At 39.4% G+C, this 246508-nt stretch overlaps 1 long non-coding RNA gene and 2 pseudogenes across 5 annotated transcripts; 2 read left to right on the forward strand and 1 right to left on the reverse strand.

The window, feature by feature from the left end:
• Positions 1 to 84940: 84940 nt before the first annotated feature.
• LOC132540880 (uncharacterized) lies at positions 84941 to 234566 on the reverse strand. Of its 5 annotated transcripts, XR_009552024.1 has the most exons (7): positions 234457 to 234566; positions 185949 to 186071; positions 185687 to 185738; positions 181458 to 181550; positions 87849 to 87966; positions 87632 to 87725; positions 84941 to 85229 (listed from the first exon to the last, which is right to left on the reverse strand). It is a non-coding gene; the product is annotated as an uncharacterized LOC132540880 (long non-coding RNA). The 5 variants fall into 5 exon arrangements; XR_009552022.1 differs by lacking the exons at positions 181458 to 181550; positions 185687 to 185738; positions 185949 to 186071; positions 234457 to 234566 and adding exons at positions 101003 to 101136; positions 120369 to 120487; positions 124197 to 124245; XR_009552020.1 differs by lacking the exons at positions 185687 to 185738; positions 185949 to 186071 and having other exon boundaries at positions 234457 to 234560.
• On the forward strand, positions 128255 to 128799 carry LOC103125211 (acidic leucine-rich nuclear phosphoprotein 32 family member B-like; annotated as a pseudogene).
• Positions 234567 to 236573: 2007 nt separating the features above from the next.
• On the forward strand, positions 236574 to 236676 carry LOC132540993 (U2 spliceosomal RNA; annotated as a pseudogene).
• Positions 236677 to 246508: the final 9832 nt, after the last annotated feature.

Below are 246508 nucleotides of genomic sequence, written 5' to 3' on the forward strand. Positions count from 1 at the left end.
GTAGACACCTTTCACAGGGAGATGAGGAATTGTACCCATGTGTCAGCAGCTATATTGTAAACTGTTACTCCCCTTGCCCAGTAAAATGATTAAAATAAATAAGACAAAAATTTCTTCAAAAAGAAGGAAGCATGTTTCCCCCCCCCCCCTTTCATTGCATTTCTTTCCCCAAAACTATAATATGAAGCAGGAGAAAGACCATTTCCCTGATACCCTGTTTCCCTGGGCTACCTACTAGCCCTTACATGAAAAAATTAATTTGCTATTTTTAGTTCTTGTAACAGTGATCTATCCCGTTTCTTAATAAATGCATGTTCCTTAGGCAACAATAAGTGAGTACTTAGTTTCACATATGATAACATCGCTAAGAGATGACTAGAGAAAATCTGAAGAAAAATCACTTTTTTTTAAAGCACTTACTATGCAACAGGTGTTATAGTAGATAAAAATCCTAGGATTACTTCTCATATCCCTTGTTTTAGAAATGAGACAGTGAATTCAGATATCAGCTAAATGGCACAAAATCACACCGCTAGTAGGTGGTGATGTTTAGGATTACACTCACTTTTTCTGTTCCATATTAATTGAGAGTTTCTATCCAATACAATAAAGAAAAACGAAGGAGCAATAGTTGAAAATCTGAGAAAGGAAGAAGTGAAACTTGTCTTTATGCAGAGATAACAGGTTTACTTACATAGAAACCTAAAGATTATATTAGTGTTCATTTATGTATTTGTTGATTTTATAGAGGGGTTAATGACTTACAAAGTAGTCTTTGACTCATAGGCACAACTCCTCATCTCCTCCTGATAGGTGTTTGAGAGATAATCTCCCAACTTAGGCCCCCTCTCTCCATTGTATACCAGGATCCCAATATCCCTTCATCCCATCCTTTTCCCTCTCCTGCTCCTTCCCCAGAGGCCTTTGCTTTGGTGCAATACTCTGCATACAATCTAAGTTTCACCATAAGCTATTAGTTTCTTGTTATTTGGTGGCTTGAACCAATATAAAGTTATTACTGTTCTGTACATAAGATGTTTAACTGGGCTAAAACTAGGAGTACTGACAAGGAGTTGTTACTTTCTGGAAACTCTAGGGAAGAACCTGTTTCCTTAATTACTCTAATTTCTTTCCTTTTAAAAATTTTCTTAGTGATTTAATAATGATTAACAAGATTGTAGGATAAAAGGGGTATAATTCCATGCAATTCCCTCCACCAGAGTTCCATGTCCCATCCCTCTCCATGGGAAGTTTCCCTTTTCTTTTAACCCCTTGAAAATATGGACCAAAATTCTTTATGGGATGCAGAAGGTAGAAGGTCTGGCTTCTGTAATTGCTTCTCCATTAAGCATGGACATTGGCAGGTTGATCTATACCCCCAGCCTGTTTTTATCTTTCCCTAGTGAGGTAGGGCTCTGAAGAAGTGAGACTTTAGGACACATTGGTAGGTCATCTACCAAGGGAAGTCAGGATGACATCATGATAGCATCTACAAGCTGGCGGCACTCAGCTCTCCTTTGTCCTTTTCAGCACCACTTTTCCAATTTACAGATGAGCTGTAATAATCCATTGTGGTTCTTCTTTGTCCCCTCCTCCATAATTTCTCTTCTGCTGGCCTGAAAATCCTGCTTCCATTTACAATATCCAATATTTCAAGTTTTTTTTTTTTTCAATCTAGGTGCTGTCTTCATGCAGCCATCTTGATTTGCACTTGAATACTCTAATTTCGAGAGGTCACCCACATACCTTGACTTGTCACCACGCTCCTCTATATTCAGTCAACAACATTGCATCACTCTGACAATTCTTCATACGTATTTTCCTCTTTTTGTTCCCTGTCTTTTAGTTTTATTGGTAACTTGAAGAAAATATTTTAATGTATAACTTTTCTTTTGTGGTTAGTGCACTTCTTTTCTTTTATTGTTGTAGTTATTATTGTTGTTGTTATTGATGACATTGTTGTTGGATAGGACAGAGAGAAATGGAGAGGGGAGGGGAAGACAGAGAGGGGAAGAGAAAGATAGACACCTGCAGAACTGCTTCACCACTTGTGAAGGGACTCCCCTGCAGGTGGGGAGCCGGGGACTCGAACCGGGATCTTACATTGGTCCTGTGCTACCACCTGACTCCCAGTTAACACACTTCTATGTCTATTAAGGAGAAACAGGCTCCTGCAGAGAACATAAGCCCAGATCAAAATTGATGGGGTTTACAATTAATGGTATTTATGTGTTCTTCCATATTTTGGAGATACTCTCTTCCCTGATACAGCTTTGTAGTTCTATTTCCAACTCTGATAACATCTCTCCAGATGTCCACCTTTGGTCCACCTGCATGTTAGCTGTTAGACTTGGGCAAAAATTAGTAAAGTCATGGGCCCCTTGGAATATATCTAAAATAGACCCAATAGCTTTTTCCACAATGGAGACCCCAAATCTCATCTGTTATATTCTTGCCTTTAGGTTACTGGTTATTCAACAATTTCTTCTGCTTTATATCTTAATGCTTTTTCAGACACCAAGTTGCAGTTGCTACCATGATGCCAACCTGACTTCTCTTGGTAGATGACCTCACCAATGAACCCTGGACCCCACCTCTCCAGAGCCCTACCCTAGTAGGGAAAGACAGAAACAGGCTGGGAGTACGGATAAACCTGCAAATGCCCATGGTCAGCAGAGAAGCAATTACAGAAGCTAGACCTTCCACCTTCTGCACTCCATAATGATCCTTGGTCCATACTCACAGAGAGATAAAGAATAGGAAAGCTTTCGGGGGGAGGGGAGGATACAGAGTTCTGATGGTGGGAATTATGTGGAATTGTACCTCCCTTACCCTATGGTTTTGTTGATATTTTTTATTTTATAAAAAAATCATTTGTTTGGGAGCCACGTGGTGGCACAAGTGGTTCAGCACACACATCACAGTGTGCAAAGATCCAGGTTCAAGTCCCTGGCCCCCACATGCAGGGGGAAAGCTTCATTAGAAGTGAGGCAGGGCTTCAGGTATCTCTATCTCTCTCCCTCTCTGTCCCAATTTCTCTGTCTCTATCGAATAATAAATATTCAAAAAAATAATCATTTTAAAAAAGAATCACTTGCTTATGAATTTACAGGTAGTTCAGTGGCTAAAGCACTGGGCTTACAGGTATGAGGTCCTGAGTTCAATCCCCAGCACCACATGTGACAAAATAATGCTCTGGCTCACTCTTTCCTCTATCATTAATACATAAATAAAAGGTAAATGGTATAACCCTTCTGGGAAAAAGTCTGGAGTTTTCTCAGAAAACTACAAATGGACTCACCTGGAGGTTTATCCAAAGGAAACAAAACACCTATCAGAAAAGACCTATGTATATGTATATCTATCTATACCCATGGCAACACAATTTGTAATAGCTGAAACTTGGAAGCAAGCCACATATCCAAAGACATATAAGTAACGAAGAAAAAATTGTGGTATATACACAAAAATAGAATACTGCTCAATTGTTAAAAATCACAAAGTTACTTCCCTTGCCTCATCCTGGATGGAACATGAAAATATTATGTCAAGTGATATATGTCAAAAAGTTATCTCATTTATGGGTGGAATTTAAGAAATTAGGACAGAGAGGGAAATCACAACACAAAAGTTGGACTGGGTATGGTGTATTGCACCAAAGCAAAGGACTCTGGGAAAAGAATGATGAGGGAAGGGGTAGAGAAACTTGAGGTCTGTTGCATGATGCATGGGGAGATGAGAAAGTGTACCTGTGTGTCAACAACTGCACTGTAAACCATCAATCCCTTCCTAATAAAAAAAAATTTAAAAGGCTATGGAATAGCAGCAGATGTGTTTCTCTCTCTCCTCTTCTGGGTCAACTAGGAATACCAAAGGAGATCATCTGGGACTGCAACAAGGCAGGACTAAAACAACTTCAAGAACCCACCAAACCACAAGTGAGAGAAAATACATGTGGCTCATGGACAGGAAGGAGCCTAAGGAGAGATTGAGGCTGGTTACAGTCCTGCAGTTTACCAGTTGAGGCACCACCTTCAGTCTGTTTTAACAACAAAAAGACTGCTGAAGGGAGGAGAGGATTCCCCTAACACCAAATGCAACTGTGAGTCTCCATTGCTACTGCCCTCAGAGGCTACAGCAGAAGGGGGGAAGCCCCTTTCCAGACAACTGGGAACAGAGAACAGACCAGGACACTCAGGCGAAGAGCTACACCTTGGTGGCCTAGCAGTGGGGCTGTATAGGAGGAGCCTTTCCACATTGTTCTCCTGATGGGAACATGGTGAATAATTGCCTCAGAAAATACAGACTATAAACGGGAATTGTTTAGAAACTCACAGGGCCCAGCAGTGCAGCCCAGCTTGGCAGAGAAGCTGAATTGTGCCTGGAGCTTTGGATGCTTGAGGTAGGATAGGCTCCTTGCATAACCACTGGATTATCTCTCCTCCACCCTGCTTTATCTCGTGGTCAGGAATGAGTGATATAGCTAAGAAGCCTACTTATAGTTTAAAACCCCTCAGGCTCCCATTACCTACAGGGAAGAACAAGAACAAAAGAGGCTTTTAACAGCCACTGTGCTCCAACTCAGGGATTGAAATAATATTGAAATAACTGTTAATTTCCACAACTATAAACTCTTTAAGTACCTTACTTATACACAAGTCAATCCAGGCAAGACTGATCAGTAATTTTAAAAGTACTGAGTATTATGAGTACTGACCTCATAATATACTATTTAGAATGGTTAAACCAATGTGAAGAAATATTGGAGAAATGGACCAGGACAAGAGGTCAGCTAAAAGCCCTGCAAAGGTTGAACCTCAAAATAGTGAGAGCAACATCCAAACACTTGTTAAGGAAATAGTCACAAGAGTGAGTAGAGTTTGAAAGAATTGTTATCAAAAATGCAGAAACAACAAATGAGACTCTGGAAGAAAATACTAATTATCTCAAGGATATTAGAGAGCTGAAAGCTGAAATAGCTGAACTAAGAACACAACTAGCTGAACAAGCTAAAACAACATCAGAACAGGGTTACAAAATAGATGAACTCCAGAAAACAGTAGAGGGGAGAAAACAGAATAGATGAAGCTGAGAACAAAATTAGCAAGATCAAGGATGAATTAGAGACAAATAAAGAAGAAGTAAGAGAGCTCAAAAAGAGATTAAGAGATACTTAAAACAACAATAGAGACCTATGGGATGACTTCAAAAAATAATATAGACATTATTGGCTTACCAGAGGAAGAAATAGAGGGAGGGGAAGAAAACATTCTTCAGGACATAATAGCTGAGAATTTCTCTAGTCCAGACAACATCAAAGACATAAATATTTAAGAAGCCCAGAGGTCCCAAATAGAATTAACCCAGGCTTACAGATACCAAGACACATCATATTTAGAATGGAAAGGAATAAGGATAAAGAAAGTATCCTGAAGGCTGCAAGAGAAAAACAAAGAGTCAACTACAGAGGAAAACCCATAAGATTAGCAACAGACTTCTCCACACTGTTGGTATCTTCTAATTCTGCTTCTAAAAACCCCTTCTGTTTCATTTGGTTTAAATCCCCCCTGCTTAACACTGCATTCTATTTACATAACCACTGTATTCTATTTACATAACCACTGCCGTCTATTTACATAAATCACTTTTACATTTCGGAAAGCAAACTGGCGTCTGTTCAGTGATCTTACCAACAAATCTATTCCTGCAATTCCAATGAACTCTATCCCCTCTGAAGATTCCTACAGGTGCTTCCGCCAAGCCATCTTCAAAGCAGCTTCCCAAGCCATTCCTTGTGGGAGACGTGCTAACTATACACCTTGTCTTGATGCTGAATGCAAACAACTACTAAAGCAGTATGATGAGTCGGGCAACCCAGATGTGGCTGACCATCTCATTGCCTCCCTGGATGCAGCACGCCAAGCCCGCTGGCAACAACTCACGGAAAGTCTGAACTTCACCCACTCAAGTAGGAAGGCCTGGAAGCTTCTTCACAGTCTCGGTGCTGGTAGCCAACCCCCTCCTGTCTCCCATCCTCCTGTATCTCCAAACTCAGTGGCCAGTCACCTAACTCAAGTTGGACGTGCTAAGATTGACCCAGTCTGGAAAAGGGAAATTTCCCACGAGTGGTCATCCCACTTCCGGTTATCTTGTCCATCTCCAAAACTCTCTCCCTTTACACTGTCTGAACTGGAAGACGCTTTGAAGAGGGTTAAACCGGGAACAGCTGCTGGCTATGATAACATCACCCCAGAACTCATTCTTAACCTGGGCCCCGCGGCAAAGAAGTGGCTCGCTTCATTTCTATCCCACATCTTGGAATCTGAGTCTATGCCCAAAGTTTGGCGTCGTGCGAAGATAATAGCGGTTTTGAAACCAAAGAAAGACCCAACACTGGCCGCCAGCTATAGACCAATCTCTCTCCTCTCCATGTGTTACAAACTCCTTGAGAGGCTGCTTCTGTCACGTATTTCTCCTCTTACAGAGAAATTCCTATCACCCGCCCAAGCTGGTTTCCGCCCAGGAAGATCTACCTGTGAACAAGCACTGGCCCTCTTAAATTACATTGAAAATGGATTCCAGAAGAATTTAAAGACGGGTGCTGTCTTTGTTGATCTCACAGCAGCCTATGACACGGTCTGGCACCGTGGTCTCCTAGTCAAGATCTCAAGATGCCTGCCTCCATGGGTGGCCAACACTATATCGTTTCTTCTCCAAAACAGAAGATTCCGGGTGCATCTGGGTGACAAGTCTAGCAGATGGAGACTTGTCTCAAGTGGCCTCCCCCAGGGTTCTGTTCTGGCTCCTATGCTATTCAATATTTACATCAATGACCTCCCAGAAACTTCTTCAAGGAAGTTCATCTACGCCGATGACATCTGCTGTGCAACTCAGGCATCCAAGTTTGACGTCCTTGAGGAAACACTCACAAAAGACATGTCTCTGATATCTGATTACTGTAAAAAATGGCGACTAATCCCTAGCACTGCAAAAACGGTATCATCTGTTTTCCATCTACACCATGCCTCGGCCTCGCGTGAGCTTAATGTGCAGCTTGGCGATATGAGAATCGGGCATGAAGCCCAGCCAGTCTATCTTGGCGTTACTCTCGATCGCACTCTATCATTTCACGAACATCTCATAAAAACTGCAGCAAAGGTGGGCGCAAGGAATCACATCATTGCAAGACTGGCCAGCTCCTCATGGGGCGCGAGCGCTTCCACACTACGTTCATCATCTCTGGCATTATGCTATTCCACTGCAGAATACTGTGCCCCAGTATGGTTCCGTAGCCCCCATGTCCACTTGGTCGATTCCAAATTATATTCCTCCATGAGGATAATTTCTGGAACCATCCGTTCCACCCCGGTTCCATGGCTGCCAGTTCTTAGCAACATCGCCCCGCCAGATATTCGTCGGGATGCGGCATCATCTAAGTTCATTTCCCACGTCTATTCTCGACCGGACCTGCCAATATACGTGGATATCTTCGCCCACCCTGTCCAACGCTTGACGTCTCGTCACCCAATCTGGTCCCCTATGCCTACACTGAACTTCTCTGTTCCAGACTCTTGGAAACAGAGTTGGCAGTCAGCTGAGGTAAAGAACAAACACCTCATCACAGACCCCTGCAAGAGTCAACCCGGCTTTGACCTAGCACGTTATGACTGGGCCCTACCCAATCTCTATCGAACAGGCCATGGCCGGTGCGCCGCTATGATCCATCGCTGGGGAGCCAGAGACGACCCGAACTGCCCCTGTGGCTCCAGACAGACTATGACCCACATAGTCAACGACTGCCACCTCTCCAGATTCAAAGGAGGTCTTGAAACTTTACATCAGGCTCAACCTGATGCTGTTGAATGGCTACGGAAGAAGGGCAAATGCTAGAAGAAGAAACTTTTACATTTACATAAAGCACCACCTTCCCTCCAGGGCATTGGTGGTTTAGTGGTAGAATTCTCACCTGCTCCACCCCCTCTCCTTGTCACACCCTGATCCTCATCTTGTCACACCCTGATTTTCACCAGTCACTTTTCTCTCCACCCTCTCTGCGTCACATCCTGTTCACACCCTACTTGCAAAGTATATATAAAGACAACATTGTTCGTTTTAGTTAGTTGTTAGTCTATCTTAGCTTGGTATAGATTGCACTGCGTCCTGTATGAATAAAGAGATACTGCGTACAACCCAGCCATGAGTCCCGGGTCGTCTGTCTCCCGTCAATGAAGCTCAGCCCGACACCACACAAACACTACTGGCCCGAAGAGAAGGGCAAGATATCTATCAAGTACTCAATGAGAAAGGTTTTCAACCAAGACTACTGTATCCTTCAAGACTGTCATTCAGACTACATGGAGGCATAAAAACCTTCTCAGACAAGCAACAATTGAAGGAATCAACTAACACCAAGCCTGCCCTGAAAGAAGTTCTGAAGGATCTCCTATAAACAGTCAGACCATCATATATGAGAACACTCCTAAAATCTACAATAATGGCATTAAAATGTCTTTAATCTATGATATCAATACATGTCAATGGCCTGAACTCACCTATTAAAAGGCACAGAGTAGGAAGATAGATCAGAAAACACAACTCAACAATATGCTATCTACAGGAAACCTACCTAACTCAACAAGACAAACACAGACTCAAAGTGAAAGGATGGGAATCTATCATAAAAGCAATGGCCACAAAAAAGAGCAGGAACAGCTATTGTCATATCTGACACAATAGAATTTAAAATAAATAAAATTTACAAATATAGGAATGGACATTACTTAATGCTCAGAGGATCAGTCAACCAAGAGGACTTAACAATTACTAACATCTATGCACCCAGTGAGAATCCATCTAAATACATCAAACATCTACTGGAATAGCCACAGCAATATATTAACACCAGAACAGTCAAAGTAGGGGACTTCAACACCCCACTCTCTCAACTTGACAGATCATCTAGACAGAAAATCAATAAAGACATGAGGGAGCTAAATGAGGAGATAGATAAACTAGACCTATTGGACATTTTCAGAGTCTGTCATCCCAAAAAACTGGAATACACATTCTACTCAAGTCCACATGGGTCATTTTCAAGGATAGACCATATGTTAGGCCACAAGGACAGCATCAGCAAATTCAAGAGCATTGAAATCATCCCAAGCATCTTCTCACACCACAGTGGAATTTAACATTTAACAATCAACAAAAGATTAGTAATAGTCCCAAAATGTGGAAGCTCAACAGTACACTCCTTAACAACTACTGGGTCAAAGAGGAAATAAAGGAAGAAATCAAAATGTTTCAAGAGTTCAAAGAAAATGAAGACACAAGGTATCAAAATATTTGGGACACAGCTAAGGCAGTACTGAGACAGAAGTTCATAGCCATACAAGCACACATTAGGAAACAAGGAAAAGCACAAATAAACAACCTGATTACACACCTGAGAAACCTAGAAGAAGAAGAACAAAGGAACCCTAAAGCAACCAGAAGGACAGAAATAAATAAAGTTAGGGCAGAAATCAATAACATTGAAAATAAGAAAACCATACAAAAGATCAATGAAAGTAAATGTTGGTTCTTCGAAAGAGTGAACAAAATCGACAAACCTTTAGTCAGACTCACAAAATAAAAAAGGGAGAAAGCCCAAATAAATTGCATTGTACATGAAAGTGGAAATATCACAACAGACACTGCAGAAATTCAACATATCATGCAAGGCTTCTATGAGCAACTATATACCACCAAGGTAGAGGACCTGGAAGAAATGGACAAGATCCTAGATACCTATGAACTTCCAAAATTAAATAATAAGGAACTAGATAATATGAACAGACCCATCAAGCTAACAAAATTTAAATAGTTATCAAAAGCCTTCCCAAGAATAATAGTCCTGGACCAGATAGTTTTACAAATGAATTCTACAAAACCTTCAGGGAAGAGTAAATACCTCTACTTTTAAAAGTCTTCCAGAAGATTGAAGACACAAGAATACTCCCTTGCAGCTACTATGAAGCCAACATCAGTCTTCTATCAAAAGCAGACAGGGACACAACCAAAAAAGAAAACTACAGACCAATATCTCTGATGAACATAAATGCTAAAATACTGAACAAAATTCTCGCCAACCAGATACAGCAGTATATTAAAAACATTGTTCAGCATGACCAAGTGGGGTTTATCCCAGGGATAAAAGGTTGGCTTAATATACGTAAATCAGTCAACATGATCCACCACATCAATAAATGCAAGACCAAAAACCACATGGTTATATCAATAGACACAGAGAAAGCCTTTGACAAAATCCAACATCCCTTTATGATCAAAACACTACAAAAAATGGGAATGTATAGAAAATTCCTAAAGAATTTTGGAGTCTATATATAGCCAAGCTATAGCCAACATCATACTTAATGGTGAAAAACTGGAAGCATTTCCCCTCAGATCATGTACTAGACAGAGCTGCCCACTAACTCCATTACTATTCAACCTACTGTTGGTAGTTCTTGCCATAGCAATCAGGCAGGAGCAAGGAATTAAAGGGATACAGATTGAAAGAGAAGAAGTGAAATTCTCCTTATTTTTAGATGGCATAATAGTATTCATAGAAAAACCTAAGGAATCCAGCAAGAAGCTTTTGGAAATCATCAGGCAGTACAGTAAGGTGTCAGGCTACAAAATTAACATTCCAAAGTCAGCAACATTCCTCTATGCAAACACTAAGTTAAAAGAAGATGAAGTCCAGAAATCAATTCATTTTACAATAGCAACAAAAACAATAAAATATCTAGGAATAAACCTAGCCAAAGAAATAAAAGACTTGTATACTGAAAATTATGAGTCACTACTCAAGGAAATAGAAAAAGACACAAAGAAGTGGAAAGATATTCCATGTTCATGGGTTGGAAGAATTAACATCATTAAAATGAGCCATATACAAATTTAATGCTATCCCCATCAAGATCCCAACCACATTTTTTAAGAGAATAGAACAAATGCTACAAATGTTTATATGGAATCAGAAAAGACCTAGAATTGCCAAAACAATCTTGAGAAGAAAGAACAGAACTGGAGGCATCACACTCCCAGATCTCAAATTGTATTATAGGGCCCTTGTAATAAAAACTGCTTGGTACTGGAACATGACTAGACACACTGACCAGTGGAATAGAATTGAGAGCCCACAAGTAAGCCCTCACACCTATGGACATCTAATCTTTGACAAAGTTGCCCAGACTATTAAATGGGGAAAGCAGAGTCTCTTCAACAAATGGTGTTGGAAAAATGGATTGAAACATGCAGAAGAATGAAACTGAACCACTGTATTTCACCAGACACAAAAGTAAATTCCAAGTGGATCAAGGACTTGCATGTTATACCAGAAACTGTTAGATACTTAGAGGAAAATATTGGCAGAACTCTTTTCCGCATAAATTTTAAAGACATCTTCAATGAAAGGAATCCAATTACAAAGAAGACTAAGGCAAGCAAAAACCTATGGGACTACATCATATTAAAAAGCTTCTGCACAGCAAAAGAAACCACTACCCAAACCAAGAGATCCCTCACAGAATGGGAGAAGATCTTTACATGCCATACATCAGACAAGAGACTAATAACCAAAATATATAAAGAGCTTGACAAACTCAACTATAAGAAAACAAATAACCCCATCCAAAAATGGGGAGAGGACATGGTTACAAATATTCACCGCAGAAGAGATCCAAAAGGCTGACAAACACATGAAAAAATGGTCCAAGCCTTTGATTGTCAGAGAAATGTAAATAAAGACAACAATGAGATACCACTCCACTCCTGTAAAAATGTCATACATCAGAAAAAGTAGGAGCAACAAATGCTGGAGAGGTTGTGGGGACAAAGGAACCTTCCTGCACTGCTGGTGGGATTGTAAATTGGTCCAACCCCCATGGAGAGCAGTCTGCAGAACTCTCAGAAGGCTAGAAGTGGACCTACCCTATGATCCTGCAATTCCTCTCCTGGGGATATATCCTAAGGAACTCAACACACCTATCCAAAAAGATGTGTGTATACCTAAGTTCATAACAGCACAGTTTGTAATAGCCAAAACCTGGAAGAAGCCCAGGTGTCTAACAACAGATGAATGTCTGAGCAAATTTGTGGTCTATATACACAATCAAGTACTACTCAGCTATTAAAAATGGTGACTTCACCATTTTCGGCCGATCTTGGATGGACCCTGAAACATTCATGTTAAGTGAAATAAGTCAGAAACAGAAGGATGAATATGGGATGATCTCACGCTCAGGCAGAAGAAGTTGAAAAACAAGATCAGAAGAGAAAACACAAGTAGAACCTGAACTGGAATTGGCGTATTGCACCAAAGTAAAAGACTCTAGGGCTGGTAGGGGGGGAGAATAGAGGTCCAAAAAGGATGACAGAGGACCTAGTGGGGTTTGCATTGCTATGTCGAAAACTGAGAAGTGTTATGCATGTACAAACTATTGTATTTATTGTCGAATGTAAAATATTAATCCCCCAATAAAGAAATTTTTAAAAAATAAAAAAAAACAAAGAAATAAAATAAATTTGTAAAAAGGAATCTTTAGAGCTGGGACCAGGTGGTGGCGCACCTGGTTGAGTGCACATCTTACAGTGCTCAAGGACCTGGGTTCGAGCCCCCATTCCCTACCTGCAATGGGAAAGCTTTGCAAGTGGTGAAGCAGTGCTGCAAGTGTCTCTCCTTCTCTCTGTTTCTCTAGCTTCCCTACTCTCTCAATTTCTGGCTGTCTCTGTACTATAAATAATAAAAAAAATTTAAAGACTTATCTATTTTTTTTAAAAAAGAATCTTTAAAGTTATAATTGTAGGTTAAACTGAAATTATACAACTAAGTATAGTGTAGGGCAAGTGTAAAAGTAACACAGTAAAAAGGGAGTTGTACATAATCTTTAGAAGTTTTAGCTTTTATCCCATTTCTATTATCACTTTTAGATCCATTTGAAGTTAATGTTTATTTGGCATGTTGCATGGATTAAAATGGTCATCTACTTGAGACAGATCCTCTATGGAAAGGATTATTCTTTTTGTGAAGTGGTTATGTTTACAGGCTTTATTTTATTCTCTTTACGTATTTGTCTTTTAACCAACAACATATCATCTTAATTACTGAAGTTGTACCTTAAGTCTTGAAATTAATACTGTGAGTCTTCCAATTCTGTCTCGTCTATCTTATTCCTTTCTAAAAGTCATTTTGGATATCCTTTAGGTTTTGCATTTCCTTATAAACTTTAGAATAACTTTGCAAAATTTTACCCCAAAAAAAGGCTGTTCAGATTTCTGTTGGAAATGTATTTAATTTGTAAATCAACTTGAGAATAATTGATATGTTATGAAAATGCAGTCACTCACTCTATAAACATCACATATCAATAGCTTTCATTTAGCCAGGCTTTTACTTTTTTCCAAGAGATAATATCCAGTTTCCAGTATACACATCTTACAACTGTTTTATTAGACTTATCTGATTTTATTCTAAGTAGGATTATTTTATTTCTCACTAAGGTTATTGCTGGGGGCTCTCTGTTCCTCTATAATAAATCCATTGCTCCTGGCAGTCTTTTCTTTCTTCCTCTCCTTCCTTCTCCTTCTCTCCTTTCTTTTTCTTCATTGGTTTCTCTTTCTTTCCTTTCTTTTTCTTTCTCTTTTATTTATTCAATTATGTACTTTTTGAATTCAGACAGAAAAATCTAAAGGGGATGAGAGACACAGAGAGAGATAGAGACAGATACCTGCAACAATGCTTCATCACTTATTAAGCTTTCCCACTTCAGGTGGAGACCAGATACTTGAACTTGGGTCCTTAGGCAATGTAACACGATTTCTACAAAATGCACTATCACCTGGCACCAATCAGCAGTTTTGTTTTATTAGGACAAAAACTCTGGGTACAGATTTTGTTTACAATGTCTTTTAAACACAGGGATAAAACTCATATTTGATTTCTTGACTACTATCAAAAGTTGTCTGAGTACTATGTGCAAGGCTCTAGTTGCCCTAGAAATACAAAACTGAGTGCGCAAGGACCCAGGTTTGAGCCCCTGGCCCCCACCTGAATGGGAAAAGCTTCACAAGTGGTAAAGTAGGGCTGCAGGTGTCTCTCTGTCTCTCTCACTCTCTGTCACCTCCTTCCCTCTCAATTTTTGACTGTCTCTACCCAGCAAATAAATAAAGATAATAAAAAAAAAAAGGAATACCAAGCTGACTTAATACAAATCCTTTTGGAGATTATTTGGATGCAACATACCTGTATTTACCGGTAGTGGTCACTTTTCCCAGCAGGTTTTAATTCAGAGGTTACCAACCCTGGTGACACAGTAGAAAGATTCAAAGTGTTTAAAAAAATAAAAACATAAGACACCGGAGACCCACCCAATACTACTCATAAGTAGAAATTCAAAACTTCTCTCTTAACATTAGTCTCAACACATTCATTTTGCCCAAGTATACTGTTATGTTTTCCTTCCTAAACACACACACACACACACACACACACACACACACACACACACACACACACTTCCCTTTTTATGGTATCACTTTCATACTTAGACACCTAGAACTTTATCCATAGCATGAATTATGCATAACCTGGAAGAATGAGTGGGTGAGTGCTTGCTAACAAAACAAAAAGCACAGGGAAATCTGCTAGGACTGCATTCCAAGCAGTCTCCTGGGAGGCACAGTCATTGGGTTGAGGGCATTTCAGTGAGGTGAACTGGGGGGAGGCAGCAGAGGTTCCAAGCAGGGCTGGCCATATAAATTGTCAACCCAACTCCAAAATGAAAATGCAGGTCCAAATCGAATGAAGAATTTCACGACAGTGACAGGAGAGCATTCAGCCCAGCCTGGGGCTCTCTGTAACAATTAGTCAGATTATTTGTCCAGTCCCGACTTGAAGACAGGAATGTTTTGCTTACATTTAGCAATTTGCACACTTGCTGGTGACTAGGCAGGAAAAGTGGAGAAGTTGATTGCATTTCTTTTTTTAATTGTATTTATTTATTATTGGATACAGACAGAGAGAAATTAAGAGGGGAGAGGGAGATAGAGGGAAAGAGACAGAGAGACATCTGCACCTCTGGTTCACCACTTGTGAAGCTTCCCTCAGCAGGTGGGGACCAGGGGGCTTGAACTTGTGTCCTAGCACACTGTAATGTGAGTGCTTAACCAGGTGCGTCACTGCCTGGCTCCCATTGATTGCATTTCTATTCTGGTGGCCATGTTTTAGAAAGCACTTCTCTAGTTCTTAATTTATGATTTATTGAGACAAACAATCAATATTTGGCTAACTGATTCATTGAGGTAAACAACAAACAAGTCATATGTACTAAATAGTAAGCAGTCAGTCATGCTCAATTTTTTTCAGCCTTTTTTTTTTTTTTTGGAAGACAGCATTGGCAAATTTCCATTCTCCTCTTCCTGATAATCCCTAGATTAAAGAAAAATAAATAAGCATAAATTGCCATCAAGTTGAGCTTGAGGCTCAACTAGAAACTAGTACATGCGAATATTGGAGAAGATTCTCATTAAATATAGTGCTGACTAGCACCTTGAATACACCATACCTAACTGCTCAAAGCCTTGGCTTTCTTCCCTGATCTTAATTATGAGGCTTAAAGTACAATAATATCTAACCTATAGGAGAGTATGGTGAGTTGTTACACACATACCATATTTATGGTGAACATCTGGCATTTATTACTCCCTACTATAATTTTTCTCTTTATTTCTCTCCACTTTACAACAGAAATAAAGAGCCCAAATCCTATCATATAATTTTTCTGATATAATCTTGTGTTTGTTTTATTTTTATTTTTTTTTACTTTTAGATAAAGACAGAGAAGCCCAGAAAGATAGTGAAGGTGACCACAGCACTGAAGCTTTCTTTAATGCACTGGAGGCCAGGCTCAAATCTGGGTCACGCACATGGCACAGAAGCACAAAGCTGGCCCTGAGTAAAGTGTCCTGTATACAGTCAGTAGAAAGGCATGGTGCTTAATTATTGTGAGAAAGAGTGCTTCAAGGTCAGGAGATGCTACACATGATTAAGTGCATGTATCACCATATTCAAGGACCCAGGTTCAAGACCCCAGTCTCCACCTGCAGAGAAAAGCTTTGTGAGAGGTGAAGCAGTTTTGCAGGTCTCAGTTTCTCTCCCTTCCCCTCTCATTTTCTCTCTGTCCTATCAAATAAAGTTTAAAAATAAGTAAAAGAATATTTCAAGTTACCACAAAACTTTAAAAAAATGATTATTTTTATTATTATATTATTGCAGTGGTTCTGTGCTGCAGACTTAGTGAGATATGCCATTTTTAAATAAAACTTACCCATACAAAAAATAAATAATCCTATATATTGTACAATTTTTAGATTAACACAAAAAGTGGAGAAATTTGTTTTAGCCATCCAATTTCTTACCCTCAAAGTTAATCGCATTTTGATCAAAGCTAGTCACATTTTTCAGGTGTGTTTATTCCTCAGTCCCTTCATTTCTTCTCCTTAATTTCTCATATAACTCGTGTGCGTCATCTTTTATTCGTCCTCCCATCCACACACTCTTTGTGTGTCATGGTTGAAACCTGACTTGACCCCTAAGAGGTTCTCCGTACACTAGACTTCTTATGATCCTCTCTCTATAAAGTTCAGCATGCTCCCTTTTCTACAACTTCAACCTCTGCCTATACTGGTCATGTGCTTGCTTATGGTTAGTAACTAAGGCTCTACAGAGGCCTTATTATTTTGAGAAATCGCATAGTAGGGATGCCAGGTAGTGTGAGTCATTTAGTGGCAGTAAGACAATCAGAATGCATCAGAAAAATATGTGCCAACTACACCTGCAGGAAGCATCATGGAGGACAGAAGAAAAATATGAATAATCAGGTCTAGACTGAAATCCAATAATTTAGGCAGGAAAAATATGCTATGCACACTATCCAGGTTCAAACCTGACTGCACTGCATTGGAGGAAACTGCTGTGCTATGATCTTTTTCTATCTCTGTGTCTCTCTTTCAATCTGAGATGGTAAAACACTAGTGATGATAAAAGAAGTCCACTAATTCACTAACAGGCAACTAATGACTTTTCTGAACTCCAGTGAAGCGACAAGACCCAAATTATAAGCCTCTTATGAGAAGTGCAAAATAGTTCCTTCCAGTCTCCTATGATAGAAGAAGGTAGTAATTTGGTGGTAGGGTGCTGAACCTTTTCATGGAAAGATAAGAAACTGTACACATAAGAAACAGGGACAGAAAGGGAAAACACAAAGTGCAACTTTGACTGGGTGTGGTGTATTGCACCAAAACTAAGGACTCTTCGGAAGGAGGGGGAGGCCGGGAGGAGGCTGAGGGTGGGAACTTTGGGATCCTGGTACATGATAGTGAAAAAGGACCCAAGTTGAGGATGGGAGTGTATTGCAGAAACCTATCACAGGGAGATGAGAAGATTGTATCGACAACTGTAGTGTAAATCCTTCAATGAAATGCCTAAAAAAAATATACATGTGGGGAGTCAGGTGGTAGCACAGCAGGTTGAGCGCATGTGGCACGAAGCGCAAGGACCAGCCTAAGGATCCTGGTTCCAGCCTCTGGCTCCCCACCTGCAGGGGAGTCGCTTCACAGGTGGTGAAACAGGTCTGTAGGTATCTGTCTTTCTCTCCTCATCTCTGTCTTCCCCTCCTCTCTCCATTTCTCTCTGTCCTATCCAACAACAACGACATCAATAACAACAATAAATACAAGAAAACAAGGGAAACAAAAGGAAATAAATAAATATTTTAAAAAATTATACATGTGACAATGGTTTTGTAAAGCACCATTTTCCTATTAAAGATACTTAAACATAATAGAGTAACTGCTATAAAATACTTTAAATGAATCAGATGTGATTCATATCCTCACAGAGTTTACTATATAGGAAGATAAATAAGAATATATATATATATATATATATATATATATATATATATATATATATACAAGAACCATAATGCTGCATTTGTTTTTACTATTACCAAGATGCTGGTACATATGTCCTTTTTGTAAATGAAATACTGAAGCTCAGAGAAAGGAAATATCCTGCTAAAGGTCACAAAAGTAGAAAATTACAAAGCAAGGATGTAGAACCTTGTCTGCTGAAATGTACACTGCATTTATAGAACGCAAGTAGCAAAGCAACTGGGAGAAGGTATTTGCACATCACACATCTGACAAGGGATTAGACTGAAAATTTACAAATAAGTCATACAGCTCAATAATAAGACAACAACCCAGTAAAAGATCAGGCAAAATATCTAAATAAAAGTTATTTAAAGAAGAAATACATCGGTCTAGGGAGATAATATAATGGTTTTGCAAAAATACCTTCATGCCCAAGGCACCAGAAGCCCTAGGTTCAAACCACAGTACCACCATATGCTGGAGCTGAGCAGTGCTCAGGTAACACAAACAATAATGAAGTTGGAAGAAAAGGAAGAGGAGCAGGAGGAGGAAGAGGAAGAGGAATGAGGAGGAGGAGAAGGAGAAAAGAAATTCAGAAGGAAAACAGGTATATGAAAAATTGCTCTCAGTCACAAAGCAAATTAAAACCACAACAAGATACAATCTCACATCTGTGAAACTGACTTACATAAGGAAAACAAGAGGTGAGAAGCTTTAGCCAGGATGTGGAAAAACAAATGGAACCCTGGCGCATTGTTGATGGGAATGAAAGTTGGGGCAGGTCCTATGAAAAACAGTTTGGAGAGTCCTTAAACAAATAAAAATGGGAATACATTACAGTTCAGCAATACCACTTCTAGGCATATATTCAAAGGACATGAAAGAAAAAAACTTGAAATCATTTATGTAACACTATGTTCACAGATGCACTTTTTTAAAAAACAAAATTTATTTATTTATTTTCCCTTTTGTTGCCCTTGTTTTTATTGTTGTTGTAATTATTGATGTCATTGTTGTTGGATAGGACAGAGAGAAATGGAGAGAGGAGGGGAAGGCAGAGAGAGGGAGAGAAAGATAGATACCTGCAGTCCTGCTTCACAGCCTGTGAAGCAACTCCCCTGCAGGTGGGGATCTGGGGGCTTGAACCAGGATCCTTACATCGGCCCTTGCGCTTTGTACCACGTGTGCTTAACCCACTGAGCTACTGCTTGATTCCCACAGATGCACTTTTACAATGTCCAAAACATGGAAGCAACCTAAATGCCCAACACAGATGACTGGATAAAGATGTTATGGTATATATACTCAATGAAATACTACTCTACAATAAAAAGAAAAATGAGATTGTATCACTTTGGACAAAATCGATAAAGTAAGTTGGCTATGTTAAATGAAATAAGTAAAGAGGTGAAGGACAACTACTGGATGCTTTCATTTCTACATGGATTATAGATGACTGATAAAAATGAGCTTGCAAAAAACATTATAACTAAATTGTCTCTTGGAGTTTGTGAGAAGTGTTATGGTTATATGTGGAGGCACAAAGCTTGGTGGAGGAGAATTACACATACCATGTGTGGTTGTGAAATTACACTTCTGAAATCTTATAATCTTTTAAAGCACTGTTATGTCATTAATTAAATATGAACAAAATTAAATTGAAATGGCTAAAGCAACTGTTGAAATGCTTAGTGAATTAAGCACATAAAGTGTATGGTAGAAGGATCTAGGTTGATCTCTGACACCACATATGATGATGTTGTGCTCTAGTATGTGTGCATTTATTTCTCATAAAAATATTTTATTTATTTTTAATATTTATTCATTTATTGGATAGAGACAGCCAGGAATTGAGAGGGAAGGGGTGATAGGGAGAGAGATTAAAAAAAAAAGATACTTGCAACAATGCTTCACCACTCGCAAAACTTTCTCTTTGCAGGTGGGGACTGGGGGTTCAAACCTGAATCATTGTGCATTGTAATATGTGGTGCAACCTGGTGCACCACTACCTGGCCCCAAAATATTTTTTACATATTTTATTATCTATATTTGTTAAATCAAGACTGCCAGAAATTAAGCGGTGAAAGGATGGTAGAGAGGGAGAGACACCTGTAGCACTGCTTCATCACTCACAAAGCTTTCCCCATGCACGTGGGGACCAGAGGCTTAAACCAGGGCCCTTGATCATTGTAACATGTGCACTCCACCAGGTGCACCATCACCCCCACACAAAATCTTTAAAAATGGCTAATGATGATAAAATGCCCCTGATCAATGAAACGAAGGTATGCACATAGTGATAGAAAACAATCATGTGACAAGACTCACTGCATATAGGTGACTAGGGAAATGTAAATTGGAAGGATAAATCACTACTACACATTTACAATAGTGGTCAACATCCATTACACTGATAACAAAGTAAATAATGGCAAAGATATAGGGTAACAGGAACTTTAACTCATTACTGAAGAAATGCAAACTGGAGCTGTCACTTTGGAAGACAGTTTGATAATTTCTTACAAGACTTAACAAATAAAACTAACACGTGATCCAACAATAGTCTGAGCCTCCTTTCTCCATTTAATAGTTGCTCAAAATTTAGATGCCTAGAAATGTCCTCACATTTCAAGCCTTTGGTCAGTGTGTTTACTTTTGTTCCACTACGAGGGTGTTTTAATTACAATGACGCTATAATATAATTTGATTTGGAAGTGTGATGCCTCCATTTTTGCTCTTTTTTTTCAAGATTACTTTGGCAATTCTATGTTTTCAGATTCCAGATAAACTTTTGTAGCTTCTGTTCTTTTAAAGAAATTTGGAGAGCGTTTGATGGGGATTGCATTAAATCTCTATATGGCTCTGGGTAGAATATACATTTTGATGATGTTCATTCTTTCTGTTCATGAACATGGGATATCTTTCCATTTCTTTGTATTTTTTTCTATTTCTTTGAAAAGTGACTCATAATTTTTAGTATACAAGTCTTTCAATTCTTTCGTTAGATTTATTCCTAGATTTTTTTTTTACTGCTATAGCAAGTGGGACTGACTTCTGAATTTCATCATCATCTTCTTCTTAGTATTTTATAAATAAATGTCACAGACTTTTGTATATTGATTTTGTAAACTCCCACCTGAGTATATTAGTTAATAATTTCCAGGAGCTTCCTGCTGAATTCTCTAGAATTTTTTTATGTATATGATCATATCATCTGAAGATAGTGACAGTTTTACTTCTCTTCCAGTCTTTGCCCTTTTAATCCCTTTCTGTTGCCTAATTAGTATAACTAGAACTTCTAACACTTTGTTGACTAGTAAGGATGATAATTGGGAAACTTGCCTAGTACTTAATCAAAGTGGTAATGCTTTCAGCTTCTCACTATTGAGTATGATGTTGACTTTAAGTTTACTGCGTATAAATTCAACTAGATTTAGAAATTTTCCATGTATTCCCATTTTTTCATAGTGTTTTGACATTAAAGGATGTTGGATCTTCTCAGACTTTCTTTGCATCTATTGAAATAAACACGTGGGTTTTGGTTTTTCTTTTGTTGATGTGGCAAATCACATTCATTCATTTACATATATTGAGCCAGTCTTGCATGCCTGGGATAAATTCCACTTGGTCATGATGTGTAATCTTTTTAATTTATTGCTGTAGCTGGTTGGCTAAAAATTTGTTCAATATTTTAGCATATATGCTCATTAGAGATATTAGTCTCTGATGAAACTAATAGTTTGCTGGTGTGTATCTGCTTGTTGTAGTTTTTTGGTGTGTATCTGCTTTTGTTAGTAGGGTGATATTGGCTTCATAGAAGGTGGTCAGGTATATTTATGTGTCTTCAGTATTTTGGAATAGCTTAAAAGTAAATGGATATTAATTCTTCCTTAAAAGTTTTATACAATTCATTTGTAAAACCATCTGGGCCTGAATTGATTTGTTGGGAAGGTTCTTGATGACTATTTCAATTTCTTTGGCTGTGATTGGCTTCTTCATGCTTTCTAGTTCTTCTTGGTTCAGTTTCAAGGAAATTTTCTTTCTTTATTTTTATTTATAAAAAGGAAACATTGACAAAAACCACAGGAAAATAGGGGTACGACTCCACACAATTCCCACCACCAGAACTCCATATCCCATGCCCTCCCCTGGTAGCTTTCTTATTCTTTATCCTTCTGGGAGTTATATGAACTTTTCTGTCTCTTCCAGGGTGGCATAGAAGCCTATCTTGATTTCTGCAGTGTCTCCTGTGATAGCTACTTTTTCATTTGTAATCCTAGTTACTTTGAGTCTGTTCTCTTTCTTTTTCAGGGAGCCAAGCCAAGGTATTGTCAATTTTGTTTACCCTTTCAAAGAACCAGCATTTAGCTTTGATGATCTTTTGTATTTTTAAAATTTTCAGTGTAATTTATTTCCTCCATAATTTTAATTACTTCACTCATTTTGCTTGTTTTAGGTTTCCTTTGTTCCTATTCTTCTAAGTCTTTGTTGTGTATTCTCAGGTTGTTGGATTTTTTTTTTCTTGTTTTTCTAATATGCGTCTGCATGGCTATGAATTTTCCTGCTTTAGCTGTGTCCCAAACACTCTGATTGCCCATATTCTTTATTTTTATTTGTTTTCAGGAACATTTTAATTTCTACATAATGTCTCTTTGTAGTTGTTAAGCAGTGTATTGCCAAGTATACATGTTTTGGGACTTTTTCTAATTTTCTCTTTGTTGTAGAAAGCTAGTGTAATTCTAATGTGGTCTGAGAAGATAACTGGGTTGACTGATTTCAATGCTCTTGAATTTACTGACACTGTGTAGTTGTGGTCTAATCTACGGTCTATTTTTGAAATTTTCAGAAAAGTGAAACAATGGTCTATGATACTATAATGATGGATATATGACTTTCAACAACTCTACTGTATACCACTAGCCCTCCAATAAAGTGATAATACATTTATAAATATATCTTATTTTCATATTTTCATATGCATATGTTATTTATAGGAATATTACATTAGAAAGATCTTTCTCCAAGTATTTACTGATTTTATTTGGCTTATGGTAATATATAATCAGTAAAAATTTTAAATGTAGTATTATCAAAGTCATGCGCTATGTAGCTTTCATTGAATACAATGTATCTAATATCATAATTATAGGCACTATATTATATTATAATATCTACATTTAGATATTTACCTCATAATTAATATGTTAGAGTGAGTGAGTATATACTAGTTTTTTTATATAGATAAAAAACAGCATATAAGTTATATGACATGTTTTCCTCACTAGGTGATACTTAACTCCTCTTCAAAGTGATTCAGCCTAGTTATAGACCTAGAAACACTGGTCAGATGATCTTTTGTTTTACATCCTTGCCATCTCTGAGTACTGAGTTTTAAATTTTTGACAAACTGTTAGATGTGAAAGTTTTTTTTTTCTTTTTCAACTTTTATTTATAAAAAGGAAACACTGGAGGAGTGAGGCCATAGCGCAGTGGGTTAAGTGCAGGTGGCACAAAGCAGAAGGATCGCAGTTCGAGCCCTCGGCTCCCCACCTGCAGGGGAGTCGCTTCACAGGTGGTGAAGCAGGTCTGCAGGTGTCTATCTTTCTCTCCCCCTCTCTGTCTTCCCCTCCTCTCTCCATTTCTCTCTGTCCTAACAATGACGACAACAATAATAACTACAACTATGAAACAAGGGCAACAAAAGAGAATAAACAAAAAAATACTTTTAAAAAATTTTAAAAAGAGGAAAATGACAAAACCATAGGATAAGAGGGGTATAACTCCACACAATTCCTGCCACCAGAACTCTATATCCCCTCTCCTCTCCTAAAAGCTTTCCTATTCTTTAACCCTCTGTAAGTATGGACCCAGGGTCATTGTAGGGTGCAGAAGGTGGAAGATCTGGCTTCTGTAATTGCTTCTCTACTGAACATGGCCGTTGGCAGGTCGGTCGATCCATACTCCTAGCCTGTCTCTCTCTTTCCCTAGCGGGGTAGGGCTCTGGGGAAGTGGGGCTACGGGACACATTGGTGAGGTCATCTGCCAACTTTTTTTCTGGGGTTTCTTGTTACAACATGTTGAATATATTGAGCATTTCTTCATATGTTTATGAAAATAATTAAATGTATTCTTCTGTGAAAGCCTGATTTTTCCTGTTCATCCCTTTTTTTTCTACTATATTGTTTATCTTATTGACTTGCAGAAGCTTTTTTTTTTCTACATGTCAAATCTTTGTTCAGTTAATTGCATTTAATCTTCCCACTTCCACTATATTATCCGTGGCAGTGAGAAAGTTTAACTTTCAACATACATGCCTATCTAATCATCCTAAAATTCCTTTTAGAATATAGCTCATAAAATTCTATAGATTTGAACACGATTGGTACAGTTCAGTATGCTTTTTTTTTTATCCTCACCCCAAAGTGAGGGAAAGTGCTAGAAATAAAGATCAAAAGTCTTCAACAAAATCCCCAGAAGAGGGATTTTACTCAGTTACTGCTTGTCTTTATTTTTGGTTTGACAGCACAATTAAGCACACATGAACATTCTATGTTCATGAATAGCCTTAATTCCCATAATGATACTACCTTTAAATTACAGGCAGAAACAGAAGGTGTTAGTGGGGAGGGCAGGAAGAATTTGGAGCCAGAGGCAGAGAATTTTATTGATGTTGCTTCTGTCTATAGGCTGTATCATATTTTTAGGAAGAGGAGAAAAAATGTATTCTGAATGGGTTTCAGTTACTTACATTGCAGAGGGAATATCCATGCCTAGAACATCTTTCATGAATTTATTTGCCAATTGCCATAAATTAAAACCAGACCAAAGTTTATTCCATCTCTCTTTTTCTGTTTTTTTTTTAATCCATAGGTTTTCCTTGCTTTCTTCCTGTTCTCTCTACCCCACTCCAACTCCTCTAACTAAAGGTTTTTAAAAATAATTTTGCTCTGAAAATATTTTCTTCTTTCTCAGGAAATAGTTCCCACTGTTCTATTTCCCATTTTGCCTAAGGATACATTCTCTTCTTCCTTCATTCTAATCCTCTCAATTTTACAAACTCCCACCTAGAATCCCTAATAAACATTCAGAAAGAAGGAGAAGGGCTCAGTTTTGCTGATTGAGTGGCTTTAATTTTTTTTGTAAGCCAGGAAATTTCAATTTAAGTCTAACGTCTCCTTCTAATAAAACATCCTTTTAACATTAAAGCAATTATTGACTTTTTTTTCTTTTTTTTTTCCTCCAGGGTTATTGCTGGGCTCAGTGCCTGCACCATGAATCCACTGCTCCTGGAGGCCATTTCCCCCCTTTTGTTGCCTTTGTTGTTGTAGCCCCGCTGTGGTTATTATTATTGCCATTGTTGATGTCATTTGTTGTTGGACAGGACAGAGAGAAATGGAGAGAGGAGGGGAAGACAGAGAAGGGGAGAGAAAGACAGACACCTGCAGACTCGCTCTACTGCCTGTGAAGCGACTCCCCTGCAGCTTTGTGCCACATGCACTTAACCCACTGTGCCACCGCCGGACCCCCCAGTTATTGACATTTAAAAATTATTATTATTATTATTTTTATTTAAGAAAGGATTAATTAACAAAACCATAGGGTAAGAGGGGTACAATTCCACACAATTCCCACCACCCAATCTCCATTTCCCACCCCCTCCCCTGATAGCTTTCCCATTCTCTATCCCTCTGGGAGCATGGACCCAGGGTCATTGTGGGTTGCAGAAGGTGAAAGGTACGGCTTCTGTAATTGCTTCCCCGCTGAACATGGGCTTTGACTGGTCGGTCCATACTCCCAGTCTGCCTCTCTCTTTCCCTAGAAGGATGGGTCTCTGGGGAAGCGGAGCTCCAGGACACATTGGTGGGGTCTTCAATCTTGGGAAGCCTGGCCGGCATCCTGATGACATCTGGAACCTGGTGACTGAAAAGAGAGTTAACATACGAAGCCAAACAAATTGTTGAGCAATCATGGACCCAAAGCTTGGAATAGTGGAGAGGAAGTGTTAGGGGGGAACTCACTGCAAACTCTAGTGTACTTCTGCTTTCAGGTATATATTTTGCAGTAGTTTATGGATACATGTGAACATATGCTCTCGCTCACAGAAACTGGTGTATATCTAGGTTTTAGTACTTTGTTAGAAAGTGAACCACCTGAGATGGAATTAGAGTATACTATGAAAGAAAAGGTCTCACCCAAGTAATGAAGCTGAAGGGTTGTCATTCCACACGTGAAGTCTCTGGACACAGTCTGAAGTGAAGCATGTTGAGGTGGCAATCGTTGCGTTGGTTAGGTTGTGATCGACAGATGCAATATTATTTAATATGGATTGGGAGAGGCATATGGGAAAGTGGGCCCTATACAGTGGTTCTGGGACTGGGGGAAGTAGAGGCTCTATAGTGGAGATGTGAGGTTCCTGCTGTCTTAGGGTTCAAAAAGACAATCGATAGTTAATGTTATCATCACAGTATTTGGTAATTGCGTTAACTTTGAAAAGTCCTTTTGTTAGGGTTTGCTGTACAGTACCCAGTATCTTGTATATAGCTATGCTATTGGATGCTTCTGATCTACTTGGTCTAGGCTTTTGAGAGAGTCTGCAAATCAATTACACAGCCTATATATTACAAAGATTTAGTTTGTGTTTGGAAAAACTTCGAGACATACAATTAAATTTCCCCCTCTCGTATTAATTAACTAATGATTTATATGACTACATTTTACTAGGAGTGTACATAAACACCATTCCCACCACCAAAAGACTGTGACCCATCCCTCCCACCCACTCCCACCCCCCACTGGCCCAGGAAGCTGCATGTCTACTCCTCACCACAGGGTTTTTACTTTGGTGCCCTACTTACAATTTGCTCAGGTCCTGCTTTTAGTTTCCCTTTCAGATCTTCTTCCTCAACTTGTGTTGATGAGTGGGATCATCCCATACTCATCTTTATCTTTTTGACTTAGCTCACTTAACATAATTCCTTCTAGCTCTGACCAAGATGGGTCAGAGAGGGTGGGTTCATTGTTCTTGATAGCTGCATAGTATTCCATTGTGTATATATACCACAGCTTTCTCAGCCATTCATCTGTTGTTGGGCACCTGGGTTGCTTCCAGGTTTTAGCTATTATGAATTGTACTGCTATGAACATAGGAGTACACACCTCTTTTTGGTTGGGTGTTATGGAGTCCTTGGGGTATAACCCCAGGAGAGGAATTACTGGATCATATGGAAGGTCCATGTCTAGCCTTGTGAGAGTTTTCCAGACTGCTCTCCACAGAGGCTGTACCAATTTACATTCCCACCAGCAATGTAAAAGGGTTCCTCTGTCCCTACAACCTCTCCAGCATTTGTTGCTGCTGTACTTTTTGATGTATGCCATTCTTACAGGAGTGAGGTGGTATCTCAGTGTTGTCTTAATTTGCATTTCTCTGACAGTCAGTGACCTAGAGCAGTTTTTCATATGTTTGTTAGCCTTTTGGATCTCCTCTGAGGTGAATGTTTTGTTCATATCCTCTGCCCATTTTTGGATGGGGTCATTTGCTTTTTTGGTGCTAAGTTTGCTGAGCTCTTTTTATATTTTGGTGATTAGTTTCTTGTCTGATGTATGGCATGTGAAGATCTTCTCCCATTCTGTGAGGGGTCTCTTTGTTTGTCTAATAGTTTCTTTGGATGTGCAGAAGCTTTTCAATTTGATGTGGTCCCATTGGTTTGTTTCTGCTTTAGTCTTCCTTGCAATTGGGTTTGATTCATCAAAGATGTCCTTGAGGTGTATGTGGGAAACTGTTTTACCAATGTTTTCTTCTAAGTATTTGATTGTTTCTGGTCTGACATCTAGGTATTTGATCCACTTGGAGTTGATTTTTGTTTCTGGTGAGATAAAGTGGTTCAATTTCATTCTTATGCATGTTGGAACTCAGTTTTCCCAGAACCATTTATTGAAGAGAGCCTCCTTTTTCCATTTAATCCTTTGGGCCCCCTTATCAAAGATTAGATGTCCATAGGTGTGGGGATTCATTTCTGGGCTTTCAATTGTGTTCCACTGGTCTGTGTGCCTATTTTTGTTCCAGTACCATGTTGTTTTGATTATGATGGCTTTAAAATATAGTTTAAGGTCTGGGAGTGTGATGCCTCCATTTCTGTTTCTTTTCCTTAAGATGGTCATGGCAATTCTAGGTGTTTTCAGGTTCCAGATAAATGATTGTAGTGTTTGTTCTATTCTCTTAAAGAAGGTTGGTGGAACTTTGATGGGTATTGCATTAAATTTGTTTATGGCTCTGGGGAGAATATTCATTTTGATGATATTTATTCTTCCAATCCATGAGCATGGGATATCTTTCCATTTCTTGGTATCAGTTTCTATTTCCTTGAGTAGCGACTCATAGTTTTTAGCATACAAGTCTTTCACTTCTTTGGTCAACTTTATTCCTAGGTATTTGATTGATTTTGCTGAAACAGTAAATGGGAGTGATTTCTGGATGTCTTCTTATTCAGATTTAGTGTTTGCATAAAGAAATGCCACTGACTTTTGTACATTGATTTTGTAGCCTGATACCTTGCTATATTGCCTAATAACTTCCAGTAGTTTTCTGATGGATTCTTTAGGTTTTTCTATGTATACTATCATATCATCTGCAAATAGTGAGAGCTTGACTTCTTCCCTTCCAATCTGTATTCCTTTGATTCCTTTCTCTTGCCTGATTGCTATGGCAAGAACTTCCAATACTATGTTGAAGAGTAACAGTGACAGTGGACAGCCCTGTCTAGTCCCCGCTCTGAGGGGGAATGCTTTCAACTTCTGTCCATTGAGTATGATGTTGGCTGTAGGTTTGCTATATATAGATTCCACTATCTTGAGGAATTTCCCATCTATTCCCATTTTTTGTAGAGTTTTGAGCATGAATGGGTGTTGGATTTTGTCAAAGGCTTTCTCTGCATCTATTGAGATAATCATGTGGTTTTTGGCTTTGCTTTTATTGATGTGATGAATGACATTGATTGATTTATGGATGTTGAACCAGCCTTGCATTCCTGGGATGAATCCCACTTGGTCGTGATGAACAATCTTTTTGATATGTTGCTGTATCCGGTTGGCCAAGATCTTGTTTAATATTTTGGCATCTATGTTCATCATAGATATTGGTCTGTAGTTTTCCCTTTTTGTTCTGTCCCTATCAGCTTTCGGTATCAGGGTGATGTTGGCTTCATAGAAGGTGGAATGGGGTATTCCTGTTTCTTTAATCTTATGGAAAAGCTTCAGAAGTATGGGTACTAACTGTTTCCTGAAAGTTTTGTAGAATTCATTTGTGAAGCCATCTGGTCCAGGACTTTTGTTGTTGGGGAGGTTCTTAATAACGGTTTCAATTTCTTTGTCTGTGATTGGTGCATTTAGATTTTGTAGTTCTACTTGGTTCATGAAGTTTTGGAAGGGCATATGCTTCTAGGAATTGTTCCATTTCTTCCAGATTCTCTAGCTTGGTGGCGTATAGTTCTTTATAGAAGTTTTGTAGGATTTTCTGGATTTCTGTGGTGTCAGTTGTGATATCTCCTCCATCGTTTACAATTCTATTAATTTGAGTCTTCTCTCTTTTTTGTTTGGTGAGTCTGGCTAGGGGTTTGTCAATTTTGTTTAATCTTTCAAAGAACCAACATTTGGCTTCATTGATCTTTTGTATGGTTCTTTTATTTTCGACGTTGTTTATTTCTGCTCTAACTTTAGTGATTTCTGTCCTTCTGGTTGCTTTAGGGTTCCTTTGTTCCTCTTCCTCTAAGTCCTTGAGGTGTGCAGTAAGGTCGTTCATTTGAGCTTCTTCTTGGTGTTTAATATGTGATTGTATGGCTATAAGTTTCCCTCTCAGAACTGCTTTAGCTGTATCCCAAATATTTTGATAGGTTGTGTCTTCATTTTCATTTGTTTTCAGGAACATTTGAATTTCCTGCTTGAGTGAATCTCTGACCCAGTGGTTCTTGAGAAGTATGTTGTTTAGTTTCCAAATTCTGTGACTTTTAATAATTTTCTGTTTGTTGTTAAATGTTAGTTTACTCCACTGTGGTCTGAGAAGATACTTGGGATGATTTCAATGCTCTTGAATTTATTGATGCTGTCTTTGTGGCCTAACATGTGGTCTATCCTTGAGTATGTGTTATGTGGATTTGAAAAGAAGGTGTATTCCAGTTTTTTGGGGTGGAGGACTATGAAAATGTCCAAGAGGTCTAGTCTGTCAATCTCTTCATTCAATTCTCTTGTATCTTTGTTGGCTTTCTGCTTTGTTGATCTGCCTAAGTGTGAGAGTGGGGTATTGAAGTCTCCCACTATTATTGTATTACTATTGATGTATTTTTGAAACTCTTTCAGTAAGTGCTTGACGTATTTAGATGGTCCCTCATTGGGTGCATAGATGTTAATAATTGTTAAGTCTTCTTGGCTGACTGATCCTCTAATCATTATGTAATGTCCTTGCATATCTTTTATTACTTTATTTAATTTAAAATCTATTGTGTCTGAGATGAGAATGGCTGTTCCTGCCCTTTTCTGTGGTCTGTTAGCCTGTATGATAGTTTTCCATCTTTTCACTTTAAGTTTGTGTTTATCTTGTTGTGACAGATGGGATTCTTGCAAGCAGCATATGGTTGGATTATGTTTTCTGATCCATCCCCCAACTCTGTGCCTTTTGATGGGTTTGTTTAAGCCATTGACATTTATTGATATTATGGATTTAATGTATTGTAATGCCATTGTTCAAAAAAAATTTTTTTTTGTTTGCTCTTATATATTGCCAGTATTATAGTGATGTTCTTGTTTATAAGAGGTCTTTTAGAACCCCTTTCAGGGCCGGTTTGGTGATGGTTGCCTCCTTTAACTGTTGTTTGTCTAAGAAGGTTTTGATCCCTCCATCTAGTTTGAATGAAAGTCTAGCAGGATATATTATCCTTGGTTGAAACCCTTTTTTATTCAAGGTTCGATAGATATCTTGCCATTCTCTTCTGGCTTTTAGAGTTTGAGTGGAGAAGTCTGCAGATAATCTTATGGGTTTTCCCTTGTATGTGACTTTTCTTTCTCTCTTGCAGCCTTTAGGATCCTTTCTTTATCCTTCCTCCTTGTCATTGTGACTATGATGTGTCTTGGTGTCTTCAGGTCTGGGTTGATTCTGTTTGGTACTCTCTGGGCCTCTTGAATCTTGATGTCCTTTCTGTTATTCAGGTCTGGGTAGTTTTCTTCTATTATTTCCTCTAGAATCTTTGTTTCCCCTTCCTATCTTTCTTCCTCTGGCAGGCCAATTATGCGAATGTTACTTCTTTTGAGATCATCCCATATGTCTCTGTTGTTGTTTTCAGTGTCTCTAAATCGCTATTTAAGCTCTTTCACGTCTTTCTTAGTTTTCTCTAAGTCATCCTCTGTCTGACTAATTATTGCTTGCATACTTTTCTTATCTATGGTTACTTCTGGCTGATTTGTAGTTTCTTCTGGGCTCTTGTCTTCATTCATTGGAGTAGCAGTTTTATTTGTTTTTGATTTACCCATTTTTTGATTTATGTGTTTCTTTTTTATGCTTTGTTGTTCCTCAGTTGTTGTGTCTTGAGCACAAGCAACACTGTACTACATACCTTTATGACAATTGCACTCACCAACCTCAGGAATTACAGTAGCAACTGAAGAAAGTATTGAAGCAGTTTAATCACTACTAGTTAGCCAAACAATTTCTCCAGTCCATGAAAAAATAGTAACTAAATCCCAGTGAAGAAGAAAGAGAAAAAAAAGAAGGGATAGCAAGAATAGACAGTTATGCGAATATACTATCCACTGTATATTCTAGGGGTAACAAGAGGGGAAAGGGAAGTGGAACAGAGATACACACATAAAGAGTCCACTCTGAGTCAGATTTCTTCCCCAAAATAATTCAGAAATTCAGAAAGGCAAAGAAGAAGGAAGGAAGAAGTGTATGACAAGATAAAAAAAAAAAGAAAAAAAAGAAAAAAGAGAGAGAAAAGAGAAAAGATAAGAAAAAGAGCTGTAATTTAAAAGCAGTGAAAGGAAAGGTTTTTTTTTATTACTTTATTTTTCATTTAATTTAATTTAATTTTTTAATTAGCTAGGAGGAGGAGGGAGGGGAGAGTCTGTAGAGGAGGTAGGAGTAATGAGACAAGTTCCTCCCACAATAGATAAGATGCCCACTACCCTAGCAATGAAAGATACCCTAAGAGTTAATTCTGATCAACCTAAAAGGGGGGGGGGAAATATATGCCTTTATATAATATTAATAATAAAATAGAGCAGAGTAAAAAAAAATCCTGTCCCAGATTACCTCAAATCTCGTGATCAGCTGAGATTTGAGTGAGAGGCAGCTGATTGTTAAGAAAGTGGAAAAAAAAAAACAACCTCAGGACTAGACAAGGATAGCTGAAATAGACAGTTATGTAGATCTACTATGCACTGTATATTCTAGGGGTAGCTAAAAGAGGAAGGGATGTTGAGCAGAGATACTCGCAGTGTGAGTCCATCTCTGAATCAGAATTCTTCCCCCAGATAATTCCCAAATGTGTATCAGTGAATTCAAAAAAGCACATTGTTTGGTGGTGTGGGGGATGGGGCCTGTGGCCTTGGAAGCTGTAGGATTAAGGAAGAAAGGATGGAAAGAATGAGAAAAAGAAAAAAAAGAGAGAGAGAGAAAAGAAAAAGATAAGAAAAAGAACAGTCATAAAAGAGTGGTGAAAGGAGTTTTTTTAATTAATTTATTTTTAATTATTTAATTAGCTATGTGGGGTGAGGTGGGGGGTTGGCTACTTAGAAAGAAAAAAGGCCAGAGGTTTCAGAAGGGTATAGACTTAGAATGAATGATACTCCCTGGTGGGACAGGAATTTTGGTAAAGAAAGGGGCTCGGCAGGGGAGCCTGCTAGAAGCTGGTCCCCAGGGACTGGTTATGGGGGGGGAGGGAGGAGGCGTGCTTAATAATTTAAAGGAAAGAAAAAAAATTTTTTTCCCTTTTTTCCTACTCTATATTTTAACCCAAATTAAGTTATAGTTACCTCCTTGGTGTCACTGCTAGGACCCCTTATTGACTGGCCTACTAATGGCAGAAAATCCTACCTTTTCCAGAAGATGTGGTCAGAGCTCAAGCCACTAGCAGCTTCTCAGTCCGCCATCTTCCGGGAAACCCCCCCCCCCCTTTAAAATTATTTTAATAATAACTGAGAACTCCTTAAATCCAAGATCTCCTAAGTACTTACTAATGCTTATCCAGCTCTGGAGAGGCAGCTTTCATGGGGGTGGCAGGGTTTTATAATCTTTATCAGACTCGTGTTCAAATCCCAGTTTCATCTCTTCCCAATGTCAGAGCCCCTCTCCCCCAACCTCAATATCCTTTGCTAACATATTCAGTGGGTGTCAGGAGACAGCTCAGTCAGTAGAGTTAATACCTTTTAATGTATGCATGAGGCCCCTGCTTTGAGCCTGAGCACCACAACAATAGGCGAAGTTCCATGGATGATGTGGGAGTTTTGTGATGACTCTCCCTCTCATTCTCTGCCTCTATATTCCCAACTATCTGAAATAAAAATATAGAAATAGGGAACGGCTGGTGGCACATCTGGTTGACTGCACATGTTACAATGCTCAAGGACCTGGGTTCTAGCCCCTGTTCCTCACCTGCAGGGAGAAAGCTTTGCAAGTGGTGAAGTTGTGTCTCTCGGTCTCTCTATCACCCTCTCCCTCTTAATTTCTGGCTGTCTCTATCCAATAAATGAAGATAATAAAAAAATTTTAAAAGTCATGATGCATTAAAAAAATAATAATGAAATATCTGGCCATTTGGGTGACACTGATGCTGCAAAGTAAACAGGTATTTTGATGTACAGTTACAGTAAGAAGATTTTCTTTTTTAAATTTTTTACTTGTTGGGGAGCTGGACGGTGGTGCCCCGGGTTAAGTGCACATGGCCGTAGCACAAGGATCCAGGGATCAGAGTAAGGATCCCAGTACCAGCCCCCAGCTCCCCAGTTGTAGGGGGTTCACTTCACAGGTGGTGAAGCAGATCTGCAGGTGTCTGTCTTTCTCTCCCCCGTCTCTGTCTTCCCCTCCTCTCTCCATTTCTGTCAGTCTTATCCAACAACAACAGCAGCAATAATAACCACAACGATAAACAACAAGGGCAACAAAAGGGAAAAAAATTTCTTTTTTACTTGTGAATAATGTAGGTTACAAGGTTGTAAGATGAAAGTGTACATTTCCACACCGAACCCATCATAGTAAGGACATTTTCAATGGGGCGATGTACAAAGAAAGACTTACTATTTGATTCAGCTAGAGCTCTGAGGTGAAGATAAAGCAATTTTATGAACTTGAGATTAAGCCATTTTATTAGAAGGCTGATAAAAGCTAAGAGATGTACAGTAGTTAGGAAAGATACATGACTAGGAGCACCAGTCACACAGCTCTAGAGGACAAAATGCATCAACTATAGCAATCCCATCAACAAGGGAAGAAATGAATAAACACAAAGAATTTTTAACCCTGTGGAAGTTCATGCAGCAGGGGGAAACCTGTTTGAACACCCAAGTATTGTCCCAAGCCAGGTAACTACTCTTCCAAAGGAAAGGGTGCAAAAAAACTACTCACTGGGAAAAGAGAGACCATCTCTCAGTAGTTAGTGCAGAGATAACTGAGTATCCACAAGCAAAAGGGCAAATACAGACCCTTACCTCACACTGTTTATAAAGAATACTTAAAATGAACCAAGACATAAAATTCTGAAAAAAAAGAATTCAGGGACAAGACTGGATGGCAACTCAATCAGTAGGGCATGTACATTGCCAAATGCATTGCCTGGGTGCAGGCCTCTGTACCATGCACCATATGGGAGTACCATGACACCGAGGAAGCCCAGGCGCTGTGGTGTCCTGCCTTCTTCCTCTGTTTCCATCCCCCCAATGCCCACCCCCGACCCCCGCTCTCCATCTCCCTTTCTCTCAAGCAAAGAGAATAAAAGTCTGTTCATTCCATAAGTAGTAAAATTGTCTATGTGAAAGGCCCTGTCAATGCAACAAAGGAAAAAAGTAGGGACAATGGTTATGACTTTGTATATGGGAAATTACTCTGAATAATAGTACCAAGGGTATTAGTAAAAAATAAAAAATAAAAATAAATTATGGCTAAAGAAGTTATGGGATATGCTTCCATGAAATACTACTTTGTAATAAAAAAAATGGATGGAACTGGAGGTGATAAGCAAAATAAGTAAAGAGATGAAAGACAACTACCAGGTAGTTTCTTTTCATTCATATTTGGAATCTAGAGAACTGATACACATGAAATTGGGGAAAGAAAAAAAAACAAACCCAGAAGCAAGCAAACTATTTCTAAGGCTTTTGAGAACTATAGTGGTTATCTTTGGGAAATGGCAAGGTGCAGATACAGAATTCTGGCAGTGGGTATAGTATGGAACTATACACTCTAATCTTAAAATCTTGTAACCTACTATTAATCAAAAATAAAAATTAGGTATTTTTATTTAAGTGAAAAATTACATGTGTATCAAAGGACACTATCAAAAAAGTGAAGGGAATCAACAGAATGAAAAATATAATTGCAAATTTGCTACTATGAACCTAGAAGGCCTACAATTCAACAAGAAAAAAAGCAAATGGACAACAAGCACATGGAAAGATGTTCAATATTATTAGCCACTAAGGAACTGCAAACCAAAACCATGATGAGTAAGTAACTAGTTCATAGCTACATTAATAGCCATGGTTTTTTCCAAAATATTAAGCACAAAAGAAGACACACACACACACACACACACACACACACACACACACACACACACACATCCAAGAATTGGTAAAAAGAAAAAAAAATGATGTGAAGTTGGAATCCTCAAACACTGCTGGAGGTTATTTTAAATGATGCAATTGCCATGAAAAAAATATTTGGTGGTTTCAGAACCAATGGGAAAAGTTTCTTCTAATTAACTAGATCACATAATCACAGAGACACAGAGTACCAGCATCTGATGTCTATAACGTGCAGTCTCAAAAAACAAGTGTGTAATTTCAATTCCAATGTCCCAACAGTTAGGGAATATCAGAATGTGGATTACAATTTTGGTCTGAAGACTTAAGAACCAGGAGTAGAGTCACTGACTCATATAGAAATCAGGAGAGCACAGAGGACAAGAGACAATCCATGTGCAAGTTTTTCAGTGAAGCAAGAAGAGCCAGATTCTTCCTTTTTCTGCTTTTTAATCCACTTTGGTCCCAGATAGATTGGATGATGACCTCTCACATTGATTGCAATCACTTTATTGGGTCCACAGACTCAAATGCTAATTTATCCAGAAACACACTCATAGACACGTTTAGAAATAATTTAAGCACATATGTGCACATCCTGTTACCCAGTCAAGTTAATCATACAATTAACTATCTTAAATGTAGGATTTCTATATGACTCAGAGACTCTACTCCTGGTATCCACTAAAAAAAAAATTAAAACAACCACTTAAATAAAAAAATGTATGCAGAGAGTTGGGCGGTGGTGCAGTGGGTTAAGCGCACATAGTGCAAAGCGCAAGGACCGTCCTAAGAATCCGGGTTTGAGCCCCTGTCTCCCCACCTGCAGGGGAGTCGCTTCACAGGCGGTGAAGCAGGTCTGCAGGTGTCTATCTTTCTCTTTCCTCTCTGTCTTCCCATCCTCTCTCCATTTCTCTCTGTCCGATCCAACAATAATGACATCAATAACCACAACAAATGTTAACAATAAGGGCAACAAAAGGGAAAATAAATAAGTATAAAAAATTTTAAAAAAATAATAAAATAAAATGAAAAAATAAAAATCACGTGTGCAAGAATATTCATATAGCACTCTTTACAATAGGCAAAAAGGTAGAAATAACCCAAAATGACCCACTGGTGGAAGAATCTAGACACAAAAAGCTATATACAGTAAGATTCCATGTTATGTCTCTCTGTCTTTCCCTCTCCCCCTCCATCTCTTTCTCTCTCTCTCTCCTTCCATTACTGTCTCTATCTTAAAAATTAAAAAAAAAGAAAAAAATCTCTAGTTACAGTTTATTGAGTAAAGGCTAAAGTAAGTGAAGCAGAATAGAGAGAAGTTCAGGGAAAAGTCAGATTGTGTAAAGCTTGTGTGATTACTGGGCAGACATTGGAGGATTTTAGGCAAAGGGATCCATGATGTGGTTGGTACTTTACAATGATATTACCACTTTGGTTATTACATGGAGAGAGCTTCTTGGACCCAGATTGGAAGGAGTTAAAAATGAAGTAAAGAAATAAAGAAGAATGAAAAAGAGAAAGGGCCACCCATGACTCCTAATCCTATCCACTGTCTTCCATTTTTTACCACACCTACCATTTGGACATGACGTAACATACTATACCCTGAACACAGCCCCAGGCCCCTAGCCCACTATAACAGCAGCACCTATCAGGATCTATCCTATTTTGGTTTCCTTACAGGGACTAGAGGGTTGGAGGTCTGATAGCAACTATGAACAACAACCAAAAATACGAGAACAATGGTTAGATTTCTTCTTTTTTCCAAATACACGTACACTGATCCAGATACTTCCTGTTTATCAAAGGAGGCCCTGTAGTTCAAAGCAGGGCTTGCTTTAAAAAGAGGCAGTATGTGCCCTTGAACACACAATGGGGGCAAAGACTCTTGGCTCTGTCATTGTTTCATGCAAAGGTTACAACATCATCCTACCTGTAGAGAAATTTTATTTATTTCATACTCACTGATGAACCCCAGACTGGGTACGCTGATTCTGGGTCCCTCTGTTTTTCTCATTGCTCACCCTTGAGGACTAGCTGGGAACTAAACCAGAGGCAGTTAATAAAGTCCAACAATCCAAAACAGACAAAAGAATCCAAAAGGAAGGAAAGTGACACCTGTCAAGATATGCCTTGGAAAATAACATTACACATCTCAACTTCCTTACACTGTCAGAGATCTTAAAGCAAAATGCTTCATTAAAGATTCCCTGTTTGAAAGGTAACTGAAAGAGGTCAAGACCTAAAAAGTATGATTCAGAAACATAGAAAGCTTTTGACCCTCCTCCTCCTTTCTGCACTTCCCCCTCCTCCTCTTCCTTCATCTATTATCACTGAATTCTTTTTAAGACTCATTTACTTATTTTCATGAGAAACACCAGAAAACTGGTAAACTCTAGTTTCTGGTGGTTCTAGGAATTGAACCTGGGACCTTAGTGGCCTCAAGCATGATTTTAATATGCTATCATTGGCACTATTTTCCTTGTCTGCTCTTAATTATTCTCATTTTAATAGTTGTAACAAATTGGAAATTAAGAGAATGTTGAAAACCAAAGAATAGCATTAGATTATTGCAAAAAAATTCAGAGACATTGCAGTCAGAACCTGGACAAGATCTCCTCTAAATTTTTTAGATTTATACTCCAGTGATAAGACAGCAACTATAAGCTATGTGGATGAAACATACAGGCTGAGTGTTGAAGTAGAGTAGAATTTGCATGCGGGTTAATCTGACACACACAGCTAATGGAGTGCATAATCGTGACTATGCTTTGGAATAATTAGGCACAACTGGTAAACAGTTTACATAATTAAATGTAATGGGTGTTACTTTTACATAAGAGAACACACTTTAGCATTTCTTTTCTCATTTCAAGTTTTCCAGCATCCATACTGTAATTCATGTGGTTGATTTTTCATATTAACACGGAATTAAAACCATCCTAAAGAAGCCCCAAACCAATTAGCCCTTGAGTGTTTGCCATCACTTTATTCTGCCTACTTCTAAGTCTTAATTCTACTTTGTTTTCCATGAGGGTTTTACTCAAAGAGTTATGTGAGTTTTTACCATGAAAAAAAAAAAAGAAGAAGAAGAAGTGTAGGCCATGGGTTGAAAATGAAAAGTTTCCAAAGAAAACTGCATAAGCACCATCTGAGGGAAAGAGATGGTAGACAAAAGAGAGGTTCCTTTAGAAATGTTAGTATGACCCTCGATTGCATCAAGAAATTCAAATAAGTGCTGAGGACCCTTATATACTATCCATTTCTACTCTGCCAGTTGCTGTCAATTGTGGGTTTTATTTTTCACACATGTAGAAAGCTTTGTGCACATAAAAGGTCATTTTCAGCTATTTCATTGTTGCTGCTAAAATTCTAAATACCAAAAGGTAGGTTTCCTTATATTGCATTAATTTATAAACTGTGCCATTCTATTTAGAAAATTGAATTTTATCTCTAAGAAAGGTAATTTGTACTTTCACTTCGTATTATAGATTATCATAAGATTAACAGGTTAAATTCCACTGAAGGGTATACCCATTTACAAATTAATTAAAATATCTTAAACATTTTGGATGTGTGGTTTGTTTTTTTTTGCCTCCAGGGTTATTGCCTGGGCTCAGTGCCTACACCACAAATCCACTGGTTCTAGAGGCCATTTTTTCCCTTTTGTTACCCTGGTTGTTGATGGGTTTAGATGTGTCAGTTTGATGAAGGCATAGTTCCCCAGTTAATTAACCAAGCATTAAAGTAGGTGCTGCTGCAAAGGGATTTTGCAGATAATTAGCACCTTTACTTCCCTCACTTTAAACAAGGGAGATTATTCTGGGTGAGTCTGACGTAACCACTTGGAAGTCTTCAAAAGCAAAGCTGAGCTTTCATGAAAGATGAAGGAAATTTCTCTGATAGACAAACTTTTGGCTTATGCTTCTAGAGTTTGAACCTAAACTAATTTCCTTGTGATAAATACACACACACACACACACACACACACACACACACACACACCTACCTTATGGAACTACTTCTCAGACTAAACTTTGATTATTATACATGTGAAATTTGACATAGCTAATTTTCTCACAATCTCAAGCATCTGATAGGACAAACACACACTTCACAAGCAAAACATCTATAAATCTAGAAAAATAAATTTCCAATGTAAAAGAAAAGTTTTCTTAAATATGTAACACAGTTTGTAAATATAATTATGTTCTTACATTCATTCAATTTTTTTTCAATTTCTTTTTTAAAAGCCCACAGACTTAATAATGATCAAGCATTATGAATGAAAACCACAAAGCAAATGTGCCAACTTCTCTAAGCTGTCAAAGTGTCTTAATAATCCAAATGCCTAAAATAATAGACACAATTCAAGTTTATTTTGTGTTTTATAATTTTAACATATTTTAACCTGATTTTTTATTAGATAGATACAGAAAGAAATTGAGAGAGGAGGGGGAGATAGGGAAAGAGACAGACACCTGAAGCCCTGCTTCACCTCTCATAAAGCTTTTCCCCTGAAGGTGGGGACCAGGGGCTTGAACTCTAGTCCTTGGACACTGTGATATGTCCACTTAACCAGGTGTGCCAACGCTTGGCCCCCGGTTTATTTTATTTTTATAAAAAATGCAAAATATAGGAACTACAGGTTTAATTCATTTTTTACATCTATATTTATATATACACTTTACCCAAGTCACAATTTCACAGTTCTCTAGAGGTTATCCAAATAAAGCTGAATTTGGAGCGGGGCAAGTAACTTTATAATTCAGTCAATGAGACAACAACTAAAGAGTAATCTCAGTCACACTGAAATATATTGACAAAATTTAATTTCACAAATGAGTCCAAGAGTTTCGTAGGCAGATAAAAGAATTATCTGAATGTGAATTTACATTTTATCTAGTGTAAGGTAAATGTAAGTTTGCTTGAAATCCTCCTTATTTGCAGGAAACTGCCCCAAATCCAGAAGTGCATGAAGTAAAAAATAAATAAATAAATAAATAAATAAATAGAAAGAAAGAAAGAAAGAAAGAAAGAAAGAAAGAAAGAAAGAAAGAAAGAAAGGAATAACACTGAAAGCAAACAGGGGCAATATTTGTCAGAGGCTTCAGGAAAACTATGACAGAGGAAGAGAGAACTGAAACTGTGAAACTGGGAAGCAAGTAGTACATTCAAGAAAGCTTTCTATCCCCAAATTGGCAAAACTTGATGAGACCACCATAAAATTCTAGTGTTCTTTAAGAAGTGGTGTTTCAGGTCAATGAACTGGTTTGCAGTTCACACCTACAGCTCAGCTTCAGAATAACATGAAGTTCTGAGATATTTTTTTCAAGAAAAAGTTCTCAAAAAAAATCCCTTTAAAAAAGAGAAATAGGGAGAGAGAAAGGAATGTGAAAAATAAGTATACTCCCAAATCAAACCTGTAGGGTTTACAGTTAACAATATTTATATACTTTCCTCATATTTGGGAGCTACTCTCTTCCCTGATGCAGCTTTCTAGTCCTTTTCCCAGCTATGACATCATCTCCCCAGACAATAAACTGGGCCGACCTGCATATTAGATGCAAAAACTTAGTAAAGTCATGGGCCCTCTGGAATATACCTAAAACAGACCTACTAGCTTTTTCCAAAACAGAGACCCTAATCTTCATCTGCAATATTCTTGCCTTTAGGTTATGTAATATTCATGATTAGTCAACAATTTGTTCTGCTTTATATCTTAACTCTTTTTCAGCCACTAGGTTCCAGATAATACAATGATACCAGCCTAACTTCCTTGGGCAGAGGATCCCACTATGTGTCTTGGAGCTCCGCCTCCCCAGATTCCTACCCCACTAGGGAAAGAGACAGACAGGCTGGTAGTATGGACCGACCTGTCAACGTCCATGTTTAGCGGGGAAGCAATTACAAAAGCCAGACCTTCTACCTCCTACACCCCATAATGACCCTGGGTCCATACTCCCAGAGGGATAAAGAATAGGGAAGTATCAAGGGAGGGGATTGGATATGGAGCTCTGGAGGTGGGCAACGTGTGGAAATGTACCCCTATTATCCTATGGTCTTGTCAACGTTTCCACTTTATAAATAAAAAAATAATAATAAAAGAAAGAAAAATAAGTATACTTCCAGGAAATAAAGGAAGAAAGGAAGGGAAGGAGGGAGCGAGGAAGGGAGGAAGGAAGAAGAAGAAACATACTTCCAAGGTTCCAAGGACAAGTGAGAGTAAGGGAGAGTTGGGGCCTTACGGGTTAGTGGAACCAGAAGCCACAGCTACTATTAGAACTTTGAGAAGCTACTAGAATTCACAGAGGAGGAGATAGTATAGTGGTTACACAAAAGACTTTGTTCCTGTGCAGTACTGGGGGTGAGGGGAGTGAGGAGAAGGAAAAGAGAAAACGGGGAGATGGGAGGAAACAAAGACAGGCACCTAGGGTTCTGGTGAAGGAATTTTGCATAAAGTTTTGAGAGTGAGAATTTAGGGACTAGTACGAATAAAGACAGCTAAAAATGTAAGAAAATTGAAGAAGCTAGAAAGGAAAATTTTCAAAAGTGTTACTAGCTTCTCTTTGAAAATGTTCAAATAAAGTCAAGAACTTTATGTTTTAATGGCATTTGTTTGCTGGACTGTGTGTCTAACAATAATAGCAATACACAGAATTTAAACATAACAAGCAAGTTTTAACCTTAGTTTAATGCACTTTAGTTTAATTTATAATTTTAATGTTTAAAACTATAGTTGGCCAGATGTCATGTTAGGATAACAAATCCATCACATAGAATCTATAATAACATATACTGAGTTTATCTTTGTGACTATGATATGGAAGAAGCTTAATAAATGATCATGTCTGCCCTTAAGTGATAGTTACAGAAAAGCTACAACTATATAGAAATCTATAAATGTGCAAGTGTGACTGAAAAAAAATGCCCAAAATTAAATCACTTTGCTAAGAGGATACAACTATTAGATTGTTTATATATTTTAAATTGTTCATATCCTGCCATGTTTCCCCCTGTGGATATAACTTGAAACTCCACATTCTGAAATATATCCACATATTTCATTGTGTTGGAGAGCGTGATTATTTTTCTTTTCCCAAAGGCAAGACACACTTTGAAACTACAAGTACAGAGAAACACTTCCAGGCTTCCATGTGTAGTTGAGATTGAGTATTCAGTAGCACTGCACTAGTCATGCATATGCAAGGCATTAATCGAGATTTATTAAAGACCTAGGATGGCCAGACACTGACTAGGGACTGAGCATTCAGAAGGAAATGATGTTAGTCTTGACTTCCATGGATTTGTGTTTTAGTATTTACAAATAAATCTACTATCATAGAGCAAGTAAATCCCCACAGAATCTCACCCAGTGATCTTCCCATCGGAGCCTTTAAGACAGGCATCTAAACCAAACAGGTTAACTGGAGAAAGGAGTGTTCAGCTGTTGTTGTTTGTTTGTTTGTTTTGTTTTTAATATTTTTTTAAAGAAATGTATTATGAGAGAGTTTAAGAGCAAGAGAAGATGCTTGGCTCTTCCATAAGATTGTCTTGGAAATTAAGCATGTGACCATTGGGTCTTCTGGCATGCAAGTTGGTGCTCTTTCATAACCTTATTACTTATTTTATTATTTCTCTAGCCTTAAATTGAGTTTGGAAGAATGAAGACTTAAGTAGCAGGACTGAAAAAAATCTGAGGAGTTATGTTAAAAAGAAGTAATTGCATGTGCAAAAGTAAAAAAGCAAACCCATGAGTGACTATGTCCAGCTCAAATCAGTCATCCTATACTTAACATTTATTTGCCTCTCTGGAACTGCCTTTAGATTAGTTTAAGTCACTTTTTTCAATTACTGGCTTTTCAGAGAAGCAAAGAAGTGTTAACTTTAAAATGACCCACTAAATACCATTCTGTTCCATGATTGTGGTCTCTGTCTGAGACAGATGGAATAAAAACAATAGGGTAAGAGGACTGGACATAAATAAAAATATTTATTTATTTACTTTTATTTTTATTGCCATCAAGATTATCACTGGAGTTCAGTGTCACTGATCCTACCTGGCTTTTTATTTTTCGTTCTATTTTATTGGCTAGAACAGAGAGAAATTAGGAGGGGAGGAAGAGATAGAGCAGGAGAGAGAAAGACAGATCTGTAGATCTGCTTCACTGCTTGCGAAGTGTACCCCCCTGCAGCTGGGAAGTGGGGACTCAAACCCTAGTCCTTGAGAATAGTAATATGTGTGCTTAACTAGGTGTGCCATCACCTAGTCCCCTTAGAAATATTTATTTTCTTCATCATGTTAGTCTGATAGAAAATGGATGTCAGTGAAGGACAGCACTGGCCCTTTACTCAAAATATATCATCATACCTTCTCCCTTAGTACCTATTCACCTCATTACAGACTTTTCAGTTGTATTAAGGGCAAGGAATGGGACAGGTAAATTGGCTTGACTCACTAAAACGGTGTACTAATTAAGTAAGATACTACATGCTGACCCTCAGACATTATAGTAAACGGAGTTGCGTTTCACCTGGTGTTTAGGCCTTAATTTAAGATAGAAGGCACAGAGTGAATATAGTCAAAAGCACTCTTTAACATTCCATCAGCTGCCCACAGGAACGACATGTGTGCTTTGTGTTGACAACCCTGTCCAGTAACAGTGTGCATGAATGTAGGATGTGCCCAGTAATAAGTCTGTGACAAATGATACATATAAGAATCAAAATTTACAGCATTTTCATATTAAAGAATGCATGTATAGTGAATTTCAAAACTTAATTTTTGATGGCTTTCCATTTTAGAAATCCTTGTCCAATACTTAGTACCAATTCAGGAGCTTAGAATTTTTACAGGTCTACAAATTATATTCCAGTAGAGAGAACACTGTATGTGGACTTAGAAATGGAATCAAATCGTGCTGTTGTCATTTATTTATAAATCTCAGAAGACATCTTTGGTATCCAACTCTTTATAATATTTCTTCAAAATGCCAGATAGACTTGGAAAACAGTCATGTCTGTATTTGGCATTACTTCTCTTGGCACCATGTACAAGATGAGAGAGTGAAAGAGCCTGGGCAGCTCTGCCAGGAACCTGACTTCTATTCCTCTCTATGTTTTAAAAATCAATCAAGGGCCTATTTATTTCCCTTGGGTCCCTTCACTCATTCTCTTATTCACTGCTCAATAAATGTTTAGACTATTTTTAGAGCTGACTATTTTTAAACAGTAAGAAAAAGAAAAAAAAGGCTTTTAAGCAGCGTTAAAGGGATTCCCCATAGTTTTGTATATGGCCTGAAAAACAGCCACAGGAATTGTAATGTATACAATGAATTGACCACAGAATATTTTTCAGGAAGCTGGCACTAACAACGACCAAGTATTAAAATGAGAGAACAGAGTGAACAGCCAAGGTTTTTTGTTTTTTAACCTATCTGCCAGAAAACTAGTTCCAAGGGGGGGGGAGGGGGGATAGGGAGATGGAGACAAACAGAGGAACTGAGAATAATTTTGTTCCTTCAGTCCCAACCTTGAAAGTTCCAGGAAGTTGTATGTATCAACATCCCTGACACAGGCCTGACACATCTGTGGAATTCCTCAGAATTTAGAGAAATCAGCTAACTTAAAAAAAAAAAAATTCTTTGCACTGTAGTGGAGAGTGGAGATAGTTCTTTTCATATATGAATGGCTGAATTTCATTTTTCAAATATGATTGGTAAACTAGGTTCCACTTGGGATTTCTTAGATATCATTGGACTATTTTCCAAATAATTCAGGCTCAATAAAACTGCCAAGTATGCTTTGTCATTGGATTTTTTTTCAAATATGGGTAATTTAATCCATATGTTGCTCATTCATAAAAGTCTCTACAATGCAGTATAAGATTTTTAAGAGCCACTTGTTTTCCCAGGAGGCACTGGAGCACACTTAATACTTTGCTAGAAACTATTTTTACATCAAGATTTCAGAACAGGCAGCTCACTTTTCCTTGTGAAATCTGGATCCTGAAACTTTAGGTTAGGATGGAAAACAGATTCCAAATGTCTTGTCTACTACTTTTTTTTTTTATGGATTACTTGTTCTGAGACAGTTTTTAGTGGTTATTTCATCTCATCTGTGTAACTCTTTTAAAGGAAGAAGAACCACTAAGGAATACAGAGTAGGTTAGTTATATCCTATTACACATGTTTAAGTGTTTTTGTTTATTTATTATTGGATAGAGACAAAGAGGAGTTGAGAGGGTTGGGGGAGACAGAGAGGGAGAGAAACAGAGAGACACCTGCAGCCCTGCTCCTCCACCGCTCGCGAAGCTTTCCCCCTGCAGGTGGGGACTAGGGGCTTGGACCTGCAACTTGCACACTGCAATGTGTGCACTTAACCAGACACACCATCACCTGCTCTGCCCCCCCCCCCTTTTTTTAGGCGTAAGCAAAACTCTCCATTCTGCTAGCTAATGAAAACATCCTAAATTTCTGTCATCCTGTAGAACCTATATTTTCATATGGAACTAAGATTTTTTTCTCTAGAAAAGTATAGTTTTTAAAAAAGGGTTCTCATCATACTGTTCCCCTAGAAGACTAGCTCATTTCATGATATGTCTGCCCCAGCAAGAAAAATTCTCTCCAGTGGATGTGATCTAAACTTCAACCTCCAAGAAGTTTGTCAATGACACTAAAAGTAGAACTAGTATTTTAAATGCCTTGTAGAACAAAAACCTATACAAATCAAATAGAAGAGGCCTAAGAGAAATTCCTGTTATGTGCTGATTAAGTGTGGGGTCTCTGGAGACAGACTTCTATATTAAAATCTAATTCTTCTCTTCTCGCCAGTTTTGTGACCTCAGGCAAGTTCCTCTGTGCCTCAGTTTTCCTTGTCTATAAAATGAGGATGGCAGTGGTACTTACCTGAATGAACAGAATCAAGGAGTTAGAACAGGGCTTGGCATACTGTCATATATATTCAAGACTTCAGCTTTACTAGGACTTCCCCTCTGACTCTGTTCTCCTTTGGCTGGCAGATATTCTTCAGAAAATATCCAAACTCCAGTTTCTAGAGAAATACCCTCTGAGTGTGCTTCTACCTTTTAATTATTTCACAAGCATCAATGAAGCTCTTGTTATGTGGTAGGTATGTTAAGAAGCATTAGGGCATTATTTTTCTCTCCAGAAGGCACATACTTAAGAGTCACCTTAATCTGGTAACAAAGACAAATACTCCCACTTGTCCCTACCTCCCCAGCTCCTGTCTGAAATACCCAGCTCTAAGGTTGGAGAAGCAAATGTATTCTACAGGGCTCTCTCAGACTGGAGAACCATACAGTGAAAACAGCACTGATTCTCCTGGGAGTAAAAGGCTGAAAAGGTCCATGAGGCAGCTTACACAGAAGGGTGCCTGCTTTGCATTCATATGAATAGAAGACATCCAATAGTTGTCTTTCACCTATGTCTACTTATTTTGCTAAGCATAATCACCTCCTGTTCCGTCCATATTATCACAAAGAATACAATATCATCTTTATTAGAAAAGAAAAAATAAACAGTAGTAAACTCCGAAGACTTTGTGAGAATCATAGTGGTTATTGTTAGAAGTGGGTGTGATATTAAAATGTGATTTTACAATCTTGTAGAACATTATTAATCATACATTTGGGTTAAAAAAAAAAAAAAAGGCCTTTTAGCACAGCTTAGCCCACACCAAGGGATGAGTCTAGGCGGTGTGTTCCCATCCAGATGCCCAGGGACTAAGGCTTGCTGCTCATTATGGCAAATAATCTGAGCACACTGAAAAGAGAACAAGACCCTAGAGAACTCTAAATCATCTGCACTGTTTCTCAAACCAAGATGTGGATACAGTGTTTGTGCCGAATTGAATCCAGTCATAGTACAGGCCTTTATTGGCTGTTAAACAGCAACATTTCCAGTACTGAAGTGCAGTGGCTGATCTGAGTGGGATACATTCTTTTAAACCCTGCTGCCCGAGTTGAAAAGCACTCAAGTTGAGGATGGAACCTGATGATCCAGTAACATAGTAGATTACAGCACTGGCTGCAGTTGAATTCACAACTGGACAGAGCTGGATGTGGGTTAGGTTTGGCATCTATTAATAGTGGCCTTTCTATTCTCTTACAGATCAAGGCACAGTGGAAATTACAGACTAGCATATTCACAACTATTGGATTCAGCTCCAAAGACTGGGGGGAGGAAGGAAGAAAAGGAGGAAAGAGAAGAAGAGGAGGAAGATGACGTGGAGGATGAGAGGGAGGGAGTGGAAGCAGTCTTTGTGCCCATCAACAGATGATTTGGCTAAAGAATTTATGGGATATATATTCCATGGAATATTACTCTGTAGTAAAAAAAATGATATTGTGTTCTTTGTGACAATGGATGGAATTGGAGATGATTATGGTAAGCAAAATAAGTAAAGAGATGAAAGGCAACTACCAGATGTTTTCACTTATATGTGGAATATAGAAAACTGAAACATGAACTTGCAAAAGAGAAGAAGAAGAAAAAGGAGGAGGAGAATGCAAACTTTCTAAGACTTGTGAGAATTATAGCGGTTATCTTTTGGAGGTGGGAGTTAATTTTTCAAAGCACATGTTGTCATGCATGAAAACCTAGGTCCAAGCCCCCCAATCCTACCTACACAGAAGAAGCTTCACAAGTGGTCAAGAAGTGCTGCGAGTGTTTTTCTTTCTCGCTCTGTCTCCTATTTCACTCTTGATTTATCTGTCTCTATCCAGTAAACTAAAAAAAATAATTTAAAAGTAAAGCATGCTTACCATTCCCTTCCTAGATTTTATTAATAGATATTACAATATAAAATACTTTTGAGGAGTTCTATGGGGAAGATTTATTGAATAAATAATAACCCAATACTTAGAAGTAATAATGATGTAATTTATTACTATTTCACTTTTTTATATACTTATCTTGTCTCAAGTTTTCACACTTCTGGAAAATGAGATTTATGTTAAGCATTTATCTATTTCTCTTTTCTTTATCCAGAAAGATTGTAATATACAGAGAGTGGAGCACAGTACTACTCCAGTACTGCTCCAGTGCAGTACTTGTGAAACTTCCTTTTTGTATGGTGCTCCCATGTGGTGTGAAGGGGCTTGGACCTAGGTTATAGCACATGGTAAAGTGTGTGCACTATGGGTGAGCTGTCTTCTTGCTCCTGTGCTACATATTTCTTTTGTTGTTGTTGTTGTTCTTTTTTTAATTTTATTTAAGAAAGGATTAATTAACAAAGCCATAAGATAGGAGGGGTACAACTCCACACAATTCCCACTACCCAACCTCCATAACCCACCCCCTCCCATGATAGCTTTCCCACTCTCTATCCCTCTGGGAACATGGACCCAGGGTCATTGAGGGTTGCAGAAGGTAGAAGGTCTGGCTTCTGTAATTGCTTCCCCGCTGAACATGGGCGTTGACTGGTTGGTCCATACTCCCAGTCTGCCTCTCTCTTTCCCTAGTAGGGTGTGTCTCTGGGGAAGCTGAGCTCCAGGACACATTGGTGGGATCTTCAAACCAGGAAAGCCTGGCCAGCATCCTGGTGGCATCTGGAACCTGGTGATTGAAAAGAGACTTAACATACGAGGCCAAACAAATTGTTGAGCAATCATGGGCCCAAAGCTTGGAATAGTTGAGAGGAAGTGTTAGGGATGTACTCACTGCAAACTCTAGTGTACTTCTGCTTTCAGGTATATATTTTGCAGTAGTTTATGGATACGTGTGCACATAAGCTCTCTCTCACAGAAACTGGTGTATATCTAGGTTTTGGGACTTTGTTAGAAAGTGAACCACCTGAGATGAAATTAAAGTGTACTATAAAAGGAAAGGTTTCACCCGAGTAATGAAGCTGATGGGTTGTCATTCCACGCGTGAAGTCTCTGGACACAGTCTGAGGTGGAGCATGTTGAGGTGGCAATCATTGCGTTGGTTAGGTTGTGACCAGCGGATGCAATATTATTTGGTATGGATTGGGAGACGCATACGGGAAAGTGGGCCCTATCCAAGGGTTCCAGGACTGGGGGAAGTAGGGGCTCTATAGTGGAGATGTGAGGTTCCTGCTGTCTTAGGGTTCAAAAAGACAATCGATAGTTAATGTTATCATCACATTATTTGTTAATTGGGTTAACTTTGAAAAGTCCTTTTGTTATGGTTTGCTGTACAGTATCCAGTATCTTGTATATAGCTGTGCTATTGGATGCTTCTAATCTACTTGGTCTAGGCTTTTGAGAGAGTCCGCATATCAAATACAAAGCCTATATATTAAAAAGATTCAGTTTGTGTTTTGAAAAACCTTGAGACATACAATTGATTTTCCCCCTCTCATATTGATTAACTACTGATTTATATGTCTACATTTTGCTAGGAGTGTACATAAACACCATTCTGTGCTACATATTTCTTTGTGTGTTTCTTGGGATCTTTCCTAGGACTTGGATATAGTTAATTTTTCAAAGCACTTTATTGGGGTGGAGTTAGTGGTTTATAGTAAGTACCTAGATATAGTATGTGACCCATGCTGTATGGGCTGCTCAGTTGCTTTCTATGTTCAGTATAAATGTAAATTTTTTATCATTGCCAGGACCTCACTACTCTAGCCTGATTTTGTCATACAGAAGCAAGAGAGAGAGAGAGAGAGAGAGGAAAAGAAATCATAGCACAGGTTCTAAGGCAGGGCATCATCCATGTGAGCTCTTTGGCCAATCCTAAACATCTTTCTTTCTTCTTTTCTTTGAAGGGAACATATAGAAGGGGAGACAAAGAGAGAGACAAAGAGAGGTACGTGTAGCACTGTTTCACCTCTCATAGAGCTTTCTTCCCTACAAGTGGGGAACAGGGGCTTAAGTCCAGATCTCCATGCATAGTGATATGTGCACTCATCCAGGGGTACCAACTTATATGCCACATGTATTTTTCTTGCTTGGAAAAAAAAAACTTACATCACATCATATTTGTCTAAAAAGAATAGGGAAGTAATAAACTATAAAGTTTCTATGAAGTAGATATTTTATTTAACTCTGTGCTTAAAAAATATTTTTTAAAGTTCTGGGATAGAGCTATGGCCACTTAGTCTCAAGAAGTTGACTCCCCCAGAAAACAAATATTACAGTAAAAGACTTCAACAAATTTCATCAGAGAACAGCTGAAATTTCTGATAAAGAAAGGAACATCTCTATCTGAAAGTTGGTGATTCTATGTGGACAGTGGAAGCAGGAAGGGAAGGAAAGAAAGGCTCAAGCAGAAAGTTGGCATTGCTGGTGGCTCCCATGCTTGCAATTGTGGTGGATTTAAGGAACCCATGGGAGCTCTGAACTGTTGCTTAGAGCTGTAGAAGACACATGCTCTTAAGTGAGCCCCAGGGGACAATCCAGGAGAACCAGGGAATGTAACATTCTGCCCTTGTGGCAGGAGGGAAGTCAACTGAACTCTGAGGTGTCCCAGCTGCCATATAGAACCTGGTGAACAGGACCAGACCTCCCTGCAGGTGAGAAAAGTGACTTTGAATTCACAGCAGAGCTCCCACTTTTAGTAACCAGTCTGGAAAGAGAGTATCTGGGATCTCTGTTCATACCCCCTGCCACACACACACACACACACACACACACACACACACACACACACGATCTCTGTTTAGGAAGCACCAAATGCCGCCATACTACATTATTTCTCCAAACTCCTCCCCTCTACCCACAACTAAAAATACAAACTTGAACCCAGTGCCACTTGCTGCCCAACAACAGAAACCAAAACAGGTAAAACTAGAAGTCTGTTTTGAAATAGTCAGTTTACCCAATGAATGGGTACTCACGGGATGCACCACGAGAAGGTCGATCCAATGCATCCCATGGGCAAATAAGGGTCTAAGAAAGAAAGAGAGCAAAAACCATATTTAAAGAAATAATAGTAGAAAAATTTCCAAATCATATAGTCAGGATGTAGATGTATTTTTAAATTACATTCTTTTATCTCTAATCCTTTCTAACTTTCCTACATTATTTTATGTTTTTCTCACCTTCTTTAATATGTATAATGCCTTCGGGCTCTTTAAGTTGGTGGTTGCATTCAAGGACTCTTGTTATATTTTATATCTATTATCAGATGACCTGCATTTTTCTGAAGTACAACTCCTGGACAGTTTTGCTCATAAGTGCAATATTAAGAACTGAAAAACATGAACTTTTTTTTTTAAAGGGTGGGGTTGTCAGGCAATAGTGTAGCAGGGTAAGCACAGACGGTGTAAAGCGCAAGGACCAGAGTAAGGATTCTGGTTTGAGCCCCAGGCTCCCCACCTGAGGGGGGTCGCTTCACAAGCGGTGAAGCAGGTCTGCAGGTATTTATCTATCTCTCCCCCTCTCTGTCTTCCCCTCCTCTCTCCATTTCTCTCTGTCCTATCCAACAACAATGACATAAATAACAACAACAATGATAAAACAACCAGGGAAACAAAAGGGGAAGAAATAGCCTCCATGAGCAGTGGATTCCTAGTGCAGGAACTGAGCCAGCCCCAGCAATAACCCTGGAGGAAAAAAAGAAAAAAAATAATCAAACCATCAGAAAGACTTCATGATAGCTATGATGGTTAGCCATGTGGGTGGGGAGCAAGACTAGGAAGGGAGGGCATAATTGTGGTGAAGGATGCAAGGTGGAACTAGTCCCCTGAAGCTTTATTCTATTTTAAGTCATTACTAAATCACTAATAAAAATAAATGTAGAAATATGTTTAAAGGCATATATGAGAGAGGAGAGAGAGAACCAGCAAGTCACTTGGCATATGTGATGCCAGACATCAAACTTAGACCTTTCAGAACCTTGAAAGTACATCTTATCCACTGTGCCACCTCCTAGGCCACTTCATTGATTCTTGATGCCTCATTTCTCTATATCCTATATGGCTTGAAGAAGGAAATAGAATCACACTTCTTAAAACCACTGAGTAGAGCTCAGAGCTAGGTTGGTTCCATTCAATACATAATCATCTGTAGCCTTCACAACTTTATGAAACAGACATGATTATATAAAACTTTGCTGATTATATAAACTAGGCTGGGGAAATATCAGTGGGAGTACAAGAATTTCATGCCCAAAGCCCCAGATGTTGCAGGTTCAATCCCCTTGCACCATCAGAGCTAAGCAGTGTTCTGCTATTTATCTATCTATCTATCTATCTATCTATCTATCTATCTATCTATCTTCTATCTATATAAAACAAATTGCATAAACTAGTACTCAGAGTCACTCACCAATTAAGTGACATTGTCTGCATTAAAACTGAGTTAAGCTGGTCCTAAAATTCTTGTTCTATCTACAAAACTGAAGTCTTTACAGATAGTAATATCAATAGAAATGGCACCCAAGTATAGGTGATGAAAAGGGAAGGATCCCAGGAAGATAAAACCATTTGTACAGAAACATGGGTAATAAATCTTTCCCAAGATTGTTATAAGGAACACGGACTATATTTTTCAAGTGCGAAGCCTCAGTGTTAGTCCATGGAGAACCAAACAGAAGGAAGAATTGAACTAAAAAAAAAAAGAAACAATTATGTCCTCAAAACTGCCTTAGCTACTGCAAAGTTATTTGTGTTAGGGCAAAAAGGAATTTTCTCTTACCCTGACATTGTGCCAACTACCCGGCATCGTGAAAATTTGATCAGACTGCACTAAGCAGAGTGCTACTGCAAAACGCAGTGAGAGAAGAAAATCTAATCTTCCATTAGAGTCTCAGACTGTGTTTCCCCCATGTGTTCCCACTTCCTAATAATTAAATCCACATGAATTCATTGAATACCATTTCAATGAATGAATAAATTAAATAGGTTTATGTCAGAGAATAATCTAAAGTCCTTATTACTCCTTAATTAGGTACTCAGTCTCAACATTTATGAGGAATAAACCATTTGTAAGTAAAATTATTTGAAATCTGTACTATGAAAAGAAGAAAAATATTGACCTTGCTTGTGGGTGGCTTAGTACATCAGTCATCAGGATGTCAATATTTCTACACATACGATTATAATATTTTGATGGTACATTATCATAATACCCACTGCTTACTCAACACTACTATGAGCGCCTGGCCTCAAAAACAAATCTAATTGTATCTTGTCAATCTACATCGAGTGAGAGTTTCATTGATGAAAGAAAAAAAAAAGTCTCCCTCTGCAACACAGTGCTAATACTCCTCATACGTTACATAAATAAAAGCAGTCCACCGAAAAGAGACTAACTTGGTAGTAGTGCTTCACTAGATGTTAGGATGATATGGTTGGAAATAAAGTAAGAAACCCTTATTCTTGGTTCTTGTCACAGAAGATCCTTGAGCCCACTAAGAAAACCTCCTAGTCCTATAAGGTCTTTTCTGCAAAATTACTGACAGATACGAACTTTTCAGCTAGCACATGTCAAAACCTCTGCCAGGAATGTAAACTGTACAATAATTTTTTTATGTCTTTAAACACCTAGAACAGAAACCTTAAACACTCAAGTGTCAAAATAAGACAGATAACCCAATAAATTTGCTAGAGCAGGGACAGGGAAAACAAACACAGCCTTCTGTTATACGGATGTCTGTTAACTCACTCCGACCACTAGCCTGAAACCTTAGCCTGCCACACGTCTTTCCTGTCCAGCTGTTTATTTAGACTCCTGTAAAGCCTCTCGGCACCCATTTTTAATTCTCAGCTTGCTTCTTGTCAGCTTTCTGAAAAGCGTAGCAAGATCCACTGTTTAACAAACACACACACACAAATCAGGGAAGGATGAGATGGATGGTGAGAGCTGGTGGGTGTAGGCAACTCCCACATTCCTGGTCCCGTTTGTTTGTAATGGGGTGTAAGGGTTGCCAATCAGGGTTACTCAGTCTTGCCTTCTTGGGTTTTACTATATGATTTTCATAACAAGGGTTTTGTTTCATCCCATGCTACATTCTGTATTCATTCATGAAACACTCTGTAAATACTTTCTGGCAATGTGGGTAAGAAAAGAAATCTTCAGTGGCAGTTCATCTCATTCTAGCAATTTCCTATTCTTGATTAGAGGGTTCAAGGAGACTGCAAGCAATCATCTTGTCTTTCTAAAGAGGAAAGATAATAGTTTTGGAATTCAAAGGCAATCATCATCAGGTAGTGTTATTTTTCTTCATTGTGGCTGATAATCCACGAAACAGCATCTATTTGTTGAGTAACACACACTGTGGGTTGAGTGAATAGGTTTTGTGATTCAAAACTTGGAATTCAGACTCTCATATGAAATGATAATGACAGGTTCCAACTCAAGAGCTAGTCAGTGGATAGAGTGTGGGATATCTGTCTGTTACTGGAACATACAGACATTATGATGACTTAAGGGGAGCAATAAGAGTCTTTTTAAAACTGAGTTGCTTGCTCTGTGAAAGTAAGCTTTATGATCTCTGTAGTTATGGGAGATATAAAAACTTCCATCTCTTTACTGTCTCTGAATTTCCACCCACATGCAGTTAGAAATAATCTCTCTTAACTTCCTAGGTTGCTGGAGGCTCAATTTATATTTCTTTTATAGTATTCCTCAGTATCTACCGTGAGTAATAATTTGTCCTAGAATATAATTACCTTAAGATTGTAAAGTTTTCAGGGGCTAGTGGGCAAAAGAAGGGGATAAAGAGGCTCTTACAAAAAAAAAAAAATGAAGCTAACTGCACCAGTATTTCCATTGAATATATATGCATGTGTGTATGTGCGTGTGCGTGTGTGTATATGTGTACGTACATAGAAAGGGGGAGAGGAAAGTCTCAGGTCATAATTTCATCCTTCCCGAGGACTGACCATTATTAACATTTAATGTAACTCCTAGATTTTTCCTGTGCATATATCTATAAGCATATGCATGAATATATAAGCATATATGTATATGCCATACACAGTCATATGTATTTCTTTTCCACAAAGATGAAATTCTATGCTATTGATAACCAACTTTTGTCTATAGCCATACCACCCTTAACACACCTAATGTTGTCTGATAAGCAACTTTTAAAATCACATTTATTATCTATATCTTGTCACACCATTACACATTACTCTATACTCTCTCCTCTAATGTTTGGAGAGTGTGCCTTTAAAGAAGTATTTCGAGGCCAGGTGGTGGTATGCTTGGTTAAGTGCATGTACTACCATGCTCAAGGACCTAGGTTCAATTCCTCAGTCCCCACCTACAGGGGAAAATCTTCAAAAGTAGTGCTGCAGGACTCTCTCTCTCTCTCTCTCCCCTTTCTCTCTTGATTTCTCTGTCTCTATCCAATAAAATAAAATACAAAAATTAAGTACTTTATCTTTTTTTTTAAGCCAACTCCCCTCTCCACTGATCAACATATAGCTCATTGCCAGTTTTGATATTATAAAGGGCTAGTAATTGGATCTTTATTTGTATGTATTTTCACTAATTTGTATTATTTTCAAAAGCTATCTGCAGTGTGATCTTGACTTTAGTTATTAATTCATCAAAAGAAAGAATTTGAGGAAGATGTGATCATTGGGAAGAGAAGCACAGAAAATCTAAAAGACAAATGATACACAGTGCCCACACTAACTATTAGCAGTTCCTCAAGGAAGACTGTATCTATGACATCAGAAGTTTGGTTCCATTGGTAAGGTATCTCCTTGAGGTGGGCTTTGCCATCAGTTCTTTGTACGTGGTTAACTTAATTCAAGTAAAAACTTGATATATCTAGTAGCATCTAATTCTCATAAATTGTCCTAGTTTATGCTAGCTAAGCAATATTCTAAATGCAGTACGATTTTGCCAAAGTTCTACCTTGAGAAGATGTTTATAGGGAAAGTGTAGACTAGTAATTTCTTTGCCAATAGTATGTTGGATTTGTGTAAATCCACTCCTAAGGTATAGATCTTCCCAGCATGCTCATAAAACTAGTTGTTGGTTCATGATTAGTCAGCAATTTGTTCTGCTTTATATCTTAATTCTTTTTCAGCCACCAGGTTCCAGATGCTACCATGATGCCAACCAGACTTCCCTGGGCAGATGACCCCACCAATGTATCCTGGAGCCCTGCCTCCCCAGAGCCCTGCCCCACTAGGGAAAGAGAGAGAGAGAGAGAGAGAGGCTGGGAGTATGGACTGACCTGCCAAGGTCCATGTTCAGCAGGGAAGCAATTGCAGAAGCCAGACCTTCTGTCTTCTGCATCCCATAATGATCCTGGGTCCATAGCCCAGGGGATAAAAATAGGAAAGCTTTCAAGTCCGGGGTGGGGGTGGGGATAGAGTAGGGAGTTCTGGTGGTGGGAATTGTGTGGATTATCGTCTTGTCAATGTCTCCATTTTATAAATAAAAATAAGTAAATAAATAAAAAATAAGATTAACACACACACACACACACAAGAATTATAACCTTATGTCCATTTAAGTTTTATAGGCCTCTCGTTTTCTCCATATATACAGGAAGTATTTATTTTGCCATTAAATGTCCTTGTGATTTTTTTTCTATTAAAAATTAGTTGTTGGGGGAGTTGGGCGGTAGCGCAGCGGGTTAAGCACACGTGGTGTAAAGTGCAAGGACCGGCTTAAGGATCCGGGTTCAAGCCCCCGGCTCCCCACCTGTAGGGGAGTCGCTTCACAAGTGGTGAAGCAGGTCTGCAGGTGTCTTTCTCTCCCCCTCTCTGACTTCCCCTCCTCTCTCCACTTCTCTCTGTCCTATCTAACAACAACGGCATCAATAACAACAACAATAATAACTATAACAACAATAAAAAAACAGCAAGGGCAACAAAAGGGAAAATAAATAGATAAGTATTTTTTAAAAATTAGTTGTTGCATCTACAGAGTTACTACTCTTAGAGCTTTCTGAAAGATAACCTATCATTGATATGTCTGCTATCTTGTCCCCATTATGTATTTTCATCTTCAAAACTTGGATAAATGGAAAGGTCTACAAGGCAGGTGCCACCCTTGATTTTATCATTCATGCAACTAGAGGACAATTGTAGAGTGGTTCTCTATGGCCAAGTCATTGTCACATTAAGAACCTCCTGGTTGAAGCACTGCCTACAACTGAGTTCAGTGTCTTTCAGTTTCATTCTCCTCAAAAAGCACACTAAGATAACACCTTACTATTTATAGAATAAAGTATAATCCCTTAAGAATAGGCATTTAAGATTCATGATCTGAATCTATCATTAAGTTTACAGCCCAATTTCTCACGGTACTTTTCATTACAATATTAACCTCTGCTTATATTACTTTCTCCACCTAAAATACTCTTCTATTCACATTACTTCTTTCCTGAAAAACAAAAGGATTAAATATGTTTGTAAGATAAACAGATGAAATGATTCATAGAAGGTCATCTTCATGTTACACAATGAAGGAAAAGGTGATAAAGCTGGGAGATGGGGGCAATAATAAGGAAGAGTTTTGGGATCACAGCTTATAGGGATCTCTCTCTCTCATGCCTGGACTTTTTTTTTTAACCAGTGCACTCAACAGAGAGTAAGATTTAAAAGGAAGAGTCTCCTTCTCCTTCTCCTTCTCCTTCTCCTTCTCCTTCTCCTTCATCCTTCTCCTCCTCCTTCTCCTTCTCCTTTTTATCAGCAGAGTTATTATTGGGGCTCTGTACCCACATGTTTCTACCACTCACAATGGACTCTTATTTTTTAGACAGAGAGCAAGAAAGGGAGAGAGATAAACGGAGCAACACAACAACACTGCTCCATCACTTGTGAAGCTTTCTCTGTGCATGTGCTCCCATGTGGTAAGCTAATCCCTGTCCCCTAAAGGAACTTATTTTTATAACCATTCACTGTTATACACGGTGAATTTTTAGATTAACACTATTTTTATACTATATAACTATAGTATAATACATTTATACTACTATTACTAAACTCTATTGTTTTTTATTTAAAGTTTTATAAATCAACCTTATCAAGGACAAGTCTTGGTTCCATGTTGTCCCAGCTTGCTATTTACCTGGTCTATAAAGAACAAGAGAGAGGCCTAACCATACCAGACCCACTCTGCCATTGCCCTCTAATTGCATGAATGAGCTTCTCAGCATGCCCAGAAAATTAGTTGTTGGATCTACGGAGTTACTAATCTTGGAGCTTCTTGAAATATAACCTATCACTAATATGTCTAGTATCTTGACCGCATTATGTATTTTCAACTTCAAACTTGGATACATGGAAAGATCTGCAAGGCAAGTGCCACCCTTGATTTATGTTAAGTGAGATAAACCAAAAAGAGAAAGATGAATATGGGATGATCTTACTCATGGAAGAAGCTGGGAAATAAGAACAGAGAGGGGAAACACAAAGTAGAACTTGAACTGGGGTTAGTGTACTGTACCAAAGTAAAGGACTCTGGGAGGCAGAGGGGCCTTCAATTCAAGGTGCCTGATGGTGGCTGGGGGTCAGAGTGTCTTGCAGAAAATTGAAAAATTGTACCCATGTATCAACAATCATGTTTACTGTAAACCATTAATTCTCCAGTAAAAGAAAATAAAAACACTACTTGCCCTCCCTATCTCAGAGAATTGAGAGATAAACATTTACTACAACATTTTCTGTATCAGCCCCCAATTTTTTCCAACAAATGATTATCTCTAAGAACTATAATCATGTATTCTACAATGTCAGACAAGTTCTATATTGGCATAAAAACTAAATATACTAGAGTTTCCTAGTTGACTTGACTCTCAGTAGTTCTGCCTCACTATCCTCATGCGTATAGTCCTAAAGTCATGTGTTTTTATTTGGAATAAAATCCCAGCCACTTGTTTATTTTTTTAATTAAAGAATTATTACATCAAAATATTATGTATGTTTCAGATATTATAATTTATAAATAATTATAAATCAGTACTTGAGATATATTAAGTTAATCAAAACAGACAATTAGGTATTAATAAAATGTGTAAATATGCCTCATATAATTAAAATTTTGGATACAGAATATATTTTAATAGTTTTTTTTTCTAAAAAAAAACATGAGGGAGTCGGGCTGTAGCGCAGCAGGTTAAGCGCAGGTGGCGCAAAGCACAAGGACCGGCATAAGGATCCTGGTTCGAACCCGGCTCCCCACCTGCAGAGGAGTCGCTTCACAGGCAGTGAAGCAGGTCTGCAGGTGTCTATCTTTCTCTCCTCCTCTCTGTCTTCCCCTCCCCTCTCCATTTCTCTCTGTCCTATCCAACAACGACGACAACAACAATAATAACTACAACAATAAAACAACAAGGGCAACAAAAGGGAATAAATAAATAAAATAAATATTTTTAAAAAAACATGAGATACTCAATTAAATGTATTTTATTAAAAGAAAACTGACAAAAATCTAAAAGAAAGAAAATATAATATGAAACCATTGGTCACTTCCAACAGAATGACTTCATTAGCCCTTCTGTGGGCCTCTCTAGGACTTTAAGCCCACAATAAACTAGCAATTGTAAGGATTGCCCCATCCTCCTTAGGAAGGCTGGATCATGCTACTCTGCTGCTTGAGAAGGACTAACCCCACAATGTATACAGCCTAGAATTTTCCCAGCTATGACCATGGACTATGAGCTCAGGCTGACAGAGGATCAGAGGCTATATAGGCTCCTGTGTTAATTATTAATATATATGGGGTCCAGGTCAGATCGATATGGTAAAGTTAATTGTTTGGATATATTTTTTTCAAGTTTGGGAGACACTCTACTCTAACACAGCTCTCAGGTTTCATTCTTCACTCTGACACCTTCCTCCCAAATAATATTTCTAGTCCACTTCAATATTAGCTATAAAGCTCAAGCAAAGATTACTGAAGTCCTAGGTTCGTAGGAACATACCTAAAATAGACATCCTAGTTTCTTTGGGTCCCTGTTCTCATCGGCTCTAATGCTACTCTTTGGTTCCTGTTTATTAAACATTTTGACATTTATAGCATATGCCTTTCAGTTACCAAGTTCCAGATGCTACTATGATCCCATCCTGGCCTCCCTAAACAGATGACCTCACCATCATGTTCTAGAAACTCACCTCTCCAGAGCCCTACTCTTGTAGGGTAAGATAGAGATAGGCTGGGGATATGGGTCAACCAGCTAATATCCATGTCCAGAGGAGTAATTATAGAAACCAGAACTCCTTCCTTTTGTACCCCCAAAAGAAGTTTGGTCCATATTCTCAGAGAGGAAAATGTTAGAAGGAGATATCTAGAGAGCTCTGAACCTCACATCCCTAAGGATCCAGAAATCTTGTGACCAGGAACCTTTTGTTTTTTGCCCCGCCACTGAAAGGGGAGAGAATTTGAAGAACAACTGAGGAAGTCAGGCTCTTTTCCCTTTATCTGAGAAGGAAAAATAAAAAGGAAAGACATTAGAAATTTGTAATATGTGAAAGTGTAGCTTAGAAAGGATGTGAAGGCAGGGCCCTATAAGTAAATAAAAATGGACATCAGCTTCCACATGGGATCATCCATCTTTGCTTAAATGGTCTACATGCTTCTCTGGTGCATGCTTTTCATTTTTCTGGTTAAAACTTTGAAATACTGAGGAAAAAAAACTCTATGAGGAATACTTAGAGGTAGGAGAAAAAATGCCTTTAACAATTAAAAGAAGAAGAAGGAGGAGGAGGAGGAGGAGGAGGAGGAGGAGGAGGAGGAGGAGAAGAAGAAGTCATGAGACATATACTTTCCAGAGTACTACTCATCAGCTGAGGGGGAAAAAAAAACAAAAACACCTTTATGTCTTCAGAAAAAAATGAGTAGAACTGGCAATGATTTTGCTTAGCCAAGAAATAAGAAAGTGAATCACAACTATGGGATGTTTTCACTCACATGTAGTATATAGAGAACTTGGAACTTGGTATATATGAACTTGGAAAATATATATATATATTTAACACATACCTATGACCTCGGTTGAATTGTGGTTACTATTGGAGGGGGCTGGGGGCACAGATCTTTGGTGGTGGGAGTAGTGTAGAATTACACCCCTATTATCTTATAATCTTGTAACTCACTAATAAAAATTATATGTAGAAGAAGTATCTCGGGAGTTGGGCAGTGGTGCAGCAGGTTAAGCACACATGGTGCAAAGCACAATGACCGGCGTAAGGATCCCAGTTGGAGCCCCCAGCTCCCCACCTGCAGGGGAGTCCCTTCACAGGCGGTGAAGCAGGTCTGCAGGTGTCTATCTTTCTCTCCCCCTCTCTGTCTTCCCCTCCTCTCTCCATTTCTCTCTGTCCCATCAACAACAACAATAATAACTACAACAACAACGAAAAACAACAAGGGCAACAAAAAAAGGGAGAATAAATAAATACTAAAAAAATTTTAAAAAATAATTATCTCAGGAAAGGGAAGAGCAAAAACTATTAGTGGTCTCTGTTTGCAGGTATAAGTTATCCTTTGAAATTAGATGAAACTATTTTCCAGGACTTTTTTCTCTCACATAAAGGAAAGGATATTTCTTCAATGAGAGCCGGATGTGAATTATAACTAGTTTAGAAAAAAAATGTCTTTCAAAGGAAGTCTTTGGCAGCTGTGGAAGCTGGATTAGAAAGGAGTTAATTTAAGTGCACAAATAAATGGAATCTATATACATTGGTATTAGGAGTGTCATTTGTGACATTTAAAAAGAAGAGATCTTGACCTCACTTGGAATATGCATGTAGTGTCTCCCATCTCATTCCTACCACTAATTGGTGCATTACTACTTGAACACTAGATGAAGAGAAATGGTTTTCTGTCACTAGATCAACATGTTACTTTAGAAATTCTAGTCTCGACACAAGAGTTATGTTGACAGTGGATGGAGTACTCCATGTAAACTTTATACAGCATAGCTATTATGTTACCCAGAAAGTCAATTTTACTTAAATTCTTCTGAGAGTCTGAGGAGATATCTAAAATTAAAAAAAAAAATCAAAGTAAAATAGTCTTTGGTAGCAAAAAGCTGGGAAAATAGGTCGTAAAATTATGGTATGTTCCTCCAGTTGGGAAGCATAATCTTACTTACCTTTATTTTTAATTAACTTGTTTATTTTAACTGAAATAATGAGCAAATTTGAATCCAGGATAACTCTAAAACTTTGAGTAAATTAATATAACAAATCCTCAAGAGGGTGAAAGGTCCTGCTAAGAAACTCATCTGGTCTAGCATATAATTGCAATGTCTAACCCTCCCACCACCAATGGCTTTCCTCACTAATCCCAGTCAACAATGGCAGTGGGATCGATCTCAGTTCTCATCATGCTTATATCCAAGGCTCAGCTACCACCATTTCATTCACATCAAACATAATGGAAAAATTTAAAACATCTGTTATTATTGAATCCAAGGACCTGAATTTGAAACATCTAACAAATAATCACTTCCTCAAAGTTATTGTTTTGGCCAACCATCTTAAAATGATTATGGCTTTTCCTTAGAGGCATATCTAAGAACAGTGATTGACAAGCCTTTTCTGTGAAAGTCCAGATATTAGGGGGCCAGGCAGTAGTGTACTCAGTTGAGCATGACACCATATGCAAGGATCTTAGTTCAACCCTCTGACCACCATTAGCAGGGAGGATGCTACACTTCATGGTGTAGTAGTGCTGCAAGTAAAGACAACATTGAGATGCTACCTCACCCTTGTGAGAATGGCATACATCAAAAATGACAATGTCAACAAATGCTGGAGAGGTTGTGGGGATAAAGGAACCCTCCTGTACTGCTGATGGGAATGTAAATTGGTCCAACCTCTGTGGAGAGCAGTCTGGAGAACTCTTACAATGCTAGGGATGGACTTTCCATATGATCTAGTAATTCCTCTCCTAGGGATATACCCCAAGGACTTCATAACACCCAACCAAAAATATATGTGTACACCTATGTTCATAGCACAATTTGTAATAGCGAAAACCTGGAATCAACCCAGGTGCCCAACAACAGATGAATGGCTGAGAAAGCTGTGGTATATATACACAATGGAATACTATGCAGCTATCAAGAACAATGAACCCACCTTCTCTGACCCATCTTGGATGGAACTAAAAGGAATTATGTTAAGTGAGATAAGTCAGAAAGACAAAAATGAGTATGGGATGATCCCACTCATAAACAGAAGTTGAGAAAGAAGAAGAGAAAGGGAAACTCAAAGAAGGATCTGACTGAGTTTGGAGTAGGGCACCAAAGTAAAAATCTCAGGGTGGAGGGTGAAAGTAGATGTTCACGGGGGGGGGGGGGGGGGAGTGTGACACAATTGTGGGACACAATCCTTTGGTGCTGGGAAGGTTTTTGATATACACTTCTATTAACATGTAGTCTCATAAATCACTATTTAATTAATATGAGAGGGGAAAATTGATTGAATGCTTCAAACTTTTTGATGCACAGACCATAGGCTGAGTATATGTTCCTTCAATCTAAGCACTTAAGACTTCAAATTAGTATTGTTGCAAGTGTCCTTCTTTTTGTTTCCCTCTTTATCTCCCTCTCTCCTCTTAATTTCTCTCTGTACTATCAAATAAGAAGAAACGGTGAAGAAAAGATGCCCACCAGAAGCAATGGATTTGTCATGCAGTTGTTGTGCAGAGCCTCAACAATAACTCTGGCAGAGAAAGCAGAGAGGGGAGTGAGGTGAAGAAAGACATCCCAGATAGTAGAATTAACTTCTTTAGAACTCCTCAATTTTTGAGAAATAAGAACAGAAGGGGCAAATACAAAGTAGAACTTGGACTGGGTTTGGTACATTGCAAGGGGCTTTCAGGTCCAGGCGCATGATGGTGGAGGAGGACGTAGGCTGAGGGTGAGTGGTTTTGCAGAAAATTGAGAAATTTTTTTCACATATATCAACAACTTTATTAACTGTGAATCATTAATCCTCCCAGTAACAAAATAACTCAACTTGACCACTAGAGCACAAAAATGTTCATAGGCATAAACAAGTAAGCACAGCTGTGAGTTGGAGCTTTTCTTTGCTTTATTTGGTTTTTGATTGCATATTTATTTCAAATGAACTTTTCTCAAATGTAATTAGCAGATCACACAAAAACAATAGAACACATTTTGTCCTTGGGCCAAAGTTTGCTGGTTCTTGTCTTAGAAGCTCAGAAAGGAGGAGCATGCCAAAGGATGCTTCTAGAATTCACTATAGAAGGTTAGCTATGGGTGCAGATCCTTCTTCAAAGGTTAAAGACCTGGGGGCCAGGTGGTGGCACACCTGGTTAAGGGCCCACATTACAGTGCACAAGGACCTGGGTTCAAGTCCCTGGTCCCCACCTGCAGAGGGAAAGCTTCATGAGTGGTGAAGCAGGACTGCAGGTATCTCTCTGTCTCTCTCTTCCACTCTATTTCCTCCTCCCATCTCAATTTCTCTCTGTCTCTAATAAATAAATTAATGAAAAATCTTTAAAAAAAAAAAAAGTTAGGGAGTCAGGCTGTAGCGCAGCAGGTTAAGCGCAGGTGGCGCAAAGCACAAGGACCGGCATAAGGATCCCGGTTCGAACCCCGGCTCCCCACCTGCAGGGGAGTCGCTTCACAGGCGGTGAAGCAGGTCTGCAGGTGTCTATCTTTCTCTCCTCCTCTCTGTCTTCCCCTCCTCTCTCCATTTCTCTCTGTCCTATCCAACAATGACAACAACAATAATAACTACAACAATAAAACAACAAGGGCAACAAAAGGGAATAAATAAATAAAATAAATATAAAAAAAAAGTTAAAGACCTGTCAGGTGTGAGAGCTATTAATGTTGTTCATTGATTACTCCTTAGTCTCTTTCTTAGGCACAGAGTAGAATCATCCTTTCCCACAGACTGTAGGTTGATCTATGAGGTTGACTATGTAGGTTGACTATGTTGACTATGTAGTCAACCTATGTAGGTTGACTATGGTTGATCCAGGTAGATATGAATGCAAGTGACTTATGTCCATTCCACATGAAAAATTAAGGAGCAAATATATAATTTATCATAGTCCCTTCTCAATCTTAGCACAGTTATGAATGGGTAAAGTGCCAACTACTGAACTACTGTACAAGTAGACTGAGTAGAGAGAAAATGCTTTTATATTAAGTCACTGAGATTTTTAGTTGATTTGATATGTCAGGTTAGCTCACCCTATAATAAATGCAGTTGACTTATTACATACACATTGTGATCAGAGGATTACTAAGATCCTTTAAAGATGAAACATTTAGGGAAGAGAGATTATGATGCCTCAATATGGTAGAGCATAGGATTTGCATGCCTCAGGCCCCAGAGCTCCCAAATTCTCCCTGGCACTACTGTAAATCAAAGCTAAGTAGTGCTCTGGTGTGTGTGCGTGTGCGTGTGCGTGTACGTGTGTGTGTGTGTGTGTGTGTGTATAAAAATAAATATTAAAGGGGACCAGCGGTAGCGCAGCGAGTTAAGTGCACTTGGCACAAAGCGCAAGAACTGGCATAAGGATCCCGGCTCAAGCCACCTGCAGGGGGTTGCTTAACAAGTGGTGAAGCAGGTCTGCAAGTGTCTCTCTTTCTCTTCCCCTCTCTGTCTTCCCCTCCTCCATTTTTCTCTGTCCTATCCAATAATGACATCATCAACAACAACAATAATAATAACCACAACAACAATATTAAAAAAAAAAAGGGCAACAAAATGGGAGAAAATAAGTAAACATTTTTTTTAAATGAAACTTTTATACTCACTGACAACAGTCTGGAAACTAAAAAGCAATCAGCTAGAACCTATGTAGTTTTATTATCTTTGGGTCTCTGAACTTTAGTGGGGAAAAAAAGCAGATAATTTTAATGACATTATTCAATGCAGATAAAAGTACTCTAAAATAAGGGCTCTCATATTCTGCTGATGGGAAAATAAACTGCTGAAAACTTTCTAGAAAGTGATTTTCCTATACCCATCAAAATAATTTTACAAATTTTCTAAAGATTCTGCTAATGGATTTCACTACTGGGAATCCATCTGAAATAACAATCAATAATATGGGCAAATATTTATAATTAACAATTTTATTAAAATTCTAATGATAACGGGGAAACTAAAAATCCATTCTTACTAAAATAAATACAGTCAGCAAAATAGCTCACTTGGACAGTGTCCTGCTTTGCCATGTCCAGGACCCAGGTTCAAACTCAACTCTTAGCACACAGAAGGAAGCTTTAGTACTTTGGGATCTTTCATCCTTTCTCTCCTTTAATAAAGAAGCCCTTTCCTCGATGCCTTTGCTTAATATATGTATATTATATGTATATATAGTTTTTCAACTCAACTGACTTTGTCCTATCAGTCCTCCAAAATAGGTTTGAATCTCACTGGCAACAAAGTTTTCTGATTGCCCAGCACCAGAACGAATTTTTCTCTGTCTCCATGGTCCTACTACACCTCATGGGTAGTATGAGAGGAAATAATTGCATTTACTCTTCTCATCAGAGTGAGTCAACTGATAGAGGCACCATCCTTAATGACCCATCATGGAGTTTTTACATAGTAGGTATTCAGCAAAAGTTCATTCTCACCTACTGTCTTTCAATCAACAACTATAAGAGCTAACTGAACAAGAATGTGTGGACCCAGTGTTCCACAAGTATGTTGCTGATGTCAGCTTTCCCTCTTAGTGGGTATTATTTAAAATATATATATGGAGGTCTAAGAGAACCGTTCAAAAATTCTAATGACTTTAAAAACTCTTCAGGGATTGATTTAAGAACCAAAGGATCTACCATAAGATTTCTTATTCCTCTGATAATCCTATCATATTTTTCAGATTTCAAAACTATCTGTGGATTTTTCCTTTTCCTGGAAAATTCAAGTTCTTCAGTCAATCAGATTTTCAGCCCAGTGAATGTGCTGAACAGACAGCATAGTGAACAGACAGCATAGTGAATGTGCTTCAGCTTTGCTGAGTATGCAGGCAATGGAAAGAAAAGCAAAGAAATAAAATAAAAGTAAGAGGTGTGAACTTTCTCCATCCATCTTAATGGAGTGCTAACCTTCCTGCCTTAAGGTGATTGCTTGAATTCTACAACTATTAAACAACGAGCTGAAATCCAAACACTCAGTCTGGGAGTGAAATCTCCTTGAGAAAGGACAGCTGTGTCCAGTTTTGTCTGTGATTCAGGCTTAAGAAAGCAAACACAGATCAAGTAAAAGTGATTTTAGCTGTCTTTCGTCAGCTTTTGGCTTTAGAATGCCCCCCCCCCCGCCCTGAAAAGTTTACCTTGTTATAAAAGTAGATGCTGTTCAGAGGTTGACCTTGTTTTTAGAAATGGCACCTATGGCAAAGAACATTAAATTAGAGGCTTTATCTTGCAACAAGAAGTACCCCCTAAAACCCTTAGAATGCAGAATCTTAGCAACTGCTGTTGTTCAAGTAGGGTGTAAGGTACCTAAAACTTGACCCTGCACATCTATATAAGGACCAAACAAACACCTAGAGATTTCAAGAAGGGAAAGAGAAATTACAGATGGGCCAATGGAGTTTAACAAGAAGCCCCAAAGAGCAACTTAGAGCACTAATTCCCAAAGCATCCTTCTTGATGGTCTTCTCTTTTATTAAATGCAGTGAGTAGAATCAAATCACAAATAACCTCCTGTTAGTTCTGATGTCTGGCAATAGGATAAGCACAAGAGAAGGACACTTGCTTTGAAGTTGAGTCAGACATGGGCTTCATTTCCAGCACCAGGACATCCAGCTGTTTTACCTCTGGCAAATTCCTTAATTTCCTTGACCAAGGTACCTCATCTTTAAAATGTGAATAAAAACATTGCTTCATAATCATGTTATTTTGAAAACTGAAGGGCATTAGGAATATAATAAGCACTCAAAACTATAACTGATCTTCCACAATGATCAGAGAGGACGGGGGTGGGGAGTGCAGATAGTGGCACATCTAGTTAAGAGCACACACTACACTGTGCAAAGTCCTGGGCTCAAGCCCCTGGTCACCATCTGCAGGGGGAAGACTTCAAGAATGGTGAAGTAAAACTGCAGGTGTCTCTCTGGCTTGCTATCTCTGCCTCCTCTCTCAATCTCTCCTTGTCTCCAATAATAAATTTATTCATTAAAAATGAGAGAGAGGACTCAGGAAGCATTTGGGGGAGACTTCCTTTTAATTTCCACTTCTGTCTCAGTTCCACCTGACTAGTAGTTGCAAATAAAATAAACAAACACATGGAATCTCCCACTGAAATCTATACAGAGGAAAAAACAACAGAAGGCAAACTACCAAAAGGGCATTTACATTGTTTTAGGGTATAAATGACGTCTCCATCTGCAGCTGCCACCTTTAAGATTTCTTATAAACAAGCATTGTTTTCAAATGTTTTAGTGAATATTTCTGACTTAAAAAAATAAACAGAATAAGTATGACTAGTTACTAAATAGCCCTTTGCAGATTTCTATGTACTAAATCACGTAAACAATAACCCAAATCAGGTCTCACAGAACAGTTCTAAATGTGAGTTTTTCTGTTCCCCGTTTGAGTCTATCAGATTATGGAAAACACTTTGAGTTTACCTGGCTGGAACTTAGATCCTCAAAATGTTCTATGTATATTCAAATGGTAATAAAATGTAAGTATGTGCTGCCCGAATAGAGAGCAAACACATATTGTAAGGTGGTGAGTGAGGAAGTTGCACTGGTGCTCATAACATAGTGTATTTAGGTAGAGAATGCCTCTAGGTCCAATGGAGTCCGTCATGGTGAGGAGAAGTGGCAAAGACACAGAAAATCTTGGGAGGGTTAAAATGCAAATTAGGAAAAAAACTAAAGGTTTATGCCTGGGGGTGAAAGAAATGCAATAGGGGAAGGGTGGTTGACAGGATTATAGGGTGATAATAATCCTGTATTTGGAGAGATAATAACCTGTATTACAAAACGAGTGTGTGAGTAGACAGATATCAGTCATATAACAAAATCACCTGTTAGGCTGCAGTAATTACATTAACATTTTCCTCAACACAGTATTTTTAATGTAAAATATTTGATACCTCTACTATTTAAGTGTGTTTCATTGCACACAAAAGAATGTGAAAATAAAAGTGACTAGAGTAACAGCTCAGAGACAGGCAAATTTAAGGTTGATTCAATGACTTGGCAATATTAAGAATCCAGACTCTTGTAAATGTGTTTCTCTGCCATCTCCTCTCTCTCTCTCTCTCTTCCTCCCTCCCTCCCTCCCTCCCTCCTTCCCTCCCTCCTGGGTTATTACTGGGGCTCAGTGCCAGCACTATGAATCCACTGCTCCTGGAAGCCCATTATTCCCATTATATTGGATATAAAATAAAGAAATTGAGAGAGGAGGGGTAGATAGAGAGGAGAGACACCTGCAGACCTGCTTCACCATTCTTGAAGTGTCTCCCCTACATGTGGGAAGCAGGGACTCTAACCTGGATCCTTGTGCAAGGCCTTGTACTTAGTATTATTTGCACTTAATTGGATGCACCACCACCCAACCCTCCTCTGCCATTCTCTATATGCCATAGTTCCCTGCACAACTTCTTCATTCCTGGTGGTCATTTTTTCTTTTTACTTCACATAGATGACAGATGGATGAGAGGCACTTAGCAGCACTGCTCCACTGCTTGTGAAGCTTCCTCACTGCAGGTGTGGGGTCTAGGGGTTTGAGACTTGAACCCAGGCCCCTGTGCATGGTAATATGTGCTATCTAGTGAGTGAGCCACCAACTAGCCATAGGTACTTTTAAATAAATTTGAATGCCTCCATTCTTTTAATTCATTTCCAAGGACTCCATTTCTACAGAAAATTTGCTGTTTCACCCAGTGATCCAGATCCAATTGTGGTAATTATCTTAGCATATATCACTAAAAGTAAAATTACTTATATTTCTCAGCCAACCCTCTGCCCACCCCTCACCGTCCCCCCCGCCACACACACACACACACACACACACACACACACACACACACACACACACCACAGAGAGCAAGTACTTGTAATATTGGCCTCTGAATTTTTGTTTTCTCTTTTATTCTTTCCACAGCATTTTTCCCTTGGCTGAAATTACAGAACAAGAGCATATTATAGTTCTAAAAGATAGCTTTTTTTTTTTCTTGTCTCTGGGATTTTCCTTTTTTTTATTGTTTTAAATTAACTGAAGGAATTATTATAACAGAAAACAGAGACCAAGAATGTGTGGTTTCTGTGGATGCTTACTTTTTATTTTTTTGCAAAGTTTGAAAGGAATATTTCATAAACACTTCTGAAATTATACAATAAGTGGTGAATACCGTATGTCCTCGGGCATGGGAGGGCAATTAAGCAAAATAAAAGTTACACAAAAATAGCCCATAATTTAAGCAGCTTCTATTAACCCATTCGGATGCCATCAAGGTAGTAATTGAAGGAGCAAAGGCCAATATACATTCATCACAGTTTCATTTTTAAACAAGTATTTCCAAAGAGTATTTGAAATTAGACACTAGCTATCCAGGATGAATTAAGCATAATTCAGAAGTGAAACTAAAAATAGAGGACAAATTTTTAACCTGTTTTGTTTTGCTTTCCAATAAAAAATGAAGTGCAACGCAAAATAAGGAGAGTAATTTAAAATTGTCATGCATTATAATAATTGCTTTGTAATTAGAACACTTCATCTTTTATAAGAGCTTATTACCTGTATAGTGCATTCATCTACACAAATAAATATTCCTGAATTCCCTCAGGTAATTAGTCTCATGAAATATTGCTGAATGACACATCCTCCCTCACCATTACTCCTGAGATTTCATAAAATGCAAAGACTTTTACCATAACACTATGTTGAGAAATGTAATTAACAGAAAATATTATATGATATTCATTCATTACTTGGGAAAAAATGCATATGGACCCTAAGTATTTCAAGATGACGTAATCAGGCAAGCCAAATTTATCTCACAAACACGGACACTACACTTCTTTTCCAGAGAGGCTATTCCAAGCCTTTGGGAAGCATTTGATTCTGTGTTTAACCTCATAGATTCCTATCATACAATGACTCTATGAAATGACCCAGGAGAGTTCCCTTCAACTCTTTTTCAGTGATGTCCTCATCTCTTTAATCCACTAGAGCCAGTCCTAGCTCCCTGATGGTTATTTTTTGTGACAGCTGTATGACACCACTTGCCACTTTGAAGCCATAGACCATATGCGATTTTTTTTTTTTTAATTTATCAGCTCTCCACCCAAGACATATATGTTGTTAAAGTCTCTCTAGTAATTCAGGAGAAGAAAATTCCCTCCAGCATTCAGAAGGAAAACTACTTTTTGTTTGGCAGTAGTGTCATACATTTTTTCCCTCTCTTTTCTGGTTCATATTGAATCTGATACATGCCCTTCTATCACCAAACACTTCACCGGTGTCCAGAATTGAGCTTTCTTGTATTCTGGTACTGTTGTCTTAGCACTAAGCAAAAGGAAGTTGTGAAAATTTAAAGATAACTATCACTGAAGTGTTTCGTAACATCAATGAACATTTTCTAAAATCAATAAAGCAAAGAATCAAGACCAAGGTAAAGAAATGCCTCTCTTTCGCATACTCAATGTTGCAATTATTTTTCAAATTATGAGTAGTATAAATGCCTAGCTTGATAAGTAGGATGTCCACAAAAGCTATTAACAAACACAAAGCAATCAGAAGAAAAATAATTTTAATTCACTTTAATTTTCTTATATTAACTCACTTATAAATCACCTTATAGGTACTTATGACTTTGATAAATAACTAGACAAGACACAACATAAATTTTAAAAAATACAGTAAATACACTAAGTTACTTTCTATTAAATGTAATTTTCATCACTTGAATCAAATCCTTGTACAAAACTGCAAGATTAACAAGAGGGAAAAAAGTAAAACAATTCATGATCCACATATGTAGCATTATTTGAAGCTATGTCAAACTTCAAATTACCCATAATAAAGGATGCCAACTTTCAAGTGTCCTAGAGATCCACTTCTATTACATGTTTGTGAATGCAGAGAGTAGTCTAAGTTCACAGATACAGAGAGCAAATTTGTGGTTGCTAGAGATAAAAGATGAGGGCAGGGGTACAGAACATAATGATTACGCAAAGAGACTCTCATGCCTAAGGCTCCAAAATCCCAGGTTCAATCCCCTGTACCACTATAAGCCAGAGCTGAGCAGAGTTTATTATCATTATTATTATTATTTTTATAGGATAGAGGTAGAGAAAAATTGAGAGGGGAGAGGGAGATAGAGAGGGGGAGAGACAGAGACACCTATAGTCCTGCTTCAACACTCGTGAAGCTTTTCCCCTGCAGGTGGGGACCAGGGGCTTGAACCCGGGTCCCTGTGCATTGTAATGTGTGCACTTAGCGAGATGCATCACTGCCTGGCCCCTTGCCTTTTTCTTTCTAACTCCATTTGTTTGTAGGACCACTTTTCAACCTTTTCCTTTAAGTTTATTTTGAAAGCCCAAATGGATGTAGATACTGCTGAAAGTTGGGTTTTATTTTCTAAGACACCCAATCACACTATGCCTTTTGATTGATAAATCCAATCCACTGACATTTAGGAAAATTACTGAAATGTATTTATTTTATTGCTATTTTTTGAAATTTCTTTCTGAGAGTTTTTTTAAAAATATCTGTTCATTTGTTCTTTTATTCTCTTTCCTTGTAATTTGATACCCATCTTTAAGCTTGGGTTTAACTTTTTATCTTCCTGTTTATTTCTGGGGTCATGATGGTTATGCAAAGAAACTCTCATGCCTGAGGCTCCAAAGTCCCTGGTTCAATCCCCTACTCACCATAAATCAGAGCTGAGCAGTGCTCTGGAAAAACAAACCAACAAAATCCCCTACGTATTTCTGTTAAGTATTTTTGTTTTGAGGTTATCATGTGATTAATAAAAGCTTATCATCTTAGTAGACTTTATCCTTTCTCCCTTTCTATATTTTAGAGGGTTGTACTCTGTTTTGTGAGAACATAAAGTGTTTTCCTACTACTTTTCATCTTATGTCTCCACCATTGTTCTAGTTCCAACTCTACAATTAAATATGGGCATCATCAGTTCTTTCCCAAATGTTTTCATTCTCTCTTGTTAAAAGATGATAATTGTCTAAAACACCCAAGAATGTAAAAAATTGACTCTAGGGGCCAAAGGTGAATAATTGTAACACATTACAGTAGTATGTTATTGTACCAAAGGCAATATTATCTAAACAAAACAGGAGGCATGATAATTTCATGGTATTGGAAAGTGTATATAAGAATATCTTAAAAAGTCTCTTTGGAAAGGCAGTGATGAGAAAAAGAGATTGGGAATCATTGCTTTAGTACAGGAGTGGGGAACATTTAGCTTTCACTGCAACATCATTTTATCTGGCCCTGCCAAGGCAACTGCAGGTTGAAATTCAGTACCTCCAGGAGCTTTTCTCAAACAGCATTAAGTACTAATTTTAAGTTGATCATTTTGTATGGTCAGTGAATAATGTTATAAATATCCACAAAGCCCTTGGCAGCAAAAAGGTTCCCTAGCTCTGCTCTGGTAGGCTTTTCAGGAGTGCTTTACACATAGGATATTCTTTGAACAACTGATGTTCAAAACTGTATTTTAATAGACTTAATACATGAAGCAATGCTTGGCTAGGTATCTAATTTTTGACTTGTAATTTAGTTACTTGAAAACTTTTTATTAGTGATTTATAAAATTATAAGATTATAGTATACAATTCAAGCCCTTGGTCCCCAGCTGCAGGGGAAAAGCCTCATGAGTGGTAAAGTAGGCCTGCAGGTATCTGCCTCCCTGTCACTATCCCTCTTTCTATATCCCTCTACCCTCCCTCTCAATTTCTCCCTGTCTCTATTAAAAAAGAAAGAAAGAAAGATTTATAAATATTGTAAGGTTGCATTTATATGAGATACCTTTAACAAATGTTCATGGAGAAAGTAGAATAAAGATTATAATATGCTGGGGGGGAACTAACCAGCTGGTATCTAAGAATATAGATTTTATGTCAGAATAATAAAAAATATATATTGTATCAGTAGTAGTGATGGCTATACAACCTAATGAATATATTTAATGCTACAAATTTTCATACTTAGAAATGGATTAAAATATCCAATATTTCATTATTTATATTTAGCTACAATTTAAAACATCATAAAAAATGCTTATAGGGAAATGATTATATAACTTCAAATACAATAAATATGCATTAGAATACTTCAAACTGTTGTCTATATTTTGAATGTAAGTAAAATGGAAAACATTTTTCTTACGATTTTTCAAATTTATTTTAGGGAAAAAAAGGCTGAGTTATAAAATATAGCCCTTAACATATACAATTATTTATTTATTTATTTATTTTTTAGGAGAGCACTGTTCAGCCTCAGCTATGGTTAATAGCAGTGTGGAGTTGGTGCGGCTGGAGGGTGGGTAGGAGGGGGATTGAACCTGTGACTTTGGAGCCTAAGACATGAGAGTCTCTTTACATAACTATTATGCTATCTACCTCCATTCACAACATATGCAATTACTATTTTACTTTCGTATGGTGGTCTCAACTGTAATTTTCCTTAGGTTGAACACCACTACTTACCTACCATTATAGCCCCAGGCCTGTTATTGGATGAGTAACTAAGGAATAGGGGGATGTGGGGGTCATTTGATTGGATTAGAAATGCAAAATAGAGCAACTAAAGTCTGAAATAGGGGAGAGATTATGGAGAGGCTAAGGCCATGGGGGATTTAGAAGTGCAAAAAGATAAAGTGAGAACTGAGAAATACTGACAAGTTACTAGCTTCAGTGAAAGTTTAACTGTATTAGTACATTTTTGTTCTTAGAGGCAATGTTAAAAGGGTTTACTTTTAGGGTACAGTCTCTATAACATACAGATTGACAAGTGATCAAATAAGAATGTTAAAATGGGGGGCAGTGGGGGTGGGGGTGGGATGGGACACAGTCTTTTGGTGGTGGGAATGGTGTTTATGTACACTCCTATTAATTTGTAGTCATATAAATCACTAATTAATATGAGAGGGGAAAAATTGATTGTACGTCTCAAACTTTTTAAAGCACAAACTAAATCTTTTTTTTTTTGAAGGCTTAATATTTGTGCCAGTTCTTAATTCTTTTTTTTTAAATTTTTTATTTAAGAAAGGATTAATGAACAAAAACATAAGGTAGGAGGGGTACAACTCCACACAATTCCCACCACCCAATCCCCATAACCCACCCCCTCCCATGATAGCTTTCCCATTCTCTAGCCCTCTGGGAGCATGGACCCAGGGTCGTTGAGGGTTGCAGAAGGTAGAAGGTCTGGCTTCTGTAATTGCTTCCCTGCTGAACATGGGCGTTGACTGGTCGGTCCATACTCCCAGTCTGCCTCTCTCTTTCCCTAGTAGGGCGGGTCTCTGGGGAAGCTGAGCTCCAGGACACATTGGTGGGGTCTTCAATCCAGGGAAGCCTGGCCAGCATCCTGGTGGCATCTGGAACCTGGTGATTGAAAAGAGAGTTAACATATGAAGCCAAACAAATTGTTGAGCAATCATGGATCCCAAGCTTGGAATAGTGGAGAGGAAGTGTTAGGGAGGTACTCACTGCAAACTCTAGTGTACTTCTGCTTTCAGGTATATATTTTGCAGTAGTTTATGGATACGTGTGCACATAAGCTCTCTCTCACAGAAACTGGTGTATATCTAGATTATGGGACTTTGTTAGAAAGTGAACCACCTGAGATGAAATTAGAGTGTACTATAAAAGGAAAGGTATCACCCGAGTAATGAAGCTGAAGGGTTGTCATTCCACACGTGAAGTCTCTGGATACAGTCTGAGGTAAAGCATGTTGAGGTGGCAATCGTTGCGTTGCTTAGGTTGTGATTGGCGGATGCAATATTATTTGGTTTGGATTGGGAGATGCATACGAGAAAGTGGGCCCTATCCAAGGGTTCCAGGACTGGGGGAAGTAGGGGCTCTATAGTGGAGATGTGAGGTTCCTGCTGTCTTAGGGTTCAAAAAGACAATCGATAGTTAATGTTATCATCACATTATTTGTTAATTGGGTTAACTTTGAAAAGTCCCTTTGTTATGGTTTGCTGTACAGTATCCAGTATCTTGTATATAGCTGTGCTATTGGATGCTTCTAATCTACTTGGTCTAGGCTTTTGAGAGAGTCTGCATATCAAATACATAGCCTATATATTAAAAAGATTCAGTTTGTCTTTTGAGAAACTTTGAGACATACAATTGATTTCCCCCTCTCATATTAATTAGCTACTGATTTATATGTCTACATTTTGCTAGGAGTGTACATAAACACCATTCCCACCACCAAAGGACTGTGACCCATCCCTCCCACCCACTCCCACCCCGCACTGGCCCAGGAAGCTGCATGTCTACCCCTCACCACTGGGTTTTTACTTTGGTGCCCTACTTACAATTTGCTCAGGTCCTGCTTTTAGTTTCCCTTTCAGATCTTCTTAGTCAGCTTCTGTTGATGAGTGGGATCATCCCATACTCATCTTTATCTTTCTGACTTAGTTCACTTAACATAATTCCTTCTAGCTCTGTCCAAGATGGGTCAGAGAAGGTGGGTTCATTGTTTTTGATAGCTGCATAGTATTCCATTGTGTATATATACCACAGCTTTCTCAGCCACTCATCTGGTGTTGGGCACCTGGGTTGCTTCCAGGTTTTAGCTATTATGAATTGTGCTGCTATGAACATAGGAGTACACACCTCTTTTTTTGGTTGGGTGAAAGACTTGTATACTGAAAACTATGAGTCGCTACTCAAGGAGATAGAAACTAAATCTTTTTAATATGTAGGCTGAGTCTTTGATATATTGACTCTCTCAAAAGCCTAGACCAGGGAGAATAGAAGGAACCGATGGCACAGCTATACACAAGATGTTGGGTATTATACAGCAAATCCTAACAAAGGGACTTTTCAAAGTTAACCCAATTACCAAATAATGTGATGACAACAATAACTATCCATTGTCTTCTTGAACCCTAAGACATCAGGAACCTCACATTTCCACTATAGAGCTTCTACTTCCCCCAGTCCTGGAACCTTAGGGTGGGGAGCACTTTCCTGCATGCTCCTCTCAATTTATATCAAATAATATTGCATCCGCTGATGGAAACCTAATCAACGCAACGAGTGTCACCCCAGCATGCTTCACTTCAGACTGTGTCCAGAGACTTCACGTGTGGAATGACAACCCTTTAGCTTCATTACTCCAGTAAGACCTTCCCTTTCATAGTATTCCCTAATTCCATTCCAGGTGGTTCACTTCCTAACAAAGTCCCAAAACCTAGATATAGACCAGGTCCCCTGAGACAGAGCATATGTTCACACGTATCCATAAACTAGGGCAAAATATATACCTGAAAGCAAAAGTATACAATCGTCTGCAGTGATGTCTTAGGGTTCAAGAAGACAATGGATAGTTATTGTTGTCATCACATTATTTGGTAATTGGGTTAACTTTGAAAAGTCCCTTTGTTAGGATTTGCTGTATAATACCCAACATCTTGTATATAGCTGTGCCACCGGTTGCTTCTGTTCTCCCTGGTCTAGGCTTTTGAGAGAGTCAATATATCAAAGACTCAGCCTACGTATTAAAAAGATTTAGTCTGTGCTTTAAAAAGTTTGAGACATACAATCACTTCATCTGCACTATTCCAACCTTTAGGTCCATAATTGTTCAACAATTTGTTTGATTTTGTATGTTAACTCTCTTTTCAGCCACCAGGTTCCAGATGCCAGCATGATGCTGACCAGACTTCCTTGGACAGACGACCCCATCAATGTGTCCTGGAGCTCGGATTCCCCAGAGACCCAATCTACCAGGGAAAGAGAGAGGCAGACTGGGAGTATGGACCAACCAGTCAATGCCCATGTTCAGCGGGGAAGCAGTTACAGAAGCCAGACCTTCCACCTTCTGCCACCCACAATGACCTTGGGTCCATACTCCCAGATGGATAAAGAATGGGAAAGCTATCAGGGGAGGGGATGGAATATAGAGATCTGGTGGTGGGAATTGTATGGAGTTGTACTCCTCCTACCCTATGGTTTTGTTAATGTCTCCCTTTTTAAATTAAAAAAAAATGTTAAAATGGTAATACTAAATTTTTTTAAATTTATTTATTCCCTTTTGTTGTCCTTGTTTTGTTTTGTTTTATTGTTGTTATTTATGTCATTGTTGTTGGATAGGACAGAGAGAAATGGCGAGAGGAGGGGAAAACAGAGAGGGGGAGAGAAAGATAGACACCTGCAGACCTGCTTCACCGCCTCTGCAGGTGGGGAGCCGGGGGCTTGAACCGGGATCGTTGTGCTGGTCCTTCTGCTTTGCAACATATGCGCTTAACCCGCCACTGTGCTACCACTGGACTCCCGGTAATGCTAAATCTTTTTCCATTCCACTCCAAATAAGTTTTTTTAAGAATAAAACGATATCTTCTGATTTAGTTAATTTTAACTTAAGGTAAAGTGAGTTATGAGGGTATAGTTGTGATTTTTTTGTTGTTGTTGTTAGCTGAGTAAGATAAAAAAAAAAAAATCACAGATAAAGAATCAACAGCCAATGAATCAACCAGAAACTATTCTAACTTAAATCTCAGGTATAAAAAGAAGGTCTCACTCGGGTGAGACCTTTCCTTTCATAGTATACTCTAATTTCATCTCAGGTGGTTCACTTTCTAACAAAGTCCCAAAACCTAGATATACCACCAGTTACTGTGAGAGAGAGCATATGTTCACAGGTATCTGTAAACTACTGCAAAATATATACCTGAGCAGAAGTACACTAGAGTTTGCAGTGAGCATCCCCCTAACATTTCCTCTCCACTATTCCAAGCTTTGGGTCCATGATTGCTCAACAACTTGTTTGGCTTCGTATGTTAACTCTCTTTTCAGTCACCAGGTTCCAGATGTCATCAGGATGCCGGCCAGGCTTCCCTGGACTGAAGAAGACCCCACCAATGTGTCCTGGAGCTCTGCTTCCCCAGAGACTCACCCTACTAGGGAAAGAGAGAGGCAGACTGGGAGTATGGACCGACCAGTCAACGCCCATGTTCAGCGGGGAAGCAATTACAGAAGCCAGACCTTCTACCTTCTGCAACCCACAAGGACCCTGGGTCCATGCTCCCAGAGGGATAGAGAATGGGAAAGCTATCAGGGGAGGGGGTGGGATATGGAGAATGGGTGGTGGGAATTGTGTGGAATTGTACCCCTCCTACCCTATGGTTTTGTTAATTAATACTTTCTTAAATTAAAAAAAAAAGAAGAAGAAGTCAGCAGAGGTCAGAAGAGTAGTATGAATCCTCTATCAGATACATAATCATTAAAATAACTACCTGCAACTTCTCCTACTAGAAATAAACTCCGAAGGAGCCTGAAGACAACCATGTTTTCAGACAACAGTATACTACTATCTTATATTCACAGACATTGTTGAACATACACAAACTTTATTTCAGGGAATTCAAGCAGAAAACTGAGACCCAAAGAAATTAAGTAAACTTAAATGCTCACCAAGCAAGTAGGTCAAGAAGTCAAGGCTGAAACCCAGGTAGAATAGCTCCACTCACGGTAGAAGCCAAATTATAAAGTATGAAAGAGGAATAGGTCAGAGACATAGATCACTGAGTGGAGGTGTGCTTTACTGGACCCAGGTGCTATGCCTAGGCTCCAGACAAAGATTCTAACATGCTGTGGCAACTTAGGAAGCTATGATGTTTTAGGGTATCTCTCTCTCAATGAAAAAAAAAAGTATCCAGTGAAATCATACCACACTCTGATTAAACACACATATCCAAGGAAAAGAAGAGAGAAGAGAAAGGAGAAGGCTGCACTATTTAAAGAACTATTACTGGGCTGGAAAGACAGCTCATGGATAGTGTGTTGTTCTGTCATTTGCACAACTCAGGTTTCAGTCTGGTTCCCACTACACTGAAAGAAACTTTGGTGATGTAGTATCTCTTCTTTCTGTCTATCTCTGTCTCTTTGTAGCTGAAAAAGTTGACCTGGAGCAGAGAAACAACAACAAAAATAACTATTACTATATGGTTCACACATTTCAATTTTTCCTTCAGTTCTCATGTCTGAAATACTTACACATCTGTGAATGATGACAGCACCACTAGCTTCTGGAGTTGTTCTAGTGTTCCCTGGCCCAGGTCACCCATTGGCTGAGAAGAAAGCAGGGTGGACAAGAACAGTGGCACCTAACCTGTCAGAATTGTCCTTCTGGGTTTTTTTTTCAGCTAGACTTGAGACATAGCAACCCCGATCAGGGGTGGAAAGCTCAGAAAGTATCAGTGAGGACATATTTCCTACCACAGGAAGGACATAGTTTGAGAGAAATAACAGGGGAGGGGAGGGAGGATGGAGAAAAAAACTCTTGTGGTGAGCCTTGAAGTCCCTTGTTATGGTTGTCCCTAATAAAGCTACAAGCCTTCCCTCCCACAATTTGTTTGTCTCATTTCTGTCACCTCTTTTACACTTTCAATCCACTTTCCTTCCTTGTTCATGCTATTTTTTTTTTTACCTGAGTTTTTAATTTTTTTTTTTTTTACTTCTGCTGGTTTGATCTGGTTGTTGCATATGGCAACAGTAAATTTACATTAAGGGGGAAAGGGCACCCTTCTGACATTTTGCTTAAGGATCCAGAATTTCAACTTTTGAAGCTGAATAGATTTCATGCCATATTCTCAGAAAAATAAAATAAAATAAAATAAATATTCATTTAAAAGATATATATATATGTATAGCTTTTTATTTAATTTTATTAATTTCTTTATTGGGTAATGAATGTTCTACATTCAGCAGTAAATACAATATTTTGTACATGCATAACATTTCCCAGTTTTCCATATAACAATACTACCCCCACTAAGTCCTCTGTCATCCTTTTTGGAGCTTTTTTTTTTTTAATAGAGTTATTGGGCCAGCAAGATAGTTCACCTGGACAGGACACCTGTTTTGCCATGCCTGTGATTCAGGTTTGAGCCCCGCTCCCCCTGAACTGCCACTTCCAGGAGCTTTGGTCCTATGGGCTCTTTCCCTCTCTCTCCCTCTGTTTCTACATGAGAAAGAAAATGTCAGTGTGGAGCAGTGGAACCCTAGAAACTAGCAAATAAATAAATAAAATAATAAAAATCAGTTACTGATTTCATAGAAACAACTCTTTCTAACCATTAGCATGGTTATTCAATCATATTTCTAAAGCAATAGTCAAAGAATTTACATGTATTTTCACTTATTTCCATGAAGTACTGTAAGTCTTTTTTAATCTCATTCTTCATAACATAAACCATTTACTAAATTTGTGTATATGAACTTAAATTTTCATAGTTTCATAAGACTGTATGTATAAATTTTCAAAAACAAATAACTTGTCAGCCCACATTTCCTGACTTCTGGTTTTTAAGTAATCACAAAAAGCTATCCTAATATCATATTTATTTCACCTATTTCCCTGCTTAAAATCTTTGCAAGGAACTATTCATTTCCTTTCTCTAAATTATTTCTCCCCAAGGAGCTACTTTGTCTTCTCTGCAGCAACAGAACAATACCTACTTTAAAGACTCAGATCAGAGCGGCCAAAGAGGTACAAATGACCCTTTTTCCTGAGGATCCGGGGCATTCAGGAAGAGGTGTCAACATTGGTTATAGGATCTGATCAAGTCTTGAAAGGAAGTGTTTGGAACACACAGAGTGGATATAAGACTAAAAAGACAAATTCTATTCTAGTAGTAGCTCCAAATCCTAAGTTGATCCTTTAAGCTTCAGGTGAATAAGTTAATCAAAATGTATTCTAAAATAAAGAAACTATGCAAGAGAAGAAAACTGACATTTACTGAATGCTTATGATATAATATACAGTATACTATATAGTATTTCAACAAATGCTTATAATAATCCCTAAGTAAATAACCATTCCTCTTTTGATTATGAGGAAAGCAAAGTCACCCAAAAATTACATAAATTAGCAAAGAAAATTTACTCAATAAATGGAAAACCAGCATTTCTTTTTTAAAATATTTATTTATTTTCCCTTTTGTTGTCCTTGTTGTTGTAGTTATTATTGTTGTTGTTATTGATGTCATCGTTGTTGGATAGGACAGAGAGAAATGGAGAGAGGAGGGGGAAGACACAGAGGGGGCGAGAAAGATACACACCTGCAGACCTGCTTCACTGCTTATGAAGCGGCTCCCCTGCTGGTGGGGAGCCTGGGGCTTGAACCTGGATCCTTATGCCAGTTCTTGAGCTTTGTGCCACGTTCTCTTAACCCGCTGTGCTACCGCCTGACTCCCTGAAAACCAGCATTTCAACCCTTGTCTGCCTAAATCCATGCTTTGCATATATGTAACATTACATTTTATTTATTTATTGGCTAGAGACAGAGAAATTGAGAGGGAAGAGGGAGATAGAGGAGAGAGAGAGAGAGAGACTTGCAGCACTGCTTCACGGTTTGCTTAGCATTTCCCTGCAGGTGGGGACTGGGACTTGAACCCAGGTCCTTGTACATTGTAGCATGTGTGCTCAACCAGGAGTACCGCTACCTGGTTTCCCCTCCCCCTTGCCTTTAGACAAGTTAATATTCTACTTCGTTCTAAGTATTGTTTATAATATGTAGTATTAAATGTAGAACCCTAATTAGGATTTATTTATTTCTTTAATATAGGCTTAACTGTTTTCTACCTTAAAGGTACAGGTTGAAAAGGCTGATGATGTGAACTGCTGATGGTCAATCCAGATCCACAATGCTTCTTAGAAACAAAAATCACACTGGTTTTCCTTAGCCAACTTGGCAGGACATGTTGTATATCAAAAGGCAGTAAGTCATTGTAAGGGTATTGTAGCCCACCAGGCACCCATTCTTTGCACCTTCTGTCCTCAGGTGCTAGACTGCTGTCTGCCTCCCAAGTGCTGCCTGCAAAGGGCTTTTTTATTATCTGCTGAGAGCCAGAGGCAGCTGAAGGGCACGTTGTTACTAGAGTTTGCTCCCCCACATGTCAACATATTCTAAAAGCTAGTGATATCTAATTTGAGCTCTTTGCTGCCTTCTGTCCCTCTGACTTTGACAGATTTTAATGAGACAAATGCTAGTGGTGGATTTGCTTTCTCCATTTCCCTCTATCTCGCCCCTCAGGAGCACTTTTTCTGCAACATCAAGTCACACATAAGAGATACAACTGATGCTCTTAGACCTCTAATCTAATATGGACGCTAGAAGATATGATGGGTACAGCCCTGGCTTTTCAAGAATCTAATAAATCTATAGCTTTGGAAGGAAACCCAAGGGACTGGATGGGTATATTCTCAACCCCCGAACCTAGTCAGATGCTCGCAATAACTACCATTTACTGAGTATCAACCATGTGTCAAGACTGCATGTATACTCTCTTAATTATCCTCATAGTTATAATTACATCACCATGATACTGAAAGATCAGCTTTACAGTTGGGTAAATTCATGTCCAATATCACATTTCTCTCACTTAAGGGAGTTTACTTCACAGTTCGAAAAATGACTTTCCACAAGGCAGGCCTTCAGCTAAGTGACGAGAAGTCTTACCCTGACTACCTCCATTCCCTTACGTTGTTGTTTTATAGCATTTTGTATTTTCATTGATTTAATTCTGCTTTACAACATTGTAAGATTTCAGGGGGGTAGTTTTACACATGTGCAGGTTTTCTATCTCAAAATTCAAGATTTGGTGGCCACTGAAGGCAAGGCCATGGAAACCCCAAGTTGGGGAATGTTTTTATTTTATTTTTTAATTTTTAAAAATATTTATTTATTCCCTTTTGTTACCCTTGTTGTTTTATTGTTGTAGTTATTATTGTTGTTGTTATTGAAGTTGTCGTCATTGTTGGATAGGACAGAGAGAAATGGAGAGAGGAGGGGAAAGACAGAGAGGGGGAGAGAAAGACACCTGCAGACCTGCTTCACCACCTATGAAGTGACTGACTCCCCTGTAGTTGGGGAGCTGGAGGCTTGAACTGGGATCCTTATGCTGGTCCTTGTGCTTTGTGCCACCTGTGCTTAACCTACTGCGCTACTGCCCGACTCCCGAGTTGGAAAATCTTAAGGGACACAGAAGGTTTGTGTTTTGCTTGCCTAGAAACCACCACTCACTAACTTCCTTCAGTATAGAGCAGTGGAATGTGTTGGGGACAATGTTTCTGAGGTAGTGTACACCACTCTTTACAGCTCAGGCAAAATACTCTAAAGACTGAGAAGTCACCACCTACTGCTAAGATAGCACAAAAGGAATTAAATGACCTGGAGTATAAACAGTGAACCTAGATTGTGATGCCATCCCTACAGGAGGCTGTGTTAGAGTTTTCAAACATCAACAGATGGAGAACAGGTAGTGTCCATTTAATCAATAACAGAGACTGGACACAAACACAGAGCACACTTCTTATGACTGTGATGTTACTTGAGGAAACTTGCCTTTATACTCAAATATCTTCTGAAAGAAAGAAGGAGAGGGAAGGGGAATAAGTCCAGAGACTTACCCCAAAATGAATGGTTTAGATTGAGATTATAACACTCAGATTGACTAGAAAAAAATCATGATTACAAAATGGGGATAGAATATAATACCTTAGGACTTAAGAGTAAATTTGAATCCAAGAATGACAAATAAGAAAGTTATATTTTAATACATCTAAGTTGCAGAGTATGCAGTTAAATAAATTGTTCATGTCGACAAAGGAGAGAGTTTAAGGGCTAGGGAGATAGCATAATGGTTTTGCAAAAGACTTTCATGACTGGGACTCCAAGGTCTCAAGTTCAGTTCCCAACACCACCAAAAGCCAGAGCTGAACAGTGCTCTGGTCTCTCTCTGTGTGTCTTTCTCACTGTATTTCTTTCTCATGGAAATAAATAAATATTAACAGAGAGCGAAAGAGCTTGGTACACAGATGACTGAATGCTTCTAATAAATCAGTTTATAAATCAATATCCATTAATTCTATTGGTTTACCCAACCACATGAATATGTACATTTATCTCCTATTTCCCACATTGTTCAAGGGGCTATCAGTCAAGATCTTCCATTGCCTGGCTGCAAGAAATATGTAGATTATCTCTAGAGAGCAAGTTATAAGAAATAAGTACAAAACTTGAAATTAGAAAAATCTCTTTTAGGGGCTTGGTGATGGTGCACCTGGTTGAGTGCACCTATTACAATGTGCAAGGTCGTAGATTCGAGCCCCTGGTCTCCACCTGTAGGAGGGAAGCTTTGAGAGTAGTGAAGTAGTGCTGCAGGTGTCTCTCTGTCTCTCTCCCTATCACTCTCCCCTTTCCTTCTTGATTTCTGGCTGTCTCCAATAAATAAAGATAATAAAAAAGTCATATATTTAAAAAAAAGAAAAATCTCTTTAAATTTATAACTTACTAGCTGAAGAAGATTTCAGAAATTTCTTCATTTCTTCTTTTTTCTCTCTCTCTCCAGGACTGTTGCTGGGGCTCAGTGCCAGCACAATGAATTCACTGCTCCTGTGGCTATTTTATTGGAAAGGACAGAGAGAAATTCAGAGGGGAGGGTAAGACAGAGAGGGAAAGGGGGGGTGGAGTTAAACACCTGTAGACCTGCTTCACCATTCACGAAGCCTCCCTGTTGCAGGTGGGGAGTGGGGGACTCAAACTTGGGTCCTTGAACACGGTGCTATGTATGCTTAAACAAGTATGCCACCGCCCCTGTCCCAAATTTCTTACTTTCTTTAGGATTCCATCTTTTTAAGGCTTTCTCATCTGTAAAATATGGAGCAAACTCATTAATCATATCCAACTCAAAAACTTACTATGAAGATATGAGGATCAATTGAGGTCACATATATAAGGTAAATATTAATCACCACACAAAGGCTGATTATTATCTCTTGATAGATGAGCTTTATTGAAGTCTCTCTCTGTCTCTCTCTGTCTCTGTCTCTCTCTCTCTCGTTTCCAAGGTTATTGCTGGGGCTCAGTGCCTGCACTAGAATTCACTGCTCCTGGAGGCTACTTTTTTCCCTTTTTTGTTGCTCTTGTTGTTTATCATTGTTGCTGTTATTGCTGTCATTATTGCTGGATAGGACAAAGAGAAATGGAGAGAGGAGGGGAAGACACAGAGGGGGAGAGAAATATAGACACCTGCAGAACTGCTTCACTGCTTGTTAAGTGACCCCCACTGAAGGTGGGGAGCGGGGGCTCAAACCGAGATCCTTACTCAGGTCCATGCACTTGGCACCATGTGTGCTTAACCCCCTGTGCTACTGCCCAGCCCCCTTAAGTCTCTTTTTAATTTTTGTCGCACTTGTTTTTATTGTTGTACTTACTACTGTTGTTGTTATTGATGTCATTGTTGTTGGACAGGACAGAGAGAAATGGAGAGAGAAGGGGAAGACAGAGAGGGGGAGAGAAAGATACCTGCAGACTTGCTTCACCACTTGTGAAACAACCCCTCTGCAGTTGGGGAGCTGGAGGCTCGAACAGAGATCCTTACGCTAGTCCTTACACTTTGCACCACCTGCACTTAACCCACTGCACTACCGCCCGACTCCTAAGTCTCTTTTTAAATGATTAGGTTAGAATGTATTTATAGTAAAACCATGTTGACTGCTGATGATCTCTAAATTTTCAAGTACCTATAAGCAATCTTTTAAAGTCCACCCAAAATTTTTGCCAAGGATAGTTTCAAAAATTCTCTATCCTCTCAGATTCAGCAGATTGAATATATTTCGCTCTTTATGAATAAATTTCTCTATATACATTTAATACATATCTTTTATCATCACTGTAGTTATCTATTATTCTATGGAGATTACAGGCATGGCTCAATGATTGCATTCACAATTCATTTAAGCTTCTTGAGACATTAATAATCAGAACCTTACAGTCTTATGCATATCTATAACCATCATTCTCACTCCTTTGCTGCCTGTTCTTCTTTTCCGACATCATTATAAACACACAAACTTCTCAGCCTCTTTAGTTTGTTTCTCTTCAGCTTGAAGATAATTCCTTGAACAGAGGATTTGACAAATGAAGTCAAAAGCTCTGATCTTTCTTATCTCTCATGTAACATAGCTGTGCACCAGTAATGAGCTCTTCCATTTTTATTTTTATTTTTTACCCCGAACTAACCTCAGTTCACACCTAACACTAGTTTTCTTGAGGCTGAAAATCCTTCTTGGGAGTCATGTTCTTTGGCAGCTGACTTTGGCCATGAGCCTCTCCTGCCACCTTCAGCACATGTTCATTTCTGATTAAAAAAAAAAAAAAAATGTCTTCAGAGTGATCGCATGAAGGAAATTTCTTGGCATTCAAGGGACCTCCAGTACTAAATCAAGCTAGGGTTGTAAAAGATACTGACTGAGTGGGAGGCCAGGCGACTAATTACCTCAGTACTACTTGGTGAAGCCAGTGGAGGCCAAAGTGTTTCCAGTAGCACCAGCCAATCTACTCAGGTGGGCACATAAAGAAGCTTGGTAGATAAAGAACTGAGTTCATACCAGTGATTACATATCAGAGTGAGAAAATAAAGGAAATAACCAAAAATCTTATTTTTTTCCCCTTAATGGGCTGCTGGAGTCTCATGCAAATGGCCAACTTTTTCATTCTTTTTCTTTTAAAGAGAGAGAGACACAGAGGGAGGAAAGACATCAAAACACTCCTGTACCATACATAGCTCTCCTATATAGAGCCTGGGCCTCACAGACAGGAAAGGAGTATGCGATGAGTTAGTTACCTCTCTCCCAGGCCAATAACCAGAATCTTTGCAATTCATATAATTGACTCTTAGTCCCTTTCTTTCTTTCTGTAGGACTATTTTAAAGATTTAGTTAAGAGGTAAGAACTACATTTAAAATAGTTTCATCAAAAGAGTTTAACATCTCTGTGCTCTCTATATGATGGTGTTAAGTTGGAAGTATGTTTTAATGATCATGTTTTTAAAACTTACTTAGAAGAAACCTTCCATAAGACAGAGATAATGTGGAGCTGAACTCAAAAATCGAGTGCCATTGTAGTGAGTCATAGCTGGACTTGGGCAAGATTTTTCATTTGAGTATTTTTTTGAGTTTATGTTATAGAACCAGGCCCAAGAATGCTGGAGGGAAAAGAGGCAAAGTATACAGTCTGATTCCTAACTGCAGGGACCATTTAGCACAGCTGAAAAAAAGTAATTAACATGAATATAAATTACTCTACTTTTTTTTTTTTTTTGGTCACTAAGATTTTTACTGGGACTTTATGCCTGCAAAATTCCACTGCTCTCTAGAAGACACTTATCTTAAAGAGAAGGAGACAGGCAGACAAGAAGAGAGGAGAGATGCCGCAGCCTTGTTCCACCACTTAAGAAAGAAGCTTCCCTACTGGATGGTACTTCCATGTAGTGGCCCAGAGCTCAAATTCAAATTCTCTGCTTGGTAAAGTGTGCTCGCTACTGAATGAGGGATCCCCCTACATACACACTTTGTGTTACAGTTTATAAATGCAAGAATAAAGTTCAGAGAGTAGGAAGAGTAGCACGGAGTGGAAAAGTATGTCCCCACATATCCTCTTTGCAAACACAAAAGACCCTCCTTGTCTTTTGGTGAATCTTATATTTATTAGATTATTTAAATCTCTACAAAGTCTGCAGTAAAGGGAGCTGTTTGTCTTTGAGTAGTTTATTACTTTGTTGGAAAAGTCATGGTGCATTTTTGCATAGAAATAAAACACATCGTGGCTTTTCTGAAAACCCAGTGTGTCTTTCCAGCACATTTGACAATACAAGCTCTATTATTTTCATGTAATAAAATTTTCAGCATCTTGCATAATTGCTCCTCTCACCTAGAAAATGTTCCCAGCACATTCAGAAGTAGTAATAGGTGTAGGTGTGACTTGGAAAGAAGGAGAAGATGGAACCATGGGGAAAAAATGGGCAAATATATACAAATATAGACTGATAGTTGTAGAAATAATAGTTAACCCATATCTACAACCTTGGAAGAACTGCTGTAGCTTCCAATGGAGGGAATAGGGATACCGGCCTCTGGTGGTAGGGACGGTGAAGAATCATACCCCTGTTGTCTTATAATTTTATAAATCAATAATAAATCAATAATAAAATTTAAAAAGAAAATGATCTAAATTGTTTCTCCAAGTGTTCTGCAGCTCTCTTTGACAAAGAGATGAGAAATTGTACCCATGTCAGTGACTGCACTGTAAACCATTAACCCCCCATAAAAATTATTTTAAAAGATAAACAATAATATCCAAAGTGATTCCCTTTTTGATCCTTGAGTTACTTATAACTACTTTTTTCCTAACAATAGATATTTGAGCATTATCTGTGTAAAGAAGAAAAGAAAGAAAGAAGGAAGGAAGGGAGGGAGGGAGGAAGGAAGGAAGGAAGGAAGGAAGGAAGGAAGGAAGTGTTGCCAGCTACAGCTTCATACAGGGCATTCATTTACTCTGGGCTTTGAAGGATGGATTAGTCTTTGCACTGATACAGGGTGGAGATGCTTTCAGGAGGGTGCAAACAATGCTCTGATAAAGGATAGGCTCAAGCCATCATATCTAGAGATATAATTGGTCCTGGTAAAGAGCTGGGTGGCACAGCTTGTAGAGCACATAAGCTATCATGTGCAGTGACCCAAGTTCAAGTCCCCAGTCCCCACCTGCAGAGGGAAAGTTTCACAAACAGTGAAGCAGTGCTGGCGATGTCTGCTTTTCTATCTCTCCTTCACTGTCAATTTCTATCTCTAGCCAATAAATAAATATTTTTAATTGCCCCTGATAAATGGATGGAATTCTGGATGGAGGGGTAAAGTGTCAAGATGCCCTGTGTATAAGAATCAGAGGGCTATAAAGCAGTAGTTTCTAAATATAAGCCCCAAATCAGCTGAATTTTAAATCTCCTGACACTTCTCAACCCTAGCTTCAGTTTTACGAAGGTGAGTCTTGGACATTTGTATGTTAAAATAGCTCTCCTGGAGCTCAGCTTCCCCAGAGTCACACCCTACTAGGGAAAGAGAGAGGCAGACTGGGGGTATGGACCGACCAGTCAACGCCCATGTTCAGCGGGGAAGCAATTACAGAAGCCAGACCTTCTACCTTCTGCAACCCTCAACGACCCTGGGTCCATGCTCCCAGAGGGATAGAGAATGGGAAAGCTACCATGGGAGGGGGTGGGTTATGGGGATTGGGTGTTGGGAATTGTGTGGAGTTGTACCCCTCCTACCTTATGCTTTTGTTCACTAATCCTTTCTTAAATAAAAAATTAAAATAAAAAATAAAATAAAATAAAATAGCTCTCCTGGGAGCCGGGTGGTGTCGCATCCAACTAAGGACACATAGTACTAAGCTCAAGGACCTACACAAGGGTCTGGGTTCAAGCCCCCACTTCCCACCTGCAGGGGGGAGGTTTCCTGAGGAGTGAAACAGGTCTGTAGGTATCTGTCTATCTGTCAGTCTCTGTCTCTCTCTACCTTTCTACTTCCCCCTCCTCTCTCAGTTTCTCTCTTTCCTAACCCTTGGCCCCTGCACACTTCTCAAAAAATAGCACTTTTTTTTTTACACAATTTTTTAAATATAAGATGTTGATTTAACTACTTTTAAAGTTATGGTGAAAAGACATAATGGGAAGTAATAATAATTTTTTAAAAAGGCCCTCCCTTGAGAGGTAGTATTCCTACAGGACAGCAAAACAAGTACTGTTCTCTTCTACCCTCACATAATCTGACCTGGCTTATCCCCCACCATCATTCTTTAATGGGACAGAGCTTGACTGATTTCAAATATGCAGTTGACTTCATATACCTATGGGCTCTAAATAAGATCTATTTTTTAAAGCCAGTTTCCTGTCATTCATCCAATTGCCTTATAATTTGCCAAACAAAACAAGGTATACACTTCCCAGAATGCATAGTAGTAGAGATAATTCTCCTTTTCCTTAATTAAAAAAAAAAATCTCCCCATTGTTTTACTTGAAGTCCAAACATGTTAGCTTACAGTACAAGGCTTTACATGATCAGATTCATGATACTGTCTTCAATAGGCCCAACTCATGCCAAAACCCTATTCGTAGACCCATAGTTGTCATCACTATGTGATTCGAGAACTCGTTCTGTCTTATTCCCTTTGTACGTGCTGTTCTCTTGTCAGCATCCTTTCCCCTAGTTCTTTGCCTGGAAAACTTCCATTCAAACTTGTCATTTCCTCTAGGAATAACTCCCCTCCCCTTCCTCCAGTGTTAGATAGGTGCACTCCTTTCTGTTTACAACATTTGTAGGCATCGTGGCAAAGACTAGTCAGATCATATCATAATTAATTACCAGTTTATGGTTAATCTTCCAGATACATGTACTATGCAAAACACACAAATCCCAGGCTCTCCCAAGGCACATGGGATCAAAATTTTCATCTTCACAAGATCTCCTGGTGATCCCTATGCTCATTAAGGTCTGAGTAGTCTTCTCTAACAGATATAAGGGGTCAGGGGACTGGGTGGTAGGGCACCAGGTTAAGCACACATACATAGTATGAAGCGCAAGGACCCATGCAAGGATCCTAGTTTGAGCCTTGGGCTTCCCGCCTGCAGGGGAGTCACTTCACAAGAGGTGAAGCAAGTCTGCAGGTGTCTATCTTTCTCTCCTACTCTCTATCCCCCTGCCCTCTCAATTTCTCTCTGCCCTATCAAAAATAAAATAAACAATATAAAATAATAAAATTAAATAAAATTAAAAATGACCACAGGAGCAGTGGAGCCCGACGATAACCCTGGAGGCAACAAAAAGGGGACGTATATATGTGCCTCAGGAAACTAAACTACCACCTCTAAATTAAGTAACTATCATGGTGCTATGCATGTCATAGCACTATGCCTGTATATGAACCCCACCTGTCCTCCTGAAAATTTTTTGTGTGGCACCTGAGAATGAAGGGCATTGTGTGTGTATGATACCATTGAACAGCCTTTCAACCCAATCTTTCATTTTTAATTTTTATTAGAGAGAGAATATAGGGAGAGAGAGAGACTGAGAAGAGAGATAACATAGCACTTCTCAGCCATCCATGGAACGTCTAGGGTACTCCAGTGTTGTGCCAAGATTTGAACACAGGACTTCATACACAAAAGAAAATGTGCTCTACCAGGCAAGCTATTCCCCAGCCCTTGAACTGATTTTATACCAGTGCTAAATAAAAGTTAAAGCAGAGGCTATTTTATGGTAAGGCCATTGCAAACAATATTTTGTAGGGCCTACATGACAAAGAAAGGGATATTCTTTACCTCTCTGCCATGGAATCCAACACTAAGGACAGTGGAGCCCCAGAAAACCTTGGAGTCCACATTATAGGTAGAGGTCTTGGGGATCTCATCTCAGGTGGCATGAGGCAACTTTTTAAAAATTGTATTATTATCTTTATTTATTGGCTAGAGATAGCCAGAAATTGAGAGGAAGGGTGAGATAGAAGAAGAGAGATATACACTTGCAGCCCTGCTTCACCACTCACAAAGCTTCCCCCCTACAGGTAGGAACTAGGGGCTTGGACCTCAGTCCTTGTGAACTGTAACATGTGCACTCAAGCAGGTGAGCCACCACTCAGCTCCATGAAGCAACTTCTTCAAGTGAAACTTACTACAAAGTGGGCCAGACTTGGGATCACTCCTTATGAGCTTTAAAGAACATTTTAGGAATAACTACAGGAGTGACCATGCATGAGTAAATGGGAACAACATTGTATGATAAGTAGAAAAATGATCTTCCAGATATTTCTATATCCAGAATGCTGTTTCATGTGACCAAAGGGACTGGTGAATGTTGTTAAGGAGTTTGAAATGGGGGGTGGGGGAGGGTGGGGGGGTGGGGGGTTTATCCTACATAAACCATGTGATTATTATTATTATTATTATTATTTTTACTAGCGTACTACTCAGCTCTGGCTTATGGTGGTGTGGGGTATTGAGTCTGGGACTTTGGAGCCTCAGGCATGAGAGTCTCTTTGCATAACCATTATGCTATCTACCCTGCCCACATGGTCTTAATGGGTTCACAACAGCCTTTGTCAGGAAGCTGTGGGAAGCATCAGAATCAAAGTATTCAGAGAAATTACAATTAAAGTAGTGAATGACTAAGAAGGGGCCATGAATGAGGACGCCTAGAATTTCCAGACACGAGTTCTACAAAGTTTCTAGTTCCTGATGCAAACCTCTGTCACTTTGATTTTAGCCCAAGATTTCTATCTTACAGAACTGTAAGAGAGCAAACGTGTACTGTCTTAAGCTTCCAACTCTGTGGTAATGTTATAACAGCAATGGAAAACATGCACTTGTAGGAAATCGAAGTCGTTCATATTAATGTAAATTCCTTTACTAATACAAGCTGGGGCATGGAGCAACATCTGGGTTGCTCATGCTAAACTACAGACCTAGGCTGCCAGAAATTGGTCATGTTTCTGTGGGCCAGGTGGTGGCACACCCAGTTAAGTGCATGTAGTCCTAGGCACAAGTATCCCTGCAGAGACCTGAGTTCCAGCCCCGGGACTCCCCACCTGCAGTGGGGATGCTTCACTAGCAGTAGGTGTCTATCTCTCTCTCTCCCTCTACCTCCCCCTCCTCTATCAATTTCTCTCTGTCCTATAGAATAACACAGAAGGGGGAAAAAGGGGGGGGGTGGATGGCTGCCAGAAGTAGTGGATTCATATTATGGGCACAGCTTTGACCTAGCACATTATGATTGGGCTCTCCTCAATCGCTATCAAACAGGCCATGGCCGGTGCGCCACTATGTTCCACCGCTGGGGAGCCAGAGACGACCCGAACTGTCCCTGCTGCTACAGACAGACTATGACCAACATAGTCAACGACTGCCACCTCTCCAGATTCAAAGGAGGTCTCGAAACTTTACATCAGGCTCAACCTGACGCTGTTAACTGGCTACGGAAGAAGGGCAAACGCTAGAAGAAGAATGGGCACTGAGCTCCAGCAATAACCCTGGAGGCAAAAAATTAAATTAAATGTTAAATAATAAAATAAAGAAATTGGTCATGTTTCTATCTGATTGGCTCTTAGAAAACTCTAGAAATATATTCAGGGGTGGAGGGTGTCTGGAGAGGAACAAGAGATTGGTTCTATCTCAATTTCAAAAGATCCAGCATTTTTCAAACAGATTTATTACTCTATAGAAGAATGCTCTCTCAAAGGCATCTTCCTAGCCTAAAACCCCAAGTAGTTTGTGAGAGCCAAAGCTTCCAGAGAACAACAATGAACTTGTCATCCTATGCTGATAAATCGACTGCTAGGAGCTCTGGAGGCTTGGTGGGGAAAGGCAGTCATCACAGCCATGTAGAGAAAGTCCCTGGGGCCATCAATGCAGAAAACCAGTAGCTTCTATTAATAAATCAATCCCTTCCCAGAAGAACTTAAGATTTTTTTTTATTGCTGTTGGTTTATGGAGAAACCTTTAAAGGAAAGGGGGAGGGGGCAATGCCAGATCTGTCTAGACCATGAAATCCACCTGACATGATTCTTATGGCCTATTTGCACTATCCCCTTTGAAAGATCTCCTTATAAGTAGAGCTCTCAGCAGCTTTGAGCTTCACAAGGCATGAGCCTCCCTTTGGAGACTTAACAATGGTCTAGATGACACAGAATCCCGAAGACTGAACAGTTTCCTTGGTGTCCACAGCTAAAGCTACTTTCTCAACATATCTGCAAATCGCATTACTTTAGCTACGGGTAACTGATTCTGAGCCCCTTGGAAGAGGTTTCTCTGGAGTTTCCAATCCTAGAAACAAGTGGTAGTAACTGAACAATTCTGTCTTTGAAAGGGAATGTCCATCTTACCTGCTCAGAGCAACATTGTCAGACCAAGGAGGGGAGGGGAAGAGGGCTGCAGTTCTGACTCTAAGCCAGCCACAGAAAGGAACAGATGCACTCATCCAGGAGCAATGAAGTGACAGCTTAATTCCCGGCACCCCACTGTGAAACCATGGCAGGGGTTAATTAATTTCCTTTCCAGAGGTTCCCTGGGAGACTTTGCCTTGGTTCATAGCTGTGTGAACCCACAACATTCCCTGCATGAGGTCTGGTAAAGGAGGCAAAGTAAGCCTGCTCCTCACTGGTATTTTGTTTTTCCATCTCTGGAAATTGGTCAAGTAACTAACAGTACTTAGAAAGAGCAACAGCTAAGGCAGCCTTCAAGGAAAAGTAAAATAGAGTAGGTTTGCCAATGGTTTCTCAAGATAACCCTTCTAGGATCCTTTGTGCATTCATATCTATTTAATGACTTCATAATGGAAGTTAGTATTAAGCATCTACTGTGGGACATACATTAAGTTCATTTATTCTTTAAAAAAATTTAGTACAAATTCCTAGTCCCATTTCATAGATAAAAAAAAAAAAAAAAAAAAAAAGGGCGGTAGCGCAGCAGGTTAAGCGCACATGGCGCAAAACGCAAGGACCGGCGTAAGGATCCCAATTCAAGCCCCGGCTCCCCACCTGCAGGGGAGTCGCTTCACAGGTGGTGAAGCAGGTCTGCAGGTGTCTATCTTTCTCTCCCCCTCTCTGTCTTCCCCTCCTCTCTCCATTTCTCTCTGTCCTAGCCAACAACAATGATGACATCAATAACCACAACAATGTTAAACAACAAGGGCAACAAAAGGGAAAATAAATAAATATAAAAAAAATTTTTAAAAAGAAAGAAGAATGATTTACCTACCCTATTATAACTAGGAAGATACAGACAAAGAAAATGTGAATTTAGCTGGCCTAACTCCAGGCCTGTGTTTATGAAATAGAACTTTTAATTTAAAACAAACAAACAAGCTAGATTCAAATCTTGGCTTTGCTACATAGTAGTTTCATGACTGGCCAAGTTACTTCAAGTTGCAACTTCATCTTTAAAAATGGATGACACATATATTTCAAAGGATTAATGAAGATTAAATAAGATGTTTATACATTATTTAGTATAGTAATTAGCACATAATACTTCTGAAAGAAATGTTAACCTAGATATCATTACTTTTCATAAGAAATTTACCTTGTAATAATAATTCCTGTACCACCACATTTACCCTTTTTTAAAATATTTAATGTGAATTAGATTTTGCTTTTTTTGACCAGAGCATTGCTCAGCTCTGGCTTATAATAATGCTGGGGTTGAACCTAGGACCTCTGATGCTCCAACACAAGGGTCTTCTGCATGAACGAATCACTATGTTATCTTTCTGTCCCTTGTGAATTAACATTGGAAGATTGTTTTCCCCATAGAAAAAGTCTTTGGTTGAGTGATATTGAATGACTGATGGTCATTAAATTGACCTAATAAAAACTATGGTTGCCATTTTTTAGACTACTTTTTCTCAGGACAGTGTATAGTTTTTATCATTACTATTTTGGTAAAGGTAATAGTATCTCAAAGGATTTCTGCAAAATCACAGCTTCAATCCTGACTCGGTTTGTATGAGAAGCTCTTGAATTCATAAATGATATCCTTTCTTGTCATGGTGGGTTATGGGGACCAATTCTTGCCAAGAATAAGTATATAACAGGAGTTGCCTGAGACCAGAAGAAAGGTGTAACTGTACAGTTAGCCTAAAGAACATTCTATTAATATCTGATTTATGAGCAGGTAACCCCATTCTTTAGTCTGTATTTAAGAGGAATTTTCACTCAAATACATTAGTGGTCACCTGTGAGAACATTCATGGTGTTACAGTAAGTAGCCTCAAGATGGAGGGGGCCACATAACAGCCGTGGAGTTAAAATAGAGGGTATCCTGCTGACATAAAGGCCACCTAGGAGACTGCTGTGTCACAGAAAGCAAATGTGTGCCTAGTTATCACTTGAACTATATTGAATTATTAGCAGCCTAGCTGTTGGAGAGTAGGTTTTAAGTGTATCAGTGTAGGAAAGGCTTATGAAGGCAAAGGTGACTGTTTTTAGAATATAAGCGAAGAGTTTTCAGTTGTGGAAGAGATGTGTGTTTAGAATAACATTCATAGAGACTTGTATAGAACTGGAATCATGAACATCAGTAGTACGTGGTTATTTGACAGAGATGCAGATTCTCAGACTTTGCTCTAATCCTCTGTATTAAAAGGTGTCAACATAGAGCCCTGGATTCTACTTTTTTCTTTCAGCTAACCCTCAGGGAACCCTTGGCTTACTGAGGATTAAGAACTATGCTATTTCCAACCATAGCTAGATATTACATAGAGTCAGTTGGAGGATTTTTCAGTTCTTGATAGTCAGGCTGCTTGTCAGATCAATTAAACAAATCTCTGGGGTGGGGTCTGAGTATCCATATTTCTAAGAACTTTACAAGTAATTCCAACAGGAAGCCAAGATTGAGAACCACTACATTCAGACAAGCCTTCTTTAGAAAACTTAGGAGCCAGCAAGACTTCCCTTCATTTCATCTTCATTTAATCTCTGGAAAATTTGATTCTCTACTTAATTGGATCAAAGCCTAAGGTTCTAAATCACTTATATTAAAAATATAAATTACCCAACCTTTTATGTCAAGAACCCACAGGCACAGAGTATGGTACTTTTCCACTCTTGGTCCTAGGCAATTGACATTTGATTATCATAAAAGAACTCAAGTTGGAGTTGACTAAAAATAGCAAGGCCCCTGCTTTGGTTTAGTCTGATGAAAAGCAACAATGATAGATGGTTGAACATGCCACATACCTTATATATTGAGTACACCTCAGAATTATATACACACAAAACTCAAACATATACAACTATTAGATGCACGTATCAATTAGGTGACAGAAATAGGGTTGACACAGCTACTAATAACAATGAACCCACTAGAAGGAATTATGTTAAGTGAGATAAGTCAGAAAGACAAAGCCGAGTATGGGATGATCCCACTCATAAGAAAGAAGAACAGAAAGGGAAACTCAAAGCAGAATCTGATTGAGTTTGGAGTATGGCACCAAAGTAAAAAACTCTGAGTAGAGGGTGAGGGTAGATGGTCAGCTTCACTGGGGGAGGGGGGAAAGGGAGGGGGAGGACCTGGACAGGACACAAATCTTTGGTGGTGGGAATGGTGTTAATATACCTATTACTCTCATAAATCACTATTTAATTAATATGAGGGGAAAATTTGATCAAATGTCTCAAACTTTTTGATTCATAGACCATAGCTCTGAGTATATGTTCCTTCAGTCTAAGCACTTAAATTTTCAAATTGATAATCAAATTGAATTTTAACAGTGGGCTCAAACTGTTAATACATTTCTAATAATGACTTGTTCTTTGAAATATTAAATCACCTATAAGCTTAGACTAAGGAGAACAGAAGCAACTGATGGTATCACTTTATAAGATACAGTTATATGTAAATAATATTAAAAGACAAATTATGGTTAGGTCTTATATGATACAACAAACCCTAACAATGGGATTTTCAAAGTTAACCCAACAGCCAAATAATTTGGTTATAACAATAACTATCTATTGCATTCTTAAACCGTAAGACAACAGGAACCTTGTCCATTCTCTACAAAACCCATTATTTCTCCCAGTCCTGGGACCTCTGGGGTGGGACTGACTTTCCTGCATACTTCTTTCAATTCATAACAATTGATACTGCTTCTGCTGATCCCAACCTAAGCAATGCAACCAGTACTACCTTGATATGTTTTACTTCAGATTGTGCCCAGAGACAATAGACGTGTAATGTCAACTATCCAGCTTCATTACTCTGGTGAAACTTTTCCTAGTTAATAGAACTCCTTAATTCCATTTTGGGTGGTGCACTTTTTTTAAAAAACCTCAAGACTTATAGACCAGAGCCCATGAGATAGGGCTTATGAACCCGTGTATCCACAAGTTGGGAGAAAATACATACCTTAAAGCAAAAGTGCACAATAGTTTACAATGATTCAATAAATGATTCAATAAATGATTCAATAAATGATTGATTCAATAAATGAAATGATTCAATAAATGAAATGATTCAATAAATGATTCAATAAATGTCCAAAGGCTGTTTCACCAGATCTCTCTTCTGCTGTCTCACCCCCAATAAAATGAATACAATAACTTGGATCCATCTGCATAGTAGATGTCAAGCTCAGGCAAAAACTAGTAAAGTCATGGGACCCTTGGAATAAACCTAAAACAGACCTACCAGCTTTTTCCAAAACCAAATCTTCATCTGCAATATTCTTGCCTTTAGGTTCATGATTAGTCAACAATTTGTTCTGCTTTATACCTTAACTCTTTTTCAACCACCAGGTTCCAGATGCCACCATGATACCAACCAGACTTCTCTGGGCAGATGATCCCACCAATGTGTCCTGAAGCCCCACCTCCCCAGGCCCCTGCCCCATTAGGGCAAGATAGAGACAGGCTGGGAGTATGGACTGACTTTCCAACACCCATGTTCAGCAGGGAAGCAATTACAGAAGCCAGACCTTCCACCTTCTGCACCTCATAATGATCCTGGCTCCATACTCCCAGAGGGATAAAGAATAGTTAAACTATTAAGGGAGGGAACTTGATATGAAATTCTGGTGGTGGGAATTATGTAGAAATGTACCTTTCTTCCTATGGTCTTGTCAATTTTTCATTTTATAAATAAATTTTAAAAAATAGATGAGGGAACTCTCTAGAAGGAAAATCAGATTCAGCAGCTCTAAGCCACCTATATGTAAACATTGTAGCAATCTGTAGGAACCAAACATAAGCTCCTCTGCAGTTGGCCATTTTCTTACACCTGTCTCATCTCACTCATTGGTGTTACTTTCTTCCCACCAAAGGCACTGGCCTTACCGAGAGGAAGAGGAGAAGGGAAACAACATCCACCACTCATGAAATTATTCTCACCATGGGCTCAGACCCAGGTGGCTGAGCATGGAAAACTGCGCTTTACTGGATGAACCATCTCCCAGCCCCCGTAAGATCAGTTTGTAGTTACAGGAGTGGGAAAGAATCCCTTCTCAAGTGTGTGTGTTTCCTCCTGCTGGAGGGCAGCTTAGGGAAAGCAACACCCCTCCGCTGCACCCTGCAAGAAGCCAGGAGAAGGGAATAACCTTTGTCCATCAGAGCTCTGTCAGATCATGGAACAAAACACAGATAGAATTGATTCAAAAAGATCAGTATTATTTATTAGGGCAGATCTGCAACTGTTCACGGATATAAATATGAAAAATGAAGAGGTACCCCAAACCCTGACATCATTGTCTTTTCTCTCCAAGTCCTCTCTGCACAAAGACTAGTTCCCTGCCAACTTGACTGCATGAACAAGAGTGAAAGTGGTTTACAAAACTACTACTTTCAAAGATGGTTACCTCCAGATGTGTCAGCCCCAGGTATCAAGTCTCCATGCACCAGATGTGATTCCCTGGGAAGTGAGGGGTGGGAGTTTGCAGCACACAGCTGCAGATGATGAGGTCATCAGCCATTTGGAGAATGGATGAGTTCACTGAGGAAGGGAAAAAAAATATTTCATTTTTTTCTTGTTTGAAGTCACTAAGCTTCAGGGTTCAGGAGGGAATTGTTGCTCTGACTTTATTCTTTGGGAGGTGGGTGGCTGCCTGCCAGAGGCAGCTGCACATAGGGTCATTTGCATTGCATGCCGTCTCTGGCTTTAGAGGGAAGCTCTTCCTTTCCTTAGATCATCTGCTTCTTTAGAGTCAGGGCCACTGCCTCACACAGATTGTATTCGCCCTTTAATCTTTCCCCACCCCTCCCTTTCCCTGCCTTACTCCATGCAGTTTAACAAGCTTCCCAGACAGGTCCAGCAGGCTCATCCCAATAGCTTTGAAAGCCAGCTGGTAGACAAAGGAGGAATTATTTCATACATTGATGACTGGGTACAGGAGAAAATCACTTTGTGGAGCATGTGGGAGCGCTCTCTCTCTCTCTCTCTCTCTCTCTCTCTCTCTCCCTCTCTCTCTCCCTCTCTCTTTCTCTCTCTCAGTCTACCCCTCGGTGCCAACACCTTATATCATGGACCCTAACTGGGACTGACCTCCTGGAATATGGTTGGTTAAGAGTGCTGAACTTTCAATGGGCTCTGGCAGACCTAGTGGGGCCCTGAGGGAACAGTTTCCCAGAAGAAGGAGCAAATTCTCTTTTGTGTATGGGCACATTCTTGAAGTTTCACCAAGGTGATGACAGGGCTAAACAGGATGGGGATCTCGTTCTCCAATGTGGGAGAAGTTGCTTTCAGTTAAATGAGGCACCTCTTTTCTTTTGGGACAGTATAAGGAGAAAAGAATTCAGAGACGACTGGAATAGAAGGTAGCCTAGGCAGGGAACAAGGATGTATGAACAGTCTTTTTCTGCAGAGAATGCCTTATTTCTAGCCAGCAGCTTGCTTATTAACTGACAAAAATGTTTCAGGTGTCGTTTTATTTGTTTTTTTTTTTCTCTCTCCAGTTGGAGATGATTTCAGTAATTACTTTAGAAATGATACCAAATGGATAGTAAGTGGTCCATTTCAACTTCATCTTTAAAACAGACTACTAGAGGCCATATACTATGAACCAATATGAAAAGCAATCAGAGAGGTCTAATAGTCACTGCTGAGCACCTATGTCCTGGGTCAGGGCCCATATATTATTAAGCCCAGAAATGTTCTTTCTCTCCTTAGAGACTCTAACAATCAATAAAGCAGGAAGCTGCTTAATAATATCAATGAACTTTTCTTTTTGTCAGTGGCATTTGGGAAATACTGATTCTTACTATTAATACCTCTGTGAGACATCTTGAGGAAATTTTTAACCTTTTTAACCATTTAAAGCGAGAACACTTCTATTATCTAGAATCCAAATAATCTATATCTTCAATATTTTCTTCAATATTTAGAGAAATTCACTTGGAGAATTAAGAATGGGGTACAAATACAGACAGATAGTTGTAGAAATAATAGTCAACCCATATCTGCAAACTTAGGAGAACTGCTGTAGCTTTCAATGGAGGGAGTAGGGATCCAGAACTCTGGTGGTGGGAACAATACGGTGTTGTACTCCTGTTATCTTATAATTTTAAAACAGTTTTAAAAAATTTTTTATTTATTGTTATCTTTATTTATTGGATAGAGACGGCCAGAAATCAAGAGGGAGGGGGTGATACAGAGGGAGAGAGACAGAGAGACAGCTGCAGCCCTGCTTCACCACTCATAAAGCTTTCCCTCTGCAGGTGGGGACCGGGGGCCTGAACCCAGTCCTTGTGCATTGTAATACATGTGTGTAACCAGGTGTGTCACCACCCAGCCCCTTATCTTGTAATTTTATAAATCAATATAAAATCACTAAAAAAAAACTAATATAGATGTTAATCCCCTCTCCAAAAAAAAGAGAGAGAAAGAGAATAAAGAGGGGGAAAAGAAATACTTCTGATAATACTGCATAAGGAGTATAGAATTATAATTTAACATTTAGATATATTATATCATAAGTCTCCCCAAAAGTCTGGTTTCTATCTACCACCATAAAATTGACTGTTACCCATTTTATTCACCCTTTATCCCCTCCTCCTCTGGTAAAACTATCATTTTGTTCTCAAAACCTAAGTGCTTATTCATTTATCTCTTTCTATTCCATATGTGTGAAGTAATATGCTATGTGCCTTTTTCCATCTTATTTCACTTAGCACAATATGCTCTAGTTTCACTCATGCATTTACAAATGGCAAAAGTTCACTTTTTTTAGCAGAGTAGTATTCCATTGTGCTTATATACTGCATCTTCTTTATCCATTCCTCCTTACTAACATTCCCACCAATAGAGCACCAAGGATCCCTTTTTTCCAAATCCTTGCCAACAGTTATTATCCCTTGTTTTTTTGATAATAGCCATTCTCAAAGATACAAATTGATATCTCACTGTGGTATTGACTTGTATTTCCCAAATAATAAGTGTAAATGAACACCTTTCCATGTGTCTGTTGCCCACCTGCATGTCTTCTCTGGAGAAGTATATGTGTATTATGTAAGAACTATTGTATAATAAGTGCAAGTGTAAAAGAAGTATATAAGATCTTCATCCTGGAAAGTCATTTGGTAGTGCAGCAGGTTAAATGCACATGGCACAAAACTCAAGGACTGGCATAAGGATCCTGGTTCGAGCCCCCGGCTCCCCACCTGCAGGGGGTGTTGCTTCACAAGCAGTGAAGCAGGTCTGCAGGTGTCTGTCTTTCTCTTCCCATCTCTGTCTTCCCCTCCTCTCTTCATTTGTCTCTGTCCTATCCGGCAACAACAACATCAATAACAACAAGAATAATAACCACAACAATGATAAAAACAACAAGGGCAACAAACAAGGAAAATAAAATAATTAATTAAATATTTTTTAAAAGATCTTCCCATTTAAAAAATTGGTGTTTTGTTTTTTTTTTTATGAGAGAGTGATTGAAAGATCACAGCACTGCTCAAATCTAGAATATGTTGGTGCTAGTGATTGAATGTGGGACTTCTGGAGTCTCTGGCATGCAACTTCTTTACTTTAACACTGAACTGTCTCCTCAACTCTCCTCTATTCATTTTTAATAAATACTTTTTATTTTTCTATATTTTATTTACTTTATGAGAGAGGTAGAGAGAGACCAGAACACCACTCAGCTCCGGCTTATGGTGGTGTGACAGATTGAATCTGTAACTTGAGAACCTCTGGTATGAAAGTCCTGTTCATAACAATTATGCAGTCTCCCCCTACCTACATATTTTTAAAACTGTAAGTCAGTTATAGTTTAAAAAAAAAAAACCATGCTCCTCTCCTCTCCTGGATCAACTAGGAATACCAAAGGAGACCACCTGGGACCAAAACAAGACAGGACTAGAATGACTTCAGGAACCCACCAAATCACCCGTGAGTACAAACACATGTGGCTGGCGGACAGAGAGGAACCTAGGGAGACATTAAGTGGCTGATAACAGTCTGGCAGTTTATCAGTTGAGACACCATCTCCAGTCAGCTCCACCAACAAGGAGACGGATGAAGGGAGGAGAGGACTCTCCTGAGACTCACCAAGTGCAACTCTGAGTCTCCATTCTACTGCCCTCAGAATCTGGAGCAGCAGCAGGGAGGCCCTGGGATGGCACCAGAGGACAGAGAACTAACCAGGAAACTCAGGAGAAGACCTATACCTTGGTTGCATAGTGGTGGGGCTGTGAAAGTCTCTGTGCATAACCACTGGATTATCTCTGCCACACTCTGCTTTATCTCTTGGTCAGGAGTCAGTGATAAGCTAAGAAGCCTACTTATAGTTTAAAAGCCCTCAGACTCCCATAGCCTACAGGGAAGAAAAAGCATAAAAGAGGCTTTTAAGCCACTGAACTCCAACTCAGGGATTAAAATACCATTGAAACTACTGTTAACTTCCACAACTGTGAACCCTTTAATTACATTACTTAGACATAAATCAACCCAGGCAATAGTGACCAGTAATTTGAAAAGTACTGAGAGAGAGAACTCATAACATAATATATAAAATGGTTAAACCAACAAGAAGAAATATTGGAGAAATGAACCAGGACAAGAGTCCAGCTAAAAGTCCCCAAAGGGTGAAGCACAAAATAATGAGGTCAACATCCAAACACTAGCTAAGAAAATAATCACAGGAGTGAGTAAAGAGTTTGAAAGAACTGTCATCAGAAATACAGAAATACAACAAATGAGAATCTGAAAGAAAACACTAATTATCTCAAGGTTATTAGAGAGCTGAAAGCTGAAATAGCAGAGCTAAGAACACAACTAGCTCAACAAGCTAAAACAGTATCAGAACAGGGTAACAAAATAGATGAACTCCAGAAAACAGGAGAGGGGAGAGAGAATAGAATAAATGAGGCTGAAGACAGAATTAGCAAGATCGAGGACAAATTAGAGACAACTAAAAAAGAAGTAAGAGATCTCAAAAAGAGATTAGAGACACTGAAAACAACAACAGAGACCTATGGAATGACTTCAAAAGAAACAATATATGCATTATTGGCTTACCAGAGGAAGAAAGAGAGGGAGAGGAAGAAAGCACTCTTCAGGCTGAAAACTTCTCTAGTCTAGACAACATCAAAGACATAAAGGTTCAAGAAGCCCAGAGGGTCCCAAAAAGAATTAACCCAGACTTAAAGACACCAAGACACATCATATTTAGAATGTAAAGGAATAAGGATAAAGAAAGGATCCTGAAGGCTGCAAAAGAAAAACAAAGAGTCACCTACAAAGGAAAACCCATAAGATTAGCAGCAAACTTCTCCACACAAACACTACAGGCCCGAAGATAGGGCAAGATATCTATTGAATACTCAGTGAGAAAGGCTTTCAACCAAGAATACTGTATCCTGCTAGACTGTCATTCAGACTACATGGAGGCATAAAAACCTTCTCAGACAAGCAACAGTTGAAGGAATCAACTATCACCAAGCCTGTCCTGAAAGAAGTTCTGATAGATCTCCTATAAAAATTCAAACCACCATAAATAGGCTATATATCAGAACACTCTAAAACTCTACAAGAATGGCATTACAGTATCTTCAATCTTTGATATCAATAAATGTCAATGGCCTGAATTCACCTATTAAAAGACACAGAGTAGGAATATGGATCAGAAAACACAATCCAACAATATGCTGTCTACAGGAAACCCACCTAACTCAACAAGACAAACACAGACTTAAAGTGAAAGGATCAAAAACTATCATACAGGCCAATGGCCCACAAAAAAGGGCAGGAACAGCTATTCTCATATCTGACACAATGGAATTTAAAATAAGATTTAAAAAGATAGGAATGGACACTACTTAATGCTCAGTGGATCAGTCAATCAAAAGGACTTAACAATTATTAACATCTATGCACCCAGTGGAAGCCATCTAAATACATCAAACGTCTACTGAAAGAGCTACAGCAAAATATTCACGGCAACACAGTCATAGTAGGGACTTCAATACCCCACTCTCTCAACTTGCCAGATCATCTAGGCAGAAAATCAATAAAGACATCTTCTTCTTCTAGCATTTGCCCTTCTTCCGTAGCCAGTCAACAGTGTCAGGTTGAGCCTGATGTAAAGTTTCGAGACCTCCTTTGAATCTGGAGAGGTGGCAGTCATTGACTATGTGGGTCATAGTCTGTCTGTAGCCGCAGGGGCAGTTCGGGTCGTCTCTGGCTCCCCAGCGATGGAACATAGTGGCGCACTGGCCATGGCCTGTTCGATAGCGATTGAGGAGAGCCCAATCATAACGTGCTAGGTCAAAGCCGGGTTGACGCTTGCAGGGTTCTGTGATGAGGTGTTTGTTCTTTACCTCAGCTGACTGCCAACTCTGTTTCCAAGAGTCTGGAACAGAAAAGTTCAGTGTAGGCGTAGGGGACCAGATTGGGTGACGAGACATCAAGCGTTGGACAGGGTGGGCGAAGATATCCGCGTATATTGGCAGGTCCGGTCGAGAATAGACGTGGGAAATGAACTTAGATGATGCCGCATCCCGACGAATATCTGGCGGGGCGATGTTGCTAAGAACTGGCAGCCATGGAACCGGGGTGGAACGGATGGTTCCAGAAATTATCCTCATGGAGGAATATAATTTGGAATCGACCAAGTGGACATGGGGGCTACGGAACCATACTGGGGCACAATATTCTGCAGTGGAATAGCATAATGCCAGAGATGATGATCGAAGTGTGGAAGTGCTCGCGCCCCATGAGGAGCTGGCCAGTCTTGCAATGATGTTATTCCTCGCGCCCACCTTTGCTGCAGTTTTTATGAGATGTTCGTGAAATGACAGAGTGCGATCGAGAGTAACGCCAAGATAGACTGGCTGGGCTTCATGCCGGATTCTCGTATCACCAAGCTGCACATTAAGCTCACGCGAGGCCGAGGGATGGTGTAGACAGAAAACAGATGATACCATTTTTGCAGTGCTAGGGATTAGTTGCCATTTTTTACAGTAATCAGATATCAGAGACATGTCTTTCGTGAGTGTTTCCTCGAGGATGTCGAACTTCGATGCCTGAGTTGCACAGCAGATGTCATTGGCGTAGATGAACTTCCTTGAAGAAGTTTCTGGAAGGTCATTGATGTAAATATTGAATAGCGTAGGAGCCAGAACAGAGCCCTGGGGGAGGCCACTTGAGACAAGTCTCCATCTGCTAGACTTGTCACCCAGATGCACCCGGAATCTTCTGTTTTGGAGAAGAAACGATATAGTGTTGGCCACCCATGGAGGCAGGCATCTTGAGATCTTGACTAGGAGACCACGGTGCCAAACCGTGACATAGGCTGCTGTGAGATCAACAAAGACATGAGGGAGCTAAATGAGGAGATAGATAAACTAGAACTATTGGGCATTTTCAGAGTCAGTCATCCCAAGAAACTGGAATACACATTTCACTCAAGTCCACATGGGTCATTCTCAAGGACAGACCATATGTTAAGCCACAAAGACAGCATCAGCCAATTCAAGAGCGTTGAAATCATCCCAAGCAGCTTCCCAGACCACAGTGGAATTTAACACTTAACAATCAACAAAAGATTATTAATAGTCCCAAAATGTGGAAGCTCAACAGTACACTCCTTAACAACTACTGGGTCAAAGAGAAAATAAAGGAAGAAATCAAAATGTTTCAAGAGTTCAATGAAAATGAAGACACAAGCTATCAAAATATTTGGGACACAGCTAAGGCAATTAGCTATGTCCCAAATATTTTGGGACAATTAATAATTGTTAAGTCCTCTTGATTGACTGATCCACTGAGCATTAAGTAGTGTCCATTCCTATCTTTTTTAATCTTATCTATTTTAAAGTCTGTCGTGTCAGATATGAGAATAGCTGTTCCTGCCCTTTTTTTGTGGGCCATTGGCCAGTACAATAGATTTCCATCCTTTCACTTTTAGTCTCTGTTTGTCTTATTGAGTTAGGTGGGTTTCCTATAGACAGCTGAGAGGGAAGTTCATAGCCATACAAGCACATGTTAGGAAACAAGAAAAAGCACAAATAAACAGCCTGACTGCACATCTTAAAGACCTAGAAAAAGAAGAACAAAGGAACCCTAAAGCAACCAGAAGGACTGAAATCACTAAAGTTAGGGCAGAAATCCATAACACTGAAAATAATAAAACCACACAAAAGATCAATGAGAGTAAATGTTGATTCTTTGAAAGAGTGAACAAAATCGACCAGCCTTTAGCCAGACTCACAAAACAAAAAAGGGAGAAATAAATCAGATAGTAACTGAAAGAGGAGATATCACAACAGACACCAGAGAAATTCAACATACCATGCAAGGCTTCTATGAACAACTATATGCCACCAAGCTAGAGAACCTGGAAGAAATGGACAATTTTCTAGATACCTACCAACTTCCAAAACTAAGTATAGAGGAAGTAGATTACATAAACAGGCCCATAAAAGCTAACGAAATTGACAGTTATCAAAAATCTTCCCAAGAATAAAAGTCCTGGACCAGATGGTTTTACAAATGAATTCTACAAAACCTTCAAAGAAGAACTAATACCTCCTCTTTTAAAAGTCTTCCAGAAGATTGAGGACACTGGAATACTCCCTTCCAGATTCTATGAAGCCAACATCACTTTGATACCAAAAGCAGACAGGGACACAACCAAAAAAGAAAACCACAGACCAATATCTCTGACAAATATAGATGCTAAAATAATTTTTAAAATTCTAGCCAACCAGATACAGCAGTATATTAAAAACATTGTTCAGCATGACCAAGTGGGTTGCATCCCAGGCATGCAACATTGGTTTAATATACATAAATCAATCAATGTGATCCACCACATCAACAAAAGCAAGACGAAAAACCACATAGTCATATCAATAGATGCAGAGAAAGCTTTTGACAAAATACAATATCCCTTTATGATCAAAACACTACAAAAAATGGGAATGGATAGAAAATTCCTAAAGAATTTTGGAGTCTATATATAGCCAAGCTATAGCCAACATCATACTCAATGGTGAAAAACTGGAAGCATTTCCCCTCAGATCATGTACTACTAGACAGAGCTGCCCACTAACTCCATTACTATTCAACCTACTGTTGGTAGTTCTTGCCATAGCAATCAGGCAGGAGCAAGGAATTAAAGGGATACAGATTGAAAGAGAAGAAGTGAAATTCTCCTTATTTTTAGATGGCATAAGAGTATACATAGAAAAACCTAAGGAATCCAGTAAGAAGCTTTTGGAAATCATCAGGCAGTACAGTAAGGTGTCAGGCTACAAAATTAACATTCCAAAGTCAGCAACATTCCTCTATGCAAACACTAAGTTAAAAGAAGATGAAGTCCAGAAATCAATTCATTTTACAATAGCAACAAAAACAATAAAATATCTAGGAATAAACCTAGCCAAAGAAATAAAAGACTTGTATACTGAAAATTATGAGTCACTACTCAAGGAAATAGAAAAAGACACAAAGAAGTGGAAAGATATTCCATGTTCATGGGTTGGAAGAATTAACATCATTAAAATGAGCCATATACAAATTTAATGCTATTCCCATCAAGATCCCAACCACATTTTTTAAGAGAATAGAACAAATGCTACAAATGTTTATATGGAATCAGAAAAGACCTAGAATTGCCAAAACAATCTTGAGAAGAAAGAACAGAACTGGAGGCATCACACTCCCAGATCTCTAATTGTATTATAGGGCCCTTGTAATAAAAACTGCTTGGTACTGGAACATGACTAGACACACTGACCAGTGGAATAGAACTGAGAGCCCAGAAGTAAGCCCCCACACCTATGGACATCTAATCTTTGACAAAGTTGCCCAGACTATTAAATGGGGAAAGCAGAGTCTCTTCAACAAATGGCATTGGAAAAATGGGTTGAAACATGCAGAAGAATGAAACTGAACCACTATATTTCACCAAACACAAAAGTAAATTCCAAGTGGATTAAGGACTTGGATATTAGACCACAAACTATCAGATAGTTAGAGGAAAATATTGGCAGAACTCTTTTCCGCATAAATGTTAAAGACATTTTCAATGAAATGAATCCATTTACAAAGAAGACTAAGGCAAGCATACTTATGGGACTATATCAAATTAAAAAGCTTCTGCACAGCAAAAGAAACCACCACCCAAACCAAGAGACCCCTCACAGAATGGGAGAAGATTTTTACATGCCATACATAAGACAAGAGGCTAATGACCAGAATATATAAAGAACTTGCAAATCTCAACAAGACAACAAATAACCCAATCTAAAAATGGGGGGAGGATATGGACAGTATATTCACCACAGAAGAGATCCAAAAGGCCGAGAAACATATGAAAAAATGCTCCGAGTCTCTGATTGTCATAGAAATGCAAATAAAGACAACAATGGGATATCACTTCACTCCTGTGAGAAAGTCATACATCAGAAAAGGTAACAGTAGCAAATGCTGAAGAGGTTGTGGGGACAAAGGAACCCTCCTACACTGCTGGTGGGAATGTAAATTGGCCCAACCTCTGTGGAGAACAATCTGGAGAACTCTCAGAAGGCTAGAAATGGACCTACCCTATGATCCTGCAATTTCTCTCCTGGCTATAGATCCTAAGGAACCCAACACACCCATCCAGAAAGATCTGTGTACACATGTGTTCTTAGCAGCATAATTTGTAATAGCCAAAACCTGGAAGCAACTCAGGTGTCCAACAACAGATGAGTAGCTGTGCAAGTTGTTGTATACATATATATAATGTAATACTAATCAGCTATAAAAAATGGTGACTTCAGTGTTATCAGCTGATCTTGGATGGACCTTAAAAAATTCATGTTAAGTGAAGTAAGTCAGAAACTGATGGATGAATAAGGGATGATCTCACTGTTAGGCAGAAGTTGAAAAACACGAATCAGAAAACACAAGTAAAAACTGAATTGGAATTGGTGTATTGCACCAACTGGAATTGGTGTATTGCACTCTAGGGTAGGTGGGTGGGGAGACTACAGATCCAAGAAGGATGACAGAGGACCTAATGGGGGTTGTATTGTTATATGGAAAACTGGGAAATGTTATGCATGTACAAACTACTGTATTTACTGTTGAATGTAAAACATTAATTCCCCAATAAAGAAATTAAAAAAAAATACTTAACGGGCTATCACAATTTCCTAAGCAGTATATTTGGTTTTCATTGTGATGATACTGAGATTCTTTAATTAAGAAGGAACAGTGCCTTTATTTACCTACCATTTAAACTAGATACTGGTTAACACTTCTTTTTTTTTAATTTTTTAATTTTATTTTTTATTTATTTATTCCCTTTTGTTGCCCTTGTTTTTTTTTTTTATTGTTGTAGTTGTTATTGTTGTTGTCATTGTTGGATAGGACAGAGAGAAATGGAGAGAAGAGGGGAAGACAGAGAGGAGGAGAGAAAGATAGACACCTGCAGACCTGCTTCACCACCTGTGAAGCGACTCCCCTGCAGGTGGGGAGCCGGGGTTCGAACCGTGATCCTTATGCCGGTCCTTGTGCTTTGCGCCACCTGCACTTAACCCGCTGCGCTACAGCCCGACTCCCACTGGTTAACACTTCTATATATCTTATTTTGCTTAATATTCATAATCTCACAACACTTTATCCTTACTTCCTCTGGCTCCATACATTTCAAATCTCATTTTAAGCCTTTAACATTCAAACCTCATGAAACACTAACAAATGGAGAGTAATCTACTGGCCTGGCTTCTGTCACATTGCTAGGCAGGTCAGCACCGAAGGCTGTAGGCAAATACCTGGACACAATTCATACACCTTGTTCACTAAACTAGTACACTAGTTGACTAAACTAGTACACTAGACATGGAAGTTGTTGAGGTTAGCAATGATAGGAAATATCTAGCGGAATAGAGACACAGTTGTACCATGCCAAAACACCTATTCCCCAGGCACACCTGTGTGCCTGGGGGAAGGAAAATGCAGCACAGAAAATGGGTCTGGCAAAAGGTGTGGGTGTGGCTTAGCAAGAAGGTGAAGGTGGGGCTTGGATGTTTATAAACTAGTATAATGGGCATGGCTCACTCTCTCTTCCTAGGTGAGCCTGTCAACATGAGAGTAAAGGCTTTCTCTCTCCCACCCCCATCCCCTTCCTCCCTCTCTGCCTAACATATGAATGTTCTCAATTTTCCTGAGCAAAGTTCAAAATTCCTGAAAATCATGCTTTCTCCTCAATACTTTGTTGGGATTATGTGTGACAAAAATTTGAACATGAAGAGAATAAATTTAGCCTGTAATTCCCCTCCCCCCCAATACAGAAGTGACTTTGATCTTCACTAATTTTTATCACTAAATCCAAACTAAATGTACCTCTAACTCAGCTGTTTTGGGTCAATCCAATCCCATGTTAAGGGAGGTGAAATACAACAAGAGTGGTTGAAGCTAAGATAACAGTCAACCCATTTGGGCTTAAAATAATTTACTTAGCCAAATTTGAAAAAAAAAAAAAACACACAAAAAACATTGCTAGGATCCCTCTCAGTCTCAACAAGGAAGGGCCCAAAGCCTAAGCTTTATTAACTTCATGGTAAATTGGTCTCTGCCTAGGAATCCTACCATTGTCCAAAGCATTTGGCATTGACTTCAGAGCTTACATCATGCTGTCTAAATAGTCTGGCTGGTAGCTTTAAGGGTGACTGGAGTTTTGGAAACAACCAATGTCTTTTGGAGTCAAGTGCTCCACATTCAACTAATTGGTCAAGCTGCAGAGTCCCATTCTGAGATTAGAAGTGCGGTGGTTTTCTTCTATAAGTCATTAATTATATCTGAGAACTCTTCCTGAGACCAAGTTTTTGCTCTTTAAACCACCAAATAGCCCAGGATTATTCGGAGATCATTCAACAAAGAAGTGGTAGATGCCAGTGTGTTTTTCATAAGGCTCGAAGTCTGGGCTATCACTCAGCCAGTTGTCTGCCTCCTTCAAGTGCATTGGGAGTGGAACCCATGGGTGGAGTGCCCCTCGGCTGTACAATCCAGACACTGGGGATTTGCTTATCCTTACATATCCCAACAGTAACCATGAGCTCTCTTTGGCGAAGGGTTTTGTTTTGCCCAACTTCGTCCCACAACCTTAATCCCACTGCATTTGTCATCTTCAGCCTCACTGCATACAGAGAAAGAGAGGTTTCAACCAGCTTGCCAGAGGTAAATGGGTTTAACTTTACCACAGATGGCCTCAGCTCTCAGTGCCAGATTTTCATCAACAACTGGTATAGCTAGAGGCATGGCAGAAAACCCTGGCTAAGGCTGGCTTTTGTCCATCTCTCTGATAACAGAGACCAAAGTGGGGTGGGGGGTTGGGGTGAGGGTGGGGTGGGTGGGGGACCAAAAGCCCCAACAATTTGAGGAGGAGGAGGAAGGAAAAAATAAGGGAGGACTTGCAAAAAGAGAAGAAAGCTATCATGTAATAACTAGGAGATATCCCTTATCAAGAATGGAAGCTTTAATCTATTGCTTGCTTGATTTGTTTATTTAATGTCTGATGCATTTTACAAAGGATTGATGCCCTTCAATTTTAAGTTTGGTATATCTCAAACTGAATAGTTGTTTTTTTTTTTTTTAGTCCCTTTGACTGAGGATGTAATGTTTACAATTTTTTTTCAAATTTCATTCTTTCTGTATATATATAATCTGCCCCCTAGTTTTCCACTATCCTAAATTTCTTTCTTTGTAAACATAGCAATTAGATTAAACATGAATTTGACTGTACTGTGAGGCCATATCTCAGTGGTGGGGAAAAAGGAGATACTTCTTTTCCATAAAAAATAAAGAGGAAATATGATATGTCATCTAAGAACTGGAAAGCTATCAGAATCCTTTCCTAGCAAACTCATAGCCGTGGTGTGTGTGTGTGTGTGTGTGTGTATATCGCACACTCTGTGTGTGTCCTACATATCTCTAAGCCTAGGTGAGCACAGAACACTCCATGAATTGCCCAAATAGATGAGGCAGAAGAAGTGCTACTAACAACAGTCATGGTCCAAACAATTATCAAAGAATTGCTCTCCTGATCAGTTTTTGTGCTAAATAGGCCAAAGGAAGAAAAGGAGGAACTGATGACTGCTTGTTTGGCATTTCTTTGTAGTCCTGGCCTTTTCTTCCTCTGAGGTTGTTGTTGTTTTTAACAGGGGTTGTGTGAAACCCCTTCTGTGCAGAAAGTGGAGCTTCTGCTTTGAAGCTGGAATGTCTTTGTTCTTCACCTTGGTGCCATTTTCAACAGGAGCATTTTGTATTGAAGTCTGGTCAATTCCTGCCATCCGGAATTCAGGGAGGCTGTTTGGCAGGTGGAAAAACACAGTGATAGTGGGGCCATAGAGTACACTTGCGGATGGAAGGCAAAAGAGAAATTAGAAAAAGTTGCCTGTGAGTAAAAATATAAAATAAGTAAAAATATAAAATAAGGTAGAAAAGTTGGCTTGGCCTGGTGAGTCAGTGCTCAATGCTGAGATTTAAATGCTCTTTTAAAAAATGATTTGGGCTAGGGAAGAAGTGGGGGGGGGCAAGTGGGATTTATTGTTAGGTTACAGGAAAGAGGGAAGAAAATATAGACTATTATAGATATAACTCTACTAGATTTCCTTAATAATTGCCATTGAGAGGGGTCAGGTGGTGGCACACCCAGTCAAGCACACATGGGACAGTATGTTCATGTCCCTTCAATCCCCAACTGCAGTGGGGAAGCTTTATAAACTGAAACAGTGCGGTGGATGTTTCTCTGTTTCTCTCTCTCATTATCTCCCTTTCCCTTTTCAATTTATCTCTGTCTCTATCCAAAAAAAAAAAAAAAAAAAAAGTTGGCATTGAGACCAGGAATGTGTTAAATAGGTACTAGTACTATAGTAAATGGAAGCAGTTTTCAATATTTTCTCATAAACCTTACTCCAATTTCACTTCTTTTCAAAATTTAATTTAGAAAATAGCTTAACTGTATTAAATACTGAATCTCTAATATTTTGGAATAAAAGGATTTCCATCTCATGCAGCATTAGATTATTGGCAAATATTGTTTATTTACAAAATTGGCTTGGATATTCTTAAATCACTCATTGATAATATAAATATATATCCTTGAATAAGAATTTGTATCCATACTAAACTTGGGAAGCTACAACCCTAATGGAAGAAACAAAAAGAAACGTTGGGTTGATGTACTGTTTTTCCTTTAATAGAACTATCAAGTTCAACTGTAAATGTGGAGAAAGTAGTTTTCTTTACAGTGCTTGGCAAGAGGGTTTTTCCTCCTATTCTTTTTAGTATGAATTCCTTGTTACTTTATTGCATGTTATGATCTTTTATTGTAGTGATAATTAAGCTAAATAGTATAGAGCCTTCTTCTAAAGATGGCATGCAGGAGGCTGGGTGGGGGCACACTAGTAAAGCACACATGTTACCATGCACAAGAACCCACCTTTAAGCCCCCAATATCCTCCTGCAGGAGAGAAGCTTCACAAGTGGTAAAGCAGTTCTGCAGGTGTCTCTTTCTCTCTCCTTCTCCACAACTCCTTCCCTCTCTCTACCTCTATCAAAAAAAGAAGAGGAAAGGACAGGGAAGGGGAGGGGAAGGGGAAGGGGGAGGGGAAGGGGGAGGGGAAGGGGAAGGGGAAGGGAAGGGAAGGGAAGGGGAAAGGGAAGGGGAAGGGGAAGGGAAGGGGAAGGGGAAGGGGAAGGGGAAGGGGAAGGGAAGGGGAAGGGAGGGGGAAGGGGAAGGGGAAGGGAGGGGGAAGGGGAAGGGAGGGGGAAGGGGAAGGGGAAGGGAGGGGGAAGGGGAAGGGGAAGGGGAAGGGGAAGGGGAAGGGAAGGGAAGGGAAGGGAGGGGGAAGGGAGGGGGAAGGGGAAGGGAAAGGGAAGGGAAGGGAAGGGAAGGGAAGGGAAGGGAAGGGAAGGGAAGGGAAGGGAAGGGAAGGGAAGGGAAGGGAAGGGAAGGGAAGGGAAGGGAAGGGAAGGGAAGGGAAGGGGGAGAGAAGGGAAGGGGAGGGGAGATAAAACAAGGAGGGAATGACCTCCAAGAGCAATGGACTCATCATACAATCACTGATCCTCAACTATTAACACTGGTGGCAATAAAGTAAATAAATAAAAAGCTTGGCATGCAAATTTGCTAACTCAGTCCTACTGTATAGGAAAGCATTACATTAGTGGTGCAGCTATACCATTAATTATCAGGTGAATTCAGGCAAGTAACTTAAACTCTTGTACTTCCATGTATCTGTGGTCTAGGTTTCTGATTCCCTCCAGCACTAATAGACCATGCAACTACAATGAAAACCTCATTTTTAAGTTCGTATTACACTGGACTTTTACTTTGTGCCTTATTTTAGCTGACTGACAAGATCATTCATCTATGGAAAGAGTATCAGGGCATTGGGCAGCAGCACAGCGGGTTAAGCGCAGGTGGCGCAAAACGCAAGGACCGGCATAAAGATCCTGGTTCCAGCCCTCCGCTCCCCACCTGCAGATGAGTCGCTTTACAAGCAGTGAAGCAGGTCTGCAGGTTTCTATCTTTCTCTCCCCCTCTCTGACTCCCTTCTTCTCTCCATTTCTCTCTGTCCTATCCAACAATGATAACATCAATAACAACAACAATAATAGTTATAATAATAAAACAGCAATGGCAACAAAAGGGAATAAATAAATAAATAAATATTAATAGTTTTTTAAAAAGAATATCAGTATAATGGGGCAATTGACTCAGCTCTGTTCTGAAACCAAAGTCACTCCCCACTCTGACTGGACACCTGGAATCCTAGACCTTGACATACAGTGAAAGAAAGAGGCATAGACATAGAGACAGGCTAAAAGAGGGAAAAACACCACAGAACCACAACTTCTTTCAATGCAGTGGGAGCCAGGCTACAACTTTGGTCATGCACATAACAAAATAATGCATTATCCAGGTGACCTACTGATATTTTGCCAGCCTAGATTTAATGACTTCTTGAAGTCAAATATTACTGTTATATCTTTCGTAATAGAAAGGAAGCAGTCCCAGAGAGATCCTACAGGGAAAATCACTGACTTGTGTTCACTAGAGAAACATATACAGTAGCCATGAGGCAATGAAGTCTCCTACAGTGAACTGCTAAATGCCTACTAGGTGAAATATGTAAAAAAGAATTTACAGCACTTTCATTTTCCAATGAGATAGTTTACTTGTAAATTACTTGTAGTTACTTCCAATGAGAGAGTTAGTTGTAAATTAAAGATTTACATGGAAGCATAACTACATTTTTCTCTCTTCATAATTGTGCTTTTTTTGCCCTGTAGATGGAAATCATTCACAAACTCGGCAATTTTGTTTGCATTTGTCCAATATCAATGCTATGTAATCGTTACATATGATCATATTTTGTGGCAATGTTTAACAACAAACATGAGTAGTGTTGAAACACTTGGTGTTCAATACCTTTTACAAAAAAATCTCTTGATTAATCCTTGATTAATCTCTGTAGATTAATCATGTCAATAACCACGTTGACACTGCAGTGATATTGCAGAAGCAATGGTGAGTAAAATTGCTGGCATCTTGGCATGAATACAGCATTAGCAGCACCCTATGCCAATAAACATTGTGCACCTCACCACCACAGGGTGCAGACACGATCACTACTGTTGATTCAACACATAGTATTATTTTTATTGAACTTGAGCCTTAGGCACTCATTTTTAAACTCCCTTTAAACATCCATTGTACCTCAGAATGCAGAAGTGAAGACTGGATCATGGCATACCTGTAATGAGTACACACATTACAATGTGCAAGGACCTGAGTTCAAGTCCCCAGTACCCACTCCTCAAAAAAGCAGGGAGTGGCTTCAGTTATGATGAAGCAGGTGTCTCTCTTTCTCTCTCCCTCATCCCCCTCTTTGTTCTATCTAACTAAATAAATAGATAGAACCAAAAGAATGATGTATTTTGTATTTAATTATTTAGATGAATTGCTATGTGTGCAACTTAACCAGGTGCACCACCATGCAGCCCACACTTCAGTATTCTGAAGTACAGTGATTTACTTCTCTGGATGTTTAAGGAAAGAATTCTGCAGTTGAATTGCAAGCAAAATGCCTCATTTAAAAATGGAATGCCATTTTTATCTAAAAGAATGACTTAGATAAAAATAAAATACAGTTATTTACTTGGTATTTGGTACTTACCTGAGAATTTGCCTAACATTCTCTAAAAAAATTGAATGGCATGCGCCGTGTATTGCTGTTGTTATTATTATTCTGTAATATGGTACTAGGAAGTGAACTCGGAGTTTTATGAATGTACAATGTGATTTCTGAGTGGCCTTCTTAGTCAAATTTTTAATTTTAGAAATGGAAATATAAAGAAAAAGAGAAGAGAGAGACAGAGAGATACAGAGATGGGGAAGGACGCTCTCCCATCCCCCACCCCCCACCCCAGCACAAATTCATTACCCACGGGATTTTTCTGGTTTCATCCATAGGGCTTCCACATAGTGCTGCAGTTCAAACCCAGGATCTTGCACATGATAAGGATGCACACTCAACAAGAAGAGGTATCTTCACCCTTGAATCTGTCACTTTAAAGCACTTTAAAGGGAACAGTTAACGTTACTTGTTACAAGGGATGAAGACTGAGTTTTACATGTAAAGTTATAATGTTTGTTTGGTTTTTTTTTGGTTAAAAAAATTTTTTTTCAAGGGGCCAGGGGGTGGCACATCTGGTTAAGTGCTCGCATCACAGTGCGTAAGGATCCAGATTCAAGCGCCTGGTCCCCATCTGCAGAGAGAAAGCTTCATGAGTGGTGAAACATGGCTGCAAGTGTCTCTCTGTCTCCCTCTCTATCTCCCTCTGCCTCTCAATTTCTCTCTATCTCTATGTAATAATAAATAAATAAAAACATTTTTTTCTTAAAACTTATCAAAGCAAATCTTACAGTTTTCTAGAACTTGTAGATTCTTTTAATGAAGTTAGTAGTAACATTAGTAGATTTTCATATTATAATGTTTTACTATGTTGTTATCACCATATTATGCTTATGATTTAGTGTCTTACAATAAAATTCATCTGTATTTCACTCAATGAGTCAATATGATTCAAGTGACTAATGTGTGGCATTAAAAAATCATATCTTATTATAAGGTAGAATAAATTATTATATGACAGAATGCAAGAAGGTTGTTGATTGTTTTCAAAGTCTGCATTTAAATATTAAGAAACTGCCATTTGTCCCGCTTTGATACAATCCCAAAAAATATTCACAATTAAAGAAAAAGACCTATTGGGATAACCCCCCCCCTTTCCAACTATATAACAGTGTGGGGCTACATGTATCTTCATATACTTCAACCAAAGTAACCTACAGTAAAAGATTAAATGTAGAAAAAAGATATGACAATCAAATATATAATAAGTTCAGGTATATAGATTCACAGAAATATGAAGCAGTAACATTTTATACTAAATTTTTGTGAAAGTAGAAAAGTATAATTATCTTCATTAAAATGTCACTGACAGTAACATGCAAATGGCTTATAATTTTAATTAATTAACCTTTTTAGAATTTATATTTTAATGTTGAATACTACATATCTAGATAGACAAAGTTAACTCTATAGACACAGAAATGCAATCCTCATAAAAAGACTTTTTTTTTAATAGGACACAGAGAAATGGAGAAAGGAGGGGAAGACAGAGAGGAGGAGAGAAAGATAGACACCTTGTAAAGCGCTTGTAAAGCGACTCACCTGCAGTTGGGGAGCCGGGGGCTCGAACCGGGATCTTTATGCTGGTCCTTGCGCTTCACGACACGCATTCTTATCCCACTGCGCTACCGCCCAACATCTGAAAGACTTCTAAAGAGAATCTTAAGCACAGGAAAAGAAATAAATACTAGAAACTAAATATTTGAAAACTGTTGATTATATTTATCTCACTGTATTGTACATATTTCTCCTACTGTCCTGTTAGAGAGTAAATACTGTTTCTTGTTTAAATCTGTAGCTACTCTCAGTGCCTTCTATGTAGTAAGTACTAAGTAAGCATTCACTAACCAAATAAATGAATAAGTTCTTCAGTTTAGAGTCTGGGATTCTACTGTACTGCTTTATAAAATTATTTATTCATTTACTTATGAGAAGAAAAAACAGAGCATTATTCTTATATATGGAGTGCTGAGGACCAAACTCAGGATTTCAGGCCTGCAAGTCCTGTGCTCTACCGCTGAAATCTTTCTATGAATTCTGTGATGTCAGGGTTGGTTTCAGTAACCTTGAAGAACTCCAACAACTGCAATGCCCAGGTTGTAGAGAAAATCAGAAGGAAAACTCTACATTATTTTTTCATATGTCTTCCAAATAATCTATAAATTTATCCCTCTAGTCTCACCTCCACCAATTAAAGCCTTATTCTTCATAATTCAACAACATTGAACTGCTAAGTCATTCTTTATCACTGCCTTCAACACCTGCAGTTTATTCACATATACATGCACATACACTGACTGCATGGTTCTAACTCTGCACTCTGACGATTTCTATCAGGCTGTCATAATACTTCATTCAGGGGCTGGGTGGTGACATATCTGCTAGAGCATACGTGATGAGCAATATTTAAGGGACCAGGTTCAAGCCCCTCTCCCCACCTGCAGGGGGAAAGTTTTGCCAGCCATGAAGTAGTGCTACAGGTGGCTTTCTCCATCCCCTCTTACCTCCCCCTTCCTGCTTGATTTCTCTGTCTCTGTCTCATGATGTTTTTCACTGAGCATACAACACTTTGCTGCAATGATCTTGGTGTGTCTGTCTTCCTTTCTAAACTATTATCTAACATACTTTTGTATTCTCAGTACCTTATGAGTCTGACACTTAGTGGATGTTTAATAAGTATTAATCAGATGAGTTGCTTGTAATTGAATTAAATTATAAATGCTATTATTTTCACTTTCATTAGTGATTTAATATTGATTTACAAAATTCTAAGGTAATAAGGGTATAATTCCACACTGTTCCCTCCACCAGAGTTCTGCGTTCCCATCCCCTCCATTGGAAACTGCAGTAGTTCTCCCAAGATCACAGATATAGATTGATTATCTATCTATCATTATCTATCTATATCTGTATATTTTTCCCACCTTCTTTTTGTTCAGTCCTGCCTTCACTTCCTTTCTAAATCACACTTACTACTATTATCTACTTCTGAGTATCCTTCCTTTGTTTTTTTTTTCCCCCCTCTTCTCTTTCACATAAGAGAAACTGTGGCTGACTTCCTCTTGAGTTTTCCAGATTCACCTCCCTTTCAATGATGTTATAAAAACAAAGGTCCTGGGGCTGGCTGGTGGTGCACCTGGTTGAGTGCACATGTTACAGTGCACAAGGACCCAGGTTCAAGCCCCCAGTCCCCACTTGCAGGGGAAAAGCTTCATGAGTGATGAAGCAGGGATGCAGGGGGCTCTCCATCTCTCTCCCTCTCTACCTCCCCTTTCTATTCCTGGCTGTTTGTATCCAAAATAATAATAATAATAATAAAGATAACAAAATTTTTTTGAAAAGGAGAGGTTTAAAAAAAATTCCTACTCTCAGATACTTAGGGACCTGGTGGAATTGGGGTTCAGAGCCTCCTGGTCTTCTTCCCCTCTTCTTTAGCCCTCTGGGAGTATGGACAAAAGTCCTTTTGGGGTGCAAAAGGTTGGGGTTCTGACTTCTGGAATTGCTTTTTTGCTGGATATGGATGTTGGCAGGTTGAATATATCAACGAGGATATATTTCCACTGGTGATCCTCAGGGCTCTGTAGCACCACACTCCATAAATGATCTGCTTACCTTCCTGACTGGCAGGACTAGCTGGCTGGTGGGAGTTGGTATTTTCTTCACTATCTTTGGCTGTCTCAGGCCAATAGACTCTAGCATAATACTTCGCTTATCAGGTGGCAGCCATTATATGCTGTTTTCATGAGAGAAGCGCTTTCTTTGCATTTCAGGATAATTCATTCAAAAAATGACACATTAAACATTTCCTATTTGCCAGGTAATCCTAATCCCACATTTCTATAGAACCCAGGAGAAGACTAATCCTTCAGCATATATTTTAGGATAGCTTCTATATGGCAAGACATTGTTCACACTAATGGAAAGTTGTGTCTTCTGTGAGCTGAAAGTCTTATAAATAAGACAGACATTAAACTTCATACAAGTAAGTATGTAGTTGGAAATTATGACTGGATGGGGCTGGGTAATGTCACACCCAGTTAAATGCACATATTACCAAGCACAGGATTGCAGTTTGAGCTCCTGCTGCTCACCTGCAGGGAGTCTGTTTCACAAGTGGTGAAGCAGGTCTGCAAGTGTCTGTCTTTCTCTTCCTCTTTATGTCTCCCTGTCCTCTCTCAATTTTTCTCTGACCTATCAAATAAAATAGAAAAAAAAGAAAGAAAGAAAAAATGGCCACTGGCAGCACGAGCTTCTTAGTGCCAGCACCCTAGAGGCAAAAGAGAAAAAAGAAAGAAGAAAAAGCAAGGAAAGAAATAAATTATGAGCAGGGTCAAGAAGCAAGAAAGAAAAAGTTGCAAAGATACCGTTAATAGAGATCTAATTTAGACTGGGAAGGAGAAAGGGATCTGAACAGTCATTTGTGAAAAAGTATCTTAAAAGTACCAGGTACGGACATGTGTGAGAATGAACCACACAGGAATACTGAAAAAGTATACCAAGTAGTAGGAAGGATGGCTTAGGGCTGCATTAGAATACCTGTTGTAAAAGTAAGTATATTGGGAGTCCAGCGGTGGCGCAGCAGGTTAAGCACACGTGGCGCAAAGCACAAGGACTGGTGGAAGGCTCCTGGTTCGAGCCCCTGGCTCTCCACCTGCAAGGGAGTCACTTCACAGGTGGTGAAGCAGGTCTGCAGGTGTCTGTCTTTCTCTCTCCCTCTCTGTCTTCCCCCTCCTCTCTCCATTTCTCTCTGTCCTATCCAACAACAACAACATCAATAACCACCACAAGGGCAGCAAAAGAGGAAATAAATAAAATATTTTTTAAAAAGTAAGTATATCTTCCAATTTTGTGAGTCTGGAGGAAAAGGAGAGGAACATACACAGAAGCTTAAAGAGAACCTACCTGTGTTTGCATCCTTCCTCATGTAACATGTAGAACCATGTTTCTGGGTGGTCTGTATTCATCTCACATAAAGCCTCCCAAGATAAACAGAGCTCATTTCCTTAAGTAACTACTGCTAAGAGAAACGTTTTCTTCAGATGTATTTCTCCATCAGCACTTTCCCCATAGGGCACCTAAAAACTTGATTTATCATAACTTTCACTCAGAATGCGCATGCAGCAATACAAATGTACTCCCCAGAGAAATGTGCTGGCAGTGATCACAAACCATAAATAAGGAAGATATGTATATGTATATGCTATGATTGCTTCCAGAATGAGAAGATACAACCCTCTACCACCACCTTACCCAAGCTACTGCCCAGAAATCAATGGCACTCAAGAAAGTCCTGTCAACGTTCTCATCTATGCTGAAGCTAGGTAGGGTGAACTGCTATTCCCTGAGTGAGGAATACTAGCAAACTCTCACAGTTCTTCAGCTGGTGTGTTGGGCTTGGGTTGGAAGGAAATCATACTCTTCCATTCAGCGATGGAAGTCCAGTTGATAATTGAGGTGCACTTCCTCAGTTCAAAGTACAGGTCAACCAGGTCAGCTGTGATGTTGGTTAAGTTATTTAACCAGTCACTGTGCTATAAATGAAGTAATTTCTACTTCACTGACTGCTGCAAGCATTAAATGAGATAATGTAAGTGAGTACCCAGCCAAGTATTCATTAAATACTGGTGATTATTATCATGATTGCACAGGGCCAATAAATCAACCAATGGCATTTTCAAGCTTCAGCATGCTAAGGCCCCAAGACCAGCATAACAACCTGTCTTACCTCCATCTGCAAACCACGCAACTGGCAGCATGAGGACACAGTTTTTGAGTGAGTCACTCTGTTTTGAGTCTTCTTACAGATAACACTCATCTTATGAAATACTAGTCAACCAGTCATGTGAAAAAAACTACTTTTTCCCTTTCCTTATCTTATTGCTCATAACCTCTATATCCTGTAAAAAAAAAAAAGTCTAAGAAAGTCTCCTCTATTAAAACTCAAATCATGATTTGAAAAGAGTCCTCACTTTATGGAATTTGCCAGGTGCTCCTTTCCTGCTCTGAACAGGCATTGCTGTTTTGAAAACAGCAGTTGTCCTCAGCCTGTTACTCACTGGATCTCAGTGTGGAGACTTCAGGCTCTTCACCCAGACTTGTGCACCTCCCAAAGCCTTCATTTCACATCCAGCAACACCTTAAGACCCAATGCCCACCATGCTTGCAATAACAAATGAAGTAATCACTGATTTTGCTATTTTCCTACCAGAAACTCCCTCAGTCAATGTGTCCATAAGAGAAAAGTGGCTCTTTCTTATCTCATCTACAGTGGAACAAAAATCAATAGAGACCACCTCAAGATTGTGCTTGATTAGAGCTCAGAAAGACTTTTTGAAGTGTTCATTCAGTTTAAGCATGTCTGAAATGTGAAATGACTAAAATAACACCCCTCCCCTGACCTTTACATTGGGCCTTTCATAGGAATAGCTTAATATCTCAAATGAAAGAAAGCACTTAGACCCTTGAGACTTTTCAAAACCTACAAACAGCTTAATTTAAAGAGTCATGGGGCTTCTAGCAGTATTATTTCTTCCTGGATTCCAAGAACCAACTACTCTTAAGTTTACATTCACATAGAATGAACAAACCCACCACAACACTGAAAAGGATAAAATACTTGGTGTAATTTTCTTTGAGGGACAAGATCAACACCTGCCCACACACTTCGAGACCTAGTGCCTGACATGGTAGCAGGGAGGCAGGTGGCCTTCTGTGGTGAGGGCTATACTTATGTCACATACAACATTTAAAGCAAGTGGTGGCAACTGGAAAAGTAATTTATGACAGTAAACAAATGGTTCTTAAAAAACTGGTAGGTGATAGAAATCAGTTTCAAAGGACAAACATGTGGTTAAAGGCTTTTAAAGAGAAGAAAGGAACAAAAGCACCATATAGAAGGTTCTTGTACACATAAAGGTGTCAAGTGTCAGGGTTTATAAGTCATGAGAATGGAAGAAAAAAAATCTAAAACTAGAATATCTTTCCAATTACATAGCTGTTACAGAAGTCTTCAGTTCTACCTCAGAACAGTCAACACAGATCCTTCACAGACATAAATGCATTTATTTAGAAGATGGCCTGATAGGGACAGAACTTTAGTTTCTATGAAGAGAAGCTTGAATTTAGCACTAGAAAGAAGAGAGAAAAATACTCATGTGTTGTTATCATTAAACATGCATCTCTCAGCAACAACAACAACAAATTACCCCATCCAAAAATGAGGAGAGGCTATGAACAGAATATTCACCAAAGAAGAGGTCCAAAAGGCCAAAAAACATGAAAAAAATGCTCAAAGTCATTGATTGTCAGAGAAATGCAAATAAAGACAACAATGAGATACCACTTCACTCCTGTGAGAATGTCATACATCAGAAAAGGTAGCAGCAACAAATGCCGGAGAGGTTGTGGAGAAAAATAATCCTTCTGCACTGCTGGTGGGAATGTAAATTAGTCCAACTTCTGTGGAGAGCATTCTAGAGAATACTCAGAAAGCTAGAAGTGGATCTACACTGTGACCCAGCATCCTCTCCTGGGGATACATCCCAACAAACCAAACACAACCATCCAAAAAAATTGCATTGGGGCCAGGTGTTGGTGCACCTGGTTAAGCGCACACATTACAAAAAGTTTGCATATTTCTATGTTCATAGCAGCACAATTAGTAGTAGTCAAAACCTGGAAGCAACTCAGGTGTCCAAAAGGTAAGTGGCTGAGCAAGTTGTGGTATATATACACAATGGAATACTACTCAGCTATTTAAAATGATAAATTCACCTTCTTCACCTCATCTTGGGTAGAGCTTGAACTAATCATATTAAGTGAGATCATCCGGAAAGGGAAGGATTAATATGGGATGATCTTACTCATAGACAGAAGTTGAAAAATTAGAACAGGAGGGAAAACACAAAGTAGAATTTGGACTGGAGTTGGTGTACTATAACATAAAAGAAAGACTCTGGGGTTAGGGGAGATTTCATGTCTTGGAACATGATGGCAGAGGAGGACTTAGTGGAGGTTAAAATGCCATGTAGAAAATTATAAAGTGTTACACATGTACAAACTATTGTATTTTATTGTTGATTATGAACCATTAGCCCCGCAGTAAAGAAATTTTTTTAAAATGAAACATGCATCTGACATCCTGAAAACCAGGATGCTAAAGCCAAGAAAATAATACATAATGCTTTAACAAACATATAATAGTTGATTGAAATTAGCACTTGACTTCTCTCTCATTTAAAAATATGTCAGTTTTTGCAGAGGTCACATATGGGCCCCAGACCAAATCAAATTGGTAGGATTTACAGTCAAAAATATTTTTACCCCTTCCCCATATTAGGGAGCTACTCTCTTCCCTGATCCTGCTTTCTGTCCCTTTTCCAACTATGACATCACCTCCACAGACAATAACTTGGATCCACCTGCATATCAGATTTCAGGCTCAGAGAGAAAAAAAAAACTAGTATAGCTACACGCCCTTTGAAATATAACTAAAATATGCCTACTAGTTATCCACAAAATGGAGGACCCCCCAACACTTCATCTGCACTATTCCAGCTTTTAGGTCCATGATTGTTCAACAATTTGTTTGGCTTTGTATGTTAACTCTCTTTTCAGCCACCAAGCTCCAGATGCTACCATGATGCCAACCTGACTTCCCTGGACAGACAACCCCACCAATGTGTCCTGGAGCTCCGCTTCCCCAGAGTCCTACCCTATTAGGGAAAGAGAGAGGCAGGCTGGGAGTATGGATTGACCAGTCAAAGCCCATGTTCAGTGGGGAAGCAATTACAGAAGCCAGACCTTCCACCTTCTGCATCCCACAATGACCTTGGGTCCACACTCCCAGAGGGATAAAGAATAGGAAAGCTATCAGGGGAGGGTATGAGATACAGAGTTCTGGTGGTGGGAACTTTGTGAAGTTGTACCCCTCTTATCCTATGGTTTTGTTAATGTCTCCTTTTTTAAATAAATAAAAAAATTAAAATGTCAGTTTAATAAATAAGTTAGTAAAAATATGTCAGTTTAATAAATGTAGGCTTGATTTCAGTCTCAAACCTCCCCAAACTATCTAAGTTGTAAAAGCTTGAACTCAATGAAAACAAAGTCTTTGGAATGCTGGACATGTTAACAGGAAACCTTCCAAATCTCAAACATCTAAACTTTTTTTTATTTTTTATTTCTTGCCTTTTTTGCCCTAGTTGTCGTAGTTATTATTGTTGCTGTTATTGCATAGGACAGAGAGAAATGGAGAGAGGAAGGGTAGACAGAGATGGGGAGAGAAAGACAGACACCTGCAGACCTGCTTCACTACCTGTGAAGCGACTTTGCTGCAGGTGGGGAGCCGGGGACTCGAACCGGGTTCCTTATGCCGGTCCTTGCGCTTTGCGCCACCTGCGCTTAACCAGCTGTGATACAGCCCGACTCCCTTCAAACATCTAAACTTAAGTGAAAATAAACTGAAAGATATTGGCACCTTGGAACCTTTGAAAAAGTTGGAGTTTCTGAACTGCCTGAATCTGTGTTAACGGTGAGGTTACTAACTTGAATGACTATCAAGAGCTTCAAGCTCCTGCCTCAGCTAAAGTACCTGGGTGGTTATGATCGAGATGATGGAAAAGCCTTCAACTCAGATTCTGTAGACAAAGATGAAGAGGATGAAGAAGATGAGTTTGATGATGAAGAGGATGAAGATGAAGATGTTGAAGGGGAAGAGGTTGAATATGAAGTCAGTGGGGAGGAAGAAGTCTTAGGACATGATGGAGAGGCTGATGAAGATGAAGATGATGAGGAGGAGGAAGAAGAAAGCAGGAAAGGTGAAAAGAAGAAGAGAGAAACAGATGGTGGAGAAGATAATTAAGACTCCAAATAAGCTGCAAAAAAAAAAAGTAGGAAAGAAAGAAAAAGAAAAAAAAGAACTGTTCAGTATTGGTTGGACTGCTCATATGGATTTGGCAGCTGATTAAAAATAAAAGAAAGCTGGATCAGGAAAGAGAATAGCTCCCAAATATGGGAAATGTGTATAAATATTGTTGACTGTAAACCCCATCGATTTGATGTGATCTGGGGCCCATATTTAGCTTAGGAGCCTATGTGACCTCTGCATCCCTGTAGATCTGAGCTCACATTCTGTGGTCATAAACAGAAAGGTTCCTGGGGAGTCTGGCGGTAGAGCAGCAGGTTATGCGCAAGTAGCACAAAGCACATGCTTTCATAAATCATGCTTAGAAGATTAGACATAAAATGTAAAAATAATTATAGTAATAAATTAATAAAGTGTACTAAGCTTGTTACTTTTTGGAGTTTTGGAAATAAAACATAAAGCACATAAAATATTAAATTATTTGTGTCAATTAGAGGCATCAAAAGATACAAGCTTATTTTTTACTTAAAGAGATGTTGGTCAAGCATAATTTTAAAATTTTATTAGTGATTTAATAATGATCGACAAGATTGTGGGATAAGGGGTACAATTCCATACAGTTCCCACCATCAGAGTTCCATATCCCACCCCCTCCATTGGAAGTTTCCCTATTCTTTATTCCTCCGGGATTATGGACTAAAGATCTTTAAGGGGTGTAGAATGGGAGGTCTGGGTCAAACATAACTTTTTAACTTAAGAAAAAATGTAATAAATATAGAGAATGTGTAATCAAGAGCACTGCAGAAATGAATGAATTATAGTCTAAATGGGACAAAAAAACTGGAAACAAGGCAATCTACAGAATAATTAAGATACGGCATTAGATGTGAAATCAAAATAGTCAGGTCAATAAAAGGGTTGAACTTGCCTACTAAGGTTCAAAAAACTTTTAAAAATAATTTTTACTGCTGGGGGAGTCAGGCGCTAGCGGCAGCGGTTTAAATGCACGTGGCGCAAAGCGCAAGGACCCGCTTAAGGATCCCTGTTGGAGCCCCAGCTACCCACCTAAATAGGAGTTGCTTCACCAGTGGTGAAGCAGGTCTGCTGGAGTCTATCTTTCTCTCCCCCTCTCTGTCTTCCCCTCCTCTCTCCATTTCTCTCTAGCCTATCTAACGATGACGACATCAATAACATTAACTACAACAAAAATAAAACCAACAAGGGCAATAAAAGGGAAAAATAAAATACATAAATATTTAAAAAATTAAAAAATAATAATTTTACTTAAAAATTTTTTTTTAATTTTTATTTATTTAAGATAGGAAGAGAGGCAGAGAGACATCTGCAGCACTGCTTCATTAGTTATGAAGCTTTCCCAAGCAGGTGGGGCCCAGGGCCTTGAACCCAAGTCCCTGTGCATTGTAATGTGTGTGTTTAACCAGGTGCACCACAGCACAGACCCCATGTTCAAAAATAAATAAATAAATATAACTTTACAAGAATGTTTTAAAATTTAAACAGTTTATTTAAAATTCCAACCCTAAATATGAAATGAAGTATATCTTCTCCCTTCCAAATGAGTTACCTTAATATAAAAAGAGATCAATTCAAGGCAGTAGACACAAGACAAAAAAAATTAATTTCATATTGATTCCAGTGGTTCAGTTCATAATGATCATATAGGTCAATAAATTTATATACCAGTCAATAAATTTTTAAAAACCACATTTGAAAATATGAGGAGAAAGGGACAGAAATAGAATCTGTAAATGCGGAAAAAAACATCTCCATTTCAACAGATCAATGTCAAACATAAAGAGGGGCGGAGAGGAACTAAAAATAACTAATATGAATAAGTCATTAAGTGTATACCAATTGAAATGTATATCTTAAACATTATAGCCTACAAATCACGTGTTGGATGCCATAAAATCATGACAAAATCAATATATCTGAGAGACAGCTCACCTGGTAGAGCATGTGTCTTGCTGAGGCCACATATTCAAGTGCTTTTTATTTCTTTTCTTCAATATCACCTTTCTTTACTCCAATATCACCTTATAAATTAAATGCTGATTTACAGAATTGGTGTACAGAGTAGATTTCCACATTTCATTACAAGAGGTGTCAGTATACCTCACCTTCCACCAAACTATCATCTTCCTAACGCAGGGCTTCTTAAACACACTTAGAAAAGTCATCACTTTGATAGGACTTCTTTTGTGTTTATAAGTGCATATGTGCTATTTCCACCAGTAAGTTGAGTACTTCAACTAGGCTATTGCTTTTGTCTGCTCACATCTCCTCTGCCCCCTTTCTAGTACCAAACCTATCACAAGCTGGAACCCTGAGGCTACCAGGCAGACCTAAAAGCAGTCATTGGTCTAAGAAATCAGTGCTAATTCAAAATGGGTCATCAACTTAGAAACAAACATACCAGTTCCTTCCACTTCTCTCTGTCCCTGAGGATCTTAGTATTCAGTCTTTGCTTCAAGATAGTGTTGTTCTCAACATCTTCCCAATAGTTCTATTTCTGTTGTCACTTAAGTTAGCCGGAGTTCATTTCTGTTACTTATAGGGACAGAGGGGTGTGAGGGGGTGAGGGCAGAAGAGCCTTAATTGATAGACTCATTTTTATAATAAAGCACAGTTATTCTAAGAAAATAAAAGGTTTCCCCCTATTTTCCACTGCAGTGCTAGTTCTTGATATCAGTGGTGCTTTGGGCAGTCAGACTAATGCAAAATGTACTCCCTAAATAATGTATCGTTGTACAGTTGGCTTGCCTCAGAAAAAATGTGTGTGCTGTGAGAGAAATGCCAACACTAGAAGAACAAGATGACCTGTCAGAGATTAAGCCTAACTGGTTTCTTTCTCTGACTCCTCACCCAAAGAGAAACCAGGAAATAGCCCTAGACTTCTGTGGAAAATGAATTTCTTCTAAGACAAATAATTGGTCAAAGGAGTTGGGGACAAGTCCTGTACAAGATATTATACAAATCTAGCATGCTTCTAGGTACTAAAACTCTGTTTTAATTAGAGAGGGAGGAATTATCAAGTATTTTTGTTAAAGAGCCAGAAACTTTTTAAAAATTTTATGACACATCATGATAATATTTGAATGCACACTGAGAATATACAAAGAGGTTCTTGAATACTTTGAATTTAGTTGTGAGGTTCCCCCAAGACAATCCAGACAGCAACCTTTGGTTCTAGTCTATATGTCTCTCTGAGGACAGAATTAACATCCAATGCCTTGTTTTGTATAAGTTCAATGAATATGAATCCTATACTAAATATGCATAGATATGGGCCCTGGGTCAGATCAGTAAGGTAAACAATTAATTATATTTACATATTTTCTTTGAGTTTGGTAGCTACTCTCTGCCTGAATCCAGCTTTCCAGTACTATTCTCAACTCTGACACCGTCTTCCCTGACAGTATTTTTAGGTCACCTGACATCAGGCAAAAATTACTAAAATCATGAGCCCCGTGGAAGATTTCTAAAATAGACTTCCAATCTTTTATCCACCCTGAGATCCCTATTCTCACCTGCTCATTCCCTATTTTTTGGTCCCTACTTACTAATCATTTTGTCCAGCTTTATATCTTAACATCTTTCAGTCACCAAGTCGCAGATGCTACTTGACTTCCCTGATCAAACTATCTCACCAATGTGTTCCAGAACCTCACCTCTCCATAACCCTACCCAACTAGGTAAAGACTGAAACAGTTTGACAGTATAGACTGACCTGCCAATGTCCATGCCCAGCAGAGAAGCAGTTACAGAAGCCAGAACTCCCACCTCCTGCATTCCTTAAAGAATTTGGTCCATAATTCCAAAGTGGGAGAAATGTTAGGGGAAGATAAACTGAGGACTTTGAGGACTCCAATTCCATCAGGACCCAGAGAGAAAAGAGGAAAAATGGAAGGACATTTAGAAGTAGTAGTAAGTATAGGATTGTCTTGGAAAGAAAGATAAGTGAGGACTGTAGGGAAAAAAATGGGTATTAATTTTAACAAAGCAGTTTGAAGACCTACAGGGAAGTTTACATTTCAAAATAAATATTTGTCTCAAGCAAAGAAAAGGGCAAATATATGTAAATATAGATAGTTATAGAAATAATAGTCAACCCATATCTGTGACCTGGGGAGAACTATTGCAGTTTCCAGAGAAGGCTATGGGGACACAGAACTCTGGTGATGGGAATGGTGCAGAATTATGCCCCTATTATCTCATAATTTTCAAATCAATATTAAATAACTAATAACATTTTTAAAAGCATCTCTCTTCAATAGCACCACTGAAAAATACACTGCTTAAAAAATTTTAAATAAAAGGTTCTTATAGGAAGATTATAAACAGTATACATCCTAATTGTAGCAGTAATGCTTCATTTTTATTTATTTTTTTAATTTTATTTATAAAAAGGAAACACTGACAAAAACCATAGGAAAAGAGGGGTACAACTTCACACAATTCCCACTGCCAGAACTCCTTATGCCATTCCCTCCCTTCCTATTCTTTATCCCTCTGGAAGTATGGACCCAAGGTCATTGTGGGATGCAGAAAGTGGGAAGTCTGGCTTCTGTAACTGTTTCCCCGATGAACATGGGTATTGACAGGTTGATCCATATTCTCAGTCTGCCTCTCTCTTTCCCTAGTGGTATATTCCAAAGGGCCTGTGGCTATAATAGTGTTTGGGTTTATTTTTTCCGAGACTGAAATTTGAAATGCAGGTGGATCCAAGTTATTGTCTGGGGAGATGATGCCATGGCTAAAAAAAAGGACCAGAAATCTGGATCAGGGATGAGAGTAGCTCCCAAATATGGGAAAGGCATATAAATATTATTGACTGTAAATCCCATGAGTTTGATGTGATCTGGGGCCCATATTCAGCTTAGGAGCCTATGTAGCCTCTGCATCACTGTAGATCTGAGCTCACATTCTGTGGCCATGAGTAGGAACATTCCAAGCTCCCCCTATATCAGGACCCATCTTCCTCAGGTGGAACAAAGAGTATATTGTCCAGCCTCCCTTCTGAGGATGGAACATTCTCTACCATTGTTGATCCAAGTTGAGGGAAAGGTCCTATAGGGGCCCACAAAGGGGTCTGTTTTGTTGTTCCTGATAGAGATGTCCAGTAACAATGGAGAGGGGGATTTATTTATAAGGCTGAAGGGTTGACATTCCATGCCTGATGCCTCTGGACACAGTCTGAAGTGAAGCATACTGAGGTGGTACTCATTGAAGTGATTAGGTTGGGATCAGCAGATGCAATATCATTAATATGGACTGAGAGAAGCATGCAGGAAAGTGAGCCCCACCCTAGAGGTTCCAGGACTGGGGGAAATATAGGCTCTGTAGAGGAAGTGGGAGGTTCCTGCTGTCTTAGGGTTTAAGAAGGAAATAGATAGTTATTGCTATAATCAAATTATTTGGCAATTGGGTTAACTTTGAAAAATCCCTTTGTTAGGATTTGCTGTATCATACACAACATCACCATAATTTATATCCTTTGACATTATTTGTATATAGCTGTGCCACTGGTTGCTTCTGTACTCCCTGTTCTAAGTTTTTAAGAGAGTCAGCATATCAAAGACTCAGCCTATGGTCTGTGCATTAAAAAGTTTGAGACATTCAATCAATTTCCCCCTCTCATTAATTAAATAGTGGTTTATATGACTACAATTTAACAGGAGTGTACATAACACCATTGCCACCACCAAAAGACTGTGTCCCATCCCATCCTCCCCCTCACCCCCCCGTGAAGCCAAACATCCACCCTCACCCTCAGCCCAGGGTTTTTACTAGGTGCCCTACTCCAAAGTCAGTCAAATCCTCCTTGGAGTTTCCCTCTCTGTTCTTCTTTCTCAACTTCTGTTTATGAGTGTGATCATCCCATACTTATCTTTATCTTTCTGACTTAGCTCACTTAACATAATTCCTTCTAGTATCACTCCCATTCACTGTTGGAGAAAAATCAATAAAATACCTAGCAATAACACTGACCACAGAAGTGAAAGACTTGTATACTGAAAACTATGAGTCACTACTCAAGGAAATAGAAAATGATACCAAGAAGTGGAAAGACACCCCATGCTCATGGACTGGAAGAATTAATATCATCAAAATGAATATTCTCCCCAGAGACATATACAAATTTAACACGATAGTCATCAAAGTTCCACCAAGCTTCTTTAAAAGAATAGAATGAAAGCTACAACCATTTATCTAGAACCAGTAAACACCTAGAATCGCCAAAACAATCTTTAAAAAAAGAAACAGAAATGGAGGCATCACACTCCCAGATCGCAAACTTATAATTAAGGCCATCATCATCAAAACAGCCTGATACTGGAATAAAAATAGGCACACAGACCAGTGGAACAGAATTGAAACCCCAGAACTAAACCCCCATACCTATGGACTTCTAATCTTTGATAAAGGGACCCAAAGTATTGAATGGAAGAAGGAGGCTCTCTTCAATAAGTAGTGCTGGGAATACTGGGTTGAAACATGCAGAAGAATGAAACTGAATCTCTTTATCTCACCAGGAACAAAAATCAACTCCAAATGGACTAAGGACCTGGATGTTAGACCAGAAACTATCAAATACTTAGAGGAAAACTTAGAAGAAAGTGGAACACTTTCCCACCTAAACCTCAAGGACATATTTGATGATACAAACCCAATTGCAAGGAAGACTAAAGCAGAAACAAACCAATGGGACTGCATCAAATTGAAAAGCTTCTGCACAGCTAAATAAACTATCACACAAAGAGACCCCTCACGGAATGGGAGAAGATCTTCACATGCCATATATCAGACAAGACACTAATCATCAAAATATACAAAGACCTCAGCAAACTTAGCAACAAAAAAAGCAAATGACCCCATCCAAAAATGGTCAGAGTATATGAACAGAACATTCACTACAGAAGAGATCCAAAAGGCAGAGAAATGCAAATAAAGGCAACATTGAGATACCACCTCACCCCTGTGAGAGTGACATACGTCAAAAAGACAGCAGCAACAAAGGCTGGAGAGGCTGTGGGGACAGAGGAACCCTTCTGCACTGCTGGTGGGAATGTAAACTGGTCCAGCCTCTGTGGTGAGCAGTCTGGAGAACTCTCACAAGGCTAGACATGGACCTTCCATATGACCCAGTAATCGCTCTCCTAGGGATATGCCCCAAAGACTCCATAACACCCAACCAAAAAAATATATGTATGCCTATGTTCATAGCAGCACAATTCATAATAGCTAAAACCTGGAAGCAACCCAGGTGCCCAACAACAGATGAGTGGCTGAGAAAGCTGTGGTATATATATACAATGGAATACTGGCAAACGCTAGTAGTAGTAATAATGGAATACTAAGCAGCTATTAAGAGCAATAATGCTTCTTAACAAAGCATACTGAGTATGTGATATGACTTGGTTGGCTGAAAATAATAGCTAATAACCAAGGGTGCCAGGCAGTAGTGCAACAGGTTAAGTGCACATGATGCAAAGTACAAGGACCAGTGTAAAGATTCAGGTTCAAGCCTCTGGCTTCCCAACTGCAAGGGAGTCACTTCACAAGTGGTGAAGCAGGTCTGCAGGTGTCTTTCTCTCACCCCGTCTTCCCCTCTTCTCTTGATTTCTCTCTGTCCTATCCAACAACAACAGCAATGAAAACAACAACAATGATAAACAACATGGACAACAGAAGGGGAAAAAATAGCCTACAGGAATAGTAGTGCAGGCACTGAGTCCCAGCAATAACCCTGGAGGCAAAAAACAAAACAAATAGTTAATAATCAAAATGTCTATCTTATTTTCAATGAAGAAAGAAGGCAAAATTAATTTTATATTAAGCTAATGAAGGCATTACACATGAAAGGGAAATGTGGAGAATGTTATCCCAAAAGACTTAAAAACTGGATGAAACTAAATGAAATTTATACCTATGCTCACCAAAAGAACAAAAGTGTTTATGATAGACCCAGACTGAGACAGCTATATGTCCATCATCAATAGAATGAATAAATATGTCCACATAACATGAAAATAAAAGCATATAACTACATGCAAAAACACACATGAAACTCATAATACTGAAGAAAAAAAATTGGACTCCCAAAATTAAAAAAGTGATATATATATATATATATATATATATATATATATACAATTCAATACCAGATAAAAACTGATCTTTGCTGTTAGAAATTAACATAGTGGTTAATTTTATCAAGGGTGAATGGTAGTCAGAAAAAGGTTATGCGGAGGAGGGATGCTTCTGGAATATAGTAATTTTTAGTATTATAATACATTTATACATCTGGTTGCCTCTGGGCATTCAGTTTGTATAATCCACCAAGCTTGAAACATATTATTTGTATTTGCCTCTGTATTACATTGTTGGAAATATTTAAATTGATATTGGGACAAGAAATTGCTTCTTAAAAAACATGCAGAAAATTATATTGTAGATTTTATAACTATGAAATGTAATTAATCTTAAAAATTTGAAACTGAGTTCTCCTGGGTCAATGAGATAGCTCATTTGCATAGTGTACTGTGTAGCTATGTATGCAACCCAGGTTTAAGTCAGGCCCCCACCACACTGAAGGAAGCTTCAGTGCCGTAGTTTCTCTTCTTTCCCTTCTGTCTCTGTCTAAAATAAAATAAATAATTAAAAAATGACACTGTTCTGCAAGTCCAGTGACAGTTTGTGTCACCCCCCATCTGTTTCCTGATGATGATCTGGAGTTCAGTGCCTTGAGTTGTACTCAAATCTTTCTCTTCTTAAGGTAACATTGACTTTTTGTACTCTAAGGAGTTTCAGGTATAGTTTTCTTCCTCTTCTTACTTATTTTGTTAAGCATAACTGCCTCCAGTTCCATCTATTTTGTCCCGAAGGACACAATATCATCTCTTTGATTACAGAGTAATATTCCATGGAGTATATATCCCATAACTGCTTTAGCTAGTCATCTGTTGATGGGCATTTAGGCTGCTTCCACTCTTTGACTATTGTGAATAACACAGCTGTGAACATAAGGGTGCATATGTCCCTTCAAATTAGTGTTTGAGTGTTCTTTGGATAAATGCCTAAGAGTGGTATCACTGGATCATAAGGTAATTGAATTTTTATTTGACAAATTTTTGTATTTTATGTCACACAGAGTTAACCTGAAGAAATAGAACAGATGTTGGGAATACAGCTCACAGGGTGAATAAAGGACTTTGGGATGTAATTAGCATACAGCTGATGTCAGCCTGACAAGTATACCACAGATTTACGCAAACTCACAAGGGATTGTGGGTACAAGAGACTATATAAGCAAGGGCCTGAAACAGCTCTTGTCTTTTTTGGATCTTCTCCAATTCAATGTTTTCCTGCTAAGTGCTGCTCCTGCTCTCTGTTCCAGCTTGGTTCCTGTTGGTATGCATGAGACCCCTTCTGTTTCATTTGGTTTAAATCCCCCCTGCTTAACACTATTCTATTTATATAACCACTTCATTCTATTTACATAACCACTGTTAACAAGCACTACCCTCCCTCCAGGGCATTGGTTCAATCCCCACTGTTTCATATGTTTTTGCTCCACCCTGATCCTCTCTTTGTCACACTCTGATTTTCACCAGTCACTTTTCTCTCCACCCTCTCTATGTCACATCCTGTTTCCACCTTACTTGGCAAGTATATATAAAGACAGCATTGTGAGTTTTACAGTACTTTACCTTGAGTTTAGCCTAGCTCGTCTTAGATTGTGCTGCGTCCTGCATGAATAAAGAGATACTGCCTACAGCTCAACCATGAATCCCGGGTTGTCTGTTACCCGCCCATGAAGCTAGCCTGGCGAAAACAACATAACCCGTCGAAAACAACAGGTTCCTGTACATTCTTAGTTCCTATTCTTGGTTCCTGCACCAACCTAGTTCTTGAGTGATCTCCTTCTCCCTGGACCTGCCATGCCATTCCTCTCACCCAACACAAATGTGTAGCTAAGCTCTGGTAAACTTAAAGACTCATGGTTCTCTGCCACCTTAGCCAATCTATGCCCCTTTGCCTATTTTGCTGTACCTAAAAAACCTGCAATGTAATAAACCTTTCATTTCTTAAACCCCAAACAAAGCCACACAGAAGTGTTTTATTTTTTAAATTTCATATATATGAGATAGGAGGAGAGAGAAAGAACCAGATATCACTCTGATACATGTGCTGCTGGGGATTGAACTCAGGACCTCATGCTTGAGAGGCCAGTGCCTTATCTACTGTGCCACCTCCCAGACCACATTTTTAAATTTCTATAACCAAAGGCTGCAGCTAGCCAGGTCCTGCCCCACTGCCATAAGGACTGACTGAAAGATTTAATTTTTAGAACCCTTCCTTCTATTTACCAGTAGCACATCACCTATACATTTCCCTTCTAGCCAAAGTAAATCTAAGTGAACATCCAGAAAGAGCATAGTTTCTGATACTTAGATCCACAGAATTATACACTCCATATGCATTGACCTTATACAGCTGTGGCTTCCAAACCCAGTGTGACCAGTTTACACCACTGTACAAAAATTAGAGAACCCATTGATCTTAACAGTATTATCTGACTCTTTAAACCGTCACTGCTCTCCGTGTTGCTTTCTTTTAGAAAATTTCTGTTTCAAATTATTATTGTCCAGCTGTTTTGGGTTCACTGTCTCTAATATGAGTCACATCTGAGTATTTCCTGTCTATATGCTTCATCTCAGCCTGCTTTTGTATTGTTTTCCTATTGTCACTGGGACTTTCAACACTCCATTTTTGTATCCACGAAGAATTTTGTTACATCAATTATATCCTTTTTCAATGATCTTAAAGAAAGCAGTCATCTGGGAATCAGAAATCCCACAGTTATTTCCTGAGGTAATTCACTGGAACTTTAGGCAAGCAATTTGCCTTCTCTCAGTATAATTTGAGAAATGAGATAGTCATTTATCTCTCCAACAAAAGTACACTAATAAAAATGAAGTTACCAAGATGTTGAACTTTGAGCTTTCAAAAGGCATTTAAGACAAAACTAATTCTAAAAAAAGAAGCCATAACAGAATGCTATCATCACAATATCTGTTATCTTATTTGCTTCTGTTGATTATCACACCAATATCTTCTTACATACTACCTCTTTTATTTGTTTATTCAATCATTAGTGTTCCTTCCTGTTTGATCTCTGGTAATAGTGTCCTGTATGTCACAGATCTATAAATAGACTTTGCTATTCTTTTTTTTAATATTTATTTATTCCCTTTTGTTGCCCTTGTTGTTTTATTGCTGTAGTCATTATTGTTGATATTGTCATTGTTGTTGGATAGGACAGAGAGAAATGGAGAGAGGAGGGGAAGACAGAGAGGGGGAGAGAAAGACACCTGCAGACCTGCTTCACTGCCTGTGAAGCGACTCCCCTGCAGGTAGGGAACCGGGGGCTTGAACTGGGATCCTTACACTGGTCCTTGCGCTTTGAGCCACATGCGCTTAACCTGTTGTGCTACCGCCTGACTCCCAACTTTGCTATTCCGTTCCCTGAATTTCTGTCTCCATCCAACTCATTGAACAACTTGATCATTATCAAAACACACACACACACACACACACACACACACACACATATACACACAAACTTACTTGTGCACAAGTTTGTGTTGGGACATTTGGAAGCTGACCCACTAAGAGTCTGTGTTGCATATTTACAATTCTCTAGACTTAAATTTTATGCATCAGTAGAAAAATAATTATGTGGTCAGGGAGAAGGCATTGGATTCTAAAGCATGAGGTCCCAATTTCAATCCCTGGCAGTACATGCACCAGAATGATGTCTGGTTCTTTCTCTCTCCCCATCCATCTTTCTCATTACTAAGTAAATAAAATCTTTAAAAAAGAAAAATAATTATTTGAGTGATAGCTGTTGTAATATCATTCCCTGACATTCTAACATCCTATGAAGTTCTAGTTTTGGTGTTAGATATGGTAAGGTGTTTCATTAAATTCCTACAAGATTGGTCCAATGAAAGGCCCGCATATTTTCCAATGGCAGTTGTATTTGTCTTCTATGTTATATGACATATCACAATTTTAACAGTTTCAGTCAGCATACACATGTATAATCTCACAGAATCAGTGGGTCAGATGTTCATGCAAAGTTTAGCCAGATTATCAATCTCAGAAAACAGCTCAAGGTGTGAGTCAGAGTTATGATCTCATTCAACATTCAACTGAATAAAATCTGCTTCTAAATTCTACAATTTCTGGAAAAATCTACAGTCAATTGCAGGACTGAGGTCTTCATTTCCTTGCTAACTGTTAACTTGGGACATTTTCAGCTCCAAGAGTCTGCTCACAAATTCTTCCCATAGGGTCAAAAAGATAGGTCACGTGGGAGGGTACCTGCTTTGTCATTCACATGACTCAAGTTTCAGTCCAGTTCCCACTGGAGGGGAAGGAGTTTCAGTGCCATAGTGTTTCTTCTTATCTGAATATCTTTTTTAAAAAGTTGGCCCTGAGCAGTCAAGCTCTGGTGAAGATAAGAAAAAAAGAAATCCTTGTCCAAGAGACTGGTACACTTGAATGAAGGACTTTTTGGTCAATACCAGGCCACCCCATTATCTGGGGCTCTAGTCAGGGAATCCTGGGATTCCCACAAAGATATGACCTCTAGTATCTCCCTCTCTCCACCATCAATGGCCAATTCCAAAAGGGACATCATCATAAGCCCACTTGTGGGCCTCTCTAGGACCTTACCCTCCTCACAGTAGAGTAGCAATGGTAGGGACTGCCCCACTCTCTGAAGGAAGGCTAGGTCAACATACTATGCCACTCAAAGAATACTGGTCCTGAAATGAGTACAGTCTAGAATGTTCCTGGCTGTGATCATGGACTGAGAGTGTCGGGAAATTGTGAGGATGTGGTAGAGCCTGGCAGGGCTTGACCTGAGGAGTGCATCTATCCTGTCTACCAAGAAGTTGAGCAAGGAGGGACAGGAGTAGCCCCAAAGGCTTGCCCCATCTTATCAGACTCCCTGTCTCACAAAGCACCCTGCATTCCTGATACTATGGCCTGCTCCCTTATTATTTACATAATCATTGTTTTTCCTGAAAGATCCCCACCCATTCCATTCCGTTGATCTATCTTCTTTCTACCCTCAACACCCTCACTGCCTGCAGGGTATTATTATTTACCCTACCAGTTAAAAGCCTCACAACAGTTGCTAAGGAAGTTACCTTTCCCAGCCCCCTTTTGCCTTTCTCTGCCCCTTTCCAAACCATGTCAAGCCATTTCCATTTCCGACTTGCCACTTCCGGGTCCAACCTTTAAAAGCCTGGGCTCCGTGATCAATAAAGAATCGAATTGCCTCACCACCATGAGCTCTGTTCATGAGTCATCTCCCTCGTATCACCGAGTGAGTAGCAGCCCAGACTGGCTCCAGTCGCAACCACTCCAACCAGAGAGTACAAGCCTAGGAAGAGGCACCCCTATGCTAGCCTGGCATCTGGCACCTGAACGTGGGGCCTACCCCACTCAGCTTCACACAAGCGGCAGACATACGAAGGCACCCCAGCCTTAGGTACTGGGCCACTTGGCTCTCCACAGGCTCGCGTCTACAAAGGCACTGCAGTTCTTTTGCTCTCTCTTCTTATTTTCCTGAGACCCCTCTGTCATGGGCAACCATCCTCCTTATCAAGAGGATCCCCAAATCCTCTACTCCTTTTTTGCTAGACAGGTTCTCTGTCTCTGGGACATTTTGCTCTGGGCCACACCTTGGTTCCTCTTGACCATGATCACAGCTCTCAGGAGATATGCAGAGCTGCCTCCTAAAGAGATCAAAACAGTTTCCCCTAAGACTTCCCCAGCTCCCCCTCCCATGTCTCCCACAGAGAGTGGCAACTCTAACTTGGAAAAGGGCCCCAGTCTAAGGGATCTTGAGGCTGCGATCCAAGATTTAAAGGAGAAAGTCATTCTGTTTGCTCAGCTCCATACATGCCTTCCAGAGAAAGCAAAACCTCCTGAGCCTGTCTCCCCACATGCCCCAATGCTGAACCACCCTAAGCCCTCTAAACTTCACCCAGCCGCTCCTCCTACTGCAGCTCTTCCCCCGCCGCTGTGCCACTATTGGACACAGAATACCTTTGCCAACTTCATGATGGAGCTTTTCCTCTGGAACAAGTCCACACATTCCCAGTAAACGTTACCCCCAATAGACAGAGACCTCAGACGTGGTATCTGTATGCCTCCACAGATCTTAAGGAACTTCACTAGGTGGTTAAAGAAGATGGAATTCACATTCCATGGACCAGATCCATTTTACAAGGCCTTCTCCAGAACCTTAACACTCCCCAAGACTGGAGGGATGTATCTCACTCTACCCTCCTGGGTCCACTCTTCCTTCAATGGGAAACCTTTTTCAGAGATGAATGCCTGCAGCAATCCCATAGGAACAGTCAGAACAAGCCCCAGGATTACTCAAAATCTGTCTGGCTTCCTGCCCACCATGTCTGGCAATGCCCACAAGATGGCACAGCTATCCCTGAAGAACAAGAAACACTGCAAGAGGATTAGGTGCAGGACACCCTCCAGGACCCATAATGCGACATGGCGGGACCTGAAAAACCTGGTTCACAGAGTCCCAAAACAAAACCTCCCTACCACTTCTCTCTCCCCGCTTTTTCTCTCTGAATATCTTAAGCTTGCTGTCTGCCCCCTCTGCTTCACCCATCAGCCTTTGAAAGTATCAGGTCAGGCAAACAGTCTGCTGTCACTATTCCAGTAAAAATTCTATAGCTATAAACCCCTGTTCCATGCTATGAATGGCCAGCTGTGTTTTGTAAGAGAGCGATTTGAATGACCAATTTTTTTGTACAACACATTTTGTTCAGGGTAATCTGAAACTTAGTTGACCTTATATGGAAACGTTGGACAGGGCAGATGTTTCTAGAGAAGTCCAGAAAGAGTCCTAAAAATTTGTTTTTTCCTCTTTTAATTTTTTTTTAAGTCTTGGTATAAATGTGAAATGTTTAGTCTTGAAAACTGTGTGAGTAAAAGTGATTCAACTATCCCGGTTCGAGCCCCAGCTCTCCACCTGCAGGGGAGTCGCTTCACAGGTGGTGAAGCAGTTCTGTAGGTGTCTGTCTTTCTCTCCCCCTCTCTGTCTTCCCTCCTCTCTCCATTTCTCTCTGTCCTATCCAACAATAATGACATCATCAACAACAACAATAATAATAATTACAGCAACAATAAAAACAAGGGCAACAAAAAGTAAATAAATAATTAAATTTTTTTTTATTTTATTTAAATTTTTAATTTAAGAAAGGATTAGTGAACAAAAGCATAAGGTAGGAGGGGTACAACTCCACACAATTCCCACCACCCAATCCCCATAACCCACCCTCTCCCATGATAGCCTTCCCATTCTCTAGCCCTCTGGGAGCATGGACCCAGGGTCGTTGAGGGTTGCAGAAGGTAGAGGGTCTGGCTTCTGTAATTGCTTCCCCGCTGAACATGGGCGTTGACTGGTCGGTCCATACTCCCAGTCTGCCTCTCTCTTTCCCTAGTAAGGTGTGTCTCTGGGGAAGCTGAGCTCCAGGACACATTGGTGGGGTCTTCAATCCAGGGAAGCCTAGCCAGCATCCTGGTGGCATCTGGAACCTGGTGATTGAAAAGAGAGTTAACATACAAAGCCAAACAATTTGTTGAGCAATCATGGATCCCAAGATTGGAATAGTGGAGAGGAAGTGTTAGGGAGGTACTCACTGCAAACTCTAGTGTAATCCTGCTTTCAGGTATATATTTTGCAGTAGTTTATGGATACGTGTGCACATACGCTCTCTCTCACAGAAACTGGTGTATGTCTAGGTTATGGGACTTTGTTAGAAAGTGAACTACCTGAGATGAAATTAGAGTGTACTATAAAAGGAAAGGTCTCACCCGAGTAATGAAGCTGAAGGGTTGTCATTCCACACGTGAAGTCTCTGGATACACACTGAGGTGAAGCATGTTGAGATGGCAATCGTTGCTTTGGTTAGGTTGTGATCGGCGGATGCAATATTATTTGGTATGGATTGGGAGAAGCATACGGGAAAGTGAGCCCTATCCAAGGGTGCCAGGACTGGGGGAAGTAGGGGCTCTATAGTGAAGATGTGAGGTTCCTGCTGTCTTAGGGTTCAAAAAGACAATCAATAGTTAATATTATCATCACATTATTTGTTAATTGGGTTAACTTTGAAAAGTCCCTTTGTTATGGTTTGCTGTATAGTACCCAGTATCTTGTATATAGCTGTGCTATTGGAAGCTTCTAATCTACTTGGTCTAGGCTTTTGAGAGAGTCCGCATATCAAACACGTAGCCTATCTATTAAAAAGATTCAGTTTGTCTTTTGAGAACCTTTGAGACATACAATTGATTTCCCCCTCTCATATTAATTAACTACTGATTTATATGTCTACATTTTGCTAGGAGTGTACATAAACACCATTCCCATCACCAAAGGACCGTGACCCATCCCTCCCACCCATTCCCACCCCCCACTGGCCCAGGAAGCTACATGTCTACCCCTCACCACTGGGTTCTTACTTTGGTGCCCTACTTACAATTTGATCAGGTCCTGCTTTTAGTTTCCCTTTCAGATCTTCTAAGTCAGCTTCTGTTGATGAGTGGGATCATCCCATACTCATCTTTAACTTTCTGACTTAGTCCACTTAACATAATTCCTTCTAGCTCTGTCCAAGCTGGGTCAGAGAAGGTGAGTTCATTGTTCTTGATAGCTGCATAGTATTCCATTGTGTATATATACCACAGCTTTCTCAGCCATTCATCTGTTGTTGGGCACCTGGGTTGCTTCCAGGTTTTAGCTAAATATTTAGCTAAATATTTAGTAAATAAATAATTAAATATTTTTTAAAAAGTGATTCAACTAAGACAGTACAGTTCAAAATTTGTGTTTAAAATGATATGTTTTTGTAACAAAAGTTTTTCTCCTCTTGTGTGTTATAGACTACATATTTATGTGTGTTTGAAGTTTGGTAAACATTAACTTTAAGGTTAAAAGTGTAACTTAGAAGCTTCATTCTTACCAGGCAAAGTTAAATGAAGGAATTTTCAACACGATTCTTATAAAGGTAAAATTAATTTTCTAAAGTAACTAAGTATTTAAAGTAAAAGTCTAAATATTTAACATGACAATTCTTTATCTCCAAAATTAAAATACAAATTCTCTATACATTTATTAGAGTTACAGGACATTTTTGGAGGCCCCCCAAAAATGCCTTGTGAACTGATTTTGTGGAAATTAATCCACAATAAATCTGGCATCTGTCTGGCATTGTAAATGTTCTAAGAAACATTGTCACTAATGTGTGTTAACTCTCTAAGTAACCTGATTTTGTTTAAAGTTTAAAGTGAAAATTAGTTAAAAATCAATATACTTTAACTAAATTTGGTCTGAAGATCCTGCTGTACAGAGACTGCTACACAAGGATAAATGGGATAACCTTTAAATTTATTTTCTTTAAAATTCAAACACAGTCTTTCAAAATAAGTCTCACACACCTAGGGTGAGTCTCCATCTTAACTGGGTGTGACAAAAGTTAGAAAAGACATTATTGATATGTAAAGCTCTCAAATACCTTCGCAATGAAAAAGGTAGAACCAGCCTGGGTGAATGATAGATCACACAATGGTTATGCTAATGATTCTCATGCCTGAGGCTTCTAACTCTGGTTTTTCTCTTTCCCTACCACATTTCATTGCACTTAAATTGTTTAAAAGGCCTTATATCATACTAAAAAGGCCTTCCAAAATTATAAAGATATTTAAACCAATTCTAATCATCCAGTTATCAATTATAGTAAACTTCTAACTTGGTGTAAGTTTTTTCTTCACAAGTAAATGATTACAGCTATGTCAAGCCTTCACATGAAGAACCAACTGCTCATATGGTATCCCCGAAACCATCTGGACCCCTGCCCTCTGACACTGCCCACAAGATGGCACGACTACAATGCCCCCCAAAACCCATGATGTGACCTGGCACAATCTGAAGAACCTGATTCACAGAGTCCAAGAACAAAACTTTCCTACTGCCCTTCTCTTGCCCATCACAGTCTGCCCTTCCTGCTTCTGCTTCGCCTGTCACCTTTTGGTGGTTTCAGCTCACTCTCTACAGAAAAGCAAAATTCTGGTGGCTGTCTTCCCCCCCAAGATAAGATGTGCGATGTCTATTCCCTTGGTCATTTGCATTGGACTGACACTTCTATCAGACTTGCTGGTGGAGCTCTTGGACACTCTCTTTACACTGCTGGACTTCTTAAGGACCGACTGTAGCAGTCTATGGACTTTGCAGCCAGCTGTCTTGGGACCCTGCAATGCCAAATCACCCCTCTTGCCCCTTGGCCTATCAGGTCCCCGCTCCTCCGCCTATCATTATTCTAGTTCTTTTAAAAACGCCTGTACGATATCATATAGGTTTCTGCCCAAAAGGTTTCTGTTCACCCCTACACTGCTATTCCTCTGATAGAAATAGAGACTTTCACAGACAAATTTACATTTCCGAATGATTGCTCTGCCTCTTGAATAAAAATGTTTTGATGGTTTCCTTAGTGAGGGAAGTTCTCAGCTAAAATTGCTCTGAAAATAAACTCTGGGCCTATGGTTTTGTCCTCCTCTTCAGATATACCTATCACTCTTATATTTGATCTTTTGCGGGAGTCTGCAATTTCACAGAGAGTTGCTTCAGTCTTTCTGAACCATTTCTCTCCCTCATCTTTGAATCTCGTATTTTCTAGATTGGAGATTAATTCTTCTGAATGTTTGGATCTACTTCCTAAGCCTTCTACCTGGGCATGGATTATAGTTAGAGTGTCTTTTCCTTCCTGGAGTTCTGACTGAAGTTCTTTCATGATTTGAGGATTCTTAGTGAACTCTGTTATAAGTTCCTCTCTCATGTGTTTTAATTTCATAGTAACATGTTCTTTGACTTCTTGCTTAAATTCTTGGAGAGTCTTCATAATGACCTTTAGGTAGTCTGTCTTGGAGATTCTCTCTAAATCTGTAATTCCTTTTATTTCCTCTGTTTCATTTCTGTCTGGCTGATATGGCATAATTCGTTGTTTAGTTCTATTTCTCAGCTTGTGTATTTTTTGTGTGTGCTGGTTATTGATGGCCAGTAGGTGGTGCTATTGTGATCTCTAGGTTTCTCTTGTTTGTATGATCAGCTGCGACTGGGATGGGGTTGGAAGGGGGTTGCTTTGGGCTGTCCTGTGGTCACAAATGCCCTGTTTTATGTTATGTCCTTGCCTTAAATTCAGAAAGCTAAAACCCCCGAGTCAATGATCGAGAAGTTTTAAGCCCCTGTCTCTTTTTTTTTTAATATTTATTTTATTTATTTATTTCCTTTTGTTGCCCTTGTTGTTTTATTGTTGTAGTTATTATTATTGTTGTTGTTGTTGTTGGATAGGACAGAGAGAAATGGAGAGAGGGAGGGGAAGACAGAGAGGAGGAGAGAAAGATAGACACCTGCAGACCTGCTTCACCGCCTGTGAAGTGACTCCCCTGCAGGTGGGGAGCTGGGGTTCGAACCGGGATCCTTATGCCAGTCCTTGTGCTTTGCGCCACCTGCGCTTAGCCCGCTGCACTACAGCCCGACTCCCAAGCCCCTGTCTCTTTTCTTCCAGCACTAGGAACAACGTTACTTGCTTGCTGTGCTTAAAGTAAAATCACCAAAATGGCACATCTCAGTGCCTAGATCTCTGATTTGACTTAGCTATTCTTCAACCCATGCCCATGCCCCTTTTTGCTCCAACCTAAGGCTGCAGAACTTTCAGCTGTAGCTTATGACTTCAGTTTGGTCTCTTGTATTTATTTGTTGTTTTGGAAGGAGAGGCAATTTTGTCCCAGTTATTCCATGGCCATGCCTCTTGGAATGTGGGAAACTGTGAGGCTGAGGTCGATCATGGTGTGGACCACTCACGGGGACCACCTGATTGTGCCTGGAAGTACAGTCATCCATCAGTCTCCCCCACCCTGGGGGTCGAGCACGGGAACCTGACTAAGAGGTTTTGGTCCCCGTCAGTCTCTCTTACCTACACAAAGACCCACCTCCCCCCCTTTATGCTAGCTGGCAGTTTCACTTCCTCATTCCCCAAACTAGCTTGACCACTTACCCAAAGGTTACTGGAAAGACCCTCACCATTTCTCTACCCCCTGTTGTCTTGACCATATAAGGTATCCCTTAAGAGACCTCTCCTCACTGCTGCTTCCCCCTACTACCCTTTAAAATCTATGCTCTGCTGCACACTAAATGTACTATTCTGGCAATGGTGTCCTGAGTGATCTCTGATTCCATTACTTGCCATGGTCTCTAGAGAGAGACCTCAGTGTGCTCACCCCTGCTACCCTTGGTCTGGGCCTCTTTGTCCCCCACCTCTGGTGCGGAACAGTGTGGGCGAGCCAACCAGGTCTGACTGAGGAGAGGTCCATGAAAGATCCCGACACTGGAAGCCCCTTATTTTTCCTTTTTATCTTTTGTTCTTTTTCAAAAAATAAATCCTTGAAAGATCTTCTAGGCTTCCTGCATTTTCATACCAAAAGTCAGATAGCTGGCCACATAGCTCCCTTTCCCTGAAAAGTAGTAAAATGAGAGCCAGATCTGTATTAACTAGACATCATTCCTACCTCCACCACTTCCACAGAGCTCCTCCTAACAAAGAAATGGCCACTAACAACAAATCCACCAGGTCATAGTCTGCTTTTCCAGTATCTAGTCTTTGATTTATTGCTCAGTTAAGAGTCCCTTGATGCCCTAGAAACAGTATTCATGTTTTTATGACCTTGACATTCTTCCATGACTTTGCTGTTTTTCTAACAGATTTACCCTGGCTTAAAAAGTAGTGCTGGTATGTACTTTTTCTATGCAGTTCATTAAGTAGTCAATGCATCTTTTTGTTCCAGGCAATTTCACATACCTTGTGTTCAAGTATATAACATTTCAATAAATAAATAAAGCCCAATTATTTCAATTCTATAGCTCTGGTATATTACAAAGTAAAAACCTGGCCAAATATTTTGCAGTTTTCTAAATGTATTCCTCCTGTCATTCAAATATTTCAATTTTTAAAATTTATTTATTGGGGTTTTAATGGTTTATAGTTGACAGAAAAATATTAATATTTTTTTGTCATTGGAGTAAAGCAAGAGCCCTAGCTTACCTAACTTTGAATCTCACTTTCTTAAAATAAATTGATCCAAAACAAGTCCTTTCTTTATTTCTACTGAAAAGATGAAGTTACCATTAAGTGTTTTAGCTGCTCATAGCCACCAAATGGCATTATGGTAAGATGTAAACGCATCCAGAACGGGTGAGAGCAAGGAAAGTTTAGGGAGATGCAGAAGAGCTTAAGTTTCACTAGGTAAATGTAGGGTGAATGAGAGGCAACAAACCTCAGTCATTTATACTAAGGCAAATGCTTTGGAACTCAAGGAGAATAGTTTTGCAAGTGAGGAAACTCAAATGAAAAGTTCTGGTAGCTTAAGTCACTCTAACAAAACAAGAAAGATAGCTAAGAAGAAGAAAATGTTGGTGAAAGACATTATCTATCTTTATATACGTGTGGGTGGGTGTTGGGCAAGGATATAAGTTTAGAGACCCTTTGAGTTACTCAGTGGTATTGGGTATTTCTTGGAACACTTCCATTACTGGAAGGCTTTGCAGAAGAGATATTCTGAATGTCTATGACAGATGGTATGGAGAAGACTTCTTATATTTGCCAGGGAAGGGAACTGAAGGGAAGCCCCCCCCCCCCTTTTTTTTTCCTCCAGCATTATCTCTGGGACTCAGTGCCTGCACTATGAATCCAGTGCTCTGGGCAGCCAATTTTTTTTTTCATTTTTATTGGATAGGACAGAATTAAATTGAGAGGAGGGGGAGATAGAGAGGGAGATAGAAAGATAGACACCTGGGAGTAGGGCGGTAGCACAGTGGGTTAAGCACAGGTGGTGCCAAGTGCAAGGACCTGCGTAAGGATCCCAATTCAAACCCCTGGCTCCCCACTTGCAGGGGAGTCCCTTCACAAGTGGTGAAGCAGGTATGCAGGTGTCTTTCTCTCCCCCTCTCTGTCTTCCCCTCCTCTCTTTATTTTTCTCTGTCCTATCCAACAACTACAACATCAGCAACAATAATAACTACAACAATAAAAAAATAACAAGGGCAACAAAAGGGAGTAAATAAACATTAAAAAAAAAAAAGATAGACACCTGCAAACCTGCTTCACCACTTGTGAAGCGTCACCCCTGCAGGTGGGGATCTGGGGGCTTGAACCCAGATCCTTATGTGGATCCTTGCACTTTGTATTATGTGTGCTTAACCAGATGTGCTACTTACTGCCTGGCCCCCTAGGGAATCCTTCTATTATCAAATGGATAACCATAGGATAAAAGTGGGTTTCTATTTAGATATTGGAAGCACAATGAAAATATGCAGTGAGGAGGTCTATTACCTGTGTCAATGTTAGATTTGTACTCAGACATTAGAGAAGAAAATAAGTTACCTTAGACTGAATGGCAAATTATTTTGCTTATAATGACCTCTTTGGCATTACTTCCTTGAGGCTAGGCCAGTCTTGGAGATTTTAATAAAATTTCTTAGGTTGGATAAACTTAAGCTTCCTAGCCAACACACTGGCCGTGCCAAACTTGTTCTAACTGGCAAGTTCTGCTTGCATTAATAAATTCTTAATAGGGCCTTCATGGGTAGATTATTAAACTTTAGGTAAATCAACAGTAGCTTTTCATCAAGGAGATCAATGACCCATGGCACAGGATAATTGCCAAGAACACTTGTATTTCCTGTTTCTGCAACTGTGTGGTCTTTGGACACTGGCACATTTGGCAGAGCACATGATAGAATATTAAGTATAAAAGATTTAAAAGTTATTAGACCTGGTCTTTAGGTCCAACTTCTCTGTAACTGACTGTGTGATATTGGGCAGTGAATAAGTTCATAGCTACTTTCAATCTCAACTGTAAAAAGGGAATTAATAGAATGAAGAGTAATTAAGAGTACTTTATGTACCCAGCACTATACTAAATTTTGGTGAGGCCAAGAGGTTAGGTGAGCACTGTTAAAGAACTATGGTTTGGGGGCCAGGAGGTAGCACTCCTGGTTGTGTGCGCATGTTACAATACACAAGGACTTGGGTTCAAGCCCTCAGACCCCACCTGCAGGGAGGAATGGGAGTTTTACTAGCGGTGAAGCAGTGCTGCAGGTGTCTCTCTCCCTCTCTCCATCTCCTCCCTTTTCAATTTCTGGCTGTTTCTATCTAGTAAATAAATAAACATATTTTTTTAAAGAAATTATATAGGCTCTATGTTGGTATGCATGAGACCCCTTCTGTTTCATTTGGTTTAAATCCCCCCTGCTTAACACTATTCTATTTACATAACCACTTCATTCTATTTACATAACCACTGTTAACAAGTACCACCCTCCCTCCAGGGCATTGGTGGTTCAGTGATAGGATTCTCGCCTGCTCTGCCCCCTCCTTGTCACACTCTGATTTTCACCAGTCACTTTTCTCTCCACCCTCTCTATGTCACATCCTGTTTCCACCCTACTTGGCAAGTATATATATAAAGACAGCATTGTGAGTTTTACGGTAACTTGAGTTTAGCTTAGCTCGTCTTAGATTGTGCTGCGTCCTGCATGAATAAAGAGATACTGCCTACAGCTCAACCATGAGTCCCTGGTCGTCTGTTACCTGCCCATGAAGCCAGCCCGGCGAAAACAACATAGCCCGGCGAAAACAACAGCTCTATAGTGGAGATGTGAGGTTCTTGCTGTCTTAGGGTTCAAAAAGACAATGGATAGTTAATGTTATCATCACATTATTTGGTAATTGGGTTAACTTTGAAAAGTCCTTTTGTTAGGGTTTGCTGTATAGTACCCAGTATCTTGTAAATAGCTGTGCCATTGGTTGCCTCTGATCTACTTGGTCTAGGCTTTTGAGAGAGTCCGCATATCAAATACACAGCCTATATATTAAGAAGACTCAGTCTGTGTTTTAAAAACTTCGAGACATACAATTAATTTTCCCCCTCTCATATTCATATTTTTGAACCCTATACACTATACAGCCTATATTTCCCCCAGTCCTGGAACATTAGGAGAGGGCCCACTTTCCTGCATGCCTCTCCCAATCCATATCAAATAATATTGCATCAGCCGATCGCAACCTAATCAATGCAAAGATTGCCACCTCAACATGCTTCAGCTCAGACTGTGTCCAGAGACTTCAGGTATGAATGACAATCCTTCAGCTTCATTACTCGGGTGTGACCTTTCCTTTCATAGCATTCTCTAATTCCACCCCAGGTGGATCACCTTCTAACAAAGTCCCAAAACCTAGATATACACTAGGTTCTGTGAGAGAGAGCATATGTTCACACATATCCATAAACAAGTGCAAAATGTATACCTGAAAGCAGAAGTACACTAGAGTTTGCAGTGAGTAGCTCCCCCCCCCCCCCAACACTTCCTCTCCACTATTCCAACCTTTGGGCCCATGATTGCTCAACAATTTGTTTGGCTTTGTATGTTAACTCTCTTTTCAGCCACCAGGTTCCAGATGCCATCGGGATGCTGGCCAGGATTCCCTGGACTAAAGACCCCACCAATGTGTACTGGAGCTCAGCTTCCCCAGAGACACACCCTACTAGGGAAAGAGAGAGGCAGACTGGGAGTATGGACCGACCAGTCAACGTCCTTGTTCAGTGGGGAAGCAATTACAGAAGCCAGACCTTCCACCTTCTGCAACCCACAATGACCCTGGGTCCATGCTCCCAGAGGGATAGAGAATGGGAAAGCTATCAGGGGAGGGGATGGGATATGGAGATCTGGTGGTGGGAATTGTGTGGAGTTGTACCCCTCCTACCCTATGGTTATGTTAATTTATCCTTTCTTAAATAAAAAATAAATTTTAAAATTATATATAAAAAAAACAAGAATTATGGTTTGCAGGCCAGTTGGTGGAACATCAGGTGAATTGCATGTGCTTCCCTTAATGAGGACCTGGGTTCTAGCCCCTGGTCTCCACCTGCAGCCAGGGAAGCTTCATGAATAGTGAAGTAGTGCTGTAGGTGTCTCTCTTTCTCTCTCCCCCTCTTCCTCTTCCTCTCTAGTTTGCTCTAGCTCTATCAGATAAAGGAAAAAAGAGGGGCCCACTAGGAATGGTGGCATTGTTGTGTAGACACTGAGTTCCAACAATAACAACAACAAAAAATCTGGCTTGGTTCTTGCTGTCAAATGGTCTGTCTTACCAACCTCAGAGTTTCTAATGTCAAATAAAGCAGTTTATATTCTTCAAAAAAAGTGTAGCATGATACATAGTTTTAATTTGTTATTACTTGTACTGGATGAAAACATGTGGGTCTCTACAGTTATTAAAGAATTTGTTTGCCTGACAACATGATGCTTCCCTGTATTTCTCACCAACTTCCCCATTCCAAGACAACACCAGACTCTTAGGTCAGTAATGCATTCTATAATATTCTCACCTGGAGCAACTGAAATCATTCCTTTTTCATCACGCCACCTACTTTCATGATTCTATGGCTTGGTGGAAAAAGTGAACCCTTTGTTTCTTCACCACCACCTTTGATATACCCCATGCTGACTCCAAACAGCTCGAATTCACTTAAAATTGAGCTCTCCTCTCATTGTCACATATTTAGTCAGAGCTCCATATGGGTAAGTAGGAGATCCCAGATGGCCTGACCACTTCCTGGATCATAAAGCTTCTCAGTATATAAAATAGAAATCCATTTGATGATCCATGTATTTATCAGGATTTGTTACACAACACACATCCCAGGAAAGTCTCTTGTGATTTTCAGCACCTCGATCATAAGCCCAGAAAGACAGTTGGTTACTTTGTTTATTTAGCTTTCACTTGGGCAGTTGGTTGCGAAGTTTCCTTTTTTTTTTCTTTTTCCTTCTGCATGCCTCATTATTCCTAACTTAGAATACAATCCCAAAGGCCTTACATTAAAAAAAGAACACAAAAATGCCGAAATTCAAGATGGAATGCTGATTCTCTGAAACAGATGCATACTGCTAACTAGGTGAGATATACTTTTCATCATTTATTTGAATTCCCCAGCTCTTACCTTAGTGGAAAGTATCTAATATGAACAATTTTTATCCTTAAAGGGAATGCCCACATCTTGATAAAAACAAATCTTACCTTAAAGATATTTATTTAGCAAGTTTTGATTATTCCTTTATTGCTGCTTTTTATGCTGGGCACACAGCTCAGACAATAATCCTTACTCTTCTAAGTAGCCATGTGTGTGAGCATGTGTGCATGCTTATTGCTGAGGAGTTATTCTGATGCAGTCTCCGCCCCCAGGTTTTACTACACCCAGCAAAATCCTAGCAGTGCCCCCTTCAACCAATCCTGGCCCTACACGTCACCCCTGGTTGTCGCCCAATAAAAAGCCCCCTCACCCCTCCTCCTCTCTCTGGGCTCTCAGCTCTCCCTCTCTGAGATCTTGCCTCCTGCTCTCCCCGGTGGTCAGGTAGTGGGGATGGCCATTGCCGGCTGGCCCCACGTGGTCTGAACCAAACCCCCCCCCCATCCTATAATAAAGATTTGTGTACCCCTTTGCTCTGGACGTCCACTCTCTTCTCCGCGGTGCAGCCCAACACCAAACCGCCACAACAACACATGCTCCTGTGTAGTTTTACTGGGGCTTCACCACTCCAGGCCAACATTATCAGATAAAGTCAGAACAGTAGAGGGAGAGAGGAAGAGTTGCTATAGCACTAAAGACTCCCCCAGTACAGTGAGGGCAAAACTTGAACTTTGTTCATATACATGATAAAGCAGGTATATTCTCAGGTAAATATTCTCACAAAAACTTAAATAATTACTAAAATGAAAAATGATGATGACAGCGCAAGGATCCTGGTATGAGCCCCCAGCTCCCCACCTATAGGGGAGTCGATTCACAGGCAGTAAAGCAGGTCTGCAGGTGTCTATCTTTCTCTCCCCTCTCTGTCTTCCCCTCCCCTCTCCATTTCTCTTTATCCTATTTAACAGCGACATCAATCAAAACAATAATAACTACAATAACAATAAAAAGGGCAACAAAAGGGAAAATAAATATATATAAATAATAAATCTTTAAAAAATAATAATGATGATGATAATCATTTAAAAATCATAAGGGAGGACATACATGTATAAAGTTTACTGTACATGGAAAAGATACAGATGACAGAGATGGGGATGCAATTTGAAACCTTAAATGACAGAATATAAGAGCAAGAGTAAAGGAGAAAGATAAAGGTGTTTAGGAGGCTATGAGGTGGTGAGCACTGGGCATTGTCCAGTTTTTCCTTTTTAATTACAGTTAACAGGGCTCTAAATAGATTGAATTTTGAAAGAAAGAAAGCCAGCATGAGAAAAGCTATTTAGGGGTAGAAGGTAGACCTGTTTGAACAATTTGTTCTGCATTATATCTTAACTCTTTTTCAGCCACCAAGTTCCAGATGATACCGTGATGCCAGCCTGACTTCCTTGAGTAGAGGACCTCAACATGTGTCTTGGAGTCCCAGCTCCCTAAACCCCTGCCCCAACTAGGGAAAGATAGAGAGACAAGCTGGAAGTATGGATCAACTTGCCAATGCTCTGGTCAGTGGAGAAGCAATTACAGAAGCCAGACCTTCCACCTTCTGCACCCCACACTGATCCTGGGTCCATACCCAGGATAGCCCAAAGGGATAAAGAATAAGGAAGCTATCAAGGGAGGGGATTGGATATGGAGCTCTGGGGGTGGGTACTATGTGGAAATGTACACCTCTTATCCTATAGTCTTGTCAATATTTCCATTTTATAAACAAAATTTATATAAAAAAGGCCTGTTTGAGTAATAAAAGACAACAGAGTATAAAATAGTGATTTGGGAAGGGACAGAGTGAAAGAGAAAATTAAAACTTGAAATCACAATCATTTTCTAAAGTTGAAAAAAAGATTTAAGTCCTTAGATTAGACATGAACACCCAAATATTGAATAGATTATGTAAAAATAAACCTACACCTAGCTAGACTTAAGAAATTCAAGGATAACCCCCTCACCTATGGACATCTAGTCTTTGATAAGGGGGACCAAAGTATTAAAAGAGAAAGGAGGCTCTCTTCAATAAATGGTGCTGGGAAAACTGGGTTGAAACATGCAGAAGAATGAAACTGAACCTCTTTATCTCACCAGAAACAAAAACCATCTCCAAATTGATCAGGGACCTGGATGTTAGACCAGAAACTATCAAATACTTAGAGGAAAACATTGGTGGAACACTTTCCCACCTAAACCTCAAGGACATATTTGATGATACAAACCCAACTGCAAGGAAGACTAAAGCAGAAACAAATCAATGGGACTACATCAAATTGAAAAGCTTCTACACAGCCAAAGAAACCATCACACAAAGAGATGCCTCACAGAATGGGAGATCTTCACATGCCATACATCAGATAAGAGACTAATCACCAAAATATACAAAGACCTCAGCAAATTCAGCAACAAAAAAAGCAAATGACCCCATCCAAAAATGGTCAGAGGATATGAACAGAATATTCACTACAGAAGAAATCCAAAAGGCTAACAACACATGAAAAATTGCTCCAGGTCACTGATTGTCAGAGAAATGCAAATAAAGACAACATTGAGATACCACCTCACCCCTGTGAGAATGGCATACATTAAAAAGACAGCAGCAACAAAGGCTGGAGAGGCTGTGGGGACAAAGGAACCCTTCTTCGCTGCTGGTGGGAATGTAAATTGGTCCAGCCTCTGTGGAGAGCAGTCTGGAGAACTCTCACAAGGCTAGACATGGACCTTCCATATGACCCAGTAATTCCTCTCCTAGGGATATACCCCAAAGACTACATAACATCCAACCAAAAAGATATATGTATGCCTATGTTCATAACAGCACAATTTGTAACAGCTAAAACCTGGAAGCAACCCAGGTGCCCAACAACAGATGAGTGGCTGAGAAAGCTGTGGTATATATACATAATGGAATACTACGCAGCTATTAAGAACAATGAACCCAACATCTCTGACCCATCTTGGATGGAGCTAGAAGGAATTATATTAAGTGAGCTAAGTCAGAAAGACAAAAATGAGTATGGGATGATCCCACTCATAAACAGAAGTTGAGAAAGAAGAACAGAAAGGGAAACTCAAAGCAGAATTCGACTGAGTGTGGAGTAGGGCACCAAAGTAAAAATCTCTGGGCTGAGGGTGAGGGTGAGGGTGAGGGTGGATGTTCGTCTTCACTGGAGCGAGGTGGGGGGAAAATATAAGATGGGACACAGTCTTTTGGTGGTGGGAATGGTGTTTATGTGCAGTCCTATTAATTTGTAGTCATATAAATCACTATTTAATTAATGAGAGGGAAAATTGATTGAATGTCTCAAACTTTTTAATGCACAGACCATAGGCTGAGTCTTTGATATGTTGACTCTCTTAAAAACTTAGAACAGGGAGTACAGAAGCAACCAGTGGCACCGCTATATACAAATAATGTCAAAGGATATAAATTATGGTGATGTTGTGTATGATACAGCAAATCCTAACAAAGGGATTTTTCAAAGTTAACCCAATTGCCAAATAATTTGATTTAGCAATAACTATCTATTTCCTTCTTAAACCCTAAGACAGCAGGAACCTCCCACTTCCTCTATAGAGCCTGTATTTCCCCCAGTCCTGTAACCTCTAGGGTGGGGCTCACTTTCTTGCATGCTTCTCTCAGTCCATACTAAATGATATTGTATCTGCTGATGCCACCTAATCAACGCAACAAGTACCACCTCAGCATGCTTCACTTTAGACTGTGCCCATAGACATCAGGCACGGAATGTCAACCCTTCATCCTCATTACTCAAGTGAGACCTTTCCTTTCATAGGATTCTCTAATTCCATTCCAAGTGGTTCACTTCCAGACAAGGTCCCAAAACCTAGATATAGACCAGGTCCCATAAGATAGAGCTATGTTCACATGTATCCATAAATTAGGGCAAAATATATACCTGAAAGCAAAAGTACACAATAGTCTGCAGTGAGTCTGTATAAAGTTCATAATGATACAGTGTCTACTTAGACTTAGATATCCTCCTTTAACCTTATCAAAGCAAGGACTGAAAAAGCTGAATAAGGGCAAGAGACTGGCATACTTTAACAATGACTCTTTAGTCACTATCAGGCCACCCCATCAGCTGGGGCCCTATTTGGGGAGTCCTGAATTTTTCAAGCAGACATGATGGGCCTAGACCTAGATTAAACCCCTCTCTCCATTGGTACCAGTCACCTCTATCAGGAACAACAAAATAGACCCCTTTGTGGGCCCCCATAGTACCTTGCCCTCAATTTGGATCAACAATGGTAGAGAATGTTCCATCCTCTAAAGGGAGGATGGACAACATACTCTATGCTACACTTGAGAAAGATGGGTCCTGATATTGGGGCAGCTTGGAACGTTCTTCCTCATGACCACAGAATGTGAGCTCAGATTTACAGGAATGCAGGGGTCACATAGGCTCCTAAGCTGAATATGGGCCCCAGGTCACATCAAATCAATGGGGTTTACAGCTAACAATATTTATACTGCTTTCCCATATTAGGGAGCTACTCTCTTCCCTGATCCAACTTTCTGGTCCTTTTTCCAGCCATGACATCATCTCACCAGACAATATCTTGCATCCACCTGCATATCAGATTTCAGGGGGGGAAAATAGTATAGCCACAGGCCCTTTGGAATATAACTAAAATAGGCCTACTAGCTATCTACAAAATGGAGACACACACCCCTACCCCAACCCATCATCTGCACTACTCCAGCCTTTAGGTTCATGATTAGTCAACAATTTGTTTGGCTATATATGTTAACTCTTTTTCAGCCACGATGTTCCAGATGTTAGCCTGATGCCAGCCAGACTTCCCTGGACAGACAACCCTTGCCATGTGTCCTGGAGCTCTGCTTCCCCAGAACCCTGCCCCACTAGGGAAAGAGAGAAGCAGGCTGGGAGTATGGATCAACCTGTCAATGCCCATGTTCAGTGGAGAAGCAAATATAGAAGCCAAACCTTCCAGCTTCTGCATCCGACAATGATCTTGGGTCCATACTCCCAGAGGGATAAAGAATAGGAAAGCTATCAAGAGAGGGGATGGGATACAGAGTTCTGGTGGTGGGAACTGTGTGGAATTATAACCCTCTTATCCTATGGTTTTGTCATTGTTTCTTTTTTATAAATAAAATTAAAAAAGAAAAAGAAATCTAGGATAATGAGAAGATGTTAAAATCCCTCAGAAACAGGCATTTTCTTAATTACAATCAATGGGCAAAATCAATTTCTGACAGAAAATAACCTACCATTCTGTTCCTAAACAATCCTTCATTGTATAGGACAAATTAATTCATTGTTTTTAGTATGCTAAGACTTGGAAAATTTGCCACCTATAAACCCTCACTAAGAAAACTATTAAATGATTTACCTCAATAAGAAGAAAAATGAATTCTGAAGGTATAAAATGGTCAGTACAAAACCATATCAAGATAATTATATATTTTGAATTTTTTAAAATACACCAAAAGTTCTAAACAAACATAAAGATGGGGAGGGGGGCATTGATCAATGGTAGCAAAATCTGGTTATGGATTCTAATGTTTAACAGAATCATAAAATATTAAATAACTAAATGTTGCTAGAAAAATACATGGATAAATATTTTCTTAAGCATTTATCAGTCATAAGTAAAATGGTAAGAAAACAACATAGCTTATAAAACAGCAGAAAGGAGAAAAGAGTATAATCTTATTAGTTGTCTAGAAAAAAATAAAGCAAAAGAAAATAAATATGAATAGAGAAGACAAACAGAAACTTTGAAATAAAAGGACAAATATAAATTCAAATATAGTAGAAAATCCAGTGTAAGCATTTGAACTTCCCTAGTGAAAAATGAAACTTGACAATGTGAATTCTGAAGGCAATTTCAAACTAGACTGTATTTTTTTATTTCATCTGGTAATCTCTATTTCAGATAATTTTTTAACAAAGAGGTTACATTTCTAAGTTATTTTATTTAGTGTAACACAGAATTAAAACCAGACAAGGATTATAAAGGAAAAGAAGACATTTTCAATAAGATGCAATATACTAAATAAAATCACTTGGCAATGTATAAAACCCAGCTTATCTCAAGAAGGAATCAATGGCTCAATATAATAAAATGTCAATCAATTAAGTACAGAATAAAAATGATAAGTATAATTATCCTAATATACACAGAAATGTACTTTATAAAATGTAATATACATCAATATTCTTAAAATTTCTACAAAATAGTTTTTATAAAGAAACTCCCTACCACCAAAACCTGTTATCTTAGGAAACTTTATATACACTGACTACTTCACTCTACTGGTGTAATGAAACTCTTAGCTAATGAGAAATAAGAAGCATACAACTTGAGAAGAAACATAAATGTCTCCTTGTTTGCAGATATGTCTTAAGAAAGTAAAGTTTATATAATACTAGAATTATTAAGAGAGTTCAGGAAGATTTATATACAGGCTTCAATAATGTTCCTATGGACTAGCAATTGTCACATTCAAAGTATAATAGATAAAAAAGATACCATTCAAAGTATTCATAAAATGAAAAAAAATCTAGCGATATATCTAAGAAAGAATGTGTTGTAACTTTATATGGAAGACTTAAAATAAGAGATAGAAGGACATAGAAAACTTGAATGATTGTGGTAAAATACCACATATATTGATACAAAGATTCAATGTCATAAATATATCAAATCTTTTCAAATTAAAATCTATCAATCCAATACTAATAAAAATCCAACAGAATTATTTTATAAAACTTCAAAAGTTAACGGTAAAACTTACATGGATTGGGAAAAAAAAGAAAAAGAAAAAAAAAACCCTACCAGTAAAATTTGAAGAAAACAGCAGAAAGATTGGCCCTATCAAACATCATGATTTATCATAAAGACATGGCAATTAAAAGAATATGATATTAGTGCAGGTGAATGGGCAACAGAACAGTGGAATAGAATAGACAGACCTAAAAACATGCCTGTGTACATAGAAAAATGGATACAAGCTGGTTACAGGAAAAACTGACACATTACAAATTAGTAGGTGAAAACCATATTCAAAATAATGCTAGGATAATTGACTGTGTAGTAAATAAAACAAAAGCATATTCATAACCTACATGTATAAAAATATTATGAATGAATAAAGATCTAAATGTGGAAACCGATGCTTATTTAGAAGAAAATAAAGTAGAATGTTTTCATGTCTCTAAGCTATAGGAGAATTTTATATCAGCACCCCAGAAAAGCATAAAATCTAGAAGAAAATATAAATTAGCTTTATCAAAATTATCACACCCATGTTCATTGCAGCATTATTTATAATAGCAAGAACCAGAGAAATCTAACTGCCCATTAGCTGACCACTGGAGTAAGAATATCTGGCTTATATGCACAGTTAAATTAGTATTTAACTGTGTATTTGGTTCTAAATAAAGATGGAACCCAGCCATTTGCAACAGTATGGAAAGGCCTGGAGTATTATGTAAATGGAAGCAGCAGAAGAAAGAGAATCACCATGTGATTTCATTAATTTATACTATATATAGATAAAAACAGATTAAGTAAAACAAAATAAACTTTTGGACGATAAGATCAAGTTGTTTACCAGAAGGGAAGGAAGAAGGTTGGAGCTTAAGGACTGGGGGTAAATCAGGACAATCGGCCAAATACACTGATGTTTAATGGTGCACACATAAAGCCAAAAAAGGTTAGAATGTGAGGACACCAATAAAATAAAAAATAATAAGTGAATAATTAAAACTTCTGCACATCAAAAGGCATCAGAATAAAAGTTAAGTCATACCAGAGAGAAGATATTTAACATTCATAAACACACACACACACACATATATATACAGAATATATATGGAAATATATGTTATATAAATTGAAACACATATTTTCCTGGAAACACACATTTTCCTGGATATATAGAAAGAACTTATAAAAACCAACATCAAAGGGCAATGAATACTAATGGCTGTTACAAAATGAATCCTTACTAACTCCTAAACATGAACACTTGCTCAATTGTGTAATCAGAGAAATTTAACTCACATTAATAATGATTTCCCCAATTTTGAATCTGATAAAAGATAATGAAGTCTGAAAACAATGACAAGTACCTATATAGAAGTGATAAGATAAGACCAGAACTTTTGTAGTTTGCAGAAAAATTGACTAAACTGCTTTGTGTATACATAATTTTGCTTTATTTTCCACATTAACAGCCAATTATTCCAGCACAATTTTTGAATAATCCAACTTATTAATAATTTACTAAATTAACCAAATCAATTTAGTGGACAATGGGCAGAAAGGAGGGAAGGCATATTAGAATATGTCACATATTGGAAAGTGTGGTCAATACTATTGATAACCTACCTGGATACTCCCAAATAGGAATGGTATACTCACCCCCATCTGTTATATTAGCTGCTAACTGTACACAGATGCATTTTTTCAGAGACTTGCCATTGGCCGGTGAATTTTAGACAAACATGTGCTATCGCCATCCATTGCCCAGGATACCCTGAGTGATCAGGCTGTGGTTATACTTCAGCAGAAAGCGTATCTTTGCTTAATTTCTTCCCCTCCTCTGTCTAATTTTCCTCACTTTTTCACATGTTTTCCCCTGCCCAAGTTAATTTTGTCGCAGTCTCTGCTCTTAGTCCCAGGAAACCTGACCTAAGGAAGAGGATAAATGCTTTCAAGAGTGCGTTTGTGTGTAGTAGTTTATAATAGAAAATATATTTAAAAGTTTAAATTCTGGGACTGTCTATATAGTTCACCTGTATAGTGTGCTCCTGCCTTGTCATGTGGTTGACCCAAATTAGATGCTGACTCCCACCACTCCAGTGCTGTTAGCTCTCTCCCTTCCATTTTCTCTCTCTCTCTCTCTCTCTCTCTCTGTTTTCCTCTCTCTCTCTTTCATTCTATTTGAAAAAGTGATCCCAGAGTAGTGAAGCTTTGGCAAGGATAAAATGAAGGGAAAAAAATCAGGTCCTGGAACAGGATGTCAGAGGACCTAGTGGGGGTTGTACTGTTATATAGAAAACTGAGAAATGTTATGCATGTACCAACTATTGTATATACTGTCAATTGTAAAAAAAAAAAAAATCTTGAATGTTTTTACTCTAGGGAGAACCTTGTAAATGCACAAAAAGAGATGCATTGAATAATGTAGATTTTCAATTGTGTTAATGAATAAGAGAGACATTCTTAAATATATATCTGTAACAGGAGCATGGGCACACTATATATGGAGGAAATAAATCCTATATTCATAATAGCCTTTGGAAAGGAGGGAGAGGGAATGAAAGTTAAGAGGGAAAAGGCAGGCATTTTCATTTGCACTTGAAATACTCTTTTTTTTTTCCCCTACAACTAGAGTTATAGTTGGGGCTGGGTGCCAGTCATTCCCTCCACCCCCACCCTACCCTTTTTTTTTTTCTTTGTTTCTATTTTATTTGATAGGACAGAGAGAAATTGAAGGAGGATGGGAAGGTAGAGAGGGAGAGAGAAAGATACCTGTAAACCTGCTTCACAGCTCATGAAGCTTCCCCTTGCATAGGGAGTGAGGACTTGAACCCTTGTGCATGGTAATGTGTGTACTCAACCAGGTGTGCCACTGCCTAGCCCACCCTGGGAATACTATCTTTATAAATGTTGGAATTAAGGGAATTTTAGACTTTGTCAAAGTTGGGAGCTGAAATGGTTTACTAGGTGTTTCTGGCATTTTCAATACTGAGATATGTATTTGGACATCTCATGAAAAAAGAAGAAATAATGACCCCAAAACACTCTTATCTGTTCATTTCATATCTTGACATACCCTAATGGCTACCTATACATGAGGAAGCAATTTGTTCCCTCTTCTTTGATAATAAGAATTGTATGTTTCCCTTCATTGCTCTTTATTCTAAAGGCATGTATAGTAGAAATATTTTGCATGGAGGCTCAGTAACAATAGAAACTCTACTAGTGTTCCTGATCAGTTTATGCTCTCAGTTGGCATGGTGCTGAAATTACTGTCTAATTACATTTTCTCTTGTCTGTTCTTGCAAAGCTATTAAATGAACAAAATAATATGTACATACATAGAAGAGAGGAAATGAGGGAAGAAAAGATGGAAGAAAGAGCTAAAGGAAAACTAAAGGGGAAAAAAGGAAAGAAAAGAAAAGAAGAGAAACTGGAAATCACATTTTGTTACTGAAAAGTCTTGAGCCATGGAGATGGGCATTTCTCTTTTATTCCTAAGAATAAACCAAATACTTCAGAGAAAATTCCATCAGCCAGTTGTGTTTTAACAGCCAACTTTCCCCTTTTTTCCCCCAAATGTTTTGGAATATGTAAAGAAATTAAGGGAAAGATGATTTTCCCTCCATCATCAGTTGCAGATCAACAATAGTTCCACAAGAAGTGAAGGTTTCTCATTTTTCTGCCCAAAGCTCCCAATAATGTATGTTTTCTTCTTACCCATTTTGGAGTAAGGTAAAGCATATGGGAAATTTGCAGGGGATCAAGTCCATCAGCCAGGCATCAATCTGTAATGATTTGTGGCCATGTCCATATAAAGAAACCATAGTTGTCCACTAACTGCATACATATGGCATCTGGGAATATAAACTCACAGCCTTTGCTTTCAAAACCACATGCTACCCAGGGAGGAAAAATCATAGTTCACAACATGTGTGTTGTGACCCTGAGTAGTCTGCCAGTATTTGGCATGTGGGCAGTTAGAGATGAATTGTGTGCCTACTGCAATTTCCTGTCTCTGGGGTTCCCTTGAGTATACATGTACACATATTTCTCTAGGCTGTAATATGTACTTGACATGGAGCTGGAATAAAGCTGATGAAGACCTGGGACAATACATATATATCGTCCAGTCTCGTCATCCAGTAGGCACATCCTTCCATCTGTCTTTATTTTAAATACATTACAATATATACATGTATATATTGTGTGGCCCTGTTTCTAATCTCAATCATCCGTGTGTGTGTGTGTGTGCGTGTGTGTACATGCGCACATACGCACACTCTATAGACCCACTGGGGAAAATTGAATACTTGCAAACAGGTTCACTCACCCAGGTAGGTGAGCCTAGATAACATCAAGTAAAATTTTAGTTCTAGGTATTGGTACTGCTTTAGTAGAATGGTGATGACAGAACGCAGGGGAGGGACAAATAAGGATCATGTCAAATATCTATCTGTCCTCCTTGCCTTTTTCACAAAGCAGAATTTCCAGGTCTTTTCTAATAGGTTAAAATTCTTCATTCTATAAATCAAAATGGGAATCACTTAATATTAAGATTATTAATAAAGCCTCTTTCAATTGTTTATACTCTAGTTGGTTCTACGTGGCCTTGAAATGTTGGTTCTTTGCAAGGGATCACATTTTCATTTGTGGCACATGACACATGGAGTTAATTGTTTTATAAAATATAAATTTGATATGTTGACTCTGCTGCCAGATTCAATTAAATATTTCAACTGCGCCTTGCCAGTAAAAATCTTTGTTTTGTTTATGGTTTCCTTGGTATGTGTATGTGTATCCTCACTTTTCTTTGAGCTCATGATGCTGTCCTATCCTAGCAAAGGGGCCCATCTATACCTACTTGCATTATCTTCCTGCAGTTTTCATACCTAGTCAGTCATAGAATATTGGATGACAGTGTAACCACACGAGTTGAAGGTCTCACAGACACCTTCAATGCAAATATAAGTATTTCTAAAGAAAATCTTGAGAACAATTGGATAGAACTGGTGTAGTTTCTCTAAAGCACTGCAACAACCTTTCATGCACAACTATCAAAGTGGCCTTGGGACATTCCAGAACAGAGTAGGCAGCCAACTATATTCAATAACCACCTGATCTCCAACCTAAAAAACTGGATTTCTTAAGGCTGATGCCTAAATGTTTCCCACATCTCTATTGAAGTAGCTGTCCCTACAAGGTTTTACACACATGGCCAACTACTAATAGTAATACTCAGGGACTGTGTGGTATGAAGTAAATATCCCCCCCAAAGAAATTCTATCCCATCCACAATGAGAACAACCTGTTCCACTTTCAATTCTTAGAGTTTCCCTTGCTTCCAGAATAAGATCTGAATTCACTTCCCCTTGCAAAATCAACAGACCCAGTAAAATCTGTCTATGAAGATAAATTATATTTTTCTTCAAATCTTTCTAATAGCACAAAGAAATGTTAGAATTCCTTCACTGGCATATTCTCACTAATTTTTCAAATATTCTAAACAGGTTTTTCTTGTGTGGGGGGGAGGTGTTCATAAAGTTGACATTTTGAACTGCTTCTACATATCTCCATAGCTAGAAGATACTCTAAATAATATTTTCCAATGATCCAAACTTGGGGCTCAGGTCAAAGGCCTCAGATTTCTTTTTGTATTGTACTAGTTTACAAGACTGTTTAAATTTTAGGAATACAATTTCACACCACTTCAAGATATATGTAACATCTTGCTTCACCACCAAAGTATAAATACCCTATCCACCACAGTTCTTATCCTCTACGACTCTCACAGGACTGTCAACGACTTTGGCACTAAACCCAGTTGACCTACATGTACACTCACAGCAGGTAAGCTGATGAAGATGGGTAAACTTGTGAGGGAATAGGCATCTAAAATTTAGCAAAGACCTAAAGGAAAACAAATATGAGCCTTGAGAACAAAAGTTATGGTAGCTCCGAGATGAAGGGGGTAGGTTGATTTGTTGGAGAACACTCACAGTGGCAGTTTGCTCAGAAGCTGGGTAGTAACCCAGAAAGAAGAGAAGGGGAGAACCCCCTTTCTTTTAATCCACATGGAAGTTGAGGTAAAGACTGTGACAATCTTAAGATGGGGCCCAGTCTGGCACCTAGGCCACTAGATGGTGAGTGATGAATATCTTCCCACCAGCATTCAAGATGTGCCAAATCACACACTTCCCTGTGCTAAATGACCCTTCCTTTCATGTGAAGCTTGAAGCTCAGAAGAGGAAAGAGCCTCCAGCTGAAGAAGGAGAGATGCTGCTGCTGCAGCAAAGTTCCTTGCTCTGGAGGGGAACCTGACCTTGATAAATGGGAAGGGAAGCATTTTGGTGGATGCAACATGTGGATTCTCCCCAAAGTTCCAGTGACCACCAACCAGCGCCCGTCAGCCCTGGCAACAAGAACATCTGTGAGACCATGGAGAAAGATTCCTGCTTTGAGCCAAAGAAAGAAATTGAACAAAACTGCCAAACCTGGGAGCAAGCACAGGGGGCCCATTGTGATATAACTATTAACTCCAGGGGGAAGTTGGACAGTGTCCATATACACTCCCTGGGGGGATATGTGCTACCTATTTTCCATTTCCATCTGTTTCTTTTACTGTACCACAGCTTATCACATCCCTAGAATCATAGAAGAGCCCATCAACTTGTGAGAAGCAGTATTGCACAGCAGTCAAAAATGAGAATCTGAAATCCAATAGCCAAGACTCAAACCTAGCCTCTGACACAATGACTGGGATCTTCAACATTCTTGCACCTTGATTTTTCTTAGCTGTCTAGTGAAGGCGTAGTACTAATACCTACATTGTATTTTTTTTTTTGAAGGAAGAGTGAATAGGCTAATAAACAAAAAACTGAAGTAGGGATTGGTCCATATTAGGTATCTGATAGACTAAAAAAAGTTTAATAAACTTTTACTTATCAAAATTAGAGACCCTTGAGGAAAAAGAGTCACATAGAAGGTAATTTCATGCACACAATCATGTGATAGTGTGGAAAGCACTAAGCAAGTACCTGGGAATGTTAAAAAAAAAAATCATAAAATTAATGGAGCTCAAGATGTTCACATTTTATAGCAGATTACGAGTTAAGGTTCCTTTTCATATCCCCCTTTCAAAGTATTACTTTTGCAAAACAATTAAAAAAATCATTTTACCACAGTGTGGCTATTTAGATTGAGGTGATTTTTTTTTTTACTCTGCACAGAAAAGTACATTATGACTTCTCTGACAACTCAATAAATATTCTTATTAGAACTCAGTACCGTTAAGGAGCAAGGGGGTTAAGTGTTAAATACCTTACTACTTGTCATCAAGATGTGCTGTCTTAGGCTAAATCACAAACCACTCTATGCTAAACAATTCATTTCTCCAGAAGAGGTCATGAAAACTTTGGTACCTCACTGAAATAGAAGAACATGGAATCCTAGCATGCAAATAGGTACTCTGCCTTCAGTGTTTCAAGTCACATTAGAATACATAGATATTATCTGAGTGGGGTTAAAAAATAAATCTGGGGGAGTCGGGCAGTAGCGCAGCAGGTTAAACACATGTGGCTCAAAGTGCAAGGACCAGCGTGAGGATCCTAGCTCCCCACCTGCAGTGGAGTCGCTTCACAGGCGGTGAAGCAGGTCTGCAGGTATCTATCTTTCTCTCTCCCTCTCTGTCTTCCCCTCCTCTCTCCATTTCTCTCTGTCCTATCCAACAATGACGACATCAATAACAACATCAATAAAAACAGCAAGGGCAACAAAAAGGAAATAAATATATAAAAATAATAATAAATCTGGGGAAAAAACTATATCTTCATTATAAAGAATTGCTGGCTAGTGATTTCCAAACATTTTCTGCCAGTGTCAGTTTGAAAAGTATAGGATTATAACTCCACTTCTACTTGCTAGTAGTTATGAGTAAAACAAAAAAATAAGATAAAGTTCCCTCTGTACCTGATTATCTATCACAGAGGTCCATTTCTCCTCTCTCTACTTACCATCACACACTGAGAGGGTTGGATCTAAAGCAGGCTAGTCTGATCATTAGGACAGCAAATGCTGAATTTACAACTGTGTACTCAGAAACCTCTGAATAATTTAACTAAAAAAAAGACACCAGCATCCTGAATAATTGAAAGGCTTCTGCTGCACAAAAGCTGTCTTCTCCAGCCATGAAAAGTAGAATTGTTTTCACCTGCAGTGGGTGGAATTGTTTGCATAGTGGACCACAGCAGGAAGCTTGTCAGGGCACTGGTAGCAGACAGTAATGCCATTATGCTATCTGAAAGGTATGTGCCTGCCATTTCTTAATTATTGCTGCCTACTTGTTTGGTCCTGCAGACAATCAGGGATGGTTACAGGCAAACGTGACCCAGATCAATGAAGGATAGAGAAGGTGGGGACAGACAAGCACAGTGAGCCAGCAGAAGCAAGGTGTGTCTCGCATTGTCAGGCCAAGTGGGGAACTGAATCACAACACTAGAGACTCAAAACAACTCTCCAGTCTGGGGGCTCAGAACATGTGGGAACACCCCCCACACACTTTATTCCTATAGCTGTTTCTGCTTTTGTGAAACTATAAGATTTGCAAAAGCGTCTTTTATAAAGTATTGCATGTGTTCATTCATTTTGTTCACACTATATTAAGCATATGCTCTTAATACTTAGGTATCAAGTACACTCTTATTTCTACAAATTAAGCACCATCTTCAATAATAATAATGGTCAGGGTTGACTCAATTCCATACTTGGGCAGTGCACTGCTTTGCTATGTGTGAGACCCAAGTTTGAATATGACCCCCACCATGATGAAGGAAGCTTTAGTGCTGTGGTCTCTTTCATCTCCTTCTGCCTCTATGTAGAATATAATAATAAGAAGAAGAACAATAACAACAACAGTGATAACCAATATTTCACAAGCACCTTCTAGGTAGCAGATACTGTGTTTAGTGGCACAAGACTGTGGAGTTAGTTCACTAGTAGAAGAGAAATGAAAGTCACAAATATTAAGTAGCTTCCCCATGATCATATAGCCAGGAGATGGCAGAGTTGGTATTGAGACCCAAGCTATTCAGACACCAGTGTCCATGTTATACACAATATACCACCTCCTTCTAGAAGCTGTTGCTAAGGTTTTCTAGCAGATGATCAGAAGTTAATCTGTTTGCATAGACTGAGGGAACTCTCATACTTTCCATGGTGTAGAATTTTTCTGAGCTGATGGCCTATTATCAAATAACTCTAGAAAGCCTTGCCCGTAGGTTCATGGAGGTAACATCCCCGCTTCATGATTCAGGTCATCTCAACATCAACTTCATGTAAGATCCAGGGGCCCCCAGGCTGGAAATGGATGTGTGGGTGGTCTTGCTGAGCCTGAACAAAAGGAGGGGATCTGGGGTCTGTTTCTGCCTGTTCTGACTCAACTGCATTTATGAGGCTTGACACCTGCCAAGTGATTTGATACTTTCTTGTGTTATTTCATTTCACCCTCACAACCACACTAGGAGGGCATTTCTCACATGTTATGAATGAAAAACATAACTTCAGAGAGATGAAACATCTCATTCGTGATCAGGCACTTTTTACGTAGTAAAGCCAAAAACGTTGACCCTCACATCCAGCAGTTTTTCCACCTCATAGACTGAGAAATCAAGAAACCCTTAAGCTGTCTACATCTGCTTTTAACTTTCCCTTCAACTGAAGTTCTGAGTAGCTTGTTCTGGCACTGATCCTCATTACACATCACGCTGCAGGTGCAGAAAACACAGTGCAATGTGGGTCTGCACACTCCCTGGAAATCACAAGTGGAAACTGAACTGCATGTGTTCAAGTCGGGTGTGGAGAGCAGGCACACTGCTAACAAGGGTGCACATAGCGGGTCCTAGTGCAAACCCCCTTTGGGCTTCTTCTAGTCCTTTGAGCACCCTGCTTGCATGTCTGTGGGTAACCAGGTGTGCATGTCTGAACTCTGTGCCCCTTCAACTCAAACAACCACTGGGGAAAATCCTGCCAGTTCTTGGAAGTGGGCTGGGTGACAGTTGGCAGAAAGCATACAAGATATCCAGTACAGTTTGAATTTCAGATAAGTAGTAGATTTTTTTTTATTATTGAGTATGTTTTAAGTACTTGATAGAGCATAGTTTTTAAAAGATATTTTATTGATTTATTGGCTAGAGAAAGAGAGCGATTGAGAGGTGTTAAATCTGACCACCCTCTGGTCAGAGAGATCTAGGGGCTTGGTGTCCAAAGTACAGTGTAAAACATTGGGGGTGGGGGTGGGAAGGGCATAGGAGAATGACAGAACCTGGTCCCTCACACCCCTTACTTACCTCCTGCAGGTAGGGAAGGGCCCTCTAAAGCTAAGGGTGCAGGCTACAAACCTCCCGCCCCACCAGCCCCCACCCAGACCTACCACTATACTGGTAGCAGGAAGCTTGAAAGGGGGTAAAAGAATCAAAGAACTTGAAACTTAAATCAAAAAGAACTGGGTTCCACCAGTTTGCCTTGGGCAAAGTCACTCAGTCTTTGAGCTGGGGCCTCAACCTTATCTGAAGTGTGCATACAATGGAGAGTCACACAGGGTTTAATTATTTGCAAGAGTCCTGGCCCTGTGGGCAACACACAGTAGTTCTCAAGGCTAGCAGCTTTTATTATCATTGTTAAAAGAGACTGATCTATGGTAGAAAAATGTTCTTGAGTTTTTCTGCCTAGTTTCCAGTTGTGTTGATTCACCTCAGCTGAGCCAGGAAATGGTGTCCTGTGTCTCTATTCTCCACACCTGGGTCACACCTATTCACAGGTAGTATCCAGTGAAGTTTAGGGAGGAAGAGTACCTTGGTCAGGATGTCACAGATTTTATTCTTCTGTCTTGGGAGGAGGTTGCAATCTATGAGAATTTAATCCCAGTGATTGTAACTCGGGGCTGCTGGGGCACACACAGGAGGCCCAAGCAAGCTCACCCCCAGGCAAAGGCTGAGTGTTGGAGGAGAGATGTAATTGAACTTGGAACTTCTTGAAAGCAAAACTTCCTCTCTTGACTTAACAGTCCCATTCCTAAACCACCTCCCCAAATCTGACTCAGGGTGTCTTTCTGCTTAAAAGTCAATAGTGACAAGTTGTATGATCGTGTGCAACCTGGCTCAGAGTCAAACCAAACTAAGTAGCTTCCTTTTAAATTAGGGTGACTTCTAATAGTAGCAGAATCTTTATGAACTCTAAGTATGGCGGGCATTTGGGCTCCTTTCAAAAATTATTGCATAGTTGAAAATTATTAAGGACTTTGCAGGGGGTGGGGCAGGGGGTGGCATACCTGGTTAAGCACACATAGTACTAAGTGCAAGGACCCTCACAAGGATCAAGGTGTGAACCCCAGCTCCACTTCTCCACTCCAGGTGTCTATCTTTCTCTCTCCATCTCTACCCCCCCCATCTCCAGTCTCTCAATTTTTCTCTGTCCTATCGTCTCTCCCCCCAAAAAAAATGACAAAAAAAGAAAAATTACTATCAGGAGCAGTGGATTTGTAGTGTTGGCACTGAGCCCCAGCAATAACCCTAGAGATAAAAAAAAAAAAAAAAGACATTACATACATGAGGTTTCAGGCTCAATCCCTAGCACACTGCCTTGATATCTTTCTTTCCTAAAACTAGAAACAAAGGAAGAGTAAAAGCTGAAGTTTGTGGACGGCTTCAATCCATAATATCAGTGTCAGTGATCTTTAGAATTCCTCATTAAGTCGGTATAGTGCTGCACTTAGGAACAAGCAAATGGGAGGGGGTTCTCAGGAGGAAGGATTCTAAAGAGGGGGTTACCTGGAATGCAGGTGGAAATCTGTCATATGATGCTAAGTACAATCTCACCCCCTGAAAAACCCCTTTGCAGATGAATAATATGCCACAGATGGACACTTGGAGACAAAGATTCATGAGTTTTAGCTTAACCAACAGTTTTCTCCTCCCTCCCTCTACCTCTCTCTGCAGAAGCCACCTTTCTGCTAGAAGAAATGACTTTTCCTTCCACTTGAGATTACAATAATAAAGAATTGACAGGAAAGAAAAGTCTTTTCTGTTTTGATGGAGAGAGAAACAGAGAGGAAGAAGAAAGAAAGAGGAGGAAGAGGAGGAGGAGGAAGAAGAGAAGAGACAACTGCAACACTGTCCCCCTAAGTATGCAGGTCCCCCCCACCGTCCCCCACAGGTGGGGACCCAGAGCTTGAACTAGGGCTATCAGGCATAGTAATGTGTGCTCTCTACTGACTGTGCTATCAGCCAAACCTAGGTTTATAAGTTTTTTAAAAGCAGAGACAATATGGCTCTCTTTGTGTTCCCTGAATGATTGTTCTGTGCCAGGCTCTATAAATGCATGCATGACCTCTATCATTTCACTAATCCTCATAATAATCCAATGAAAATACAACTCTCTTCATAATTCATATTATGAGGAAGTTGTTTTAGAGGATTTTTTAAATTTATATTAATGTATTTATTTATAAAACGGAAACACTGACAGACCATAGGATAAGAGGGATACAATTCCCACCACCAGAGCTTTGTATCCCATCCCCTCCCCTGATAGCTTTCCTATTCTTTAACCCCGTGGGAGTGTGGACCCAGAGTCATTATGGAAGGTCTGGCTTCTGTAATTGCTTCCCCGCTGGCCAGAGGCATTGACAGGTCGATCCATACTCCCAGCCCTCTCTCTCTTTCCCTAGTGGAGCAGGGCTCTGAGGAAATGGAGCTCCAGGACACATTGGTGGGATCATCTGTCCATGGAAGTCTGGTTGGCATCATGGCAGCATCTGGAACCTGGTGGCCCAGGCAAGACTAAGGCCCCAGTTTTAGAGGATTTATAATAATTTCTGTGGGTTTGCAGATCAAGTTGGTGGGGAAATCAGATACCAACAATGAATTCAGAGCCCATATTCCTAGTAGTTTCCCATTTCCCTGCTGGAATCTTCATAAGCATTTGCTGAATTGAACTGGTCTGTATCTGGCTGAACCGGACTTTTAGCATGCTTATTTTTATTGCAAGTAGCAGGAGTTTAATAATTTACCTTCAGAACTCATTTAAGTTGGAAAGTTGTACATTTATCTAAGAGAATCATTTCTTTCTTTTTTTTTTAAAGGATTTATTTATTTATTTATGAGAAAGATAGGAGGAGAGAAAGAACCAGCCATCATTCAGGTACACGTGCTACCGGGGATCAAACTCGGGACCTCATGCTTGAGAGTCTAATGCCTTCGCCACTGTGCCACCTCCCGGACCACAAGGGAGTCATTTCTCATAGAACCTGTTGTAAACAGGTAAAAGAAAAACTTCAGTGCAACCCTGTTTAAGCAAAATTGGTGTTTCTGGAAGAAAGGGAGTTTCTGAAGACACGGGATTTTTGCTTGGCTAAAGCACTTTTTTGGTCTTTCCCTAGAATAGAAGTACGCAGTCTAACCATTTAAGTAAAAGACTTGCAGGCAGCAAAGTCTCAAAGAAATAGAAAGAAATAAAGCTCAAGGAACACTTACTACTTAGAAATGCGTAGCATATGGAGAAAGACATCTGATACAGTATAGTGAATTGGTGGGTTGGAGATTTGGCTTGAACACATCCAAAGTTGAATGTTGCCTGTTGATGAACTGAAAGTGAAGGTATCCAGAGCCGGGACTCCAGAAAAATGCATTTGTTGCACATGTTCAGAATTATCTTCCAAGGCAATAGGCATAGCTGCTCCTGTAGGAGAAGCCAGCTGTACCACGATATGACCCCAACCTCAAAATTGTGAATTAGGTGATGGAAGGGGCAGTAAGAGACCAACTTGGAGAGATTTCTTTTTTTTTTTTCTTCTTTTTCTTTTTTATCAGAGCACTGTTTATGGTGGTGTCGAGGACTGAACCTGAGAAAACCCATTGTATAACCATAATGTTGTCTCCCCAACGGAGAGACCAATCTGATAATCCCAGGCAGTTTAGGGATAGATGTGTCGGTGTTTTCCGCCCCATTCTACATCTGGCTCTGGGATGTAATACCTGACAAGGGAAAGAACCTTCTTCTAAGTGGCTACAGAAGAAAAAAAAAAATCTTGATGCTAATTAAAAACAGAGAACTTAACTGAAGTAGAAGTAAACACTGCTCAACGAATGGCTTTGTCATTTGCCAAAACCTTATTTCTTTGCTGCCTTCATTTAGTTAATTAGTCTTTCACTGGTGATCTGCTGCTGTCATCATCCAGGCGATATACATGCAACCTGCATCATCCACCTCCAACCTGCATCATCCACCTCCATCCACCTCCAAAAGTTTAGCTTTTGAAAAATTGGAGGAAAGGGGTTATAACAAATCTACACACCAATTGCAAAATGAAAGAGTTTCATTTCCCGTGCATCAAGTGCCAAGACCATCCTTCAATAAAGTGGCAGGTGTTTTTTTTGTTTTGTTTTGTTTTTTAATGCCTCAGCTGGTGGAATTTCAGATTAGCAGAGGCTTCTGTGGTTTCATACAGACCTCCTCAGTTACAGTTTGTATTTACATTCTTTTTGCTTTGTCTTTACACAATTAAAAAAAAAACTATAAATTAGCACCTTCACTCCCCATAGTTGACATCTGCTGCATTTCAAACATGAGACTGCATTAAAATCCCCTATTTCAAGAGACTATCAGAAAAGCACATGAGTAGAATGCTGACATACTGGTTTCTCCTTTCTTTTTGGGCATTATAGTTAGGATTTTTTTTTCCGTATTCATAAACACCATTCCCACCACCAAAAGACTGTGTCCCATCCCATCCACCACCACCCCCCTGCTTAGGAAATATCTGCTACCTACCATAATAAGTAGATACAATTATATATGTGAGATACTCTCAATATCTATTAAATTTTATATATTAAACTATTCATAGATAGATACATACATGTGTAGAGCAAAACATTTAAACATTCTTAGAAAATATAAGTATTCTCTTCTATAACTGAGGAGACCTTTGACCTAGGATCATTCTACTAGCCAGGTTATAAACATGCTTACAGTACACAGACACACACACACACACACACACACACACACACACACACACCTTTTCAGATACTCACACACATTCTCTCTCAATTTTGTTACATATATGAGAAGGCATTCTGCAGTCTTATTATTAGCCTAAGGTATATCCTAGAAGTCTTTAATTTTTTCCTTTTAAAAGAAAAGTGACAACAGTCTTATAAAACATTTGCTCAATAAAAAAAAAATTGTGAAATACAAGGAAGAAAAGGAAGGCAGAGCAAATGAGAGCTTGACGATGGTGGGAGTGGTTAATGACCTCAGTCTTCGGGGTTTGGACTGCCTTCCTGTAGCTCCCCTCTTGATTTCATTTCTGAGGCAGGCTCAAGCTTGGCTCATGGCCAGTGTGACAATCAAGGCCTGAGAAGTCACTTCTTTCAGAGATTATTTCTCAGGTTTTTTTTTTTTTTTTTTGAGGGTGGGTGGGAGGAGGCACAGAAAGGAAGAGGCAGTGGGAACCAAGTGGGGAATTCTAAATTCAAGCAGGATGTCCTGCTGCTGCCCCAACCTGTGACTGTCCTGGCACTGGTCAGGCAGCAGTGCAGGAGAGCTCTAGTTAATCCAGAGAGCCTGGGTAGCTCTGGACTGATTCCTTTAAGAGGTTCCAAACTTCCAAGGAGCACCCCTAATGCCAGCAGCCTAGCCAAGATAGTTTTGCAAAATAAAGGGGGGGGGGACCTAAAACTAAATAAATAAAAAGCTATCAGGTTAAAACACATGCCTTTAAACAACTATGGGCCAGACACTAAAATGAGTTTTTATAAGCTTCCAAGGATACAATTAAGGGAAGTGGGGATGAGCAAAGAATCAGATGATCATTTCAGCCCTGCAAAGAACAGAATGGAGGCATATTATCAGAAAGGAAGTCCTGAAGAGCCAGCAGTGAGGGATAAAGGAGACCAGATGGCCCTTAGCCCCAGGCCAGCCAGAGTTGCTGCCCAGCCCCTACACACTGCCCTCCTGTGAAAAGCAGCTCTCAGATCCTGCCAGATTTGTACCCTACTTTGAGCAGAGACTCGGAGAGGGGGCACCAGTGTTGAACATCTTTGAAATTCTGCTTGGGTTCCAAATGAAAAATCATTCTGCCTTCAAAGCCAAATGGAAGTTTGATAGAAGCATGTGCTTTCTCCTTAGGTTCAAAAGAGAAATTAATACCCTTACCATCACTCTGTGTGTTTGCATTTTTCTTCCTCAAGTGAAATTATGATGAGAGGCAGGTACAAAGACAGAGAAGGCATTACAGAATAGCCAGTGTTGTTGCTTTATAGAAGTAAATCTTTCTGTCTTGTCTTTATAAAATATATGTATATATATATTATATATATATATAGCTTTGATAGACTTTCATTATCATTATTTGTCATTCCATTTTAAAACATTTGCTTGTGTTAATATTTGCAAGGCAAATGTCTGCAACAATGTTCATGAATTTTGACTGAAGTGATTGATAGAACTAGGTACAGAAATTATACAGAATTTTATGTCCTAAATCATTCATCCATATACCTTTAGAATATTTTAATAGAAAAATACTGTTGAACTGCAATTATGTATTAAGACTTAGTAACACAAAGTTAATAAAGATTTTGTGGCCTATGTATCCCATCTGTAAGGCATTCACACCTAAAAAAAAATAAAAAAAAAAAAAACCACTAGCATAGTCATGGGCCCATTGGAATATAACTAAAATAGGCCTACTAACTATCTACAAAACGGTGACCCCCAAATCTTCATCTGCAGTAATCCAGCCTTTATAGGTTCATGATTAGTCAACAACTTGTTTGGCTTTATATATTAACTCTCCTTTCAGCCACCAGGTTCCAGACACTAGTATGATGCCAACCAGACTTCCCTGGGCAGGTGACCCCACCAATGTGTCCTGGAGCCCTGCCTCCCCAGAGCCCTGCCCCACTAGGGAAAGAGAGAGAGATAGGTTGGGAGTATAGATTGACCTGCCAACACCCATGTTCAGCGGGGAAGCAAATACAGAAGCCAGACCTTCCATCTTCTGCATCCCATAATGACCCTGGGTCCATACTCCCAGTGGGTCAAAGAATAGGAAAGCTATCAGGGTAGGGGATGGGATACAGAGTTCTGGTGGTGGGAATTGTATGGAGTTGTACCCCTCTTATCCTATGGCTCTTGTCAGTGTTTCCTTTTTATAAATTAAAATTATAAAAAAATTTTTTTTAAAGAAAGGAATGCCAAAGTAATAACAAGAGTCAGAAGGAAATGGAAGAAAGCCTGGGATATTTTTCTTGAAGCAATAAGCAGCCCCAAGTGAATACAACACAGAGACTGAAAGAGACTGTGTTGAAAGTGAATGTGTCTTTGTTGTCAGAAAGCAGATCCTGAAAGGTTTGGTTTGCTGTACTGTGGAAGATGACTCCCAAACAATGGGGAGGGGCATCATCATTTTAGAAAGTATATCCTGATACTGCTATGCAATTTTAAAAGGTGAGATTGCATAATTTGGGATAAAATATCTAAAACTGGAAGTTACTGTGTTAAGTGAAATAAGAGGTGAAAGACAACTTTACCTGATCCTTTGTCATATGTGCTACATAGGCGTTAAAGAAAAATTAACTTTGGAGTCGGGTGGTAGTGCAGCGGGTTAAACACATGTGGCACAAAGCGCAAGGACTGCCGTAAGGATCCGGGTTTGAGCCCCCGGCTCCCTACCTGCAGGTGAGTCGCTTCACAGGCGGTGAAGTAGGTCTGCAGGTGTCTATCTTTCTCTACTCCTCTCTGTCTTCCCCTCCTCTCTCCATTTCTCTCTGTCCTACCCAACAACAACGACAATAATAAAACAACAAGGGCAACAAAAAGGAATAAATAAATAAAATGATGTTTTGAAAAAAAAATGAACTTGCTGAAATTTAATGATTAAGTAGTAGCCAAACAATCCCTTAGACTGTGTGAGAAGCCTGGAGGTTACAGAGGGAAGGAATGCAGGAACTTTGGTGGAGGGTGAAGGGACTTGTAGACACATTCATATAGTCATGAAACTATAGCACTGAAAAGTTAACTTTAAAATTATAAGACGTTAAATCAGTAGTAATGAAAGGAAGAAAGGAAGTAGAGTTAGAAAAGCAGAAGGGGCCAGGTGGTAGTGCACCTGGTTAAGCACACATTACAATGTACAAGGACCCGGGTTTGAGCCCCCAGTCCCCACCTGCAGAGGGAAAGCTTTGCAAGTGGTGAAATAGTGCTGCAGGTGTCTCTCTCTCTCTCTCTCTCTCTCTCTCTCTATTTACCCCTGCCCTCTCATTTTCTGACTGGCTCTATCCAGTAAAGTAAAATCATAAAAATAAAATAAAGTGTTAGGGTGAATGAAAACAGAGAGCAAGGAAGTCAGATTGGATATTGGGGGGGTAAATTTGAGAACAAAGTTCCTAATACAACTTCTGAGCAGATGTTTGGCTGTATGTAAGAGGAGATAATAACAGCTAGCATTTACTTTGTGCTATTAGGCACCAGATTCAAGCTAGCTATTCTAACTAATCCTCCTAGGCACAATAAATGGCACTATGATTATTCCCATTTTAAAGATGAGGAAAATGAGGCAGAGAGAGATTTAGTAAATATTCCAAATTACACATTTGCTAATGAGAGGACCAGGATTCAATCAAAGATTTTCCAGGCTCCTTGGACACTCAGTATAACAGCAACTCAGAGATGAGATGTGGTATTCAAGAAAAGAAATGACACTATGTGCATACATCAATTGTGAAGTTGCTGCAGGTTATTATAACAGAGCTGTCCAATAATTAGCTGCAAAAATAGCATTTGGCACTTGGAGATTCTTTTAGGCAATATTAGGTACCTGGCTCTTTGTTAAAGCTGAAGTTAGGATAGAGTCAAAATATTTTTTGAATACCTCCAGTGAGACGTGTGTACAGGAAATTTTAGTAAAGCAAATAATTCTCATCCCACAGCTGAACTTGTACCCCCTAAAATAACTCAGAGTTCCTTCTATGAAATAAATAATTTACCCCTTCAGTACCTATTTTTGTCATCTTAAAATTGCCTATACTGGTCTTTCTAAAAGCCAGCAACCCAAAGCTGTATACAAATTCAGTCTGGAAATAAGAGCTTATTTTCATTTTATGAGCCACTCAGTCAGTTGTGTTGGTAGAATTTAGCAAAAAGACCGCTGTAATAAAGGAGGACCCACAGGTAAAGAGAATGCAGTGCTCTCTTAGGAAAAGAAGAGAGAAATGTAACCACAAAGTTCAAGAGTACTCAGAGAAGAAGGTAGCAACCTCCAAGTTTTGGCCTTCCCTGGCAATCAGCCTCAGTTGTACTGTGTATGCAACCAGGCAGCTGTTCATATATATGCCACAGCCTGCCAGGAGTGTCCATAAGGATCCTGCCCTGCACACTACCTCCACCACTCCCGAAATATAGCTGCTGAGAGAAATCTGACCCAGCCTAGCCTTTAAAAGGGGATAGAAAAACCAGGTTCCCTCTTTATTTCCAAAGAGCATGGCTTCCTTATCTTGTTTTTTCTGTGCCAAATGACCGTTCTCCAGTGTGCTGCATTATAATATGAGATTCCTTTCACAGAAAAACAAGACTTGGGCCATTTATATCTGGAAACTTAAATGGCATCCTCTGCTAAGTACCTCTGCTGACATTCAGATATTATCTCATTAAATCTTCACAGATTTCTATATTGAAAATATTTTTCACTGGTGGCAATAAAAATCAAGGCATTTCCATGAATAGCTGCCTGAGTTAAGAGCATTTACAGACTTACTCACCCGCTGGTGAATCTCCACATCATTTTCTTTTCAAACAGACGCCCCGGTGATGATAGCATTTCTCACTTCAGCAGCAGCAGGCTCTCTGGAGCTCTAAAACACATACGCCGTGCCTTTTACAATTATCTCCACACTTCTCGTGATCTCCAGCACTCGTTTTCCTGATTCAGAGCCTTTTCAGGTGATGTCCATAAATGAAGGGGTCTCACAGTGTTCCGGTTAAGAAAGTGGACTTGAAGTCAAACTCATTTATTATGCAAATCTGGGAAAGTTTTCCAATCCTCATGAGCTTCAGTTTCCTCATCTGTAAAATGGGCATAATATTCCCAATAACAATCCAGATTTGCTCTTGAAAATCAAATCGTTCTATACAAAGGGCTTGACTGGTGCTGTATACATAATTAGGCCTCCAGGAATGCGGCCTGATTGGATCCACCTGCCTGTCAGTCTGTATATGTATATAGCAAAGAGCATGAGATGGAGCAGCAGAAAACCTGGATTCTAGAACTGGTCCTAACACTAACTCAGGATATATTCTTGAAACATTGATCCTCTCTGAAACTCCACTTCCAATTCCTGAGCTGATTCTAAAAGGTTGCTTTTGGAACATGAATATAGCTGGGACCAGAGAAAGTAGTGGACCATGTAGCAGCTCTGCTGTTTCCTTCCAGGCCCTAAGAAATGCTGAAGAAAAAAAAATAATGGCTGAGTGAACTGGGTGCTATAAGGTGACTTGAGTACCTGGGGGAAAGAAGACTCAATTGAGACCGTCAGTGAGAAGCTGGCAGGGAGGAAAGCCTTACCATATAGTAGGCCTTTGGGACTATTGGAAATCTGCTGGTGAGTTTGCCAGTGGACATCCTTCACACACATCATTTTATTGATAAATTGTAATTGGGAAACTACAGACTGCTGTGGTGGAGAAATATGGGGGGAAGGGAGGAAAAATAGGTTTTTGACCTGGTTTAGGAGGTAGGAAGGTGGAAATGGCCTGAAACTGGAGGAGTGATTAGGCGAAGCACTTGTAGGCCTTGGGACCAGATATGCTTGCTTCCAGTTTGGAGGAAGTGAAAGCTGGGCCTTGAGGTGATCAAGCATGGGAAAATGGCCCTATGGGAAGGGAGGCAGGAACCCGGCACCCTGCAGGGCATGTGGATCTGGATCTGGTTAGTGCTAGAATAGTAGGAAGTTAGTGAGTTCAGGACCATGGCACTCCCAGTTAAATACACATAGTACTAAGCACAAGGATCCATGTTCAAGTCTCCTGCTCCCAACCTGCAGCAGGGATACTTAATGAATGGTGAAGCAGGTCAGCAAGTTGTAGTTCTCCCTATCTTCTTCTTCCTCTCAATTTCTGTTTTTCCTACGCAATAAAATAGGAAGAATTAAAAAAAAAAAAAAAAAAGGAAAATGGCTGCCAGGAGTAGTAGATCCAAGTCCCAGCGGTAAAAAAAAAAAAAAAAAAAAAATCACAGGCAAAAATTAGTAAAGTCATGGGCCTCTAGGAATATGTCTAAAACTAGACCTACTAGCTTTTTCCACAATGGAGACCCAAATCCCACCTGCTCTATTCTTGCCTTTAGTTTCCTGATTATTAAACAATTTGTTCTGTTGTATATCATAATGTTTTCTCAGCCACCAAGTTGCAGATGGCTACCATGATGCCAACCTGACTTCCCTGGACAGATGACCTCACCAATGTGTTCTGAAACCCCACCTCTCCAGAGCCCTTCCCCACCAGGGAAAGATAGAAACAGACTGGGAGTATGGGTTGACCTGCCAACACCCATGTCCAGCAGAGAAGCAATTATAGAAGCCAGACCTCCCAGCTTCTGTACCCCATAATGATCCTGGGCCCATGCTCCCAGAGGGGTAAAAAAAATAGGAAAGCTTCCAGGAGTTGGGAGGTAGCACAGTTAAGCGCACGTGGTGCAAAGAGCAAGGACCTGAGTAAGGATCCCGGTTCGAGCCCCCAGCTCCCCACCTGTTAGGGAGTTGCTTCACAGGCGGTGAAGCAGATCTGCAGGTGTCTATCTTTCTCTCCCCATCTCTGTCTTCCCTTCCTCTCTCCATTTCTCTGTGTCGTATCCAACAACGATGGCATCAATAACTACAACGATAAAAAAACAACAAGGCCAACAAAAGGGAATAAACAAATAAATAAACATTTAAAAAATAATTTACAAAAATAGGAAAGCTTCCAATGGAGGGGGTGGGATACAGAACTCTGGTGTTGGGTATTGTGTGGAATTGTACCCCTCTTATCCTATGGTCTTGTCAATCATTATTAAATCAATAAAAAAAAACTCAAAGAATAAAAGGCATTTATTTAGCTCTGCTTCACCAGTAGAATTCTGATAATTCATTCTCCCCCTTTTTCAGAAATGTAATACCTACTCAAAAGTTATAAATCATAACTATGTAGAACTATATTACTGGCATTTCTTTTTCTTGGGCAGCTACCTAGCAGAACTCCTGCAGTAGCCTTATAGACAATAAAGAGTCCTCTAAGCAGTTCTGTCCTCCAGAGATCTGCTCAAAGTTCTTCATGATTCTCCTCTCTCTTCTGCTGGAATCGACTCACAAGGCAGCCATAGTCAGAACAATAAAGCACAGTGGGTGGAGCACAGGCTTAGATCCAGCAGTTCTGTGTTTAAGGTAAAAACAACGAAGTTTGCCTATCATTTTATGAGTTATATGAGCTTTATGACCATAGGCAAGTTGATTAACCTTTCTCTTCATTCAGTACAGTAAGGGGGGGGGGGGTGCATGCATCAGGTTCAAACCTAGGTCAAGCACATAAGTGGTGCTCTAAGTCAGCTATTTTACCAGAATGAACCCCAATTTTCTTATAGGATAAAAGTCTGGATTATAAAGTAACTACCTAACCTGGATGCCTTGAAAGTCAAATGAGATAGTATATATCAACACTTTGGATAGCATCTGGAAATCAGTAAACGTTCAATAGATGTTGGTTGTAATTTTATTACAGGCCTATTTCACAACCAGAAATTGTGGACAGTTACTAAAATTGCTTGAACCTCAATTTCTTCATCTATAACCTGGGGGGGACAATTATACCTCATAGGTTTACCAGAAATCTTAAGTGAGATAATTCATCTGAAGAGTTTCAACTGCTAGTAAAGATGGAGAAAATGATACTGCTATAATAATAATAACAGTAATGATAATTACTGTTCCTAGCAGAAAGTAAGGAAGAGATTATTACAGCATCTGAAATGACTCCCAACATGACCAATTAACATTGGAAAACAGATCTTGCACATAGACTGATCTGTATAGATGACCCACCTCACCTCAAGCTTCACATTCAAATAAAAGAGTCTATTAGAAGGTTTCTTAAGTAGCTCAGAAACTATACCAAAGAAAACATACATCAATAAGTTGTCTTGGGTAGAAGTCCATTTCTAAATTTTGGAGAACAATGTACCTACCTCAGGAAGAAGTTTAAGTTGAATCAATGTAACAGAACAGTAATAGCAATATCTGTGTGAATATTCCAGACTGTCTATGCACAACCCCATGTATAAGTTCCATAACATTATTTTATGGAGATAGGAAGCATCACCAACCCTAATTTCACAGCTGAAGAAACTGAGACTAGAATGCTAAGTAGTCCTGACCAAGCCAGGGAGAATCAGAATTAGAATTTAGATAACCTGGGCTACTATTTCTTCTAAAACATTCTAGAAGCTACTCTTTCTCTAGACAGTCTTCTCTTCCAAAATATCTAGTGGTTAACCTTTTGATTACAAAGAATCAGCCCCCATCTCTTTCTTATGGCAAACACTGCTGGTAAATAGTGGTTGTTTTCTACTAAACTTTTCAACACAACCCTTCACAAGCCGAATAAAATAAAATAAAATATCTGAACAAAGCTGACAAGTGATATGTAAATTCTGTGTCACTTAGGAACTAGACCTTAGAAGATGAAAACTCGAGTCTCTCTGGTGGGAACAAGGCTAGTCATGAAAGTAAGTTAAACGTGTCTGGAGTCCCAGAGGCCCAAGTTCAGTTCCTTGTACCACCATATACCTTTACTCAATGATGCTCTGACTTCTCTCTCTCTCTCAAGCTTTATCATTGAAACAAACAAACAAAAAAAAAAATTAAGTAAGTAAATCTGGTGAGAGGTCAGTCTCTATGCACATGTTCTGTGCTGGATACAGGAATAAATATCCTAGAGAAAGGAGCAATCATGTTTCCACCTATTGTCTTTCTATGCTGAAGTTCAAGTCCATCAATGTCAGACTTCTATATCTAAAAGAAAAAAGAAAGAGAAAGCTGAAATCAGGACATTTATCTCTCAATTTTCACAACTATGCAACCCTAGCAAAAATGTATGTATTGGGGCCAGATAGGGCAAAGGCTAGCCATCAGCAATCTCTGCCATAAATTAAGTTTCACTACCATGAATTCTGAGTATTTGTGTAATCTTAAAGGTTTGATTCCTGGAAGCCCAGCTCTCACCTCGATTAATGAGATCACTGAGATGCATCTGGATGTGCTGCTCAAAATATGCATGGCGCCAGCTGGCTGCAATGTTCTCCTTCTCCAGACGAAGGGTCAGAGTTAGTCTCCACCAGCCTTAGCCTGCAGGGAAGAAGAGACTAAAAAGGGAACACCCTCTTCCTTTACTTGGCAAGAAAAGCCAGAGAGAGGGACTACACCAGCTTTTGGAAGAAAACAAAAGTATTGTTTTGGGGTTTTTTGTTTTTTTTTTTTTCTATATTCAGAGAGAAAGAGACCAGGACACCTCTCTGCCATTTCATGTAGTATCAAAGCTCAAACTCAAGGCCTCACTCACACATGCAGGGCATGCTACCACTGAGGCACCTCCCAAGTTCTGAGAAAATATTGAAAGTTACATTTTATCTCTAATTTTTTTTTCACTTCTCTCTCTTAGCAAACCTCTAGCTTCATTTTGGTGTTTCCTTCCAACCAGATTTTCCACATTTGTACTCCTTCTTCCACATCCATCTCCGAAAAGAACACAAGCATATTAAATTCTATCATGTTTTCCCCCTCCAATCTTTTCAAACAACTAAAAAATGAGATTAAAGAGAATACCAAGGTGACAACGACTAAATGCGAGCCATAGTTTTCTCCATGTCAGGAAGCTATTATGAAGTACATTTTCCTCATTAAGCAGTTTCACATTTTCCATGTCTACTATATCAGTCATCAGTTTTAAAATAAGGAATGTGGAAGTTGTTTTCACAATGAAAAATATTTGTAAGGCAAAGTGTCAAGAATGCCTTGTAGGACTAGTCAAATGACAGGTTCTATCAGTTAAGATGCATTGGCTACAGTGATTTGAAAAGAAAAAATTATCAAATTGACAAAAAAAAAAAAAAAAGAGAAAAGAAACGTATGATTTTGGGAAACTGGTCTAGAGGTAATATGGCTGTAGCAAAGGTATGACTCAACAGCTCAATGATTCAAAACAGTTTTAGGTGTTTCCTAAGAATTCCCTCCCATGCCACAGTGGACCCTTTGTACTACAAAACAGTTTCCCTCATGGACACAAGATGCTACAGCTGTTCCAAGCATCATAGTCAGATACCACAGTGTCCAATGGAAGAACAGAATTATCCTCCATTTGACTTTCCCTGAAAGCCCCAGCATTTCACCAGATATTTCATTGGCCAGTATTTTGATCAACTTTCTATTCTAATACTAGCCATTGGCAAAGTAAATAGGATTGCCATGAATAGTTTAGGCAAATTATTTGCAATGAAACAGATGCTGGTAGACCCATAAGTACTACAAGATGATATATCCTTCTGCATAAAAGTACACAACTATGGAGGGTTGGGCAGTGATACAACAAGTTAAGTGCACATAGTAGGAAGCTCAAGGATCCTGGTTCTAGCCCCGGCTCCCCATCTGCAGGGGAGTCACTTCACAAGCAGTGAAGCAGGTCTGCAAGGGTTTATCTTTCTCCACTCTTTTTCTATCTTCCCCTCTCCTCTCAATTTATCTCTGTCCTATCCCCCCCCAAAAAAAAAAAGAAAAAAGAAAAAAAAACACAGACTCAGAGGGAAATGATGGTAAAATATCATACAACATATCATAAAATATGATGGTAAAATATCATACAAAATATCATAAAAAAGGGCAGGAACAACTATTCTCATGTCTAATACAATAGACTTTAAAATAAATAAAACAAAGTAAAGTATAGGGATAGGCATAACTTATTGCTCAGAGGATCAGATAAACAAGAGGAATCAATAGTTATTAACATCTATGCACCCAATGACAGACCATTTAAATACATCAAACATCTACTGAAAGAGCTATAACAATATATTAATAGCAACACAGTAATAGTAGGGGTTTTCAACACCCCACTCTTTCAACTTGACATATCATCTAGGCAGAGAATTAATAAAGAAATGAAGGAATTAAATGAAGAGATAAACTAGAACTATTGGACATTTTCAGAGTCATTCACCCCAAGAAATTGGAATGCACATTCTATTCAAGTCCACATGAGTCATTCTCAAGGATAGACCATATATTAGGACCAAAATTCTTTATGGGGTACAGAAGGTGGAATTTCTGGCTTCTGTAACTACTTCTCTGTTAGAAATGGGCATTGGCACATTAATTCATAGCCCCAACCTGTTTCTATCTTTCCCTAGTGAGGCTCTGAAGAGGTGAGGTTCCAGGATACATTGGTGAGATTGTCTGCCCAAGGAAGTCAGTACAGAATCAGTATAATCTGGAACTTGGTGGCTAAAAGGTGGTAAGATGAAAAGAAAGGCAAAATGTTAAGTAAATAGGAACCAAAAGGTATAAATAGAGCATATAAGAATAGGGATCTTTGGATGGAAAGAAGCTAGGAAGTCTATTTTAGGTATGTTCCTAAGGAGCTATGACTTTAGTAATTTTTGCTTGAGCTTGAAAGCTAACATGCAACTGAACTAAAAATATTGGCAGTGAAAATGGTGTCAGCATTGAGAATGGGGCTTGAAAGCTGGATTGGGGGCAGAGAGTAGCTGGAAAACTTGAAGAAAATATATAAATACAGTTAACTGTGTACCCCATCAATATGGTCAGGGGGGACAATATATATTCATATTTATCCCAGGAGCCTGTGTAACCTCTGAGTCCCTGGTGGTCTGAGCTTGCAGTTCATGCTGCTATCTATGAACATTCTAGGTGTACTCATTTCAGGACCAGTGTTCCTTGAGTGGCAGGATAGGATGATTCAGCTTACTTTCAGAAAATAGCCCCTACCACTGCTACTTTACAGTAAGGAAAATGTCCTGGAGAGGCCCACAGAAGGGTTTATAATGATGTTCCTGATGGAAGTGACTAGTGATGGTGGAGAGAGGGATCTATTAGAGGTCTAAGCCCTTCATATCTATGTAGGAATCCAAGGATTCTCTGACTAGGATCTCAGATGACGGGGTGGCCTGATATTGACCAAAAAGGCTATCATTAAAGTGAGCCAGTCTTTTGCTCTCTCCAACGTTTTTAGTTCTTTCTTTGTCTAATGAAGTTAGACTTTCTCCCAGTTGTTACAGCGTTGAGTGTCATTTGTTGTATCCAAACATATCAGATTTATGGGGTCTGACCTCAAGTTAGGGAGAAAAAAAACCATAGGATTTTAGTGGAGTCTAAATTAACCTTAATTTTCACTGAATTCACTTGTTTGGTGATTCTAATAAAGGTTGTCACAGATGGCGTATTGCACCAAAGTAAAAGACTCTAGGGTGGGGGGTGGAGGGTGGGGGGGAATACAGGTCCAAAAAGGATGACAGAGGACCTAATGGGGGTTGTATGGAAAACTGGGAAATGTTATGCATGTACAAACTATTGTATTTACTGTCAAATGTAAAACATTAATTCCCCAATAAAGAAATTTAAAAAAAAAGGTTGTCACAGAGACAGAATTATCCTTTTGTTTGTTGATATATCTATATCTGTATATATATAAATATTTATCTTGGCTAATTGTATACAATATTTCTTCTAAAGATTACCAAGGGATGACAGTAATGCTGATACTGTCAGAGAGATTAGGAGATCTATCTTACTTTCTTTTGTGTAGTTGAGTAGATAGAGTGACTGAGGGAAGTGAAGTCGAGGGTATGAGAGGAGGGTAACCAGGCTTAAGTAATCAATATTCCATTAGACAAGTTATGGTGCTTTTTTGTAGGCCTTTCTACTTGGTTGCTGATGTTTTTTCCTTTTCTTTTTTCTTTTTCTTTTTTTTTTTACCACCAGGTAGCATTTATTTCCTTCTAATTTACCCCCCTACTACCTCTCAATATTTAGTCCTAAATCAGCAATCATGTTTCCCCAAAATATGAGATTCCCCACTACAGATTTTCATTCTCCAGCCCCTTCTGGTGGCAGGCAGCCCTCTGTTATGTCTGATTTCACAGCTGGTGCTTCCTATACACGCCCTGCCATCTCTTCTTCCCTTATTGCCTCAGGCCTCTCTGACCTTCCAACTGGGTCATTAGTTAATCTTATCAACTAATTTGCTGAGGAAAGACTGCAGGCTCATGACCTTCTAGGGAAGAATAACACATCTTGAGACAAAGGCATACACTTGTGTTGTCTACCCCACGGCATTATCACTCTAGTAAAAATATCTAGAGGGGAAGTCTTGACTTTTAGACCTTGGATGAGTAGGCATTCCTCATGTAATTACCCCTAAAAGAGGGCAAAGGCAAAAGTGTAGCAAATGGAGCAAGTACTAACCTGAGAGATGACACACCTACTAGATAATCTTATTATCTAAACCTCTATTTGCAAGATAAGAGATATGAACTCCAGTCCAGCCCACTTCTCAGGGCTTTCATTAGACATTTTTTTTACTAGTGGTTTAATAGTGACTTAAAAGATTATATTCAGGGATAGATAGCGTAAAGGTTATGCAAAGAGACTCTCATGCCTGAAGCTCCAAAGTCCCAGCTTCAATCCCCAGCCCTACCATAAGCCAGAGCTGAACAGTACTCTGGTTATTTAAAAATAAAATAAAATAAAATAAAAGATTATATGATAATAGGGGTATAATTCTACACCATTCCCACCACCAGAGTTCTGTGTCCCCATGCCCTTCAACAGTAACCACCAGAGTTTTCCCAAGGTCATAGATATGTGTTGACTACATATATATATATTTTCTCTTTTCAAGTTCATGTGTTTCAATTCTCTATTTTCCACATGTGAGTCAAATCATCCCATAGTTCTTTATTTTCTTACTTCACTAAACATAATCACTACCAGTTCTGTTCATTTTGTCAAGAAAGGGCAGTATTATTATTATTATTATTATTATTGATTTAATAATCATCAACAAGACCATACCATAAGAGGGGTACAATTCCCACCACCAGAGTTCTGTATCCCATCCCCTTCATTGGAAGCTTTCCTATTTTTTTTATCCTTCTGGGAGTATGGACCCAGGATCATTATAGGGTACAGAAGGTGGGAGTTCTGGCTTCTATAATTGCTTCTCCACTGGACATGGGCGTTGGCAGGTCAACCCATACTCCCAGTCTGTTTCTGTCTTTCCCTAGTGGGGAAGGTCTCTGGAGAGGTGGGGTTCTAGGAAACATTGGTGAGGTCATCTGCCCAGGGAAATCAGGATGGCATCATGGTAGCATCTGCAACTTGGTGACTGAAAAAGCACTAAGATATAAAGCAATATGGTCTGGGGAGACCAAATTAAATCGATGGGGTTTACAGTCAACAATATTTATACCCCTTCTCCATATTAGGGAGCTACTCTCTTCCCTGATCCAGCTTTCTGTCCCTTTTCCAGCCATGATAAAACCTCCACAGACAATAACTTGGAGCCACCTGCATATAAGATTTCAGGCTCAGAGGAAAAAAAAAAAAAAACAACTAGTATAGCTACACACCCTTTGAAATATAACTAAAATATGCCTACTAGCTATCTACATAATGGGGGACCCCCCCCCAACTCTTCATCTGCACTATTCCAGCCTTTAGGTCCATGATTGTTCAACAATTTGTTTGGCTTTGTATGTTAACTCTCTTCTCAGCCACCAGTTTCCAGATACTAGCAGACTGACAACCAGACTTCCCTGGACAGACAACCCCACCAATGTGTCCTGGAGCTCCACTTCCCCAGACCCCCACCCTACTAGGGAAAGAGAGAGACAGGTTGGGAGGATGGGTTGACCAGTCAACGCCCATGTTCAGCAGGGAAGCAATTACAGAAGCCAGACCTTCCACTTTCTGCATCCCACAATGACCTGGGTCCATACTCCCAGAGGATTAAAGAATAGGAAAGTTATCAGGGGAAGGGATAGGATACAGAGATCTGGTGGTGGGAATTGTGTGGAGTTGTACCCCTCTTATCCAATGGTTTTGCTAATGTCTCCTTTTTTAAATAAAAAAATAAAAAGAAAATATATAAAGCAGAACAAATTGTTTAATAATCAGGAACCTAAAGTTAAGAATATAGCAGATGAGATTTGGGATTCCATTTTGGAAAAAGCTAGGAAGTCTATTTTAGATATATTCCAAGGGGCCCATGACTACCAATTTTTGACTGAGCCATACAGCTAACATGCAGGTGGGCTAAAGGTATTGTCTGGGGAGATGGTGTCAGAGTTGGAAATAGGACTATAAAGCTGAATCAGGGGTAGAATAGCTAGCTCCCAAATAATAGAAAAGTATATAAATACCATTAACCATACACCCAGGTCAATCCGATCTGAGGCACATATTAAGCACAGGAACCTGTGTAACCTCTGCATCCCTGTAGGTCTGAGCTAGCTAGCATTCTGTGGTCATAGTTAAGAACATTCTAGGCTGCACTCATTTCAGGACTCATCATCTTCAAGTGGCAGAGTATGTTGACCCAACCTCCCTTTGAAGAGTGGGGTAGGTAGTCCCTACCATTTTTATTCCACATTGAAGGCAAGGTCCTGTAGAGGTCCACAAGATGGTCCACGATGCTGTTCCTGATGGAAGTGGGACAGTCTTTTTTATCTTCTGAGTAGTACTACATTGAGTACATGTCCCATGACATATATATATTCTTCAAATCAGTGATTTTTATTCCATTGTTAAGGGCTTTCTTTTCTCCGCAACTCTAAGTATTCCTAACAAGCTCTTCTTCCACTGAGAGTTTAAACTTTTAATTAAAAAATGAAAAGGCAGGCACCAGAGAAGCATGTGGGCCATTTGAGTGAAGATGGATGACATTGTGTGCAGGTTGATGCCCATTTTTATTTATTTTTAAGGTCCCACCTTCACATCCTTTCTAAGCCACATCTATTTCTTACAACTTCTGGGGGCATCCTTCCTTTTTTACTTTTCCCTCTCAAGCTTGGGAAACAGGACCTATCATTAGATTTTATCACATCATTCATTCATTCTTCTTCTTCTTCTCCTCCTCCTCCTCCTCCTCCTCCTCCTCCTCCTCCTCCTCCTCCTCCTCCTCCTTCTTCTTCTTCTTCTTCTTCTTCTTCTTCTAGCGTTTGCCCTTCTTCCGTAGCCAGTCAACAGCGTCAGGTTGAGCCTGATGTAAAGTTTCAAGACCTCCTTTGAATCTGGAGAGGTGGCAGTCGTTGACTATGTGGGTCATAGTCTGTCTGTAGCCGCAGGGGCAGTTCGGGTCATCTCTGGCTCCCCAGTGATGGAACATAGTGGCGCACCGGCCATGGCCTGTTCGATGTATTTTAATATAAATAGACATGTTTTAGACTAGGAAGATAGAAAGTATCAATGAAAGTATCCATAGGTAGCACAGCAGACTTTCATGACTGAGATACTAGAGGTCCTAAATTCAATCCCTGGCAACAAAAGTCAGAACTGAACAGTGCTCTAATATATATATATATTAATATATATATTAAACAGTTGCATTTAGACAAGTATTTGCAAAGTAATTTGGCATTACTTTGATGGTTTGCTTACACTGTCCCACTGCCAAGGGTAACATGTAGACAAGAGAATGCTAAATCCCATGGATTTTATCCAAGGCTAACTAATGTTTGAGGGAAGGGTTCTCAACCCTAGCTGTATATTAGAATAATCTGGGAAAGCTGATATAATATGACATCAAACCCAAACCAATTAATTCATTGTCTGTTCTTTAGGAATGGGGTGGAGAGATGGTGTCTCAATAACACTAGTCTTTTAATAGCTCCTCAGGTACTTCTCTGTGTAGCCAGGGTTGGAAACTACTGCACAAGAGTGATTCAGTAGCAGAGAGATTAATTGGAGTCTTTTCCTTTCAATCATGCAGACATACTTGAGGGACAGAACAACATCAGCCATTCACAAGGAGTCAGAGCACCCTTGGCTCTCTTTCATGGCAAGTAGGTCATACAGGTGATGATGTGTCATGATCCATTCAGGTCACTGCAATTACTTCTCAGAACCGCTGGAGGTTTCCTATCAATGACTTTAAAAATGTGACTAGAAACTTGAAGAGTAAGACCAATAAGGAAAAACTGTATGGGAGAGAGGGAATATGAGGTTTAAAGGAAGAGATTAAAGCAAGATAGGTGGGGGGGAGAGAGAAAAAGAGAGAGAGAGAGAGAGAGAGAGAGAGAGAGCCAGACAGGGGGTGGGGCATGGTGCTAAGAAGCAGCAGCAGAAAATAAAACTGCTGATAGTCATTTTCAGACCTGCTTTCAAACCATATGGCAGAGATTAGCTTGCCTGTAATAACTGCAACATTCTCAACTGCAAAATGACTCATTAAAACCCATGGATTGAGGTACTTGGAATTTGTGAATATTTTTTCTTTGAGCTCTGGCTCTATTATGCTTCTGTTTGGAGGTTTTTTGTTTTTTTTTTTTTTTTAGAGTGGGAGACTCCACTTGTTCATCAAGCAACTATTTTGGAAATAATGCTTTCAAAATCAATTTAATGAGTATTTGTTCAACATCCATTGCATGCTAGGCACTATGCTAAAAGCTGGGTAGTAGGAGGAAATGAAAAGGACCAACCCCATCCCTCTGTGATGACCATTAAACAAATACATTCATCAACAACAGCAAGCCAGAGATGCTATGACATGTTGTAGGGATGGATTGTACCAAGAAGATTGACAAGAAATGAGTAGGGGGTAGCTGTAGCAGTGTCACCCAGGCATAATTGATGGCATTTAGACTGCTTCCGGTGGAGAGGGCAGGAGAATGCTCAACAAATTCATCATTTACCCCAAAGGCATCTGGATTAAGTCAATAGTGACCACCACCCAGAGAGCCCTGAATGTGGCGGGCAGAACAACTTCTGATTTCATGGTTGCAAGCTGGTTGCTAAGTGGGAGTTGTCACTTTCCCTCATTAGAATGGAATGTGTCCAAAGAATGCCCAACTTCAGGGTTTAGCAAATCCATTATCTATACTATTCTCCTCAGACACTCACCACTTAGCCCAGAGATGACAAACAGTTTTATTTCACATGACATATCTGATCAGTTGGTAAGGACTGCCCAAGGAACTATTGATAAGGTTTCTAGGTTTGGTGTGATGACTGATTACTAGTGCCTGCCATAGCATCAGGGTGACTTCCTCATAGAGTGGTGGTTGGTTTCCAAGAGTCAGCTAATAGAAAATGCTAGTATCTTATTAAGATATGGTTCTTGAAACAGACCCAACACTGCTTGCTTCTGTCATATTCTACTTGTGAAAGAAGTCACAGGATCTGCTTAGGTAAAAAGGAATAGAAGGAATTTCAATGACTTTGTGGCCTTCTTCAAATCCCTCCTCCCACCGACACACAAACACATCATTTTTCTCTTATGAAGCAAATGAGGTCAAAGCTTTATATGTCTGTATATAATAAAAGAGTTTATAATAAAAGAGTGTAGGGGGAAGCTTGTAGTAGGGAGCAGGGAAGACTTAGAATGTGAGACTATCAGTTGCAATCAACTCTGCTCTGATGTGTCCTTCCTACTAAGCCTCCTCTATTTACATGCTCAAGAATACCAAAACATACCCACTGAAGGCAGAAGAGTCCCATCAAACTTCTGTCAATCACTCTAGGAAGTGGGACATCTGGGACTGAACTTAATATTTTTTTTTATTCTTCTTACCCCACACCAACTAAGGCATACTCTATCTATACCAGTCTCTTTTCTTTTTTTTTTTTTTCTCTTCTTTTTCTTTTCTCTTGCCTCCAGGGTTATCTCTGGGGCTCGGTGCCTGAACTATGAATTCATTGCTCCTGCAGTCATTTTTCAATTTTTTTTTTGATAAGATAGAGAGAAATTGAAAGGGGAAGGGAAGATAGAGTGGGAGAGGGAGAAAGATAGATACCAACAGACCTGCTTCACATTTTGTGAAGCCATCTCCCCTCCCCTACAGGTGGAGAGCCAGGCCTGGAACAAGGATCCTTGAGCTAGTCCTTGTGCTTCGTTCTATGTGTGTTTAACCCTGTGCACCACCACCCGGCCCTGTCTCTAGACTTTTCTTATTCACTTTTCCTATTTTATATATTCTGCCACCAAACCTCATAAATGGTGTGGTTTTTCCAAATCCACTGTGCATTTCTTCAGTGGAGAGAAGAAATTAGACTCAGATTTTCTACAACTGTGAGTTCAGTGAGGACTTTCTGGTGGCCCTGGAGATAATCTGTCTACTTTACCCAAGTAGTAGAAATAATCTTTGGAGTTAATGAATTTCAACCCTGTGTGTGTGTGTGTGTGTGTGTGTGTGTGTGTGTGTGTGTGTGTGTGTGTGTGTTTGTGTGTGTGTGTTTCTGCCCATTGAGTAGGAAGAAATGGGAAGAAAGGGAACAGAACATCTTAGGAAATACACTGGCATGCAGACATATGTGTGTCTACACAGACACCACACACCCATTTTCTATTTATTTATTTTTATTGCCACCAGGTTATTGCTGGGGCTTGGTGCTTGTAATACCAATCCACTACTTCCAATGGCCATTTTTTCCTTTTTTTTTTTTTCTTTTCTTTTTTCTCAATTTTACTTGATAGGACAGAGAGAAAATGCAAGGGGAGGGAGAAGCAGAGAAGGAGAGAAAAAGAAAAAACATGCACTTCACCACTCATGAAGCATCCCTCTTGCAGGTATGCAGGTAAGAAGCAGGGGCTCATGGTCCAGGAGGTTGCACAGTGGATAAAACATTGTACTCTCACGCATGAGGTCCTGAGTTCAATCCCTGGCAGCACATGTGCCAGATTGATGACCGGTTCCTTCTCTCTCTCCTATCTTTCTAATAAATAAATAAATAAATAAATAAAATATATATTAAAAAGAAGCAGGGGCTCAAACCCTGGTTCTTTCACATGATTTTTTTTCCTATATACTTTTGTTACCAAAAGTTAAATAATTTCTGAGAATTGAAGGGTGGTTTAGCACTTTCAGCTAATATAGAGGCACTATCACTCTGCTTTTATTCTTAATTTGTTGTGACTTTTATGAATTGTATTATTTAAATTTATCATCAATACCTAGACATTCTCCCCAAGTCTTCTGATATGCAATATATTATACATGACTAGACTGACATTACCCTAATTGTGATATGTGATAAATGCACTGTAGGGTTAAACAAATATTTTCAAGACTTAGAGATTTAAACACACAGAGTCAACAAATAGATTAGCCATCAGAAATTTTAAGCCCCTGGCATTGAAATTATTCTTTTTATTTCTGTTGTCAGGCAAGTTAAAGAGTTGGATGTACCTTCTACAGTTTAGTTTATATCAATGTTTTAAACCCTTCTGATCTTGCCAGATGCATGAGTACGAGAGGAGAAATCACCAGAACTAAGCTTCTGTCTTATGCTAGTGTTGTGTGACCTTGACTTCTAAAAAACATTACATACATATGTGTAGGAAATGAGCTGATTTTAAAACAGTGGAATGGAGCTTTAATCCCAGCTCTCACACAAGAATTTTAAACGTGACTAGTTTACTTAACATCTTTTGCTTTCTTTTGTTCTTATATCAAATGATGGTCAGAGAGTCCAACACATCAGTTTGTCATGCTAATTAGATGAAATAATATATGGACCTGTCACATAATTTCTGTGAATAAAGGTTCTTTTCCCATGGGCCTCTATTGTTTCTAACATTAGTGGGCCCTGTGAGGAAATAACCAGAGTTCACTTTGGGTCTTCAGTTGATGCAATATAAGGATTATTAAGAAAAGAAAGGGCTAGGCAGTGGCACACCTAATATAACACACATGCTACAGTATACAAGAACCCAGGTTCAAATCCCTGGTCCCACCTGTGGTGAATGGTGAAGCAGTGCTGCAGGTCTCTTTTTGTTTCTCTCTCCCCCTCTCAATTTCTCTCTGTTTCTATCCAATAAATAAATTAATAACATATTTTAAATGTTCTTAAAAAGAAAAGGAAGTGGGGGCTAACCCAGTTAAACAAACATATTACCATATGCAAGGATCCGGGTTCAAGTCCCTGCTCCCCACTTAACTTCTCAAGCAGTTAAGCAGGTCTGCAGGTGTCTATCTTTCTCCCTTTCTCCCCCTTCTCTCTTAATTTATTTCTCTCTTATCAAATAAAATATAAAAAAAAAAGAAAAGAAAAAGGAGGAGGCATCAAAAAGATCCTCAACATAACATTAAGAAGAGTAAGTTGACCTTTGTATGTTAACTCTCTTTTCAACCACCAGGTTCCAGATGCTAGCAGGATGCGACCAGACTTCCCTGGACAGACAACCTCACCAATGTGCCTTGGAGCTCTGCCTCTCCAGAACCCTTCCCCCTTAGGGAAAGAGAGAGACAGACTGGGAGTATGGATCAACCTGTCAACGCCCATGTTCAGCAGGGAAGCAACTACAGAAGCCAGAACTTCAACCTTCTGCATCCCACAATGATCTTGGGTCCAAACTCCCAGTGGTTAAAGAATAGGAAAGCTATCAGGGGAAGGGATGGTATACGGAGGTCTGGTGGTGGGAACTGTGCGAAGTTGTACCCCTCTTATCCTATGGTTTTGTCAATGTTTCCTTTTTATAAAGAAAAAAAAAAAAGAGTAAGTTGAATGCTGAAAATAAGTCAGTAGTTTCCTTGCCTTTATAACACTTGGCTATTATTGATTCCTTCCCATCCCTCACCACACACATCACACATACACAGTGATGTGGTAGGCACAATAATGATTCCCCCAAAGATGTCTGTATACTAATCCCAAGAACTTGTGAATATATTACTTTGCATAGCAATGGGGACTTTGCAAGTATGGTTAAGTAATGAACCTTGAGATGGTGAGGGACCCTAAAAGTAGTAAAGGGAGCCAGAAGAAAGTCAGAGAGAAAGGTGCCCACATAATCATGCTGAAAAGATGCAGTGTGAGAGGCCAAGTGTTGGAGCACCTGGTTGAATGCACTGGTTACCATGCCAAGAATTGGTCCCCATCTGTGAGGAGGGGAAGTTTCACAAGTGGTGAAGCAGGTTTGCAGATACCTCTTCCTGTCTCCCTCTCTACCCTCCTCAATTTCTGTCTCTGCTGGGCTAGCGTCAGAGGTGGGAGAGACCAGGAACTCATGGTGTCATGGTAATACAATTCTTTATTCATTCAGGAGCCCCAGAGTCTGGCGTGAGTGCAGTGGGTTAGGCCACATGGAGCCAGAAAACACAATGGCCGGTGTCTGCCTCCTCCTGCATGCCTGCTTTCCTCTAGGTCTTGACGCAGAAGAGAGGAAGAGCAAGAAACCAGAAACAGAAGTGACTTTTATAGGATAAAACCAGAAGTGGCAAGTCAGAAATGGAAATGGCTAGGAAAGGGGGTGGAGAAAGACAAAAGGCATGCTGGGAAGGTGGAAGCTTCCTTAACAACTGTTGTGATGGTTTTAGCCATTGGGATTAATGTTACCGTGCAGGCAGGGTGAGTCTCGAAGTAGAAATAAGATAGCTCAATGGGGGGTGGGGGGGCACTGGCTTAATGCCCTACATGTCTCTGTTCAAAATAAATCAATAAAATAAAGAAAATAAAAGAAAGAACTGAAAAAGGAAAACAAAGAGATGCTTTCCTAGAGGCCTTGAGAGAATTACTACCCTACCAGTTCCTTGATTTTAGCCCACTAAGACCTATTTTAAACTACTGAAAAGTAGAAAATAGCAAAAATACTTTCATACCTGAAGCAGTAAAGATCCCAGGTATATTCCCCAGAAACACCATCAGCCAGAGCTGAGCAGTGCTCTCAAATAAATAAATACTAAAAAAAAAAAAAAAAAAAAAACCCTAAATTTCTGAACTTCTAAATCGATGAATGTGGGTCGCTCCAGGTCCTAGTGGCAGAGGGTGAAGTGACCCCCTGGGAGATCTAGGGTGGCTCTCTGCATGATGAAGGTGTAGTACTCGGAGAGACAAGCAAACAGTCAGCTCCCAGGAGAAGCCTCTGAGGGTCAACTCATTTACTGGGGGATATAAGCAAGCAGATATACTCATAGTCCAGAGAGAAAGTTGAGGTAATCATTAACCCAAACACAATGCATAGTTAAATCTTGACCTACAAAGTATTTGATCACAACTGGAAAATTACCGTACAAGGCTTGGTCATGAGCCCACAACACAGTTTTCTCTGGGAGTAAATTACAGGTACTTCAGGGCAGGGGGGAAGGGAGCAAGTGAGTAAAATCAAGATATTTGTGGTGGGTTACAAGTTGGTCATACACAATACACAGTAATTCATGGTCTTTGTTTTAAGGGGATGGAGTGGCATGTACAGAAAGGTTCTCTCATCTGAGGAAGCCATCCATTATTAGTTCATGAGGTCAGAAGGGACCTGACATTGTCTCTACCTGGGAAGGGGGAGAACTTGGGGTCAACCCGCTCAGACTTTTATGGAAACAATGGCCTGGACTTCCTGGACAGTGGGCCCATTTCCCACAGTTGTAAATTTGTATTGATTGAAATCACTAAATTGTGGTAATCTTTTACAGTGGCCATATAATGCAAATGCTATATTTACTTCAACAAAATAACCATACCTTCCCCCAAAACATTCAAAAATATTTTATTTACTTATATTTATTTATTTATTGAATATAGACAGACAGATAGAAGAAAATAAGGAAGAGGAAAATAGTGAAGGAGAAAGAGAGATACCTGCAATAGTTCTTGAATCTTTCTCCTGCAGGTAGGGACCTGGGATTTGAATCCATGTCCTCATAGATGGTAACATGTGTCCTAAACCAGGTTCACCACCTTAGGGCTCTCCCCCAAATATTTTATTAATACCACCACTGTAAGAGGATTCAAATATCATTAGGCAAAACTAAAAAAAAGAGATATTTTTTAATATGTCCACAATTTGGTTTTTAATATGTCCTCTAAAATGAGAGGTAGATGAGTACTGAAGAGAAGTCCCAAGAGGATCCCAAAATATAACTGACCCATACTACTATTTGGGATATTGTTAGAGTCATTAACTGGAATTTAATTATCTAAAGTAATTAAATAATTCCAAAGAGTCCTAGTCATTCAAAAGCAAGCATTTTCATTAATAAATATTTAAGGTTATAGAGAATTAGATGTCACCTCTGGTTCCATTAGAGATCTTGGCTTCTGAGTAGCTAAACACAATTAGAAACCAATTAGTTTAATTTATGAAACCCACAAGACTTAAATCAGAATTAAAATAGTATCATAATTATATGTTCTATGTCATGTAAAGTTAATTTTTTCAGTTGCTTGAGTTAAGCCCGATCATTTTGGAAAATATGGAAAACAAAGTTTCTTTTTTTCTTTTCTTTTTTAATTTTTTTATTATCTTTATTTATTTATTGGATACAGACAGTCAGAAATTGAGAGGAAGGGGGGGACAGAGAGGGAAAGAGACAGAAAGACACCTGTAACCCTGCTTCACCACTTGCAAAGCCTTCCCTCTACAGGTGGGGACCGGGGGCTCGAATCTGGGTCTTTGACATTGCAACAGGTGCACTCAACCAGGTGTGGCACCACCTGGCCCCATAAAGTTGCTTTCTAAACCCCTTAACAAGCAAACTAACAATATTGTTCTCACTACATTTCCTCTTAGAAAACAGGTCCTATAGGACTATATTACCCTCCAATTTACTTGGAATTTTACTTATAAAGAAATAAAACTAGCCCTGCCAATGGAAAAGGTGGCACTGGGATCAGACAAGAGAGCTTAATCATGACTTTAACATCTCCTACCTGCACATCCTAGCAAAACAACAGCTCCCAGCAACCTCAGCTTTTTCCAATCAATAAAATGAGTATATGCAGACCTTCCTTAAGGGACTATTTGTGAAGGTGACAGCTGGAGATTATTTTATATTGTCACCAGGGTTATCATTAGGGCTTCATGCCAGCACTATGAATCCACTGCTCCCTGTACTTATTTTTTTTCCTCCCCCACAACCACCCACAGGTGAGTACAGACACATGTGGCTTATGAACAAAAGTGAAGTGAGGGAGTGATCCCCAGGACTCAAAACCAGTGCTTGAACATGCGTGGCGCCAAATTAGGAGACTGATGGCTGAGCCGTACCACTTCCAGTCCAAGTTTTGGCAACAAAAAAACTGTTAAAATGAAAAGAAAAAAAAAATCACATAAAAATTTACCACTTTACAACTGTGACTTCTTGAACTTCCAATGTCGTTGCCCCACAGAGGCTGGAACAGCATCAGGGAGACTCTATGTTGACATCAAGGACACTGATCCAGCTTGGTGACTCAGAATAAATTTTCCCCTTCCACATCAAGATATATAAACAGGGAAATAAAACAACTTAGCCAAAGCACCACCTGCTGGCACAACAAAAGAGCACTGAATGAAGAAACTGAGAAATACACAGACAAAAGTGACAGAAAACACAAATGACCAGACATAAATCTAGAAAAAGATGACTGAGATAGAGATCAGAAAACTCATTATGAAATCACTTCAAGAAACTAAATTTAAGATTCAAGAACTCAGTAATAATTTTACAAAAGAATTACAAAGTACAGAGGAAAACATCCAAACAGAACTGCAGGGATTAAAAGACACTTTGAATGCAGTTCAGGTGGAGGTAAAAGGCCTTAAAAGTAGACTTAATCAGATTGAGAGAATATTAACACTGGAAGATACAACCACCACACTCTGTTAATTTAAAACTCTTGGAGAGAAAGGTTTAGGAAAAACAAAACATTTCTCAACAAAATAGCAGACTCCACCAGAAAGATGAAGATCAGAGTTATTGGGATCCCTAGGGAAGAGGAGAGATAGAGAACTTATTCAAAGAACTCTTAGCAGCAAATTTTCCATACCTGAGCAATGTTAAAAATATAGAAATCAAAAAAAGGTGAATGCACAACTAAATTTTTGGATACAAAATGGCACACACTAAGATACATCATTGTAAAACTATCCAAAACCAAGGACAAGGAGAAAATATTTCAGGCTGCCAGAGAAAGGAAGAAATTCACATGCAAATGTAGAGACATTGGACTCTCATCAGATTTTTTATCACAAACTCTAAAGACCAGGAGGTAGTAGAAAGGTGTATTCAAAGTATTTAAAGAATTGTCAGTCATGAATTCTGTATTCTGCTAAATTATCCTTCAGAGATGAGGGAGAAATAAAAATGTTTGCAAACATTCTGAAACTGAATGAATTTGCCACTACTAAGCCTACCTTGCAAGAATTACTGAGGAGTACCACATGAAAAGAAGAAGCAAAGGGATTCCAATTTTTAATGAGATGATCAGTATGATAATAGAACCAGGAACATAACAACAGGGAAGACTAGACACAGGAAAGGGAAGAGCCAAATAGAGCAGCATGATCTAATGTTGATGAATCAAGGCCAACTTAAAAAAAGACTCTTGTGAGTTAAACATGATATTCATGATAAGCACAAAACAAAATATAGCACAAAGACAAATAGAAAAAAAACATACATATAGTAAGCAAGACCATTATTGAAAACCATCCACATCAAACAACAAACAGAAACAAATACAAAAAGTGTCAACAAAGACATAAAACAACCTCCATACAAAAGTCAGAATGGCTATAAGCACCAAATTTATCAATAATCACCCTAAATGTTAATGGCTCAAATTCATCAGTCAAAAGATTCAGAGTGACTGAATGGAGAAAAAGAAAAAAAACTAGTATAGCCATAGGCCCTTTGGAATTTAACTAAAATATGCCTACTAGCTATCTATAAAATGGAGGACCTCCCAACTCTTCATCTGCACTATTCTAGCCCTTAGGTCCATGACTGGTCAACAATTTGTTTGGCTTTGTATGTTAACTCTCTTGTCAACCACCAGGTTCCAGATGCTAGCAGGATTCAACCAGACTTCCCTTAACAGACAATCTCACCAATGTGCCTTGAAGCTCCACCTCCCCAGAGCCCTTCCCCACTAGGGAAAGAGAGAGACAGGCTGGGAGTATGGACACCTGTCAACACCCATGTTCAGCAGGAAATCAATTACAGAAGCCAGACCTTCCACCTTCTGCATCCCACAATGACCTTGGGTCCATACTTCCAGAGGGATAAAGAATGGGAAAGTTATCAGGGGAAGGGATGGTATATGGAGGTCTGGTGTTGGGAAATGTGCGAAGTTGTACCCCTCTTATCCTATGGTTTTGTCAGTGTTTCCTTTTTATAAATAAAAATTTTTTTTAAAAAAGAAGCAAGTCTCATCTATTCTGTGTCTCTAGGAAACATGCATCCAAAAGAAAGACAAACAGAAGCTCTGGGTGACAGGTTGCAACAACGTACTCCAAGCCAATAATGCAAGCAAAAGGTCAGGGATAGCTATTCTAATAGCATATAAATTAGACTTTCAAGAAAAGAGATGAAAAGGGACAGACCTGGACACTACATATTGGTCAGAGAATCAATCCAACAGGAAGACATAACAACAGGAATCCAATAGAAAGATATCATCAATATATAAGCTCCCAATAGGCATGAACACAGATATGTAAAAGAGATACTTACTGACGTTAAGGGAGGCATCTACCGCAGCACAGTCTTGATTGGAGACCTCTACACAACACTCATAGCAAGAGACAGATCATCAGTACAAAAAATCAACAAGGAAACAGAAGCCATAAACAAAGTAATTGATGAGATGAACTTAACAGATATATTTAGAATCTTCCAGCCCCCCCTCAAAGAATATAAATTCTTTTCAAGTGCATATGGAACATTCTTAAGGACACAAAGACAGTCTTAATAAATTTGTAAATACTGAAGTCATAAAAAATATATTTTCTGACCATGAAGCAATGAGGTTAGAAATCAATCACGAAAACAAACAAACAAACAAAAAATACACCCAAACTATGGAGTCTGAACAATACATTTCTGAGTAATATCTGGGTCACTAAAGAAATCAAAAGAGAAATTGAAAATTACTTGGAGAACAGTGAAAATGAAGAGACCAACTACCAGACCCTGTGGGATGTAGCAAAAGCTGTCCTAAAAGGATGGGCCCATATCAGCAAACAGCAAGTGAACTAGAAAAAGAGCAACAAAGAGATTCAAAAGTCAGAAAGAGAAAGGAAATAGTCAAATTCAGAGTAGAAATTAATGAAGTAGAATCCATAAAGATAATTCAAAAGATTAATGAAATCATGAGCTGGTTCTTTGAAAGGATAAATAAATAAAATAGATAAACCACTGGCTAGACTCACAGAAAGAAAAGAGAGAGAAGATTATAATAAAAACAATCAGAAATGAGAGAAATGAAATCACAAGTTAATATGGGAAAACAATGAACATCTCTATGGGAATAAATTGGACAACCTAGATGAAATGGATGCATTCCTAGACTCATTCCATGTACCAAATCTAACCCAAGTGGATGTAGATAGCTTAAACAAGCCAATCACAAGTTTAGAAACTAAATCAATCATCAAAAATTATTCCTAAGAATAAAAGCCCCAGGCCCAGACAGCTTTACTAATGAATTCTATAAGACTTTTAAATAACTAAACCTATTCTCCTCAAACTATTCCAAAAACTGTAGAAAGACAAATACTGCCAAACAAATTGTATGAGGCAAATATCACTCTGACCCCCCCCCCAAAAAAAAAAGCAGAAAAGGACTCTGCCAGGAAAGATAACTATAGACCTATATCCCTGATGAGCATTGATGCAAAGATCTTGAACAATATCTTGGCAAATCGATTCTAACAATGTATCAAGAGACTGACTCACATAGACCAAGTGGGACTCATCCTTAGGAAACAGGAATGGTTCAACATCTGCAAATCAATCAATGTAATTCATCATATGAACAAAAAGAAAGATAAAAATCACATGTTCACATCACTTGATGCCAAAAAGACATTCAACAAATCCAACACCCATTTATGACAAAGACCCTATAGAAAATGGGAATAGAAAGTCTGTTCCTCAACAAAATAAAGACCATTTATGACAAAACCACAGCTAACATCATACTCCACAGAGAAAAACTAAGACAAAGATGCCCACTATCTATTATTAAACAAAGTTCTTAAGGTCCTCACCACAGCAATCAGGCAAGAAATAAATATCAAAGGCATACAGATTGGCAAAGAAGAAATTGAACTATCATTATTTGCTAGTGACATGATATTATACCTAGAGAACTCCAATGACTCTACCAAAAATTACTTGGAATAGTAAATTCAGTGGAAGTAGCAGGACACAAAATCAATACACATAAATTTGTGTCATTTCTGTATACAAACAAGGAATCAGAGGAAAGGGAAATAAAAGATCCAATCTCATTTACAATTGAATCCAAAAAGATAAAATATCTTGGGGTGAATTTCATGGACCTTTATAATGAAACCTATATAATATCATTGCTAGAAGAAATAGAAAAAGACACACAGAAGTGGAAGAATATTCCTTGTTCCTAGATTGGAAGAATAAACATTATAAAAAATAGTCATTCTACCAAAAGCAATCTACAATCTCAATGCAATCCTGATCAAGATTCCAATGGTATTTTTAAAAAATATTTACTTATTTATTATTGGATAGAAATAGAGAGAATTAAGAGGGGAGAGGGAGATAGGTAGGTATATATATATATATATATATATATATATAGAGAGAGAGAGAGAGAGAGAGAGAGAGAGAGATAGGGACCTGCATCCCTCATTACTTGTGAAGATGCCCCTCTACTGCAGGCAGGGACCAGGGACTTGAAACTGGGTCCTTACAGTGCAATGTGTGCACTTAAACATGTATGCCACCACCTGGCCCCACAATGGCATTTGATAAGCAAATTGAACAACTTGTTAAAAAAAAAAAAATTGTGCGGAACTACAAAAGGCCATGAATTGCCAAAGCACTCTGAGAAAAAAGGAAAACTATAGAGGTATCAAGCTCCTCAACTTCAGTTTATACTATAAATCAGTAGTAATCAAAACAGCATGGTACTGAAATAGAAATGAACACTTGGATCAATGGAGAAGAACTGAGAGCCCAGAAATGAGCCCACACATATATAACCACCTAATATATGACAAAGGGGCCAAAACCATTCAATGGGGTAAAGAAAGTCTCTTCAACAGATGGTGCTAGGAAATTTATAGATAGCCACATGTGAAACTAGACCACTACCTAACACCATAAACCAAAGGCAAATCAAAATGGATTTAAAAATCTAGATTTTAGACCAGCAGCTCTAAAATTTGTAGAAGAAAATTTTGGCGAAACTTTGCAGAACCTTCACATCAAAAATGAATTTGGAGACTCAACACCCCCCCATCCCAGGACATGGGAAATGAAAACAAGAATAAATAAATGGGATTGCATGAAACTAAAGAGCTTCTATACATCAAAAGCAAACTACACAAGCATAAACAAACAACCAAGTAAATGGAAGAAGATATTTGCACATCACACATGAGACTTTAAAGGATTGATATTAAACATCTATATAGAATTGTTACATATCTACAAAAGAAGCAAAAACAACCCAGTAAAAAAGTGAGCCAAAGAACTAACCAGATACTTTTCTCAATAAAAGACCCACATGGCTTATAGACATATGAAGAAATGTTCCACTTCACTTACCATTAGAGCTATGAAAATCAAAACTACAATGAGATACCATCTCACACCTGAGAGAAAGGCTTACATCAACAAACCAGGAAATGACAGGTGTTGAAGTTGTGGAGAAAATGGAACTCTGCTATATTGTTATTGGGAATGCAAACTTCTGCAGCCCCTTTGGAAGACTGTATGGAAAGTCCTTAAACAAAAGAAAATGGAAATATTTTATAATCCAGCAATACCACTCTTGGGCATTTATCCAATGGACATCTAAACACTACTTAGAAGAGATTATGCACCCCTATGTTCATTGCTGCATTATTCACAATAACCAAAGAGTGGAAGCAGCCTAAATGCTATCAACAGATTGCGGGAGTCCAATTTAGCAAGGGTTCTAAGAAGGGGAGGGAAATGAAAACACTGAGAAGCAAGAAACCTTGGGACCATTCAGGGCATGACCTGGAACAGAATTCTGCACACATATTGAGATATATTTATACAAGAAATTTTGGCAGACTTCCCCATGAACTTGGATCCTTCTTCCAATTACGTATTTCTTTGTCTTAGTGGTTTGAGATATTTTCTCACTCTCTAATCTAGTCTGGGAGTAGGTCAGAAGCAAATGGTGATGGTCTCTTCTGCATGTAACCTCAGAAAGCTTGTGAGTTTCAGCACATCCATGGAAGTTTGCCTCTGCATAGCTGCCTAGTCAGCACACAGCATGGATGATTTGTCTCTAAAAGCAGATTCACAGATTCTACTATGAGATTTGTCTCAGAAAGGGTTTTCCACTATTTCTCTTCTTATATTAGTATGATCGGTCTCATACAACAGATGACTGGATAAAGAAGTTACAGGACATATACTCTATGGAATATTACACTGTGATTTAAAAAAAAAGATGATATTGTGCCCTTTGGGACCCACTTCACTGCTTGTGAAGGGATCCCCTGCAGGTGGGGAGCCAGGGGCTCAAACCCGGATCCTTATGCCAGTCCTTGCACTTTGCACCACCTGTGCTTAACCCACTGCGCTACTGCCTGACTCCCAAAATAGCCCATATTTTTATGTGAATGATATCCTCCAAAGCAGCACAGAGCCTGCTAGAGCCCTTGAATATGTGTCACTTTAGGAAGAATTTCTTGGTGTCACTGGGATAAAGTCAACTTTGAACACTTACATTGTAAACCAGCCTCTCTTCTCCTCACGACCCCTTAGATATGCCCTATCAAGGAGCTATACAATGAAGGCTTTAAGTAAACTTCACATCTTGTTGGAAGATATAGATCTCTCTTGCCCGAGGCTCAGAATGGTCTCATTCTTGCTCTATACCTCCATGTTGGCCAGGTGTCTGGAATGACTAACTTCTGACAAGAGAGATCCAGATGCTACTTCCTTCTGCCAATCTGACTTCTATCACTGTCAGCCCGGAGGCCCTCCATCTACAGAAACATGAAGCAAACTGTCAGGGCTCAATAAATAATGCAAAAGATCAGTTAAAACTGGGGTTTAATAAAGCCAGTCAAGTTTAGGGATATGGAAATGACAATACTATCATTCAGATCTTAACTCGGACCTAAGCTGAGCATCTCTGAGTCTCAGTTCCCATACCTGCAAAATTAAGATCATGGTATCTACATAATTGGGTGATGGGGATCATAAAAGTGTTTTAATTTTATTATCTTTATTTCTTTGCTAGAGACCACCAGAAATTGAGAGGAAGGTGGAGGTAGAGAGAGAGAGAGAGACAGAGAAATACCTCCAACACTGCTTCACCACTTGTGAAGCTTTCCTTCTGGGGACCGGGGTCTTGAACCTGGGGTCCTTGCTCATTGTAACATGTGTATTCAACCAGGTGCACCACCACTCTGCCCTCCCCCCGCCAAAAAAAAAAAAAGGGGGTTTTAAGCAAAGCTAGGCTTCTAGTAGGACTCTAATTCTACAGGAAATAGCAATTCATCTCACCTACAGTGGGAAAAATCAGCGACACCTGAAAGTGAAGACAGTGAAGATACCAAATGACAATGGTGGACTAACACAGAGTTGGCATATGTCTCCTCACACTGCCAGCAAGACCACAGCAATACAGGGGTGGGGGGAGATACATATAGAAACTGTCTTTCCACAACAAGAAACAGAAAAAGGTTGGAGGAACACAGAGAAAAATATCTTCTCCTAAGAAGATAAAAAACTCTGTCTTGTGACAGCAAACCATAACTGGAAGAAATCTAAGATATAGCATTCTCATCTACTACATGGGGACTGGCAGCCCTACTCTATTACCTACAGTTCAGCAGCAATACTGCTGCAGCTTACAGGAGTGTGGGGTGGGGGGCAGAGCTCAGAGCAACACAATCATTTTGGAATTCAGTTTCACCAAACCCTGGGGATGGATTCAAAGAGGATCAACTGGTCAAATGCAAGTGAATTTGATCATGTATATATCCTTGGAGAGTCAACAGTGCACTTTAACATGGACAAGACATCAAGCAATCCTGAAACTAAACGAAGACTGGTTTGAGTGGGTTTAATTTACAGAGCAAAAATTAATAATAAAAAAAATACAAGACATTTTTGAAATTTAAGAATGTAAGTATTCTTCTGATTCCATTTTGAAAATAGTACCCTATACTACTTTTAATGGAGTTTAAATGTCATCTGTAACCATATTTCTTATTACTTTACTTATTTACTTACTTATTTATTTATTTATTATTTTTTGCTTCCAGGGTTATCACTGGGGCTTGGTGCAGGCACTACGTATCCACTGCTCTTCACGACCATTTTTTTCCATTTTATTGGGTAGGACAGAGAAAAATTGAGAGGGGAAGAGGATGTAGAGAGGAAGGGAGAAAGATACTTGCAGACTTGCTTCACCACTCTTGAAACTTCTCATGTACAGGGGAGGGGGGCTCACATCCAGATCCTTTTGCAGATCCTTGCGCTTCGTATTATGTGCACTTAACTGGGTGTGTCACCACCCGACCCACTGCCATATTTTTTAACTATGCTGCAAACCTGGTTTTCACCATCATTGATTTACCTCTCCTTCCCCTATACACCCCCTCAAATGTCTGCAGTTACCATATGAAGTTGGAAATTAATTTTTGACAACTGCTTGTTCATATACCATTAGGAACTCAACCTCATGGTCAGTGTGACCTCTCTTAGTCCCCTTGCATAGTCATGTTCTCCTCCATCACCTTAAGCACCTCACAACTGCACTTTCCTGGGGCTCCTTGGTTAGAGAGAAAGAACAGCATTCTGCCAAATTAAGATACTCCAGATTTTTTTAATTTTTATTTATAAAAAGGAAACACTGACAAAAACCATAAGCTAAGAGGGGTACAACTCTACACAATTCCCACCACCAGAACTCCGTATCCCATCCCATTCCAAGATAGCATTCCTATTCTTTACCCCTCTGGGAGTATGGACCCAGGGTCATTATGGGGTGCAGAAGGCGGAAGGTCTGGCTTCTGTAATTAGAGACTCTAGATTTTAAAGAAGCCTAATGGAAGTAGTCAAGAAATTCAAGCTGTGTTTACATGCCAGGTTCTTCATCCAGGAGGCTCCCGTAACACTTTCTGCACATACATTCCAAGGGCAGTACCCACAATGTGATAGCTGATTGATACATAAATGGTCTGCACTTGACGTATAGTGAAACCAGAAACGGTTCCGTTTATAGAGGGAATCTCTGTTATCTCTTTCAGGGGAAGTACAATTTCTTTTAATTTTGTGTGCCTGATATCTCTAACCAGTCTTGTTCGTGAACTGAATAACCGAGAGCTTGGATGTGTGAAAGAAGTAATAATTGAGTAACTGAGTTTTTCCCTGGCCCTGCTTTTGTGTTGCAAGAAAAGGCAAAGAACACGCAACCTTCTATTACCTCTGAACTTGTCTTCCTACTGGATGTACCTGGTTTTCACTTCTGCACTTCCCCCAGGGATGTCTCTCAACTTTTCCCTCCCCTCCTTGGTTCTTTGCTGTTCAAATCCTGTGTCGGAGGAAGGGAATGGAAAATGACACCACAGGTGCCACCCAGCCACCTCGTCTACACATCTGTGTGAAAAGATTAACACTGAAACAGGAAGCCCGGAAATCGGGTTTGGGGATTAGCTCCATCAAATTCTCAGGTGAGACTGTGTGCACCACATTCCCAGAGGCCACCCTGCAAAGCCAAACTTCAGCAGGGAGCATGAAGAGGGAAGAGAGGGAGTTGCCTCCCAGTCAAGGGTATTCAGTTGCCCAGGAACTATTCCCTTCACATCAGGCCTCTCACTCCCACCTTTCTGCTCTCTGCCTTTGTGAGGAAGGTATTCCAGCAGCCCATCAGAGCTTATTTGAAATTATTGGGTTGTTAGAAAAATTACAACTGGGGCCAGCTGGTGGCACACCTGGTTAAGCACACACATTACAATGCACAAGGACCTGGGTTCAAGCCCCTGGTCCCCACCTGCAGGGGGAAAGCTTTGCAAGTGCTGAAGCAGAGCTTCAGGTGTCTCTCTTTCTCTCTCCCTCTCTATCTTCCCCTCCCCTCTTGATTTCTAACTGTGTCTACCCAATAAATAAAGATAATATATATTTTTTAAAGAGGCTCCAGAGTTTAAAGAAGCCTAAAGGAAATAATCAGGAACTTCAAGCTGTGGTTAGATGCCAGGTTCTATCACTTGGGACATCGGCTCCAGCTAGAGTGGGATTCATTTTGCATCCTTGGCAGCTCAGAATTTTTGTTAGTATCATTTGGGTGTTTTTTATTTGATTGTTTTAGTACAGTTTGATAGCTAAGGGTTTTTAATTGGCTGCTTTGACAGTTTTCTTTGTTTGTTTGTTTGTTTTGTGTTGTTGTTTGCCTTCAGGATTATCGCTAGGGCTTAGTGCCTGCACTACAAATCCACTGCTTGTGGCCATTTTTTTTTTTATTTTTTTGATAGGAGAGAAATTGAGAGGGGTGGGGGAGGAGAAGATAGAGAAGACAGAGAAGGAGACCTGTGTCACTGTTTGTGATGCGACCCCCCCCCACAGGTGGGGAGCTGGGGGCTCAAACCAGGATCTTTGCACTGTTCTTCTGCTTTATACTATGTGCACTATCATCCAGCCCCCTGCTCTGACAGTTTGCAAGTGACCCAATGGGTCATTAGGGGAACAGAGCCATTTGTTATTTGTTATTTTGTGTGGGGCATCAGTTCCAATGCCCCACACAAGGGTTTGGCTGGCTGCAGGAGTCTCCGCCTCAAAGGCACCTGGATAGAGCCTAGACCTCAACTTTGGGATACTCTTAATATAAAATATGTATCTCTTGATACAACTTTATATACAGACTTGTCAAACACTCAACAGGATAGGTGCTATTATTCCAGTTAAACTGAAAGAGAAATGAGATTGTATCCATCATTTGAGGGTTGACGATAAGAATTTCAGGCATATCCCAAATAAACTATGATCCTAGATCAAAATCTCTAATACCTCTCCTTTTCTTGGTTTATCTCTTCCCACCCCTGACTCTCCCATGTTTCTTTTTCATGTTTCTGTTCTCAGCTCTTAGAAGTTTCCAGGGTTGGGGGCGGGAACAGGAGGGCACAGTGAAATGGGGCTCATTGGGAAGGGGGTAGGATGGGGTAGCAGAATTCTAGCTCTTATCATTTATAGTCATTCTGTTTGATTTCTGTGCATCCCAGATATCAGTTATTTTTAAATCTATAAACTAATAATGAATAAAATCTGTAGACAAGGTTATCCTTAATTCCCATCCTGTAACCAAGAGCAAATGCAAACTCCCCCTTAAGATTTGTTTCAGGACTATGGTAGTTATTTTTGGGGTGGAGGGGGGTGGAGAGGGTGAGGGCACAGAACCTTGGTGGTGGGCGTAGTGTAGAACAACACTCCTATTATCTTATAATCTTACAAATCACTATGGCATCACTAATTTAATTTTCTTCATTAAAAAATAAATGAAATCATTTTAATTTTAAAAAGATCTGTTTCAGGGTCAGCAAAGTAGCTCACTTGCATAGTGCACTGCTATGTTATATGTGTGACCCAGGTTCAAGCCTAGCCCCCACTGCATTGGGGGAAGCTTTAGTGCTGTGCTTTTTTTCCCTTTCTTTCCTGGGTCCCCTCTATCTTATTCATTACTGGATTTATCAGTCTAGATCATACAATTTTAATTATTGCTTTTTTTTTTAATCCTATTGGTATTGACCCAAACAAGAAACTTAATTCCTTCCCTGTTGATACCCTTTCCAGCATCACATATAAAGGAAGTATCTGGATTTCAGTTTTTATTGGAGGATTAAGGATAATGGTAAAGAATTACTTCTTACTATCACACAACTTACAATTTTATTTTTATTATTTATTTATTTTTAACATTTATTTTTTTTTGTTTATTTCACCATTCCTGTCACCAAAGTTCTCAGTCCCCATCCCTACACCCATAGATAACCACTATAGCTCTCCCACAATCTTGAAAACTAGCTGATATTTTTAAATACAATTTTAAAAACAATGCTATTTATATTTCTCACAGAAGACCAGAGCACTGCTCAGCTCTGGAATTGGCATTGCAAGGGATTGAACCTTGGACCTATAATGCCTTGGGCATGAAAGTTTTGAGCTAGTTCTGTGCTATCTTCCCAGGCCACAACCTGCAATTTCAGATTATCAGTTATGACCATTCATGACAAGTCTTGCCACTCAGTCTGCTTCTCTCTTCTCTCATAATTTGCTACCACTGCACCATCATCAAGTTCATCATTATTTACACAAAGGTATTATTACCTATGTCTTGACTGTCTTCTTTTGCCAGATAACTTATCAGACAGAGTATTTGCCTAAAATAAGGTTCTGTCCCCAAGGCACTCTGGTATCTGATGGAAATACAATGATCCTTCTCATTACAACTCCATAGCTACTTAGTTATTCACTCAGTCATCCATTTAACAAATACTCACAGAGCTTCTGCTAAGTGACAATAAGTGGAACTACAAGAATGAACAACACAAAAAAAAAAAAGAAAGAAAGAAATCCCTGGCCTCAGGGAGCTTGTGCTCTAGCAGAACTCTGCATATACCTCATTGGAAAATAAAAATATTAGAACTCAAGAAAGACTTGAAACTGATGTCTTAGAAAATTTTAAGACCATAATTGGTTGCTAGTTTTCCTGTTTATTCCTCTTAAGTGGAAAGAGGACTAGAGGGAGGAACTAGCTTCTGTTCTTCGTGAACCAATTTCTTTTAATGACTTGATCTTTTGGAAAGAACCATTTATTTATATGTTCCCATAGACACTTCTCTTTTTTTTAATTTTATTTTATTTATAAAAAGGAAACACTGACAAAACCATAGGACAAGAGAGATACAACTCCACACAATTCCCACCACCAGAACTCTGTATCCCCTCCCCTCCTCTGATAGCTTTCCTATTCTTTAACCCTCTGGGAGTATGGGTTATTGTGGGATGCAGAAGGTGGAAGGTCTGGCTTCTGTAATTGCTTTCCCACTGAAGATGGCCATTGACAGGTCAATTCATACTCCCAGCCTGCCTCTCTCTTTCCCTAGTGGGGCAGGGTTCTGAGGAATCTGCTCCAGGACACATTGCTTGTCCAGGGATAAGCATCATGTTAGCATCTGGAACCTGGTGGCTGAAAAGAGTTAACATATAAAGCCAAACAAATTGTTGACTAATCACGAACCTAAAGGCTGGAGTAGTTCATATGAAGGGAGGGGTCTCCGTTTTGTAGATAGCTAGTAGGCATATTTTAGTTATATTTCAAAGGGCGTGTAGCTGTACTCATTTTTTTTTTCCTCTGAGCCTGAAATCTGATATGCAGGTGGATCCAAGTTATTGACCCATAAACATTTCTAACCTGCTTACTCTTCCCTGAAATATACAAGGCAACACTACCCCCTTCACTCTACCTCCACTCCACTTCACCTTCAAAGTTATTATTTCCAGGGATCCTTGAAGAGTGCATTCACTCACTCGGCAACCTTGCCTCTCTCTCCCATCTAAATTAATTCTCTTCCCCTATTTTGAAGACAATTTCTGTGCTAGCTAAATGTGTTGCTCTGACGATCATTAAGCCGTTTCCCCATGTAATTTACAGATCTTTCCAATGATACATGTCTGACTGTAGATGTCACCAACAGATGTCTGGGAAGTTATATCCTACCCAGAATATGCTCCCTGCAGTTTCAAGAGTTCAACTATGTGTCTTGATTCTTTCTCTCCTCCTGAGTTAGTGGGTTTCACCAGATATATGCTGCTGTTTCCTTTATGGCGTGCTCTTTTTTTCATTTCCCCTGTTCATACCCAGCAGATAAACTCTGAAGAATTGTTTCACAATTTACTGAAATTATCAACTCACAGAAGACTTCTCTCCTCTCTTACAACACTAATATGTGCAGAGGACAAATGATGTTAGAGGTGTTCCTACAAGTGCTTTTATTCCCAAAGCATCTTAGGCAAAACTTGAACAAGACATTGGCAGAGCTGTTGCAAATATAGGGGAAAAAAATCACAAATAACATAAACTATCAAATAATTTTATGGTGTTCTATTTATTCACTATTCTGTTTTATTTAATCACTGACTCCATCTTATTTTTTAAAATAAAAAATGAAAAGGTGTATATAATATGTAAAAATTAATTTTAAAAATTGTGAAGAAATTAAATTGAAAGGCAAAAGGAAAGTGGGATTGGGGGGCCAGGTGGTGGCACACCTGACTGAACAACACACATTACAATGCTCAAGGACCCAGGTTCAAGCCCCCAGACCCCACCTGCAAGGGGAAAGCTTTCACAAGTGGTGAAGCAGGTCTGCAGGTGTCTCTATCTCTTTTCCTCTCTACCTTCCCCTTTCCTCTCAATTTCTGGCTGTTTATATCCAATACATAAATAAAAATCATTTAAAAAAAAAGTAGGATTGGAAAGATAGCTCACCAGGTAGAGTTCCTTACCTTACACACAGACAGACATTGAGCCCCACCACCACATGGATGTGCCACAGACACATGGGAGAAGATCACATTCTCAAGCACATTAGGGACATTGATTTTAGCTCCAACTGAGCTAAGAACCCCTTTTGAACGGAAGATTAACTTGATCTAAGTGATATTTTAACAAGATCACAGTCTCCTAGTTAAGAATAAATTTTTGAGGTACATAGAGAAGAAGAGCAAGCCAGTGTCATTGTCTGGTCTCTTTCCTGAGCATTCTACAGCTGTGGAGGGAGAGAGTTCACAGAGAAAAAACAACCGAGAGAGGGTCTAGTTGAACACTATAATGAAACTCAGTACAGCAAAGAGCATTTTTCTGTCAGAGCCAAAGATTAACTGGACCTATAGATTTGAGTTGAGCCCATTTTCATTAAGCCACTTGATGACAGAGAGCCTTGGTTCCTCTTTCTCTCCTAAGGATGGTGAATCATGGAACCCTCATCTTTTTAAATCTTATGGAGATGAAGATACTCTGCTTTGGGGCCTTTCACACACAATGCAGGCTAAGTAGACAAAAGTGCAGAAGTTTAGATGGTAATATTAGACATATCAGTTGCCTTTCCTGTCCCAACCATCATTGAAAAGAAGAGGCAGCCCAGTAGTCAGAACCTGGATGTTATAAGATTGGAGTGGGGCATCTAATGCAAAGAATGAATCTGAAAACCAGTCAGGAAAACTATGCAGCTGGGCAATAATAGCTGAGGATAGCAAATTGAACTCTCTTTCTAAACTGAAAAATAGAAAGAGGTTCCCAACAGTGCATCTGAAATTAAACATAAATATAGAGTTGGATTAAGGCTCTGGGAAGCAAATGATGAAAAAAAAATGCTACAGGGAAAATCAAAAAGATCATGAGTAATATGGTTCCTGTGAGTGTGAAGGGGCAAGTCCTACTCATACTATATCAAAAGTTATAATTCTTTCTGCTCAAACTCCCAGAACCAGTCCACGTGGAGAGCTGGTGGCTTTGGAAATAGGCCTATCTATCTATCTATCTATCTATCTATCTATCATATCTCATCCTCCCACTTATCTGTACAATGAGATTCTATTAAGCTATAAAAAAAAAGATTAAATTCTGTCATTTGCAATAGCATGATGAATATAGAGGGTATTACACTAAGTGAAATAAGCCAGGCAAAGAAAGACAAGCACTGATACGTGGTATATAGAGAAAACAAACAGGTGGACTAAATAAAATAATAATAACCTTTTAGACTATCTGAGCAGAATAGGTTATTATCCAAAAGAGAGAGAGAGAGAGAAGACTTGAGGGTGTACTGAAATGTGTAAGTCAGGAAAAGGGAATACACATGTTGATTTTCAATCATTCACACCTGGTATTTATGTAATGTTATAATAAGATCACATTTCAATAAAAATAAAAATAATATGGGTCAGATGGTGGTGCACCTTGTTGAGCTCACATGTTACAGTGCCCAATGATCAGGGTTCAAGTGCCCTGTCTTCACCTGCAAGGGGAAAGCAAGTGTCTCTTTGTCTCTCTCCCTCTCTATCACCACTTCCCTCTTGATTTCTGGCTGCTTCTATGCAGTAAACAAGTAGTGATACATTTTTTTTATTCTTCAAAAACAAAAATAGTGAGATAAAAATAATAAGGCCATCCCTAAGGAAGTTCATATCATATACTCCCTTAGAACTACACAACTCTTCCCAGATATGAATATAGATTTCCCCCAAACTTTGTGTAAGTACCTCTATATCCAAGCCAAGTCTATAGTCAGTTTTGGTTGATTCCAAGGTTACATTGATTGGGAAATATATATATATATATATATATCTTCAAAATACTGTATTTATATTGGTTATTTAAAGTGAAGGCTCTCTTTAAAAAAGTGCTTAATGTTGGTGATTATGTAGGCCCATCAGTGACTCATTGACTTGTTTCTTTTTTTAGGTTTTATTTATTTATTTTTAGTTATTTTTTTTTAATTGGGAAGCTAGTGGTTTACAGTGTAGTTGTTGGCACATGGGTACAATTTCTTTTTTTATGATTTACAGTATAATCATTTTTTCTCACTACTTCAATCATCAAAAGTCTGTGTCCCCATCTCCAACCCCATAGATAACCACTACAGTTCTCCCACTGTCTTAGATATAGGTTGACTTTTTTTTCACATTTGTATGTTCAATTCACTATATTCAGCATATGAGTAAAACCATTCTGTAATTGTCCTTTACCTCTTTACTTGCTTCACTAGCCATAATATTCTCTGTCTACTTTATCCCAAAGGACACAATATCACCTTTTTATTGTTGAGTAATATTCCATTGAGTATATTTGCCATAACTTTTTTATCCAATCATCTGCTGAAGGACATTTAGCTATTTTCTAAGTTAAAGCCACTATGAATATGGGGGTATATATATTTTTCCAGTTAGTGTTAATATATATATTGGGTATAAGCCTAGTAGTAGAATTGCTAGATTATAAGGTATTTCCATTTGTATTTGTTTAAAGATTCTCCATATTATTCTCCATAATGGTTGAACCAATTTTCTTTCCTATCAGCAATGTAGAGTTTCTGTCTGTCCACATCCTCTCCAACACTTTTCTTCTCTTGTTTTATAAACAGAGTCCATTCTCACAAGTTTGAGGTGGAATCTCAATGTAGTTTTAATTTGCATTTTCTAGTGATGAGTAAACTGGCACATTTCTGCTTATGTCTGTAGGCCATGTGTATCTCTTTTTAGAGAACTGCCTATTCATATCTTTTGCCCACTTTTTTATTGACTATTCTTTTCTTTTCTCTTTTATTGGGCTGTTCTTTATAGATGTTTGATATCAACCACTTGTCTGAAATATTATGTGCAAATTTGTTTTCCCATTTGCTGAGTTGCCTGTTCATCCTGGAATTTTCTTTTGATGTGTAGAAGCTTTTCAATTTGATATTGTCCCATTTATTCATTCTTGTTTTTGTTTCCATTAACAATGGGGTGGAGTCTCCAAACAACTGGGAGCAGGTTTAAACAATCAAAGCTTTATTATGACAGTACAGTATTTTATATTTTAGGTACTACAAAATAAGCAATTATAGGCAGAGATAAATAAATGAGTCTCATAAGCCCACAAATTAGATACCAAAAGTTTATCCCCAGGAGATAAACAATTATCAGAAAAGGTGTAGGTTACTCATGGCTGCAGAGTCTTGGAGTTTACTGGCTAGCTGAGTCACATGTGTTTTGTTTCCAGGAGAAGCAGCCATGGTGGGCACTTCCAACTCCCTCAGCCAAGATGTGTCTGATCAAGAGAAGAAACAAAGAACAATAGGACTTGACTACTTCTTCTTCTTCTTCTATTTCTTCTTCTTCTTCTTCTTCTTCTCCTCCTCCTCCTCCTCCTCCTCCTCCTCCTCCTCCTTCTTCTCCTTCTCCTTCTCCTTCTCTTTCTACTTCTCCTTCTCTTTCCCCTTCCCCTTCTTCTTCTCCTTCTTCTTCTTCTCCTTCTTCTTCTTAAAAACCTATGCTTTTAAGTTCATTTGGTCCACCCACAATCCGTTGCACAGTTACATATATTGTAGTATGCTCTGTGCCAGACTGACATCAGCCATGTGCCATGTCCAACTTCCTATAGTCATCCTGTACACAGTGTCACAACGGTTCTCCACTTCTTAATATAAAGATGGGCAAGTGTTCAGAGTCTGTATGCGTACTGGAGAACAAGCGAATCTGCAGTGTTTCTAGGGTTTCCTCACCTACTTCCTATTTCACTTCCTTCAATCACACCAAGGCTAACCTTGTCAGATAAAGTAAGGACTACAAAAGTAAGGATAAGGGCAAGAGACTGGCATACTTTAATGATGGTTCTTTTGGTCACTACCAGGCCACCCCATCATCTGGTGCCCTAGTCAGGGAATCCTGGGACTCTGCAGAGACATGATGGGCCTAGACCTCTAACAAATCCTGTCTCCACCATCACTGATCATCTCCATGAGGAACAACATAATGGACTTTCTTCTGGGCTTCTGTAGGACCTTGCCCTCAATCTGGAAAAATAATGGTAGGGACTACCCCACTCTTCAAAGGGAAGCTGGGTCAACATACTCCACCACTTAAGGAAGACAGGTCCTGAAATGAGTGCAGCCTAGAATGTTTCTAGCTATGACCACAGAATGCCAGCTCAGACCTACAGGTATGTAGAGGTTACACAGGCTCCTGTGCCGAATATGATCTTCAGATCAGAGTGACAGGGTTTATATACTCTTCCCATATTTGGGAGCTACTCTCTTCCCTGATTCAGTTTTCTAGTCCTATTTCCAACTCTGACACAAGCTCCACAGACAATACCTTTAGCCCACCTGCATGTTAGCTGTTGGGCTCAGTCAAAAATTAGTAAAGTCATGGGCCCCTTGGAATAAACCAAAAATAGACTTCTTAGCTTTTCCCAGACTGTAAAATCCAAATCTCATCTGCTATATTCTTACCTTTTGATTCCTGATTATTAAACAATTTATTATGCTTTATATCTTAATGCTTTTCAGCCACCAAGTTGCAGATACAACTATGATGCCATACTGATTTCCCAGGGCAGATGATCTTATCATTGTGTCCTGGAGCCCACTTCCCCGGAGCTCTACCCCACTAGGGCAAGATAGGAACAGGCTGGGGGTATGGACTACCAATGCCCATATCCAGTGGCGGAGAAGCAATTACAGAAGCCAGACCCTTCCACCTTTTGCAACCCATAATGATCGTTGGTCCATGCTTCCAGAGGGATAAAGAACAGGAAAGTTTCCAATGGAGGGTATGGGATACAGAACTCTGGTGGTAGAAATTGTGTGGAATTGTATCCCTCTTATCCTATGGTCTTGTTGGTCATTATTAAATCAATTTTTTTAAAAGGGGAGAAAAGCTGTTCTCTGGTTCTTATTGAAGTCTGGCATATTTTCCATTAGATTAATATCTAGATGCTTTACATTTCTGATGCCATTTTAAATGGCTTTGGGACTTTGAGACTTTAAAGAGACAGAAATTTTATTAGCTGAGATTTATTGTCTCTAGAGAAACATCACAAAAAATTTTATTAAAGCCATAAAAGAGGGAGGTTATTTAAATATTTCAAACTGTTAAATGTGACCAAAGAGAAAACCAATAGGACCAATTAAAGTCTCAAGGACAAATTGTAGTTTTCACTTTCAAAACTATCTTATATAACCCAAAAATTCCTTTCCTGGAAAGTATCTAAAAGAAACAGCTAGCAAATCATGGTTTGTACAAAAGAAATTTATCCTCTTGGTCTTTGACCACAGTTTAGCACCGTTTTGATTTCAGAACTCAAAAAGTGAGATGACATCCCATATTTATATACTCTATTATGTGTCAAATGCATTTACATAATTATCTCTTTTAATTCTCATGACAAACCCATATGCTGCTAGCACTTACTTGATTTTACAGTTGAGGAGTCTGAAATGGAACAAGATTAATGCCCCAAATCACACTCCATCAGTGATAGAAATGCAAATCCAGACCTGACAGATGCCAAAGGTAATTTCTCTCCTTTAAAAAGAAACATTAATTAGTATCTTCCCAATTACTAAAATTAAAGAATATTCATTATAGAAATTCTGAAAAACATACATAGAAAAGCAGGAAGTATGTTTCTTTTCTTCTTCTTTTTTTTTTTTTTCTAAATACATACATTTTCCTACTATCCCAAAGCAGAATGGTCTTCTTTGATATGATCTGGTAGGTTGTTTTTTGACTGCCTGGGAACGCTCAAAAACTTTTCCCTTGTACATTAGTGTAAATAGTGTAAGTTAAGGTAAATAGTCAGATTCCAATCCAGACCATTTAATCAGACCTAGGAGTCTCATTTGGGTAGCACATACTATGATATTTGCACCACCAATGCAGTACTCCATCCTCTGTGGTCCTCCATCTTGCCTGGATGTTTCCACACAGCAAACAACCAGGGATTAGACTCTTTGCCAGTCAAAACCAGCAATGATCTTCACAGGAAGCTCTCATTCATTTGAAAATTTTTCAATGTGCATTCAATGACAACTGCAGAGAGACTTGCTCAGATTGGATGGCTCAGGCTGGCCAGGTGAATAACCATAAAACACATTTTTTGTGTGTGGCATAGTCAAGTCAATGACTGAAAAATTCAGCATCTGTGCTCCACAGGGTAATAACCAGATGGCAGAGAGAGAGATTTGAAAAGCAGAAGATAATATTTTCCTTTTAGATTAAAGCTGGATAGGGGCAAGAAACTAGGACACTTTAATATTAGTCTTCTTGGTCACTATAAGGCCAATCCATCATCTGGGGAGTCCTTGTATTACCACATAGCCATGATGGGTCTACACCTCTACCAGTTCCCTTTTTCCACTATCACTGGTCACTTGCATCAGAAACATCATCGTAAGCCCTCCTGTGGGCCTATGTAGGACCTTGCCCTCAGTGTAGAACAGCAATGGTAAGGACTGCCCTACTCTCTGAAGGGAGGCTGGGACAACTTATGCTGCTACTCGAGGAAGACTGGTCTTGGAAATGAATGCAACCTAAAATGTTCCTAGCTGCGACCATGGACTGCGAGCTCAGACTGACAGGGCTGCAGAGGTTGCACAGGCTCCTGTGCTAAATATGAATAGATATGGGCCCTAGGTCAGATTGATGGGGTCTGCAGTTAATAAAATGTATATATTTCCCTGATATTTGGGAGCTACTTTCTGCCCTAATTCAGATATCTAGTCCTATTCTCAACTCTGACACCATCTTCCCAGACAATACTTTTTAGCCCACCTGTATGTTAGTAACTATGATGTTATTTAAGAACTTGCTTTTATTATAATGTCACTTTGCTTAGAAACCTGTTGACTCCAGTCAATATTCTGCTTTGTATTTTCCCTTCTGTTCCTATTTTTCAACTTCTTATACCATTCTGGGGTGGGGGAAGGTGCTGTGATATAGCATAATTGCTCACAGTAGGAATTTGGACATAGCATACGGCTGACATCAGTCTGACTAGAGTATATTACAATTTACACAAACTCACAAAGGATACAAGGCATTGTGGGTACAGGAGACTATTTAAGCAAGGTCCTGGAGCAGCTTGGGCTCTTTGGAACATCTCCTTCAGGGCATTCTCCTGTTGGCTTAGCTCCTGATTGATCTTCCTCCTGACCTCTTCACTTCTGGAGTCTCATGTAGCTACCTGAAGGACTCTTGGCTTCCACCATTTCTCTTGGCTAGACTTTGCCTCTCACTTACTTTCACAGTGATTTTTACGAATAAACATCTCATTTGTTTAACCCTAGACAAAGCCACATGTTGTTATTACAATAAGAGGGGAATGTTCAGGTTCTGGAACAGGATGGCAGAGGGGGAGCAGGGAGCAGAGGTTAGATTGTTATATGAAAAATTGAGAAATGTTACACATGTGCAAACTAAAATAAACCATTAATCCTCCCAATAAAGAAAAAAAAAGATAAAAGAAACATTTAGGTGGTGCTAAGTGAGTACTTACTATACAAGTACAATTTGGAAGTATTGTCAGGTTCCAGGCCACCACAATGAAGGGAAAAATGGCACAAATAGACTTGTTTGACTCAAGGAAGCCACAGACCTTTAATTTGTGGACAGTGAAATATCTACAGAGTTGAATTTAAAAAAAAAAAAGGAGAATAAAACAAGGTGTGTCTTGGGGGCAGGTGAGATAGTTCACATGTGTGGGTACTTGCTAGGCCATGTGTACAGCCCAAGTTCAAGACTCCAGTACACCACATGGGGCATTGTGTGTATGTGTATGTCTGTATCCATGCCATGAGTGACGAAGCCCCAAAGGACAACAAGCAAGACTCCTTGACAGAGTTAAAACACCATAGACATTTGTGGATAAATGAATAAACAAATAAATGAGGCAACAGCAGGACATGAATCCTTATCTGCTAACTCCCCAAACCCTCCTCCTGTTACATCATGCTGCCACTCTTAGGGATTGTAGCTTTGGCCCAGAAAGGAATCTTGTCTATGCGACTATGAATCCACCATTAATAGAAGCACTTAAAAATCAGAATTTAAACACGTACACACACACACACACACACACACACACACACAAACACACACACACACACACACAAAGGTGCCATCACATAGTGATCATAAATAAAGCAGAATAAGTGCTCTTTGAGTTCTCTAAGAACTATTGCCTACGTCTTAGCCAAGCTTTTGCCCTCTAAGCTAGGAACAATGGCTTACAGTGGCCCCTCCACTCTGCACTAACCCAACCATGAACCCTGATACTTTCCCAGTCCAGCAGAGAGAGTAGCACTCGCTGCTCTCTGCTGAAGACAAGGGACAGAAATCATTTTCCTTCTTGCCATGCTGAGAGCAGCATGCAGTTTAAAACCCGACTCTGTCAAACAAACAATGTATACAACCCAAATTAATACTGAGATGGACCCAATTCTCTGACAGGCGTGTTAAATGTGATTAAAGTTGTATTGCATTCCCCGAATACCCATCTGCTTCGTTGAGGAACCCACAGCTGTTCTAATTTCTGATGTACACTTTCTTGTCAGTTGTTTGAAATGCATCTCATCTTGCACATAATCTGCAACCCCCTACCTCCTTGTCCCTTGTCATGACAACCTTGGCTAGCTTCTCTAAGCAGTCACTGATACCCACATGCCTCTGGCCGAGGGTCTATAAAGGCATGTGCAAGCTCTGGATGGTGCAAAAATGTGTGATCACAGGGAAAGCTAAGTGCTTTAGCTGCTGGAATGAATCTCTTGGATCCTAAGCTGTTGAGTCACCCCCACCTGCTGCTCCTAAAGGCTTATGCTCTAAGGTGAGAGGAAAGAGTGGGGACAAATCAGTTTTCGATGCTACAGAGAACTGCTCTGAAAATGCCCATCAGTTACCATATAAAGAACTACCATAGAATTGAATTCTATTTTTAAAATACTTATTTTATATTTTTTAATATTTATTTTTTAATTTCCCCTTTCGTTGTCCTTGTTGTTTTATTGTTGTGGTTATTATTGTTGTTGATGATAATGTTGTTCTTGTTGGATAGGACAGAGAGAAATGGAGAGAGGAGGGGAAGACAGAGAGGGGAGAGAAAGATACCTGCAGACTTGCTTCACTGCCTGTGAAACGACTCCCCTGCCGGTGGGGAACTGGGGGCTCAAACCAGGATCCTTATGCCGGTCCTTGCACTTTGCGCCATGTGCCCTTAACCCGCTGCACTACCACCTGACTCCCTTATTTTATATTTATAATGAGAGAGAAAGAGGACATCATATGAAGCAGAGAGAAGGAGAGAGACAGAGAGAAACAAGATAGAGCACCACTCTGGCATATATGTGCCGGGATAGCCTGAGGGTGCTTCTTCCCGAGCTAGTGCTCTCTGGGTTGGAGAGAACTCAACTGGAGCCGATCTAGGCTGCTGCGTGGGAGAGGGATCAGGAACTCATGCCGCACTAACTTCACAGGAGATACACTCTGGAACTCTCGGAGCCAGAAAGCAATTTCCAAGTGTGTTTAATCAGAAAAGCAGCTGTATTTATACTCTCCAAGTAGGGTGGAAACAGGATGTGACATAGAGAGGGTGGAGCGAAAAGGGAGTGGTGGAAAATCAGGGTGTGACAAGGAGAGGGGGCAGAGCAGGCAAGAATTCTACCACAGAACCACCAATGCCCTGGAGGGAGGGTGGTGCTTAGTGATTTATGTAAATAGACCGCAGCTTTGAGTGGGATCAAACCAATGTCATACAGGCGTGCCGGTGCTTAGTTAGGCAGGATTAGAGACAGAAGGGGGGGGGGGGAGCTGGCATACTACCCAACATATATGGTACCAGGGACTGAACCAGAAACCTCAAGCATGAAAGTTTATGTTCTGCCAGTTGTGCTATTTGCCCAGCCACAATACATTTTGAAAGTTCTAGAAGGACAGGGAAAGCACTATCAAAAAACTATGGGGAAAGACTGAAGAAAACATAGAGATATGGGGGCTAGGCGGTAGCGCAGTGGGTTAAGCATACATGGCGCAAAGCGCAAGGACCTGAATAAGGATCCCAGTTAGAGCCCCCGGTCCCCCACCTGCAGGGGGGGTCGCTTCACAAGCGGTGAAGCGGGTTTTCTTCAGGTCTTTCTCTCTGTCTTCCCTACCTCTCTCGATTTCTCTCTGTCCTATCCAACAACAACAGCTATAACAACAATAACAATAACAACCACAACAAGGGCAACAAAATGAGAAAAATAGCCTCTAGGAGCAGCAGACCCATAGTGCTGGCACAGGGCCCCAGTGATAACCCTGGAGGCAAAAAAAAAAAAGAAAGAAAGAAAGAAAGAAAGAAAAGAAAAGACAGAGCAAGAGATGAAGAGAGGTTGCAAGAGACCTTGAGAAGGCATAAGACAGCTGATTTCAGGAAAAAACAACATCATTAAGTTAATTTTTCTAAAGTACACCCCTAGTCTTGAACCATGATACAGACAGCCTGATAAGGAAGAACAGGCTGAATTTCAATCTTACTGGCTTGCTTGACTAGAGTTCTTCATGCAGTGCATAGTCTGTGCAAAAAATATATATATATATATCAATCTGAACAGAGAGCAGTCACTGTCAGAGTCAGAGAGACATGAAATATTAAAGAAACAAAATCTACCTTCAGGCTAACAACATAGTTTACCTAGAGAATTTGCCTGATTTGCCACAAATGCAAGCCAGGTTTGAGCCCAATTGAGCCTTTCAATGCACTTGAGGAATCTATCCTGTATGTCTATCTATCTGTATTACCTATCTTGCCTGTCTGCTTGTTTGTCTGTCAAACATAACCCAGAGTAGGGCATTCCTAGTTATGACCAAGAGATACCCCCAAGTAACCAAGTACAAACAATTTGACTGTCTGAATTTGGAAGGAAAAAAAAGGGGGGGGGGAGCAGAAGGGAAATATAAAAACAGAGTCAAGTGGATTCAAAGAAGTTGAAATGCTTCTAATTATGGCCATTAGTAAAGGCTCACTTGATAGGAGGAAGGGTCAGATTATAAGCAAATGGTGAATGTGAACAAAGAAAAAGACAGTAGGAAAACGTGGAGTTCATAATGAGATGGTCCATTGTCCAACTTGGCTAGAACTTAAAGCAGATGTCAGAGACGAGGTTAAAGTAATTTTTTAAATTGCCATCAGGGATATTGCTAGGGCTCAGTGCTGTTCTTTTATGTAAACACTAAGTCAGAAGGAGGAGGAGGAGAAGAAGAAGAAATTCAGAAATCAGTTCCTATAGTGACAAAAACTATATTGTTTTTGTCACTATAGCAACAATATAATATCTAGGAGTAAACCTAACAAAAGAAGTAAAAGACTTATATACTGGAAACTATGAGACACTATTAAGGAAATAGAAAAAGACACAAAGAAGTAGAAAGATATTCCATGTTTATGGGTTGGGAGAATTAACATTATCATAATGAATATTCTACCTAGAGCCATATACAAATTTAATGTAATCCCATCAAGATCCAACCCAATTTTTTTTTTTTAGGAGAATAGAACAAAAGCTACAGATTTTTATCTGGAACCAGAAGATGCCAAAACAGTCTTAAGAAAAAAATGAATAGAACTGGAGGCATCACACTCCCAGATCTCAAATTGTATGATAGGGCCATTGTCGCCACTGTCATCAAAACTGTCTGGTTCTGGAACAAAAATATACTCACTGATCAGTGGAATAGAACTTAGAAACAAACCCCCACACCAATGGACACCTAATATTTGACAAAGGTGCCCATACTATTAAGTAGGGAGCATCTCTTCAACAAATGGTGTTGCAAAAATTAGATTGAAACATGCAGAAGAATGAAAATGAGCCACTTTATTTCACCAAACACAAAAGTAATTCCAAATGGATCAAGGACCTGGATGTTAGACCAGAAACTGTCAAATACTTAGAGGAAAATATTAGCATAACTCTTTTCTATCTAAATTTTATAGGCATCTTCAATGATATAATAAATCCATTGCAAGGAAGATTAAGTGAAAAATAAACCAATGGACTACATCAAATTAAAAAGCTTCTGCACAGCAAAAGAAACCACTACCCAAAGAGACCCCTTACAGAACGGGTGAAGGTCTTTACATGCCATACATCAGACAAGAGGCTAATAGCTTATATATATTTATTACCAAACTCAGGACCTAGGTGGGGGGATAGAGTGTTATGTGGGAAAATGGGAAATATTACACATGTACAAACTACTGCATTTTACTGTTGACTGGAAACTACTGATCCCCCAAATAAAGGAAAAAAACAACTTTGAATTCTGTCAGTCTAAGGTCCTGCCTGTGTGTCTTGGGCTCCTGGTATTTCAGTGCTTCTATGCCACACTTCAATAGGACAGCATGGGGGTATGTCTTGACACAGGAACCAATCAAAATGCTGCCTACATTTATAGGGAACTTCCATAGTGTAGCTATCTTTCAAATCGATGGGTTCTAACTCACCAGTGGGAGTAGAAGAAATTACATTATCAAACTAGAATGCTACTCCAGGATTCTGCTTTTTTTTTTGTATTTATTTATTTATTCCCTTTTGTTGCCCTTGATGTTTTATTGTTGTAGTTATTATTGTTGTTGTTACTGATGTCATTGTTGTTGGATAGGACAGAGAGAAATGCAGAGAAGAGGGGAAGACAAAGACGGGGAAAGAAAGATAGATACCTGCAGACCTACTTCACCACCTGTGAAGGAACTCCCCTGCAGGGGAGCCGGAGTCTTGAACCAGGATTCTTCCGCCGGTCCTTGCGCTTTGTGCCACACACGCTTAACCCGCTGCGCTACCGCCCAACTCCCTTTTTTTTTTTTTTTCTTGAAAATTTGAGTGTATTGTTAGCCTCAGTTTTAAGTAGACTGTATCTGTTCAGTGAGAAAGAGGAAAGATATGAGAGAAAAAGAGAAAAACAAAGGTAGCCACATATCAGCCTTCTTAATTTTTCCTAAAGTTCTCCCCAATTAATGTAGAAAATTTTAAATTATAACATTTTTAAAAAAGAAGTTCTGCATCTGAGAAATACAAAGGTATTGATTTCCCCTGAACTTCCTGTAATAATTTTCTAGGACTTTTATAACAAATTACTACACCTTAGGCAATGTAAAATAAGAGAAATACCTTACAGTTTTGTAAACTAAAAGTCTGAAATGAAGGCATTGTCAGTCTTTTCCCTTCCCTTCCCTTCCCTTCCCTTCCCTTCCCTTCCCTTCCCTTCCTTTCCCTTCCTTTTCCCTTCCCTTCCCTTCCCTTCCTTTTCCCTGCCCTTTCCTCCCCTCCCCTCCCCTCCTTCCCCTTCCCCTCCCATCCCCTCCTTTCTCTCTCTTTCCCTCTCTCAAATCAAACCTATAGGGAATGTTTCCTTGCCTCTTCCTATTTAGCTTCTGGTGTTCTGCTGGCCATCTTTGGCTTTGATTTATAGATGCATTAACATCAATCTCTGCCTACATGTCATTCTTGTGTGCAGCTCTGTCTTCACATGACAATTTTCTGACAGGCACACCTGTCGTAATGGATTAGGACTTCGCCATAATCCTGTAAGGTCCCATCTTAACTAGTGACCTATTTTCAAATAAAATCACATTCTGGGGTGATAGACGTTAGAATTTTAAAGTATCTTAATTTTTCAAAGGACACAGTTCAATTCATAATATGTCCACATTTCTGTCTCTTCTGGAAAGGTATATTTGGTTCTGAAAGAAGACATCATCTAAGAAATTCCTTCTACAACCTCTCTTCTCTCTTCATAAATTTCTGCTCTTGAAGTTTCTCAGAGAAACAGAATAAAGGTGGTGCCAGTGTAGGAAACTCCAATGACTGAGGCCTCAGGTGCAACTCCTATGGCAAGCTTGATGAGGGGGTGGTCAGCTGGTTCCTCACAGCCAGGAACTCATCCTGAGCAGCAGACCTGCTGTCTCTCTAGCTGAAGGGATGATGGTACCTCCTCAGCCATCTGGCTCAAATACAGACATACTTTTTCCAGGACTGTATCTCTGTGCAAATATAAAAATATGGTTCACTGCCCATGATCAGTACACTCAATAAGTACTTCCAGTGAGTGTGAATAGTACCACCCTCTCTCCAACCTTAACTGTTTGTTATAGTCAATTCACTTGTCTGCATGAGGTCCTCTTAGAGATAGTAAAGAGAGTATGACTTCCGTCTCTACTAAAAGCCATTTTTAAGTAGGACTCAATCCCTTTAACACCAAGTTCTAAGGTCTCTACACCCTCAGCATGGCTGTAGGATGCTATGGCAGACAACCCCCTTGGAGAAATAGGTCCTGTTTTTTCCTCCAGACTGCTAATGCTTCCCTACACATGTTTGGAGACACCATCTTTACACTGAGGCTGACTTTCACCTTCAGTGTTTTGCCAAACTTGGCCTCAACTGCCCCATCTTTTCTCTCATCCCATCACCCTTCTGGTTTTGTGTCCTGGACTTTGAAAGCATGTCAGCAGCCTGCTGGTACAGAGACAGATACACCCTTTGGTTGGCAAAGACCAGATGCCTGTAGACTGCTCCTGTGCTGGTGCAGGTTCCTCTAGACCCTCTTTCCTGGACTCAGGCCATGAGAATAAACCACATTTCTCCATATGATTGTTTGTCACTATGACGATGCTGATAAGCTAGAATATCTCTCGTTCTGTGAAGGAGTTATTTCTTTATTTAAAAAAAAACATTATCTTTATTTATTGGCTACAGATAGCCAGAAATCAAGTGAGTGGGGGTAGATAGAAAGGGAAAGAGAAAGAGAGATACCGGCAGCACTGCATCACCACTCCCAAAACTTTCGCCCTGTAGGTGGGGACCAGGGGCTCGAATCTGGGTCCATGCACATTGCAACATGTATGCTAAGCCAGGTGTGCCTCCATGTAAAGGAGTTATTTCTAAAGAATTATTGTTGTTTAATATTCCTTCATGGAGGGATATATTGCATTGGGCCCCACTCTACCGATAAACTGGGCAGAGATGCTAGCCTGCATTCTGGGGGGAAACTGAGCTCTTCCTCATCTATGAGAAAGTTTTCAAAAAATTTCCTTCATGACCTCCAATAGGATCTTAAGGTAAAAGCTGAAAAGAAGAATTCTGTATTATGAGTGAAACCTTAGACACATCACAAATCACTGATTTTTCTAAAAGAAAAAAAAAAGAAAAAGTGTCCTTGAAGACAAAGCCAATTGTTACACAAAGTTGATCAATAAACGTTTGCTGAGAAAAAAGTAGAGTTTAGGGGAAAGGGAACTAGAAAAATAAGATACCCTATTATGTACAAATGCAGACAGTTGCAGAGATTATGGTTGGCCCATGTCTGCAACCTTGGGAGAATTACAGCAGCTTGCGTTGGAGGGACTGGGGATTCAGAACTCTCTGTGGTGGGAACAGTGTGGAATTATACCCCTGTTGACATGTAATTTTGTAAATCAATATCAAATCACTAATAAAATTAAAATTAAATAAAAATAAGATGTTCTTCCCAATACCAGGAGTACACACTGATGACAGAAACACACAGCAGACATGGCATCAAGACACAGTGCCAGGTTACCTCCCTTAAAAGTAGAGCTCTTTGCAGAAGTTACACAGGCTCCTGTGCTGAATATGGGCCCCAGATCAGATCATTGAGGTTTACAGTTAGCAATATTTATATACCTTTCCCCTAACTGATTCTCTTCCCTGATCCAGCTTTCTAGTCCTATGTCCAACTCTGACACCATCTCTCAGACAATACCTTGGGTCCACCTACATGTTAGCTGTCAGGATTAGGCAAAAATTAGTAAAGTCATGGGCCCCTTGGAATATACCTAGAATAGACCTACTAGCTTTTTCCAAAATGGACACCCCACATTGCATCTGCTATTGTCTTGCCTTTAGGTTCCTGATTAAAAAACAAATTTTTTCTGCTTAATATCTTAGTGCCTTTTCAGCAACCAAGTTACAGATACTACCATGATGCCATCCTGACTTCCCTGGGCAGATGACCTCACCAATGTGTCCTGGAACTCCACCTTTCCAGAGCCCTACTCTACTAGAGAAAGATAGAAACAGGCTAGGAGTATGGATCAACCTGTCAACACCCATGTCCAGCAGAGAAGCAATTACAGAAGCCAGACCTTGCACCTTTTGCACCCCATAATGATCCTGGGTCCATACTCCCAGGGAGACAAAAAATAGGAAAGCTTTCAAGGGAGGGGATGGGATATGGAACTCTGGTTGTGGGAATTGAATGGAATTGTACCCCTTTTATCCTATGGTCTTGTTATTTTTATTTCATAAATAAATAAAAAGGAAAAAACAGAGCTCTTCTTTCCTCCAAACCTCAGGCCCCATTTGCACTGCTCTGTGAAATTTCAGTTGTCATTTAACAAGCACACTCATTTTAGATCTCATATGAATAAATAACAAAAAGTAGAAATACAGAATGTCAACATGTATGTATGTACACATACACATGCAGAAATATAGCATGCACATACATTCATGCACAAAATATAGTGTTTGTGTGTGCATTGCAAGAATAAGCCAAGGGGGCTAGGCGGTAGCGCCATGGGTTAAGTGTACATGGCACGAAGTGCAAGGAGTGGTGTAAGGATCCTTGTTCGAGCCCCCAGCTCCCCACCTGCAGGGGGATTGCTTCACAAGTGGCAAAGCAGATCTGCAGGTGTCTATCTTTCTCTCCTCCTCTGTATCTTCTCATCCTCTCTCAATTTCTCTCTGTCCTACCTGACAACAACAACAGCAACAACAACAATAATAATAACAACAATAATGATAAACAACAAGGGCAACAAAGGGAAAAAATAGCCTCCAGGAGCAGTGGGTTTGTAGTGCAAGCACTGAGCCCCAGCAATAACCCTGGAGGCAAAAAAAAAAAAAGAAAGACAAAGAAGCCAAGAGGCATTAGAAATAATAGCATCCTCACCACAAGCACACTAATGCCAATCCTTAGCTGAGAATCTAAAATAATATAGAAATTTTATATTGAGAATGCATAGGCATTTAATTATATTAAATAAAGAAGATGACCAAAAAAATAGTAACTCCTGAGGGTCGGGCGGTGGCGCAGTGGGTTAAGCGCATGTGGCGCAAAGCGCAGGGACCGGTGTAAGGATCCCGGTTCAAGCCCCCGGCTCCCCACCTGCAGGGGAGTCGCTTCACAGGCGGTGAAGCAGGTCTGCAGGTGTCTATCTTTCTCTTCCCTTCTCTGTCTTCCCCTCCTCTCTCCATTTCTCTCTGTCCTATCCAACAACGAATTGCGTCAACAAGGGCAATAATAATAGCCACAACGAAGCTACAACAAGGGCAACAAAAGGCGGGAAAAATGGCCTCCAGGAGCGGTGGATTCATGGTGCAGGCACCGAGCCCAGCAATAACCCTGGAGGAGGAAAAAAAAAAAATAGTAACTCCTATCTGAGTGCTCACTATGCACGAAGAAAGCAGTCCTTCCTGCTTTATGTAACTTTTTAATCCAGGTATTTAGATAGTCTTCTGTAATCCATACTTCAAGTCTGAGAAGAAAGTATAATTTTCTATAAGGTCATGCAGTTGATAAATAGCAGAATAACCATTCAGACCCATGTCTGTCCCAGTTAAAGATAACCCTTGGAGAAGTTTCCAGAATGGCTCTGATAGACTATATTAGCATCACCACATTCTACATAATAACCCCAATCAGGGAGAGAAATCAATTTAGAGGCTGCCATAGCTGAATCAAGCAGTGGGCAAGGTTAGTCTGTGAAACCAGGCTGCAGTTTGAAGGCCAAGGAACTGAAACCTCATGGGGTTTTCTATCCCCATGAGCTGAGTCTGGGGAAGGCTTTGGCAAGTGACTGAATGAAGCAAGGTTCTCAGGGCTCCTTCTAGTAGTCAATGACTTAGCAGGTAGACCGCCCTCCTTTCTGGGGACAGCTCCATGGAATGAGGCACACTCTCTCCTTGAGCCTTCCAGGTCTCTCTGGGATATTTCCCTCTGCAGCAAATAGAGTTACTCACCCCCAAAAATGCAAAGTCACACCCCACCCAGGCAGCCATGAGACTCCATGATCAATCCAGCTGCAGGCTCTGATCTGTGATGGCTCTCACACACAACACAGGGCGCTTCCTTGAAGAAACTGTGCACAGTCCTAACAATGGATAGTAGGTTTCAATGGCCCTTCCAACCAAGCCTTTTTAGGTCATAGATGGTGCTGTGTTTATGCTCCCAGGGATGGAACATCCTTTGCTCTCAGCCTCACAGTCATCCTCCTCTTTTTAGTAAATGCTTGGACTCTTTTAACAATCTGTGCAGATGTGTTGTGAATCACTGTCAACTCAAGTACACAGCATTCCCAACTTTAACCCCTGTCTGCTTGTCCTACATTTTTTCTTGTTCCAAGAAATGGTGAAGGCAAACTCTATTTATAATGGGGGGGAAATGCAGCTTTCCCCAGTGCTCTGGAACATTCAGCGATACAAAGCAAGACAACCACAAAACTGGTTGACTAATACCGACTATGCACAGTTTGTTCCAGGCATAGTCCTGGAGACTTTACATCTCTCTAGCCCTATAAGAAAGTGATTAAAGTGATTATTGCATTCTTTTTGAGGATGATGAAATAGGCTCTGGAAGGTTGATTTGCACAGACTCTAATGTGAGTGGCAGAGCTGAGATTCAAATGTTTTTTCCTAACATACAATGTCCCATCTCAAATAATTATGCTCCCACTTACTTTTATTAGCCATCGTTATCATAGCAGCTGCTTGTGAACTAGACTGTATGCTAAGTGTATTGTCTGTATTAAGTCACTTAATCCTTCCAAAGAGCACTGAGGAAGATATGATTATGAGCTTCATTTTAGAGATGAGGGTTGGAGGGCCAGAAAAATAGCTCACATAGGTAATATATAGGTTTTATGCTATACTCAACTCGGGTTTGAATATAGACTCCACCACATTAAAGGAATATTTGATGCTGTGGTATCTTTTATTTTCTCCTACTATCTCTGTCTCTCTATATATATATCTGAAAGAAAAAGTTAGTTCTGAGCATGAAGCTCTGACATCAACAAAATAAACATGAGTGAGTGAATGAATGAATGAATGAATGAATATGATGGTTAGGGGTACAGAGAAGTTGGAATGATGAGGCAATGAACTATCTCCAGAATTTCTCATTTTCTTTGTCTTTCTCCCTTGGCTCTGAGGCTACTCTGCTAGTTGGATCAAATTCAGGGCAATATAAGGTTAAGTTTTTAATACCTCATACCTAGACCACTGCTGTAAATCTGTGTCATATAAGGATCTAAGAGGCTGTGCAGAAACACACAGATTGCCTGAGAGAAAGAAAATGATAATTCAGAGGCTGAGGGATATGTCTGCAGCCCAAATTTTTTGCTTCCTAAGGAAAGTAGAGAAAGAAAATATGTGAAGTGTGGTCTTGAATCTAAAAAGTCAAGAATATATTGTACTTACTGTTGAATGTAAAGCATTAATTCCCCATTAAAGAAATTAAAAAATAAAAATAAATAAAAAGTCAAGAATAGGGAGTCAGGCAGTAGCACAATGGGTTAAGCGCAGGTGGCGCAAAACACAAGGACCGGCTTAAGGATCCCAGTTCAAGCCCCCATTTCCCCACCTAAAGGGGAGTCGCTTCACAAGCAGTGAAGCAGGTCTGCAGGTGTCTATCTTTCTCTCTCCCTCACTCTGTCTTCTCCTCCTCTCTCCATTTCTCTCTGTCCTATCCAACAACAACGACATCAATAATAACAACAGCAGTAAAACAAGAAGGGCAACAAAAGGGAATAAATAAATAACTTTTTTCATTTTTTATTGGGGAATTAATGTTTTACACTCAACAGTAAGTACAATAGTTTGTACATGCATAACATTCCCCACTTTCCCATATAACAATACAACCCCCACTAGGTCCTCTGAATCCTTCTTGGACCTGTATTCTCCCCACCCACCCACCCCAGAGTCTTTTACTTTGGTGCAATACGCCAATTCCATTTCAGGTTCTACCTCTGTTTTTTTTTTTTTTTTTTTTTTCTGATCTTGTTTTTCAACTTCTGCCTGAGAGTGAGATCATCCCATCTTCATCCTTCTGTTTCTGACTTATTTCACTCAACATGATCGCTTCTCGGCCTTTTGGCTAAGTAAGATCAAGTGTAGTATCTGCTCTTATCAGTTTAATAAATAAATATTTTTTTAAAAAAAACATCAAGAATAGCTACTACAGGGAGAAGCTTGCAAGTTTTAGAAGACTCACTGGACAGCAGGCAGATGCAGGCCTAAACAGCCTACCAAGAGGACAACAAATAATTGGTCTTCCTTATGAGTGACACTTGTTCTCAGGTCAGAAAGGACCTTCACAAACATCAATGTATGCTTGATTTACAGAAGATTCAAGGGTTCCATGTATAAGGGAAACATAACATATGGGAGGGGGATTAGGGACATGGGAAGTATGGTATTCTAGAGCAGGTGGCTGTACACAAAGGATGGTCACAGAAGGGAAAATAGATTGATTCAGAAATGAATCACATCAATGGCAGAACAAGCCATACCAGCACTGGTCATGTCTAACCACACTGCAGTCACTCTCTCTAGAGGCTCAGAATACCTCATTTTAGACGTCTCTTCACTTTAGTTGGTCACTTTGATTATCTTTGATCAGAAAAGGAGTTACTTTATGAACTCATTGGACTTCTGGTTCTTGAAAGCTAAGAGGGTCCTTAGGGAATTAGAGGTCCACCAACTTAATCCCAATAGTAGGACCAAATTCAGCTCTAAATCACTCTTATTGGCACATGGTAGGCTTTCTACAGAATACAGTTCTACTGTAACTTTGAAGATAAGGAAACTTGTGGAAGGAAGGTCTTGCTCAATGTTATAAAAATTAGTAAGTGATAGATCCAGAATTCAAAGCTAGATCTCTTCCAAGGATATGTTGTCCTCCAGAAAATTCAATTTGCTTATTTTTTTCCTTGCTTACTTTTATTTATATATTTATTTTTTTATTTGATACAGGAGAAGGAGAGATAGTGAGAAAGACAGCTGCAAACATGCTTTGCAGCACATGAAGCTTTCCCCCTGCAGGTGGCAAGCAGGGGGTTTGAACCTGGATCCTAATATATGGTAACATGCTCTCAACCAGATGTGCCACTGCCAAGTCCCCCATTTGATTGGTTTTTAATGTCAGTATACTTATATTTTTAGCTGGAGTAAACCTTGCATTGCAACTATAAGTAGTATGAGTCCTGCCCTGCTCCAGTATCTCGTAGACTCAGACAGTCATCTCAAGCTGTCATCATACTCAATGACTATGCTCCTATAGTTATGCTTGTGTTCAGTAACTTTGATTACTTTAAATTCAGAAAAAGAAAAGCCTGTCAGCTAGGTCTGGATGTACTTTATAGGCCCATCTTTGTTCCTAATACCTTTTGAAGAGTATAGTATTCTTAAATATTAATAGATGGTAAATGGGTAGATAGGTAGATAAATGGACAGATGGGTGAATAGACAGGTAATGAAAGAAGAAATAAGAATTGAAATTAAGTTTTAGCCTTATCTCTCACCAAACTTTGTGACCTTAGAAAACAGTTTTGGAAACAGGTAGCGGCACATCTGGTTGAGCCTCCACATTGATTCAAGGACCTGGGCTCAAACCCCTAATTTCCACCTGCTAAGGGGATGCCTTATAAACAGTGTAACAAATGCAGCAGGTAACTCTCTTTCTCTCTCTACTTTTCCCTCCCTTCTCAATTTCTCTCTGTCTTATCAAATAGAAGAAAACAATTAGTTCCTTTTTCTGTAAAGTAGCTTTAACAAAACCATCCCACAGGACTATTTTGAGAAAACTACCTCTAATAGTGCCTGGTATACTCATAGATTCTCCTCCATGTTAAAAAAAACCACTCTAGAACTGTGTCCAAATTCCATAACAAGGACCCAACTCAAACACTGCTTGGAACACTCAAGAATGTCTTTTTTGACATCAGGTTGGCCTAGAGGTTTGACAGCCTGGTACCCATAGAGTCCCACCCAAGAACATTTCCTTCAAAACAGGTTCCTTTTGCAGAAACAGCCCTGGTTTTAAATATACTCCCTCCCCTCATAAAAATGCCTCAGCCAGCTATAGCCACGCTGCTTAAAATATTTAATTAATACCTTCACAGGGGTCTGGTCCTTATTAAAAACTCCTGAGAACCATGTCTTAGGGGCAATGCTTTGTTCTAAGCAGTATTATGTGTTACAGATAAAATAAAGTGCTGGAATGTGCTTTCTGTTAACTAGAAAGCAGGGGGAGCTTGACTGCCTACTACTGCAAAACCCTTTTGTCATCAGAGTGGCACATTAAGGCATAATCCAAGTATAATATACAAACACAAACAGTGTTAATCCTCCCACTTAGTAAAAAAGAGTCCCAGTAAAACCACAAGAAAGGTCTGGTAATTAGCTGAGGAGATTATAATCTGGATTGGTTCTTCCTTTACCTTGTTTCTCCAGTGAAGAACCCACAAAAACACATTGCTCCACAAGCAAACAAGAGTCACTACACCAAGACCCGTGTTACCCTGCCCTGTCTACTTCCAGCAACTTCTGGCCTTTGTTTAAAGTCCTGTTCAAGCAAGCAGACCTAAGGCTTACCCCACCTCTATCCCATCTGCTGATGATGCTTGCTTACTTTTGTTTTGGTTTGTTTGTTTATTACCAGAACATAGCTCATCTATGGCTTATGGTAGTGCTAGGGCTTGAATTTGGAATCTCTGATCCTCAAGCATGAAAGTCAGTTGCATAAAGAAACAAAAACAAACAAACAAAACTGTGCTATCTCCCTGGCCCTGACTTTTGTTAGGAGAGTGCATTGGTTTTTTTGTGTGTGTTTTTTTTTTAATTTCTTTGTTGAGGGATTAATGTTTTACAGTCAACAGTAAATACAATAGTTTGTACATGCATAGCATTTCCCAGTTTTCCACATAACAATACAGCCCCCACTAGGTCCTCTGTCATCTTTTTCCAGGACCTGTACTCTCCCGCCACCCACACCAGATAGAAACAGTTTAAGTTCAGACAGGCGTAGATAGTATAATGGTTATGCAAAAGAGCTTCATGCCTGAGGCTCAAAAGTTCCAGGTTCAGTCCCCTGCACCACCAAACTAGAGCTGAGCAGTGTTCTAGTAAAAAGAAAAAAAAAAGTGTATATTTAATTTTGAAAGCTTTGAAATGTACAGGAAAATATTAAAATACATACAAAAAGATTAATTGTAACTGCAAGCTCTTAGAAATAACTCTGATACATTACATTACTTTTAAGTGCGTGGTTTCACAAAATTATGGCAACACATTTGCACTACACTTTCATGCTTCTTTTCTCTTTCTCCTATGTCTTGGATATTTCCAAGTAAGTCATTTATTTTTAACCACCTAAGAAAATGTCATTTAGAGTGTGGCAACATAAATATAGCCAGTTAGTTCACATAGGGTAAACATTAGAGTTCTTTGAGTTTTTTTACTATTGAAAACAATGCAGTGATAGCATCTTGATACATCAGTCTTTGTCTACTTTTTGGATGACTGCCTTTGGATAGACTAAAGTAAAACAAGCAATTAATTTAATCAAAGTCTGAATATTTTTTGAGGGATACACTTCTGACACTTGTCTCCTAAAAAAATGTTTCCACACTAATTCCCACACCAACTTATGTGACTACCTACCTAATTTTTTTTTTTTTTTTTTACTTAGGCATATAAATTATTTTAACTACTCTTCTTGCCATGATATTCACATGGAAAAGAGTCTTCATGGGGGAGGGGGAACATGCCTCAGAAGCCTCCTAAAGAAAGGTGCCCTCCACCCACCTGAGTGAATTGGAAACCAACACTGAGGGTCTTTAGTAAAATCTCACATGGTTGAGAGCAGGGATTTAAACTTTGGCTCTTGTACTACAGCCAAGATCTTGTAAGAGTTTGTTTATTTTTCTCTACTTTTCCCTTTGATAAATAACAAATTTAATGCATTCATTTAAAAATCCCACAAGTCTGTTCCCTTTCCCAAGAGCAGAATGAAATAATTTGGTTCCCATGTTCTGCCAACATGACTTTGGGGCCACAGAAGATGATAGCCTGTAGAACTAGGGGTACTTCAAGTAACTGGAGTCTTGCTAAAACCATCAAGCAAAAGGATGTTTGCACCAGAGTCTTGGAGAACTTTCAGTAACTTAGTTATGTAATTACTCCCTCCTATGAGGGTTTAGGTCTTTCCTCTACCTGGGTTTAGCCCTATCTTGCGGTTCTATTGAGTATTGCTGGCATGGGGGAGACAGCATAATAGTTATGCAAAAGCCTTTCATGCCTGAGGCTCTGATGTCCCAGGTTCAGTCCCTGCATTACCATAAACCAGAACTGAGCTGTGCTCTGGTAAATCTAAGAAAAAGAAATTTTTTTAATTGAGTTTTGCTGTCAGAACTCATTTTCTCTTGATCAGAAGAAACATAAGCAATGTGTTTTGTTTTGGTTTGTTTTGGTTTGGTTTGGTTTGGTTTCATTTGGTTTGGTTTGGTTTTTCAGGTAAGGGGAACCAAGTGGCATAACCTCAAGTGTTTCTTGGCTTCATATCCTATTTGCATGACCACACAAGATGACCCCAGTTTTCTGAGAATCTCAGCAACATTTCATGATGTGGCTATAAAAATAGCTCAATGTATGGATTTGCTTGGGTTTTATGATCAGTTACTCTGAACTAGCTAGTGAAAAAGGCTAGCTTCAATTTCCATTCCCAAGACCTGACTTAGAATTATTGCCCATGCACACAGAATTGCCTCAAGTTGGGTCTCTCCTTAAGTGACAAGCAGGTTAACTATTTCACTGTTGGATGCCGCTCTGATCACCGCCCCCCCCCCCACACACACACACACATCTCTCAGCCCTGCAAGTGCTTTCTGCAAAAACTGATATAGCACAGAGGAAAACAGACCATGTGGCCTGACTGCTCCCTCTTGAAGGGAAAAGAAGACATTCAGAGAGAACTCATTGTGCTAAACTATTGGTATGCTTCTAATTCTACTTCTAAAAACCTCTTCTGTTTCATTTGGTTTAATCCCCCCTGCTTAACACTGCATTCTATTTACATAACCACTGTATTCTATTTACATAACCACTGTTAACAAGCACCACCCTCCCTCCAGGGCACTGGTGGTTCAGTGGTAGAATTCTTGCCTGCTCCGCCCCCTCTCCTTGTCACACCCTGATCTTCCACCAGTCACTTTTCTCTCCACCCTCTCTATGTCACATCCTGTTCACACCCTACTTGGGAAGTATATATAAAGACAACATTGTTCGTTTTAGTGTTAGTTTAGCTTAGCTTGGTATAGATTGCGCTGCATCCTGCATGAATAAAGAGATACTGCGTACAACCCAGCCATAAGTCCCGGGTCGTCTGTTACCCGCCTGTGAAGCCAGCCCGGCAAAAACAACACTAAACATATTTAAATTCAGTTAAAAATTTTAAAGAAACCAAGCAAAAAAAAATTCTTGTAAAGATTTTGTTATCAGCCAAATGAATCCTTATTTGGTATGTTATATAAGACACATGTATATATTTATACATTCCAGTTCATTCAAAAAGTTCACTTCCATTCAAAGTCAAAAGTAAATAATTCAAATCCTACTTTGCCCACAAATACAAGTAAATACAAAACTTTTAATTGTTGACATTTTGAATCATACTTAATTTTTAGGAGCACAATCCTGACATAAAATGAAATAACTGCATTGTTTTTTATCCCTTTTTTATAGAAGAACCTGAGTTAATGAATGGGGAAAAAAATTAACAAGATTGCTCAACTCAAAGGTAGTAAGCACAGGTGTGAGCCAACCTGCGACCTGGGCCACACAGGTGTGAGCCAAGGTTTGATCTGGGCCACAGAGGCCAGTTCCTTGTAGCTCACCTGGGTTTATGTAGCATCTCACCAGCATCCCTGCTACCAGCATCCCTGCTACCAAGTGATGAGCCATAATGAGCCTTTCCATCATGCACAGCCTTTCTCAAAGGTCTTAAATGACTCTCCACTTTATTCACCCTCACTAGGTAGCTGACTAGATGTGGAGAACAGAGAATTGACATCTTAAAAAAAAAATCATGGGGGCCAGGCCGTGGCACACCGGGTTAAGCACACATGGCACAAAGCAAGGATTGGCATAAGGATCCCAGTTGGAGCCCCTGCCTCCCCACCTGCAAGGGGGCTGCTTCACAAGTGCTGAAGCGGGTCTGCAGGTGTCTATCTTTCTATCCCCCCTCTCTGTCTTCCCCTCCTCTCTCGATTTCTCTCCTATCCAGCAACAACAGCAGGAATGACAACAATAACAACAACAACAAGGGCAACAAGAGCAACAAAAATGGGAAATAAATGGCCTCCAGGAGCAGTGGATTGATTCATAATGCAGACAACAAGCCCCAGCAATAACCCTGAAGGCAAAAAAAAAAAAAGAAAGAAAATCATACACTACTATGCAGGTGACCACCTCTGCTAAGGTCTGGATAATAGCAACTAACATCTTAGCGAGACTTATGTCAAAAGGTAGCAATCATAACTATTGCTTTTTGCTTTAAACCCTTTTTGAAGTGGGAGGGGAAGGAAAATTGATCTAAGTAAGCAAGCAGAAATTACAGCTCTCAATTCAGTATTTACAATGCTGTAGGCACAGTCTGTCATATTTTGTGTGTACTAGCATATAAAAGCCCACCCACAACAACACTGTGAGGTAGAAATTATTTTTCCAATATGCAGATAATGACACTGAGACTCAGGGATGTTGAGAAAATTACCCAAGGGCACAGGATAAGAAGCGACTAGATTAGTTTCCTAGGGCAGCCATAACAAAGCACCAGGACTGTGGAGATAACATAGTGGTTATGCAAAAACTTTCATGCCCCTGAGGTTCCAAGTTCAATCACCATCACCATCATAAACCAGAGCTAAGCCATGTTCTGGTTTAAAATGAAAAAAGGGAGCTGGGCAGTGGTGCAGAGTGTTAAGCGCACATGGTAGAAAGCACACGGACTGGCATTAGGATTCCAGTTTGAGCCCCTGGCTTGGCTCCTCACCTGCAAGTTGTTCCTTTCACAGGTGGTGAAGCAGGTCTGCAGGTGCCTGTCTTTCTCTCCACCTCTCTGTCTTCCCTTCCTTTCTCGATTTTTCTCTGTCCTATCCAACAACAGCAATAACAAGAACAATAAAAACAACAATGATAAATAATAAGGGCAACAAAAAGGGAAAAAACTTAAAAATTAAGTTATAAAAAAATAAAAAAGGAAAAATAATGCCACAGATAACAGCATACACAACAAACTTTTTTTTAATAGATTTTAAAACTAAAAGTCAGAGATCAAGGTGTCGGAAAATTGCTTTCTTCCTCAGTCTCACTCTCTCTAACTTGGTTATTATCTATCTCTGTGTTGCCTTCATGTAATCATCCCGGTGTCTTTTTTCCCAGTCTCCTCTTTCATACGTCAGTTCAGACCATAGCAGATTCTAATTATTTCATTTTAAATACATTACCACTTTAAAGAACTTTCCTCCAAATTGCATTTGACATAGGTGGGGGTAGGGAAAAGAGTTATAATTTCAACATAAGAATTTTGGCGTGGAAGAGGGGGGACAATTCAGATCATAATAGTAGCTGAACCCAGAGTCTGACCCAAATATGTGATATTGGCAGCTGGTATTATTTCTCTTATGTTATATTGCTTCAGAATTTAGAACGATTCTTTAGATTCTTTGACTTGTCTCAATGTGATGCTGGGAGACATAAAATTAACCATATCTATTAACCATCACTATATATCTTTTAGCCATACTGAACAACAACAACAAAAAAATGCAAAGCCCAAAACATAATAATTGATTTGTCTCAATTATAGGCTAATTCAAAATTAGAAGCCTCTATATAGCTGTACTGTTTCCCCCATCCCCCCCAAGAAGTCTCCACAGATAAAGACCTGAATACATTTGATAACCCATCATTGGGATGTAGCTGTTCATCTCTGGCTGGGATTAATACTCATCTGTATGCCCTGCCTGAGGACCTGCTAGCAGGGTTACAGGCTAGAATCAGTCATGTGGAGCATCCGCAGACCAGGCAGGACATGGCCATATGGCTGCATGTGGTGTCTTTGTCTTCTCCTGTGAAGTATAGCCTGGCATCTCCACATCCTCTTAGATGTTATTTCCTGAAAAATACTCACGGGCAGATCAAACTTCACAATTCCTACTGTATCTGCATTAAACCTATAATATTATTAATACAGGGGGATAAAATATTATTTACTTCTTCTTTTTAAATCACTTTACATGTTTGATTTAAATTTATCTTTGAATGGAAAGGCTTAGATCTTTGTCTCAAATGAGAAGTATATAAAGCTTTCCACAAATAAATGGCAACCAAAAAAAAAAACAAAAAAACAAAATCATATTCAATTCCAGCTTGATATAGTTATTGCCTCTCTGCTGAGAGAGAGGGACAGAGATTAAGAAATGAATGTGAGGAAGCCAGAATGAGATCTTTCTCCTAAATTATGTGGAAGGTTGAAACAAACTTGAAGGAGTAACTTTCCCACCCTATGATCAATGTTCTCTGTGTCTTTGTCCTATCTAAAATCAATTCTGCCCACATTTGGGCAAAGCTGTTTACTACTTTTCAGAGCACTCTAACAACAAGCCTCTAATAAAAGCAGAGCAGATATTTTACACTTGTGCTCTAAGTGGAGAAAACTCCAGCAAATGGTAGGCACCCATAGAAACTCCTAAGTGACAGGCAAGCCTCTAATTTGGAGTTTAGAGTTGGGCAACTGCACTTGAAGTTCAGGAATGGAATCCAAAGGGGGGGGGCAGGAAATAGTTATTATTAAAAGGATGGCTTTCTATAGTTGGCTCAGTCCATTCACTGGTCTTGAGCCAAGTGCTACACAACTAGAAACCAAACCTAGGTTCAGACAGACATACTCAACTCAAGTTACCAGCCTTCAGTCTCAGACAAGGTTAGGGGGTGGGGGTGGGGAGCTGTTCAGAAATATCTTCTTCTCCCAGGGGAGGCTGTACACTCCCTGCTTTCAGTGCTCAGCTTGGGTAACTGATTAGACCATAGATTTACCAAGTTCCTTTCCTGTTTTTGTTTTGCAAATAGTTCTCAAATCAGAGGACCCTGCAAACCCTGCTTTCAGAGAACGACCTTTAGGCATCACCTAGGAGTTTAATAGAAATGCAAAAATCTCAGCGCCCCACTCTGCACACCCTCCTGCACACCCCACAATCCAAAATTCCAGGTAACAAAGTTTCTAGTTGATTTCAAAACGTATTCAGTTTAAAGATTGCTACTACTTTAAAAGAGTAGTCAGGAGATAACACTGAACTCTAGGTTCTCCTGCTCAGAGCTGACAGTTAAATGTTGCAACCACTACAAACATAGTTCTCATCTAGAGTTGCTTTTTCTTCCCCGGCCCTGATTCTCCACTACTAACTGGGGGATCTTGAATAAATCACTCAGCCTCTCTGGCTTTTTGTAGGCTCCCCTATAAAGCAAGAAGGAAATCTGCTCACAGACTTGCTGGGACCAGTTCAAAGAACACTGGTAGAGTCTTCCACTTAGAGCCTGACACACTGAGAACTCATTCCAGACTCCCCTGATTCACTGAGCACCCAGTGTCTAGGCTCTGCTCCCTGTACTTGGACACTAAACACACCAGAGTCCTATTCTCATGGTACTTACATTCAAAGGGCAAGACAGAGCAACAATGAAATAAGATTGTGCCTGGTGATGAAGACCTTAAAGAAAATGAATCACAGTGTGACCAGCACTGTTAGCAAGATAGCCAGGCATTATACTTCTGAGGAAATGATATTGGAGTCACAATCCAAATTGTAGAAATGGCAGCCACATGGAGAACCTTCCAGACAGAGGATACACTAGAGAGAAGGACATATATCCTGATCTGGGATAAGCTTGGTACAAAAGAGAGAAAGAGGGGGCTGGACAGTGGCACACTTGGTTAGGCACACATAGTACTAAG

The sequence above is a fragment of the Erinaceus europaeus genome, chromosome 10 (genome assembly GCF_950295315.1).
Source record: "Erinaceus europaeus chromosome 10, mEriEur2.1, whole genome shotgun sequence".
NCBI classification, from domain to species: Eukaryota; Metazoa; Chordata; class Mammalia; order Eulipotyphla; family Erinaceidae; genus Erinaceus; species Erinaceus europaeus.